The sequence below is a fragment of the Lepidochelys olivacea genome (genome assembly GCF_965140295.1).
Source record: "Lepidochelys olivacea isolate rLepOli2 genome assembly, chromosome: 1".
NCBI classification, from domain to species: domain Eukaryota; kingdom Metazoa; phylum Chordata; order Testudines; family Cheloniidae; genus Lepidochelys; species Lepidochelys olivacea.
The window spans coordinates 120,711,624-120,999,981 of NC_140411.1; the positions used below are offsets into that span (position 1 = coordinate 120,711,624).

General features: G+C 43.4%; 8 protein-coding genes across 15 annotated transcripts; 5 read left to right on the plus strand and 3 right to left on the minus strand.

Annotated features, from left to right (window-relative positions):
- The first annotated feature begins 3,093 nt into the window (after positions 1–3,093).
- On the plus strand, positions 3,094–98,683 carry REV1 (REV1 DNA directed polymerase). Of its 5 annotated transcripts, XM_084616760.1 has the most exons (25): positions 3,546–3,821; positions 20,790–20,859; positions 22,224–22,359; positions 26,094–26,262; positions 31,531–31,683; positions 33,855–34,576; positions 36,278–36,385; positions 36,531–36,662; positions 38,438–38,554; positions 41,544–41,696; positions 43,403–43,532; positions 46,239–46,367; positions 47,115–47,269; positions 50,103–50,222; positions 52,824–53,044; positions 62,996–63,168; positions 65,289–65,391; positions 66,730–66,895; positions 67,522–67,724; positions 70,226–70,459; positions 82,689–82,809; positions 85,386–85,606; positions 85,881–86,037; positions 87,845–87,947; positions 98,350–98,683. In XM_084616760.1, the coding sequence occupies exons 1-25, from the start codon at positions 3,661–3,663 to the stop codon at positions 98,459–98,461; spliced, it is 4,269 nt and encodes a 1,422-aa protein (XP_084472886.1). In that variant the 5' UTR covers positions 3,546–3,660; the 3' UTR covers positions 98,462–98,683. The 5 variants fall into 5 exon arrangements, with proteins under 5 accessions (XP_084472885.1, XP_084472884.1, XP_084472886.1 ...); XM_084616759.1 differs by lacking the exons at positions 3,546–3,821; positions 36,531–36,662; positions 41,544–41,696 and adding an exon at positions 3,094–3,258 and having other exon boundaries at positions 43,400–43,532; positions 98,350–98,682; XM_084616758.1 differs by lacking the exons at positions 3,546–3,821; positions 36,531–36,662; positions 41,544–41,696 and adding an exon at positions 3,094–3,258 and having other exon boundaries at positions 20,793–20,859; positions 43,400–43,532; positions 98,350–98,682.
- An 8,199-nt stretch (positions 98,684–106,882) lies between these two features.
- EIF5B (eukaryotic translation initiation factor 5B) lies at positions 106,883–174,219 on the minus strand. Its single transcript, XM_084646236.1, has 24 exons — positions 174,039–174,219; positions 157,561–157,686; positions 157,397–157,481; positions 156,330–156,981; positions 155,620–155,831; positions 155,239–155,389; positions 153,271–153,366; positions 151,615–151,698; positions 145,355–145,441; positions 139,005–139,303; positions 137,458–137,565; positions 133,596–133,706; positions 127,035–127,102; positions 125,461–125,602; positions 122,965–123,096; positions 122,157–122,339; positions 121,866–122,027; positions 119,101–119,232; positions 113,039–113,170; positions 112,864–112,940; positions 112,578–112,742; positions 109,354–109,492; positions 108,507–108,668; positions 106,883–107,668 (listed from the first exon to the last, which is right to left on the minus strand). Exons 1-24 carry the CDS (start codon positions 174,071–174,073, stop codon positions 107,561–107,563), a joined length of 3,648 nt encoding a protein of 1,215 aa, XP_084502362.1. The 5' UTR covers positions 174,074–174,219; the 3' UTR covers positions 106,883–107,560.
- Positions 174,220–181,303: 7,084 nt separating this feature from the next.
- Positions 181,304–191,346, plus strand: TXNDC9 (thioredoxin domain containing 9). Of its 2 annotated transcripts, none has more exons than XM_084639196.1 (5): positions 181,304–181,417; positions 183,286–183,504; positions 185,847–185,965; positions 186,904–187,158; positions 189,500–191,346. In XM_084639196.1, the coding sequence occupies exons 2-5, from the start codon at positions 183,304–183,306 to the stop codon at positions 189,615–189,617; spliced, it is 693 nt and encodes a 230-aa protein (XP_084495322.1). In that variant the 5' UTR covers positions 181,304–181,417; positions 183,286–183,303; the 3' UTR covers positions 189,618–191,346. The 2 variants fall into 2 exon arrangements, with proteins under 2 accessions (XP_084495322.1, XP_084495323.1); XM_084639197.1 differs by having other exon boundaries at positions 181,315–181,405.
- Positions 191,347–232,857: 41,511 nt separating this feature from the next.
- LOC311512474 (lysozyme g-like) lies at positions 232,858–240,503 on the plus strand. Its single transcript, XM_084613687.1, has 6 exons — positions 232,858–232,887; positions 233,410–233,502; positions 235,203–235,292; positions 237,247–237,443; positions 237,745–237,883; positions 239,857–240,503. The coding sequence occupies exons 2-6, from the start codon at positions 233,460–233,462 to the stop codon at positions 240,000–240,002; spliced, it is 615 nt and encodes a 204-aa protein (XP_084469813.1). The 5' UTR covers positions 232,858–232,887; positions 233,410–233,459; the 3' UTR covers positions 240,003–240,503.
- Positions 240,504–258,630: 18,127 nt separating this feature from the next.
- On the plus strand, positions 258,631–264,303 carry LOC311519623 (lysozyme g-like). Its single transcript, XM_084626302.1, has 6 exons — positions 258,631–258,889; positions 259,932–260,024; positions 260,554–260,655; positions 261,935–262,131; positions 263,106–263,244; positions 263,525–264,303. Exons 2-6 carry the CDS (start codon positions 259,982–259,984, stop codon positions 263,656–263,658), a joined length of 615 nt encoding a protein of 204 aa, XP_084482428.1. The 5' UTR covers positions 258,631–258,889; positions 259,932–259,981; the 3' UTR covers positions 263,659–264,303.
- A 6,345-nt stretch (positions 264,304–270,648) lies between these two features.
- On the minus strand, positions 270,649–273,745 carry MRPL30 (mitochondrial ribosomal protein L30). Its single transcript, XM_084635679.1, has 5 exons — positions 273,588–273,745; positions 272,824–272,907; positions 272,051–272,197; positions 271,551–271,624; positions 270,649–271,465 (listed from the first exon to the last, which is right to left on the minus strand). The coding sequence occupies exons 1-5, from the start codon at positions 273,639–273,641 to the stop codon at positions 271,333–271,335; spliced, it is 492 nt and encodes a 163-aa protein (XP_084491805.1). The 5' UTR covers positions 273,642–273,745; the 3' UTR covers positions 270,649–271,332.
- A 49-nt stretch (positions 273,746–273,794) lies between these two features.
- MITD1 (microtubule interacting and trafficking domain containing 1) lies at positions 273,795–279,388 on the plus strand. Of its 2 annotated transcripts, XM_084635665.1 has the most exons (7): positions 273,795–274,060; positions 276,289–276,390; positions 276,536–276,672; positions 276,755–276,841; positions 277,511–277,626; positions 277,977–278,037; positions 278,112–279,388. In XM_084635665.1, exons 1-7 carry the CDS (start codon positions 273,907–273,909, stop codon positions 278,205–278,207), a joined length of 753 nt encoding a protein of 250 aa, XP_084491791.1. In that variant the 5' UTR covers positions 273,795–273,906; the 3' UTR covers positions 278,208–279,388. The 2 variants fall into 2 exon arrangements, with proteins under 2 accessions (XP_084491791.1, XP_084491792.1); XM_084635666.1 differs by lacking the exon at positions 276,289–276,390.
- A 1,018-nt stretch (positions 279,389–280,406) lies between these two features.
- LIPT1 (lipoyltransferase 1) lies at positions 280,407–283,505 on the minus strand. 2 transcript variants are annotated; one of them, XM_084635649.1, is made up of 2 exons: positions 283,390–283,505; positions 280,407–282,050 (listed from the first exon to the last, which is right to left on the minus strand). In XM_084635649.1, exon 2 carries the CDS (start codon positions 281,764–281,766, stop codon positions 280,645–280,647), a length of 1,122 nt encoding a protein of 373 aa, XP_084491775.1. In that variant the 5' UTR covers positions 281,767–282,050; positions 283,390–283,505; the 3' UTR covers positions 280,407–280,644. The 2 variants fall into 2 exon arrangements, with proteins under 2 accessions (XP_084491775.1, XP_084491776.1); XM_084635650.1 differs by having other exon boundaries at positions 283,258–283,397.
- Positions 283,506–288,358: the final 4,853 nt, after the last annotated feature.

Below are 288,358 nucleotides of genomic sequence, written 5' to 3' on the forward strand. Positions count from 1 at the left end.
CATGGGAGGGCTGAGCATATTATTTCAAAAACACCAGTGGGCCACAATCAGTACGTAGGAGCAGATTCTCTCTACTGTTCCATCTCCTGGGTGCTGCCTGTGTGGAAAATACATGCAGGTCCAATGCTAGGGATTCCACCAGCATGCAGGTTTCATGAGGACAGGAACGGGGAGTAACTAAACCATGTTGTGTTCTGGCTATCCCCAGCTGGTTTATGGTCTGTAAGGAACTGCTGCCAGCTGCCGTAAGTTAAAACAGCCTCTGGACTGCTCTAACTTGGACTGGCGTGAAGAATCAGGGAGCTGTAACTGATTGTTGGTTCTCATCTTCTCCACTCTTGGGCTCCCCGGGTGACTGTAGGCAGTGCTCCCCTTGTCTTCAGTAGACCCAAATGATCTCCAATCTTGCTTGTCTTGGGGCTTCCACAGTCCAGCAGGAAAGCGGACAATGGAGCAGTCAGAGCGATGCTCCTTCCTCTGTGATGCAACAGGCAGCCAGCAGAGATGTCCTTGCAACCATAATTCCACTTTTTCTGCATATGTATTGAAAGTCTTTCATTACATGAAGAAAAGGAGTACTTGTGGCACCTTAGAGACTAGCCAATTTATTTGAGCATGAGCTTTCGTGAGCTACAGCTCACTTCATCGGAAGCTCATGCTCAAATAAATTGGTTAGTCTCTAAGGTGCCACAAGTACTCCTTTTCTTTTTGCGAATACAGACTAACACGGCTGTTACTCTGAAACCTTTCATTACATGAATAACCCTGGGAATCAGGGGAAGTCTATAGGTACTCATATGGGGACAGATCCTTGGCTGTGCCAAGGAAGGGGCTGGCTTTACATGTCACTCCAACATAAAGTAGAGTAGTCGGAGGACAGGAAGGGGGAATAGTTAGATATCTACATTTATGCTGGCTCACAACAGTCCATAGAGACACTCTGGCAGTCAGGAATCACTAGAGAGAGCATAGGGTGCTGGGCCAAGTCCCCTATATTGAGCCTGGTAAGAAGAGTAGCATGGGAGCCTCTATTGTAGTGCTATATTCTCTGAGGACTTCCCCATGCTAGAAAATCCTCAACCGGCTCTTTAAACCACGTTAAAGTATATGTTGCAAGGAATTATATGAGATTAGCACTTTATTGTAACAGAGAGCAGAATTTGTCCCAGCCCCGGAGCACCCACGGAGTTGGCACCTATGGGTAAATCAATTCATCTAGATATTTATCTAGTTTTACAATAGACTACATAAAAAGCACTAGCCAAGTCAGTACAAACTAAAATTTCACACAGACGATGACTTTATACTGCTCTATATACTATACACTGAAATGTGAGTACAATATGTATTTACATTCCAGTTGATTTATTTTATAATTATAGGGTAAAAAAGAGAAAGTAAGCAATTTATCAGTAACAGTATGCTGTGATACTTTTGTACTTTTATGTCTGATTTTGTAAATAAGTAGGTTTTAAGTAAGGTGAAACTTTGTGTGTGCAAGACAAACCAGACTCCTGAAAGGGGTGCAGTAGTCTGAAAAGGCAGAGAAAAGCCAAGGGTGAGCTGACCACTCAGACATCTTAACTTCCACTGGGGCTGGCTGACAGTGCCTGGAGGAGCTGTAATTTGCCTCTGATCTCTGACTTTCCCCTAGTACTGAGCTTAGTTCAGGAGGGCTTCAGAGTCTAGCCTAGTATTTGACCACCTACACGGTAACCCACGAAGGGCAAACGGGATCTCTCGCTGAGAGGAGCCCCTCCCCAAATCTTCATCCTGCAGAGCTGCTCATCAATAAACATGTAAAAGAAAAGTATCGGGGTAGCCGTGTTAGTCTGTATCCACAAAAACAACAAGGAGTCCGGTGGCACCTCAAAGACTAAGAGATTTATTTGGATATAAGCTTTCGTGGGTAAAAAACCTTCAGATGCATGGAATGAAAATTATCTGAAGACGTGGGGTAATTTTCACTCCATGCATCTGAAGAAGTGTTTTTTTACCCACGAAAGCTTATGCCCAAATAAATCTGTTAGTCTTTAAGATGCTACCGGACTCCTTGTTTATAAAAAGAAAAGGAGTACTTGTGGCACCTTAGAGACTAACCAATTTATTTGACCATGAGCTTTCGTGAGCTACAGCTCACTTCATTCCACGGTATGCATCCGACGAAGTGAGCTGTAGCTCAGGAAAGCTCATGCTCAAATAAATTGGTTAGTCTCTAAGGTGCCACAAGTCCTCCTTTTCTTTTTGCGGATACAGACTAACACGGCTGGTACTCTGAAACTTGTTTATGTAAAAGAAAAATTCATCAAGAGTATGAAAAAATGTTTACCTGCTTTAGTGATGCCAAAGTTTAACTCCCCCCCAGCTTCCCCACTCCCTGCTGTGCAATGGGGCAGAATCCACCCCCCCCATTAACCACACACCCGGGATGGTCGAGCTGGGGCGCGGGGGAGCCATGCACACCCGGGTCAGAGCCTTTTCTTAGAGCGGGTGAAGGCAGGTTCTTCACACGCCCGGGAATCACTCAAGGCGCTGAGGGCGGACCCGTGCCAGCAGGCCGGGGGAGCGCTGGGTGCACCCCGGCCCCGCTGCCGCTCGCTAGGGTGCACAGGGCGCTCCGTGCGGGGAGCAGACTCCACCTGCGGAGCCGCAGCGCACGTGGGCTCCGGCGCCCTGGCTGGCTAGGGTCACTCGGCGCAGCCATTACCTCCCCCCACCATTCCTGCCTGTCATTTGGCTGCGGCGCTCCTCGTGCTTGCAGAGCAGCCCTCTCCCCGCTAGAGGGCGCCGCTGGCTCCCCTTCCCCGCCCGCGCAGCCAACGAGCGTGGGAGAGAGCGGCAGATAAGCAGGACCGGGCGGCACGAGGTGGTTTTTTTTTTTTTTTTTTTTGGCCCGCTTTCCAGACGGTCACGTGCCTAGGAGTCCTCTCGGCGGTGGCGGCTGCGCTGCACGCGACTTCTCAGGGGCGCGCGCCGCTAGGGGGAGCCCTGCGTGGCCGGCGCGAGGCTTGTTGACCGTGCGGCGGTTGGTGGCGCGAGACTCTCTCGCGCCGTGTGTGACGCGTTCACAGGAAGAACGGGGTGGGCGGGAGGAGCTGGGGACACCGAGAGGCGCGGGCCGGGCTTGTCTGAGAGGAGAGAAGAGGAGCGAAGCGAAGCGAAGCGGGCGGGAGGGGGAGCGCGATGTGAAGCCCCTACACGGCCCGGCCGGGCAGGCGCCGCCGCCTGGGAATGCGCGTCTGGCAGACGCGGCGACAGGTGAGCCGCGGGGCGGCTGAGCGAGCGAGCGGGCCCCTTCCCCGCGCGGTGCATTCCGGCCCCATGAGCGCCCAGCGCGTGGAGAGGCGGCCGGGCCCGCGGCCTGCCCCCAACTGCCAGTGACTCCGGCGCGGCCCGCGCGCGCGCGCGCCCGCCCGCAGCAGCTGCAGGAGGCGGGTGCGGGGCCGCGTAACCGCCCCGCAGTTGCCCGCGCGGGGAGGGGTCGGCGGGGGAGGGGCGCGCGAGCTGCAACTTGGTCGGGCGTGCTGCTGCTGTTAAACCTGCCTGTCTGGGTCACGCAGACCCCCCACCTTGCACCCGTCCGTGTCACATGGGGCCTCTGCCTCAGACACAACACTGGCCAGGGCAGAGCCGGAGTGGTGCAGCCCGGCTAGCGCCCGGATGCCAGCACAGGGGCAGTGCGGGGAGGAGGAGGAGGAGAAGAGCCCGTGGCATGGGCTAGCCACCCCCGTTCCGCAGCACCCACGCGTCCGGGCCCCGAGCGGGAGCAGCGTGCCTCTGTCCGCGGCTTCCCCGCCTGCCCGTCCCGGCGATGAGCCTGTGTAAGTGTGGCATAGCTGGAAGGAAGGGGTCTGCCTGTGGGAATGCAGGCTCGCAGTGTGTCCGTACGCGCTCGGTGTGTTTCCTGACGCCACTCTCCCCCGCTCACCGTGCTGCCTTGTTTTGCTACCGCCTTAGCAGTGAATCGACCCAGGATAGTAAGCAACAGCTGATGAGAAAAAATGCGCATTGTTACTCTTAAATGGGGAGGGGGGGTTGTGGAAGCTAAGAGTGGTCAGTGCTGAGCGTCTAGGTTTGTTGACATAAATCGGACACTGCAAGATTTCATCGTTTTTAGTGTGTTGCTGCGCATGTCTAAAATACTACCAAATAATGAAAGATAAGATTCTTTGGGTGTGTTTGTAGATAAGATACAGATGTTTGTTCTTGAAGCACTTTTCCTTTCCTTTTTACTTTGTGTGTCGATTTAAGAGACAGGTCTAATGTGAAAATTCAATTGCATAGTACAAAAAAGCAGGAGACTATTGATAGTAGTTATGCTGTCCAAAATGTGTAGAAAAATAAGCTCATGTAGAGGTGGTTTAATTACCAGTAGCTGCCAGAGGTCATAGTTAACATAGAACTATTCCAGAGACTAGTCTATTAAGAGTCAAGATAATTAACATACAAATGCAAAATCTCTGCAGACCTCTTCCTTTGCTATCTTGTCTCAAGTGTGTTGTTAGTGGCCCCACATCACACTGGTCTTTTGTTCCATCCCTTTCTTTCACTGGCTTATTTGACTGAATCTCTTAACTTGTTAGTGAATAATTCCTCCCTGTCAAATTGGAGGTCATTGGTAGGGCAGCATTAGGAAACAAACTCCTTACAGTACCTGCCTTGTTCTTGGCTTGTGCAAAGTAGTTAAGAATCTTTAATTATTCACATGTATGTTTTTAAGCTGTAAGAATTCAGGTAACAAAAAATGGTTTATTTAGAGCCTTTGTAGTAAAATGTCTGTCTTCTTGCGGATAGAACTTTTGTCTTCAATGTTATTCAGTAGATCGCTATTCCCTGCATTATTGGTCAAATATAGTAGTGATCAGGGCTTTCTGGATGGTCTATTTAATTTTTTCTTCCCATTGACCAATGAAATATAGATATATTGTGGGGCATAACACTGTGTCTCTGGGCACTGGGCTTCAGGCTATCTTGCTGCTGACTCCCTTGACCTAGAAGGTACTGGTCTAGAGAAGTGTCATGTCAGATTTTTCATCTGGCTACTGTTTCAGCTACTCTAAGGAACAAATATTAAGAGTTAGGCCAATAAGTATAAAAATAGGATTTGCAGCAGGTAGAGAAACTTAGTTACCACAGTGAGCCCCCCCCCCCCCCCAAAAAAAACCTAAATTCACTTGTCCTCGGCAATTAGTGAAAGATAAATGTGCTTGATCCCACCATACGTTTTCCCAATTTAATCTTTGTTGAATAGTAGTAATTTTATGAAGGAGAATATTTTTCCCTCTTTGAATTAGATATTTGCCAAAAAAAAAAATTAATGACAGATATATTTTCCTTTTTGAGAGCTCCTGACTCCTATTAGCAGTAGTTTTGGGTAGTAGATGTGTAGGGAGGGAACTAAATCTCATAATACTGAAATTTTTCCATTAACGGAATACTATTGGGACCAGTCGGGTGGTAGTTCTGTGCTCTCCAGGCGGAGCAGCAGAATAAGAGGAAAGGGAGCAGAAAAAATGAGAACTGCCATGAATTGTTCAGGGCTGTGAGGGAGAGCAACTTGAATGGAGAAGGCAAGAGGGCAAAGAAATGGCCTGAGCACCATGCAAGGAAGATGACTTTTGTGGGACCCTATGTAAATACATTATATGAGTTGCTCTAGCGTTTTCACTGAAAAAAAATTACGTAGCACTTCCTGTACATCGTTGTGCCTGTCTTCTCCATTTTGGAAAGCAGACAATATTGCAATTGTAAATACTAATATTGTCAGGAATGGAGGATTCTTGTTATGTGCTGCCAGCTATGTTTAAGGATGGTGCATTGGCAATCATCGCGTAGAAACCCAAAATAATAGTGTATGGGCCTGGGGGAGAACTGGTCTTTCCACTTGCCAGCTTCTTCAGGAGCAGGGAATGTACAAGGTAGCTTTAAATTCCATGGGTTGTGGAGCACATCCACTATAGGCCTCTGTTCTCAAAACTGACTGAAGAGTGTCACTGCTTTGGAGTTGCACATTGTGGCTATTTGATCTTGGTATATAAATTGGATGAGCTTCACTCTTTCTGATCTAATTGACTTGCTGAGGCAATCCACGGTCATATTGTGGTCACTGCAAAATTTGACTCTGAGGAGGTTCAAAAATAGTGACTTGTGAAACTTAGGGCTTGTCTGCACTTACAGCTGCATTGCTACCTATCCTGATGGAAAAGCTTCTCCTGTTGGGTGTAGGTACGCCACCTCCTCATCAGGTGGTAACTTTGTCCAGAAGCGCTGAGCAATGTAGTTATATCGAAATAAGTTTGTACTGTAGACCAGTGCTTACTTGTTATTCTAAAGTTTTGAGTCTCCCACTTGGTAGTTTATGTATGCCACAGTCCTGAGACTGTAAACCAGACTGCTTCTCTATAAGAAAAGAGAGCTGACTGCACTACTTGGGTTTTTGTGTCTTTGTATGTTCACCATGTCCCCTAACCATTGATATCTGGTCAAATCACAACTCCAGGGGTACTTCCTTATCTGGCTTGTCTGAATTCAGCTACCTTCTTGATTTATGGAGGATAGGAGATTACAGTAATCCTGGCAATGTGGAAACTAATAGCAGATGAAAAAATACTGCATCAGGCACATATTCAAGCATGACCATTTTAGCAGAAACAGAGAGAGACTGCCTTGGATCCCAGAATTTGATGGATCCTGTAAGCACATGCACGCATCCCTCAAGCTTCTACCCAGCCTGGGATTGAGGGTATAAACAGCACCACTGCTCCATAATGGTCCCCAGTTCCTTTTCTTACATTTCAGCGAAAGCAAAAACTTTCCTTTTTAACTTTTTTTTTTTTTTTTTTTTGGTCTTACTGCAACTTGTATTATTAATGATTTTGTTGCAGGGCACAGGAAAGGGAATTAATTTAGAACTTTGGATTATATTCTAGTTGCTGTCAGTGTTGGATCCAGTTTAGAAGAAGATGAACTTTCTCTAAAAATGTTTTTCTTGCACGCACAGTTTTCCTTCCTCAAGTGGTCATGAACAGTGACTTCACTTGGCTATGAACTGTGAGTTGTGCGTGTCTTTTTCCCATTGAGCACAGAAAGATGATCTCTTTTAATGAAAGAGACTGTCAAATACAGTTTCAAGAAAGTCTCCTTTTAAAGGGGACTGTCCAACTACTAATGTGGCTCAGAAAATCATAATGCCAAAGCTGCAGTGGCTTTACAGACTGAAAGGGTTTGCACAAAAGAAAGGTCATTCCATATATCCTCTTCTAAAGAGCACCAGAGACTCTGGGATTTGGGAAGGGTGCAACTGACTTCTTCCTCATGGCTCTGTACCAGGAGGGAGAGCTCTGCTAGCATTTGGGCATGTGGGTTGGTCCATGAGGTCAGTTTCCCTAGAGCCTGGGAGTCCTGCCAAGAAAAGGGCTTCCTCAGATCTGGGCCACTTAGTACTATCTCTGCACATCGACTCTGTGGAATTCATTTGCCTGAACCCTTAAAAATTGAACTCTTAGGACCCTATTGGATGGGTTGGCAGAAGAGGTGGACTGTCCTTTGCACTGAACCCAGAGATACCAAAACTGTTATTCCATCTTAGAAGACTTTGGGAAGAATAAGATACACAGATGGCAGCATGCCTCATAGCGCCAGATGATTGCAAGGTCCTCCTTAAAGATGCCCTGCAAAGATGGATGGTCATTTTGTGCCATTTGGGTGTGATGCATGTTTGTTTGTTTCTGCTGTATTATGTAAAAAGTGTTCTGGAAGATTTGTTTTATCTGTTCGTGTTTTACATTATAAATTTGAGTCACAGTGGTTTTCTTGGACTGGACAGGACGGACAGATAAAACATTAGTAAACATTGAGAGCAGAAGTAAACATGAGTAAATATTGAGAGTAAACATTGAGAGCAGAAGCCATTTTTATTCAGACTATTTAAGGAGATGCTGTTGAGTTGCATTTCTGGAATTGTCCAATTTAAAAACTGTTTCTAATAAAGCAGACTTTAAATATTATAAGAATGGCAGTATTGGGCCAGACCAATGATCCATCTAGCTCAGTATCCTGTCTTCTGACAGTGGCCAGTGCCAGACGATTCAAAGAGAATGAACAGAACAAGGCAATTATTGTGTGATCCCTCCCTTATCATCTAGTCCCAGATTCTGGCAGTCAGAGGCTTAGGGACACCCAGAGCATGGGGTTGCATTCCTGACCATTAGGGGTGTAAATATCCATTTTAAAAGTTATCCATTTAAAAAATTAAAATGATATATTTTAAACAGTTAACCAATTAAAGAGAAGGGCGAGAGTCGGCTGGTCGGCCGGGGCTGGGAGCTAACGGTTAGGGTTGGGTAATGGGTAAGACTAATGCTTACCGGTTAACTGTTTAACCATTTAGTATTTTACATCCCTACTGACCATTTTGTCTAATACCCACTGATGGACCTATCCTTGAACTTATCTAATTCTTTTTTTGAACCCAGTTATGCTTTTGGCCTTCACACTATCCCCTAGCAACGAGTTCCTGTTGTGCGAAGAAATACAGTAAACACTTGTCATATTGGTGCCCTTTTTCTATGTTGCTCCTAAGCAGCTGTTGCTGTTATGGGGAGTGTCATCTGACCAAAGGCCTATGAAGAGTTAAGAGCATTTTGGAAGGGGTGGGTCAGCCATGTTGTGGGAGGGAATTGAGGAGTATGGGGTAGGGGAACCCCAGATTTGGCAGGGGAGCCCCCAGTTGGAAGAATGGCTGAGCAAGCCAGGCTGCCAACAGGCTGAGGATACTCTTGCTGGCAGCTTCATGCTCCACCCTGGTGAGGGAGGGAAGGGTGGCTGGGGAGGGCACCCTGTGCAGCCTGCAAGGTGGGGGTGGCTCCTAGCATGGACAGCAGAGTTGGGAGTGGGGAAGGAGACAGGTAAGTGCCCTGGGGAGCGAGGTCCCCTGACCACCCACTGCAAAACAGCACAGCCACACCCCGCCACTGGCAACCGAGATGGAGGGGACTGGTCAGTGTTGGGAGGGGGGTCCTGATACTCCCCACTGCAAAATAGCAAACACAACCCAGCCTATTGCTGCTTGCAAGCCAGATGCTGAGGAAGGGAGGAGGAAACCTTTGAGCTGCACCTCTGCTGCTCCCCTGACCCCAGCTTCTCCCCACCCTGAAAATCTCTTCCAGACCCTCTCCTCAAACTCCTTGCTACACATGCTCTCCACACAGGCTCTGTCAGGCAGAGCAAGTAGATGGGGCTGTGTGCATGGTGCTGAAGGTCCAGGTCAGGAGGGGAATGGAGATGGAGTATGCAATTTGGGGGTACCCTAAAAGCCCCCCCCAATCTGTACCCCTGGAGGTGATGTCACAATGTCACAAGTGTTGCTCTTATGTGGTGACTATGTTGCTGTTAGCAAGTGGACAATACACAGTAGGGAAAGTGTTCCCAGGTGAAAAGTTGCTCTTACAAGGTGTTGATGCAAACAAATGTCTACTGTACTTCTTTGTATTTGTTTTAAACCTGCTGTCTGTTAATTTCATTGGGTGACCACTGGTTCTTGTGTCATGTGAAAGGGTAAATAATTCCTTATTCACTTTCTCTACACCATTCATGATTTTATAGACCTGTATTATATCCCCCCATCCCTCTTAGTCATTTCTTTTTCTAAGTTGAACAGTCCCAGTCCTTTTAACCTCTTCTCACGTGGAAGCTGTTCCATACCCCATGTCATTTTTGTTGCCCTTCTCTGTACTTTTCCAATTTTAATAGATATTTTTTGAGATGAGGTGACTAGAACTGCACAAAGTATTCAAGGTGTGGGCACACCATGGAGTTATGTAATGATATTGTGATATTTTTTGTCATCATATCTACCCTTTCCTAATGTTTCCCAGCATTCTGTTGGCTTTTTCGACTGCTGTTGCACATTGAGTAGATGTTTTCCAAGAACTATCCACGATGACTCTGAAATCTTTCTTGAGTGGTGACAGCTAACTTACACCCATCATTTTGTATGTATAGTTGGGATTATTTTTCCAATGTACACTTTTTTGCACTTATCGATATTGAATTTCATCTGCCATTGTTGCCCAGTCACATAGTTTTGTAAGATCCCTTTGTAACTCTTACCCATCTCATGGTTTACCCCTTTTTCCAGATCATGTATGAATATGCTGAACAGCACAAGACCCAGTACAGATCCTTGGAGGACCCTATTATTTACCCCTCTCCACTGTAAAAACTGGCCATTTATTCCTACTCTTTATTTCTTGTCTTTTAACCAGGTACTGATCCATCAGAGGACTTTCCTTCTTATCCCATGGCTGTCTACTTTGCTTAAGAGCCTTTGGTGAGGGACCTTGTCAAAGGCTTTCTGAAAGTTCAAGTACACTGTATCCATTTGATCACCCTTGTCCACATATTTGTTGACCCTCCTCCACCCAAATAATTGTAATAGATTGGTGAGGCATGATTTCCCTTTTCAAAAGCTGTGTTGACTCTTCCCCAACATATTGTGTTCATCTGTGTGTCTGATAATTCTGTTCTTTACTATAGTTTTAAACCAGTTTGTCTGATACTGAACTTAGGCTTACTGGCCTGTAGTTGCCTGGATCGCCTTTTAAAAATAGGTGTTACATTAGGTGTCTTCCACTTATATGGTACAGAGGCTGATTTAAGCAATAGGTTGGATGCCACAATTAGTAGTTTTGCAATATTATCTTAGAGTTCCTTCAGATGTAAGAGTGAATACCATCTGGTTCTGGTGACTTATTACTGTTTGATTTATCAGTTTGTTTCAAAAACCTCCTCTACTGACACCATGAAACTTCTTTTAAAAAATTATTTTAAGTGATTTTAAATGTTTTTCTGATTTCTTGTAAAGGAGAAACTTAACTAGAGAGGAGAGCAGTGAAACTGGTCACACACAATTTTGTTAAATGCCTACATTAAATAAACTGGGGAAAAAGTCCTCAAGCAAAACCAGGACCATTTATTGTTATCTCTAATGTAAAAAGCAAGCAGAAACACCATAACCTCCCATGCTTTAAATACAACATGCACCATCTTTATATTTGGGCTTCCAGATCTGATGAGCTAAATTTAGGATCTTCAGCAATGTGTTCCCCATTTGAAAATAAGTTGTAGTGCACACTCCTTTTAATCTGTTGAATGACCAGCAGCTGTCAACTGTCATCATTTTAGAAAGGTTCTCTCATTTATATTTCTTTCTCATACAGAAAGGAGAAAGGATTCAGCCACACTGGCTTAAAACATTCCTCCCTTCTTCACACAAAAAATGGCAGGAGCGAATCTACTTGCTTGGACCTGTCTGCCATCAAGAGAAGGCAAATCAGAAACTGTTTAAAAGTATGAATGGCTTGAGAAGAGGGTGTTGAAGGAGTGGGAGAAGAGAAATAGTATACATAAAAGTTATACTTGAAGATGGCACCCAGGAAAGCTGTAAGTCATGTGTTTTATCCAGAGGAAGGCTACTTTTAACTTAAGGCCTTCCTGCATCCATCTCCACAAAGCAAAGATGTGGCTGTGCTCTGGATGCTGATTTAGGCATCTGCTTCAAGGTAGACACCTTCAGACCTCTCCAGGCCACGAATGATTGAGACTTGACTTGTCATTTGGAGGCCTTGAGATCTGAGGAGCTCTGCTTTCTCCAAAGAGAATAAGGTGGTGTCCCCAAGACAGAGACCACTGTATAACCTCGAGGAACTTGGTGCCTCTGAACATCACTTCAGTTGAATCTGGAAGAGAATATCAGACAGAAATAATTTCCATGTGCTGAGAGAAGGTCCTGAAACTAGTAAGTTAGGATGGGAACGCAACACTTCAAAGTAAGCATAGAGGCACACTGTACTGAGAAGGCAATAGTTCTGGCAAAGCTTTGAGGCCATCACATTGCTAAATCCCAAAAGAATATGAATACATGAGGGAAATTATGAAGCTAATCAACCACAGTATGTTGAATTCTGTGCCTATGAATTGTGGCAGTGGCAAGCCATGTCCTTACCTGAAGGAGCTGCTGACTCTTCAACTCAAAGACTAATCGAGCCAAGTAACTAAAAGTATTAAAAGGAATTGCTGGGAAGAGCCACTTGTGGGACTGGGAAACAAGGGGAATAGAGGAAAAAACAAAACTCTGTTGAAACTCAAGCTGATGTCCCAAGGAACAGAAGAAAGCTGCTGCTGGTTAAACAGCTACAGTTGTGATGAGCTCCGAAGCTGATTGACTAGCAATGATCAGAAACACTGTTCCTAGAGGGCAGTGAGACATTGCCAGTTGGTCTTAGAATGAGTCCGGCGTGCTTGTGTTTTGGAGGATGTAAGAGTTGGATGTAGTGCACAACAATAAAATTAGTATCTTGTCTAAACGTGGCCTGCACAACATATGAGCAGCCTGTATTCACTGCTGCGCCATCTATTTTCAGCCTGACTCATGTTGACTTGAGCTGTTATGTATTCATCCCCACAATTCCTAAAGTTGCTTTTATTCTTTGTGTATCACAATCAGTTGTCCCCGATTCCAAATGTGCTGTCATAATGTACAATGCTGATGCACACAGATACTTGTTCAACAACAGACCTGTGTATGGCTCCATCAGCAAACACAGTAATAAACCTAGCTTTCTGTATTCGTGTGAGACACTTGTGTAAGACTTTATAATTGCTTGCTGTGACAAATATGACAATTTCCTACAATATCTTTGGGAGATATTACCGTATTAAGTGTATGTATCATTGTGAGCCAGGGATTTTATGTATTTCCATGAGGGGTTGGAGCGTGGCCACAGCCCTCCTGTAGTCAACAACAGTGGGGGGTGATTAGGCAAAATCACTCAGGTTGCAACACCTTCTAGCTGGAGAGGCTCTTGTATACTAGTTCAGACTGGAGTCTCCAGAGACCATCTGGTAAAGAGAGGCCTTTTAGATAATATATTGAGTTTAAACTGACTCAGGGTCGTCTTTTTGATCCAGCAAATGGACAGAACGTTCTGTCTAAGGGGGTGACCCCAAGTGCTTATGGAAGGCTTGGAGGGATTGACACCTACCATTTGGAGTTGGGGTGACCTCTGATAAGCTTTTTAGCATGTGCATTGTTTCTTTTATTGGTTTTAATATGTTTGGTCTGTAATCCTTTCATTTTAAGAATAAATGTGTGGTAACTCATAACTGTTTGCAGTTATGTTGTTCATAACTTTTTGAAGAGTTACAAAGCACAGAGGCTGGGCTGACTAAGGTTGGTTTGCTAGGAATAACACAGTGTAGGCAGGAAACTGTGCAACCACAGTTCAGAAAGGAGAGAGAGATTGGCCTTCTCCCAAGAGAGGTGACAGCTGAGAAACATAGAGTGGGTGCCCATGCTGGACATCGGGGGGGAGGGGGAGAATACAGGTGCAGTTGTCATGAACTGTGACACTTGTATCTAAAAATCTTTCACTTCTTAGGTGTTAACTTAGTTTGATCCAAGATTAAGGCCATTTTGGCCTGCAGATTGCAAACTGAAGACAATTTCAAAATCTCAGAAATTGATATTATATTTAGCAACACTGTGTAGAACTTCTGTATCTCCTCAAGTTGCATTTTCTGGAGCAATGTAGTAATAGGAGTTTCTTGGGACAAAATGACATTTCCTGCTACCGTGTATTTCACATGAGCAGTCATGTACATATAGGGAATTAATTTTAAAGGGCTTTACTACTCATGATTTTTGCAAATTACACAACATTTCACTTTTCTGACACAAGACTATGGATCAGCTTTTCATAGATTCTGGAAAGTGAGTTTTACTATTGACTTCTCATACTCCTTAGCTTACTGTTTTGTGTCACATGCTTTATTCTTCATCGAGGGTCTTCAGTTTTATCTTTTGATTAAGGCTTGTTGGCCTTCTTACTCCAAACTCTCTCTCCCCTTCCACACCCTCCCCCAGAAAGTGGCAGTTCATGGTCCAGAAACTTTTCCAATGTTTTTTAGTCAGCCAGTTCTAGGCATGTAATTTTTATACAGATATGGTTAAAACACTAGTAGTCAGGGATTGATTGGATTAAAATTGCCTGACTGGCCCTGACATCAGCAACTGCTTGCAGTTGCAAATGACTCTAATGGTATTAGAGGTCATTCCCTCCTAAAATCAGCTCAAACTACTCTAACAGTATCAGGTCATCAAGTTTAGAGTTCATTTTGTTATAAAATGATATTGTCAATCCAAGAACTTCAAACATCCTGAAAAGTTTTTTTTTAATTGTCTGTGTCATCCCGTTCCTCCCTCCTCCCCGCATTATATGTTGGCGTGTAAGCTGATTTTAAACTCCAGTTGCCCCATCCCTCAATGTTTTAGGGTTACTAACACTCAAAAATGTATTGTAACACAATTTTGTCCCCTGCTGCAGGAGCTCTTGCTAGAAGACACAACCAAGAATGAGACTCCATTGTGCTTGGCATTGTACAAATGCATCGTAAGACAGTGTGCTTGCCAGTGATGGGTTTGTGAGGTGGGAGCTGGAACTGAGAGCCATGAAACGCATATAGGGCCACAAAACATCCATTAGATGAAAACAATTTTTAATCCTTGCTGAGCTGAATTCAAAGTGGTCAGCTACAGATGAAAGGTTCTGTAGCTCATTAGCAATGTCGCGAGGCATCCAGTCTCCCACAAGTGCTAATGTTACAGCCTCAGAAAGGAGGCATGCATTCTAGAATAATAAATTTACCAAATGTATTGTGACCTTTTTGGAGTTACTCAGGCACAGTCTTCCAGTGTGGACAAACGGACAATCTCCTACACGTTGCTCTCAGTCTTTAATGCATAATATAATAAAGTGCTGCACCCTGTTCTTAAAGGAACAGCTCTCATTAACCAAAACACAAATACTAAAAATGCCACAGTAAAACAAATATTGGCTAGGGCCATCAAGCAATTAAAAAAATTAATCGTGATTGATCGTGAGATTAAACAATAGAAATCCATTTATTTAAATATTTTTGGGTGTTTTCTACATTTTCAAATATAATGATTTCAGTTACAGCACAATACAAAGTATACAGCGCTCACCTTATATTTTTGCTTACAAATATTTGTGCATTAAAAAACAAAAGAAACCATATTTTTCAATTCACCTCATACAAGTACTGTAATGCAAATTGAAGTTACAAATGTAGAATTATGTACAAAAAACTGCATTCAGAAACAAAACAGTGTAAAACTTTAGAGCCTACAAGTGCACTCAGTCCTACTTATTCAGCCAGTCACTCAGCCAAACAAGTTTGTTTACATTTGCAGGAGATGATGCTGCCTGCTTCTCGTTTACAGTGTCACCTGAAAGTGAGAACAGACGTTCACAAGGCACTGTTGTAGCCGGCATTGCAAGATATTTACATGCCAGATGTGCTGAAGGTCATATATCCCTTCATCTTCAACCACCATTCCAGAGGACATGCGTCCATGCTTATGATGGGTTCTGCTTGATAACGATCCAAAGCAGCGCAGAGCAATGCATGTTCACTTTCATCATCTGAGTCAGATGCCACCAGCAGAAGATTGATTTTCTTTTTTGATGGTTCGGGTTCTATAGTTTCCATATCAGAGTTTTGCTCTTTTAAGACTTCTGAAAGCATGCTCCACATCTCATCGCTCTCAGATTTTGGAAGGCACTTCAGATTCTTAAACCTTGGGCTGAGTGCTGTAGCTATCTTTAGAAATCTCACATTGGTACCTTCTTTGCGTTTTGTCAGATCTGCAGTGAAAGTGTTCTTTAAATGAACAATATGTGCTGGGTTATCATTCAAGACAGCTATAATATGAAATACATGGCAGAATTCGGGTAAAACAGCAGGAGACATGCTATTCTACCCCAGGAAGTTCAGTCAAAATTTAATTAACTCATTTTTTTTTTTTAAATGAGAGTCATCAGCATGGAAGCGTGTTCTCTGGAATGGGAGCTGAAGCATGAAGGGGCATACAAATGTTTAGCATATCTGGCATGTAAATACTTAACAGTGCCTGCTACAAAAGTGCCATGCAAACACCTATTCTCACTTTCTGGTGACATTGTAAATAAGAAGCCAGCAGCATTATCTCCCGTAAATGTAAACAAACTTGTTTGTTTTAGGGATTGGCTGAATAAGAAGTAGGACTGAGTGGACTTGTAGGCTCTAAAGTTTTACATTGTTTGTTTCTGAGGGCAGTTATGTAACAAAAAAAGTCTACATTTGTAAGTTGCACCTTCACCATAAAGAGGTTGCATTATGGATGAGGTGAATTGAAAAATACCATTTTTTATTGTTTTTTACAGTGCAAATATTTGTAATAAAAATAATATAAAGTGAGCAGTGTATGCTTTCTATTCTGTGTTGTAATTTAAAACAATATATTTGAAAATGTAGAAAAACATCCAAAAATAAAAATAAATTTCAATTGGTATTCTATTGCTTAACAGTGCAATTAAAACTGTGATGAATTGTGATTCATATTTTTGAGTTAATCGCGTGAGTTAACTGTGATTAATCGACAGCCTTAATATTAACACAAAACCCAGTTCACTTCTGCATACGTTGTATTGGAGTATAAAATCATTCCAACAATTACTCCAGACTCCTTACTAGAGCTAGTTATGAATTTTCTAATGAATCCTTTTTAGTTGGAAAACGCCAATTCACTGAAACAGTTCCTGGGAACATACCAGTTTCAGTGAAACTTTTGTAGGTCCAGGATGGAATTTCTAGTCAAAACCAGAGAGAGAGCAAACATGCAACCAACCAAAGATAGCCAATAGCCTGATGGTTAGGGTACTCAGCCTGTGGGAGACTTTGCGCTGAAGTCCCAACTCTGCCTGATTCAGACCAGAGACTTGGACCGAGGTGTCCCACATCCCAGATGAGTGGGTCGGGGACCATAGTTCTTGAATGCTGGCCCAAAGGGCTTGTAGGAGCTAGTCAGTTTCACCCTGCCACCCAGTGAGCTGCTAACAGTTGGCAAAACTAGAAGCTGAACTCTGACAGAGCACTCTAGTCATGGGCAATGGGTGGAGCCCCCCTTTGGGGAGGCTAGCCCCCAGCTCTGCCCCTTCTGCCCACCCCCACATTCAGTGCAAGAACCCCGTACCAGCTACAGTCCTGATCACAGAGGAGCCCTGGGCCAGTCAAAGCCCAGTCCCCTGGCCCCCCTGCCCGAAAGAGCCTCGGGCCAGCCACAGACACACCTCTCCTCTCCTCTCCTCCCCTCCCCTCCCCTCCCCAGACCCACGTCGCCCCAGGGAAAAGCGTCTCTTCGGAGATACTTTTGATATGCCGCATGCTGATTCCGGGGTGGCTGAGGAGGCAGTATTTGCTACTCAACTTCCTGGGTTCCTCAGTAATCTCTCTGCAGTCCAGGGAGATTACTGATGAACCCAGGAAGCTGAATAGCACATACTGCCTCCTTAGCTGCCACAGAACCTGCATGGGGCATAATAAAGCAAAAACTTCACCACCAAACTCCGCAACTTGGGGTCCGACGACTGCAGTAGCACCAGGGGAGGCAGACCCTATTATACCTGCCGCCCACAACTGCAGTCCTGGGGTCTGATTGTCTCCCTACTTGTATTTAAACCAAGTGCAGGAACAGGAAATGATCTATGCAATTGGCTTTTCCCTGCTTATGGCTGCTTCTGCCTGTTTCTAATTGCTGGTCCTGCCTCCCGACAGCTGACTCCTGCTTTGCCCTCTGGCCTGTCTCAGTCTGATCTCTTGGTATCTCACCCAGCCTGGCTCCTGTTCCAACCAGTAGGTCAGACTACCCATGTCCCAGTTATGACAGTGTGTTCTAACTACCAGGGTATAGAGTCTCTGTCTCCAGCTGGAGCTCTTCCCCCTTGTATAACTAATTAATCATTTGGCCAGGGAGAGAGAGTGACTCTCTAGTCACCAAATCAGGCTGAGCATGGAACTAACTAACTCAGTCTCCCACATTTCAGGTAAGTGCCATAACCACCAGGCTGATGGCTGTTCTGGGGCTGAGGCAGCTCTGTCTTGCCTTTTGTGAAAAACTTATGGCCTCAGTTTCATCCTGATGCACAATGGGAAAACTTTTGAAATCTCAGAGTTCTATATGGTGGTAAAACTGTTTCCTGCTCAGTTGTAGTTCTCACACTAACTTATGCATAAATTCTCTCCCCTCAAATGGATAATCAGGAGGGTTTGAACCCACAACCTTCAGATCTACAGCACGTACCTTTTCCCTTTGAGTGGTAGGAGTTACTGGTTGGGGGAAAGTATAGTGTTATCCTCTCTGTGAGCCAGTTCATACAGGGACATACAACACATGCTTTACCAGTGGGTTACACAAGTATTTGAGAGAGACCAGAAGAGTGCTGAGCATCATAATTCTTAGTTTCTGTTTGTGGTTTGTGTAGCAGCATTTTCTAACGCTCATGGTAGTTGCGGTGGTGTCTTTTCACAAAAGGAAGATGTGGTACATTCTGTCCCGCCTTTGCATTTGGTCTGTGAAGGGTTAGAGAGCCATTCAGGGGTCAATAGAGCTTCTGGAAGAAGGGGTTATTATAAACCTCAGGAAATTAACCCCCTCTCTGAAATATGTCCACCCATGATCAGTCTTCAAGCCCTAGAGTCTTCTCCTCCCGCCCCACCCCTTCCAGGAGAAGCTTGATAAAGCATTTCTTGTAGCAGCTCAGATTAGGAAGTCAAATACACATCCATTCCAGCTGATCTTCTGTGTAATGAGCATCATGTCATCTTTCATAGCTCTGATCCTTTGAACCAGTAAACATGTACATCCCTTCCTTCACCTAGTTTTCTGGCTCAGTAGATTCTGTGTGCAGGGAAAGATTACCTTAGCTCTAGCAGTCCAGCGCTGCTGGAGGAAGCCCAGTGAATTTCTCCAGGGGGTGCATGCCTTTGCTGGATTCTTGGGCGAGCTGTCATTGCCAGAAGTGCAAGACTGGATGGGGATTCTTTCTCATCCCAGAGATCTTGGTTCCTCATCAAACTCCTTGAGCTGCAAATGGGAAGATTGTTAATCACTTGTAACCTGAAGACCACAGCACTGATGTCAAATGAACAAGCTGGGCACAACACATCTGATAATCATTGAAATACCACTTGCCTAGCCTGCGTTCAGACTTCAAGTGAAGTGGCTGAGTCCCATCTGCCAGGGAAGTTGGAAATGTATCTGAAGTTTTCTGATGACCGCTTATCTCAATGCTTGCAGATCTGCAGCAATCAGTAATGCCAATCCAGGAAAAGGAGGGCTTTTGTGTGACAGACATCATGTTCCCCATCTCTTGAGTTCACCTAATGTATACCTGTCTTTCTGATCACTTGTCCTGATGAAACTAAAAGTAGACAAAATAAGTCTGATTTTTATTGCCCCTGATTGTAGTAGTACTCTGACCTGCTGGCCTTTGGTAGAAGATTACCTTCCCATCTCTTGAGTCAAAAGTCTAGTGTGTCACAAGACTTCAGAAAAGTTGTTCTAAAGGGTCAGCTCATGAAATAGAATCCCTGGTTTATGAGACCATGTCAATAAGGTTAGTCTCCACCTTGCTGATATATAGGAACGTTATGTACAAAAAGAACCTACCTAAAATACCCACCACTAGTGTATCTGAGCACAAGATTGCTCGCAGCTTTTTACTACTTCATGGGAGTTGGAGTTTTTTCAGGAAGGTGTTGGTTACCATTAGGCCTTTTAGGGGTCTGGCATTCTCCCTGCAGGCCACTAATGGGCACGCAATCTAATAGAAAACCCTTTTATGTTCTCAAGAACCAGGTGATCAGCGTAACTTAAAATATTTCTGCAAGACTGCACCATATTCAAGTATGAAGTCAAAATTTGGTTCTATTTAACCTCTCCAGGGGTACGGGCATATTCCCTAAGAGGCAAAGTCACTTTATGGGTTGAGAGAATCTCAGATGTGATATTCTAGGTAGTGACCCGGCAATCACACCACACTAATCGTCAATATTTCAGAATCAATATCAGTGCTTTAGTGAATGTGGATTATTTGGATGCAGTGTTTTTAGGAGCCATAGTCCAATACATTCCCTCTCCTCACCACTATTTCTGTCTCCTCCTATACCTGGACGTATTGCTATGCATAGCTCAGATGCCAGTATTAAGCTGTTCACAGAAAGGGACATTTTGGTCTTAGTTTGTAAATTGATTTTTCTGAACAAACCTGGGGGTAAATCAACTGTCATTTTAACCAAGAGGCACTCCATTAAGCAAAAAGTGACTTTTGTTCTTTTTTGGTTTTTACATAAAAGCATCAACAGCCTTTGAGATTAGATGTAAATCCACTAGTGTAATTAACCAGTGCCTGATACCATGAAAATTGAACCTGCATCCCAAGATGCACTAGATATCAAATACGAAAAATAATTATCGCTGACTGGCAATATTGTTCATGGATAGTAGCAATCCTGTTTAAACCGCTTAGAAGTGGTGTGCTATATAAGGTGTATGTTGGACAATAAAAGTCTAGTAAATTATTGTAGATACTTAACACTGTAATGCTGTGTTGTAGTAGCAAGAGGAAAATACTATATTTAGTGCAGGACGTAGCAGGCACCCTGAGGACTAATTTTGGTAAGCATCTCACAGCTCCTAAATAAAGGGTTGTTTTACATTTCACTTTTCTTAGGATTGAATTTGCAACTGCTACATTTATTTTAGCTTCTGATTACATGCATGAGTATGTTATTGAAGAAGACAGTCTGTTTGCATGCCATCACCGAAGTGGAATTGGAGATGCTGCTAAAAAACCAACCAACCAACCCTTTGTTTTTTGTTTCCTAAGCAGAAGCTTCACTATGAGGCGGGGTGGATGGAGGAAACGAGCCAGTAATGACGATGGCTGGGGGATATGGGTATGTTTAAAACCAAAAGGCTTTTTATTGAAAGGGTAAATAAATGCAATATTCTTGATGCTTTTTTGATTTTTTTTAAAAAAAATTTAATGTGTAAAGGGCCTCAACACACACACACATGTATTTTCTCCACTTGAAAGAGACTGTCATTCCAAATCATTCCAAAAAACACGTCCTGACTTTCAGAGGTGTTCAGCAAAGGCATCCAATAAATTGCACTTATTTACTAGTCCATATTCATTGGGTCTTATTTTAACATTCCAAACTCTTGAGCAACTTTCAGCAGTCTCCAGTTTAAAAACAAAAGAACAACCTACTACTGAAAGAATTAATGTTTTCTCCACTCTTTTCTTTCCACCCCTCCCCTTGGAAAAAATAATAGATTGACTTTACACCAAAAATGGACCATTCGATATTTTTTAGCCCTGCAAAGTAGGAATAGAAGCTTTTTTGCCATTGGGGAGATTATATGATAGGTCCATTTTTGAGAGATTTGAAGTTACAGTTTTCCTCTTCATCTAAATCCTTTACAGTTGGACATGTGATAACAAAGGCACCCAAATTTAAATAAGTGTATACCACACCACCATGTGTCATGTACATTTAGGAAGAAAGAATTCATGAATTATTTCAGGAAAATTCTATGGCCTGTATTTACAGGAGGTCAGACTAGATGATCACAATGGCCCCTTCTGGCCTTGGAATCTCTGAAGGTTAATGCGTTTGAGTCTTTGCCCTATCCTTAGAGCACATAGATCATGAATTATCATCCAGACTCACGCTCTGTGGCTTTATTAATTTTCATTTGACTTTGACATATTTGACAATTTTCATTTGACATATTACTAACTCAAACAATAAGAAAACATAAACCCCAGCCTAAGCTTCCTACCTGAGTTTGACTTTCCCTAGGGTTTCTCCAGAATTTCTTCTGAATTAGATCATTCTTCCTTAGAGAGCCACTCCTATGTCCTTTACAGCCAGAGTAGAGGTAACAAGCCACACCTTCACAGCAGGTCTGCAGACCTAAAGTCATTCTGTGTGGGATTCTAACACCTGCCACCCGGGTGAGTAAATGAAGAGCCTTGCCACGTTGCTAGCATGGTGCAACTGTTTAATCAGCAGGAGTTTGGATTAAATGTATTACTCATGGTTTGGAAAAACCGCATATGAATTTTGCAGTTCATCCAAAATGTATTTCAGGAGGGAAAACCAAATTTATACCAACTATTTTCAGGAGGGAATATCTGATTGAGTTGTCAGTTTTGTTGAAACTGACTGACTGTTTTGTAGCTAGGCATCAGAAAGTGAAAATCGTCATTGCTTTGGTTCATGTTTAAACTTCTCTTTTATTTAAATTCTAGGGAGGATACATGTCTGCAAAGGTCCAGAAACTGGAGGATCAATTCCAGTCAGATGCGGCTATACAGCATCAGAAGGATGGAACTTCATCATCCAATATCTTTAGTGGAGTTGCCATCTATGTCAATGGCTTTACAGGTGAGGTTTTCATTTTTCTCCAAAACATTAAGTGATCCTCATTTATACTAATGCCTCTCTTAACTGCTGGTGAGGTGTAAAGGAGCCTTATTGTAAATGAGAATCAGGCCTTAAATAGGTATAGCTGAATAAGAATCTGCAGTAGTATAAATAAAATTTTAGTTATGATTGTAAAATGTTCCTTGGAACATTATGGTTAAGGCTCAGGTGGCTTTCTATACAAAATCATTTTCTTCAACTAGTCATAATGTGACAAAAAATATTGTTCCACTTGAAACTTTTTTACAAGCTTGGGTCTCAGACTGGAGTTTTTTCCTAAGTTCGGCAGAATTTGGTCTTACAGTTTGAGTTACCAGAACACTCCCAATGAAATCTTAAGTTGGATGGGTCTTTTCACTCAAGTCAGAAAGCTTAATTTAAAAAACTGAAACTTGATTAGTCGTTTTAGGGCTAATAATTTTCTCTACTTAAGAAAGAAAGATGCTTTAAATTGATATCCATCAGCCATCAAATCAGAATGGCTACTGAAACATTCCATATTGGCATCTGTTTTTATTTTTCAGTTCCAAATGTAAGCATTTTTTCACCATTTAATTATATGTATTGACATTGTTATTAAGCAAGATGAATTGGAGAGAGTCCAGAAGAGAGCAAGAAAAATGATAAAAGGTTTAAAAACAGGGCCTATGACAGGGATGGGCAAACTTTTTGGCCCGAGGGCCACATTTGGATATGGAAATTGTATGGCAGGCCATGAATGCTCACGAAACTGGGGGTTGGGATGTGGGAGGGGGTGAGGGCTCTAGCTGGGGGTGCATGTTCTGGGGTGGGGCCAGAAATGAGGAGTTCAGAGTGCGGGAGGGGGCTCTGGGCTGGGGCAGCCCATTGGGGTGTGTGGGGAGGGTGGGGGCTCTGGGGTGGGGCTAGGGATGAGGGGTTGGGGGTGCAGGAGGATGCTCTGGGCTGGAACCGAGGGGTTCAGAGGGTGGGAGGGGGATCAGGTCTGGGGATTGGGGTGCGGGACGGGGTCTGGGGTGCAGGCTCCGGGCGGTACTTACCTCAAGCAGCTCCTGGAAGCAGCAGCATGTCCCTTCTCTGGCTCCTACGGGAGGTGCGGCCAGGGGGCTCTGCATGCTGCCCCATCCACAGGTGCTGCCCCTGCAGCTCCCATTGGCCATGGTTCCCAGCCAATGGGAAGGACAGGGGCAACATGCGGAGCTCCCTGGCTGCCCCTATATGTAGTAGGCGAAGCAGGGATATGCCTTTGCTTCCGGGAGCCATGCGGAGCCACAGCACGCATAGAGTGGGGCAAACGCTGGACCCCGTTCCCTAGCAGGAGCTCGAGGACTGGATTAAAACATCTGAAGGGCTGGATGTGGCCCCTGGGCCATAGTTTGCCCACCCCTGGCCTACGAAGGGTTAAAAAAATAGGGCATATTTAGTCTTGAGAAAAGAAGACAGAGGGGGAATTCAATAAGTCTTCAAATATGTTAAAGGCTGCTATAAAGATAATTGTGATCCGTTGTTCTCCATGTCCACTGAAGGTAGGAAAAGATGTAATCAGCTCAATCTGCGGCAAGGTTAGATATTAGGAAACACTTTCTAACTGTAAGACTAGTTAAGGAGTGGAACAGGTTACAAGGGAGGTTGTAGAATTCCTGTCATTGGAGGTTTTTCAAAACAGATTAAACAAATACCTGTCAGGGATAGTCCAGGTTTACTTGGTCCTACCTCAGCGCAGTGGGAGTGGCTAGATGACCCTCGAGGTCATTTCCGGTCCTTCATTTCTATGATTCTGTGATAATTGGCAGTAAATGTTTTTCCATCTATCATGTGAATTATTATTGAAATTGAATTTAGGGATCTGGAAATCCAATATGTTTATATAGTGTTTAAAGAGCTTTTAATTCTGCACCCAGGATAATCCTAACTTTGCATTTCCAAACTGTATCCCAGTCACACTGTCAGGTAGCAGATACTTGGGGTATGATGATCAGATTTACATTTTGGTGGATGGGGTGGGCTCTTCAGTGCATCATGGCTGAGACAATGTGGCTTATGAATTGAATAAGGAGGAATAAGAGAGAGATGTTGCTTTTAAGGGGCTATTAAAATAAAATGGTCTGTGATTAGGTTAGTAAATGTGTTGTGGGGAATAGGGTTGTAAGATTCATATACAGGAATTAGGCACACATTTCTCCTGGGTTCCACAGAGAAATCCAGAAGCCTTTTTGAAATCTTCCAGAAGCCACTGTTTCAGGGAGCTGTACAGGGGATTATGGGATAGGTACCCATTCAACAGTACAACTGCAGTGGTGAGCAGCACTAGTGTCTACACAAGGCAAAACTGAAACAGAAATGAAAATCAAAGTAACATGGCTGGCATGGCCATGCTGCACCACTGGCACTTAGTACACTCTCACTGGTTCAATTTTTAGTGTAGATGGGGCCAATTAGTTGAAATATTTTGTGTGTGTTTTCTTTAAAACGGTGGTCTCAACCTTTCCAGGCAACTGTATCCCTTTCAGGAGTCTGATTTGTCTTGCATACTCCTAAGTTACACCTCTATTAAAACCTACTTGCTTACAAAATCAGACATAAAAATCCAAAAGTGTCATAGCACGCTATTACTGAAAAATTGCTTACTTTCTCATTTTTACCATACAATTACATAATAAATCAATTGGAATATAAATATTGTACTTTCATTTCAGTGTATAGTATATAGAGCAGTAGAAACAAGTCGTATGAAATTTTAGTTTGTACTGACTTTGGTAGTGCTTTTTATATAGCCTGTTGTAAAACTAGACAAATATCTAGATGAGTTGATGTACCCCCTGGCTTGAGAACCACTGCTTTAAAGATTGGAAAAATTACCTATAATTCTTCTTCTTTTAAGATATCTTCAGGTAGACTTCCTCTCCCTTCCCCTTACAACTCAGAAGTTTCAGTTTGGGTTTTTAAAATGTTTTTGAGGTAGTAGCCTTTTATTTTTGACTGTTCCTTAAGAATAATTATTGTTTTACACACATGAAAAATTTTACTTTTAATTTCTGAAATGTTATGTTTTTTATGATTGGTTTTTAATTTTTAGGGAATCCCTTTCTTTCTATACAATTCAGGAATTGACTGGGCAGGTTCTAACTGGAACTGACGTATTGGCAGTTGGTCAGTGCATGTAAGAAAAGAGTGGGCTTTTCCTCAACTACTACTATTTCAGAGAGCCAAAAGCTGAAGAGCTTGAGAGAGTTTTCCACCTGAGCTTGAAATCTCAAAATTAGGAATCCTGTGATAATATCAAAAAGAGTTATAAGCAAGTAATTTTCCTTACTTCCTAGGAATAAACTGCTTTCCATCAAGGCTGTATACAGCATTTCATTAAATGCATATGGGAAAATACCAATCAAAAGATGTGGACGAAATTCATCTGATTTTGTTGTGTGTTGATGCTTGTTTAAAATGGGCCTTGTTTAACATTTTAAAATTAACCTGATCATGAAATCTTTGTTTTTGAAGCAGTCTTTCCAGAAACGACAATTTACCTAAACTTCGGTGGCTTTGTTTACTTGTATTTTGAAGAAATGGCTTAAGTCTCTCAAGAAATTAGTGGATTTTCAGAAAAACGTTGCTTTGCATTGTAATCAACCATGGTTTTAGATTTCTGAGTTTCCATGGTTCCATAAGTGTTCTCATGCAGGAATACTTTTACAGTTGGATTTTTGTTAATTTTACAGATCCTTCAGCTGATGAATTAAGGAGGTTAATAATGTTGCATGGTGGCCAATACCATGTGTACTATTCCAGAGCTAAAACAACGCACATCATTGCCACAAATCTTCCAAATGCCAAAATAAAAGAACTGAAAGGGGAAAAGGTGGTTCGACCAGAATGGATCATAGAAAGGTAAAATTAGAAGGATAGTGATCTGACTGTTTCATTTTGCATTTGGTTCACTTCAGTGTGAGTGGCTTCTCCCTTTAAAAAAAGAAAATGTCTAGAAAAACTACGTTCTGAAAGGTATTAGGATTGATTTATGGTTTTATTTTTAATTGAGTATTGTATTTTTATTACAATCCAATTTGTTTTTTATTTGATCAGACCACACACTAGAAAAATTGCAATTTTTGAAAAAAAATCTTGAATATTTCCAGATTTGGGGTGGCCTGTGGCCCTGCTGCCACCACTCTAGTCCGGGGCCCAACCACTCCAGGTAGGGGGAGGCATGGGGCCTTGCTACCGCCGGTCCCGGACCACTGCTCAGAGGCAGCGCCTGGGACCAGTTGCCTGGGGCCGATGGAGCAGCAGCCGGTGCCGCTGGCCCTAGGGCCGCCCCAGCTGCTTGGGCGGCCCTGAGGTCAGCCACACCAGCCACTGCAGCTACCAAAGTCACGGAGGTCCTGGAAAGTCACGGAATCCGTGACTTCCATGAAAGAGTCGCAGCCTTACTCATAAGGACTGAAAGTTCCCTCTCCCTGATGTGCCACCCATGAGCCTTAGTAGGTTTTTTAATCAACTGCTGCCTGTACGATGGTGTGTCAGGCTCATCTGGGCTGACATGCCTTATAGGCTTGTTGAACACTGAAGTGCCCATTAAAGCTTGTCAGGGTTCAGAGATGGAGGAGGTAGTCCTGGGGAGTGAAGAACCCCAATGCGGTGTCCCATATATCTTCCTTGGACCCCATGCAACGTAGGGAAGGGGTTCCTCACTCCCTATTATCCGCTGGCTTGGGAGTCAGGGAGGAACAGGCAGTGCAGTGGATGAAAGTGGAAGGGACACCCAAACACTCTAATTTTGCTTTACTGCCCTACGCCTTCTTCCAGCTTCATTATTTCTGCCTACTTGCCCCCTCCCCCATCTTTGTTTCTGCCTTCCTTTAGCTATTAGGAGGCTAGCCCCAATCCCCTGGATATTATGCCAACTGGAAGGGAGCTCAGTCCTGTGTAGTTCCTGTTTTATGCAAGAAGTTCTCACTGTATGTTCTCACTTCTTGGGAGGACTATAGATTCAGGACTCCCCCTCAACAGGATGATGGGAGGCAACAGATTAACAGGAGATTTTCTGGCCAGCAGACCGACAAGCCTGTTCCTTCCCTTCCCTCTCTTCCCCTGTTTATGGTGTCCACATTTTTAAAAGTATGTTGAAAAATTGGAGAGGATGCAGAAAAGCACACAAAAATTATTCAAGGGCTGGAGAAGGAGCTCAGTCTGTTTATCTTGTCAAAAAGATTGAGAGATGACTTGATTAATGTATAGGCACCTTCATGGAGGAGAAAATACTGGGTGCAGGAGTGGTCTTTAATCTGAGAGCAGAGAAAGTCATAACAAGAGCTATTGGCTGCAAGGTGAAGAGAGACCAATTCAAATTAGAAATAAGTAGTTAATTTGGAACAGGTGAGGGTGATTTAACCAGTGGAATAAACTACCATTTCCACCTCTTGCTATTTTCAAGACAGAATGCCTTTCTGGAAAATATGCTTTAGTCAAATAAGTAATGAGGCTTAAATACAGGGGTAACTGGATGAACTTTAATGGCCTTTGATATACAGGTCAGGCTGGGTAATCTAATAGTCCCTTCTGGTCTTCAAATCTACATATCAGTGAGTGTTCTCTCACAGTTTGGATCAGAGCCTCCAAGATCTGATGTAAGCAGAGTTAATCCTAAACCTAATTCAACCTGATCATTCTAAAGGAAATAGTGAAGACCCCTAAGAAGAGAGATTCTAACCACATCTTTTTAAAGGTTGGAAATTTGCCAACATGATACATGTCTTTAAAAATGTTGTCAAGAGATTCCAGAAATTAGTCTGGTGAGATTCACCTAATTTCCAGGGGGAACCTCTGCTCCTATTTTGTAATTAAGCATAAAGTAAAATACTAGAATAAATATAAGCTGGTGTAGTCAAACCAGTTCAAGTTCTTTAAGAGATATTATGTCTCTCCAACATATTAGTTCTTTGGAAAATGTAATGAAATGGAAAATACTGACTAGAAGGACATAATATACTTGGCTTTTCTACCGCTTTTAATAAGACTTCTCATGAGAAACACTTAGAAAATAATGATGGGATAAAGGAAATATTATGGCGAGCTTAAAAATTGGTTAAGTTGTGTGTTTAAAAAAAAAAGTCAACATGAACAGTTCTTTATAGTAAAGACCAATTAATAGTACATTGAAATTAAGTGTTGAGACTGTTAATATATTACGGCTTGATCCTTTGAGGCACCTAGTGACTCCAGTGTGAATTGAGAATGCAGCACCTTGAAAGATCAGAATCTTAATTGGCAGAGAAAGTAAGTAGAAAACTGAAGTTTGATAACTTAATTGTTTAGATTAGTAAAATCTTCAGGGGGTTGTGACACATTCTAGGTAGATTTTAACACACACAGGAATTGAGGAGCATCATTGCAGATGAAATATATCAGGTATAAATTTAAAGCAATACACAAGCTGAAGTTATCAAAACATTGCAGCAGTTGAAGGAAATAGGATGTTTCAGCACATTGAAATAGATGTTGTATTGTAATACAAATTTTGTTTTACAAAATTAATGGTACATCGTCTGAAAAACTGGAGAACATCTCAAAAGAAAGATGTAGCAGAGGTTATAAAGATCCTGAATATGGTGATACAAAAATGATTAGTGGTTTTAAATATGAAAATAGATTGTAAAAGTTGAGATTTCATCTGGAAGTGAGAAGTTAGAGAGGAATTGCAGTATTCATATTTACTAGGGACACAGTGGAAATTGACAACGTGTCCTATGTTTTTTTTAAATCTCGTTCTATAATACAAGGAGGAGGAGAAACTGGAAATAAAAGGATTGAATAGCCTCACAAAATTCTGGTCCTCTCTTCCCCAGAGCTAGGTACGGTTTGTTCCCTTCCCCTCTCCCCCATGAGTTAATAAAAAGACACTTTATTCCCCAATAATAAAGGGTGGGATAATAGATGTTGTCCCTAGGCCAATACATTTTCATGGCAATTTTGTAAGTTTGATTTGGAAATAATAAAAGGAAATACTGTTTTATGAAGCATATAATCAGCCTATGGAATTCATTACTCCAGGAGGTCATTGGCATGTCTGTCTAGACTGCATTTTAAAACTTGTGGTAGAGAGTTTCAGGTCCTGGGTTTATAGACTTGGACTCGCTTTAGGGCTTTAAAAACATCTGTGTAGACCTTTGAGCTTCAGCCCAACCCCAAGCATCTATGCAGCTGTTTTTACCGCAATAGTATGAGACCAGGTCTATAGACAAGGGCTCTGAGACTTATGCCAGTCTAGACATACCCATTGGGGCCTTGTCTACACTGGGATTTTAGCGGTTAATGCAGTATAATAGTGTTAATGATAGGTGTGTGACTGATGCAGCTACACCAATGGCTAAAATCTCAGCATAGAAAATACCAGTATTAAGTACTGTGTTTGTATTCAAAGTTGACAGGATAATTTTGTGACTGTCACTTTGGGTTATTCAGGTTCATGTGATGATATGAAAAAATTTTCATACTTCAGGAGTATAAATGCTTGGTTGCTGCACCAACATTTTTTATACCTGAAAGGTTTGAAATGTCATTTAATTCACAGTATTCATAAAGGAATATCATTTAAGTGGTATAAATATATCAAAATGTATTTAATTCATGTGTTTCAGGGACTTTCTCTATTGTAGCTGCTTTGATTACATCTTTCCCTAGAAACCTTCCCAGTTCTCTCTAAAAATGCTAACTAGTTTGTTTCTCTAATTGGGTAACATGATCTCCCTTTACATTCTTCCCTAATTGTAACATGACAGCCAATAGAGACTTTTTCCCCTGCCAAGTTCCTTAATCGAGTACAAGTCTCAGCTAGTTAGGAAATATATCATGGAGAAAAAAGTATTGAGGTGTTAATAAATAGTTTTGATAAATCATCTCTCTCTGTGTGTCCTCTCTTTAAAAGCTCTGAATCTAGTCTGATTACTTGATTCTCATATGTATCTCACCCCTCCCTGGGGTAAAAAGGACTTCCACATCAGCAACACCTCTGTTCCAAAGTGCAGTATGGAGATCTCTTCCTATGGTCAGGGTGGGGGGTAGTGGTTAGGAAGGGAGCACATCATCTCCTTCACCACCACGAAAAGAGATCAGGAAGGAAAGATAAAAATCTCATTCTGGGTGGGTTTTTGTTGTCAGGATCCCACTTTAAAGGAGAAGGGCTCCTGAGGAAGCTACCAGCTTCTCCAAGGCCTAACAGTGCAATTGGGTTAGAGACAGGGCATACCAGAAGCATGGAACTGGAATGATCAATGTCAAATCTTCATGAGAAGAACCTCTGGAGGCTTTCTCCTCTTCCCTACCAGTATATTCCCTTACAGGATGGGACAGTTGAGCCTGTAGAATTGCAGAAGCTGAGGGAACCCTTTAAAGTTGAATCAGATCCTAGTGAAATGCTCATCTCTGATTTTATGTTTTTTGTTTTTTTGTTTTTTTTTTTCTGGAGTGCATCTGTCTGTTACAGTGTTCAGAGTTAAATGGATTTCCCAGCACAGCATTGATCTGAGACAATTAATTGATAACATTTCTATTATATTGTGAATATGCAGTACCTAAAGTCCAGAATTTGGAACTGAAGTACTGATGTCCATCAGACCAATAAACTAAAATTTATGTTCTGACCCCTTTTAAAGCTACTTGCTTTTTTTGATTAAATCTGATGAATCAATATTTGTTGCACCTTTTTGGCTATAGTTGTACAGCAGTTATTGTAAGTGTGCTTAATTTTGGTCTATTATACTTCAAATAAAAAAAAGTGACTTTCACATCTTATATGCTTACTTTCTAGATTTCTTGAACAATCATTAAAATTCTTTTTAGCAGTTCAGAGTGTGTAAAGTATTTATCAATTTTTTTGTAATCCTACTTATTCTATCCTCATTTCATAGCTTGCACTTCTTACTTTTTTTAAAATTTAAAACAATTTTTCCCATTTAGGTGCAATACATCAACTCTTTAAAGGTTCAGATAACACAACTGAAATATATGGACAGTTAAAGGACTGCAGACAAAACCACGTATAGCAAGACAGCAGATTGTAATGATCAAAGTATTAGCCTATTATAACTAAGATAATGTTAGTTTACATATTTTTCTGAAAGCCTTGAGTGATAAACTTTCGCTTCTTTTCTGTTTCAGCATAAAAGCTGGACATCTCCTCTCATATATTCCATATCAGCTTTACACGAAGCAGTCAAGTGTTCAGAAAGGTCTCAACTTCAGTACCATATGCAAACCTGAAGATCCTATGCCAGGTCCTAGCAATATAGCTAAAGAGCTCAACAACAGGGTGTAAGTGTTTTCAGTCTGTTAATACTGACAAAGCTGTTGATCGGTCGGCTGTAATCAGTTTAAAATGATAATACTTATATAGCATTATATCACTTATCAAAGCATTTTACAAAAGAGGTGGTGTCATCCACATTTTACAGATGGAAAATCAGAGGCATAGAGATATGAAATAAGTCGTCTAGGGTCCCATAGTTATCCTCTTTTTGAGTCCAGTGCCTTGACCCCTGAACCACACTTTTCCATAATGTTTCTACTGTAGGACGCAATGCGTATAGCACACAGCTCTATGGAAACAGTGTGTGTTGCACACATTAAGAGAATCTGACCAGTGATACTGAAATTAGGTCTTTGGTTTAAAAAGAATAATAAATTGAGATAATTATTCTTTTGGTAAAGGTTTTGGAGCAAGTATAAATGAATATAGCTGAAAAAAATAAGTTCAAAATGTTGCAGTGCATAACTAGCCTGTGGACATTTTTCCGTCTGAGAATTTAGCAAAACTCAAAGGGTGGACATTTATATGGATAAGGAAAATGAAATATATTACAAAGGATTTAAAAAATATAAAGAACAAAATTGGAAGGGGAATAAACCCTACCACTTGTAGATACAAGTCAGTCTCTAACTGATTTGGGAGTGAGTGGGGTTAGGAAAAAATTTCCCCCTATGGACAGGTTATTCCACAGTTGCCCATTTTTAATGTCTCTCGCAGAATTCTCTGACACATCTGGTATTGGCTATAGTCTGAGACAGGATATTGGATTAGATGGGCCCCAGATCAGATTCAGAATGGTAGTTTATGTTCCTCTATGTCACATAAAAAAGTCAGTTAATACTTGTTTTAGTAGATTGTAGATCTAATCCTGCATAGCGGTGCTGAAGGAGGATTAAGTGGTGACAGATGAAAGAGCTCCTACTGTATGTACATGCGAAACATTTCTTTTTTGCTTACATTCATCTGTAGGTGATATTATAGTAACCTAAACCCTAGTTTAATATTACGTTCGTAATAATTTTGGGATGAAAAGAATATCCAGGCTTTCATAAGTATCTAACATAACCATTCTGAATTTTAAAACTTACTGTATACTATGACTATATTAAGTCAGTGCCACTGGGAAACAGCTTCCCAAACACATAGCTATTCCAAAATATTGTTGATATGTTTAATGTAGTTTATAATTGCAGTAATCTTAGAAGAATTGTTATCACAGCTAATTAGCTTTCTGGTTTTACTTGCATGTCAAATAGCTAATTACCAGTCACCTTTTGAATGTTTGTTAAAATGGCTTTCTGTGGGAGTATTTAGGTTTTTCTATAGACCAAGAATCCACTTAACTCTTGAAAAGTCTAATTTTAATCACACTTATATTCACTGGTATTATTATAGTATTACTCTTTGAGGTAAAAGTTTTGTCTTCACGATATCAAGGAAGAAGTAAACAGCTAATATACTGGACAACACTTACTGTTTATTTTTATACATACATAACATGCAAACAGTTTTTCTTAAAGAAAACAAATCTCCAAAAGCTGTGACTATTTTGAGTTTATAGATCTGGAACAAGTTTTAGCTAGGAGAAAACCAGATGGATTTCAACAAACTATCCTAAATCTTCCTCCAAAAAGGAGAAATAAGTTTTTGATCTTTGCAATTAACATTTTCTATTATACAAAGAGTGTAAAAATTGCATCTTTGGGATAAAATGGAAGATATTCCCTTCCAGCAATCTTACATTATTAGTGCTGTCCAAGGTATGGTTATGATTCCAAAAAAAAAAAAAATCCAAATTACTGTGTTGCTCATGGTTTTTCGTCAAATATAGCTTACTGTAAATCCAGAGAAAGTTGCCTTACTAATGAGAGAGCATGATTAATGCAGGAGTGACCTTTAACTCTTATATTAATAATAATATAGCGAATCTACAAAAGCTTTTTGTACCGAAAATACTGACTTTTTATGGTAAAAGATCATAGTTCAAACTTAGTAATAAAGTCATATAATCATCTACCTCTAATAACCTAGCAGGAGTTTGCATGTGAGCATTCAGAATCCCTAAATTATCTATGTTATTTGTATATGTATATGTAAACACTTAAAATTATTTCTTGATGAACTGTATCTTTGTTTTTTGTAAGGTTATTAAATAACATTTTCTTGTCTGTTCTAGAAATTGCGTAATAAAAAAGTATGAGACTGAAAATGAGATCAAAGCCAATGGCATCAGTAGCTGGAGTGAGGAAGAGAAAGAAGAAAGTGAAGATTTAGGCTTTATGGAGCTGGAGCAGGTCTTTTCTGGGAGGAAACAAAATGGAATTCAGCATCACAGAGACAGCACTGCCATTTTTAATGGACATGCTCATAATTCTACCAGTGCCTTACAGACACAGGATTGCGTGATGCCCTATGGCAATAGAGTTGCAAGCAGGTTATCTCCAGGCTCTGTGCCAGAGAAGGGGAAGACTGAAAAAGGCATCATTGACTTTAGAGACTGCACTATGCAGCAGTTGCAGGAAAGCAACAAAAACACAGATCTTTTAAAGAACCCACATAGGACTACGAGTAATTCATTCTCATCTTCATCTTTGCACAGTAATACTAAAATAAATGGTGCTCACCACTCCACTGTTCAGGGGCCTTTAAGCACAAAAAGCACTTCTTCAGTACCTACTCATAGCAAGGCCACTCCCTCATCATTGTCCAAACCTTTAGACTGCAGTTTTATTTCTGACTTTTACTCTCGTTCAAGACTGCATCACATATCTACATGGAAGTGTGAATTGACAGAATTTGTCAATACCCTGCAGAGAAAAAACAATGGTGTCTTTCCGGGAAGGGAAAAGTTAAAAAAATTGAAAGTGGGCAGGCCTGCACTTATGATAGCTGACACAGGTAGATACTTGTTTGACGGTTTTACTTAAAAAGATTCTCTATTTCTTCAGTCTTATGATAGGCAGCTGATCAAGATTAAACATGTGAGCTTTCTATATTCAGAAGGTTATGAGGTTATATGAAATAGCTACTTATGTGATTTTGATAAATGAACGTCTGAAGGGCCTTCTTCATTTTTTAATTTTAAAAGCAAATTGTGACTTAATATGAAATTCAGTTGTAAATACAATTCTTTTCTGTAGAATTATTAATTAATTCTTCCAGAGATTGCCAAGCTATTTTGGGTTCTTGAGGATAAACACTTTTATCTATACAAACAAAGGAGGTATTTGGTCTTACATTTTTCTTTGAAAATCTAACTCGCTACTTCTTACAGTTCATACTGAAGATTTCTAAGTTGAGTAGCAGTTGGAAATGATCTATAATCGAAATGAGAATTTTTTAGCAAGACTGCTACGTGCTCTTGGATCTTTGTGACCCTTCTTCATCTGGTCTAGAACAAAAATTGGCTCTGTAAGTGTGCTGCAGTGCATGCAGATGCCATACTGAAGTTATTCATGTAAAGAACAAAATGACCAGAACTTAAATATTTAAAGTATAGTAGTAGCCTAAATATTATTTTTCATCTTATATCTTTAGCAATATCTCCTTGAACATGCAGAACTATTCTTCCTAATTAACTAAGGATGAAAGGCAGACCATTACTTCTAGTAGAGATTTTTATTTCTTTAAGGTATCAAACTGTCATTATGTATTCCTTTGTTTTCCCTAATTGTATAATATTGAGCAATACTTTTCTTTAAAAAAAATAAAAAGACAGGTGATAGATGAGATAAAATGATTAAATGTTTGAAAACAGGGCCTTAAAAACAGTTTATTTCCTCTCATTGTTTGCCATTTGACAAATGAAGCAATTCAGTTTTCTTGATCTGAAATACTTTTTCATGATGGAGTGTTAGGTATTGTCCACACTTGGAATTTGCTCCAATGTCAGTGGTTGGTGGCCAGTCACCAGTGTAACTGCACCAGTTCAAATTCTATAGTGTACATGGGGAAATTATTATAAGTGACAATTGATCTAATGGAGCTTACCCCAGATTCAAGCAGGAGTAAGCTGCATCAGTGTAAATTGCAGCTTATAGCTGTTTTGCTTTCCTATGCTAGGTTTTGCACCTGTGTAGGTACACTGATGACTGAAATTCCCATTATAGAAAAGGTTTTTAAATCATTCAACACTTTGAATGAACAGAGAAGATTGTGCAGAGATAATGACTGCTCTGATCTTTGATCAAAAACTGAAGAAGCATTCCATTGCAGATTGAATTTTAGCATGGTGAATATTAAGACTTAGTTATTAGTGTGTATATATAGTAAACTCCTGGAAACAGACTTGTTTTAACAAGGTGAAGAATTTTAATTTTGAGAACATAAAAAGGATATCATGGGGTATGATGCCTCACTTAGTAGACTTACGGCTACATTTCCACAATGTTGTTATATTGCATTCTATTATTTTAGTGCATTGAATAGTATACAATTTATTTTTTCCTTAAAGGCAGTTTAATAGTTGGGTGGGGAATATTATAAAAATAACTTCGGTGTGTTTGGAAACGTCTTATATCAGTCCTTGATGACTAACGTGAATACTGCAAAAATTGTAAATTAGGTTTCAAAATTTCTGTTTGTATTTGTTTATACCAGGTAATGTTTCTGTCTTAAGTTCATCCAAGCATCAGCGCTGTATAATGCACATGGATATGGATTGCTTCTTTGTATCAGTTGGTATTCGAAATAGGCCTGATCTCAAAGGTCAGTTTCATATATTTTTAAATGTCAAAAATCACTTATACAGTACTGAAAATGCACTTGCTGACAACAAGGAAAGTTGATTTGGTGAGTGCTTTTCTTCTAATAACTTTGCCCGATGGTATGAGAGCAATGCTCATATTGCCAGGTTATATTGCTCAGTGCCCCACACTCAGTGAATACATGTGGAAGAAACAGAGTGGAATTCTTGCTGCCTTCTTTCCAGCATTTAGTACCAAGGAAAAGAAGAAAATACTTTCCCCACTCTCAGCAGCCAAAGGTGTGAAAAGGTGAAAAACGGAGATACATAACCCCTCCAAAACTAGAAATGGGGGGAGAGCTGGGCTATATCTGAACCCTGTTGGGATGACTTATCTTTTATTATTATTAAGCATAGGCAACCTGAATTCAGGTATTTCCTAATTTAGGGGTGCCTGATTTTGCAACTCTTAATGGTCTTTGAACATTTTTTCCTATGTAATTTCCTAGGCTTTGGGGGGGGCTTAACTTGAAGAACAGAAATTATATGTGGAACTATTTTGAACCTCTCCTGCATGAGTCATCAGCAGGCTATGACTGCAGAAGATGTAAATCCACAGCACAGATCCCTACCTGATAAACTAAAGGAGTAACTGGTAGTAATACTATGCAGTTATCTTTTCCAGTGTCTTATGCAACTGTTTGCCAGAGAGCAGAGGAATGTTGAGGATCAGAAATCCTGGGTTAAGTCCTGGCTGTGGAAGGGGAAGTGGTCACATGGTTACAGACAGCATAGATAATCATATAGATTTAGCACAAGCATTTTGAAAGGCAGCGTGGATACCAAATGTGATTTTTTTGTTTGTTTTTTGTTTCTGTACCCCATTTGTAAATAGTCAGAATGATGCTTGCCTGTTTTCTAAGGTAAGCGATATGTGGCCTTTTGCTTAATAAGAGCAGTCAAGTGGAAAAGGAAAGAACATAACTCTTTGTCTCCTTGGTCCTAGCTCAGTACGCTTTCCCATAGGCCAAAAGATATTCTACTGCTATACCTGTCCAGACCTTTTGCTATGGGGTCTGGGAGAAAGTGCATACAGAGGGACATTGAGGCAAGGGAGCATACTCACTGAGGCTGGTGAGCATGCTCAATGCAGATGGAATGTTCAGAGATTTTACCGGTTAGCTCTACTGTGCAAATGGCAAATGTTGTAAGTTTATAAGTCTGCCAGATCTGGATGTATTTTCATAGGGATGCAGGTGCCTCTCTGACACCAGGGCTATCTCCCTGCCAAATATCAAATCTCTGTTATGGAAAGAGAGGCTAGAGCTTCTAATATTTTATTTATACATATAAAATTAAAAATAGATTTGCAAACATAAAAAAATACAATCTGTTCTTTAAACCTGTTCATGGAAGTGGTTGCACTGTTTGTGCTGAAGTGTTCCAAAAAAATTCAGCCTGAAAGAGACAAGCATGGAAAAGTTCAGAGGTGATTAAAATGGGGAAAGGTTAGGCCAGAATGGTCAGTGGTTAGACCTGGTCTAAACATAGAGTTATGACTGGCTTAACAAGTCTTTCACCATTTTAGTTAAACTGTTACACCTTTGTGTGTGGACTGTTTTATACCAGTTTAAACCTCGTTTACATTAGCTTACTTTAGTTAAATGGCAGGTGCAAAGTAAATTGATGTAAGATGGCAATGCATAGAGGTTGCAATGGTTCGACTAAATTGGTACAATATCAGATAGCTAGTTAGGCTGTGCATCTTCTGTTTAGGCAAGTCCTTATACGCAAACTAGCATAGCTGGATTTTTAGTGTTTGTTTCAAAGGATTTCTCTTTTCTCCTCCTTTTGACATGAGATTGTAACCAGTTAACTAAACTATTGTTTCTAATGCATGTCACTTCCTTAACTGCTGCTTCCTTAATGCTAGAAGATTAGATAACGCTGAAAGAATGGTGTTGAAAGAAGCGAACAAAATTAAAGTAAACATTGTCAGAAACTTTGCCTTGGTGTGCTATTGTTGTAAATATTTATTATATAAGAACTTTAATTAACTTAATTATTCTTCACAGGAAAACCAGTGGCTGTTACAAGCAACAGAGGTGCTGGAAGGGCACCACTTCGCCCTGGTGCAAACCCACAGATGGAATGGCAATATTACCAGAATAAGATATTGAATGGCAAAGCAGGTACAAAAATGAGTCTGATTTTAAAATCACAGTGCTGATGAAGAATCTCTCATTTAAAGTTATAAAAAATTAAGGATAAATATTTTTCACTGAGCTGACTTTAGAGAGAGAGATTAATGTTTGACAGGATAGTGGTCTCTGACAACAATATAAATTGCTTCTGTAATAGTTTGCCATCATTACATTCTGCTAATTAATTTTGTTGAGAATGGACATATATTTTAGGGTAACTTATTTTTTATTTCCTTTTTGGTTAGGGTTGGGAATAAAGTATAGTGCTTTGGTAAATGTGTATGTCCTGTTTGAAAAATAAGATAAACATAGACCATCTGTGATCATTTGCACCTGAGTAACAGTATATCACAGAGGATCCAGTACAAAATATCAAAAGTTAAGGTTGCTAAAAGGACTTATTAGAAAGCATAGGAGAACTGTACAAACACCAGCATGTTACCGATGAGAAATTGGCTGCTAAGATATAGGTATACGTCTTTGAGCTATATATGTCTTAACCTGTAGACTTAATGTAGCTTCGTTTTAGAATATTTCAGTTGCTGGAAAGCCCCTGAAGAATTCAATGAATTCTGTCCTCTCACTATCAGGATTGTTCCCTCTAAAGACAGGCATCTGTTGTTGATTATTAAAGATTTCTCATTCTCCCACAGTACTTTAGAAACTGTTTTTATTACATTTTGTGTTCTGAAGTAGCAATATACAAGTGTCAACAATAAATTACTGTAAGACAGCATTTAAGACTAGGTGTGTTCATACAATCTGAAGTATGTTTACTATGGAAAAAAGTGACACACTAAAAATAAATAGCTTTTCATATTTATTTTCCCAGTTATTTTATTAATTTTTCTCAGTTTAGAAGTTTAAAGAGGTTTCTAACCACTATCATTTAATTTCAGCTTGATTTCTGGAAATCAGATTATTTTTCACTTCTTACATTAGCAGCAGAATCAACGAATAGCGTTGGATTAGAATTTATACCACAGTTAGTAATTTTGTTGATGTGCAAGGTAGACTAGAATAGTTTGATTTTCCACAACTATGTTGTTTCTGTAGTATTAACGGTAAAAAGTTGGCTATGTCAATAAATTAAGCAGATCCTGGAAGAAAAATGGAAAGCAGATATCTTCCGTAATAGATGCCCTTTGTCATTTTGCAATAGCATAATCACAGTTTAAAACAGGAAGAAAATAAAAAATATAGAACCCATTGTCGCTCCACCTTTTCTTAGTGCCTTTCAGGATGTTCAAACTTAATCAAATTGATTCCTAGTGCCATGTGTAAGACTGAGTAGTTTATAATAAGGGCAGTTATTGCTTATAGGGATTTAGCCTTGTTGCACAGTTTGTCAATGAACAGTTGGTAGCATAGTTCTAAACATAGGCACTCTACAACATTTTCCAGGCCAGTGTATTTTGATAAGAAGGTCATTTGTTACAATTTAGAAATGTCTTGGAAAGCTAGCTAGTTAAATAAAATTGAGGAAGATTAGCTAAGAATAACATACTATGTATGATACACAAATTCCACAGTATCTCTTCTATGATATTCAGTGTGCAAGGTTTCACTGGAGCTCAGGTTCAGTATGTTACAAACTCATTGTTCTTTATTGCAGCAGCTTTTTCTGGAAGTGCGCACATTCAGACCTTTTACTTCAGCATCCTCCCTTGCTGGCAGGCAGCTCTTTCTTTCTTCCTGCGCAGCCTGTAGTTTGCCAAAAGGTGTGATGTTTTGTTTTGTTTTGTTTTTTTCCCTCCCTGGCACTCTTTTTAAAGTATGTATCTTATTAACTACAGGTTCATTACATTTTTAAAAAGTCTCTTTTTATTAATTTTATCTCAACTTAGCAAACTTATATCAAGAGAGACTATTATAGATTTTCATTAAAAGTATCAGATTGTCGTCTTGAGGAGAACAAAATGAATTTAGTGATTGAGTATTACTTTTTAGCATTAATTGAAAAGGTGGTACTGCTAACTAACTCTAACTTTGCTACATCCTAGATAGTGTACATGAAGCACTTCACAGCAGGAACAAACTATGCTGTGCACTGCATGTAAATATGGTCCAGTAGGCATATAGGCCCATGTGAAACAAACTTAAATCTATTTTCTAAAGATATCAAAAACCCAAAGGGCCAAATTGTGCTCTGTTAAACATGTACAACCTGTTGGGGATATACTTGTGTAAATGAGAAGAAAATTGGGCCCGAGTATTCTTTTTATTTAAATTCATTTTTACACCGATTCTCCTGTATAGAGCAAACTTCATTTGTTTGATGCCTCATGCTATCCAAACTGTTCTCTGATCTTGCCTTCTCCAGAACTTGCTTATTAGAAATAATGTTCCAAATTGAAAAAAATAGATACATAAATTCCTCTGACTCACTTAGTTTGGCCAGATACAGATTCCTTCAGCTTCAACTACTGCTTTTGCAAATTGCTTCTTCAGTGATACTGGTTCCTGCTTTTTGGTCTGGATTGCTGGACAGATATCTAGGATCAGTAGAATCTTGGATCCTTTATGAAATACTTCTTTTTTCTTTTTTGGATTCATCCAAAACTATATAACTTTGAAATTTAAAATTTGTTGTCTTTCTCACTCTGTGTGTCAATTTGGAGCAGTTTCCTGAGTGGTAGAAATTACACTCTGTTGATATCTTCTTTAACATTCATGTCCGAAAACTAAGGGATTAGTATACACACCCAATTCAGAGGTTGGGGTCTCTTTTCGTAGCCAGGATGTCCAAGACGTGGATATTTTTAGTCTTTCTTTCCCTCCACCCCTGTATCTCCAGTTTTCATTCTAAAGAGCAGCAGTTGTAACTATCATATTACTCACAGATTTATTCTCAGCGATTTCTTTTTCACAGACTTAGGGTCCTGGCCTCTGATTTCTCCATTTGTTGCTCCACATTCACCATGCATTTGTCTAGTTTCCCAGCTTTTGATGAGAGATTCTCTACCTTGCCTTCCAGTGAGGACAATGTGTTCTGCATTGCCCGGAATTTCACATGAAGTGACTCCATCAGCTCATGGGGGGATCTGCTCTGCTACGCTGTGGAAAAGGTCGACGAGCCCAATGAAGATAGACAAGATGACAACAACATCTCAGGCCAGGGCACAGGAAGGCACAGACTAAATACGTTGTTCTTGTCATTCTTATCTTTATTTGGGCCATAATTTTGCTCTTAATAAATTTGCAACTTCCGACATCTTAGGTAACTTAATGAGCCCATCAAACATTAAAACAAATTTTTAAGAAATAAAAAGACAAGTAAATTAGAAGTTCTATAGAAAGGCAGATGAGTCACATGAGTCAGATTCTGCCCCCCATTACAACACTTTCTTTGGTCTGATAACCACCTTTATGTGGAGATAGCAACATACTTCTTTTCAAACTAAAAATGTTAATCTGTAAGCTGTTGTCATACAGTATTATTGGGCACGTGCAGCTATAACTTGTATATTGTATTATATTACAAAGGTGTATTGTATTAAATAGACTGCAATAATGAAAACCAAATCTAAATTGTATATTATACTTTTCCTTTAAAGCAAGCAGTAGCTTTTTGTCCTTTGAGATTTCACCATTTAGAGTTCAGTTCTTGATTTCAGAGCTTTGGGTTTTTTGCAGCTACTTGATTTTTCTGGCTGACCTACAATTAAGAGTCAGTGTGCTTATCTAGAGATACTTAGCTACCATATTGATGTGCAGAGAATAAGAATCTGAATAGAATAGAGAATGCTTTACTTTTCCCCAATTTGCTGTATCTCTCTACCATACATTTCTGCATATGTATGTAGTACTCAGGTGGCTTGAATGATTCTTAAGTCTTTTTGTCTTAGCTCATTCAAAGTAGGTTTTATAGAATTAGCTAAAGATCTGTCTCATCCTTTTCTTTAATAGTCTGAGATTGGAGTATTTATTTAGCGTTGCATCATTTTGGTCCAGCGGACATTTGGAATGATATACTAAATCAGGTGCTTTTGAATCCCACTAAGAGAATTATCAGAGGCCAGTGACTGAAACGTTATCTGTGAATTTAACAATAAAGCTGAAAGTTGTGAAGGACATATAAGTATCCAGCAAGGCTTACATTTTTTTTGCTTATTTCCTGATCTGAAAATATTCTTGGTATTTTGTTTAACTTTTAAAATTCTGATTTGAGGTGTCTAAATTAAGTTACTTGATGTTTAGATTAAGTAATTACTAGAAAGTAGAGATGTCAGTACTAGGTTACAAGGAGGCTGAGCTGCAGAATTGCATTTTAAGTTGAAATTCTATATTCTTGTACTTTTTAACTTACTTTTTTTTTAAAAGGGGTGTAAATGACATTCTTTTGTTCAGACAAATGGTTGATAAGCTTTGAGTGTCTTGCATTTAGTTTATAGGTTGTAGCTTAAAGAAACCTCAGGAGTTTGGCAATTAAATCTGTTTTTACAACCATGTTAAGGGTATTAACGGTTCTCTCAACTCACAGTATTATTATAGTCTGAATTTTATTGGCCACTAGCCATCTACATGTTGGTCTCAGATAATGTGAAAAAAAGAAAGTATATTCATTCTTCAGTAGCATCATATTTTACTGTCCTCCAGAGATCAACCCCATAGATGGGTGTTAATATATTGGTAAGTTCTTTGTTGACCTAATCGGTTATTGGATGATTTAAACCAATATATTGTGAAGAAATTCCTCATCATAAAATATGAACACAGAAACTGCTGGAAAAAATTTCAGTTGTAAATCCATTGATTATTTGGAATGAAATAAGTCTTTTGAACCATTAAGACAATAATATAAGAACAAAATGTAAAATATTCTTTTCCAAGCAGAAAATAGAGTTCCTGATAAACTGGACTCATCAATCGGGGAGAATCCAGATTCTGCACAGATGAATGGAGCTGACTTGGATATCTCTGGTTTGTCAATGGCTGAAATTGCATCTTGTAGTTATGAAGCCAGGTAGATAGAAATTATTTGTCATCTTGATTGTAAAGTTCTGTCATACAGTGCTCACAGATGGCTAGTGAAATATCTATTTACATTGCTTAACTTCATCCAAACATGGAACACTTAGTCTTTGTTTCAGAAATTACATTTAAATAAATTATGCTAGGCACCAGCACAAGAAGGGAAAATGTGTTTCCTCTCCCTTTTTACTTTAGCTCATAACTCGAAACATGGTATTAATCAGTTCTCACAAGCTAAGATATTTCAGTTGGGCCAAGGCCACTAAAGAAAATCCGAGGTTCCATACAAAGTGATTGATTTAATAGGTGCCGTCCTTCTCTCTGAAACTGAACCACTGTTTTTTCATTGCATTAGGAATGTTGTACTATTGGAGGTCAGGCACAGATGAGGCATAAAATTAAAGTCCTGATCGCTTGTGATCACCAAATCTAACGGTAATTTTCCCACAAATTGTGTGCTGAATTCCCCAAATATCCTGGTCAAGAGGGGAACATCCAGCGCCTACAGTAACTTGTTTTAAATATAGTCTCAAAGATATATAATATATTGATATTTAGGGCTGTCAAGCAATTAAAAAAAATAATCCCAATTAATTGTGTGATTTAAAAAAAATTAATCCCGATTAATCACACTGTTAAATAGTAATAGAGTACTATTTATTTAAATATTTTTGGATATTTTCTACATTTTCAAGTATATTGATACAACACAGAATACAAAGTGTACAGTGCTAACTTTATATTATTTTTATTACAAATATTTGCACTGTAAAAAACAAAAGAAATAGTATTTTTCAATTAACCTAATACATGTACTGTAGAGCAATCTCTTTATCCTGAAAGCTGAACTCACAAATGTAGAATTATGTATTTAAAAAAGGCATTCAGAAATAACACAATGCAAAACTTTAGAGCCCATATGTCCACTCTGTCCTACTTCTTTTTCAGCCAATCGCTCAGAGAAACAAGTTTGTTTAAATTTTCAGGAGATAATGCTGCCTGCTTCTTGTTTACAATGTCACCTGAAAGCGAGAACAGGTGTTCTCATGGCACTGTTGTAGCTGACATCACAAGATAGTTACGTGCCATATGTGCTAAAGATTCATATTTCCCTTCATACTTCAACCACCATTCCAGAGGACATGCGTTCATGGCGAGGACTGGTTCTGCTCGATAACGATCCAACGATTGGAAGGCACTTCGGATTCTTAAACCTTGGATCGAGTGCTGTAGCTACCTTCAGAAATCTCACATTGGTACCTTCTTTGTGTTTTGTCAAATCTGCAGTGAAAGTGTTCTTAAAACGAACAACATGTGCAGGGTCATCATCCAAGACTGCTATAACATGAAATATATGGCAGAATGCAGATAAAACAGAGCAGGGGACATACAATTCTCCCCCAAGGAGTTCAGTCACAAATTTAATTAATGCTTTTTTTAAATGAGCATCATCAGCATGGAAGCATGTCTTCGGGAATGGTGGCCAAAGCATGAAGGGGCATACAAATGTTTAGCATATTTGGCATATAAATGCAGTGCTGGCTACAAAAGTGCCATGTGAATGCCTGTTCTCATTTCAGGTGACGTTGTAAATAAGAAATGGACAGCATTATCTCCCAGAGATGTAAACAAACTTATTTGTCTTAGTGGTTGGCTGAACAAGAAGTAGGACTGAGTGGACTTGTAGGCTCTTAAGTTTTACATTGTTTTGTTTTTGAGTACAGTTATGTAACAACAACAAAATCTGTATTTGTAAGTTGCACTTTCATGATAAAGAGATTGCACTATGGTGCTTGTATGAGGTGAATTTTTACAGTGCAAATATTTGTAATCAAAAATAATATAAAGTGAGCACTGTACACTTCGTATTCTGTGTTGTAATTGAAATCACTATATTTGAAAATGTAGAAAACATCCAAAAATATTTAATAAATTTCAATTGGTATTCTATTATTTAACAGTGTGATTAATCACGATTAATTTTTTTGAGTTAATTGCATGAGTTAACTGCGATTAATCAACAGCCTAATTGGTTCGTATGGCAAATAACACCCTTGCATTTATTATCACCATGGAACCATCGTTAGAGTATTATAGGGCAGATGAGCTGGTGGTTTGTTTGTTTTTTTTTTGGCTTGGTTTTGCAAAGATTTTATTATTTTATAGTTCAATATGTAACTTTACACAGTTGTGCTATTATAATAAAATAAACCACATTGATCCTCTTTCCTTCTCCATGCTCTAGCAGAGTTGTACTGTTTTACATAGTTCATGTTCTTTCATAGCTTGGAGCAGGAGATGGCAAGCTCTGTCTAAAATACATATTTAATTTTAAAATAAGTTACGATGTATATTCCCAATAGCCCCACTTCTGTTCATTGTTTGAGACACATAGCACAAAATCCTATAATTTTTGGATTTCATTACTATAGTGCAAGTCACTTTTTGCATCAATTAGACCATTTACATGAGTGGAGAAAACTCCTGTATATCTGTTCTTTGCCTGGAGTAGTGGTGCGGAAAAGTATGAATATTATTATTTATTTGTATTACTGTGGCATCTAGGAGTCCTAGGTATGGGCTGAAAATCCATTGTGCTAGGTGGTGCTGTACAAACTCTTTACCTTGTAAATATCTGAAATGTGATTTTTGAAAAAGGGAAGATTTATATAACTTACTTGATTTTATTTGATTTTAGACAAGTTGGGATAAAGAATGGAATGTTTTTTGGCCAAGCAAAACAGCTATGTCCAAGTCTTCAAGCAGTTCCATATGACTTCCATGCATACAAAGAAGTTACACAGACAGTGTATGAGACACTGGCCAGGTAAAGTGCATTATGTATTTGTATAATCTTTTGCAGCAATCAAGCATGTTTTCACTTGCTACATTCCCAAATGCCATTATGTGATCTAGGATTTTCATCTTCATGGGTCTGTTATCCCCATTTTTTTCCCCCTTTCAAACCATTCCCACCTCAGTTCTTCCTTTTGTAGTAACTTTTTATCTTGACTGGGTAATGGAGGGTAGTCAGTTTAGAGTGAGACTGCCTCCTGTGTTGCTCTGTATCTTTAGGTCAAATCCTGCAAAATGATCAACATCTGACTCCTGTAAAAGTCAGTGTCAAAACTTCCACTGACTTCAGTGGGAGAAGGCTGTGGCTTTCAATTGGCAAGTGTTGTATGTGCTGCTGCCCTTCCAAGACACCAACATTTCTTTAGACACACATTTTCAAGAACTGAATTTTTTTGGAATAAATTTAAAAAAAAGTTTACTTCTTTATTTCAGTTGACTGGGGGGAGGGGAAAAGGGTCAGTTATTTTTAGGTGAAGAATAAAATATTTAACTTTCCTTCTCCAACTAATCTTTTAAAAGCATGATGCATACTGAAATTAATCCTAGACCGTAGTTTGCTTTAGTAATACTTTTAAATGCTTAACTAAGTTGTGTGGGATAATGAGAATAAAAATTAGGGAAATACCACCACAAAAGGAAGACTTTACTTGCTACATATTTGTTTTAACAGATGGTGAGCTGTTGCTGCTGTTTCACCTCCTTTACTTTGTGTTGTTAGCTATACTCATAACATCGAAGCAGTCAGTTGTGATGAAGCACTAGTAGATATCACTGAAATCCTTGCAGAGACCAGACTGACTCCTGATGAATTTGCAAGTGCTATCCGCACCGAAATCAAAGACCAGACTAAATGTGCTGCCTCTGTTGGGATGGGTTAGTACTTTATTTCATATTTACTTACAAGTGTCACTTGCCGTCCTTGGGTATATCAAAATAATATAAGGGACTGCTAAAACAGTGAGTTTTCATGAAATACACAAAACATTGCCATTAAAATAAATTTACTAAAAAAAATTCCTTGATGGAAAATGTTAAGCAACCTAACTTTAGGGGTTGCTACCAGCTCCCTTTATAGTACTGACAGTGTGGTATAATTTCACTTCTGGGACACTTTGTGTTCATTTAAAAATAAATATTAAGATATCTTTTCCAGTAGATTTTACAAATGAAAGCAGGATAAAACCTATTCAGTCACCATCCAGTATAAAACGGGAAAGTAATAAAGGGCTATAGAGTGGCATGATTTGGTATAGGTCATGTTCACTAAAAGTAGAGGTAGTCAGTTTTGTAGGAGGTACAGTATGTGAATTCACATCTTTGAAAATTTTCCATGCTTGCTTTTTCTTTTTCCTTGTCCCTCTCTCTCTCTCCCCCTTTCTCTCTGTTCATAATCATATTATAGAAATGAGAATCTGGGAATAAATATTTTGAGACAATTAAAATTCACTTCTGATTTAAGTTGAAATCCATTATTGTAGCTCGTTGGAAGTAGACTTCTCCCATTATCTCTTATTCATTATTGTTATTAACTTTAAATATAATTCACCAGATTCCTGTTTGTGTCATGCCTTGCCTTGAGACATATTTGGAACCTTTTATAGCCTTACTTAATGTGCTTATTCTTTGTTTTAAAAAATACAGTTTCTGAGCATACCTTTTATATTCTGATTTCAATTTCATTTTATTGGTTGAAAGAACCAATTCCTTCAGTCAAATGTTTGTTCCAGTAATAAGTATATATCAAATACTTTTAAAAAGAGAGCAGTCTGCAATTACTGTGTATCCAGTGATTTTCTAAAACTTCATATGATGGGAATAGTACAAGGACATCACCTTAGGCCAGGATAAAATGATTTGGAACAAAGGACGTGTGGCCCAGTGGCTAAGACACAAGCCTGTGACTTGAAAGAGACCTGGATTCAGTTCTTTAGCCTGCCACATACTTTGTGAGACCTTGAGCAAGTAATTTATCTCCTTGGGAAGGTTGCAGCAATATAACCGAAGATGTGAATTTCACTGATTATATAGCTCAACCAGTGAAAACTTCTGTGTTGAGTGCTCTTATCTCTGAGATAACTGTCTTTTATTGTTATTATTTTTATTATTTATTATTTTGGCTTAGCTTAAGTCAGTTGGGAACAGATTTAAGTTAGATGGAAATAAGAGCATCCACACAGTCAGAGATTTCACTGGCTTAACTAAGTCATTTTATCTAAGCCAATTAAATTAAAACCTGTGAATGTGTGTAGACAAGGCCTTACTTTTTCTGTGCCTCAGTTCCCCATCTTGTAAAATGAGTATAGTAGTATTTCCCACTTCACATAATGCTGTGAGGATATATACAGTAAAAATTGTGAGTCACTTTGATACTACAGTAATGAGAGCCATATACCTAAGATAGGTAGACTGGTGGAAATCTGAAGTGACATATTACAGGCAGAGTATGGGACACCAAAGGAAAATTGGACACGGAATCCTCACGAAAGCTTATGCTCAAATAAATTTGTTAGCCTCTAAGGTGCCACAAGTACTCCTTTTTTTTATTGAGTGTGTCATAAATATAATTGCTAGCATGGTGCCCATGATGTCTGCATTACCATCATTATTTACCAAAAAGACATTAAATAATGTAACCCTTGCAGGACAGGAGAGACAGGGAACAACACATTGTAAATGGTGACATTTACCTAACCTTTTGTAGTTTTCCCTATATTACAGCAAGGTTTTTTTGGTAGCAATGATATCACAGAACGAGACATGCTAGCACACCATATTGGAGTGGTAGCTGGCTGGACATGAAGAAACCTGTAAGCAGAAAAAAAATTCTGAAAGTGTGCCAAATGTCCCCCTCACTCTGATTTTTATGTGGCATTCTAATAGTAAAACTAATGGAATTTTATTCTTTTTTAGCAGGTAAAGGGGCTGAGAAATACCCATTTCTATCATATAATTCACTATTAGTATGATTAGTGTAATTGACAGTTTATTATACTTACGTTGAACGCAACATCTTTTTTCAGAATGATCTTCAGCAGTGATACTCAGAGCTCAGGGGTTCAGGAGCCAAATTAGTGATCACCATTACCCAAAAGGGCCACAGTAGTGAGAATTCATTGTTTCATATACTATATAATTCTCACAGCAAAATGACCACATTTTTTTTATCAGCTACAATTGGTTAATTACATATTAAAAGTATCCTGATTGGATAGTAACTTAGATTGATAAATAATTAAATCACACTGTTTTAATAATGTGCTGCAAAGAGCTGCAGGAGACACATTAAAGAGTCACTGGTGGCTCATGAGCCTCAGTCTGAGTATCTCTGATCTACAGTATAAAGATGCTGAAATTTTACTTTTTAGCGATTTTGATAGCTGTTATGTCTATTTCTACATGTGTAGAACATTCACTGGAGACTAATACATTAAAGTATTTTGTAGTGGGTGTTTTTTATTTTAATTTAGCAAGTACAAGTTAGTGTTGCAAAAATACCCTTTTTCCCTCAAACCCTACCAATTGTGGAGTGGAAGCATGGACTGCAGAAACAAATACTAAATAAAAAATCCAAAGCAGTATTTGGAGAGGGATTAAAATGTGGCTATACCTCTCTACACCTTTCTCTTCATCCTCTGACTAGGAAAATGCTGTTTGTGATGGCAGAAATCAGCATAGGCATCTTTTAATTATTTGTTCACTTTTACAGGTTCCAATATTCTGCTGGCCAGAATGGCAACCCGCAAAGCAAAACCAGATGGACAATATCACTTAAAACCGGAGGAAGTGGATGATTTTATTAGAGGTCAGCTAGTTAGCAATCTTCCAGGTACATTTTTAAATTGAATTATTGATGTCCTTCTTTTACAGGGATTTTTCAGGCTGACATTAGAATTTGCTATATGTTGCAAATTGGTGTCCAGTATCAATCAAGGGTCAAATTATTTTTCCCAAATTTCACATAAAAGAGGTTCGCCATTATTTAAGGTTATGTAATCTGGAAAATGAAGATATTTCATGTTTAGGATTATCTGCTGAATACTGGAATGCTCCTTCTCATTTCTCTTGTTATTTTACATTATTTTCTTTGTATCTTCTTTAAAAATAAATTCCTTATTAAAGACCTTACAAAGCCATATAGTATGGTGAGTTGGCAAGGGATGGACTCAGTTTAGTATTTCAGGCAGCCTGAATACTTTTGCATTGCTAATTTCTGGGTGTTACATCTCCAGCAGAATTCATGCTGAGTCACTATACTTGGGTAGTTACTGTTAGGAATGTAATGAAAAAGTCTCTTAGTATAGGTTTCAGAGTAGCGGCCGTATTAGTCTGTATCCGCAAAAAGAAAAGGAGTACTTGTGGCACCTTAGAGACTAACCAGTTTATTTGAGCATAAGCTAGGTAGCTCACGAAAGCTTATGCTCAAATAAATTTTAGTCTCTAAGGTGCCACAAGTACTCCTTTTCTCTTAGTATAATGTGCTTGCCTGATTGGTTAGTTGGCTCTGTTATGAATGGTTGAAAATCATATTGTAGGTGGTGTCAGGATAAAGGGAATATTTTTTTAGAAAGGCGTGTGCACTGACAGAATTTTGAAGTTTGGGAAGGCACCAGAAAAAGGGAGTTACTAAGGATAAAGAGACATGACTGAAAAATGGGAGAGGAAAGGGGGTAAAAAGATGGATGGTTTTCTTAAAACTTGTTGATATTAGGTAATGCCCAGTGAGAGAAGGGTTGGAGAAAAATGAGGAAGGTGGAGAAGTAGAAGTCAGTGAGTGGAATGTAGAGGAGGAGATACGGGAAAACTGAGCATTCTTGGGTTGAAAGAAGGAAGTATTCCTTGAAATTAGCCAACGCAAGGATGGAATGGTGAGTGGAGAATACAATGGAAAAGGAAACTACAATAGGACTACAACACCTTAACACTTCTGTGTACATTATCTTGCCATAATGGACATAGAAGTAGGACTGACAACATTTGTTTTCATTGAATTACTGTATGTAAAGATCTCTAATTTATTGTACCATTAAACTTGAGGTACAGGAATCTGTGTGGATTGTGTCCTGGAAGAATAGTAGAAATTTGCTCAATTGTGGCAACTGTATTTATTCAATTGTAAGCCAAAGTGCTTTCTTGTATGTAACAGGATAGCATGTTGCCTTTATAGTGTATGCACCTGACACAGTTTGAGAGGGAAGACCCTGAAATTAATGAATAACTGAAATACAGAGCATAAATGGGTACTTAATCTTGCTCAAACTGTATGCACAGCTGTTTTAGGAATATGTGTTCCAAAAAGATTTCTTTCATATAAGGAAACAAAACAGAAGGATATTGTAGTAGACATATAAAATATTTGAAAATAGCATCATTATCCATATGTTCCTCAATGTATAATGCTAAATCTAGAATAATACTTAATTTGTCTATTTCACTTCTGACTGTAGCTCACTATAGATTGCCAAGGCAATTAGGTTTTAGAAGCTTGATTTTTTTCTTGATACATAACTTTTTTTGGTTTGGCCTCTTCATCTAACCTGTACTATCTGTCCATTTTTATCTAATTAAATTTAATTTTCTATAGTATAACGTAGTATGCTTTAACTTAAAAGTCCTTTAAAGTTTTCTGATGTCACTTGCATTTAATGTTTTCAGTGTTAGTACATCATTTAAATTGTAAAATGGAGATCCTAAAAGATGGAATCTGATTCAGAGTATTCTAACTTTAGCTATCTACAGTAGTGTAAATGCGTAAGTTATGATTAATTTGTAAATTATTACTTTTTTTATAAATCAGTATTTTCACTAAAAAGAGATAAAATTAACATACTTGGATACTTACAATTTTCAGGTGGTTCTTAACTCATAATTTGAGCTGTCTTTCCTCTCTGAAATAACATGTTTCCAACCAAGTAGCAATTGAAAATAGCTAGAATTTTTACAGGTTTCCTTTTAGGTGCAAACACTTTTGTGTACAGTTGCAAATATATCTCACTTATTTTGTTTCTGATTATGTAAGGCTTCAGAGCTTTTTTGGATTGATAAAATGTATTAATCAGACTACTGTCTTAATACTGACCTTGTGCTCAGTTGTTGTACAAAGCGTAGAAGACACTGTTGTTATCCATGGGGTTACAAGTTAAAAGCAATGTCTTGCAAGCACAAGTTAGCAAGTCTTGACATTGGAACAAGCATACAAACATCAGTAACTGTAAAATTTGGTACAAACTAAACAAATACTGTACACGATACAAAAGTTTCTGGTCAATCGTAATGCAGCCAATGTGCTTTTTCCCCCAATCCCACCTTAAAATTTGAACTGGATACCGGGCATTTTAGGATTGAAAGAGAATGGTCGTGCTTTAAAAATAATGAATTTTGTCTGGATTGTGTAGACTTAACAGAACAAAATTACTTATTCTCTTGTTAGGAGTTGGTAGGTCAATGGAATCCAAGTTGGCATCTTTGGGAATTAAAACTTGTGGAGACTTACAATATCTTACTATGTCAAAACTCCAGAAGGAATTTGGTCCAAAAACAGGACAGATGCTCTACAGATTCTGTCGTGGCTTGGATGATAGACCTGTTCGAACAGAAAAGGAAAGAAAATCTGTTTCAGCTGAGATCAACTATGGTATAAGGTTTACTCAGGTAAACTAAAACTGTCTTTCGTTTTGGAGGATTAAATATTATATTTGAAAGACTTCCTCCCACAGCAGAAGATCCTCCTTGTTTCCCATGGATATTCTGAATGCCCTCATTTAATCTTTTTTTTAAGACATCGCTCTGTTACAGCCACAATAACAACAGTCTTATTGATAATCCATCATTCTCAACATAACATTCTATTCCCGGGAACGATTCACCAGACTGAAATTCAAATGCAGGTTACTCATGTGGCAATGCATAGTACCATATCTAGACTAGTGCAAATTTTTAACCAATTTCTATCTTTTAAAATACTGCATTTTTAAAATCTTTTATTAATTATAACTATGTTAAAATTATTACTTTCATAAAGGAAGTTAGTGCAATGGTAAGAGTGAGAAATTAAATACTATATGAAAACTATAAAAATGAAGGCCAACATTTTCATACCTGGGTGCCTAAAGTTAGACTCTTTAACATATTGTTTAAGGTTCTTAAACAAAATGCCATATTGGAGAGGGAGGGAGCCTCTGCCTTTTTCATTGATTTTTAGAATCAAAACAACAATCTAGGGGTTTGTCTACACAAGCTCTTAATCTACTCCCATTTTAAAGGAGGGTATATTAAAGCAGTGGTTCTCAACCAGGGATACACGTACCCCTGGGTGTATGCAGAGGTCTTTTAGGGGTGCATCGAGATACTTGCCTAGTTTTACAACAGACTGCATAAAAAGCACTAGTGAAGTCAGTACAAACTAAAATTTCATACAGACAATGACTTGTTTATACTGCTCTATATACTGTACACTGAAATGTAAGGACAATATTTATATTCCAATTGATTTATTTATAATTATATGGTAAAAATGAGAAAGTAAGCAATTTTTCAGTATAGTGTGCTGTGACACTTTTTTTTATGTTTATGTCTGAATTTGTAAGCAAGTAGTTTTTAAGTGATGTGAAACTTGGGGGTACGCAAGACAAATCAGATTCCTGCAAGGTGTATAGTAGTCTGGAAAGGTTGAGAGCCACTGCATTAAAGCACACTGGGGAACTTCTAGTGCATGACAGAGTCTGCATGGGCACTTACTGCATGGCAGACTTGTGTGTGACAGACTTACACCTAAATGTTTGTTTAGGCAATCCCTAGGAACCTAACTTCAGAACCTAGAGTTTGAAACTTTGAACCCATGTTTCTACCAAAATTCTAATTTGATCACATTGCATACCATTCATAATTTATAGTACAGATTAAATTTAATATTAAGTAAACCTTAATGTATTACTTTTCACTTGGAAATCAGAAAATGAAATGGGTAGCGGCCTCATGGCCAAGGTCTAAGAGTGCAATAGAAAACTTTTCCTTTTGTAATTTCCTGATTTTTGAGTGCTTGATTTCTCAAACTTTCTTGCATCAAAGTTGGGAGTTTTTCATTTAATTTCATAATATTAAATGAAGAAAAAGGGATGAAATGCTGCTAAATGCAGTGTGGGGTTATTTGATCCAAACTGTGAAGCAGTGGTCACTGAGGAATCCTTAAGTAAAGCCACTGAATTTAGGTCCAGCTTGCCAAAAGGAGTATAGACAACTTTGGCGATGATCCTCAGCAAAAGTACTGCAGCTGCTTCAGAAGTTCACTTGGAAGTTTAGAGCCACAATCATAAGAGAGAGAAATGAACGCTCAAATTGCTTAGAAATTGACAGCTTAGGCTCCCATGTGTGTCAAGGAAAATCTTATCTTCTGAATTTCTTCAAGTATTGCCCCTATGGGTGCTCCGCTGCAGGTGTATCTGCTCCACTGTGCCTCTAATTGGAGATTTGAGGTAGCAGTGTCCATTCAGCCTGCCCATGCACTCTCCCTCCCTGGTGGTCTGCTTCGAGGCTGTCTAGCACTGCACAGGTGAAACCCCCTCAGTTCCTTCTTGACTGCCTTTGGCCTTGAAGGAGCCAGTAGTTGTCCCTTCCTTATCTGTGTCCTTAGTATAAGTAGTAGTTGTTTTTGTTTCTTTTGTTCTCCTTAGTAGTAAGTGTTTCCATTTTATCCCCTTGGGATTAAAAAAAGAAAAGAACTTTAGCTTATATTTCCTGCCCCAGGCACCTTTAGACAACTCTCTACATTCTTTCAGTTAAAAAAGAAGGGCAGGGGAAATAAAAGAAGAGAAGAAAGAAGAACTTTCTTCTGCATTCCTCACTGCTAGAAGGTGATACCTCCCTCCCCAGGGGAATGCCCAGCTTCTAGAGTTGCCTCTGAGTGCCTGGGAGAGTCCCATATCCCTTAGAAGTGCTCCCTCTGCCTCTAGCTAAAGCCAAGGTCTTGCAAGAACAGGGAGCTGAAGTTAAAACTTCTCCTTATGGAGAAGACATTTCAGCCATCCAGGGGACTCCGGTGCTGACCCTGGATCATCCCTGGAGCCTTCAACTTCAAAGGGGTTAGAGTCACGAAAAGACCAGTAGATTCCTCCTGAAAAGTTTCGAGAGAAAGGGCTCAGAGGCCCCAAACTGAGTCATTGGCCAGTCAGAGGGGTTCCCCAGTGTGGCCACTTTGGTACTGGCTACTCCGAACCACGGTACCTAGAAACATCAGGGTGCTTCTGCTATGAGCTCTGCCACACCACCTACATGCACCTGGAGCTCAAGCTGTCAGGTTGTGGTACTTCCCTCGAAGGACAAAGACCAACACTCTACCACCTCTAAAGGAGCAGCACTGAGAAAACCTTCAGTTGGGTGAGACAAAGCTCCCGTCTAGGGAACGCTTTGCACCTTCACAACTGTCAGTACGGACAACGTACCAGGGACACTCCTCCACGGTACCAAGTGAGCCAATTGTACCACAAGAGTTCCAGTATCCCAGAGATGTGACAGTTGGGGAAGAACCGCAATCCCCATTATTTGGTACCAGGACTCTGCTACCGAGCACATCCTGGCGCCCAGACTCGCCCTCAGCACCAGGCTGTGTACCACAAATGCCCCAGCCAGTGCCACCCTTACTTGATAACAAGTCTGACAGTGACCAGGAGGAGGTCATTTCCCTGGCCTCTCATCGTGGCCCACCATCACAGGTCTTCCTCAAGTCTATCAAACTAACCTTGATCTATGGGCCCCCTTGGGCACTCCCACCACTCATCCCCCTTCCCCAGGGCCGTATTGGGATCCTTAGGCAACATACAAATACCATAATTCACGGGCATTTAGTGTCTCTCAGAAAGAGTCTGCCTGATGGTCTCCTAGAGCATCACTGTCCAGAGCCCCTGAACCAGAGGAGGAGGAAAAGGAGGAAAGTCTTGAAGGGGAAGTTTCGCTCCAGCAAACTTCTCCCTATCTTCACCAGGTGAGGCTTTAATGCCCTTTCCCCATCACTAGCTGATGATTTCAAGAACTTGCAAGGCCTTACTAAGAGGGTGGTGGACCAGCTGCAGATTCCCCTACAGGAGGTAGTAGATGCACATCACAAACTGGTGGATATTCTGCACAACTCCTACTTGCCCAGAATTGCCCTCCCAATTAATGAGTCTATTTTAGTTCCTGCCAAAGTCCATCTGGAAGACACCAACTGGCAAGGGAGCCGACAAAAAATTCTGCATCCCTCCCAAACAGGCAAACTTTCTGTTTCAACATCCACAACCCAACTCCGTGGGTAGTTGATGTGGTTAATGCATGAGGCAAGCAGCATCACACCAAGTCGACCCATATGGTTGTGATTGGAAAAGCTACCTTTCTATGAGAGGAAGGCATATTTGTCAGCGACATTGCAGTTTAGAGTCTCAAACTACCAAGCTTCCATGGCCAAATATTATTTTATTAATTGTGGGAAACTCAATGCATTTCTGGAACATTTACTGGAGACACAAAAGGAACAGTTTCAGGCGATTGTCAGAGAAGGTCAGTTAGTAGCCAGAACGGTGTTACAGACTGCACTGGACGCAGCCGATACAATGGCCTGTTCTGTCTCTATGGCACTGGTAATGAGAGAGTCTTATTGGCTACACTTTTCTGGGTTGCCCAAAGAGCTGCAGACTACAGTGGAAGATCTCCCATTTGAAGGGCCCAAGCTCTTTGCGGAGAAGATACTCTTCTCTCTGCACCTTGAAGGATTCCTAGGCCACATTATGCTCCCTGGGAATCTACTCTGCGGGACAGAGAAGATATAGTTCTCAGACATAGCATAGGGCATGACCTCCTCAGTAACCACACTCAGCACTATTACAAGCCACAACGTAAGAGGTTCAGGGATCAGAAGCAGTCAGCACCACAATCTGTGACCTCTCAGACTGCCTCTTCTAAGCACTTTTGATGGGTTGGTCGAAGGCCCAAACAACTATACCGCAATGTCAGGTGCCATCTACACACCTGTCATGCCCCTTTGGAATTTGCCTGGCCCTCTTTCCCAGCAGTTGGGAGAGGATCCTCTGCAACAGATGGGTCTTGGAGATTATTTCAGAGGGTTATGCCATTCAGTTCACTTCCCTCCCCAATTCCCACCCTCCTTCCTTGTCCCTCTTCAGGGACCATTCTCATGAGAACCTGCTTTGCCAGGAAATCGATCATCTGTTACACTTAGGGGCCATAGTACCAGTCCCAGCACAACTCAAGGGCAAAGGGTTTTACTCCCTTTATTTCCTGATCTCCATGGTCAAGGGAGTTTGAAGGCCCATTCTAGATCTAAAAGCATTAAACTAATACATGAAGGCTCAGAAGTTCAAGATGGTCATGTTAGCAGACATTATTCCAGCTCTAGAGCAAGAAAATTGGTTTTTGGCCCTCGACCTACAAGATGCTTACTTCCACATCTTGATACAACCATCACACCGGAGATTCCTATGGTTTACTTCCAGCAGGACCATTATTAGTACAGGGTGCTCCAGTTCTGCCTCTCATCTGTACCCAGAGTATTCTCCAAGGTTCTCTCCGTTGTAGGGGGCCCACCTGTGAACGCTGGGCAATGTGATTTACCTGTACAGTAACTCCTTGCTTAATGTTGTAGTTATGTTCCTGAAAAATGCGACTTTAAGCGAAACAATGTTAAGCAAATTCAATTTCCCCATAAAAATTAATATAAATAAGGGGGATTAGGTTCCATATATATAAAACACACACACACACACACTCAAGTTTTAAACAAACAATTTAATACTGGTACACAGGGATGATGATTATGAATCTTGGTTGACCTGGTGAAGTGAGAGGGTGGGATATTTCCCAGGGAATGCCTTATTGCTAAATGATGAGCTAGCAATCAGCTGAGCCCTCAAGGGTTAACCCATTGTTTTTAATGTAGCCTCACACTCTACAAGACAGCACAAATGGGGGGTGGGGGGGGGAATAGCATGGCAGACAGAGACACACACCGTTTGTGTAAGAGAGAGAGATGCACATTGCCCCTTTAAGTACACTGATGCCACTCTAAGTACAATGCCTTTTTAAGTAGATCAGCAAGTTGAGACAGAAGCTGCTGCCAGGAAGCTCCCTCCGTCCTGAGCCCTGCCATGCTCTATGGAAATAGCCTAAGCGGGGAGCATGGGGGAGGGGGACACCCTGACATTAGCCCCTCTTTCCCCCCACCCCCTGCCCTTCACAGCAAGCAGGAGGCTCCGGGGAGCAGCTCCAAGGCAGAGGGCAAGAGCAGCACACAGCAGTGAGGGGAAGGACAGCTGAAATGCCGGCAATTGATAGCCTTCTGGGCAGCTGCTGCACAGAGAACTTAGGGGAACGGGGAGCTGATGGGGGGGGGCTGCCGATCCACCCTGGTTCCAAGCCCCCACCAGCTGGCTACAATGGACTGCTCTTCCTGCAAGCAGTGAACAAAGCACGTGGCTGCCAAACGATGATATAAGGGAGCATTGCACAACTTTAAACGAGCATGTTCTCTAATTGATCAGCAATGAAACAAATGTTAACCGGGACAACTTTAATTGAGGAGTTACTGTACCTAGACAACTGCCTCCTCAGGGCTCCCTTGTTTCAAGACGCTGTACTTGCCATCCAGACGACATGCGCACTTTCATGCTGCTGGGTCTACAGCTCAACTTAGAGAAATTGACACTGACCCTGGTACACCTGGAGTTTATCAGCGCCGACCTCAATGCAGTACAAGCGAGAGCCTTCCTTCTGCTACACAGACTCACCACTCGGACTAGTCTCATGCAACAGTCCAGGCCAGCCCTCAGACATCAGCCAGAAACTGCCTGCAGCTGCTGGGTCATATGGCAGCATGCACCTTTGTCACCCCAAATGCTGGATGTTGACATGTCTTGAGATGTGGCTCACTTCTGTATATTCCCCAAACAGGGACAGACTAACCAAACTGATATCACTGCCCTCCGCAGTAAAGCACTCCCTTGACTGGTGGAGAGATCCATCCAATGTCTGAGCAAGCATTCCCTTCGTGCAGCCGCCACCAACGCTGACTCTAACAACAGATGCCTCCCTAATAGGCTGGGGAGCTCACCTACACGACCATAAGGTTCAAGGCAAGTGGTCTTCCACAGAAGCAACCTTCTATATCAGCCTTTTAGAGCTAAGGGCCCTGTGCACACTTTCTGCTTTCATCAAGAACACCTACTCAAAGGTCATGATGGACAATATGACCTATATGTGTTACATAAATCGCCAGAGGGGAGTGCCAGATCTCCCTCCCTCTGCACGGAAGCACTCAAATTTTGGAATTGGTGCATCCACCACAACGTGTTCATCTCAGCTGTCAATCTACCAGGGATATAGAACGTGACAGGTCACAGTGTGTCGGAACTTTTCTCATAACCATACATGGGAACCGAATTCAGAGGTGCTTCAAGACATATTTGCCCTTTGGGGCACCCCAATTACAGATCTTTTTGCTACTTACCGGAACAAGAAATGTCCTTGTTACTGATCCAGGGCTGGCCTGGGGAAACATTCACTGGGAGATGCCCTCATCCTCCCATGGGACAAGAACCTCTTGTATGCCTTTCCCCCATTTCCTCTTCTGTCCAAGGTTCTGTTGAAAGAGTCAAAATGAGAGTTATTCTGAGTGCCCCTTCCTGGCCAAGACAATTCTGGTTCCCTTACCTGACACAGATGGCAATACTTCCTCGGGTTCCTCTTCAGCCCATTCCCCTCCTGCTCTCTCAAAGCAACGGGCTAATTCTTCATCCCAACCTGTGGGTCCTCCACCTCCTGTCTTGGCTCCTTCTTGGTTCCAAGACTTAGAGGTAGAATGCTCTGACTAGGTGAAAGACATGTTGCTTCACAGCCAAAAGTCAACCACTCGACATACTTACCTACGAAAATGGAAATGATTCCAAGTTTGGTGTCATTCTGAGTACACATACCCAACCTCAAAAAGAAAAGGAGTACTTGTGGCACCTTAGAGACTAACAACTTTATTTGAGCATAAGCTTTTGTGAGCTACAGCTTACTTCATTGGATGCATTCAGTGGAAAATACCGTGGGGAGATTTAATGTTCTCTGTGTATATTCCTTTTCTTTTTGTGGATACAGACTAACACGGCTGCTACTCTAATACCCAACCTTGTCTTCTCTCCCTCTCATTTTAGATCTCAAGAGGTCAGAACTCTGAGCTTCCTTAAGGTACAACTTGCAGCCATAACGGCTTTCTGCCATCTGGTAGATGGTTACACAGTGTTCACTCACCCGCTGACTCATAGATTTCTTAAAGGCATTGGGAATCTCTTTCCACATATGAGACCACCCTCTCCAACCTAGGATCTTAACCTCAGAGCTTTGACTAGACCTCCCTTTGATCCCATGGCAACTTGCTCTCTCTTACACCTGTCCATGAAGACAGCATTTCTAACTGCCATTACTTCAGCTAGGAGCGTAGGAGAAATAGTGATCTTCATGGCACACCCAGCATATGCTGTCGTTTTTTAAAGACAAAGGCTTTTTAAAGGCTGCATTCCAAGTTCTCCCTAAAATTGCCTCCACTTTCCATATGAATCAACAGATCCATCCTCCTGGTTTTTTCCCAAAATCACACTGTGGCAACAGGGAGGTGATTCTGCATATGCTAGATATTAGAAGAGCACTAGGATTCTACTTGCAGAGGACTAAGGACTTCAGGAAGTCACCTAAACTCTTCCTTTCATTCACGGAAAAATCTAAGGCTCCACCATATCAGCTCAAAGACTATCCAAAAATGGGATACGTACAAAATGGGAAATGACTGCCTAGGAAGGAGTACTGCGGAAAGGGATCTGGGGATCATGGTGGATCACAAGCTAAATATGAGTCAACAGTGTAACGCTGTTGCAAAAAAAGCAAACATCGTTCTGGAATGTATTAGCAGGAGTATTGTAAGCAAGACACGAGAAGTAATTATTTCGCTCTACTCTGCGCTGATTGGGCCTCAACTGGAGTATTGTGTCCAGTTCTGGGCGCCACATTTCAGGAAAGATGTGGACAAATTACAGAAAGTCCAGAGAAGAGCAACAAAAATGATTAAAGGTCTGTGAGGGAAGATTGAAAAAATTGGGTTTGTTTAGTCTGGAGAAGAGACGACAGAGGGGACATAACAGTTTTCAAGTACGTAAAAGGCTGTGACAGGAGGAGGGAGAAAAAAATGTTCTTCTTAACCTCTTTAGGTTGGACATTAGGAAAAATTTCTTGACTATCCGAGTGGTTAAGCACTGGAATAAATTGCCTAGGGAGGATGTGAAATTTCCATCACTGGGGATTTTTTAAGAGCAGGTTGGACAAACACCTGTCAGGGATGGTCTAGATAATACTTAGTCCTGCCTTGAGTGCAAGGGACTGGACTAGATGGCCTCTTGAGGTTCCTTCCAGTTCTATGATTCTATCCAAATGGGTCTCAAGTTGCATTAATCACTTTTATCAAGGGCTCAACCTGTTGCTTCTGTCTGGAATCGTACACACTTCACGAGGTCAATTTCTACATTGGTCACATTCCTTAAAGATGTCCCTATCTTGTAAATCTGCAGAGCAGCAACTTGGGCCTCTGTCCACACATTCATAGATCATTATGCGATGACTGGAGATTCAGCCTCCGCTGCCGTCTTTGGCTCCATAGTACTCTCTATAGTAACCACCTCCACTCCAAAGCCTCAGCCTTCCAAGGAGGATATTGCTGTGAAGTCACCTACAGTGGGACTACTCAAAGAAGAGGGAGTTACTCACCTTGTGCAATGGTTCTTTGAGATGTATGTCCCTGTGGGTGCTCCATAACCTGCCCTCCTCCCCTCTATTTCGGTGTTCCCTATAAGGGACTCTGTGTAGAGAAGGAACTGAGGGGGGGTTCACCCTGACAATGTAGATAGCCTTGAAGCAGCATGGGAGGGAGAGCACAGGTGCAGGCTGAACTGACACCACTACCTAAAATCTCTGATTAGAGGTGCAGATAAGCTTATAGTGGAGCACCCATAGGGAAACACATCTAGAAAAACTATCGTTATTGCACAAGGTGAGTAACTTCCTCTTTTCAGAGTTCGTACTAGTTGTCATCAAAATCTCTTGAATAAAACAACTTGAAGTTTGTGCATCAGGCTGTTCTTAAAATGACTCTACAAAGAAGTTGCACTTTTTTGTAGAAAAATAAAACTAATTTTTCAATGTTCCACATCTCAAAAGTGTGTGATTTACCTCAGATGTTGCCAGAACATGCTCCTCTGACTACAAATGACAAAATTATATGAAATTTGTATCCTCAGATTTGTCATACATTAGTATAGCAGTATGCATGCAATGAAAATTCTCCTTCTATTCAGAGGCAAAACAGAGCAAGTTAAAAAAGAGGCACTTTTACCTATGAGTTTTCTTGCTGCAGTCAGTTGGCTGTGCTCTTTTTTATTTTTAAAATCTTTATAGTGTACCCGTTAGTGCCAAAACTACATGAAATAAATTAACTAAAGTACTTTTTTTAATTTTTAAAGACATTTTAGCTCTCTACATCAGATACATGACAGAGAGTGATAAAGAGCTTTTTTTTTCTCTTCCTTTTAGCCTAAGGAAGCAGAAGCTTTCCTTCTGAGTCTTTCAGAAGAGATCCAACATAGACTTGAAGCTGCTGGGATGAAGGGTAAACGATTAACTCTTAAAATAATGGTCAGAAAGGCTGGGGCCCCTGTAGAACCTGCAAAATTTGGAGGCCATGGAATCTGTGACAACATTGCCAGGTAACCTTGCATAGAATTAAAAACTTATCATTATGTAGGTATGGACCCACTTCTGCAGCATGCTGAGCCCTGTGAACTCCCAGTAAAACATAAAGGGCATTAAAGATGCTTTTTGCCTTGCAAAATTGGACTTTATATAGTATCTATAACTATATAATAGTTGCAGTAGTGTTCTCAAACTTCCTATACATTTTGCTTAATATAGTCCCAGGTGTTCTTGTTTTCCTATAGAAACATGACTATAGGATTTTCATGGGAAAATGTCTTAAATACATGTCCCTCTTACAATCTTAGAGGAGTTTAGAGACTAATATCTGTCCTTCCAGTCTCCTTTAGAAGTAGAAAAGGAACTTCATTGTGATGGTCTTGAAATAAGCAGGGGTGGTTTGGTCTGCAAAGCCTTTTGGTCTGAAAAGGCTTTGTCAGTCAAAATCACTTTTGGAAGAGCAGCTGGCTGCAAATACTGACCTTGACACAATTCTAACAATTGTGCGTTAATTTTCTTCAGCACTGTGGTACAGTCAGCAGCACCAATCAGAAGAGCACCCCAGTCTAATCTTTATGTGATGTTCAGCTTCCAATAAATCTTTTCAGGGATTCCAGAAGGCTAATTACAAACCATAAAAAAAAAATAGCCTTGGTGAGGCTTTATGCTTTTTTCTTGTTTGAAACAAGAAAATAATAATTGGTAATACTTACTGACACACTACTCCAGTATGTAGCACTAATTGCCTGCCACATATCTATTAAAGTGTACGGTTCCTTGAATTTAGCAAATCCAAAAATGATTGGGTTTTTTTTTTTTTGTTTTTTTGGTTAAGTCTACGATAGTACACTCTCAAACTGATTTCGGAGAAGAATACACAGAATAAATACTAATTTTTTTATAAAAGGTGACCTTGAGAACATGCACCTTTTTGTATCATGCTGAAAATAAGATTAGATCTAAGAGAAGCTCTGGCACCCTGTTTATGTAGTAAAACTATCTGATGTAATACTGTTGATATAGATAGAATGCAATAGGGTTTTTGCAAAGCTAATAGTCTCTGTTAAGTCTGTTAAGTAAAGTAAAATAGCATGCTGTACAAATGCTTTACACAAATCAATTATTACTGCTTAGATTTGTCCCATAAGAAAAGTATTAGTACTGATCCCTTTCATAGGTGTATTGAGCAGTAGATCTAGAGCTAGAGGAGGAAGTAAAGTAGAAGTGAGAAGCAGCAGAATCAATCATCAGTCTGAAAACTGAACTCATCCAGGATAAAAATGGAGAATATGGGAGGAGAAAGGAAGGGGAGCCAAATGTGTCCAAATTAGAAAGAAAGGACAAGGAATATGAAAAACAATAAATGACAGCTGCACTTACAGAAAAGGAGAGGAAAGGTGAACAGAATATACTTCAGAGGTTAGAAAGTTGTGAGACATGTTGTTTATTATATGTTTTATTATAGCACTTACGAGCTTTAGTCTTGGACTAGCAACCAATTGTATTAAGTGCTGTACAAATAGAAAATAAAAATATAGTCACCGCACCAAAGAACTTACAATCTAAGTATAAGACAAGACAACAGCTAGATACAGACCAAGCAACAGAAACAATGAGACAATATTGGGAGAAGATAGTAGGTGTTAGATGAAGCAGGAGTGGGAAAGAATGAGCTTGATGCCACCAGTGCATCCTTCAGGGTTTGAAGGAAAGAAGACTGAAACTGAAATAGTGTAGTTACAGACTCCTCTACACCTCTGGCTGCTATATAGGTATTCGGATGGTTTCAGTAAAACCTTGGTTTCTCACCTATCAGATCATTAATATTAGTTAATTATTGAGGACAAAAATGTTTCTCCCTTCCTCCCTATAAACTTAATAATCCAGAATTTTTTAAAATTGTCTTAGACTGGTAATCATCTCTCATAAGTATTGATTTTAATCAATGTTTCTATAGTGTATTTGTCCTAGTTTTCCTAAAAATTGTTAATCCAATTTTGTAGACTTAGAAATTATTTTCCTCCATGGAATCAAGTAGTATATCTTTCTTTGAGATGATGTCTGGAATTAATAATGTAAAGTCTTTGCAATTTTGTAATGTATCTTTTCTTTAAATGTATTTTATTCTTTGCAGAACTGTAACTCTTGACCATGCAACAGATAGTGCAAAAGTAATCGGGAAAGAAACACTAAACATGTTTCACACAATGAAACTGAATATATCAGATATGCGAGGGGTGAGTTAATAAAACAAAGAGTTCAAGTTTCTGTTTTTTACGTTTCCTGCTCTACATGGATATATTTTATTAACTTTATTAGGCTGCACAGATTTGGATTGACATTAACAGGGTAATAGTTTCACTTATGATAAAGTATCAGACGGGTAGCCTTGTTAGTCTGGATCTGTAAAAGCAGCAAAGAGACCTGTGGCACCTTATAGACTAACAGACGTATTGGAGGATAAGCTTTCGTGTGTCGCCCACGAAAGCTTATGGTCCAGTACGTCCGTTAGTCTATAAGGTGCCACAGAACTCTTTGCCACTTTTACATATGATAAAGTACAACTTGCCTATTTGTAAACTGAGTACACTTAATTTAGTAATCTTTTTAGAATAGAAATGTGGAAGCCCAAACAGGCCATTTTTATAGAGAGAGGTTTCACAGTTTAATATCACAGTTTCAGCTAAACTAATTGGCAGTGAATAATTTCCTAGCTATATAAACATAGAAAAAGTCCTAGCAGCCATCCACCCACCGCTTATTTCATGCTTGGTGTGGCCTGTTGTACTCTATCTCAGGATTTCCCGTTCAAGATTTTAGGAAAGTTGGAGATAAGCCTGCAAATGGTACCCAGGTGCACCATTGAATTGGGCAAAATAATTTTTAAAAATACTTCTGCTGTTTTGTTTTGGATATGATTTTGGACTAAATTAAAGGTGAGGAAAGCTTTTCTGGGCAGGAAATGTATCTGGTAGAAAATGAAAGTATGTTTGTTTCTATTGCACTTTGGGGGAAACCCTGCCCTTGTGCACTTGGCATGGACCTTCACTGTTCGTCTGATATTCAGATACTGAAGTGGTAAGTGTAGTATAGATTAGATCAGTGAATTGGGAGAAAAAAATAGTATCCCTCACTCGATACATCTTTCAGCTGTCATGGGTACTTCTCTGAGTTAGTATAAATTTCTAATCCTGGTTGCAACATATATACTTGTTTGAGTTTGGGGAGTTTGTATAATTTAGTAAAACCAATATCAGTTATATAAATTGTTCATATGATCCTGTTGACACACACTTTTTCTTTACTTTACCCCAGAGAAATGAAGAAGGGTGGCACTTTCGTAATTTCTTAGCTGTTGACTTGGGGGGCTGATTTTATTTTTAGTGCCTGCAAAATATTTTTCCTCTAGTAGTAGGTGGATGGTTTTGGTCAGGCGGGTTGGGAGAGTTTATATATTTAAAAGAAAAAAGAGAAAAAAAACTCCATAAAATTTGTCAGTTTAAATTGCCCTTATTTGTTACTGTTCTTGACTTTGTGATTAGAAATAAGGATACAAAATGTGTTTTTGTTTTGAGGTTGGAATTCAGGTGCATCAGTTAGTTCCCATCAATAAAACCACTTCAGCTGTTTCCTCTCGCTCATCAGTACCATCTGGACATTTACCTGGGGGATCACATTCAGTTATCGATCTTCTACATGTTCAAAAAACTAAGAAATCTTCAGAAGAAGAACATAAAGAAGGTCAGTAACTACTTTTGCTAAACAATCTGTTTCAACTTGTATTTAACTGTGATGCTCTGAGTACATTTCCCAGACCTGAAGAAGAGCTCTGTATAAACTGGAAAGTTTGTCTCTCTCACCAACAGAAGTTGGTCGAAGAAAAGATATTACCTCACCCACCTTGTCTCTCTAATGTCCTGGATTGACACGGCGACAACAACACTGCATGCTTTAAACTGCCATGGTCAGTTGTATTTTGGGTTTGTGATCGTATTGGCTTCCTTTAAGACACAACTCATTTTAATTTGATTTTGCGTCTGAACATTTTTCAACAGAAATTCATTTCAAGTTATGTAAGCAATCAGACTTTGTGTGCATGTTTTGCTGCTCCATCCCACCTGAAAAAGAGGGATGTATGAATTAGTTTAGAATCGGAACTTCTACAAAATCTTGAAAAGATAGATGGATAATTAAGGTAGATATTTAAAGTAGAAAAAGGTTCTCACTAACAATTCCCATTATTGCACAAACTACCAAATGTTTTTCAGTAGAAGCATAGGGTAACTAAAGTTTCCTACCATGTGAAAAGTAAGTTGTTTTTGAACTGTTAAGAGAATTTTTCTGTATATTGTTTTCTACATTTATAGTATTTGTGGCTGCTATGGATCTCGAAATATCGTCTGCATCAAGAACATGCACTTTTCTGCCATCTCTCACTACCCATCTGACATCTGGTCTCAATCCCATTACCAGCAAGGCTGAGTCTGCAGTCAAATGGAATGGTTTACACACTCCTATCAGCGTAAAATCAAGACTTAATTTAAGTATTGAGGTTCCTTCACCTTCCCAGGTAAATTTGAGGGGTACAGAACTTCTGATACATATTTGTTTGTAATTACTGTACAGGAATGCAGTTCCTATTTTTGGTGGTAAATACCCAACAGGAAAAACTGTCATTCTTCCAGTATTTTTCTTCCTTTTTACAGTGTCAGAGAATGGAACTGGGACTAAAAAGGAGAAGATACTCTGAGATCAGAGTATTGAATAGATTACCCTTCACCCAGCAACTCTAAAGCTCTTTAAAGAAATACAAACCTTGGTTTTAAAAATCATGACGTTCTAAAAACTTAACTCAGAGTTACGACACTTTTTTTGTGTTAATGCTCTTATATAATAAAAATAGCAATACTCTGTTAGGAATTTAAATATGTATTTTTTTAATTCTATAGTATGTGCTGAGCTTTAATTATTGTTATTAATAGGGACTATTTTCCATATAGGCTAATTACTAATGAACTATTAAAGGGGACTTTTACAATGTACCATTTATGTTTTTCATGAAGGTAGCGCTCTTAAGCACTGTTACTATCCTTTTATTATAGTCCTGATATTCACACTTGCTCATCCTAATACCTGACTAGAGCTAAATAAGAATTCTGCTCCGCACAAGGATACACTTTACCTTACTAATTAATTAGTAACACAACTAATTCAAAAGGTTCAAATGATGTAATTCAGATTTTGCCATGTTGTTTTTGTTTACTATATTAAACAAAATAAAAAAGTAATAGAATTTGAAAAGCCCCCTTTTCTTGTACTATAATTCAGTATGTTTAGAAGTGGTTAGATTATTCAGAAATTCAGAATTGTCCCAATGAACCAAAGCATAGAAGCAGATGTTGCTCTCCTTTTATTCTTTCCAACCTCATTTATGGTGAAGAAAATAGACAGTGACCTAACAAAATAAGTTCCTATATTTAATGTTATATTTCCTTTTGTTGATAAAATCCTGCAATTATATACCCCTGTGCTGTGCCCTGGGTATGAGATTTTAAAATTTCTCTTAAGGATAATCAGTAGAAGAAAGCATCTGGAATACTCCCCTGAAACCTGTATTTGCAACACTTACCAGCAAATACAGTATTTCATTCTGTACAGATTGCTATTTGCCTTTCATTTTAGAGACTTTCTTTTTGTTCTGTATTTGTACAGAGCCTACAACAGTGGTGGGCAACCTGCGGGCCGCATAGGGCCCGTCAGGATAATCTGCTGGTGGGCCGTGAGACAGTGTTTCTTTGACGGTCCACAGCTCCCAGTGGCCCTATGGCCTGCACCACTTCCCCTAGCTCCCATTGGCTGGGAACGGTGAACTGTGGCCACTGGGAGCTGCAGGCGGCCATGCCTGCCGACGGTCAATGTAAACACTGTCTCCTGGCCCGCCAGCAGATTACCCTGATGGGCCACAGGTTGCCCACCACTGGCCTACAAATACAACAGTGTAGTCCTTGTCCATGTCTGGGTCTCCTAGGTGCTACAGTAATAATAATCTTGAGCAACATGGATTCAAATCTACATTTAAGATGTTCCTATTGTGATTATCAATCATACTCTCTGTCACTCAGGGAGCTGCAATTAAATATTTCAGCTTTTGGAATCTGATGCACCATTTCATTTGTTTGATGTTAGTAATTTTATGTTTTATGGAAATCTACCCCTGGGACCAACTGTTGAGAACTGACTTGATTATTGAATGGTGTTTATGGTTTTGGGGGAAGAGCATATCCTAAATTTACTGACTGTACTAACAAAACCTATGTTACAAATATGGCAGTGAGAAGTCTCATCTTGCGGTAAATACACCAGATTAGTAACACCAAAGTAAATTGGAGCATATATATAAATATCCTGGTACTAAACTGAATGATCATCAGTTGCTGTATTGCTGAATGATCAGTCAATTGCTTTAGACCAGATAGAAGACTTATGTTCAAATCAATATATATGTTGCCAATATTTTATTCATATTAGTTATTTAGGATTATAATGAAGGTTAGATGAATGTGAAGGAAAGTTTATATAGGATTTATATTTACTATGTTAAATATTATTTGTAAAAATACAAGACTAAGCATTTATGTGTACTAACTTAATTTTGCCTTTTACATAATACAGCTGCTACAACAGGGGTTCTCAAACTGGGGGTCAGGACCCGTGGGGGGGTCACGAGCTGTCAGCCTCCACCCGAAACCCTGCTTTTCATCCAGCATTTATAATGATATTAAATATATTAAAAAGTGTTTTTAATTTATAAGGGGGGGGTCGCACTCAGAGGCTTGCTATGTGAAAGGGGTCACCAGTATAAAGGTTTGAGAACCACTGTGCTACAACATTCAGTACTGTCAGATTCCCAAGTCAGCTTGTGTATACAAATTAGGATGTCCATTGTTGAGTTTTAATTTCTTCTAATTTCAGTTTGTAAAATAAGTACTGTGACTCTTTAACTGTTTTTATGTTCTTATGTTCTTGGTTCTCCAAACATCTAATGACCTTTTTATTTTATTTTATTTGCAGTTAGATCAATCTGTCTTGGAAGCACTGCCATCTGATCTCAGAGAACAAGTAGAGCAAATGTACGCAATTCAACAGGGAGAGACTTATGGTGATAGCAAAAAAGAGCCCATGAATGGGTGTAACAATGAGTTTCTGCCACAGCCAGTTGGAACAGTTCTCTTACAAATACCAGACCTCCAAGAACCAAACAGTGATGCAGGAATTAATGTAATAGCCCTGCCAGCATTCTCGCAGGTAGAGTTTACTCTAAAATAAGTGGGTTTTAACGTGGTATCAACAAATATGAGCTTTGAATCTGTAGAAATAAATAGTTAACAACTTCATTTGTCCAGGCAAAATTATTAGAATTTGTGAGTCAGTCAGATCCGACCCATGGGCCACTAAGTACTGGCCTCTGCACCTTTAGAATTTTTATCCTGGACTCAGCAAAAGTATAATACATGTTAAAGATTTATAGTTGCCAGTATTTCTACATCCGTGTCTTGAAAAGTTATTTTTTGTTGTTGATGATGAAAAGGCTCTACATTTATCCCTCGTTTTGTAATAAAATGAGATGTATGAACAGTTTTTTCCTTGCACTGCAGCTCTGTTACATTGCACCAGCAGTGCAAGGCAGTCCTAAAATCAGCTTAGCTAGCCACTGGAGAATCACCTCATTAGAGATGAATCTTTTTAAGGCATAAAGCTAGCGTGGTAGCTCCCATGCCACACATGTGCCTGCCAGTTTAGTGTGTGTTTGTCGGGGGAGGCATGACAGGAGCTCCCATGGGTCCCAGCAATTCCCAGATGCCATATTAGTTGCTTGAGGCTACTGAACTGGTGCACAGCAGGACCGGGATTCGGGGAATGCAAAAGTGGTTTATAGCAGGGGTGGGCAAACTTTTTGGCCCGAAGGCCACATCGGGGTTGCGAAACGGTATGGAGGGCAGGGTAGGGAAGGCTGTGCCTCCCCAAACAGCCTGGCCCCCTCCCCCATCCGACCCTTCCTACTTCCTGTCCCCGACTGCCCCCCTCAGAACCCCTGTCTCATCCAACCCCCCCTGCTCCTTGTCCCCTGACTGCCTCCTCCCAGGACCCCCCGCCCCTAACTGCCCCACAGGACCCCACCCCCTGTCCACACCCTGCCCCACAACAGGCCTCCCACTCGGGACCCCCAACCCTAACTGTCCCCCCAGGACCCCACCCCCTATCCAACCCCTCCTGCTCCCAGGACCCCCTGGACTCTACCCCCATCCAAGCCTCCCTGCTCCCTGTCTCCTGACCACCTCCGCCCCATCCCCGCCCCTGTCCTGTGACTGCCCCACAGGACCTCCTGCCCCTTATCCACCCCCGCCGCTCCCTTACCATGCCGCTCAGAGTGGCAGGACAGGCTTATTGGAAAGCATAGGAAGTGGGCGTGCGCTAGCCATGCTGCCTGTGCAGCAAGCTGAAGCTGCAGGGTAGGGGGGACAGCTGGGGAGGGGCCGGGGGCTAGCCTCCCTGGCTGGGAGCTCAGGAGCCAGGCAGGACGGTCCCACAGGCCGGATTTGGCCCGCAGCCCGTAGTTTTTCCACCTCTGGTTTATAGCATGATGGCTTGAAGTGGTGGATGGATGCTATTCATCCAAGGCTGTTCATCCTTTCTTCAGTCTCAGCGGATCAGATATGTTGGAGATGGATGCTGAAAGATCTTGTTATAGACTTCATTTAAAATTCATTCGCAGCAACAGGGAGCTAATTCTCCATTCAATGTTCTCAGGACACTATACTCGACTAAACATCCTATTAGGCAGAGAAGGAAATTGAACTGGGATCTCCCACACACTGGCTGAGTACCCTAACCACTGGGTTAAAGGTTGTAATAGAGGCCTATCCCCCCAGCTGTTTTGTGGGAAATTGCAAAAACAGCTTAGCCACCTAAGCTGTCTAACTCCAAGAAAGGGGAGATGGGTTTCCGGTTGTGGATTGCAAACAGAAGTAGGTGCCTCCCTATAGCCTGGATTTAGGTGCTGAAATCTGTGAGAGGAACAGGGCTTAGGACATACTTCTCTCATCACTATTTCCCATTGGCTAGCTTAGGTGGCCCCGCCTAGAGGCCTGGCTTTTGTGTATCCCATTCTTAGGTGCCTAACTCAGGCTTTGTGGATTCCAGTGATTTTTCTATGCATCTAAAAGTTAGGCATTGTGGCAAAGTCCCTTTGTAGATCCAAGTCTAAGTTCTCAAACTAAAAGTAACATGAGTTCAACAGATCTTAAAGCCGTTACTATTGAAGTGGTAGCTTAATTTAAAACAATATATGGTCTTTTCCTAAGAATGTCTTCATGTCATAAACTACATCATTATGGGAGAATATATCATAGACAAAATGTAGGGCTGGAAGGGACCCCAAGAAGCCATCAAGTCCAATCCCCTTTGCCACTGAAAGAATAAGTAAACCTAGACCATCCTTGACCGTGTTTGTCCAACTTGTTTTTAAAAGCTTCCAATAACAGGGACTCCACAATCTCCCTTGGAAGCCTCTTCCAGAGTTTAAATACCCTTACCATTAGAAAGTTTTTTCTAATATCTAACCAAAATCTCTCTTGCTGCAGATTAAGTGCATTACTTCTTGTCCTACCTTCAGTGGACTTGGAGAAAATTGATCATCGTCCTCTTTTAACAGCCCTTAACATATTGGAAGACAGTTATCAGGTCCCTCCTCAGTCTTCTTTTCTCAGGACTAAACATGCCCAATTTTTTTAACCTTTCCTCATAAATCAGATTTTCTAAAGCTTTTATCATTTTTATTGCTCTCCTCTGGACCCTTTCCAATTTGTCCATATGTGTGTTAAAAAAAAAAAAGCTATTTATATTTGAAACTACTAATGAATTAGTACAGTAGTACACTCCATAAATTGAAATATTACTGTCATTCTGCTGCAAGTGTGAAGGATTTTAGTTATAACAACTCAGCAGATGTAAATTATTACACAATTTACGCACTGCAGTTTCTTATTACTTAATTAGGTTAATTTTTTTCAACTCTACATCACTTTTGTCTGAATTGCTTTTATATGAGTTGGGTGCCTGGTTAATAAGGTGACTGATTTGTTCATTGGGAAATTTGTGGTAAGTTTCACTTGTTAATTCTAAGGTTCGTATTGTAAGAATCCAAATAGGTTTAATTCATTTCAATTAGCCTCTGTAGTAATCATTTGGAATAGAGAAAAAGCTATAAAAGTTAGCAAGATTTGAAGCTTAAAGCAGAGCATTTAAGTAGTAAAGAATACCAGGTATTTACAGATATTTCTTTTAGTAGTAGTGTATATAGTTAAACCTTCCACATTTAGCTTAGAAGGGCATCCTCCGCCCCCAGTCTTTGGACTTCAAATCCTGTGCCTCCTGTGGCAAGCCCATGCCGGTGGGCAACCAGCACTCCAGCTGTCTGAAGTGTCTCAGGGAGGATCACATTCGAGAGCATTGCCAGATCTACTGCCAGTTCAAGCCTCATATGAAAAAGGACAGGAATGTTAGGCTAAGTTCTATCCTGATGGAAGCCAGGCTCAGACCAGTATCAAAGCCAAGCTGGTCAGACATTGGTGTGGAGTGCTCCTCCAGTGGCACTGGTCTCTTGGCTCCATTCCCCTTCACCAGTGCTGAGGAAAAAACACAAGAAACAACGATCCAAGAGGGGACATTCCCCAGAATCGAGGAAGGACAAACATGGAGAGTGCAGCAGTGCGCAACCTGTGTCTGGCCACTCCTTTACCCCCACTCTGCTTGTGACACCATCGACTCCATCCTGCTTACAGGTGCCGCTGAGTCTGGTACAGGACCATCCACCGACACCAGGAGGTCATCATGGCACCAGCAGGATCTCAGTGCTGTCCACCCTGGAGACATTTGCAGTGGCCAGGGACCAAATGGCTCTCCTAGTACTGCCGACTCTGGCAGAGCAAGTTCTGGCACCGACGAGGTCATCGAGCAGAAGGGAGCATGTTGTCTTGAGCTCCTATCCAGCACTGAGTCCACTGGTACCAACCAGAGGGAAACTGACCCTGCTGATGTCAGCAAAGAATTTGTTGCTCCAGCACCGTTCCCTGGACCCTTGGCACTGGCTGACAGAGTTAAGGGGTTCCAGCCCCCTACAATCCCTCCAAACTGACTTGTCCTCAAGATCAGAGGTGAAGTCAGCACCCAATCAAGGGGCCAATACCAGTACCCAACCTATGTTTCATCAGATCCCGGTGCGTATCAGTCTACCCTTACCTCGACAACTGGCTGATCAAGAGCTGGTCGGAGGCCCATGTGAGAGCCAGCATCAGTCTGGTCCAAGCTACCTTCTGAGCCCTGGGCGTATTGATAAATGGGCAAGTCAACTCTCATCCCTGTCCAGAATCACGGGCCCTCCCTTTGAGCCACTGGCATCATGCCCTCTGTTGTGTCTCTCCTGGAATATTGCCTTCCTGATGGTGATTATCTCAGCCAGGAGGGGTATCAGAAATGAGGGCCCTTACGTCACAACCCCTGTATACAATGTTTTTTACGGACAAGGTTAAACTGTGCCCCCATCCAGCATTCCTCCCAAAGGTGGTCTCGCAGCTTCATAGTAATCAGGTTTTCTCCCCAAAACCACACACAAAATCGGAGGAGCAGCGTTTCCACACGCTGGATATTAGACATGCCCTGGCTTTCTACCTTGAGAGGACCAAGCTGTTTCGTAAATCCACACAGCTCTTTGTGGCAGTAGCAGCCAGAATGAAAGGCCTACTAGTTTCGGCCTGGAGAATTTCATCTTGGATCCCTTCCTGGTTTTGTATGTGCTATGAGCAGGTGGGTGTCCCGCTTCCTGCCATCTTGACTGTCCATTCAACGAGAGCTCAGGCTTCATCAGTGGTGTTTCTGGCCCAGGTCCCGATCCAAGACATCTGCAGAGCAGCGACATGGTCATCGATACATACCTTCTCCTCTCATTATGCCATCACCCAGCAAGCTAGAGATGATGCCAAGTTTGGTAGAGCAGTGTTACAATCTGTATGTCTCTGAACTCCGAGCCCACCTTGGGAGGCACCTAATGTGGAATGGACATGAGCAAGCACTCGAAGAAGAAAAAGCTATTACTAACCTTTCCATAACTGTTCTTCGAGATGTCTTGCTCATGTCCATTCCATGACCCACCCTCCTGCCCCTCTGCCAGAGTTAGCTGGGAGGAAAGAACTGAGAGGGTGTGGAGCCGTCTGGGCGCCTTACACTGGCACAGGAGCGCATGGCACCAGAGAGCACTAGAGCTAGCCCAGTGGATACCACTGAGAGAAAAATCTCAAGCAACTGTGCACGTGACGCATACACACCTAACGTGGAATGGACGTGAGCAACACATCTTGAAAAACAACAGTTACACAAAGAAAACGAGGAGTACTTGTGGCGCCTTAGAGACTAACAAATTTATTTGGGCATAAGCTTTCGTGGGCTAAAACCCACTTCATTGGATGCATGCAGTGGAAAATACAGTAGGAAGATAGATAGATATAATATATATGGAGAGAGAGATATACACACAGAGAACATGAAAAAATGTGTGTTGCCATACCAACTGTAACAAGACCAATTCCAGCGCATCATCAAGGATCTACAACCTATCCTGAAGGACAGTCCCTCACTCTTGCAGATCATGGGAGACAGACCAGTCCTCGCTTACAGACAGCCCCCCAACCTGAAGCAAATACTCACCAGCAACCACACAATAAAAACACTAGCCCAGGAACCTATCCTTGCAATAAAGCCCGTTGCCAACTCTGTCCACATATCTATTCAAGGGACACCATCGTAGGACCTAATCACATCAGCCACACCATAAGGGGCTCGTTCACCTGCACATCTACCAATGTGATATATGCCATCATGTACCAGCAATGCCCCCTGCCATGTACATTGGCCAAACCGGACAATCTCTACGCAAAAGAATAAATGGACGCAAATCAGACATCAAGAATTATAACGTTCAAAAACCAGTCGGAAAACACTTCAACCTCCCTGGTCACTCAATTTCAGACCTAAAAGTTGCAATTCTCCAACAACAAAAAACCTTCAAAAACAGACTCCAACGAGAAACTGCAGAATTGGAATTAATTTGCATACTGGACACCATTATATTAGGCTTGAATAAAGACTGGGAGTGGATGGGTTATTACACAAAGTAAAAGCTATTTCCCCATGCTAATTTTTTCCCCCTACTGTTACTCACGTCTTTTTGTCACTGTTTATTTGAAATGGGCCATCCTGATTATCACTACAAATGTTTTTTTCTCCTGCTGATGATAACCCACCTTTAATTAATTTGTCTTGTCATGAGTAGTATGGCAACACCCATTTTTTCATGTTCTCTGAGTATATATATCTTCCTATTGTATTTTCCACTGCATGCATCTGATGAAGTAGGTTTTAGCCCATGAAAGCTTATGCCCAAATTAATTTGTTAGTCTCTAAGGTGCCACAAGTACCCCTCGGTTTTTTTGCTGATACAGGCTACCACTCTGAAACCAGTTACACAAAGGTTAGTAACATTTTTTTTATCATTAGCAAATTTGCACCTCCTACTTTGTGATTTCAAATGGTAAATCACTTTGAGAATGTAAACAGCACATAAAAAAACTGATGTTTTGTATGATGAGTTAATAAGGAGAGGTCACTTATGAGTTCTTAATTTCACAATAGATTCGTTTTGCCTGAAAGCGCCGTATATTGTAATCACCTTATTAATAATTTATTACAGGCATAAATACCATCAGAAAGTTTGAGAACTATTTATGTAAAATATACAAGGTTCACTTTTTGTTCAGTTTTTTTTAAAGCTACATGTAAGACATTATGGTTGCACAGATAATTACTTAAGAGTCAGGAAATTAGTTAATTTTGTACATTCAACCTTTAGTTTGGATCACTGTCTCTTAGTGCAACTTACAAAGTGCACCTTTTAAGCAATTGAGGGTGGGTGTGCTCTCGCACAGGTAAAAATAAAATATTCTGTATATGATTTTATTTGAGAAATAGTTATGAGAGAATATAATTAGACTGTTGCAATGCATGTACACAAAGGGACCGAGTTCATACTGCATGTGCAAATTTCCTGATTCTTGGGTGCTTAAGCATTCAGCTTTAACTTTTTAAAAAAATATATTTTTAATAGAAATACCTGTGTTTTTAAAAATCATTCCAAGTTCTGGAAATATTCGGCTTGATTCCACTGTAATGTGCTATCAAATACAAGGTGTGCATTCAGTAGGGCCAGACTCCGTCCAAAACTTACCTTATTTACTGCATGTCTTATGTGTTGAAAACTTTGTGCTTGGCATGAAGAGTTTTCAAAACTGAAAAAATCTGTGCCAGGTGCATCAAGATTTACCTTTGTAAGCAGATGCACAATTTATATGAAGTGAGTATTCATTAGAGAGGTAAATTAGTATGTGTGAACTGTGCAGCCTGTCTTCCATACAAATATTTGTAGATCTCAATTGAAGAAAAAAATGCCATTGTTGTTAAAACTACTACCAGGCTTGGCAGAATTCTGTTTTTATTTTTTTATAATCTGATGGATAATGCTATCAGTGTTTATTTTTAAGCATTTTTCTATTTTTATTGATTTATAAATTTTCACAATTGTGGGAAATTATGGAGGGAAGTCAGACAATAATTAGTTAATGACAGGTTTCAGAGTAACAGCCGTGTTAGTCTGTATTCGCAAAAAGAAAAGGAGTACTTGTGGCACCTTAGAGACTAACCAATTTATTTGAGCATGAGCTTTCGTGAGCTACAGCTCACTTCATCGGATGCATGCTGTGGAAACTGCAGCAGACTTTATATACACAGAGAATATGAAAAAATACCTCCTCCCACCCCACTGTCCTGCTGGTAATAGCTTATCTAAAGTGATTATCAGGTGGGCCATTTCCAGCACAAATCCAGGTTTTCTCACCCTCCACCCCCCCACACAAATTCACTCTCCTGCTGGTGATAGCCCATCCAAAGTGACAACTCTTTACACAATGTGCATGATAATAAAGTTGGGCCATTTCCTGCACAAATCCAGGTTCTCTCATCCCCCTCCCAAAAACCACACACACAAACTCACTCTCCTGCTGATAATAGCTCATCCAAAGTGACCATTCTCCCTACAATGTGCATAATTAAGGTGGGCCATTTCCAGCACAAATCCAGGTTTTCTCACATCCTCCCCACCCCCATACACACACAAACTCACTCTCCTGCTGGTAATAGCTCATCCAAAGTGACCATTCTCCCTACAATGTGCATAATTAAGGTGGGCCATTTCCAGCACAAATCCAGGTTTTCTCACATCCTCCCCACCCCCATACACACACAAACTCACTCTCCTGCTGGTAATAGCTCATCCAAACTGACCACTCTCCAAGTTTAAATCCAAGTTAAACCAGAACATCGGGGGGGGGATAGGAAAAAACAAGAGGAAATAGGCTACCTTGCATAATGACTTAGCCGCTCCCAGTCTCTATTTAAGCCTAAATTAATAGTATCCAATTTGCAAATGAATTCCAATTCAGCAGTTTCTCGCTGGAGTCTGGATTTGAAGTTTTTTTGTTTTAAGATAGCGACCTTCATGTCTGTGATTGCGTGACCAGAGAGATTGAAGTGTTCTCCGACTGGTTTATGAATGTTATAATTCTTGACATCTGATTTGTGTCCATTTATTCTTTTACGTAGAGATTGTCCAGTTTGACCAATGTACATGGCAGAGGGGCATTGCTGGCACATGATGGCATATATCACATTGGTGGATGTGCAGGTGAACGAGCCTCTGATAGTGTGGCTGATGTTATTAGGCCCTGTGATGGTGTCCCCTGAATGGATATGTGGGCACAATTGGCAACGGGCTTTGTTGCAAGGATAAGTTCCTGGGTTAGTGGTTCTGTTGTGTGGTATGTGGTTGTTGGTGAGTATTTGCTTCAGGTTGCGGGGCTGTCTGTAGGCAAGGACTGGCCTGTCTCCCAAGATTTGTGAGAGTGTTGGGTCATCCTTTAGGATAGGTTGTAGATCCTTAATAATGCGTTGGAGGGGTTTTAGTTGGGGGCTGAAGGTGACGGCTAGTGGCGTTCTGTTATTTTCTTTGTTAGGCCTGTCCTGTAGTAGGTAACTTCTGGGAACTCTTCTGGCTCTATCAATCTGTTTCTTTACTTCTGCAGGTGGGTATTGTAGTTGTAAGAAAGCTTGACAGAGATCTTGTAGGTGTTTGTCTCTGTCTGAGGGGTTGGAGCAAATGCGGTTGTATCGCAGAGCTTGGCTGTAGACGATGGATCGTGTGGTGTGGTCAGGGTGAAAGCTGGAGGCATGCAGGTAGGAATAGCGGTCAGTAGGTTTCCGGTATAGGGTGGTGTTTATGTGACCATTGTTTATTAGCACTGTAGTGTCCAGGAAGTGGATCTCTTGTGTGGACTGGACCAGGCTGAGGTTGGTGGTGGGATGGAAATTGTTGAAATCATGGTGGAATTCCTCAAGGGCTTCTTTTCCATGGGTCCAGATGATGAAGATGTCATCAATATAGTGCAAGTAGAGTAGGGGCTTTAGGGGACGAGAGCTGAGGAAGCGTTGTTCTAAATCAGCCATAAAAATGTTGGCATACTGTGGGGCCATGCGGGTACCCATAGCAGTGCCACTGATCTGAAGGTATACATTGTCCCCAAATGTGAAATAGTTATGGGTAAGGACAAAGTCACAAAGTTCAGCCACCAGGTTAGCCGTGCCATTATCGGGGATAGTGTTCCTGACGGCTTGTAGTCCATCTTTGTGTGGAATGTTGGTGTAGAGGGCTTCTACATCCATAGTGGCCAGGATGGTGTTATCAAGAAGATCACCGATGGATTGAAGTTTCCTTAGGAAGTCAGTGGTGTCTCGAAGGTAGCTGGGAGTGCTGGTAGCGTAGGGCCTGAGGAGGGAGTCTACATAGCCAGACAATCCTGCTGTCAGGGTGCCAATGCCTGAGATGATGGGGTGCCCAGGATTTCCAGGTTTATGGATCTTGGGTAGTAGATAGAATATCCCAGGTCGGGGTTCCAGGGGTGTGTCTGTGCGGATTTGATCTTGAGCTTTTTCAGGAAGTTTCTTGAGCAAATGCTGTAGTTGCTTTTGGTAACTCTCAGTGGGATCATAGGGTAATGGCTTGTAGAAACTAGTGTTGGAGAGCTGCCGAGCAGCCTCTTGTTCATATTCCGACCTATTCATGATGACAACAGCACCTCCTTTGTCAGCCTTTTTGATTATGATGTCAGAGTTGTTTCTGAGGCTGTGGATCGCATTGTGTTCTGCACGGCTGAGGTTATGGGGCAAGTGATGCTGCTTTTCCACAATTTCAGCCCGTGCACGTCGGCGGAAGCACTCTATGGAGAAGTCCAGTCTGCTGTTTCGACCTTCAGGAGGAGTCCACCTAGAATCCCTCTTTCTGTAGTGTTGGTAGGGAGGTCTCTGTGGATTAGTATGTTGTTCAGAGTTTAAAGCTTGATAATTGTTAAAAAATAAATTGTCAACATCACATGTCAAAATATACACACTTAATATGCTTAAATCAAACTTCGATAAGTTCTCAAGCACCATTTTTCTTACTTTTCCTATCTGTACGTTTCTGTTATTATCTATGGAAGTATAATTTCGTCAGTTTGTGTGTGTGTACAGAGAAATCACTGGTTTACCAACATTTATCAATAAAAATCTAACCCTCTAAGCCTATAAATAACATGTAATCGTCATGTACGGGTTGGTTTTGAACGCCTCATAACTTTGCCAAAATCTAACCATTTTCATTGGAAAACTCAAAAACAATTCTTAGTAAAGTCTGTCTCCCTGCCAAATTTACTTTCTGCACTCACCCATTTTAGCTTTTAGAGCATGTCAGAAAGTTCACAAGATTTTTTTTATAATGGAGGAAAGTATACGTTTCACCCTTAGCGTAAATAGTTCACTCACTTTTTTGCACTGAAAACTTAAGAAGGCAAATATTTGAAACTTTTAAAACATTGAGCAACTCAAAACTAGAGAATAATATCACATACAGTATTTCTACTGGCTCATGAAACTTCATCTGAATGTTCCAGAAAAATCTAGAATACACTACAGTATAATCCTGATTTTCTGAAATCCTGTTATCTGAATCTCTGTGTTTTCTGAATCCCTTCCTTGTCTCCCATAGAGGACAGATGCAGAGGTTCAGATAATAGACAAGAGACCCCCAGCAATGGTGAGGCCACGCTGCTGCTGAATGGCTCCTGCGGCAACACACGGAGCCCGCTGCAGCTCCCCCACCATAGCCCTGCTCACTCACTCCTATGACCGCAGAGCTGCAGAGGGCTCCTTGTACTGATGCGGGACCGGTGACACCCTATCCCTGCTAGCCCAATGTGCAGGGAAGGCAGGGTCCTGGCAGAGTAAAGTAGTATCCTGGCCAAGCAGTATCCTTTCTGCCCCCCTAGGAGCACAACCCCACACACACACGCGCACGCGCAGGAGTGGCAGTGCAAGGAGCCTTCTGCAGTCCTGCTGTCATGGGAGTAAGTGACTGGGGACATGACATCAGAGTTGCAGAGGTCTTGCTGCGCTGCTGCTTCTGCCCTCTCTGTTATAAACTCCCAATTAGCCAAATAAAATCCAAGTCGTCCTTTCTATTCGGATAATCAGGTGTGTATACTGTATATCTGTACTCAAGCTCTGGCCCAGTCAAGATGATGATGAATGACAGAAGATTATTCATCCAAAAGTGAAAATCTGTACAATCAAAGGGTACTAGCATAGGGAAGAAGGAAGGCTCCTATCCACCCCACTCCCCTCCAAATCCAGCATAACTCATCTAACTAGATTTGTAGCCCCTGCACTCAAGGAGGTGCAAGGCTGCTTCCAAGATGCTCCATTCGGGAAGCACCAGCCTAAAAAAATTGCTGGGTGCAAGAACTAGAAGGAGCCAGATGTCAATCCTACTTGTCTTTGAGGATAAGGGTGGAGAGGAAATGCTTCTGGGTGCCTCTCCCTGGGAAGGAGTTGTTTTGCACATGCTCCCATTACAGGGGTATGTGTGTCTTAAAGGCACAGCTTCGCCCACAATATTCAGCAAGTGTGTATTAAATATATTATGAAAATAATCAAAACAATTGTTGATTTGGCACCTCTGAGCATGTTATTTAAATCGAGTTGATTTATTATAAATGTTGTTAAGCAAATTAGTTGTAAAATAAATTGTATTTAAAATGTAAATATTGAAAGGAAAATAATTTAAGCTTTTCACTTGTTGACAGATATGTGTGTGTGTATATGTGTGTATATAAATATATAAATGCAAACAGAAGATATCTTACAATATTTTAAATTTATCTAAATATGATTGACACATAACGCAAATCCCTTTCTCATGTGGGTAAACAATAAAAAGTAAACATCAAACACTGTTGTCACCAGTAGAAAAACCTCTAATGAACTATTTCTCATTGTTCAGGTGGACCCAGAGGTTTTTGCTGCTCTACCTCCTGAGCTGCAAGAGGAACTTAAAGATGCATATGATCAAAGGCAAAAGGAGTCAGAGAACATAATTTATCAGCAACCGATTAGCACCTTTGGTGAGTCATAAAAAATTTTTTTAAATGTACGTCAGTCTTGTATCTGGAGTATTCTAAGATTTGAAGGGACTTTCTGCAATCCTAAAGAAAACTGCAAAATACAACTAATGCATCTAAAAATACCACAGTCTAAGAACATTGTTACACATTTTGGCCCCAGTCCTGTTGTCCAATCCAGGTTTGTTGTTCTGGGGATAGGTTTAAGAATAAGTATGCTCTAAATTATGCCAGGGACTCTATTGTTTTTTGTATGGTCCCAGGATCAAGGCAGCATAAAAGTGACTTAAAGATCCTCTCTTCCCCTGTTCTTCCAAGGAGCATGGCTCTGTTATATTGGTTGATCTAGTCTTCTGACAATACAAAGGTAAAATAGTGGGTGGGTATAGGTATAGATTGAATGCATATGTGTGCCTAAAATCTGAGATAACCAAGAGCTGCTACAGGACTGTCACTTCTGTTCTACATTCCAACTATTTTGTTAGGGACTATTCTATCTGATCTCAAAGTGACTAGGTAGAACAAGCCAGCTTTCTCCAAAAAGTGTGCCCAAAGAAGCAAATTGGAGGACAAAGCAGAGTAGTCAAGACAGTCGTTTGTATCGTGAGAAGTGACTTTCACACTGTCACTGTTCCACTGTATCTTCAGTTGAATTACTGCCTTTGCTTTTCGCAGGCTGTCAGTTTTTGCCAAATTTAATATACCATTTTGCAAATACTTATGCATGTAATTTTGCTAGTCAGTTGACTTCATGGGACTAGTTACAAATGTGTTTGCAGAATGAGGCCCTAATTTAAGAGTCAACTTTGCATTTCCCATGACTTGAAGATAGAACTCACTGTTTAGTTTAAGCTGAATGTTCAGTTCAGTGCCTATTAGTGGATAGAGCACTGACTTGGACTCAGGAGACCTAGCTTCTGTCCCTGACTCTGCCTCTGGCCTGCTGGATGATTTTGGACAAGTCACTTCAGCTCTCTGTCCCACATTTCCCCCTTCTCTAAAACGAGGTTAATGGGTTTAAAAGGCATTTTGAGATCTGCTGATGAAAACTGCTACAAAATACTTAGTAGTATTTCCATTGCTTCTGTGGCATATGCCACCAAATGTTTTGGGTTTTATACAATTTCTTCCATGAGACATGCGTGTGTATACATTTCCAGTTAGAATTTGAGAGTAAAGACAAGGATCTAGAAGTTCAATTTTGAAAAATGCCTTTCCCAGCTTTTCATTTAGAGATTGGACACCTTCCCTTCTTTTGTCCGCTTCCCTTTTCTTGTGGTATGCTTTGCTCAAATCTCATGTAAAATCATCTGGACTGGGGTGAAATTCTGTCCCCATTAAAGTCAATAGCAGTTTTGCCATTGACTTTCAGTAGGGTCTGGATTACACCCCCCATCACCTTAAAATTGATCCAATATTCTGTGGGGATCAAGTAAAGTGACCAAAGCATCAGAGCGATGTTCTTCTGTCGCCCTGTTGGTGACCATTGGTTGGTCTGCTGCATTTTGCTCCAGTTGGAATTTTGTGTGTGTCTTTGGTTTCATTCCAAATTACACAGTACATTATAATAATCAGACTTGGAGTTCACAATTCATGGGTCATTGTAGATAGGTTTGAATCTAATGGGATGGGGTATAATTTGTTGGCTAGTCAAAGGTGGAAGAAGTTTTTTGCTGCTGTTTCTAGCTGGTGGGCATTATAAGTGTTCACGAGTTCTCTAGGTTGCATGCGGCTTTGAGAATAGTGAAGCAGTGTGCCTGACTAAAACTGCTATAGTGTTGACTGGATTTAGGTTCAACAGGTTATTCTCATTCAGGAACTAGAATGTTTGCTGTTAAAAAGAATATTAAGCTGGGTGTCATCCCCATGCACTAACTTAATTAAAATATCCTTTAAAAAGTTTTGTTGAAACATTGTCAGTGACTGGAATGACAGATACAAATAAGTTATCTTGTCTAAGAATAAAGCTCTTCATTTTTGTGTTTTATTTTGTTTATAATTTCCCGGAATTAATCTGTATTCATTATAAAAATTTTAAAATGGGTGAAAATCAGTGCAAAAAATTAAATTCACAGTTTTCTGGGTAAATATCGGGGTTAATATTGGGGAAATGGGAGGACAGAAAAAAGAAACAAATAGGGAAAAGTAAGGATAGTGAAGGTAAAAGCAATTTAATGCTGTGGTTCATTTAATGAACTGTGTTTAGCTGCTTAATACATAGGTTCAGTACTGCCTAGTGGCACTATCGGAGCCCCAAGATACTGTAACAAACAAAATTTAATGTGAATTAAATTGAACTCAAAACCACTACCACCTCTACTACATGTAATGTAGAGGATGTCTTAATATTACTATTTTCATGTACTTGAGTCGTTCAAAGTTAGGGTGAAAATCAGGAAAAAACAAATCATAACTTTCGTAAAACCTGGGGATTTTTTTGGTAAAAACCAAAAACAATGGGTCTTGTCTATGATAAATTGGATGATTGGTCTTAGATTTCACATAAGTGTTATGATTCTTGCTTTCAGTGAAAAAAATACTAGAAAGTTAATGGCCACTAATTATTCCTGCTTTTTCAGTATCAAAGAATCCTTTATTACAGTTGAAGCAAGCAACCGTGAAAACTAAGAAAAAAAACAGGAAAAAAAATCAAATCAGTCCAGTGAAAAAGATTCAAAGTCCTTTGAAAAACAAACTCTTGGATAGCCCTGCAAAAAACATGGTGGCTTCTTCCAGAAGCCCACAGAAGCTAATAGATGGTTTCTTAAATCAGGAAGGTACAGCCACTGGTAAATCTCAGGTAATTTTAACAAAACTAAAAGTTTTCAGTAAATTATCTTTTTATTTTAATGACTGTTCCTTAGAATCAGTCTTTAATCACAGTTGTTATTGTAGCTGCTTAATGTACTAAATAGGACTTGCGCTGCTTTTCTTGCCTCTTGTATTTGTTTTTCAAAGTATTAAGACTTGTTTTTCAGTATTTTTCTCAGAAAACATAGGTGTTACAAATTTGAAAATCAGTCTGACAAACATTGAAGCATATGAACAATATCAATTATTTTTTTTCTGAATAGGTGGAACCAGTTCCATCAACCTCAAATACTTCAGGCCCATCAGCTTTGCAGACAGCACAGTCTGGCTCAATTACATCACGGGTACCAAATCTAGCTGGAGCTGTTGAATTCAGTGATGTAAAGACCTTGCTCAAAGAATGGATTACGACTATTTCAGGTAAATTGTAATTCAGATCATTTGATTTTCAAATATTATACCCGTGGTGATTCTGCATACATCACAAGGAAAACCAAATGGGAAAAACTGAATTTTTTATACCATATCTTCTGTGTACTCCTGCTTCTCTTGCTGGTTTCTTTTCCAGTCGTCCTGATCTCTCTCTTCCTCACAACCTTGGGATAATTGGAGTACTTAGAAAATGGCATACAGAATATACTTATAAAGTTTGCGGTCAATACCAAGCTGGGAGGGGCTGCAAGTGCTTTGGAGGATAGGATTAAAATTCAAAATGATCTGGACAAACTGGAGAAATGGTCTGAAGTAAATAGGATGAATTCAGTAAGGACAAATGCAAAGTAGTCCATTTAGGAAGGAACAATTAGTTGCGCACACACAAAATAAGAAGTGACCGCCTAGGAAGGAGTAGTGCGGAAAGGGATCTGGGGGTCATAGTGGATCACAAGCCAAATACAGGTCAGCAGTGTAACACTATTGCAAAAAAAAGCGAACATCATTCTGGGATGTAGTAGCAGGAGTGTTGTAAGCAGGAGATGAGAAGTAATTCTTCCACTCTGTTCCGCGCTGATTAGGCCTCAACTGGAGTACAGTTCTGGGTGCCACATTTCAGGAAGGATGTGGACAAATGGCAGAAGGTCCAAAGAAGAGCAACAAAAATGATTAAAGGTCTGGAAAACATGGCCTATGAGGGAAAATTGGGTTTGTTTATCCTGGAAAAGAGAAGACTGAGATGGGACATGATAAGTTTTCAAGTATGTAAAAGATTGTTACAAGGAGGAGGAAGAAAAATGGTTTTTCTTAACCTCTGAGGGTAGGACAAGAAGCAATGGGCTTAAATTGCAGCAAGGGAAGTTTAGGTTGGACATTAGGAAAAACTTCTGGGCTGTCAGGGGGGTTAAGCACTGGAATAAATTTGCCTAGGGAGGTTGTGGAATCTCTATCATTGGAGATTTTTAAGAGCAAGTTAGACAAACACCTCTCAGGAATAGTCATAATACTTAGTCTTGCCACAAGTTCAGGGGACTGGACTAGATGACCTCTCGAGGTCCCTTTCAGTTATATGATTCTATGATACTTTCATTCTTTCTCACATCTATGCTTTTGCCAAACTTTATTGCATCTCTTTTTATAACATTTCTAAAAGCTACCCTTTTCTGTCCTATATCTTGTTCATGCCTTAGTACAAGCTAAATTACTGTAGCTAGTCTTCTTTCTGTCCAACATGTTGCAGCTACCAAAGTTAAAAGTAACAGAAGTGAAACCATCTTCTATAGAAAGCATTTTTATCAGAAAGGTGAACTGAAAGGTTTTTTAATAGATATATTAAAATTCTTTTATAAAATTACAGAAGAACAAAAGTATAAAACAATCGTTAAAACCTGAAGGCAGCATTGTACTTTAACATAATTTGAGACAATTATTGCCTCCTTGATGTCCTGAAAAATTAGAACTGCAGTTTTTTTGGTCTCTCTGATGTTGCAGGACATCACTGCCTTCATTACCAAAGTTTTGAAACAGCTATTCCATTATAAATGCATATGTCTGTTCCCTTTCTTTTAATAGCTTTGCTGTCACTTGTTCTTGCAGGAAAAAACCAAGTCTGCTGTCCAGATTTCTCAAGATCATGCAGTCCTTGCATATGCAAAACTTCAGATGACTTCAGTGGGAGATGTGGAAATGCAAGGGCTGCAAGATCAGACTCTGAAATATTAGTCACTGCAGAATTTCTTTGATTCCAAGTATACTTGAAGAAAAGTTCCCTACTGTATCTATATTTTCCTTACAGATCCCATGGAGGAAGACATTCTACAGGTTGTGAAGTATTGTACTGATCTGATAGAAGAAAAGGATTTGGAAAAGTTAGATCTGGTCATCAAGTACATGAAAAGGTAGCTTAATTTCATTCTCAACCTTAATAGTAGCTGTCAAGGTTCCTTCCCCACTCTGAACTCTAGGGTACAGATGTGGGGACCTGCATGAAAACCTCCTAAGCTTACTTTTACCAGCTTAGGTTAAAACTTCCCCAGGGTACAAATTAATTTTATCCTATGTCCTTGGAATATCCACTGCCACCACCAAACTCTAACTGGGTTTACTGGGAAACATAGTTTGGACACGTCTTTCCCCCCAAAATCCTCCCAACCCTTGCACCCCACTTCCTGGGAAAGGTTTGGTAAAAATCCTCACCAATTTGCATAGGGGACCACAGACCCAAACCCTTGGATCTGAGAACAATGAAAAAGCATTCAGTTTTCTTACAAGAAGACTTTTAATAGAAATAGAAGTAAAGGAATCACTTCTGTAAGATCAGGATGGTCGATACCTTACAGGGTAATTAGATTCAAAACACAGAGAATCCCTCTAGGCAAAACCTTAAGTTACAAAAAAGACACACAGACAGAAATAGTCATTCTATTCAGCACAGTTCCTTTCTCAGCCATTTAAAGAAATCATAATCTAACACATATCTAGCTAGATTACTTACTAAAAGTTCTAAGACTCCATTCCTGTTCTATCCCCAGCAAAAGCAGCATATAGACAGACACAGACCCTTTGTTTCTCTCCCTCCTCCCAGCTTTTTGAAAGTATCTTGTCTCCTCATTGGTCATTTTGGTCAGGTGCCAGCAAGGTTACCTTTAGCTTCTTAACCCTTTACAGGTGAGAGGATTTTTCCTCTGGCCAGGAGGGATTTTAAAGGGGTTTACCCTTCCCTTTATATTTATGACAGTAGCATTAGCTAAAAAGCGGAATGCTTTTCGAACAAAGGATGGACTTCTTTCTGAGTGATTGCACATGTCCGTTCCACTTCAGAGGTGTGCGTGCCCAGTGCACCAGAGTCCGAGACTTTTCCCTTAGTGGTATCTGTCGGGTGCCACATGTGCCCTCTGCTGCCTCATGCTGTTGCTTGTTAGTATAAAGGGCGGAGCCATCCCCAATCCTCCTCAGTTCCTTCTTATCACCCTTGTTTTGTAGTCATTGTATTAGCTTGTTTCTACAAGTATTGTCCTTTTCAATGTATATAGTTTGGTACTCTTATATATAGTTTGGTACTCATTCATAGTTAGGTTAGTGTATGTTACATTTCTTAGTTGTTTTGTACTTTGGTGAACTGTTGCTTCCTGATTCTTCTGGATGCTGATGTCTGGTACCAGGAAATGCCTCTGTCTCCGAGCTTTAAGCCTTGCACTGACTGCAGGAAATCCATGTTGGTGAGTGACCATCCTTCTCAGAGTTTAAAGTCCCTTGACAAGGGTCATGTCTGGGACAGGTGCAAGATCTTCAGGGACTTAAGCCCCAAAAAGTTTAGGGCAGTGAAGCTCTGTCGCCTTCTAGTAAAGGCTGCCCTGCATCTATCATTAGAGCCTTACCAAGCATATCTACTTCTGTCAGAAATGCCCTTCTGCACGTTGCAGAGTCTTGGCACAGCTATCCTTCCCTGGTACGGAGAAAAAAACATTGGCATAGTGCTGCAAAGGACTCATCCTCCAAGAGATCAAGGTCCCCGGCACAGTCAACCAGTAAACAAGCTGGGAAGTAGAGTAGAGTGCTGGAGAGGAGGTACTCACCTGTGCCAGTAGCATCTAAATTGGGATCATCAGCACTGGTGTCTGTGTCATTGCGATTGACTGATGCTGTAATACCAACCTCTTCAATGCAACAGCAGCAGCATAAGGAGAACCCCTCCATGTTGATGACATTGGAGGCATATACGGCAGCACGAGATCTCCTGTGTCTCTTGGTACTGGCCTCTCCAGTAGTATAGGAGACATCTTGTCCAGTACCAATAACCCCATAGACTGCATTGTACTTACTTGTAGATATAGGTCAGCTTTCAATACCGTTGACTGCTTTAGATCCTTCTGCACACTGTTGTCCAGTGCTATTTTGAGGTGAGCCCAGTATGCTTATCTCAATACTGTCATCTCTGGAATCTTGCCAGTGCTCTTCTGCACCTGGTTGGGTGACTCAGGCTCATTTTCAGAATTGGAAGTTGGCTAATGTGTGTCTATCTCGAGATAGGAGGCATTGCTCTCCGTCATCAAAATGTTTTCTAGCAGAGGTTCCATGTTCGTCAAGGGACATGGATCCTTGGTCCAGTGCCCTATCAGTGGCCGTATTGGAATCTGTGGAGATTTCCTTCCACACCCAGATCCTCCCTGCAAACCCTTCTTCCTCCAGATCTCCAAGTAGATTCCGGGGTAGTTCACATGAGGAGGCTCATGAAGTTACCCTGGGTGCCAAGTTGGGTGCCGAGCAAGAGTAAACTGCCTCAGCAAGACCTCCGTTGAAGGAGTTCCAGAAAGCTTCACTGCAGCTTGCTTTGTATTCCTCCTCCTCATCACCTGATGAGGTGGTGATATCTGGTGTATCCTCACTTCATCAGGTTGTATAAGGTCCTATCAAGACCTGTTGAAGAGGGTGTCTTCCTCCCTGGACACACAGTGGAGGTAGTTCAGGAGAGCTCTCACAGATTGCCAGCAAATTAAAGAAGTATGGGCTGGAAGAATGAACTATAAGGTGGATAGAAAGCTGGCTAGATCGTCGGGCTCAAGGGGTAGTGATCAATGGCTCCGTGTCTAGTTGGCAGCCCGTATCAAGCGGAGAGCCCAAGGGTTGGTCCTTGGGCCAGTTTTGTTCAATATCTTCATTAATGATCTAGAGGATGGTGTGGATTTCACCTTCAGCAAGTTTGCAGATGACACTAAACTGGGAGGAATGGTAGATACGCTGGAGGGTAGGGATAGGATACAGAGGGACCTAGACAAATTAAAGGGTTGGGCCAAAAGAAATGTGATGAGGTTCAACAGGGACAAGTGCAGAGTCCTGCACTTAGGACGGAAGAATCCCATGCACTGCTACAGACTAGGGACTGAGTGGCTAGGCAGCAGTTCTGCAGAAAAGGACCTAGGGGTTACAGTGGATGAGAAGCTGGATATGAGTCAACAGTGTGCCCTTGTTACCAAGAAGGCTAATGGCATTTTGGGCTGTATAAGTAGGGGCATTGCCAGCAGATCGAGTGACGTGATCATTCCCCTCTATTTGACATTGGTGAGGCCTCATCTGGAGTACTGTGTCCAGTTTTGGTCCCTACACTACAAGAAGGATGTGGAAAAATTGGAAAGGGTCCAGCGGAGGGCAACAATAATAATTAGCTGGCTGGAACACATGACTTATGAGGAGAGGCTGAGGGAACTGGGATTATTTAGTCTGCAGAAGAGAAGACTGGGGGATTTGATAGCTACTTTCAACTACCTGAAAGGGGGTTCCAAAGAGGATGGATCTAGACTGTTCTCAGTGGTACCAGATGACAGAACAAGGAGTAATAGTCTCAAGTTGCAGTGCGGGAGGTTTAGGTTGAATATTAGGAAAAACTTTTTCACTAGGAGAGTGGTGAAGCAATGGAATGTGTTACCTACAGAGGTGGTGGAATCTCCTTCCTTTAAGGTTTTTAAGGTCATGCTTGTCAAAGCCCTGGCTGGGATGATTTAGTTGGGGATTGGTCTTGCTTTGAGCAGGGGATTGGACTAGATGACCTCCTGAGGTCCCTTCCAACCCTGATATTCTATGATTGGAGGAATTTTGGTGTTCAGCCAGGCCCTCCTGAGTTGCTCTGCCTATAAATGAGGTCATTCTAGAGCTCAGAAGGGTTTGTTGGCAAAAACCATCTTCTCTGCCACCAACAGCCAAAAGGACTGAGCAGAGATGTTTGTGGCTTCAATCATCAGGTCTTCCACAGGAGGTCCAGCAGAATATGCAAAATCTCCCTTTTGAGATACCGACCCTCTTTTCCCAAGAATGTTGATAAGTTCCACAGTCTGAAGAACTCCAGAGCTACATTGAAGTCTTTTGAGGTTTTATACTCCACTCCACACGAAAAAAGCAATTCTGCCCTGAGTCATTTCACTGTTACCAGCCCTTTATATTTAGGCTATTTGACCAGTCCAGGAGGAAAGGGAAGAGTCATATAAGACCACCCCCTCATCACTTTTTGTCTACAGTGAGCTCATCTAGAGACAGCCTGGATATACCAAGCAGTCTGTTTGACTGCCCTGTTGAGGATAGCTTACCAGTTTGCCTTATGCCAGCTTCTCCTATCCCTGTTTTTTTCTGACAGGCTATTCCACTTCCTATGTGCTTGGACCCATATTACCATAGAGTAGTGGGTCCTAAGCACTGTGGAACTGGGATAAACTGAAGGTTGTGTTTCTACCCTTCCTCCCCTCCCTTCCCAGTCCGTCTTCAGGGACCACTCTCACAAAGTGGTCCTCCTTCTGGAGGTCCAGTCTCACGTTGGGAACTGTAGAAGAGATTCCTACTTTATACAGAGGGAAAGGGTTTTATTCATGCTACTCTCTAATTCCAAAGGCAAAATGAGGTCTTAGGCCCTTACTAGACCTGTGAGAGCTGAACAAATATGTAAAGAAAATAAAATTTCGCATGATCGCCGGAGCCTTTCTAATCTATTCCCTGGATCCTGGCAGGTGGTACACTGCCCTCAACTTGAAGGATTCGTGTTTCTATCCTCAAAGCCACAGAAAAATTCCTAAGATTTATGGTCAGTGACTCCCATTATCCGTTTATAGTCCTACTTTTCAGTCTGTCCATGACCCTGCAAGTATTTACAAAATGCATGTGGTTGTGGCTGCATTCCTAAGGAAAACAGGAGTACAAATATTTCCATACCTGGACAATTGGTTGGTGGGAGGTCAGTCCAAGAGCCAAGTAAAATTCAGTGTTGCAATGATCTAGTCCTTTAGAGTTCTGGGGCAGCCAATCAACAAGGACAAGTCAGCACTTCCCCCGATCAGAAGATATTAGTGGTCCTGGACTCTACAGCAGTCGGGGTTTTCTTCCCACAAAAACCAGATTTCAGACTGTTAGCCATTTTCTTAGACTTAAATGTCCATCCCACTATGACTGTAAGGATCTGTCTCAGGCCTCATGTACATGTGTGGTTTGGCATGCCAGACTTCATCTCAGGAAGTTTTAGATGTGGGTGAGCTTGATGTACCTTCTGATTTGTCACCCACTGGACATGCTAGTTCAAGAGCCCACAGGAGTCCTAGCCATTTTGGACTGGCGAATGAACCCAGCCAACATATGTGAGGGAGTTCCCTTTGTCCCCCCACAACCCACATTGACTCTGAGTACAGATGCTTCTCTAGGTTCACCTGGGAAATCCATGACTCAAGCTTTCTGGTCTGTCCAAGATTTAGCTCTCCACAAAAATGTGAGAGAGTTGAGATCCATGCATCTAGCTTGTCAGGCTTTCCTCACCAACATTGGGGAAAGAATTTACGAGTGCTTATGGACAGTGCTTTCTCCTGGGGGAATTCTGTGCCGCTGCACATGTACAGAATTCATGTCCCGTACAGAATTTTTTTTTTCTCTGCAGAAAATACATTCTGCTGGAGCAGTGCTGCAGTTACGCTTTTTGCCCTTCACCCACCAGGGGCTGCTGTGGCACCAGAACAGAGAGCATCTGCTTCCAGGTGGGAGCAGCCCCAGCTGCTGATAGGGAAGTGAAGAGACTGCGTTCCTCACAGTGCCCTGCCTGTTGGGCCAGGTCAGGATGCACAGGCTATGGGGGGATGGACAGCGTGGGGTACATGGGTTTCTGTGGGGATCACATACGTTTCAGAAGGGCTAGTGGAGGGGACAGACTGAGGCGGGGGCTGAATGGCAGTGGGGGTGCAGGAACACAGGAGCAGGAGGGTGCAGAGACGTATGGTGGGAGAGGGGTGGCTGAGTGGGGGTACAGGGCCACATGGGGACAGAGGAGGGTATAGGGATACATGGGGACAGGGGCAAATGTGCCTGACAGAGAGGCTAGTGATCAGCCAGGGTCTGCATGGGAGAGGCTCCCTAACAGTTCCCCCTCCCGCCCCACCTTCACCCCCAAAAACCCTGTTCCATACTTCTCCCACCCACACCCAACAGCCCTCCAAGTTCAGACCCAGGCTCCTCCCCAGCAATTTTCCCTATTCCTCAGCTCCTTCTTTACCTCTGACCCCCGCCCCCAAGCCTTTATGTATGGATATGTATGGGAAATACATATCCATACATAATCACAGGACCATGGACATCTCCTTCATCCTAGCCTGGATGCTCTTCATCTTACTGCCTGAATGCTCCATGGTTAACATCTGAGGAGGAGGTCTGTTCAAAGGATTTACAAAACATCCTCATGAATAGCAGAAAACCTTATGCTAGGTACCCATACCTGTTGAAGTGGAAATGGTTCTTCTTATGGTCTCAGCACAAAGGTGTTTCACTGATCCAGGCGTCTATGCAACAAGTTCTGGATTATTTATTCCACTTGAAACAGCAAGGACTTTCCATTAGTTCCATCAGGGTTCAGCTAGCGGCTGTTTCTGCTTTCTACCCTCTAGTTGCTCATCACTCAGTTTTCTCCAATCTGATGTCACTCAGGTTCTTGAAAGATCTGGACAGGTTATATCCCTAAGTAAAGGAACCTGTCCCCCTTGAAGATTAAATCTGATGTTAACAAGGTTTGTGAGTCCCCACTTTGAACTGCTGGTTACCTGTTCATTGCTTCATCTTTTGATGAAAGTAGCCTTTTTAGTGGTGATTATCTCTGTGAGGAGAGTGGGAGAATTGCGAGACCTGGTAACTGTCCCACCTTATACAGTCTTTTATAAGTACAAAGTATACTTACAATCACATCCAAAATTTCTGACTAAAGTGTCTCATTTTCCACATCAATCAGGCAATATACTTACAAACTTTCTTTCCCAAGCCTGATGCTCATAAGGATAAAGTGAGATGCCATACGTTGTATGTGCAGAGAGAATCTTCTATTTTTACTTGGACAGGACTAAACCATTCAAGTCATCCTCAAAACTGTTCATGACCGTTACGGACAGGATGAAGAATCTTCTAGTCTCGATTCAAAATCTCGCCATGCATTTCCTGATGCATATGTTTATGCCATGACATTGCCAATGTGTCTCCACTAAGCCGAGTGGTATCACAGTCGACGAGACTGCAGGTGGCTTCTGCAGCTTTTTCTAGCTCAAGTGCCTACACAGAGCTGCAAGTTTGGTCATCAGTACATGCCTTTGCACCTCATTATGCCATATCTCAACATTCTAGAGATAATGCCAGATTCAGATTTGATGTCCTTGAATCTTTTTTCAGGTGAACTCTAAACCACCTCTGGATTGAACTGCTTGTGAGTCACCTGAAGTGGATTTCCAACTGATTAACTCTGTGATTTGAGCAAGTCACTTAATTGTGCCTCAACTTTTCCACCTGTAAATTGAAATAGTACCTACTTCACAGGGTTGATATCATCAGATAGGCATAAAGAAATGCAAAATATTATTCAGTTATGCCTATGCATTATTGTATGTCATTGGGCCTTTGTAAACTAATAAGAAATAATTAGTCATACTGTGAAATTAACAGAGCAGATGGGTATTTTATGTAAGATTCTGAACTAAACTGGCATAAAATCCCATTAAGTTTTTAAGGAAAAACAGCTGGTGACATTATCACCCCCATTCTGGCCCCTGTACACCAGGTAAAGGAGACAACAACATAAAGAGCCCTGATTCTTAATCTGCAGAGGAGCTGAGGAAGACAGCGTCAGGATGTCCTAAAGGACTTCTTCGCAAATCCTGGCATAGGGAGTATACCAGAGCAAGACAGGGAGTGGGGAAAGTGTGGGATAGAGTAGCAGCTTGCCCACATACAACCTGTAATTTAGGCAGCCTTCCAGGGCTGTCCAAGTTTACACTGAAAGTCACTCTGACCCCTGTAGCAGCCCAGAATCAGAAAGTTTTAGTCACGTAGGGGCTGCTCCCTCCTCCAGGCTCTGAGTTGTTTGCAGCGCCTCTTACAGATGCAGCACAGAATCTCACTGTTTGATTTTTGGACAGTTTTCTGGGTCCTAACCTTTGTTTACACCTTTCTTCCTGGATTTTAAATACTAGAGAGGCAGCTGGTACAAGTCCATGGATCTCTAGGTTTGGACATGCCTCTTCTGCCCTTGCACTGATGTTTCAGCCTCCAGCCAAGCACCCAATGTAACATGCCAGAGCTCTGTGTAAATGTCTGAATTGCATTCTTGTAGGAAGACAGATGCAGCCCAAATGTCTTGGTGTGAGGGAAGTGTCAGAATCCAAAAATTTATCATTTAAATTCCTTCATTATTGGGGGTAAGGTTGTGAGAGAGTCACCAGTTAACCTGTTTATCTGTATGTTGTAATCCTAATGGTAAAAATACTGACATTTGTAAAAGTTGCTGGGAAGTTCTTTATATTTGGAGAAATATAGTCCTCTGAACTTCAGAACAGCCTGAGCATTACCTAAGATTGTACTGATTATAGACTGGACTAGTGGCACCTCTGTTTTCAGTTGCTTATAACTTCGACAGACTTACCATTCAGGCTGAAATTTTCCATTCTGCCCCTGGCTGAATTTTTTTGGAAAATTTCAGCCAAAACAGTTCATCTGTTTCCAAGAACAAGGCTAGGGGAAAATAAGTTTTTCTTCGGTGTTGAAAATATTCTGGCAACTTTTTTTTAAGCTCTAGTGAAAATCTGCCCAAATAAGGACAAGTTTATAAACCTTTGAAAAAGCAGAGTTCACAGGTGCTCAGTAGAGACTTGCTAGAGCTTAACTAAGTTCTCTGGGGCTTCCGTCCTCACTGAGCATGCTTGGGCCTCTTACAGCTCCTGTGTGTGATCAAAATGTGCATGAGTCGCCCCACAGAGCAACTGAGTAAGCCCTCTCCAGACTAGGGACTCTCCAAAACTGGACTTTCTCCATAATGGCTGCTTTGGGCCAGAGTGGGCACTGGAACTGAGAGCATTGAGACTGTCTCTTCTGGGCATTCAGTGACCCCCTGTTGGCAGAAGGGAGGAGGAAGCCATCTGATTCAGATGCAGAGGGGATAAGAGACTGACGTCTGGCATTGCAGGGGAGGGTTTGGAGGGTTTGAGACAGATGGGGAGTGGAGACTGGGACTGGAAGCAAGCATGGGGCGCTGCGGCTGGCTGGGCAGGGAAGTTCGGGCTGAGGAGGGGAATGGGTGAGAAGACTGGATGGCAGCAAAGAAGCTTGAATGAGGAAGCTGGAGCTGGAAACCGGTGGGGCAGGTTGAAGGAGGTGGACGGGAGGAAGACAAATCTGACGAGCTGGGGCACAGTGAGAGAACTGAGACTGACTGAGCAAATAACACTGGGCCAAGGAGCAGAGGGAGATGAGGATAGTGAGATTGAATGAGAAGGCTGGGGATGGAGACTAGGATGCATAATGGTGAGGGGGGCAGGAGTCTGGAGGCTCAGTGCGGGAGAGATCAGGAGGTGGGGGAGGGAACTGGAATTGGCTGAGCGGGGAAGTGGGAGGGACTGGGACTTACTGGGCAAGGAGACTGGGTCAGAAACTTGGGGAGTGGAGATTGGGACTAACTAGGTGAGGAGAATGGAATGGGACGAGGAGTCAGTGACGGGATAGAGGCAGGTTGGAAGGGATGGTGCATAAGGTGTCAAGTGTGGGGTAAATGGGCAGAAGAGTCTATGTCCATTAGAGTGTACACTCCCCCCTAGAGTTTGGAATGGAACACAAGATCCCTGAATCAGTGTCACCGTTCCTCTGTCTCAGCAAATATTTGTGAAACCCATTAGCAGGGTCTCTCATTCTCCTTGCTGGGCCTCATAAAGGATAGCAACCTGCCACTCTCATCAGGTATCCAGTTAGCTCAGTGGCAGAGGTCTATATGAATCTAAAAGTTTCACTGCTGTTGGTGAGCCCCAGGGGTATGTCAGTATGATGCCACATCATGGAATTTCGGGGGGGGTTGGCTTGGTTGGTTTTGCTTTTTTTAAAACACAGCAAATTACACACACAAAAACTACATTAGGAGAACATTATTAAGGTAGTAAACTCCAAAGTTAGGAAATGCCAGAATTAAGGTTGTTTGTGCAACTTTAATTCAGCAATCATATAATTAAAGAATATATTGTAATGCATATGCATAAAGGGGCCAAATTAAGGTTGTAGAGGCATAATTCTGGCATAATTATTAATTCTTAATAATCTTTATCATAATTTTTAGTGTGTTGTTTTACTAAAAACTAATCCAAACACTGTTTATATTGCGCTGCTGTGATTCATTTCTAGTGGGATTTTTTTCACTTTGGATATTGGAAACAAATTCTTCCCAAAGCATCCTGTACTGTAATACACATCGACCTGGGAAGGATGACTGTTCTATTGTTCTAAGCATGGCTTCCTTTTTTTCACCCCCTCCCCCCCCCCCAGGTTAATGCAGCAGTCTGTGGAATCCGTTTGGAATATGGCATTTGACTTCATTCTTGACAATGTTCAGGTGGTTTTACAACAAACTTATGGAAGCACATTAAAAGTTATCTGAACTTAACTTGTAATAAAGAGCTTGGTGGGAGCCTGGAGCTCTCTGCTAGCTGTGCCATAAGTGCTTGTGAGGTATTTGCAAAGTGCATGATAGTAAGGCTCTGAGTTTTTATAATTTTCAATTTCTTTTTAAACAAAAAAGTGTTTTGTACATTTCTTTTCAAAAAGTGCCAAATTTGTCAGTATTGCATGTAAATAACTGTGTTAAAATTCTTTTATTGTAGTATAGAATCTATTTGCAAAATGTTTGTTTATAAAGTTTTATGGATTTTTACAGTGAAGTGTTTACAGTTGTTTAATAAAGAACTGTATGTATATTTTTGTACTGATTCCGTTTTGTCAATGCTTCAGTTTGAATATAGCTAACCCTTTATTAAAGCTGTAGCTTTGAGTCATTTTACTAATCTCTGCAGTGGTAAGCGCTTATTTAGCTCTCTCAAAAAAATTTCTGTGAGAAAAATCCTTGAATCATTGTACCTGTTTGTACACAGTAGTCTAGAATACATTTGAGTGTGACAGCTTAAAACTACAGGCAGTGCTTTGGGTTGAATAATTTATCTTTCTTGCCTTTGGGATTATAAAGCCAGTACCCATTGAACTAATGCATAAACTGTGTTCTGTACATTTGTAGATCCACAAAGTATGAAAGCATAAGTCCCATACACTCTGTAGCACACTCTTAACTACATTGAACATAAAACTGTTGTGATTTCTGTGGCCCCATTCAGAAAATCTCTGTTACAGTAGTGATGGGTGGTCACAAAGTTTTACATTACTTGCATGTATGTTTTTCCTTTAACATTTCACATTGTTACCTATTTTGCAGAATCCAGGGTTTGCGTACTGGGGACCTTGCTGCACGCTTCTTTTCCCATGATGGGGAAGGATAAGAGTGAGGCATGCATGGGTGGCTCAGAAAAAAACTGGAAGAGCACAGAGAGCTCCTGTCAAGCTCCGCTCCCACCCTGATCACTTCTCGGGTTTTTCATTAGGTGGGACGTGCCCACTGTGGGGTTTCAGTAAATTTACAATATTATGGAGTATGTTACATTAAAACAGCTGTGGCATGTTTCCTTTGTTTGGGGAGTGAAAGGCATGCAGTGAGCACAAAATGGTAGTTGACTGCAGCAATTAAAACAACATGTTTTATATAAAAAGAACAGGAGGACTTGGGGCACCTTAGAGACGAACAAATTTATTTGAGCATAAGCTTTCCTGAGCTTCAGCTCACTTCATCGGATGCATCAGTTGCATCCGATGAAGTGAGCTGTAGCTCAGGAAAGCTTATGCTCAAATAAATTCGTTCGTCTCTAAGGTGCCCCAAGTCCTCCTTTTCTTTTTGTGGACACAGACTAACACAGCTGCTACTCTGAAACATGTTTTATATAGAAGCTGACCCAAATAACAATTTAAAGGGAAAGAATATCAGTATTAGTTTTCAGCCCTGAATTGCAATCATATGATGCATTGTGCTTTGTAAATGTTTACTACTGTTTTTGCTCAGTTGCTGCAGCATAGTTTCATAAATTATGAAGGGACCATTATGATCGTCTAGTCTGACCACCTGCAGAAACACAGGCCAAAGAACCTCACTCAGTAACCCTAAAGCCAGAAGGAACCATTGTGATAATGTACGCTGACCTCCTGTATTACAAAGGTCCTAGAACTTCCCCAAAATAGTTCCTAGAGCATATCTTTTAGGAGATCTTTGCATCCAGCCCATAACTTTTGTTGGAGATAGTGTATATATAACTTTCTAAAAGATACGCTAGCATAGGAGATTTTTCCCTCAGTGGTATCTGGCCAGGTGTTGCATGTGCCCACTGCTGCACAATAATGTCAAGGGCAGCACAGCCCTCCCCACTCCCTGTCATGGAGTGCTCTGAAACTACTCCGTATGAAGCCAGGCAGGACTCGGGGGGAGCATGCCTCCTGAGCAGACTGTCTCGAGGGCAAGAAGCTTATACAGTTTCGACCCTCCTGGGTCTGACCTCGGAGCATTCGGCCTTCCACACCGTGCGCCTTCCTCAGGGAGTCTGCCTGGGCGGAGCTCCTAGGGAAGCCAGAGGGTCCTGCACCCCAACTCCGCAGTCAGATGTGACTCAGGCAGCCAGTAAAAACAGAAGGTTTATTCGTCGATGGGAACACAGCGTAGGACAGAACTTGTTAGCACAGAAATCAGTGACTTTCTACCAAGTCCTTTTTGGGAGTCCTGGGCCAGATGCCCTGGACTTCCCCCTTCCAGTCCCCCCCCACGCAGCCTTCCAGCCATCTGACCCCCACCACACCCCTGTTGCTCCTCATCCATCTCTTTGTCTTGTTTCCATGGTCACATTCCTCCTCCTGGGTTTCAGGTTACATGGGTGCAAATGGGGCAGCCTCACCTGCCCTGAGGGCCCCTGCAAAAATCACACACCCAATTCCCACCACTGAAGTATTAGTGCAGTACACTGGGGAACTGACATACACATATTAGTATAGGACAGTAAGACTCACATGCAACATAAGATGAATAAAGCCCCACTTTGTCACAGCCCCTTTCCTCTCCCCCAAACTCCTTCTTAGCTGCTGTGATGGGTGTTGGCAACCATTTCCCTTTCTCTTAGTATTTTATTGTATAGAGTTGGCACTCGTTAATAGCTCTATGAGGCTTTGTGTATTTTTCTACTAGTAGGATTCCTTTTGTGTCTGTGCACACTTTGGTTCCTGCCAGTTTTGGGTATCAACACCTGGGGTCAGGGATGCCTCTGTTTCACTCCTGCCAATACATGCAAGAAACCGAAGCTGGTCAGTGACTTGCCTCAAAGGGCCTAGAAGCTCACATCAGAGAGGTGCCAAATCTGCAGGGACTTTAACCCCAGAACTAAAATCAGGAAGGTCAGACTGAAGCTCCTTTGTATGAAGGTGGCTCTGCACCCACCCTGGGAGCCTTCCTATTCGAGGCAGGCCCCATCCCCCGCTATTTTGGTGGGGCACGCTGCTGCTGTCATTCTGTGTTGATCTGCTCTGGTACTGAAGCGGCAGCACTGGATATAGAGTCGCATTGCCTAAGAGATCAAGGTCCCTGCCCCTGAAATCCACCAGTCAAGCTGGGAAGGAGGGTGGGGTGCTAGGGCTCTCCCCTGTGCCGATACTGCCTGGGGGAGGGGAGGAGGGCATCAACCCCCATTGCTGTTGAAACTGACCTCTACGATGCTCTCATCTTTGGCTCAGCAAGAGCAGCTCTTGATGTACATCTCTTGCTGCAGTCAATACCTGGCATGTGAGTTGAGTGCCGGCTTTGCCAGCAGCCCAAGCAATATCTCGCCCAGTATGGACAGATACGCTCTAGCACAGATTTGCCAGCTGCTAGCATTCAGCACATGGTACCTCAGATGGTCTTCACCTGTTAGTCTGCTAGGAGGGAAGCTGAGAGGGGGAAGAAATTGGGCTCCAGTGCCATATCTATAGCTGTATTGGAACCTGTGGGGGTTTCTCCCTGTCTCCAGATTGCCTCTGCACCCACCCCACTACATCCTCTAGTAGACATCACCAACTGCAGGGCAAGAGTTGCAGGAAGCCCAGTACTGCACATGGGTTATCTACCTCAGTGAATCCCCTATTGAGCAAACTGGGGGAAACGCCAGCTCAGCCATCCTTAGTTCCACCGCCTCAGTGCCGGACAAGGGTGGGCAAACTTTATGGCCTGTAGGCCACAAAAATTGTGTGGTGGGCCATGAATACTCACAGAATTGGGGGTAGGGGTGTGGGAGGGCATGAGGGCCAGAAATAAGGCGTTCAGGGTGTGGGAGGGGGCTCCAGGTTAGGCTGGAGATGAGGGGGTTGGGGTGCAGGAGATGGCTCCGGGCTGGGACCAATGGGTTCAGAGGATAGGAGGGGGATCAGGCAGGCTGTTTTGGGGGAGGGGGGCTTTGGGGATGAGGGGCCTGGAGTACAAGAGGGGTCTCTGGGGTGGGTGGCAGGGGGAGCAGGGCATGGGGGGTGGGGCTCAGGGCTGCATGCTCTGGGCAGTGCTTACCGCAAGCAGCTCCCGGAAGCATGTCCCCCACTCTGGCTCCAAAGTGTGACCAGGTGGCTCCATGTGCTGTCCCAGCTGGCAGGAGCTGAGGGCCAGATGTGGCCCACGCGCCATAGTTGGCCCACCCCTGCAGTAGGGGGTTGGTGTTTCCTCATCTCCCCCAGATGACTACAGGGTCCATGAAGACATCTTAAAGAGGGCAGCTTATTAGCTAGGTGGAACTAATTCAGTCAAGTTTATACAGATTGGTTGAGAGCTTCCGCTCTGTGGGGGCCATCTCCAGTGACACTCCTCATAATTGAGGCTAGACTCAAGCTAAAAGAAGTATTGTGGCAAATGCCAGCTTCCCTGCCTCCTACAACTGAATGGATGGAGTGGAGGTATATCTCCCTGTACGGGTTTTTTTTTTTTTTTTTTTTTTTTTTTTACCATCTTGGGGTTCTTGTAGGTGCCAGGGTCAGCAGGTATCAACACCTAAATCAAAAGATGCAAAGCACAATCGTATTGGCAGGAAAGTTTATTCAACAGCTGAACTACAACTCTGGATTTCTCATCAGCAGGCATTGGGGAGACATTAGTTCATCCTCTGTGACCATGTTTTAAAATTTGCAGACAAGCTGCAAGAGGCCATCCTGTAGTCTATGAGGGAAAGTTGGTAGCCAGGACCTTACCTCAGGTTGTACTGGACATGGCAGATTCTGCTGCATGAGCCACAGCATCAGCCATTGCACTGCATAGGTGATTATGGCTCCAGTTACCAGGTCTTCCTCAAGAGGTCCAACAGACCATTCACGAGCTTCCTTTTGAAGGATCGACTTTTTGCAGAAGTCTGATAAGCTTCACAGTCTTAGGAAGTCTAGGGCTACACTCAAGTCTTTGGGTATTTACAGTCCTCTTCCAAAGAAGCAGCAGATCTGAACACAGTAGTACCCCCATTAGCCACCTTTTACACCTCAACACCATGACTAATCAAGAAGGAAAGGGAAAAACTACAGGAAGGCATCACATCTGATTCACTCTTCAGCCACTGTGAGCTTATACAGATGCCCTGGGAACACCAAGCAGCCAGTTTGATGCTCTCCTCGAGGCCATAGTACCAGTTTGTCACCATCTCTTGGCCATTTTTTCCTACTTCCCAAGTGCTTGGACCCACAGCACTACTGCCAAGCATGGTGGAATTGGGATACATGCTTAAGTTTATTTCTAACTCCCCTTCCTTTCCCCTCCATTTTTAGGGACTATACTCACAAGTTCTTGCTCCTTCAGAAGGAGCAATATCACCTTCTATAGGGGAGTCATAGAGAAATTTCCTCCTTGACAGAAGAAAGGGGTTTTATTCTCGCTAAAAGCAAAAGGCAGTCACGTACATAAAGAAAATAAAGTGGCACTGGCTACCATTAGCCCTAGAGCCTGCCACCTGGTATGCTGCCCTTGACTTAAAGGACAAGTATTTGCCTGTGGTAATACACCAAAGCCACAGGCAAGTCCTCATATTTATGGTTGATTCCCTCCTACTATCAGTTTGGAGTCCTGCCCTTTGGCTGACCTGTGCTCCTATGTTCTGACAAAGCTCATGGTGGTGGGGCTGCACTGCTGAGGAAATGAGGCATTCAAGCGTCTACATACCTCAACAGCTGGTTGGTGAGAGGCCAATCCAAGAGCCAGGTGCTGTCCAGTGTGGCCAAGAGCCAATCAGCCTTTGGTGCACTGGGATTGCTGATCAGTGAAGCCAAGTCACACCTCTCAGACTAGAGTTTATAGGAGCGGTCTCGGACTTTATGCCAGCCAGGGCTATCCTTCATCAAAACAGGTCCAGGTATTGCTGGCTGTTTCGTTAGCCATGCAGGCTCATCCTAGCACAACAGCACAGCTTGGCTCAGGGGCACATGGCGCATGTACTTAACACGGCTAGTCATGTTCGGCTGCATCTCAACAATGGCTGAGCTCAGCGTACAGCCCGATTCATCATGCCCTGGATACGCTGGTGCGAGGGCCCCCAGGAGTCTTAGGCCTCGTCGACGCTGGCAAGCTTCCGGGCCATAAAGCAGCTTTCTGTGCCGTCACTCCTGAGGCGTCCACACTGCCAAGCCACTTAGTGCGCAGAAACTGCACAGTTGCAGTGCTTTAAAAAACAAACACACCCCACCGAGAGGCGTACGGGCTTTCTGCTACGTTAGGAGAGTGTTAGCATTTTATTTGGATAGGACTAAACCCTTTACATTATCCTCACAACTGTTTTTGATGGATGAAGTTGACTTTCATGAATTTCATTGTGGATTTCCTCTTGTATAGGTGTGCGCGCTACTACTCCCTAGCCAATTTAACTCTGCTGACCAAGGTGCTAGCTCATTTAAAAAGATCACAGCTTCTGCAGCCTTTCTGGCTCAAGCACCTTATACCAGACCCCTGTAGAGCTACAACTTGATCTTCAGGACCTACTTTTGCTTCTCATTATGCCATCTCCCAACAATCTAGAAGGGATGCCAGCTCTGCATGTGTGTTCTTTCCATCTTTATTCAGATAGAGGCCAATCCCACCCAAGGCGACTCACATGTCAGTCCAGAAGTGGAATGGACGTAGAATAGAATATCAGAGTTGGAAGGGACCTCAGGAGGTCATCTAGTCCAACCCCCTGCTCAAAGCAGGACCAATCCCCCATTTTGCCCCAGAACCTCCTAAATGGCCCCCTCAAGGATTGAACTCTCAACCTTGGGTTTAGCAGGCCAGTGCTCAAACCACTGAGCTACCCTCCCCCCATATGCAACCACTCAAAATAAAAATGGTTACTAACCTGTAACTGTGTTTTGGGCTGTTGCACGTGTCCATTCAATGACGCACCCTCCTTCCTACGCATATCTAAGGCTGTCTGGTAAGAAGAAACAGAGGGATCCACTCCTTCACAGCATTGCAGAGCAGTACCAGGTGCATTCACTGCCCTTACAGGTACCACTGAGGGAAAAATCTCCTATGCTAGGGTACTAGGCATGCGCACACCCCAAGAGTGGAATGGACAGGCAGCAACACATCTCAAAGAACCAGGCTTACAGAACAGATTAGTAACAGGCTCCTCTTCCTCCCCCATGTACAGGTCAGTCTATTCTCATCTTTATGAAAAGACACCCGACGTCATCAATTGAGAACGCCTGGATTGAGGGGTGGATAGATCTTTAATTTTACCAAGCTCAGACCATAATGAAACATAGCCCTTTCCAGAAGTGAGCTTGAAAGTCCTGAAAGTCTTTTTTGTTGGTGTTGTTGCACTTTTAATTATTAAAAGGTGCTTGCTTCTGGGTCCACTCATCAAGAATGCATTTTTGTTCAAGCCGCCATAGTCCAAAATAATCCGTCAGGGAACAGTAGTTAAACCAAGATGCCCTGTAATGGGAGTTCCTCCAACCCCTAAAAAAAAAAAAAAAAAAAAAAAAGGCAGGGGGCGGGGGCGGGAAGAGGGCAATCCAGCCAGAGCTCGCTATCTTCATAAGACAGCTACACTAGCAAAAATAATACAAGAGTGGCTTATAATACTTTGATCCAAAATTGCAGTTAAAAAGCAAAAGATGGCTTTGAACTATGTTACTGCCACCAGAATTCGTTTATCCAGGTTAACAGTTGATTACATAGCACCTTTTCTCTGAACCGTGAATTTCAAACAGGAATGTGGGATTCCATATTTCAAGTTAGTTTTAGGGATGTGCAAGTCACATTCTCATGTTTGCTTTATTTCCATTTATAAGCTTTTAACTGATCGGAGTGTTTCTGACACCACACAAAGGCTATATACTCAGCAACAGCTGAAAAAGAAATTCTAGCTGATCTAGGCTGGATCTAACAATCTGAGCTGAGTGTCCTTTTTAAGGGGGAAAAAATCAAGGCTACCCACAATACAGACTTATTTCCATCTACCACACAGTCAAAATTAGCTGGCCCGTTTTGCACTGGGTGAATCTGCCATCAAGTGCCCAGCTGTTGAACCAGTCAATAACTTTGCTGCAATACCTAAAAGTTTGGCTCAGCCGCTGGAGATAAAGCACGTTTGCTTTGTCTGCCTATCAGAACATGTTATGCCTACTTAGCACCATTCTGAATAATGGCAAGACAACAGAATTTCTATTCAAACTTATTTCTACCAGAGCTCCTCTGGCATTACAGCACACTGTGTGGTGCTTTTAATATCGGAGTCCCAAACCTAAACCATGAATGTGTTATTGGACCACAATTTTTTCTTCTTGGCTGGTAGGGGTTGGCAGCACAGCAGGAGAGAGGGGTTTGGTGGTTTCCCTCTTTAAAACGATGGACCTGTAAAATTCTGTTACCTTATCTGCTGGTACTACAGATGTAAACTTCACTTTTACAGAACAGCCTATCAGATGCTTTATTTATTGAAACGAGTTATAACAAAAGGGCTAATGTGTCCATTTCCTTTATTTGTGGCTCTGCTTTGTAATGATTACAGATTAAGTTGACTTTCATGAACTGTACAAGCAATTAAAGGTGGCCAACTATGTTTTACATCATTGTTTCACACAAAGCAAATACAGAAATATCTGATTACCTAATCTTCTATTTTAAAAAATTCCTATAGGCACAAAGCAGAAGAATGGAGGTGGAGGGGAAGAAATCAAGGGGGGAGAGAGGTATGCATAAATAAAGAAGTATTTCTTACATCAAACATGTCCGAGAACCAAAGTCTGCAAAAGCTTGGTTAATCAAATACTGCAGTACTGATATCAATATAAAAGTGAAAGCTTTAGATCTGTAATAAAAATTCAATTTTTATTTATTTGTTGATTAGGAGGGTGGGGAAGGGCAAACTTTAAAACAGCAGCCACGAAAAGGGAAGGGCCGTGGGAGAGGTGAACAGGCACAGTGGAACCGTGGGGACATGTAAATTGACCACTGTCAAACCAGTGTAAGTTTCTTGGTTTCTCATGGAAAACATTTTATCCACATATTTTCCTCCCAAACATAAGTCCAACAGTCTCTTCAATACTCTGACTTTGTTGGCGATTTTTAGAACAGGAATAGTGAGTAATATTCCAGCCTGCCCATTGCTTTTTAAAAAAAAAACAAAAAACCAAAAACCTAAATTATTTCAAACACTTTCTTCAGTTCTACAATAAGCTGCCAGTCAGACTTCTGCATTTCATCTCTGAACCAGTTCTTCAGGGCATCAATGGACTGACGACTAATCTGCAAATACACAACATATGAATATTAGAAACAAGTGTTTTAATGAAATTATTCCCCAAATATATTGAAGGTAGTGTGGTTTAGTGTGAGGAAATCAGGGTTTTAATACCAACTTTGCCCCGACCTGCTATCTACCTGGACAATCCACTTTGCCTATCTTATCTAGATTGTAAACTCTTTGGAGCAAAGACTGTCTCACTACATTTGCATAGTGCCTAAACCAATGGGGCTTTGTACTTACTGTAATACAAATAAAGTAGTTTTAAAAATCTGAGATTAGAGTAAATGAATCATCCGTGTTTATATCTTGCCCCCCGTAACAGACAAACTGCAGCGGCTAGATTTTAACGTCCTGTAAAGTCTTGAGGCATGGCAGTTCTGTCCAGAGTGCTAACTGGGCAAAGTTGTACACAGAAAGGGACGCACTACAGAACGCTGTATATATTCATTCACCACACTGAACAGACTCCCCTACAGTCCTTTGCCCTTGGCTAACTTACTTCCTCAGTCTCAGAAGGAAGGGTGATGCAAGATGTACTTAGTTCCAGTGTTTCATCCCTTTGGTGATGAAAGTTTGCCTTCTTAATAGCACGACTGCAAGGGTCAATGTCAGCGCCACTAACATCGGTCAGGAAATGCAGATTTCCGCAAGAAGGGGAGCTGTACTACCCGTGCCATGCAATGTGTGCACTCCACTAGCCCGGGGGTACAGTGCTGAGAATGTTAGAATTCCTCAGGCTTTCCCGGCCAACCTCCACTTCAAGTCACGTTACCAACATGCCACCAGCCTTTTTTAAAAAAAAAAGGGGGGGGCAAATCTCTGCTAGGAAAATTTTACCTTACTGACTAGGATATCTGTCGCTTCAAAGTGTCGTCCATACATTTTAGGCGATTCACCAGGAATAGGTTCTATCTTCACACAGACTTCTTGGCCTTTTTTTGCAACATCCACTTGTTTGTGGTTCACTTCGATACTTGTAACTATTCCAATTTCAACAAACTGTAACACAACGTAGAAGCTGTTACACATCCCAAAGGAACTTCTGTCCACACGGCTTTCCCCAAATCCCACCTCCATTCTGGGGCTTCTCACAGATGCACTGAATACAGAAAAGGTACTTTCAAGACTGCTACTGTAATACGTCCCTCCAGCAGCTCTTTCAGAGTTTTACTACCGTGAGATAGCAACACATATTTACATTCATCTTCTGAACACCTGAAGTATCAAAGACCGGATTTTAAAACGGATTTGGAAGACGTAACTTAGTTGCTTAAGAAAAAAAAGAGTAAGGGGGAGTTTACTTCCTCCCCCTGCTAGCTGCCAAGAACTCAACTGTGGTGACTACAATGTAATGCTGCACCACAGGAACGGTGCTGGGGGAGCACTCCAGTCATGCAGCCTCTCAACCTGCTGCTTAGCCTCATGCTGTTTGTTTTCTCCGCTACAACCCAAGGGTACATCATCCAGCACAGGCACATATGTTCACTCCAGGCCATGCTCCAACACTGGCCTATCATGAGAAAAAAGGATGATTTTAGGGGAGAGAGCAGCTCCTACAGAGATCCTGTCCTTTTGGGATGCATATATAGCAGCTTTAGCAGGAACTGAATGTTGTCCTGCCAACTTCATCGGGCCAAAAAACTCTTATTATGCTCATAGTAGAAAGATGAGAACGCTTACTTACATTTTTGCTAGGTACACACATGAGAGTCCCCTGCTTTACTTGGCCTGCTTCCACCACTACACCCATCACTATTGGGTCACGGGAGTTGAAAATAAACTGAGGGAGTATTTTCATCTTGCAAGGAAATACTGCTATATGCCTAAGAAATGACAGGGAAGAGGCATTTTGAAATAATGCATATAATGCAGTTAGTTTTGGACATTCTCTCACACACACACACTTTAGACACATTTATAATTATTTTAGAGGAGAATATTCACTGAATGTGAACAAATTCTGAACAATTCTAGTTGAAGCAGATCATATAGGAAAGTAGCTCGGGCGAGCTTTATTTTGACTAGCTTTAACAACCATTTAAGAACAAATGAAAGTAATTACAAGAATACCAATTTAAAAAAAAAAAGTAGAAGTAACATTGCAAGGGTCTCACATTTGTCACGACCCCCAGATCAAATTTACTCATTAGACAAATTAAAAACAACCCATCTTTTTAACTGTGAGCCCTGGAAACTTGATCTAAGAGGCAAGCTGGGTTCCTGCTTGTTTGCACAACACCAGCAATATGGATTCTGCAGGTCAAATGCTGCCCTCAGGTCACCTCTACAAGCTTTGGATGGGGCCATATTTGTTTAACCAAGGTCAGAAATAGTCCTAAAAACTGGAACTTGGTTAACAAGTGCATAAAATGTGCAAGAATAAAACAAAATCCAGTTCACTCAGCCATTGCTTCCCTGAATCTGCAAGACTAACCAGAAAGAATAGTTAAATTGTTTTTCTCACTTAAGCAAGCAGAAAGGATTTCAAAACCCCATACTCCTGATAGATCACCCTGCAGCCCCCTCCCCTCATTCTGGGACGGACTCAGCGGTGAGGCTATACCCTGACACAGTACAAGGGCTGGGCCTGCCCCAGAGTCCGTGCCTTTGTGCCCATGTTGCAGTGTGATCTCCCAACTCTGTACAGCCATTGGCCTGTACTCTCCACTACCATGTTGGAGCCTCCACATTTGACAAATAAAATTGGCAGAATCTTGCAGAATTTTAAAATATCGTGCACAGAATTCTTAATTTTCTGGGCAGAATTCCCTCAGGAGTAGCAGCTGAAGCAACTCACCAGGGTTAGCAGCCCTGCGACAGGCACACCAGGTGTGGAGAAGGCAGGCTAAGCCCAACAGGATCCAAGTGTGGAGGGGCTTAGCGTGGGGGACCCAGGTGTGGGTTGAGAGGGTTCTGTGGGGGGCACTCTGGGTGCGGGGGGCTCAGTGAGCTGCTCCCCATACAATGACCCCCTCCCCCTGTGTCTGAGGGATGATGGGGACAGGAAGTGAGGGGGTAGGTTGCAGAGCCAGGGGAGGTTTCTGGAGGTGGTTCTGACCCAGACCTGGGCCCTGATCCCAGCCACTCCATGCAGGGGAAGTGCACTCCTTTCCCAGCCCAGCCGGGACTAGCAGCTGAGTCCAGTGAAGATTATGAGCCACGATGAGCGGTGGGGCTGGGGATGGCTGGGAGGTTCCGGATGCAGGGACGGAGCTCGGCAGGGCAGGGGGCGAGGCTCAGCAGTATGGTCTGGGGTGGTCCAGACGCATGGGGGTTGTACAGATGGGGGCTGGATCTGGATGGGTCTGACCTGGCACCCGCGGGGGCATCCTCAGCCCCCCTTCCTGCAGTGATTTAACCCTCCGTCAGCTGCTCTGGGCACCTGAAATGACATGCCCACACTGCTGGGGAGGACAGCATGACCACTCTTGTGGCTTCCCCACCAAAGTCATTTTTCTTCAGGGAAGCAGAGAAATCTGTGTGGGACAAGATTCTGCACATGCAGTGGTGCAAAATTCTCCCAGGAGTAAACCCATCGCAGATCTGAGTAAGATGATGACGTTACTCTCTTTGTGCAGTAACGACAGTTCTTCGAGATGTGTCCCTATGGGTGCTTCACTGCAGGCGTGCTTGCCTCCCTGCGCTGCTGACTGGAGTACTTTGGAAGCAGTGTCTGTTGGGGCCGCCCATGCACTGTCTCTTCTCGTGCTGCACCACAAGGCTAGTCAGCGTTGGATGGGTACTGTCACTCTGAGTGCTTCACTGTTGGTGATTCATGAGCTGTACCCCTTCTGGAGGGCCGGGACTTCGCAGTTGGGGCAGTTACAGATGACAGAATTGTGGAGTCAAGATGGCATCGGAGGTGTTGTCCTCAGTGACTGCATAGTATTCTGCCAAAGTGTGGACTGACGCCCATGTCACCGCTCTACAGGGCTCTGAGATAGGGACACCCTTGAAGAAGGCAACACATGAGGAGATCAACTTTGTGGTGTGTACACGAACAGGGCCTGGAAGGATCATGTTGCGAGGTCTCTGGAATGACGGGATTCTGCTGGTACCAATCATTCTGGCATCGGTGGTGGTGCCAGGATGGGGGGCAGAGACCTTGTCTGCACCTGTCTTTCAAGTGCCATGTGAGCTGTCGCTGGCTGGACTCATGTACTGAGAGAGTCTTTTTTAGAACATTTACTCTTGTCCTTCAGTATCGTGTCCATCCAGTCCATGGGCCTGGCAGCGGTACCAGCAGCCACCAGTTTTCGTGAGGCATGACTGCTGCACTGAGATGGTCTCAGTGCCAATGGTGCTGAAGATGCTGGACGAGATGGTGATCACTTATGGCTATCTCGGGGCTCACTAAGGGGACTTCCAACTCTCTTCTTGGATTACTTGCAAGTGGGGTCCACAGCCTGTTTCTTCAACTCACATTACTTAGATGTGTGAGGTTGTGGGGAACACTCATGTCTACTAGGTGACTGCTATCACAGAGCTGCCTCCATGAAGATGATCTTCTGGAGGAGCTCTGTCTTTGCGGGATCCTGGATGGAGTTGTTGGCAAAGTTCGCCTATCAGCAGCTCAGAGATGCAAGCACCTCTACAGTGGATCACCCATGGGGACACTACTCAAAGAGGAAGCTCCATTTTAGTCACTTCAGGCTAGATTTTATGATGGTGGTTTTGTAACTGGAAGAGTCCTAGTAAATCTGCTCCTGAGTGAAAAAAGTTTCGCTGCTCTGTGCTGGGACTGTAGAATTCTTGAGGTTTCAATAAAAAAATAAATTGAAAACCCCACTAGAACGTCATGAGAAGAACTCCATGATTAACAGAAATATGCATTCAATCGTATACTTTGCATTTCATTAGGGATTACACAAGTTTGAAAGCCTCCAAATAAGGACAACTCTCACTTACTTGAACTCTTCCTGTTTCTGTTTTTTGTAGTCTTGCCTGTATTTCGTAAAGGCGTCAAATAGGTGATAAATTATTTCTGCACTAAAAATTCGGACTCCTAAACTATCAGCCATTTCCTGGGCATCTCGTTCAATCCTCACATCAAATGCCAGAATTACTGCATATCTGCAAGTTTAAAAAAAAAAAAAAAGAGAGTCAGCTGTGAAGTAGCCTACAGAACAAGTAAAAGTTGGAAACTTTACCATACATCATAATGAGCACAGCAGCATAAGAAAAAGTTACTTACTGAGGATCATGTTCCAGCATAACTGATGCCTTCATAACATCCTTTTTATGGACAGGACCTATGTTAATTCCAGCATACTGTTGGGAAAAAGCAATCAATGGCTACCCGTTCTTCAGTTAGATGAACACAGTTATGGTATGAAACACACTAATTTTTTGTTTTATCAAGTACTTACTGGCACTTCTGATGTCTTAAGAAATTCAAGTAGTGCCTCCAAAGAGCCTAATGTAGAGGCCTGGACATAAACACCTTTCTCTTCTAACTTGATAGCATTCAGCGTTTGCTTCAATTCATGTATTAACTCATCCTTTAAAAAGAAAAGCCAGTTTTAGCAATCTTACCAAACTACAATAGCCTGCTAAGCTTCTAAACTCCTCTATCCATCCATGGTCTTCTAAAGAACCAATCAATATGGTATCTGGACACCATGTGCCAACTTATATAATTGGCCTTCTGTTCCACCACTCCATGGCTAAAGTAACCGTCAGTATAGGGAGAAGTTTCTTCTCTCCCTCCAATATAGCTAGAAGAATTTCTGGACCATGAAGTCCTACCAAATCACTTGAAGATTTTGCAAAAAGATAGGTTTTGCATTATTATTGACAGAGCTTATCCTCTTCCAGTGGTTGCAGACATGTGTTCCACTCAGATGTGTGCATGCCCAGCGCACCAAAGCTGGAGAATTTTGCCTAGCAGTACCTTTAGGGGCAGTGCTTGCTTCCCTCCCCTCGTAAGCCCTCCACTGACTATACGATGGCAACACCACCCCAACCCCCCTCAGTTCTTTTTCACCACTCACAGCTAGCATCTGAACACTTAGTGTTCTTTCCTTCACACTTGTCTTCACAGCGTTTTGCATCTTCTTTGTATATAGTTATTGTTAGTACCCTTAATCAGTCAATAATAGGAAGCAGTTAGGTATTCTCCCCCAGTGGGATACCCTCATCAGGGTTTAAATATTGCCCTCTGCATGGGGCAGCTATCTCCAATACTGATCCCCACACCAGAAGTGTATTGTGTCTTGGGGAAGGGCACTTTAAAGAAAGGTACTCTATATGTAAGTCCTTTAAAAAGAGGACACAGGTAGCTATAGACTTAGGATTAAAACAGCACCTTCTCAAGCAGGCAACGAGGCCTGCCTCAATGCGGGTCTGCTGTGGAGAATCAGACCCCTCAATGAGTGCTGCAGCCAGTATGGACCGGTGCTTCTTGACCAAGCTTGGAGTACTCGCCCAGAAAAAATAAAGGGACTGCTCCCCTTCATCGGGACCCCTGAGAAAAAGAACCCACAAAACAGATTGTGGTTGTTTCAGAGGTCAGTGAGAGCATCTGCTCCACCTAAAAGAAGTACTGAGTAGGACCCAATCTCTGGTTCTGAGGTGGGATCAGGATGAATCTGTACCGTTGACTCCAGTTCCACCTCGGGGGCGCCCTCTGAGTCTGGTACCCTTGACAGAGATGACAGCACAGTCAGTTTCCACTTTGACAGCCTATCAGATTTGCTGTGCCTGTCTGTCCCTGTTCCACTGCTTATTCAGGATCATCCAGCTACAGTGACATCATCTGCCGAGTCCTCAGCTCTTCTGGGTTTGGTGGCAGTTTCCTGCTGAAACTGAGCGTATCATTGACATGGATAGAATCCTTGGTACCGATACAGACTATGACGCGGCCTGCATCTGCTAGCCTGGGAACAGCTTCATTTTTGACACCTATGCCCCTTTTGGGGACCAGTATGACTTCAGAGCTGATCCCAGTATTCAAAAATCCATCAACTGTTCCTTTCATACAAATGCCACTGTGGGGTTGGGCCATGGATGGTGCGGGACGCTTGGTAGCTCAGTCAGGAGTGGCCCCACTGCCACTATCAAGCTATTTAGAGGGAGCCTCACAAGTGAGCACAGAGGCGCCTTCCCCATCTGGTTCTCGAAGGTTGTTCAAACACTGCAGGAGTCCTAGTCAGGATTGGTACTGTTGCCACAGAAGAGACAAGGGACCCTGGCCTATTTCTAACTTTCCCCCAATGCTGAATATCCTTATCCACAGTGGCTTCCCTAGAAAGTCCCTCGCTCGGTGAAGTCCCAGTCTGCTCACCCTAGAACAGGGCTGGGCAAACTTTTTGGCCCAAGGGCCACATCTGGGTATGGAAATTGTATGGTGGGCCATGAACGCTCATGAAATTGGGGGTAGGGTGGAGGGCTCCGGGTGGGGGTGCAGAAAGGTACTCCAGGCTGGGACTGAGGAGTTCAGAGGGCAGGAAGGGGATCAAGGCTGGGGCAGGGAGTTGGGGAATGGGAGAAGGTCAGGGGTGCAGGCTCCGGGTGGTGCTTACCTCAAGCAGCAGCATGTCCCCCCTCTGGCTCCTAAATGGAGGCGCGGCCAGGCAGCTCTGCGCGCTGCCCTGTCTGCAGGTGCCACCCCTGTAGCTTCTGGAAGCAGCAGCATATCCCGCCTCCTGTGTGAAGGCACAGCCCCGTCCGCAGGTGCCACCCTTGCAGCTCCCATTGGCTGCAGTTCCAGCCCAATGGAAGCTGCAGGGGTGGCGCTTGGGGCAGGGGCAGTGTGTGGAGCCCCCTGGCTGCCCCTATGCATAGGAGCCAGAAGGGGGACATGCCTCTGCTTCCGGGAGCCACATGGAGTCACAGCACATGCAGAGTGGGTCAAGCCCCTGACCCTGCTCCCTGGCTAGAGCGCCGGAGCAGGGCAAGCTCCAGACCGTGCTCCCCAGCGGAAGCTCAAGGGCCAGATTTAAACATCTGATGGGCCGGACGCGGCCCGTAGTTTGCCCACTCCTGCTCTAGAATGACAACACCTGTACCTCCAGTAGGCTCCCCACTGAAACTACCTGTCCTGCAGCCAACAGCAGAGGGAGCACCCTCTGCATGAGGGCACCCTGAACCTTTGGGATAGTCAGAAGTCATTCCACAAAGGATTCCATTTGCTCCAGCTACCTCGTCCTCTTCAGCACCAATGACACAGTGGTACCTTAGTCCCCATCTCCAGTACCAGAGGATTGCAGATCGCATCAGCATCTGCTTAGATGCATGGCGACGGCCTGAGGTATTCAGTTCAAGTTTATGCAGGAAAATACCCATACGTTGGTAGATATCCTCCAGTCACTGGTTTCTGGAAGAGTTGCCCTCCCGACAATGAAGCAATGTTAGAGCCTGCTAAATCTTACAGAATACCCTGGCTTTGTTAATGCCCACAGCAAAGTGCACTGACGAGAGACTATGTCCCAATGCAGGACTTCAAATCCTATTTCACCCATCCAGGTCACAATTCCCTGGTTGTGGCAGCAGCAAATGAGTGAGACTGAAGAAATACATCTATGCCTCAAGAGTCCAAAAGGCTAGATTTGATGGGGAGAGAGCTATTTGACTTCCCCCTTGCACATGCGTATTGCAAACCAGCAGACAATTACCATGTCCAAATTTGTAGAAGAGTTACCAGAATTCTCCAGGGAGAAGTTCAAGGCCTTTCTTGGGGAATGTCATTTAGTGGCCAAAACTTCTTTGCAATCAGTCCTAGATATAGCAGATGATACAGCCAAGGCCATAACCCTGGATGAAACTATGAGAAGAATCTCATGGTTACAAAACTCTGGCATAGTACCTTAGATCTGGCAAAGCATATAGTGGACTTACCATTTGATGGTAACCTCCTACCCTCAGAGAAAACGGAGGAGACATTACCTTCTTCCAAAGACTCTTGGGGAACCCTATGCTCTTTGGGAATTTATACCCAGGTCACACAGGTGGCATTTTGGGAACCAAAAGCAATATCATTCTGAGCAATATTTCCATCAGCCTTCCTACCCTGCAAGTCAGCAAGCTTTCTCCTAAAAGGGGCATAAGTCACTGAGGAGGAAACCTTTTTGGTCTAATTTTAGTCAAATGGCCTGTCCTTTTCCTTCTTCAGCCAGATAGTCCGTTTGACCACTGTTTTGAGAGCAGCACCTCAGTTCTCAATGTCATACCTATGCCCCAGATATCGGAGGACAGGCTGTCTCACTTCTACAGTGCTTGGGAGATTACAACTATGGACAGATGAGTTCTAAGCACTGTGAAACTGGGTTATGCCATTTAGTTGCTAACCAGCCATTCTCCCCTCCCCTCCCTCTACCCCATCCTCCAGGGACCTCTCTCACAAATCACTGCTGTTACAGCAGGTACAAATCCTGTGTACTCTAGGGAAGCTGTTCTCAAACACATTTCTCTCCCCCACCCAAAGCTTCTCAAACCTCACCCCTCTTCTCAGCCCTCACATGACTGGTTTGCTGCTCTTGATCTTCAGGACACTTATTTGCAAATGACAATCTTCCCAGGCCACAGGAAGTTCCTCAGATTCCTGGTCACTGGCCATCACTACCAGGGCATGGTTCTCCCCTTTGGACTGTTCCAAGTGAATAACTGTTTGCATTACCACAGCTTATGAAGTTGCTCAGATGATGCCTCCACAGTCATTGCGGGCTCATTCAACAAGAGCTCAGGTGACAGGGCTGCATTTCTTCTTAGCAATGTCTCAGTAGTAGATACCAGCAGGGCTACGATGTGGTCTTCTGTACATACTTTTGCTAGACATGCTGTTATCACCATGGCATCAAGATCTGATGCCAACTTTGGGAATGCAGTTCTGCACTCACTATTTAAACAGACTCCAAGCCCATCTCCTGCTGGAACTGCTTGTGAATCACCTGAGTGGAATACATGCCTGCAACCATTCAAAGAAGAGGAGACAGTTACTTACCTGTATTGTAACTTCTACTCTTCGAGATGTGGATGCAGACATGTATTCCACAACCCATGCTCCACCCCTCTGCATCGGAGTCTCCAGCTGGGGATTTTGGTTCAAAGTAACTTAGAGGAGGTGGGGTGGTGCCTTTATATAGCCATGAGAGGGGGGAGAGCGAGCACTGCCCATACAGGTACTGCTAAGCAAAATTGTCCAGTTTTGGTGCACTGGCATGTGCATCCCTGAGTGGAATACATGTCTGCCCTCACATCTCAAGGGACAACAGTTACGATACGGACAAGTAAACTTTTCTTCAATCCATTGCTCTCTCCTTCCTAATACAGTAATAGTCTCTACTGTTGAGATTGATGAAGCTCTGGTCAGTCAATATAGGCAGAACGTGACTGTCAGATATGTGCAGTGTCTTCACTAGCGTAAGAGAACAAAGCTGCTCCTTTCTGATCAGCCACAAAAGCAGAGACCCCTAAAATCTTGTACAGTAGATATTTTTTAAATGCCCTTTGTGGTACAGTGTACTGAGCAAACAAATAACAAATTACATAAAACAGTCTGGAAGAGACTAGCATACAGACCTCATTACATTCACAGCAAAATACTCACTCCTGCCAAGGCTTCCCACAATATTAAAGATGCAGTCCAGTTCCTTGACAAACACAAACTTTCTATTCCCTTAATTTTGGTAAGTGCTCAGATGGTCACCGTATGAAAGTTCTTCTATATCCATACATGCCAGTCAGAATTTTATGACTTTATGGAATATGAATTTAACATTTGTTTTTAAACTAATATTAAGTGGACAGTTCTGGCAATTGCGTGATTAAATCACTGAGGCAGTCCATTTATACCATTTGATGGGATGAAGTTTTTAAAAAGTGAATTTTTGATTCAGACAATTAAAAGCTCATCCAGAACTGTAGTACATCTATATTAGTACAAGGATATGGAACAATTAAACATGCATAGGAAAAAGTCCTCACTAAGTTACTCTTGTGTAGTACTTCTTAACAAATGCTGAAGCCAGTTCTGTAAATCAAGTATTCTGATCTCACTAATTTAAACAAATTTATATTTTGGGCTAATCACTAATTTTAATAAAATAGGTCCAGATTACTACAGGTCCCAAAACAATAATTATACATACAAACTGGAATACTGGGTAGTTTGGTTTTTAATAACTATCTCACAAGCTCCAGTAAGCTAATTTTCTACCTGGTAATAAATGAGTCACGGAAACACTAACAAATTCCACTATACTAGAGTTCAGGTTACCGTGTTAACAGAAAACTATCATACATTACGAAATTGTTTTAGATACAACAAAAATGGCTATGTTTCCTGCATGCTGAAGTTTCAACATTTTAACAGATTAAAAATTCCAGTTTAAAAGTAAAAATGAAAATCTTTTTATCATTCAGTGGATTTCATGTTACTTGGCATTCCATTATAGAGCCTACTGGAATTGTATATGTTCAGCAAATGCCTCACCTTAAGAACTGGGATCTCATCCTCTTTATGAGCCACAAGCAGGGGCAAACCAGCCAATGTTTTCTCCAAGTCTTTCCCAAGAATCTTTACACCCTGGGCTGCCATAACTTCTTTGTGTTTTTCATACTGGTTCTGAAGAAGAAAGAAAAATGTTCATTTAAGAGTTCACATGGATGTTCCTTAGCAGCACACAGCAGAGGTTAGCTACTCAGCAGATCACCTGGTCATATGTCCCTCTTTCCCTATGCTACCAATAAAGAGACAGTCAAAGATGCCTAATTTTATGGCTGCACAAGCAAACAAGGAGGCACAGACTCTGACAATCAAGCCCTGTAGCACAAAGGCGGCTCAGGTCTGTTCCCACTTCTTCCAGTTTTTTTAACCTTCAATTCCCTGAAGCAGGGAGCGTGTGCCTCAGTCTGCATGCCCAGCTGCTCTCTCCTTAATTCTTCCTCTTGCGTCTCTCTTACACCCAGAACTAAAGAAGAGGCTCAAGAGAGAAAGAAAAGGAAACCCAGAAAAAAGCAGACAGAAAACAGAGCAGCAGAGAGTCTGTCAGCAAGTCCCCTGCTTCTGGCATACATTTAGCTTTTTTTTGTTTTTGGGGGTGGGGGAGAGAGGAGGGAGGTACAGCAGACAGCACTCTACAAAGAGTCTACAAGGGCTCTGAGGCCGGACTGCCTCTGCCCCCCACCCCCACACATTCAGCATGACTGGAGAGTAGGTGGTCTTGGAGGAGGAGAGTAGGCAGCCCTTCCTAATGGCCTCTTTCCTGATGGCAATACACCGGTATCTCCCCCTCTCTAATCTCACTGAAGCTCCAGCACTGTTCCTCCACAGCCTAGGGGAATCTTGCAGATTCCTCTCCTACCCAGACTCTCCCTACAGAAAGACATTTCACAGTTTCAGCTTGAAGATACTGTCAAGTCAGTGTCTGGATCCATTTCCTCTGGACAGTCTCTACCTTCCCTGGAGATTCCAGTATAGCTCCCTAACCCCTCAAACACCCCACCCTTTCAAGCTCTCTGGAGGCACCCAAATTCATCTCCTGTCTCAAGGGTGATGAAGTTTCTTTAAGTGACCCTAACCTGCTAAATGAGCCCATTTCCCATTGGACCCCTCAGGAAGTGACAAGAACTAAGGAGCCCAGACTCTCAGTAAGATTCAAGCTCTTAAGCGCACTCTGAAAATGGGACAGAGGCAAAATTTTACCCTTGACTTTAAACATAAGGGAGCATGTGCACAGATGTGCCTTCAGTTCACACTCCCATTGTAAGCGGGTACCCAGCAACTGCAGATGAATCAAACAGGACCTTGCCCTGAGAATGACAAAGAGAAGCCTTAGTATCCAGTCTCTAGCCCTTACAGGCCAACAGCAGTACCACTGGACACCAAGGACAGGAAAGCTAACCTAGTACTTCATAGGGCCCCCAAGAGTTGTCATCGTCGCCATCTGCATTGCCACTCAATCCGCATGGGTGTCCAGGTGAACCTTGACAAGGTGCCCGATCTCCTTACTAGAACTAGACCCAAAAGGCCCTATTAGTGTTGTCAGATTCCACTAAGCCCTCTTCCTTCCTCTGCAGCACCATTTTCAATTCAGCCAGGATTGTGTGGTCACCACAGTAGGGCATCATCATGCAAGACCGAAAATGGAATGCCAAGGTGATTGCTAAAATCAATTTACCATCTTGCCCCATTATAGTGTCCAATTCTGTGAAGCCCCAAGGATCATAGAGCCCTGCAAGGACATACTTCCCCAACAAATGAAAAGATGGTCTTATTGTTAAGCTTTTGGGCTGGGACTTGAGATCTGAATTTTAATCTGAGAAATGTTTATGATCTCTGTTATGCAAAAGGGCAGACTAGTGAGTCATAATGGTTCCTCTGGCCTTAGGACTAGGAAATGCTCCAGACCTTACTCTACTTCAAATGAAGGCAGTAACAGAGAAAAGCTCTTCTGCTCCTCATCAGGTTCTAGCTTCTCCTCTCATAAATTAACTTTTCACTTCTGTGGCTCTCCTCCTCCTTTCAGGATGATCCAGAAGTCAATATTCTAACCTCCCTGTCTACTTCCTAGCTACACAACCCTAGTGAGATCAGGCTGGCCCAGTCTTCTATCCCTCCTCAAGCAGGCTGCAGCACTGTGCAAGGGTTTCATTCCCCTTGTCTCAGGACACCTGGCACCAAACATCATAAAATACTGATTCATTGGTTCAGTAATTTCACTTTATATTTGAATCTTGTTTTTTTTTAAAGAAGTGTTTCTATGGGTTTTGTAAAAAGAAAAGGAGCTGTAGCTCACGAAAGCTTATGCTCAAATAAATTGGTTAGTCTCTAAGGTGCCACAAGTACTCCTTTTCTTTTTGCGAATACAGACTAACACGGCTGTTACTCTGAAACCTATGGGTTTTGTATTCATTTTACAAGATCTCTCCCTTCCATGTCTATGCATTATACATAAACCTGGATAACCAGAATAAATATACCTTGATGCTTGTTAATATACATTGGTGTGGTTATTCTTTGATCCTTGTCCTGAACCACTTCCACAATTAGACACATCTGTGGGAGTATGGATGTGTTGTAACCTGCAACTTCTTCCATTTATTCCCCCTCCTCACTTTAATTTGATCATCTTTGGATACTTGCTTCTATGATGTAAAGTGTATTGAATACTTCTCTGGGTTTCCCCCTTATTCTAATCTTTTGTTCTAATTCTTAAGACTTCCCTAAAATGCCACCTCCACATGCTGTTCCCATACCTTAACTCGTAGTTCCTTCATAGGGGGAGGTAGCAGAAGACCTCGAATCTGAGTTACTATAGGACCTTCTACTCCAGGGACAATAATGGTATCACCCTCCTTCAGACGTCCATTAATCAAAATTACATCTATGGTAGTTCCCATGCCTGGAAGTGCTTTGACCTAAGAGATATGAGAAAGAGAAAGAAAAAAAAAGTTAAACACTTGCATTTCAACTCAGTTTATCAGCCACAAAAAGGAAAAAAAAAGTTTGCTAGACAAATATTCTAAAAAGCATGGACACTGACTTACCTCCATAACCTGAGCTCTCAGTTCCTCACATTGGGCCAGTCTCTTATTCAGCATGGTTTGCGTCAAATCAACAAGAAGAGCTATCAGACTCCCCATGCCATCCCCAGTGTGAGCAGAGGTAGGTACCAGAGAAACAAAAGTGCGGGGATCCTTATTCTCAAAAAACAAAGCAGCATTCAAGCCCTAGAACCAGGAACAGTACAGTTGCATGGAAAATTACCACATCAACACTAACAGCATGTAACATCACATTTTTCAAATCCTGAATTCAAGTCCTAGCTCCATTTCAGTAACATCTTAATAATGCAACCTCAAATTTCACACTTTAAAGCACAAAAAAGAGGGCAACAGACAACAGCTCAAAATATGAGTAAACCCTATAAATCTAGTTACTATATTTTAGCTTATAGGCAGTTTCTGTGCGACCAGAGAGAGGCTGTGAAAACTAAGTATTGCTGGAACACAATCACACTAGTTTGAAGAAAAAAGGGATGAGATAGTTTCTCTCAGGTGATTCAAATGAGGGGAGAATGTGTAAAAAACCCAGTCTGTTTTTGCTGGCGCTACTGATGCTGCATTCTCAACAAAGTGACCCAGGACTGGAATGGGGGTAGAGAAAGCTGTCTCTCACCAAAATAAAGCAGATTTTCTACTTTAGTTTCAATTTATGTAAAATGATTAACACACTGATAAAGGGTCAGAAAATACAGTGTGATATTCATACCATAAGAAATCTCTCTTTGGCTTTCAAAAGTTGTCCACCTATTTTCACTTCTGTTAACAGAAAAAAGTTAATAATCCAACCTACCTGTTGTGCAAATTCCACAATGATAGCTTTTGCACGTTCCTCAAATTCATCTTTTGTGTTTTTCTTCTGTTTCTTTAACGTGGTAGCTACATCTGTATCAGGGCTTTTTTTCCAGTCATATAACCTATCAATCTTGAAAATACAATTTTAATACCGTTATGTCATGCTTTGCTCTGTTCAGAAGTGCATTCCTGGGATATGCCTACAGAAGTCAACTGTCATTTATGACCTGCCTCACATATGAATAACTTATAAGAAATATTTAAGTTATAAGTATTAATCACCATAGTATCTAGATGCCAATTTATCCTAGTGACCATGTGTATGGTTCAAATATAAAAAGATTTCCTACATACATATATCCTGTATTGTAATGGAAAAAACAAACAGTACTGGAGAATATTTCCTGAGTGCAATAATTATTTTTTTAAAACCTCAGACTGTTGAATTGTGTCTTTTGATACATGTGCAAAGTGTTTTTTATACTGAAGAGGTAGTTTAATTACATGTATTGCATCAAGTTTAAGACAAAACAAGTGGGAAAAGATTTTAGTCTTCCTAGTTCCCGAGAACATGACTCTCTCAAGTCATGAGTTTTTTTTTTTAAATAAAATAATGTTCTTGGTGTTTATATACAGTAAAGAAAGGATACACAAAGCCCTTGCTGAAAGGATATTTAACTGTTTATAAAGCTTATGGGTGAGGTTGGAATTCCTTTCCTGCAACAGCACAACAGAAATTAAGTCAATATCAACAGCAATTTGTTTTTTTAAAGAAGGTGTGTTTAGAATGGGTGTCAAAAACAATAAAAAGACATTACAGAATGTATGGTAATTCCCAAAGTACGTTTTAAAGTAGGTCACGTTTAGTGCAAGGCATTATGGTCATTTCATTCAAATCCCTACTTAAAACTTGCTTCTTTCACAATGCTCATAAAAGGTACATAAATTAAGACCTTTTTAACTGGGCCATAAAGTAGTACACATACCTACACTGTGTAACATGATTTTATTGCTGTGACTGTCATCTTCATCACTCCTTACCTTTCTTAACCCTCGCACATTGCATCACATCTAAAAGTTAGACTATGGAGCTCACTGAGACAAGGTCTATGTCCGGAGGCACTTTACAGAACAGACACAACATGGAGGTGTTTAAAAAGTAAAACAATAAGATTTGAGGGCCTCTGTAATTAAGGTTTAAGACACTTTCAAGGTCAAACTGCCCCTCCCTCCCCCCACCAGTAAACAAGAGTCCTTTAAGTAATTGCACAAAGGTTTCTCAACTCCCTGCCACCCTTAATTCTGAATATTTACTAAATACTTTGAAAGTGTAATGCAGTTCTTTTGCAATATGCATTAACACCCATTAAAAAGAAAAATAAGACTGCTGGTGTGTCACATAACATATGGCAAAGCTATCTGAACACAACTTAGTTTTCTTAGCACCATTTATATAACCCACTTTAAAATGTACATGATCGCTGTAACATCAGGATTTCTGTAGTGTCTTAGTTTTTCCTTTCATACAAATATTTCATTGAAACTTACAAAATAAAGATTAAAAATATTTTACTATGTAAGAAATCAAAATGCCTATCAGCATACCTGAAAATGCTGGCCAACTACTCAATTTTAAAAAAGACAAACTAATTACACATATTTTTCCTCTACACTTTGTCACCTAATGTTGTAGTACTTGAAACCAGTCCTTACAATGTATTTAAATTTGCTCAGTGCTCTGCTAGGACACTGAAACCTGTCTCAAACAACTAACATCTGTTGTTAGTTTAGAACAGTGGTCTCCAAACCTTTTGGCTCGCACACCCCAGGGTGAAGACCGGAAGACCTGCAGCACCGCCAACGGAACAGGCCCAAAAGACCCGTCGCAGGGGGTCCACCTGAGGGGAACACCAGCAGTGGACATGCAGAGCTGCCGCCGAAGAAAAAAAGGCAGAGTGTTCCTGCTGCCGCGCACCCCCTGGGATCATCTCGCACAAGGGGTGCGTGCACCTCAGTTTGGAGACCAGTGGTTTAGAAGACCCACCTCAGAAGATGCCATTGGTTGGCTAAACTACTATGCACACACTAAATAAATAGTTAAAAGGGGAGCAGAATCGTACTACACCTTTGAATTTTACAAGGTAAAAAAGAAAAAGGTATCACCCAACAAATTCATTTAAGTATATTACAGAATGATTGAAGAACAACTTCCAGTAATGTGAACCACACAGAAGAGCTATGAGATTAACTGAATAATAAACATTTCTTTAAGGAGACTCCTTAAACTGCTCTGCAAAGTCTATCATATACTTAATCTCAGTTTCATTTACAGAAAAAGATGCAAGTCAACAGAAAGACAACTAAGAACCATGGCTTCAGCTCTTACAATGGGTTGATGGCACTGTTCATAAACACAATTCAATTAACAGACAAAATAGTACAGTACATATTTGATACTGAATTTTCTAAATACATCTTTGAAAGGCCATCTTACCTTGTTGAGTGCTACAATAAAGGGACATTTCTTGGATTTCAGCAGGTTTATCGATTCAATTGTCTGGGGCTCCAAACCATGCATAATATCAACTACTAGAATAGCAATATCACAAAGTGAGCTTCCTCGATTTCTTAGGTTGCTGTGGCATTGGGAAAGAAAGAATGTCATTCATACAGTAATCTGAATATTCCATAATGTTTTTTTATTAGAAATGGGTTTTTTTGTTTTTTTTACATCAGGGTCAACTGATGTTTGCCCAGCAAAAAGTGAAAATCTTGTGATTTGCATTAAGATACTGCCACATTACTCACTCTTCCCAAGAGACAGGAAAACTGATTAAATGACATGCCAGCTATATACTATTAATAGAAGATCACTTCCAAAAATGTATGAGAGTGTTTCTATAAGTCCAAGTCCATTAACAAAAGAACACATTTGTGAAAGACTTTGTAGGCAAACCTCTTAGGAGGTGTAATACTCAACCAGCAAACATTAGGTATCACACTGTTTCTAACTTGCCCTTTCTGAGAAAGATTATTAAGAAGGTGATGAAAATTGCTCTAAAGGTCCTAAATCAGATCACTGTAATTCAGTTTTGAATCTAAGTATGGACAGAGACTGCACTGATCGTACTCCTTAATGCCCTAGCAATAAACAAAGTTCGGGTAATCCATGCAGATTTATTATATCTTCAGTCTCTAACCATGTTAACCAAGAGGTCAACGCCTCCTACTTCCCTAAGAAAGTTAACACACTGCACAATTAACTTAGCCACATGTCGACACTGTTTACTCATGTTCCTGAGTTTATAACTGAGGTTATGTTATACACTGTGTTATCTGGCAGAAGGAAGTTTGTTATGAAGATGCCGAATTTGTCATCATCTACAGGAATGGGCTGCGTCAGTATTAGAGTACAGCTAAAAGGTGTCTTATAACCTGGCATTTCATTGCCTGTAAGGGTGTTGTTGGAGAATGTCACATTTAACCAACCGTAATTCCTTTTATGTTAAGTTTTCATTAGGATCCTGAATTAATAAGTAAAATGTATAGGAGACTTAAGAAAGTTAGCTTTCATAATCTCCAATGTCCAGACTCATTTAGGCTCTATAACAAGCCAAAATTTAGGTCATTGACTACTTATCTAGAGACTAAGATGGGAAAAGACTTTTCCCTAAGCACTTAAGTTACATTTCACAGATAAGCACGGTTTTCTCCCAGTTAAGTTTTTATATTCACTATCCAAAGTGAAAGATTGCCTTTACATGCTCTTCTAGATATAACAGTTTGACCACGGATGGGAAAATTATATACACCTTTCATCCACAAGTGATTAGCTAGATACAAAATGCAAATGTAAATCAAGCATACCCACAATACAAATGTAAATCAAGCATATCCCTTGTCAGATACAAAAATGATTTTTTTTTAGAAGTTTAAAGATATACAGTAAATAGCAGATTCATCCTAAATTCTATAACTCAGTTAAGTACCTATGCCTATATTAACAGGCAAGTCTTACGATCAGTTATTAACAAGACCCTTCACATCACAACAATAAAAAAAAGTTACCTGAAAGACTCATGTCCTGGAGTATCAATTATCAGCATTCCTGGAATTTTTATGTTCTCTCTGTCAAACTAACATTTTCAAATATTAGCCATCTTGAGAAAATTATGTAAGAAAATAAACTTAAATTTAGAGCCTCAGCAGTAGTCATAAATTTCAAATATCCAACTAAGTATTTTAGGAAGGACCAACACCCTTACCCTAACAACAGCTCTTAAGAATGCCATCACGCCACAATAAAAGCACAGCCAGTTAGGTAAGGGATGCTCAAAATGACGACACGACATGAGGAGGGGTTACTTGCCTTGTACAGTAACTAGAGGTCTTTGAGAGGTGTCCTATTCTGTGTGCCTACTTCAGGGTGCGTGTGCACAATGCACTCTTACCAGAGATTGTGTCAGCAGGTCCGTGCCTGTGCCCTAGATAGCCTCATGCTCTGGTACAAGGGTACATGGTGGGCAGAGGGGGGCAGATCTGCTGCCACTAAAGTTCCTTCTGAACCACAAAAGCCCAGCAAGAAGACTATGGCAGAAGGGAAGGAGGGTAGCTAATGGAGTGCCCATAGGGACACACATCTCAAAGAACTCCAGTCACTCTACAAGGGAAGTAACCTTCCCTTCTTCAAGTAGCGTCCCTATGGATGCTCCACTTCAGGAGATTCCCGAACAGTACCTCAGTTACAGAGGAAGGTACCAAGGAGGCATATCCAGTACAGACGATAAAACAGCACCACCAAAAGGTGTACTAGCACTGGAAGCAAGCATAAAAGCGCAGTGCTGGGAAAATTTGTGCAGCAAAGACCAGGTGGCTGCTCTGCCGATGTCTGAGACAGGTATATTTTCAGTAAGGTCACAGAGGTAGACTGAGCCCTGGTGGAATGGGCAATCAACGTAGAAGAGGGACAAGTCCTTGCAGTTTTATAACAGGTTAAGATGCATCTTGAAACCCATTTGGACAGTCTTTGGGTAGAGATTGGGGGCCCTTTCATTCATTCCACAACAGATATAAAAAGCCTAGGAGAAGTCCTAAAGGACTTAGTTCTGTCAAGGTAAAAGGTGACAGCCCTTCTTACATCCAGTCTATGGAGGCTCGTTTCATCTCTTGAAGAGTGACGCTTGGGCTAAAACACTGGTAGAATCTCCTGATTAAATGTGGAATTCTCAAAGAACATTAGACAAGAAGTGACGATGTTAACATAGTGTCACTTTATCATGACAGATCATCATGTACAGTGGGTCAGCCATCAGGGTTCCTACCCTTCTGGCTCAAATGAATATGAGGAACAAGGTCTCGAGGGACAAATGGAGGAGGGAACAGTGCCCCATATGTTCAAATGGAGGCTAAGTTGAGGTCCTACGGTGAAGCTGGCTCCTTGACAGGAGGGAAAAGATTGAACAGGCCTATAATAAATCTGGTGGTGGAAGGGTGAGTGAAGACTGATAACCCCTCGATGAGGGACAATGAAAATCAGCGATGGCAGCTTGGTGAACCTCAATTAAACTCGGCAACAATTCCTGTGGTTTTAAAATTTAACAGGCAATCAAGAATGCGTGCCAGGCAGGACACGAAAGTAGGTATACAAAGTGGCTGTACCAAGCTAGGAAGTGTTTCCACTTCTGCAAGTTTTCCTTGTTGAGGGTTTTAAGCTATTAAGCAGTACTGTTTATCACTGAGGAGCGGTCTTGTTCTATACCAGAGAGCCATTTAGCAGGCTGTTCTTGAGGTGAAGTGCCAAGAGGTTGGAGAGGGTGATGGATCTTGACTCCTCAGTGAGAAGATCTGCTGCTACCAGGAGGGGGAGAAGCAGCTGTCAAGACATGCACACATGCTCTGGTAACCACACCTCTCTCTGCCACAGCAGTGCTATGAGGATGGCTACTAATTTCTCCTGTTTCAATTTGTTTAGGACCTTGAGCAGTAATGGCCTTGAGGGATAAGTGTATAGCAACATTCGAGGCCAAGGGATGACTAGAGCATCTCCTGTTGATTTGCGGCTGTGCCCTCCTCTTGAACAGAATCATCTACACTTTGTATTGGATGGTGTCGCAGAGATAGCCATCTCCAGATCAATCAAGGTAAAACATATCCTTCAGAATATGTTGCTGTTCAGCTCCCACTCAGGACGGAGATGAAATGCCAGCAGAGGGAGTCCGCCACTGCATTCTGCAGTCCTGGTAGATAAACTGCTGATATCTATTTGTGGTTGATATACAGCAATTATATTCTGATGGGGCAGCCCCTGATGTGGGTCAGGAAGTGCTGGCAAGCATAACAGACCACTCTGAGCTTGATAAGATGAAGGATCACTTCCTTCAGAGTTCATTTGTCCTGAGCTGTGAAGTTCTGAAAGTGCACATCATTGGGAGGCATCTGTAGTGATGATCCTCATGGGATGAGGATGCAAGAACAAAGTGCCATACACACCTTTTGTGGATCCTTCCACCAATTCAGAGAATCGAGGACCCTTCGAGGTACGGACACCCATTTGGACAGACTGTGCATGGTGTAGACCAGGGACAGGCAAACTTTTTGGCCTGAGGGCCACATCAGGTTTCCAAAATTGTATGGAGGGCCGGTTAGGGGAGGCTGTGTCCCCCCAACAGCCAGGCGTGACCCAGCCCCCGCCTCCTATCTGACCCTCCCGCTTCTTGCCCCCTGATGGATCCCCTGGGACTCCTGCCCCATCCAATCCCCCTCACCATTCCTGACTGTCCTCCCCAGGACCCCTGCCCCATCCAACCCCCCTGTTCCCCATCCTCTGACCTCCCCGACCCCACCTTTGAACTCCCCTGTCTTCTATCCAACCCCCCCCCCCGCTCCCTTACGGCGCTGCCTGGAGCGCTGACGGCTGGCAGCACTACAACCATGCTGCCCAGAGCCACAGGTCAGGCTGCAGCTCTGCAACTGCGCTGCCCGGCTGCCCAGAGCATTGCACCGGCAGCACGGCACGCTGAGGCTGCGGGGAAGGGGGGAGGGAGGGGCCAGGAGCTACAGCCTCCTGGGCCAGGAGCTCAGGGGCCGGGCAGGAGGGTCCCGCAGACTGGATGTGGCCCGCGGGCCGTAGTTTGCCCACCTCTGGTGTAGCCCATTCTCAATCAGGTTCAAAGACACCAGGAGTGTAGTCCTGCTAAGAGTGCCACAAAACGTACAGACTGCCATATGGCTCAGGAGTTGGAGGAAAGCCCTTGCTGCGGTTTGTGGGCTCTGTTGTATTTAATCCAGCCTTGTGTTTAAACTGAATTGTTTGGCAACGCCAATTAAAGGAGTAAACTGTTGTATATACACTGACCCCTTACAGGGGCAATTGACCTCTAGTATCTCAACTGTCCAGTGGAGTGCTGGACAGTGCAGAACACACATTTTGGCGGGGTGGGGGTGGGGGAGGAGAGTGGGACTGGGAGTGTGTTGCGGTCACCCTGCAAGTGGCAAGCAAAGCTAGTGGAAGCCAGAGTGTTGACTAGAGCATGCTGGCAGCTAAACACAGACATTCACCTTGTTACTAGCATGCTGTTTGGCTGTTGGTGAGGAGCCCAAGTTGGGAGTTACAGCAGCAAAGCATTATGAGGCACACAAGGTTACAGAGCAGGTGGTGACAACCCCAGAATCTGACAGAAGCATAATAGTCTTGTCCAGGAGGGAGAAAGGTGATGCTGCTTCTTCTCCTGATGGCTCCTGTTCATCTGATTCCTCCTACAGAACAGGATCCTAGGACAGCAGTTGTTGCTTTTGACGTGTCCTCTTACATGATGGGACCCTGTAGAGCTGGTCGCTATAAAGGACCAATAAGAACATTGAAGAGGGACATAAGGGAAGGGGACAGGATCCCAGGCTTGTTCTTGCCAGGTTTGCTGGGTATATGTCCAGCAGGGAGTATCTTCATCAGGCTGCACTGCAATGAGGAAGGCTGAAATGGGAAAACAGAAGGGCTTGTATAGACACCTCATAATCAGATGAGTTGTCATGTACCAAGTCCATTGGAGGGGCAAGTGGTGCTGGTACTGGCAGTCGAGTGGGTCTAATGGGAGACCAGAGGGGATCTAACAACTACACAGGAACTGGAGGTTGAATCTGCTTGGTAGTGAGATGGTACCAGAGAATGTGTCAATCAGAAATGCCTCTCAGTAACCACAACGGGTTTGTGTGGAATCAGACTGCATTGATCCCTGATGGTAGGTCAAATCAGTACAAGAGAAGGTCTCTTGATACCCTTGAACAACGGTGACTCAGGTTCTTCCAGGATCCAAAGATCCTTGTGGAAAAAGGAGTCTGGACAGTACTGGGTATTCCAGAGAAGGACCCCAAGCATTAGTACATTGGGTGATACTGGAGATGGTACTGAAGTACAATCTGTGTGCTCTTCTCTGCTGGCTAGGGAAGGTGGTACCAATGACATTTTTGGCTTAACCTTAGAGTCACTGTGCTTCAGAAGCACTGGGTGCAGTGCTGACTTCAGTGCCACTGCAGTTTAACAGACAGCTTCTCGGTACATGGCATGGTTCTCTCGTTGATGATGAATCAGGGGTCAGTGGTACCCTTGTCAGGACACAAGGTCTCCCAAGATCCAGACCGAAAGGGTAACTTTCCCCTTCTCTTATCCTATTCCTCAGAACAGTCTGCATGCTTCTTATGGATCCCTCGGGTCTTTGCTTACCACAGCAGCAGTGATTCAGCTGCAGGGGCTCTATGAGCAACTGAATCCAATTTACAGAGAGGTGACTTCAACCCCCTACGTCTCAGGGAACACTCCATTAACAGGAGTTTTACCTTGTCCCTCAGTTTTTCAGATGTAATTTTAAGTGGATTTTATATGGGGGGGCGGGGTGTGTGTGAAGGGAGAGCTCAAGTGTCCATCACTGTTGGGGAAAAAGACCTGTGACAGGTCTGACAGGGTTGGAAGCCAAGGATTTTGGGCATAATCCCTTACTTGAAGCTTTGGTTTAAGGTCTGAGTTTTAAAGGCCCAGAGCAGAACAAAACAAAAAAACAAAAAAGAGAAAGGGTAACCCCCACTCCCCAAAAAGCACAAAATGTGCTAAGTAACAGAAAAAGAAATACAAGATCTAAAATAATAAGAAAAAATAAGCAAAAGAGGTGGCAAACCACGCAGCTAGCTAAGGGACGCTGATGTTCCATCTAGAGCAGTGGTTCTTAACCTGGGGTGCACACATGTCTATGAGACATGCCAGATTTTTTTAGAAGGTAAATCATTGAAAACACAAATTAAGCACAGGCACGTAAGTACAACTACTTTGTTTCATCAAACCTATGTATTTAACATTATACATTTTTTAACGATTACTGTAATATACAAACAAAAATATATCTAGGTTTAAAGAACTGACCTACTTCAACCGTTTTTGAGAAGGGGTGCGAGAACATACTTTGAGAACCAAAGGGGCGCAGGCTGTAGTAAAGGTTAAGAACCACTGATCTAGAGCCATAGGTGGCTGAGAAGGAACTGAAATTGTGGTAGGTCTGCCCTTCCCCCCACATATGCTCATATCAGAAAATGAGGATGTCTCGGGCACAGACAAAGACTCTGCTGATGAAAACTCCAATCTTGAAGTGGAACACCCATAAGGACACAATTTGAAGGAAAACTAAACTTTCAGAAACTATATTTGATGTAGCAAATCTTCCAGCTTTTTAGAAACCAGTATATTGCTTTGACAAGATATATGAAGTCAGGATTTCTACTGAATTAAACCCAGCTAAAGGGAACAAACTGACAGCTTTTGCCATCTCAACCATCTTGTACTTCCTACGTCAGAGAAACAAAGTTCCAGTAGATTGTTTAAATGCTTTCAAGAATAGTTTTGTATAAAACAACTTTTCTAAAAGTGATTTAATTTGCTGTTGGAGATTTCAAGAACAGTTCTCTTGCAACTTATGCTTGTTCTTCATACTGGACAAAATGTACTAGGAGTGCATTTTTTAATATTAAAAAACAGGCAGTTGAGTGGTTTTCTAGATAAAAATCAAACTGCAATATTTCATTTACGGGGAAAACTAATGTCCCTTGGAAAGTGACCTTCAATGGCAACACCAGTTTTCTAATATTGTGGATTTAAAAGTAAAGCTTGTTGCCCATTGTTAAACTTACCTTGTGAGTACATGCACTGAAATTAAACAGAAACCATTTTAAAGCTCATTGAAGAAATGTAATAAAAATATGGGTATATTTTAACTTCCAAGAGTATTCCCAATTTCTACCCAAATATCAGATTTTTGTCAACATAGTCAACATATAATGCATAAATGCACTTTCTAGAATGGAGAAGAGACAGTAGGAGGAGGTTTTTTGTTTTTTGGTTTTTTTTAAAAGATGGTAATTATAAATTGTCTGGCAATGCTGTTACTCTAATTTCTGAATTAAAGTATCTCTTTCAAAAATAGTGAGAAGAATAAATTCAACCCAAATAACCAATATGTCAACTAGGTTTTTACATACACAAAAGCAGAAACAATTCTTAGAAAATATCCCACCACAACATCTAGTAAGTAAGCAGATCGCTTTATGAACTTTTGGACCTCAATCTAAGGTCTTTAAAGTGCTGTTACTTACATTTTTCACCATCTTAGCTTGTTCATTAATGGCTTCTAGAGGAACGTTAGTTGCTCCAATCTGCTGAGTGATACCACCTGCTTCACCATCTTGTACATGAGTATGACGGAGCTATAAAACCAAAGCAATAAAGGGAGTACTGAATACACAGGGAAAACAATGGAAATGGGAACCTGCTTACAGAAGGGAATTTAAAATCATATCCTGGAAGTGTCATTAATTATTTCCTTTGGGGGGGGAGAGAGAATGTGTTTAAACTATGTCTATTTAAGAGTAACAGCTATGTTAGTCTGTATTCGCAGAAAGAAAAGGAGTACTTGTAGCACCTTAGAGACTAACCAATTTATTTGAGCATAATAAATATGCTCAAAGAAAGCTTATGCTCAAATAAATTGGTTAGTCTCTAAGGTGCCACAAGTACTCCTTTTCTTTTTATGTCTATTTAGGAAGTTGTAACACGTGTAAGAACATAAGGATGGCCACACTGAGTCAGATAAATGGTCCATCTAGTCCAGTATCTTGACTTCCGACAGTGGCCAGTGCCAGAGGAAGTGCTTCAGAGGAAATTAACAAAATAGGAAATCATCAAGTGATCCATCCCGTCATCCACTCCGAGCTTCTGGCAGTCAGAGGTTTAGGAAGACCCAGACCATGGGGTTGCATCTCTGACCATCTTGGCTAATAGCCATTGATGGACCTATCCTCCATGAACTTCTCATTCTTTTTTGAACCCAGTTATACTTTTGGCCTTCACAAACAAGTTCCACGTACTGACTGTGAAGTACTTCCGTATGTTTGTTTTAAACCTGATGCCTATTAATTTAATCTGATGACCCCTGGCTCTTATGTGATATGAAGAGGCAAATAATTACTTATTCACTTTTTCCACACCATTCGTGTTTTTATAGACTCTCTCTTTTCTAAACTGAGCAGTCCCAGTCTTTTTAATCTCTCCTCATGTGGAAGCTGTTCCATACCCTTAATTCTTTTTGTTGCCCTTCTCTGTACCTTTTCCAATTCTAATATATCTTTTTTGAAATGGGGCTACCACAACTGCACACAGTACTGAAGGTGTGGTGGTACCATGGATTTATATAGGGGCATGATTATATTCTGTTTTATTACCTATCCCTTTCCTAATAGTTCCTAACATTGCTTGCTTTTTTTAATGCCACTGCACATTGAGCAGATGTTTTCAGACAACTATTCATGATTACCCCAAAAATCTCTTTCTTGAGTGGTAACAGCTAATTTAGAAAACATTTAGCATGAATAGCTGGGATTATTTTTTCCAATGTGCGTTACACTTATCAGCATTGAATTTCATTCGCCATTTTCCTTTCCAATCACCCAGTTTTGTGAGATCCCTTTGTAACTCTTCAAAATCTGCTTTGGAGTTAACTATCTTGAGTAATTTTGCATCTCATCTGCAAATTTTGCCACCTCACTATTTACCCCCTTTTCCAGATCATTTATGAACACACTGAACAGCACAGGTCGCAGTACAGATCCTTGGAGGACCTGCAATTTACATCTCTCCGTTGTGAAAAATGATCACTTATTTCTACTCGTTTCCTGTCTTTTAACAAGTTACTGATCCATGACAGGATCTTCCCTCTTAGCCCAGGACTGCTTATTTTGCTTAAGAGCCTTTGGTGAGGGACCTTTTCAAAGGCTCTCTGGAAGTCCAAGTACGCTATATCCACTGGATCACCCTTGTCCACATGCTTGTTGACCCCCTTACAGATTTCTAATAAGATTGGTGAGGCATGATTCCCCTTTACAAAAGCTGTGTTGACTCTTCCCCAACATATTGTGTTCATCTGTGTGTCTGATAATTCTGTTTTTCACTATAGTTTCAACCAATTTGCCTGGTACTGAAGTTAGGCTTACTGGCCTGCAATTGCCAGGATCACTTCTGGAACCTTTAAAAAAAAACAAAACAAAACAACCAACATTACATTAGCTACGATCCAAGAAATCTGGTACAGAGGCCGATTAAAGCAATAGGTTATATATCACAGTTCTGCAGTTTCCTATGTGAGATCCTTCAGAACTTTGGGGTGAATACCATCTGGATTCTGGTGACTTAATACTGTTTATCAATTTGTTATTCTAAAACCTATTGGACACCTCAATCTGGGACAATGCCTCAGATTTGTGACAAAAAGAATGGCTCACATGTGGGAATCTCCCTCACATCCTCTACAGTGAAGCCCAATGCAAAGAATTCATTTAACTTCTCTGCAACAGCTTTGTCTTCTCTGAATGCACCTTTAGCACCTTGATCATCTAGTGGCCCTACTGGTGTTCGGCAGGGTTCCTACTTCTGATCTACTTCATAAATTGCTGCTAGTCTTTGTGTCTTTTGCTAGTTGCTCTTCAAATTTTCTTGCCCTGCCTAATTATATTTTCACACTTTACTTGCCAAAGTTTATGCTCCTTTATTTTCTACACTAGGATTCGACTTTAAATTTTTAAAGGATGCCTTTTTGCTGCTGTTATTTAGCCATAGTGGCATTTTTTGGGTTCTCACACTCTTTTTATTATTTTATTTGGGGTATATATTTAGTTTGAGCCTTGACTGTGGTGTTTTTAAAAACTGACAGGTTTCAGAGTAACAGCCGTGTTAGTCTGTCTTTGCAAAAAGAAAAGGAGTACTTGTGGCACTTTAGAGACTAAATAAATTGGTTAGTCTCTAAGGTGCCACAAGTACTCCTTTTCTTTTTTTAAAAATTGTTTTCTGTACAGCTTGCATGCATTTCACTCTTGTGACTGTTCATTTCCATTTAACTAGCTTCCTTGTTTTTGTGAAGTGCCCCTTTTTGAAGTTAAATGCTACTGTGGTGGGTTTCTTTGACATTTCCCCCCTGCAAGGATGTCAAAGTAATTACATTATGATCACTATTACTGAGTGGTTCAGATATATACACTCTTGGATCAGAGCCTAACCATGTAATGATTATTGTATAGTCTCTGAAATTTACAACAGTAACCTTTTGTTTAGAGGAACATTATACAGTAACATAATCCTGGGCCCTCTAATAGGGCGTTGCCATATTATAGAATGAGTATATTTACAATAATCATGACAAGTCATTTCTTGTGATTTTATTGAACGGAGTGGAATCTCTGATTACACATTTAACAAACCAGGCATGTCCATCAAATGCGAATATTAAAAAAAAATTGACAAGTGTGGTGGATTTTTTTTTGCAGGTGAAAGTTTTACTGGGTACATTAATTTTTCCATAACCACCAACCTCCCTCCCGAGTTGGACTACTTTTATTTTTCCAGCAGAAGGCTATCAGAAGTCTAGCTGCTAACTAGCAGACAGATTAATTCTTCATTTCGTTTTGTGTGATCATTTCTGCTAGGAAGCCCCAGCAGAATTCCAAAAGGATCATCTGACAATAAATATCAAATAATTTGTAATATTTGGTTAGGAATTGCAGCATCCCAGTGCTCTAATGACTGACCATAAAAGCATAAAATCTCCTCTTCACCACAATTTTTCCAACATTTATCTCTATTCATTCTCTCTATTTTTTAACCTGACTGGTATAAAATACCACTGAAACATCATCTTAACTAAGTTTTCCCTTTATTGCACTCTATATCGAGGTTGCTGGTACTCTTCCAGAGCAAACCCCATTCCTCTGGGGTAATCTGTCTATCCAGGTCCCTTTCTCAGCGTGTCATATATGAACTTTTTTGGTTAGGAAAGTTATCTTGAATTGTATTTTTATAAGCATTATAGGATTACAATAAGTTATTTCAAGCAGTAGTAGTTACATTACACTATGACAAATCAGCTATCACAGAAACTTGATAATGAAGATCCATCCCACTGCATCTTACCTTATCTAGAATTTTGGTCTTTCCTGTGTCTACGTGCCCAAGTACACAGATTACCGGTGCTCTTAGCTTTTCAGTGTTTACATTTTTGTTATTTTCAATACGCCGTTTCTAATAGGAGAATAAGACATGTTCAAAAGTAGAGATTAACATTTAAAGTATTACAAAAAGCAAGTGGAGATTTACCTAATGTTGCCAGCAGCACCTTAAGGGAAAAGCTGGCTGGGGTTTTGCACTCCCTCTCCAAGGTTTACTAAATACAACACTTCCATGACCATTCAATTTCCAGGGAGGGTTGGGGGGTATGCAGATTATATGGACAGAAATTTTTCTAGTCCAAGTACAAATTTCATGGTATGCATCTGGATTCAATACATGTTGGGCTCGGTTGTTTATCTCCAAGCAGAACATTTGAGGTCCTGAGATTTGCAATAAGGTTAGCTCGTCCTTTTGCCCAGCTTTTTGGTGCAGTTTAAAGATCAGAATTAAAGGTTAGCATCTTGGGAATCCAGGTCTAATTAAATTGACTGAGCTGTCTCAGTTAGATGGCTTTCATCAGATTGGTAACACTCTCAGTTCGCAATTTAAAAAGCAACAGTTTCAAGTAAGAATAACTAGTATGATAACTTATTTCATCTGCTAAAGTATGGGTTTGTTGGAGATGTATAGCAAAAGGTGTGCTTTGGGACAGGTAATAAGGCTTGTAGGTTGTTTTACTATGCATACATTTCAAAATTTCCTTACCTGTTGAAACCAATTCCTAGGCATGCATTAATGAAAGTTAGAGTTTCTAAATGTGCAATATGCCGAAGAAGGGGAAAAAGAGCCAATGCGAAATGTCAGTAATTGGAGAAAAAAAAAAAAAAAAAAAAAACACAAACTAATAGCGTTGAAATGCTTCATTAAAATTCTAATAGCATTTACAAAGGATGGAGCAGACAGTGATGATGCCACATACTTCCACCCTTTAAGGATGCTTTCCTCTGAAAAAAGGGTACTTTTTAGCCTTATAGAATGCAAGGAGTATAGCTTCTGTCTGCTCATACAACCCCTGTACTGTGGTTTTAAGTCAAGATAGATCTAAGTCTGCTAAATGCATTCATAAAAAAGAAGCTGTATTAAGTACGGTTACTTTTTGCATAAAAATTATTTGTAAGTCTGTAGAGCACTGACAATAAGTTCATTGCAGACCACTATGGACACTTGCACGAATATATTGTTTGCAGTGTTGTTATAGCCATGTCTGTCTCAGGATATGAGAGACAAGGTGAGTGAGGTAATATCCTTTATAGGACCAACTTCTGTTGGCGAAAGAGACAAGCTTTCGAGTTTACACAGACCTGAAAAAGAGCTCTGTAAGCTCAAAAGCTTGTCTCTTTCACCAATAGAAGTGGTCCTATAAAAGATATTACTTTACCCACTCAGATTAAAAATAATACTGTGTCATAACTGCTAAGCTAATTTAGTCAAGTATGGTTGAACGTCCACTAAAATCCAAGAGTTTTCATGCCACACAGATAAGCTTCTCAAGACAAAGTGTGTCTAGATACCTCAATTCTCCGCTTAGCTTTATCGTAAACAAGCTCTTCTTTTGTACGATCATCATCAGAATCGTATTCCGAATCGGAGCTTATTTCTTTGCTTGGCTTTTTCTCTACCAATTGTTTTCCAACAGCTTGAGACTCCGTTTCTCTCTCATCTGAAGTCTTTTCATCTTCATCTTCACTTCCCTCACTTTCTCCCTCTTCAGACTCTTCACTCTCTTCCTCCTCCTCCTCCTCCTCCTCTTCCTCATCTTCCTCTTCCACTTCATTGTGTTCCTTGACTTCAATGTGGACAGGTTTTCCCTCTGGCAAGAGGAGAGATAAAACTGAAGTAAAATACTCTGTCAAGATCACATCCCCAAAAACCACCATAAAGAGAAGTAGTAACTGAGATCAGGTTTCATTGTATAAACAGAACATGGACTAATTTTGGTTTAATCCATGTGAAGGAATAAGTCAGCTGCACTAAGTATGGGAATAAACTTCTAAATTTAGAGCCAGTCAAAGCAGCATATGTGAAAAATCAAAACAAAGCACTGCAATACAGTCAGTGCACCCACCAAGAATGATCCCTACTGACCTAAGGAGCCCTTTCCCAAATATCTGGAGGAATAAGATAGCTCAATTCAATTACATACCACGCACTTCACTTATAAATACACATACAGTCAATGCAGACAAGAACTACTCCTGGGGCAATTCCGCACCACTGTGCATGCGTAGAATTTATGTCCCCCCCCACAGATTTCTTTGCTTCCCCGCAGAAAAATGACTGACCGAGAAGCAAAGGGAAGCCACAAGAGTGGTCACACGACCCTCCCCAGCAGTATGTTTTGGGTGCCCGGGGCAGCTGGCAGAGAGGTAAGTCAGTCACTGAGGGGTGGGGGTGAGACTGGGGAAAACCAGTGGCTCCTACCCTGCGTCGGGCTCAGCTGCTAGTTCTGGCGGGGCAGAATGTGACTTCCTCTTTTCCTGCACAGCGTCTGAGTCTGAGTCAGACCCACCCCCGGACTTCTCCCCCAGCTGCAGGAAGCTCCGCAAACTTCCCCCTCCCCTGTTTTCTGCACCCATTGTTCCTCAACTGCAGGAGGAGGGATCCCTGTACAGAGAGCTACTCCCCCATTCACCCAACCCCCGTGCATCTAGACCCCCCTCATACCCAGACCCTCCTGCCGAGCCTCACCCCCTGGCATTTAGAACCTCCCCCTGGATCAGCCCCATTCCCCCTACACCTAGACACCCCATCAATCCTCCCATACCCTAATCCCCACCCCACCGAGCCCCAAACAGCTGCACTTGGATCCACACCCTATTGAGCCCCTCTTCCCGAGCATCTGGACCTCCCTACTGAGCCCCCCCCCCACACCCCCTACTGAGCCCCAACCACCTTCATTTGGATCCCCTATAGAGTGCCATTACTGTTACACCCAGAATCCCCCAACAAGCCCCCAAGCACCCAGATCCCTCCTGTACCCTGATCCCCCACTGAGCTGCCCGCACCCAGATTGCCCCACACAGAACCCTCTCAATTCACACCTGGATCCCCCCCACACAAAGCCCCTCCACACTTGGATCCTGCCTTGCTGAGCCTTCCTGTCCACACCTGGCTTGGAGAGGCAGGGCCCTGGGGTGTTTCTGGAGCAGGCCTGGTTCTTGCGCTGTGTCAAGGTTGGAACTGCACAGTGATCTCCCACCTTTGTGCAGCCTGTGCTCCCCAATGCCATGCTGGAGTCTCCACATTTGACAAATTTCCCACAATTTTAAAATACTGTGTGCAGAATTTTTAATTTTTTGGCGCAGAATGTCCTCAGGAGTAAAGAACTAACACTCCAAATCTAACAAGTTCCATTTGGAGTCAATCAATTTTTCATTAGAAAGATGCTTTTGAAAGTTTCTATAACTCAAGGAATTTGTAATTAGTGTAGAAGGGACTACATCTTTATAAACATTGTCAAGACTAAAACATTTTAAAGATAGTTTAAAGAAAACATATATTTTCCAGTAGAATGCCCCAGTAAAGGGAGGTTTCTTATCAGTTACAATTTCTTTGAAAGACACTTATGTGTATTCATACTTGTGGAATATGGAACTCCCCCTTGGAGATGAACTACAGAGCTCTCTTCAAAAGCTGTGTCTGCTGAAGGGGTGTGTAAGTGTACTCGTGACACTGACATTTGAAGTCTGAGGCCGTATAAGGGAGTGCACCCCCAACCCTCTTAGTTCCTTCGCTTAAACCAGAGTCCTAAGTACATAAAGAAATCTCAGACAGAGGAGGTGGTAGGCAGGAAGTGTGGATACACAGAGGAGACTTAGAGCAACTGTTACTAGCAAGCAACCTCTTTCTTCAGGGTCCTCTGAGCTTTCCTACTCATGAGAGAAAAGCAAATAGTACTGACCAGAAGGAATCTGGGTGAGGAGTTTATCCCAAGCTATGCACTGTTGAACCATTCTCCCAAACAGACCACTGGATCATGAAGTATAAAGAGCAGTGCCTGGAGGTGGGACGCACCAAATTTTACATTGCTCTACGTAACTCCACTAGGGAATTGTGCTTAACATATTCCACACAAGCTGCAGTGTCTCTAGTCAAATAAGTCCTCAACCCTGTAAGATACTGGTCCTTTGAGTTCCATATAACCCAGATAATCTGTGTAGAAACAGGCTCTCCCTGACAGTTTTACCCACATGCCTGTCTAATGGGTTTTGTTTACCTGAGGGAAAAGACAAAGGGCTCTTTTTTCATATAAAGTAGGACAATTTATTTCCCCTCAGCGGGCACAGGGTCGGTTCATGAGCCACAAATAGCTCTTTAATGTGGCTCTTGGTAGCACATGATATTAAACCACTGTGATTTAACTATTAACCAGTCTATGTTATTACCCAATCAGGATGCTTTTACTATGTTATTAACCAACTGTAATTGATAAAATAGCCAACTCGGTCAGTCATTTTGCAAACGTAAATATTTTCCCTGTCATACTGTTTAAATATGACTATATAGTACTATAGTCAATGAAACAATGAATTCACACTACTGTGGCTCTTTTGGGTAATGCTGATTGCTAATTTGGCTCCTGAACCTCTGAGGTCTGAGTATCATTGGTCTAAGAACACAAGAGGAAAACATACTGGCTAAGGTGGAAGCCAGATATCACTTAAGATAGGAAGCTATCATGGAGGTCTAAGCACTACTTTCTTTGGGCACTACTGCACAGGGAGGAGTAATCACTAGAGTTCAACTCTTCTCACTGATGTGGTTGCTCTAAGGAATGCTGTTTTCTAAAGGAACATCCCTGAGAGATTCAAAGGGAGACGCCTCCCCCCTGCCCAACTTGGTGAGCAATAAATTGAAATCTAAGGAATGTGAATGTTTCTCTTGCTGGGGAAGTTATTAGTAAATCCTTTAAAAATCTGGCTACTGTAGGGTGGGAATATACTATTGTATCTCCACTGGCTGGCAACTGGCTAAGAAAACAGTAAAGTGGACTTTCAGAGAGACTAACAAGACCTTGGGACTGGAGGTACAACAAACAGTCCAGTACCACAAGGATGCCTGCCTTTGATGGAGTACGACTCTTACTGCTAAGACCACATCTTTAGGGGCTAACCGAAGGATTTAGGTATCACAGCTGAGAGGCAGGGGCTCCCCTTCTGCTCTCTCCAGTGAAAGAACTGGGATAGTTGGGGCTATGCTCCCTTTGTGCCCTCAGATGGTAAATATCATCATCAGGCACTTAAACACCCCAGCCTACCTCACCCGCAACAGATGCGGCTTTGAAGAGGGTCCCACAACTTGTTGCCAAGGGGTGCCACAGCCCCCAAAAGAAAACAAGAATTAATAGCTGTGGTTTGACTGGGACTGCTTTGGATGCTGGGAATTGTTTCCCAGTATAAAGCCTCTGCCAATGTCCCCAGGACTGGGCAGCTGAAGGCAACTCAGTAATTGCTGCATATATCACTTCTCCAGCTGCTCAGGTAACATGTGAACAGCTCGTTGCTATCCTGCTGACTGCCCACAAATATGCCAGTTCAATGCACCAAGCCAGCCACTTCATAGCGATTCTCAGTGGGAGCTCAAGATAGCTACTTCCACTGAAGCACAGAGCCCCAATGTAGGTTCCCAGGAAGATGTACTCTACACTGGTGAAAAGGTAGCCAGGTTGGGAGAATTCTGTATTTGGCAGAATCCTTCCTTCTAGATGGGAAACAAGAGAGCAATGCTACAGGGCAGAGCAAGACAGACATGATTCTTTCATTATTTATCCACAGTGGAACAGCTTCAATAGGAGAGTGAGGGAGATTCACATCAGAATCCCATAGCTCAGGGGTAAGGGCACTCACTCACCTGAGAGGTGTCAGATACCAGTTCAAATCCCTTCTCCTGCTCAGGCAGAAGGGGAACTTGAACTGGGGGTGTCTCATGCCCCAGGTGAGCACACTAACCACTAGGCTAAAAATTCTGAAGGTCATCCTCCTCCTCTCCCATTCCTGGCCTTCTTGCAAAAACAGTGTAAGCGCCTAACACCAAGAGAGGGTCTGCAACTGAGAATCTCAAGCAAAGGGAGGCATCTCCCTGAAGCCTGGACTTAGGACCCTATCTCCGAGAGGGGGCAGGGTTTAGTACACATCCCTAAGCTTGGCACCTCCCACTGGGTACCTCAGACAAGGAGCCACCAAGCTTTTGTGAATCCCATTGTGAGGTACCTGTCCATCCCCATTCATTGTATAGGGACCCTAGGCACCAAACTCACTCAGGGTTTGTGAATCACAGTTATTTTCCAGGCACAAAGACAATCAGTGTCCCCACATTTAAGTTGCTTTGTGAATCTAGACCTAAATCCCCTCACCACCACCACACACACCAATGTCTATGAAGACATTAACTGGACAGGATTTTGAATAATTTCTAAAAGTTGTCAATCATGATAAAAATCTTAAACTCACACCCTATCCACAGTTGCTTTATCTTTCATCTCCTTTTCTCCTGGCGTGGGGGAGGGAAGGACAGGAGGAAGAGAGACTAAGGTTGCACCCCATTATGCTTTATGGAAATATGCTTATGATTGTAAATAGGACATAACTGGAATATGTTTTATGCTAGATATGTCATGTAACATATCTCTGCAAAGGTTATGATCTACTGGATATATTCATCCTATTTGGATGCATTCATGCATCATTTTTGTATTCAAAGTTCTGAATATTGGCTATGTACTTGTTTGATTTTAAGTAGCCTCAGTGAAGCAGCAGTTGGTCAGCTTCTTAAGACTATTCTCAGTAAGTGCCCAATCAAGAAACACTTAAGCTAACAATGAACTCTGGGAGACACCAATCCACATCTGAGCTTTCTTGGGAATGTGTCATCCTGTAAGGAACTGAGTCGTGCATGGACATGTGACTTGCCCAGGTGACTCCAAAAACTCCATCTTGGAGCTGGATTCTGCATAGAAAAGGGGAAGGGGTTTCCACCCACAAGAGAGAGACTATATAAGTCCCTGGGGAAACCCCTCCATTTTGTCTTCAGCTGGCACAAAAAGATAGCCTCTCCACCCCAAGGAGATGCCTGAAAGAAACTGGAACAAAGGACAGTAACTACAGGGTTGTGAGTGATTGCTGGACCCAGACTAGGAGGAAGCCTAGTCTGTAAAAGAGCCTTATTTGAACATCTGAAGGTGAGATTTACCTGCATTTAGTTTTTTCTTATTATGCTTAGACTTATGTGTTTTATTTTATTTTGTTTGGTAATTTACCTTGTTCTGTCGGTTATTACTTGGAACCACTTAAATACTACTTTTTGTATTTAATAAAATCACTTTTTACTTATTAACCAACCCAGAGTATGTACTAATACCTGGGGGGTGGGGGGGGCAAACAACTGTGCATCTCTCTATCAATGTTACAGAGGGCAATCAGTTTATGAGTTTATATAAAGGTAAAGCTTATACAAGGTAAAACAGATTTAATTGCGGTTTGGACCCCATTGGGCGCTGGGTATCTGAGTGCTGGAGCCAGGAGCACTTCTTAAGCTGTTTTCAGTTAAGCCTGCAGCTTGTTGGAGATGTGGTTCAGACCTGGATCTGTCTGTGCAGCAGGCAAGCATGTCTGGCTCAAACAAGGCAAGGTACTGAAGTCCCAAGCTGGCAGGGAAAACAGGCTCAGAGGTAGTCTAGGCACATCAGGTGGCAGTTCCAAAGGGGTTTTTGTGATCCAATCCATCACAGAGACAATTCTCCGACTAGAGATCGGTAGATGGATCTGATGGTCATAATAACCAGCACATACTGTTAACTAACCATGTTAAACTTGTCCTGGATATAAAAATATTACCAAACCTCTATTTACTCTCACACACCCACCTTTTTCTCTCTCTTCATCACTGACCATTGCTTCCCAGTCATCCAAACCTGCATCTGCCATTTCTTCTTCCTCCTTTTCTTCTGAAACTGAAAGAATTCCATATATGAATAAATCTTCACTAGGTTTACAATATCCATGTTATATAGAAGTGCAAGAAATATCAGATGACCAAAGTGAAATATTTGAGAGACTTCTTTTTCTTATGGCAAAATGGCAACTGAATCTTTTAAGCTCACAAAGATAGCATTACATAACTAGCATTGCAGTGTAGCTCTAGAATAGTCTAGTGTCACTGAGCTCCCCAGAGAATTCATTATGGGTTAAAGGGGAAAAAATAGACAATAAGACATGCTGGTCTATGTAGAAGTCCTCAGTAACATATTATGCCCCCAAGAAATAAATCCACTCTCCTTTTGTGAGATCATACAATCCAACATTTTGGGTAATAGATCCATCCTACTAATGCGTTTGTGATAGTCCTTATCTATTCAACAAAGCTTACTTACATCTCAGAGGACTCATCTCTAAAGGCCTCTGCTCTTTGGACAAGATTTGTTAGTTTAGTATTTGGCTGCTGTATCACATGCACCTGTGTCAAGAACTGCATGTCCTTAATAGAATAGTCCCCAATCCATAATTATCCACATGCAAGACATTCCTGGGGGAATTCTATGCCACTGCGCGTGTGCAGAATTCATGTCCCCTGCAGATTTCTTTGCTTCCCTGCAGAAAAATGGCTGTCTGTCAGGGAAGCAAAGGAAAACTGCAAAAGCAGTCATGCATCACTCCCTAGCAGCACAGGTACATCATTTCAGGCACCCAGAGCAGCTAGCAGAGAGGTAAATCACCACAGGGCTAGGGACACCACAGCCAGTATCTCCTACCCTGAGCTGGGATCAGCTGCTAGTCCCAGCTGGAGGCAGGAGAGGATGGAACTTCCTCTTCCCCTGCAAGAAGTTGCTGGGGCTGTCTCAGACCCATGCCCAGAAACCTCCTCCAGCTGCAGGAAGCTCAGCATCCTCTCCGCATCGCTCCTCAGCTGTGGAGGGAGGAATCACTGTACAGGGAGCTGCTCCCCCATCCACCCAATCTCCCATATCCAGACACCCTTGCCAAGCCTCACCTGGTACATCCAGAACCCCCATAGCCCTCCATACCTGAACCCCACCCCACTGAACCTCAACCCCTACCTCCAGACCCCCACCCCTGCACCCAGATGACCTCCCACTGAGCTCCCTGCACTCAAACCCCCACCCTGATACCCCAACCCTGCACCACCCTGAGCCCCCACATCCAGACCCCCATGTCACTAACCCCCACCAAGCTGCACCCAGACCCCCACCCCACCAAGCCTCACTTCCCCAGCAACCAGACCCCCGCTGAGCCCCAACCACCTTCACCTGGAAGCCCCTGCAGAGTCCCATTGCCCCTGCACCTGGGAAACCCCCTCCCCCCCACGAGCATCTGTGCATCCAGATCTCCCCACACCTAGACTCCCACTGAGCTGGCTGCACACAGAGTCCTCTCAACCCACACTGGATCTCCCCCACACTGAGCCCCTCCACACTTAGATCCTGTCTGCCCTACACCTGGTGTGCCTGGTACAGAGGGGCAGGGCCCCAGGGTGTTTCTGGGGCAAACCCAGGCCTTGTGCTGAATCAGGGTTGGGTGCAGCCACACCACTGAGTCAGTGTCCCGGAGGTAGGAGCTACAGGGTGATCTCCCACCTTTCTGCAGCAAGTGGCCTGTCTCCCCAATACCATGCTGGAGCCTCAGCATTTATTTATTAACAAATAAAACTTGCAGAATTTTAAAATATTGTGCACAGAATTTTTATTTTTTTGGTGCAGAATGCCCTCAGGAGTAAAGAGAGGTACCAAAGAAAAGAAAAAGAAGGTTTTGGTCCCATGGTGAGTTTTGGGTTTGATTTTTCTTCTTGGGGGGGGGGGGGAAATGCCTATTTAGATTTAAAATGGTAAAAGAAGAGATGCTTATTCAAAGTTCTGTACATCTTAAGACATTAGTTATACAACATAACAAAACCCCAGTAATATTAAAATAATCATTCCAACAGGAAATCAGCCAGACAGACACCTATAGCGATTCCTTCCCACCTTTTATTGTTATGGTAAGCTTACTTTAAGCCCTTTCCAAAAACCCTATTAAATAGACTTTTTTTTTGTAGAGTGTTGTAAGGTCACCAAATTTGGGCTATTAGAAAGACATCATGGGGCTTGGGGTTTTTTGTTTTTTTTGATGTGGTGTAGCTGTGTCAGTCCCAGGATGTTATTTCCTGGAACTAATACAGCTGTAACACCACTGAACACATCGAATTTGGACTATTTCAGAGCAAGAGGAGAAGCACATTTCAGAGTCTTGGAGCCCTAAAAGCCACCCCTTTTCTTTTGTGGTGAATGGGATACAGCTCAGTCTACAATTGGAGAGGGGGCAGTGAAGAAAAAAAAAAAATCTCTGAAACTTACTCTATTCCAGATGTATAATGCACACAACATTTAAGTCAAGCTCTCACAAAGCTGAAAGTTTCTATCAGTGCCAGCCCTGTTTCAAACAAATGTATTGTTTGAACCCGAACCTCCTTTTCAAGAACCAAGGGCTTAATAAGAAACAAATATTTTTCCCAGAAGAGTACAGCTGCTCAGGTTTCTGTACAATCATAAGCAATGAAATAGTAGCAGCACACTTAGGTGGATCTACTGGGGAGAATACTGACATTTTGGAAAAATTTCAAGAGCACATGTATCTATTGTGGAGTGGTTATAGAGCTCCTGGTCCTCCACAGTTAGCAGAGAGGACCAGGATGTATTGCAGTGGGGAGCTTAATAAATGTAAGAGAACTTCCTCAGTGGGAAGTTCCATCTACTGCAAGCACGGGCCTCTGTGTTTGTTTCTTCACAACACATGGTGTCAGAACGAGGTGACTCTCTCTCCAGGAGGAGTAAAAAAAAGAAAAGACCCCCAGACTGTCAGAATGATGAGTGAATGGAGAAAGTGGAAAATCAGGGAAGAGACCTATGAAAGCTACAGCAGGAAGGAAGCAAAGCCCTGTCTCAGCGCAACAATGGAGTCCATAGCAGAAATGGCTCTGTTAAAGAAGTTTGATTTTGGCAACTCAGGCACTAGCCTTGTTAGATCAGGAAACTGGAACAATTCCAGATGGCTTTTGGCTTAACAGAGAAAGCATAAGAATACCAAGTAAACACCCTGATATTTGCCTTGGGTTGTGCTGCTGATGGTATCCTATATGTTCTACCCCCCACTGATGAGGAAAAGAAATACTTCAAAGTGTCTTCATGGGCAGACAACAGAATATATGAAAGGGCCAAATTTAATAGGAGGTGCCAGGAAGAAGGGGGAAAACAGCTGAGATTTATTACTGCAGTTCATAGTCTTGCTCTGGTGGAAAAGGAAGCTCTAGCAGCCATTGGGCCTGTGAACAGCTCAGTCCATATCTGTTTGGCTTGAATTTTAACGTAGAAACAGCCCACATTATTGGGTTCAAAATCAACAGGATGACCTTCCCGCTTTGATTCAAAGATTTCTACTACAGCTGATGTGATTTGTCTCCCCAACACTGACTGCATACCAGGGAAAGCACTGCAGCATATACTCTGTCTAGAGCCCAAACTGAGCAGTGTAACCTTTTGTAACCTTTAACAGCTTAATATTGGGAACATTTTAGCATAAAGATAATGGTGCAATAAAACTCAATTTAGTTTTGAGGTTCAAGGTTCTAGGTCAGTTACAGAAAATTTATTCAGTAAAGGACTACTAGGTGTCACTTTGAATGATACAATCAGACTTTATTAAAAGAAAAAATGGTTAAGCAAATAGGCATGCAGTTATTACTTACATAATACTACAATTATACTTACGATTAAAGATGAAGTGTATCAATGGGGTGATCAACCTATTGATAACAGAGTGAAGTATAGCCTTATAACCCTGGAAACTAATGGGCCTTTTTAAAAAAATATAAATTGGACCTTTCCTGCAATTTAGCAACACTGCTCCTTTATATTCCATTATACTACTAATTAACATTAAACTGCCTTTTACCATAATTGTATTTCTACCACCTTCTTACTGGCTCTTTACACATTAAGCCAGCTATAACCAAAACAGAACATTAACATAACCCTGGGTCATGTCCTTGCTAACTCTTATTTTCCAACAACACACAGTCTCCAACTTATCTTTAACTTCTCACACTAACAACTTCAATTTCTGATACTCCTCTAACAATTATGTTTGGGGCCTAAAATCACCTAACTTCTTATTTCTTAATTTGAACCACCTTCTAGGCTACAGCAGCCACCAAGAAGAAGAAGAAACAACAGCTTCAGAGAAAGATGTCAAAGTCTACATTGACCTTGTTCTGGCAGCAATTCCAGCACCTGCCAGCCAACTTTAGCAAACAGAGATGAACCACTGAAGGATGAGACTTGCCAAAAAAAAAAAAAAAAAAAAAAAAAAGGGGGGGGGGGGGTTGTTTGAAGGAGTCAACTTCCAACAGACCTAACACCATATTGGCAGGATGTAAAGGAACTTCACACATGGCTAATGGCCTGCTTCTGAAAGGACAGAGTATTCTTAGCACTATGGTACTTCAGAAAGGGATGCTCCAAAATCCATGGGGGAGAGCAAGGTATAAACAAGTGCAGGACACAAGCAAAACCATCTGTATAGAGACCTGGTCTGAACAGGGAAATTCAGACCTTTGTAGATGGCTGCGAGATGCGTAAAAAGGGGAAAAATGAAACAAAAAACACCATGCCAGAACCATTACTCTCTACTAAGACCTATGACAGACCTTGGCAGCAGATAACCACAGATTTGTTTTTCAGGAAAAAGACATACATATATGTTTGATTTGGCTATACTTATCCAGACCTCATCAGCACAGATCATCCAAAAACTAAAATCAGCTTCTGTACGACAGGGAATACCTGAAGTCCTCATGTCTGATAATGGGCCTCAATTTACCTCTGAAGCCTTCCTAGCATGAGGACTTGGATTTTGATCATCATACAGGTAGTCCACATTAGCCCCCAGAGTAACAGGGGATGGAGAAAGCAGTTAAATCAACTTCTGCAAAAATCAGTGGACCCATATAAAGCACTCCTGGCGAGTCAACAAAACTTGTATCTGAACTTTCTCCTACAGAACTTCTGATGGGAAAAGGACTAAGGACACCTTTACCTGTGGCACCAATGCAGCTTAAACTTAAGTGACCCAACCTGAAGGAATTTGAAAATAGGAAGCTGAAATTGAAGTTTTGTTACTGCTGAATTTTTATGTTTGGCACAAAAACAAAAAAGAACTACCTGAACTGAGACCAGGGAACAAAGTTTGGCTCAAAAACTCCCTGATATTTGGAATTGTTCAGAACTTGTCAGAAACTCTAAGATCCCAAAGGGTGGAGACTCCAAAAAGACTTCTCCAGAGATATCGGATTCATGTTCAATATTGCCCAACACGACAAAGGATCTGGGACCTGCAATTACTCTGTCAGGATGCGTGTCTCCTCCATAGGGGGACTCCATGCACAAACTCAAAAGATCAGAGAACATGGTCTGGAAGACTGATCGGACTCTTTCAAACACTTGATCTTTAGAATACTCCAAGAGTACTGAAATGCAATTCATAGGTGGACACAGTAATATAAATAGTTTTAAGGAATTTGAAATTTATTGTGAATTGTGTGTATTTACATTGGTTTATAATTCAGTTTTAAATTTTATTATAAAAAAGGGAGATGTAGAGTGGTTATAGAATTCCTGGTCCTCCATAGCAAGGACTATGGACCAGGATGTACTGCAGCAGTAAGTTTAAAAAAATGTAGCAAGCTGCTTGAAGCATAGCTCTTTGTTTATTGTCCTCACTCTTATTACTCATCACAAACGTTAAGGTGGATCACTTAATAAAGGATACTTAATACTTAATACTTCCCATTACAAAGGCCACATCTTAAAAGCTTTGTTTTCTGCACATCAGTGGAGTACATTCCTGCCCTACAGCTGTTTAGTTTCCCAAGCCAATCCATACAAACTGCTCAGCATTTGTGAAAACAAACCCTTTGGAATCTAGTCCTCCTTACAATGAGAGGATCAAAAAAACCTCTGACTCCAACTCTCCCAGTAGTGCAGGTGAGAGGTTTCTGAAGTTTCTAATTGAGAATATTTTAAAATGACTATGCCGGCAACATATGCTTTATTAATTGTTTAATATTACTACCAACCTGGTTCTGAAAGAGGAATTTCTTCTTGTACTGGTGTAACTGGTTCGACAACTTCTTCAGTTTGGGAAGACACCTCCATGGTTTCTGAGATTGCAAGGAAATCAACAAAATCACTGCTATATTGTCTGAGAATAATGCCTAGGGGGATACTATCTACTTGGTTAGATACATTTTACCACTGGATTCCATTTTAAAGTCAAACTAATACCAAGAAAACAAATCACTACTATATTTTAGAAAGATCAAACCAAAATGCATGAACCTGTTGATCTAAAAGGTTAAACAAACAGCTCCCAAAGCTATGCTTTCTCAAACAACATAAACAGGCTTGAAAGTGGACAGATGTTGGGTCAATTATTGGCTAAACAGGATTACCACCCATTCAAAAAAATAAAGATTCATCTCAGAGCTACCTGCATTGGCAGAAAGATGTGATAATACAAATAAGTTTTCAGATCTCTCTCCATTCCTCAACCAAAAAAGGGGAAAATAAATCATTACTAAACAGTAATTTAAATTGGTGGTTACTTTCACAATTATCAAAGTACGATCCTTCTCACAAAGGAAAAGGAGATACTTACAGTTCAGCAGGATTAAAAGAAAAGACCAAAAAAACCAAAAGAATGTTATAGATGTTAAAGGTGTATCCATATTTCACTTAAAACTCTTTTTGGCATATAATTGATATTATGCTGAAAAAGCTGTAACAATCGTAACCACAGGAGAACTGTAAAGCAGGAATGTCAAACACTTAGCTACATGCAATCCATTAGATATCTATATCCAACTGCTCTGACAGACTCCAATGTTTCAGAATGTGATCACCCACCCTCATTATGTTTATTTTATGGCAATTAGTTGGAAAGACTCTGTGTGTGTGTGTGTCTGTCCGTCCGGGGGGGGAGGGGGGAAGGGAATCAAATGTACAATCGATACAGCACTGTCTTTGAAAAAGCTCACAGAGGGCATCAACCCCCTTTCACCTTCAATAAGGGGTGGAGTGGGGGTGGGGGCTTTAACCGAAGTAATTCTAAAAGTAAATGCGTGTTGTGTCGTTTGAGTGAGGTGCATTACTGAGAGTGCTCATATTATATTAAAACCCCTCTCCACATTACAGGTTTTAAAAAGTGAATACATTGACTTTTAATAGCATACTATATTACTCTTTTTCATTTTTGACTATACTTTTGTATTGTTGTATGAAAAGGTTTCAGTGATGCGGCCCTCAGGCCAATGTACTAGTCCTCATGTGGCTCGTGGTGATTTGAGTTTGAGATCCCTGCTTTACAGGTTCATTGATAAAAGGGCACAAAAATCAAATAGTCTTATTTTTTTAGGATAAAGCTTTACTGCTTTTTCACTTCAGAAATATCAGTAAGTTTAGAACACTATAATCCCTGATGTTTAAAAAGTTAAAAAACCTCAAGCCATAACACCATGCCACCATCTACTGAGCCTTCATGATGTATATGGAGGACATGAGCCTTTTGTTGCTTTGCAATACACCTTTTTGTTACCTATATTGTTAGTGAACAAGAAAATGAAGCTGTATTAAGGTGAATGATCAAGAGTAATAGCAAAAAAGAAACTATGAAAAGTCAAAATCAGTTTATTCTATTATATGAAGAATTTTTTGCTGAAGTAAAATACACTCACCTTCTTTGTTTTCCTGTTGCTGTTGCTTCTTTTTCTTCTTGTCTTCATAAATTGGCCTCTTCTTTGGCACAGAATCTTTTGATGGCACTTCAACACCTGCAAAATGAGAATTAGAACCATTCAAGGAAGACAATGAACAGAACTAACCTGTAGATTAGTGACCAAGTTGGCAAACTAAAAGAAAGATAAGATGTGGTTTAAATTAAAGACCAAAGTTTTCCATAACTGCACAAACTTAGGCTAAGTGCATATTCAGACACTTAAGTGGCCTGATTTGCAAGAAAATGCCAACAACATGCATCTTCATGAGGCATTTGTGGGGGCTCAACCTCTGGAAAAAAGGGGTCAGGCCACTTATGCTTAGGCATTGAACATTAGGTACCCGGGTTTGAAACTTTTGACTGAGGTTTACATATACATTTAAAATTTAGCAGCGATAAGGTATCATCAGTAAAGGATCCTCTATTCTGGAATTCACTTCCAAGTGGCCTGACAGCAAACCTTGTTTTAGGGTCTTTAGGCTTCTTACCTGCCATCTCTCTTTTCTTAAGCTTTTAAAGAAGGCTAAATAGGTAGTATTTTGCCTGCTGGTAAAAGTATTGTGCTTCTGAAGTTACATAATTGTGTGCCAAGTAAAAAATGAAGATCAGTGCCTTCATTTTCTACCTCATCAGAAAGATGGGACCTCCAGTGGCACTCCTCCCTCATTTGCTTTAAAATAACTTTCTAGCATGAGAGTAGAAAGTTGACCTAGTGCAAGAGGGAAGGATTGCCACTGAAATACCAAAAGTATTTGCTCCAACACCCTAGGTTCCTCTTAAATACCTTCCACTCAATTACCACCAAGACCTGCAAAGTTTGAGATCTGACAAGATTACACAGAGGTGTATAATTTTGCAATGAATCAGCAGGATTCCAGAGAAAGCTAGTTATAAACTACAGCAGTAAATGTACAGAAACCATGGGCCTTAATGAGGTTTTTTTATTTAAAAAAATTCCAACAACTTTTGTCAGAGTGCCTAAACAGTTTGGATCCTGACTATTTGAGAGCACCTCTCTTTCACCAAGATAGCACATAGTTATGCTCAGTGGAGGCACTCAAGCTAGTTTCTTCCAGATTTAAAAGGCAAGAGACCCAAGACCTCGCCTCTGGAATTCACTTCCTACTTTACTCTGCCAGGAACCAAAATTACTTACTTTCAATACATACTGCAAGACTCATCTAATTTTTCTGGCCTTATGAGATTGGGATGTCCAAGTAGTAATTCTTCATAGGCATTTATTTTTGGTGGAAACTGATACATAGATTAAGGTGGCAAATATAATATATTAGCCAATTTTCCCTTCAGGTTTTATGGTTATATTTAATAACTCTATAAGCACAGAGCTACTCTGATAACTACTGTTAAGGATATGATTCTCTCACAGAGATCACAGATTCCATGACTTTCCGCGACCTCCATGACTTCTTCCAGGAACACTGCCTGCTGCAGCCAGCGGAGATGGGAGGCCACCCAAACAACTGGCCCACAGCCAGCCCCGGGCCAGCTGGAGCAGCAGCCAGGGTTGGGTCAACCCCCACCCCAGGGCTGAAGCAGCAGTAGTCGGTCTCTGCTGCAGGAGCAATGGAGGAGCTGGAGAAGCTGCAAGCCTCGGCAGTGCTCTGTTTGTGGTACCCCCACCCCAGGGCATTTTTGGTAAATCAGGGAAAGATTGTGGGCTTCCATGAATTCCACAACCGGTCGCTGAGTTTTACTAAAAATACCCATGACAGAATCTTAATTTTAACTATTAATAAATCTGAAATAAAAATATTGCTTTCCTTGGCCACAGAAACACACTAATTTTCACATGACATTTTTGGGTATATTCTGCTTGAAGCAACTAGATAACAGAAGAAAGAATCTGCAAAGTTTTCCTTGAGCAGTAAGTGCACAAAAAGAGCTTAGATTTTACAAAACTACTTACCTTGAGCTTGGAGTAGTTTAAGAGTAGCCTCTGCTCTGGCTCTAGCTTCTCGCTGGGATTTAGTTAAAAGCTTTCCCTCCTTTTTCAAACGCTCTTTTCTCTCTTTCTCTTTTTGCTTCTTCCTTTCTTTTCTTTCTTGTTCCAATCGTTCCTATGAAAGTAAACAATGATACAGAAAAATATCACTATGCATTTTTGTGATTTATGGAATTAGTTATCAAACTACAAGGATTTATTACAATTTATAGCTGACAAGAAGGGGGACCTTCCACTACTTTCAGTGAGTTTTCACTGTATATATAGTAAGGGCCTAATCCTGCAACAGACTGAGTGGGGGTGCACCACTTCCCTAACCCTCACCCATCTGAACACATGCAGTACCTCCTCTTTACGCTTAGCTTCTAGCTCCTCAAGTCGTTTTAAGCGCTCTTCCTCCTCTCTCTTTGCCCTTTCTTCCTCCTCTTTCATCCTAGCCAAGGCTTCTTGCATAGCTTTAACTGTAGCTTTACTGGGACCTTTTTTCTTCTCTTTCTCTTCTTTCTCAACCTTCTTTTTCTTCTTGTCTTTTTTCTTTTTGTCCCCCTCATCATCAGCTATATAAGAAAAAGACAGATATTCAGGGGTGTCAGAAATTCAATTTAAAAAGACTCCAGATAGTTTAGTATTTAAAATACTATGTTTTGCTTAATTCCAGATCTGAGAAACATTGCTGATTCTGATTTCATACTGAAAAAGAAAAAAATTGACTCTTAAATCATAGCGATAAGACTCTGAAGTCTTCATGTAATAGATGTCTAAGAATCAAGCAGTGAAAAATTATGTTTGCACTACAGAGCTATAAATATATAGCGCAGTGAGAATTCACCATGTGGCACTTGCTTTCCATATACCTGGACAACGTACAGACCAGGAAAAATGCCCATGGGTGAACCACATACAATAAAATAAAATATATATATAGCTATTAAATATCTTTAATATTATTGACTTTGGAAAACGCTGCAATCACAATCACTGGTTTATCTCACTAATTATTAAAGAGAAAAAAAGAGTCTGATTGCATCAAATATTACTCTCCTAAAATTACCAACCTTCTGCCGCGGTGGGAGCCTCTCCCTTTTCCCCTGCTGCAGCAGCTGGAATAGCTTCAGGAGAAGCTGCCTCTTCAGCTCTCTTTGGAATCTCCTTCTGCTTTACCTGTTCTTTACCAGCTTCCAACTCTTCTTTTTCCTTCTGTTTTTTCAGTTTGGCTTTTTCCTCCTCACGTTTTTTTCTCTCACGCTCTTTTTTTTCTGCCTTCTTCTGAGCCACTGTTTTTATTTTGAATGAAGGCTCCTCTTCCTCATCCCCACTTTCAGCATTAGGAGCAGGCTTTCCCTTTTGATTTTTCTTTTGACCCTTTTTAGATTGGGAGAAATCGTCTGATTCATCAGCACTCTCAGCAGAGGACACTGCTCGTGTACTCTCTTTACTTTTCTTAATGTTAGCTTCATCCTCTTCTGAAAGGTCCAGCTTTTTATTTGATTTTTCAGTTCTTCCTTTGCCTTTTTTAAGCAATATCTCACAATCATCGTTATCGCTGCCAGAGTGAGTTTCAGTTTTTGGTTTCTGAGTCTTTTTAGATTTTGTATCCTTACCCTCCATTTCTTCACTGTCATCATCGTCAAAACTGATTTTTTTACTCTTCCCTCTCTTTTTTTTGTCTTGTTTTGAGAAGCCGATTTCTTGGTCGTCATTCTCTGGCTGGTAATCAAACAAACATGTTTAATTTTTTCATGGAAAATTAAATGTTTTCAACTGCAAAATTCGGCAATTATATACGACTCCTCTTATTGAGGATAGAGTTTGAGTAGTAGTGAAGGGATACCTGAAGTAACTAAAGACAGCCCACAATAAAGAATGCTCTACTTATTCCATCACATTTTTCTAATGCTTATCTGGGTGCAAAAGTGGTTTAAGCTAAAAGTTATCATTGTTTGCCTCTAACGCAGAAGAGTAGTTAAAAGCAATCATTACTTTTAAATATTAGTCAATTTTCATTTAGGTCTTCCTACTATACAGCAGCACCAAAACTTATGTAATCTGCGAGTAAAGGATTTGAGTACCCAAAAACTGCCCTTTTCAAAACGCTATTTGTCAATAACCCCTCAACTTTCACCTTTGCTGAAGCAGGTTCTCTGTCAACCTTCCCTCCTTGTACCTCTACAGACAGTTCTTCCAGCTCCTTTAGGATATCATCTTCACTAAAGAAAAAGTTAAAATCACGTAAGTATGTGTTTATTTGTAATTGAATACAATAATGAAAGGGACAAAATGATTTACTCAAATTCTTGTTTCTTCTTTTCTTTTTTCTTTTTGCCTTTAGATTTTTGTGGTTCCTGCTCCTTGGCAGCACCTGCTCCCTCTATTTCAGCAGCAAGAGCATCAAGGTCAATATCATCTTTGGCACTAAACAGAAAGATAAAATAGCTTTACTAGAAGCTCAAATTAAAAAGGAAGTTACCTAAAGGAGTTTAAGTTACCAACATGAGTACATTTAACAATTTCCACAGACACTTCAGAATGAAGCTTAAATTTTATGTATTTTTCATCTCACAGTAAATTTAAAAGAAGACATTTAGGCTCCCATCCATCTTAAAATTAAACGATATGGGAACGGTTTTGTAATGCAGTTCCACAAGTCAACTAAAATTTCCCTAAATGTACATATCAGGCCTGTGCTACAATGCAAAGTCACTGCATCCCAACCAGTATCATTGTGCACTGTCAAAATGTGAAGATTGAGTTTAGCAATCCCAAACCATAGTAACTTCAATTCTCTTCTCCCCTCCTGAGGATATATGTATACACACACACAAAATATCACAGAAGAGTGGGGGGGATCTGTATCATGCATGTTCATATGACCGTAGTTTTTTAAAGAAACAAACTCTGTAAAAATTATGTATAATAACCAAATTCCAAAACTAATTTCTAACAAATTCAAAAGAAAGCCTACCCAAAGCTATAGACACTAGTTACCATGAAGGAAAAAAAATTTGTAGGACGCAGATACAAGTGATAAAGTTTCTCCTTTAGCATTTACATCACCAAAGCATAACATAAGTCAGCGGTTCTCAAACTTATTTGATCATGCCCCCCTTCTGTGTCCCCCAGCTCTGAAGGCAGTGCTACTATCAGTGAAGTAGTAAGGGCGACAACACTATACCATGCCACCCTTACTTCTCCACTTCTGCCAGCAGCAGCACTGCCTTCAGACACAGACCTGGGCATCCAGCCAGCAGCCGCCGCTGCAGTTCTTCAGCCCCCCAGCAAGTTCTTTAAAATCTTTTTTTAAAACCTCCTAAAGCTTCTCATGCCCTCCAGAATACATTCCATGAACCCTTGGATGCCCCCCAGTTTGAGAATTTCTGACATAGCATGCTTTCCTTCAAGATATGTCCACAGGTTCATCCTTACTCAAATCAGAAGTCACAGGAAGAAAAGGCCCTTTAAATCATATAGCCCATCTTTCTGCCAGTGCCACGCAGTTCCCTATACCATATTCTACAGTGTTTTGCTCAGCCTAATTTTGGGAGTCCCAATCAAAGAGGTTTCCAACACTTCGAGAATTATTCCCACTCTAACGATTCATACAGTCATGAATTTTTTTCTTGATATGGGTCTTAAACTTGCCTCCTAATTCAATCCCATTACCTCTTGTGCCACTCTAAATAATTCCTCTAAATTCTGGGTACCTTTCTGTAACCATACAAATTTAGTTCTTCTGGTCTTTAAACTCCACCCCTCCAGCCACAATAATTATTTTTGTTCATTTCTTCTATTGACAAGTTTGAGGGAGACCTTTCTAAAAAGTATCACGTCCAGAAATGAATGTTCTATGTGCAGTTACTCCAGAGCCTCAGAGAGAGGAAATACTATTACCTTAATTTCCTGCTCCATGACCTGAAGCATTTGGGTATTCAACTCAAGACTCCCTTAGCTTACCATTTTCTCTTTTTGGCAGTGTATTACTTTGCAAGTTCATGTCTAATCTGCTACTCATGCCTCTTCTAGCCGTCAGAATCTTTACCTGAAGAGGCAGAATTTGCCATCAGTACCACATACATCTCCCTCACATATCAGTTCCAAATGCAACTATCTCACAATTACATTCTGAAATGTCTCCCTGCTATTTGATGGATTCATGAATACTGCTGAAATCTGATCCACAAAGTGTCTGACTCTGTATCTAAAGAAATATCACAAAAGAATATGCACTTCTTTGAAATTCAGATTTTCCAAGACAGCAGCAAATGTCTGAATTAATAATTGCCAAGTATTACTATTGCTAAGCTCAATCATTTAAAAAAAAAAACACACTAAAACCCATCAAATTATGAGATTTTAAAAATACAGTATGAGTCCTTTTTGTTTGCCACCGGGTGTTTCAGCCAAGTTTTCAGGCTTTTCTAAGAAATCATGAGGACATTAAGACAATGAACAAAACTATATAAAGATAGATTTTAAGTGATTATAAGTAGCAGGCGTAGAGATCAATGTTGGTTACTTAAGAAAATAAAATGTGCAGCCCAAGTTCTACAAACGAAACAGGATTTGAATCAAGCAGTGTCTCACCCTGACAGACAGTATAGTTCCTCAATACACAGGGTAGGACCCTTTTTCCAGCCTGGGACCACCTTCCCCTGTTCAAAGTCTTTGTCTTCCAGATGTTTCTCCAGGTGTTGAGTTGGGGCGGAGGGGGAGGGGGAGAAGAGAGACCAAGTGATGATGTCACTTCCAGTCTTATATTTTCTTCCAGCTTGCTGGAAAGATCTTTTGCTGTGACATGGGGATGAGGCAAGTAGCGTTGGAACAGGGGAGCCAAGGCCCTCCCACTTTTTGCTGGCCATTAGGACAAGTAATGACGGGCAGGAACCCAGAGAGAAGGGGTGGTGTGAGGGCGGAGCTACAGTTCAGGCACCTGTTGGACCCCCCCCACACACACACACACACTTTTAGGGAGCTTCTAACGCTCCTGGATCAGGCAGTCCCCATTGCTCAAGTCTCCATTGTATACGTACTCTCACTGTGAAGTTTCTGGGATGGCCGTCGAGAGAGTGGATTCCCTATAATGGGCCATCAGCACATCTGGCTGGTCCTTTGCTGGACAGAAAGGTTGACTGTGGGCGTCTCCCAACCTCACTACATATTTTAACAACACACACTGCAAAAACTTCATACCTTGACATACAGCGATAGCACATAATATCCAACTGGATATTAACGTTGAACCGATCAAGACTTTCAAAATGATACCTCACAGTGCATACTTTGTACAAAACTATCATAATTATATGACAGTGGTGAACATGGGGATCCCAGGGTGCTACCTGAGGTACAGAGTGGCACAGTGGTATTAAATTTATACAGAGAAACAGAAGTAGTGCTGGCTGATTGAAATAGGTCTGACAGAGAACGTTTCTGACAGAGAGTAAAAGGCGGGAGCACAGAAAATACAGAAAGGGCTCCCAATCTTTCCTTTCATATGAGCCCACACTCAACCAGTTGACGCATCCCAGAATTCTTTGAGACAGTTGTCTAAAGAGGCATAATAAGAAATGACTATTGTTTCTCACTTGGTATTTTTGACAGGGGAAGTGAGCCTGGCCCTCCAGACATTTGCTCGCAACCCTCTTGGGAACTGCAATCTGTAAATTTAGAACTTCTGTGCTGGTCCATGAATTTCTCTTTACTATGCCTTCACAGTTTGGCTACACCAGGGGTGGCCAACCTGTGGCTCCGGAGCCACGTGCGGCTCTTCAGAAGTTAACATGCGGCTCCTTGTTTAGGTACTGACTCTGGCGCTGGAGCTACAGGCGCCAACTTTCCAATGTGCCGGGAGGTGCTCACTGCTCAATCCCTGGCTCTGCCACAGGCCCTGCCCCCGCCCCACCCCTTCCTACTCCCTCCCCTGAGCCTGCTGTGCCCTCGCTCTTCCTGTCTCCTCTCTCCCCCAGAGCCTCCAGCATGCAACAAAACAACTGATCGGGAGATGTGGGGAGGGAAAGGGAGGTGCTGATCAACAGTGCTTCCAGTGGGTGGGAGGCGCTGGTAGCGGGGGGGTGGGGGCTGCTGACATATTACTGTGGCTCTTTGGCAATGTACATTGGTCAATTCTGGCTCTCTCTCAGGCTCAGGTTGATCTGGGCTACACATAGGGAAATTAAAGACCTCAACCTTAAGAAACAAATTCAGTTTTGGAAAAAATTAACCTCTTAACTATTCAAGATTCCCTTCTTTGCCAAAATTGTTGTGAGCTTCTAGGAAATTCAGTAGCTTTCAGACTAAAAAGGAATTGAGAAAGTATGCTGAACATAGTCCTACAGACTCCTGCGATAATACGTTTGCTCCCTTAGCATAGACGCTATTATGCGTATTTTAAATCAGCATTGCTCTTAAATTCAAACAAATTACAGTATGTTAAAATTAAAACATCACAACCTTTATTCTCTCTCACACACACGCTTTCTTTAGGCAAACTGTTCAGTGAAGGAGGTAATTCCTCACTCTTCATTAAAGGGCCTAATCCTGAAAGGAACAGAGAATGCTCAGTTCCCCACACAGGATCCTCAGGTCTTTACATGATTAGGCCATATACTTCTCTGTGCTAACTTGTGATCATCATCAGATGCAAAGCTATGATGTCTAGAGTGGAGACATCAATTCAGTTATAAACCAGTGCTCTATGATGTACTCTTTGATACACTAAGTATCACAAATGCTCAAAATTTAAGCCATCCACGACTGGAATCTTCTCGAACTCCTTAGTCTCTGAGCCAAAAAAACCAATACATAAAAACCCAAGGGAAGTGAGAAACTATAAAGCCCAGCATTACTGCAGATGGGATACTTTATGTACTTCCATATTTTAAAGTGTTTGAATTACTTACAATTTTAATTAAATCTGAACTTCTGGGCTTTTGAACAGTTGTCTGTTTGGAGTTTATTGATTACAAAAACATAGCAGTTAAAATTTCGACCCTTAAACATACACAACTTTGAAGTGTTTGGTAATTTCTTTAGGATTTAGTAAAAATTTAACACTGGATCAGGGAAAGAAGAAGATTGAGGGGGTACAGTCTCCTTTCTCCTGGCAGCTTCCGACGATCCCATACATCTCCTAAGGTTCACTGGAGGAGAATCTATCTACTGCTGACCTCAGGAGGTGCACAAGAGGTGTACATGGGCAAGCACATCAGTTCCTACTGAACTTTATTAGACAGCCCCCAGACTGCACCCCCTGCCAGTCTCATGGGTCTCCAACCCCCCTGTGGGCCTCCATTTATAAGCCCTAGGAGCATCAAAGCCCATCAATTCCAGCCACCACAACAAGCCTTGGGAGACATTTTGGGAGCCTCTTGGACCCTCCCCTCAAACCCTATAGCCTCTGAATACATATTATGGCCCCTCCTTCCTCTCCATCACCCAAATTCCTACACAGCTTAGAGGACTCTGCAGTCTCATATACAACAGTAAGCTTGTTTGTTTCTAAAACCTCCTAAGGCTCATAGAAAGAAAAGGAGTACTTGTGACACCTTAGAGACAAATTGGTTAGTCTCTAAGGTGCCACAAGTACTCCTTTTCTTTTTGCGAATACAGATTAACATGGCTGTTACTCTGAAACCTAAGGCTCATAGGATTAGCCTCCAGCGATCCTCTTAAAACTCATAGTAGGTGGTGGGCCCCCATTCAAACTACAGTTTACATGATGGGCTGCCCAGAAGACAGTAAGCTTTAAGAGGCTCACAGAGGACTTACTGTTCCTCCAGATCTCAGGAAGTTCAAAGAAAATAAAGGAGAGTAAAGCCTCAGAGCTATCACACACAAACATTCCCCAACTTCCTTAGGTCCTCTGAACTAGGCCTCACTTCGTACCTGATTTGGGGAGTGCACGGGTGCAGAAGCACAGATGTGGGGACAGAAAGAGGAGTTTTGCTGGTACACAAAAGAACAGGGAACATTTACTTCTCCCCCACCCAGGCTCTGCACAGGAAACTTAGCAATGGAACCTCTTTCCCCGCTGGCTTCTTCTAATTCCCAGCTCTGGTTTTGGTGCTGAGAATGAACCAGAGTTCTCTCATTCCCCAATCCTGATATTATTTAAAGTGTTAACTTATAGTCTGGACACCTAACCTTTACTTCTATACACTACAGACATAACCTACCACTTTTTAAAGTATTTACTGGATTCAGGCAAATGGATTTTTTTTTGCCAGGGCAAAACTCAGATACAAAGGAAAAAATAAAAAACTCAGTTACACAAACTAAACTATGAAGCAGCTACTATTACCTCACAATCAGCTTGCAAAGATTTAATGTTATATCTTAGTTAGAAAATCATTTTTGTTTATAGTTAGTACACTCTGAAATAAAAATAGCAAATTGTTAGTCCAGTTAGCTTCAAAAAGCTAAGTGATATAATTCTCAAAGGCTTCCTGCTCCAAACTCCCACTTAGTATAATGTATTAAAATAGAAACTGCAACACAAAATGTTCCAAAATTATGTAAGTGTAATGTGTTTATTAATTTCCCCAAAACCTTGCATACAGGAATCAAAGCATTACTCACCAGTCTGGAAAGTATTTCAAGTTGAAAAGTAAGTAAAGATACAGCACCTATCTCTGCTCAACCAGCTACAGAAGAGCTATCCAATAGTTCTTCTACTTATAAGACTCCAAGCAGTTGCAAGCTATTGAGTCAGAAAAGAGGAAAATCCCTAGTGATAAGCATGTGACCTGAGGAAACCTATCCCAGCGGCTTGTCTTGTTAGGGAGGGCAGGAGATAAATTGGTTTAAAAATTAAGTATTGGTATGGACTTAGTTCCACAAAACAAAAAAAACACATACTTTATGAGAATTCCTTTTCTGATGCAACATCTTGCAACAACTGGAATCTTGAAGTTCCATGTTAAAGTCATTAAGAAACCATAGTTCATCACAATTCAGATTCATGAAATCCATAAATGATGTTCAAGCATATTTATCTCAATCTTTTTTCAATAAGATTCTATGTAATATTTTGGCTGCAGACACACAATGACAGCACTGCAGCAGTGTTACACTTTGTTGATGTTTGGAAGGGCGTATCTTTGTAAAAGCTAGAAAGTTAGGGGGAAGGAGGTTGTTTTGTTTTTTAAATAGAAGTCTAGGATTCTGCAGAGGTTGGTAGGTATAGAATTCCACTAGGAAAAGCAAAGTTTAAGCCATTTTTAAAACAAGATGTACACTTATAAATCAAAAGTGACAAGGTAAAAAGCAAAACATGTTTTCCTAGCCCAAAATGTTGTGAAATAATTTCACACTCATATCTCTCTTTTTAAACCAACTGAAATTAAATATTTTTGGATGTTATTCTACATTTTCAAATATATTTATTTCAATTGCAACACAGAATACAAAGTGTACAGTGTTCATTTTATATTATTACAAACATTTGCACTGTAAAAATGACAAAAAACTATTTTTCAATTCACCTCATACAATACCGAAATGCAATCTCTTTATCATGAAAGTGCAACTAACAAATATAGGGGTTTTTAATGTAACTGCACTCAAAAACAAAACAAAGTAAAACTTCAGAGCCTACAAGTCCACTCAGTCCCACTTCTTGTTCAGCCAATCGCTAGAACACACACTTGTTTACTTTTTCCAGGAGATAACGCTGCCTGCTTCTTGTTTACAATGTCACCTGATAGTGAGAACAGGTGTTCTCATGGCACTGTTGTAGCCAGCGTCGCCAGATATTTATGTGCCAGATGCGTTAAAGATTCATATGTCCCTTCATGCTCCAACCACCATTCCAGAGGACATGCTTCCATGCTGATGACTTCTCATTAAAAAAAATAATACATTACATTTGTGACTGAACTTCTTGGGAGAGAATTGTATGTACCCTTCTCTGTTTTGTAGGCTCTAAAGTTTTACATTGCATTCAAAAACAAAACAATTTTTTTGTACATAATTCTATATTTGTAAGTTCAACTTTCATGATAAGGAGATTGTATTACAGTACTTGTATGAGGTGAATTGTAAAATATTCTCTTAAAGAAAAGGAGGACTTGTGGCACCTTGGAGACTAACAAATTTATTTGAGCATAAGCTTTCGTGAGCTACAGCTCACTTCATCTTGTTTTTTATAGCACATTTGTAATAAAAATATAAAGTGAGCACAGTACACTGTGTTCTGTGTTGCAATTAAAATCAATATATTTGAAAATGTAGAAAACATCTAAAAATATTTAAATAAATGGTATTTTATTATTGTTTAACAGTGCAATTAATTATGATTCCTAAACCTGAAGACTGAAACTCAGATTATGTAACAAACATCTTGGACAGATTTGTTCCCTGAGTCAGCAAGTATTAAATTAAACAGAAAAAAGAAAAAGCTATTCAGCCATGCATGAACTGAGCAACTTAATTAATGGAAATACACCAGAGTAATGTACTTTTTCAAATCCAGCATCCCAAGACAGGGATACAATTCCAATTTCTACATCGATAAGCAGAGTCAACAGGAAACATGATCTATCATCCACTGAAACTGAAGCAAAGGCTTACAAGGTAACAAAGACGCATAGGTTCAAGATGACAAGTGTTTTCTGCATCAACCAGCCATTCACCAAGAGTCTGGAAAATACAAACATGACCACTGAGGTGTGCCTTCTGCTTTAAAGGTGCTACAGGTAACAAGCTATACATTTGACTGCAGCCAAAATGAACAGTTCTTGCTCAAAGGACTTTCCAGTTAAAAAAAAAAAAATGGCTCACCGTGTAAAATGACAGCAACTTTACAAAGCCTCCCAGTTTTTAAAACTAGAGGAGTACAATAAACCAACAGAACAAGAAAGTTGCATCACTACAACATAATACACTCACTGCTCATGTTTCTAAAAGGAAGTGTTTATGAGATTAATTTTGCTGAAGCAACTCTCATGATATGTCAATTTCAGTTACACCTGCACTGCTCCAAGTGAATTAAAGGGACACCAGCAACTTAGGTCACTTCTATTTTTTTGGACCTGCCATTTTACTGTTAATATCCCAATGACTACAAATGAAAGTTTTCCAGGAATACTCAGAAAGAGGAAAAACAATGTACTTCATGCATTTGACTTCACCATTTTCCTGAATAGTAAGTGTCCCTGGTTTGTTTGTGGGGGTCTTTACACCCAAAACAGGAAAGAGAAAAGCATTTAAAAACTGTAAATTGATTGAAAGACTACTGAAATTGACAGGAGTGCATGTATTACCAGAGACTACTTTTAGCTCTTTAAAACTGACGAGATTTCAAGTTGATGGTATCTCCTCAAGGAGGTAACCATAGAATAACTAATTTTCTGATGCACAGCATATGAAAGCTTTTGCCCATAAGAAGTTTGAAATTAATCAAACTTTTTAGAGTGTGCAGATTGCACATCAATTTCTTGTTTCATACCATCTTTAAGTGGGGCTTTAAGGGGAAAATGCCTGTGTTATGTGACTAAATGGGACTTACTAGCTAGCTCTGGAATGCCATTCAAGACATTCAGATGTTGTCCTTGGTCCAAGTCTCTTTCTACTCAGATAGACAAGGGTTAGAAACACTAAGGAAGCAATACTTTGTTTCCAGAGTAAGAAAGCTATTTTCAACACTAATGCAACCCCTTCCTGCAACATTAAATGTAATCTGAAAAAATTTGGCTGTTATATACCCACACACAGAATGTAAACATCGCCTAGGTGGTCTTTTCCTTCTTATTTCTCATATTAGAAATCCAGGTCTTTTTCATTCAGTTTATCCTGGAAAACCATGGTTGACAGAAGTAGTAAAACCTGTCAACCAACTAACTAGGAAGTAAAACCTGATTGAGAAAGGATGAACATTTTGTTCAAGCTCTTTAAAAAGATATTTCATTTGTGCCCAGACTCATTTGACAAACAGCTGGAAGAATAGGTCTAGCTACCACACCAACACTTCTATCCCTTCAGTTTAAGGCTCAGAGAGCGCCTAATTGTCTGTGGATCATATAAGCAAAACCTGATGAAAAAAATGAGTTAAGAACTTGTATTCGAGCATTGTGGGTTTTCTTGTTTTTTTTAAAAGCAGGAACTCTTTCTGTGAGACATCCTACGACAAAGATGCACAAGCCTTCCCCTCTCCCCAACCCTCTTTCACATATCACATTTAAAAGTATGATGGTGCAAAAGTTCTAGCCAGACAAAGTTAAAAATGAAAGAACTGACAGAAAAACTAGATACCAAGCTACAACAATGCAAACTCTCCTTTTAACAGTTACAGTGGACAGAGCTGCGAAAGCATCTGACTGCATGTTAGGAATGTTAACAATAAGGCTTCATTTGTTGCAAGCAGGGTGAACATAAACCAATGTGTTTTTTTTTAAATGGAGTTTATTTAAAATGATAATATCTTAAAATATTTAAATAAATATGCTGAATCCATGAGTCCCTATCAAAAACTGTGAGTTAAAGGCAGCTTTTCTATATAAAGAATAGGGGGGAAACATCTAACTTTTCAGGTTAAGATTTAGAAACGTAGCATAATAGGTCACATGACATATTAAGGGCTTGTTTTGTTTAATAAAAATGCATTTTAAATGGTGGTTGGTATGTTTAATTAAATTCCAGTTACCATCTCAATGCAGCTGGGCACAAATCATGACCAAAAATGTTAAATTATTAGTAAATAAGCAACAGTCGCCATTTTCTAAGACACTTAAAGTGTAGAATTATTTAATAAGAATCTGAAAATATTAAGTGATATAATTGCTTAAAATGTATATAGTTATAGCATACCTTTCAACAGGTAGTTGAAAGCAGCTATCAAATCCCCCCTCATTCTTCTCTTCTGCAGACTAAACAATCCCAGTTCCCTCAGCCTCTCCTCATAAGTCATGCGTTCCAGACCCCTAATCATTTTTGTTGCCCTTCACTGGACTCTTTCCAATTTTTCCACATCCTTATGTTAGTGTGGGGCCCAATTGGACACAGTACTCCAGATGAGGCCTCACCAGTGTTGAATGGAGGGGAACGATCACGTCCCTCGATCTGCTTGCTATGCCCCTACTTATACATCCCAAAATGCCATTAGCCTTCTTGGCAACAAGGGCACACTGTTGACTCATATCCAGATTCTCGTCCACTGTAACCCCTAGGTCCTTTTCTGCAGAACTGCTGCCGAGCCATTCGGTCCCTAGTCTGTAGCGGTGCATGGGGTTCTTCCGTCCTAAGTGCAGGACTCTGTACTTGTCCTTGTTGAACCTCATCAGATTTCTTCTGGCCCAATCCTCCAATTTATCTACCTCTCCTTCCAGTTTAGTGTCATCTGCAAACTTGCTCAGGGTGTAATCCATACCATCCTCCAGAACGTTAATGAAGATATTGAACAAAATCGGCCCGAGGACCGACCCTTGGGGCACTCCACTTGATACCGGCTGCCAACTAGACATGGAGCCATTGATCACTACCCGTTGAGCCCAACAATCTAGCCAGCTTTCTATCCACCTTCTAGTCCATTCATCCAGCCCATACTTCTTTTAACTTGCTGGCAAGAATACTGTGGGAGACCGTGTCAAAAGCTTTACTAAAGTCAAGGAACAACACGTCCACCGCTTTCCCCTCATCCACAGAGCCAGTTATCTTGTCATAGAAGGCAATTAGATTAGTCAGGCATGACTTGACCTTGGTGAATCCATGCTGACTGTTCCTAATCACTTTCCTCTCCTCTAAGTGCTTCAGAATTGATTCCTTGAGGACCTGCTCCATGATTTTTCCAGGGACTGAGGTGAGGCTGACTGGCCTGTAGTTCCCAGGATCTTCCTCCTTCCCTTTTTTAAAGATGGGCACTACATTAGCCTTTTTCCAGTCATCTGAGACTTCCCCGGATCGCCATGAGTTTTCAAAGATAATGGCCAATGGCTCTGCAATCGCATCCGCCAACTCCTTTAGCACTCTCAGATGCAGCGCATCCGGCCCCATGGACTTGTGTTCGTCCAACTTTTCTAAATAGTCCCTAACCACCTCTTTCTCCACAGAGGGCTGGTCACTTCCTCCCCATGCTGTGCTGCCCAGTGCAGTAGTCTGGGAGCTGACCGTGTTTGTGAAGACAGAAGCAAAAAAAAGCATTGAGTACATTAGCTTTTTCCACATCCTCTGTCACTAGGTTGCCTCCCTCATTCAGTAAGGTGCCCACACTTTCCTTGACTTGCTTCTTGTTGCTAACATACCTGAAGAAACCGAAACCCTTCTTGTTACTCTTAACATCTCTTGCTAGCTGCAACTCCAGGTGTGATTTGGCCTTCCTGATTTCACTCCTGCATGTCCGAGCAATATTTTTTTTACTCTTCCCTGGTCATTTGTCTAATCTTCCACTTCTTGGAAGCTTCTTTTTTATGTTCAAGATCAGCAAGGATTTCACTGTTAAGCCAAGCTGGTCGCCTGCCATATTTACTATTCTTTCTACACATCGGTACACCCCAGGTAACACACAGAAACAGATAAGATTTAAACTGAAAGAGAAACGCCACTACTTAAGTTATTCTATAAATAAAAGCAATCCAGCTATTAGTATAAATATCTGAAGACCAATCATAGTAGCCAGGCACAGACACTAGTCTTTCCAATCCACAGATGGCACTGTTATTTCTTTAAAGGGACCCACCAAACCACCCACAAAAGGTAATTTTTATGACACTAGGAAAGAAAAATGATTCATTTACAGCAAAGGTAGCCCTGTTCACCTCAGACTGTGTCAATAACCCTTATGAACAAAGCCTATTAATAGCACAATTAATCTCTACTTTAGAGTTCTGTACTGGCAGGAACCACCAATATCAAAACGCCTCCCACATTAGATTTCCAAAAGCAAAGTGTTCAGCAGACTTTAGGGAGCCTTCAGCTCTACTCCCTGCTGCAGTTATAAGAAGCTCTGCTTGGGGTATTATTTTGCAGGGAAAAGGTGGATGGGGCAGTTGTTGGAAATATATTGGTAACATAGAAAGCTTACTAACTAAAAGGAAAGGTGATAGTATGCTTCAAATTATTATAAACTTCTCACTGGTTTTTTCTGCTGCATCAGAAAGACTGACACCAAAAAAAGAAGCACAAGAGGAAAAACTAGTTAGTACATGACACTAGCAATTTAACTTGCAGAAAACCAAGCAATACACAGAACTATGTTAGTTGTACTATAACTCTTAATTTATCTAGTGTTCATTCTTGGCTGCAGAATCATCCGTTTGGCACTTATGACTTCTAAAGCAATATGCATGAATGATCACAGGAGTATGCCTATGCAACAGACTGCAAGGCCAAAGGGTACCAAAATAAGAGTGAGAATAAATACAGCCAAAGATTAAATACTTGGAAGTAAAAAGAACTGGTAAGGAAGGAAGGAACATAAGAAAAAGAGACTTACAAGGAGAAAGATAGAAAATATGGAAGGCCCAGGACACCTGAGGGAGAGAATGAGAACCAAGATGGGAAACGGTTTTGTAACATAATACCACATGCCTATATGGAAGTCTGCAGCAACAGCGTGTGGTATGAATTCAAAGCAAAATGGCAAGAGCCCTATATTTTCCCACAACCACCCCTCTCCCCACTCAAACTTTCCATGCAAGAAAATCCTGCACAATAGGTTCACACCTGTGCTGCTAGAGTTCTATCCCATAGCCAAGGCCCTCTGTATCCTACAACCAGGGAACTAAATTCTGCATCGAGGCATTTCTGTTGCACTCTCATGCAGGAGACTGAAAATTTTTTACATTTACATTTTTAAAGAAATTGAGTTCTCTTATTGAAAGAGTATCAGTACAACACAACCACTAAAACTTCAGGAAGTCACTAGTTAAGGCAGCCTCCACATGCCTTAACACCCAAATATCATATCTGAACGCACTCACTCTTCACCCGAAAAACTCCACTGATCACAATGCATACAAAGTTCTTTTACATCAATCTTAACTCCAAGCAAACTGGATAAATATATTCTCTATAGACATATTCACAGAAAAAATACCTATAATCAGCTATTTGTATCTGGAAGTATGGTGCTCAGAATTAAGATTTATGCATAAGTGTGATGCAGAGAAATTTGATGTATTCACTGGTTATATGGTGAAAGTAAATCTATATAGAAAATCAGTGTTGAAAAGAATGTTTACGAGAGATGTGGGCAAATTGGAGAGAATCCAGAGAAGAGCAATACAAGATGGAAAGGTTAAAAAAACTGGACATGTTTAGTCTTGAGAAAAGAGGACTGATGGGGGACCTGATGACCTCTTCAAACATGTTAAGAGCCGTTCTAAAGAGGATGATGATCAATTGTTCTCTAAAGGTAGGACAAGTAGTAATGGGCTTAATCTACAGCAAAGGAGATTTAGGTTAGATATTAGGAAAAACTTGCAACGATAAAGGATAAACACTGGAATAGCCTTCCAAGGAAGACTGTGGAATGCCCATGACTGAAGGTTCTCAAGAGCTGCCTCGACAAAACACCTGACAGGGATGGTCTAGATTTACTTGGTACTGCCTCAGTGCAGTGGACTGGTCTTGAATACATCTCAAGATCCCTTCCAGCCCTACATTTCTATGATTCTATTATTGTTATCCACATGAATAACTTAATTTTGATATTACTATCCTTTCTAGGTCTTCTTGCAGAGTTTCAATGCTCCCATTCTTCACATAGCTGTCCTCTTCTGCAACAACCCCGCACAGAGCCTTCCTCAAGCTTCCCTCCCTACTGGCTTAGCCTTGTTCCTCCCACTGAATTCGGCTCCTGAGATGCACTAACCAGCATGCTCCCCTAACACACACGTATTGCTATCTGCTGCACTAAGAAGTCACAGCAGTAGCACCAAGCCCCACTTCTTTCCCTGCCTCCACAGTCCCAACCAACCTCTATTCCATCTCAAAGCCCCATCTTACTCCCATTCCCGCAATACCCCTACCCAGCCTGCCTCCCCAGTATGTTTTTGCTGAGCACAGCTGGTGAGTCAGGCTGCTGACAAGAGATACTACAAAGCAGCATATATGGTGCTTCCCACTCTTCCATGGTGAGCAACAGCTAAACTATAAATATTTTCATTAAAAGCCAACTCCCTACCCAGAAGGAGAAGGCAGATTATAAACTGTTTTAGAGACAAGGATAGAAAGCCTTAAATCACTAACATTCTTCATAGCATTTAGGATACAGCATACGTTTTTACTAATAAATGCTTAAAAGTAGAGGAAGAAATCCAGTAAAATTCAGAGTTTTTTTTAAAATGACTAGCAATTTACAGCTGATTTCATTCAAAAACAGATCATACATCAAAGGCATCTGAACCTAGGAATATGATACATAACACGGCTGTATCTCAATGTCTATTTTGGGGTCAAGTAAAGAAGAGAATGTTGAAGAATCAGCTACAGCAAAATGAAAAAAACACATGCGTGCTCATGTATTTTTATTTCCTTTTGGTTTGTACTATGGAAAAAAATACTTGTTTATCTCCTGTCAGCACTAATTACGCAGGGCCTATGATCAATTAAAGTAGAATGAGGTCTTGGTTTTGCTAAGGAGTATAAGAAATATACCTATTCTTGATGAAAGGTATAAAGCGTGCTGCACACAACAGTGATCTTTCTGGTAAATTTAACAGCTTTCATGGAAGTCTATTCCTTCACCAAAAAGATGTTGACTGGCATGCGGCATTCAAGAAGGCATGAACAAGGCAGACAGTCAGAGGATCCTCAGGACCCTAATATTTTGTGACCATGGAATCATCTGTCACATGTATGAAATGTGGAAGTGTTCTGTATGGAACCAGCAATATAATTTAGAACATCTTTAAGGTTTAAAATTGAAGCAAAAAGTGACTTTCAACACAGTTGAAGTCTGTGCTTGCACAATGTCATCCAGCCATTCATTCTAGCTAACAGCGTAAAATACAGATGTTTAGAAATAGGACTACAGTTGAGAAAAGATCATTAAAAAATTAACATGATTATCTCTTCACCAACCACTTAAGCACTTTGAAGTGACAAAAATCCTCCTTTCCCACCTTTATAACTTCTACTTTACTGGAGTATATTCAACACCTCAATAGTTTTGATAAACCCAAAGAGCCTTTCACCTATAGACATTTCTTCCCACTCCGTGCTACAAACTCCAAGGCAGGTAACATTTCAGCTAAACATCCCAAGCGTTTGTGGGATCTGATACAGCATATATTGAAAAATATTTATCCCAATATATCCAGATGACTAGTGAAGCTTTGGGGATGCAGCATACGAGTGTTGATCTCTCCACCGATTTTCATTTCCAATTTGGCTTCAGTGCTCTGCTCCGCTTACAGACAAGGCTCATGGATTTGGGAGGCAGACGTCCCTCCCAGAATAAAACCAGGGGGGAAAAGACAACACCCACACGCGTTTGGGCTGACACGCCAGCACTAGTTACTCACAACGCCCAGCTGCCCCGGGAAGGAACTAGCAGGGGGCGGCAGCGCCAGCTACACAGTGCTGGGACGGTCGCCCCCGCTACTCCCCCCAGCTACGGAGGCCAAGACACCGCGTCCGCGGTGGGAGAGGGCTGGTGTCCGAGGAGCGCGGAGCTGCCGCGACTCGCCCGCGGCAGCCGGGGTCCCCCGAACAGCGGGCCGGGAAAGGGGGGGGGGTATCCCCGGCCCCGCAGCCGGACCCTGAGGGTGGGAGGGCCCCGCGCTGTCACTCCCCGGCCCCGAGCCCGCTCCGGGGAGGACCTGGCCCGCTACCTGTCCTCGCTCTTGTTCTTCTGCTTCTTGCCCATGGCGGCGCTGGCGGGGCCGCCTGGTCACCGCTCGCCTCCGTCCGCGTCCGCCTCAGCAGGGTCCGGCCGGCCACATCCACACGCACCGGGGTGCATATGGTGAGAGGCCGCAGTGCGCACGCGCTTTCACCCCGGGACCCGGCGCGACGGCGGCCTACGGAGAGGGCGCGAGACAAGGGCGCAGGAGGGACCCGCCGGCGCTGAGCCAGGCGCTCACTGCTGCGCCGGCGCCCCCTCTGGCTGGAGGGCGAACAGCGGCAACAGGCGACACCCTCCCCTCTCACTGCCAGGCCAGCCCCAGACTCGCCCCCTTTACTGCCCCCTGCTGCCCAGCCCTAGGCTCGCGCCCTTACTGCACCCAGCTGTCAAGTGCCAGAGGAGGAAATTTCCCACCCACTCTCTCCTCGGGCATGGGGATGGGCGCTGTACAGAACAGAAAACAAGGGATGCTCTAATTCACTGGTTTCAGAGTGGTAGTCATATTAGTTTGTATCAGCAAAAAGAACCAGGAGTATTTGTGGCACCTTAGAGACTAACAAATTTATCTGAGCATAAGCTTTTGTGGGCTAAAACCCACTTCATCGGATGCATGCAGTGGAAAATACAGTAGGAAGATAGATAGATATATATATATATCTATATATAGATATATATATACACACACACAGAGAACATGAAAAAATGGATGTTGCCATACACACTATAATGAGAGTAATCAAATAAGCATGGAGAAATAGTTTTACTTTGTGTAATGACCCATCCACTCCCAGTCTTTATTCAAGCCTAATTTAATGGTGTCCAGTTTGCAAATTAATTCCAATTCAGCAGTCTCTCGTTGGAGTCTGATATATGCCATCATGTGCCAGCAATGCCCTTCTGCCATGTACATTAGCCAAACCGGACAGTCTCTACGTAAAAGAATAAATGGACACAAATCAGACGTCAAGAATTATAAACATTCCAAAACCAATCGGAGAACACTTCAATCTCCCTGGTCACTCGATTACAGACCTAAAAGTCACAATATTACAACAACAAAACTTCAAAACCAGACTCCAACGAGAGACTGCTGAATTGGAATTAATTTGCAAACTGGACACCATTAAATTAGGCTTGAATAAAGATTGGGAGTGGATGGGTCATTACACAAAGTAAAACTATTTCCCCATGCTTATTTCCACCCCCTCCCCACTGTTACTCTTACCTTCTTGTCAACTGTTGGAAATGGGCCATCCTGATTATCACTACAAAAGTTTTTTTTCTCCTACTGATAATAGCTCACCTTAATTGATCACTCTCATTATAGTGTGTATGGCAACATCCATTTTTTCATGTTTTCTGTGTGTATATATATATATCTTCCTACTGTATTTTCCACTGCATGCATCCGATGAAGTGGGTTTTAGCCCACGAAAGCTTATGCTCAAATAAATGTGTTAGTCTCTAAGGTGCCACAAGTAGTCCTCGTTCTAATTCACTGGTGTGGCCCAGTGAACAGAACAAGGTCAGACTATGGGATTCACAGACCTGCCACCTGACTTGGGTAAATTGTTTTCCCTCACTGCACCTCACCTCCCCCTCTGTAAAACGAGCACAACAGCAGCATCCTACATCCCAGGGATATTGAAAGAATTCATATTTGTAAAGCACTTTGAGATTACTGGACAGCCAACAGCAAGTGCCAAATCTTCTTCTTAGGTACCTACAGTGTGTGCAGGGCCAATATAAACAATGAAGAAGACACAGACCATAAAGCTTCTTCTCTAAATCCAACACAGAACACACAGAGCAGACATTTATCATACATTTGAGAGAGGTTTTGGGGGTGTTTTTGAATCATCACTGAAAAGTTTTTGGAGAGAAGCACGTTTTAAAAGGATAGTCAACCAGATGATCAGACAATGAAAAAATAAGTATTACAAATAGTTTCAGGTGCTATGCCTGTCCCCAAGGTTTCCTGTCAATTTTTGTGGTATTACAATCATGTTTTCTAAAATTACAAAAAAAAAAAATCTCCCTTTCTGCTCTGTGAACAACTCAAACACCAGCAGAAACTGAATAACTAAAGCCCCTATTTTGCAATGTACTCTATGCAAGCAACCCCATGTCCACACAGGGCTCTAATGATTCCAGTAGGGCTTTGCAGCAGTGCAAGGGTCAACCCCACAGAGCTCATTGCAGGATCATAGTATAACAGACAGTTCTGTACATGCAGAGTAAAGACTGAAACTCGCTCTATGCAAGGTGGCGATAAATGCACAGAGTAAACTGAAAAATTTCCCCCCAACAATCTTTTATTTATAGTAATCTTAGATTTAAAAAAAAAATACTATTTTTAAGTTGCCGGTGATCCTTTAAAGCAGAATATAAAGAAATATCACATAGTGTAAAACAAAAGAGAAGATGTTTCAAGAATAAAAGAAAGCACATTGTTATCAAAAGGAAAGACAGTGGAGGGGCATTTTAATACCTGGGACTGAGGAACCATGTACAGAGGCTTTATCCTGGATTGTGCAGGGTGGTTATGGAAGCTTGGGAAATGTGGGGAGTTTAGGTTGGAAGCACTTGTCAATGGGAGGGTTTGGCACATGAAAGTGCTTTCAGGGGAGACACCCTTAGGAAGGTACAGGAGAAGGTGGGTGCTATCTGAACAATCTGATTTGAGGCATTTGTTACTGGACACATTTGCTGGATCTTCACCTCATCCTCCATACCCTCAATTCTTCTTTCCCCTTGTACTGCATCTCTGTCCTTTCCTTTGCAATGGAATCTCTGAATATACAAGGTTACCTTGCAGTTAAGTTGTATATAACAGAGCCCAAATTCCAATATTGTGTAATTTGGCCCCAGACTACATTGCATGTCAGATAAGGCATAATTCAGAGGGAAGAAACTGTGCTAGGGATCAACACAAAGGCAGCTGACCCACAGCTCACCTTTGAAGAGATAAACAGAAACGGCTGCACCAACCGATGGGGAAAAAAGGTAGGTTTGCCTGCCAGCTGGCCTATGATACTAAAACTGCTTACAATACCATAGTAAATCAGGAAGTTTGATCAGTGTAGGCAGTACAAGCGCACTGTGGAACTGCTGGAATATTGCTCAACTTTTGGAAAACGTTTGTAGGTTCCACTCTATGTTAGCTTCATTCAAGGAATTAGGGAGGGTTTAAAGAAGGAAAAGACAAAGGTTATCAAGAAAATTTCTTGGCAAAAGTATAGGAAAAAGGCCTGTGGTTCTGGCAGCATTTACTTGCATACCCAGTGTAAGCAGTGTCAGGATGAGCTCCACCCTGACATCTGGTGGTGAGGTGTGGCAAGTTGTGGAAAAGAACTTCAGGGGCCGATCTCATTTGCATAGGCACACCCACCACGCCTAGAATGAGACCATAGCTGCCCAAATGGTCACTTTGGCTGCTGTGGGATCCCCAGTGTCTCTGTTATTGGGGCAGGAAGAATAAATTGTTATTACCCTGATTATGGGAACTGTGCTTGGAACTGTACGTGGCCTTTTGTTACGATGGAGGGATTCACCATCATCTTAGTAGCACTCGCTAGGCAAGGGTCATGGGTTCCAAAACTGTGTCAATGGAGAGAGGCTGGGGACAAGTATTAATACTTGGTGGTATGGGCCCCTTGGTGAGGGCCTTACATGCTAATTGCACTTCCTCCTCTCTCCACTGTGGAATATCAGAGCTAATTTTGATTTCATTAGAAGTCTAGTTATAGGCTGCTGAGCTCACTTTGGGCTGACAGTACACCAGCACTGGGGCTCCCCTATTATAAGCTGAATTCACCTAAGCGCTGAAATCACTGAGTGTTGTGTTAAGTAGTGGGGGAGCCTGAAGATATATTGTGGAGCAGTTTGCGGGACGGCTGGCGAAGCAGTTCGACACGGAGCAGTGTGTGGATGGCAGGAGCTGCTTGTGGGCCGTGGAGCTGAGCGAAGGAGTTCGTGGGGCGGCTGGCGGAGCGGAGCGCAGCTGAGCGAAGGAGTTCGTGGGGCGGCTGGCGGAGCGGAGCGCAGCTGAGCGAAGGAGTTCGTGGGGCGGCTAGTGGAGCGGAGTGCAGCTGCGCGAAGGAGTTTTGTGGGGCGGCTGGCGGAGCGGAGCGCCGCTATGGAGCTATGGGGCGGTCAGCTTCAGATCACGTAAGGTGCCTCTTACCCCCGTCCCATTTCCACCCAGGTTGGGAGGTAAAGCTCCGCCGATAAACTTTCGAACTCTGGGGCTGCCCTGACCAGGGACAGAGACTTTTGGGGCATTGGACTTTTGGGGTTGCTGGACTCAAGAACCAAAGGGAAAAGGGCATGCCCCAATTTGCCTGGGGTGGGGTTGTTTTTGCTCATGGGTTGTGTTATGAATCCGGTTGGTGGTGTTTCCCCAACATAATGCCACATTGTTTCTCTCTGTTATTAAAAGACTTTTGCTACACTCAGACTATGTGCTTGCGAGAGGGGAAGTATTGCCTCTTGGAGGCGCCCAGCGGGGGTGGTATATATTTGTCCCAGGTCACTGGGTGGGGGCTCGAGCCGGTTTGCATTGTGTTATTGGAATGGAACCCCTAGATATTGCACCCGGCCCTTGTTGCTGCCAACTCTGACGGGCAGAAGGGTTACACCAGTAACACCAATCAAATGACAAACACGCTAGTAGGATTGATCAAGCCTTTTCTTCATTACACAGAAATGTAAAAGAATGTAAATCCTAGATGATACCAGAATTTAAATCAAACTCTGATGCTCTTATTAGTAGCACCCACTTTTAAACAGTAACTAGTAGCTGAAAGCCTCTGCTGGCACACAGGTGTAATTTGTCAAGTGTGTAAATAAGGTAAAATGGCTGAGAATTTAAAAGTTGGATGGTAAGACACCACAAATCCCAATGATGATTGAACCTGCTGATATGCTGAACAAAAAAAGTTCTCAACCATACTTGTAGTTCTTTCCATTGCTTCACTCTTCACACACAACAGATATTCTAGGCTTCAGAGTGATGTCTGGGGTTATGATGTGTTCTGGTTGTGTTCACTTATGTCTGTGGGGTTTGTGTTGGGGGATTCTGCATTGAATTGTGAAGGTGGTAAATGAGGGGTGTGCTGCTGTGAAGGCCTGTGTGTGTTTGGGGTTATTATATACAGTGGCTGTGTTGTGTGAGTGGCTGTGCTGATTTGTGTCTGTGTGGTTATGCTAGGAGAGTAGCATAGATTTGTGCAGGTGGTGAATGAGGGGTGCGTGCTGCAGTGTGGCAGTTGGGCACCTGGGTGTGACAGTTGGGCCAAGTAATCCATCATTGTACCTTATCCCTTACATAACCTATAAAATTGTTGCCTGCAAATTAGCTATAGAATAAGGGTGGTCATTGGTTGAGTTACCTCTGACATTGGAACAGCCTAGGACTCTTGGCATGACATATACATGACTAATTGACTGTAGCTGTACACCACACAGGTATAATTCATTAAGTCAAAATGGCTGAGAACTTAAAAACTGGATAGTAACAAACTGTGAAACCCAGTGATGATTCATTCTGGTGGTATTCTGAACAAAGACAGAGCTCAACATGCTTGTAGCTGCTTCTGTCACTTAACACTGACTGTACAGACATAATAAGCTTCAGAGTGACTCCCACAGTGTGACATTCCTGGAATCTTATTATATAGTGTCAGTATTTAAGGATTACAGACACCACTCCTTCTGGTTGCCCTAGCCATTACTATCATTACCCTGTGTCAAAAATATTACCACTGTGGTTAAAGAAAAGAATGAAAGGATTGTTTCAGAATGTAGCATTTGGAGTCACAAAAATACAACAGACAGACACTAACGAATGGGTAGGTTATAGTGATAAGGTTCACAATTCCCAATCAGCCTACTCCTGGCCACCATAATGGGACAATGTCTGTCTATAGATAAGTGCGATATAGCAGTAAAATGATGGTCTATTGGAAGGATCACACAACAGGAAGTTGTAAAAAATGCCTGAATGCTACACGTTTAACATTTCCAAAACAGGATAAAAAAAATCTAGATGACAAAATAGAGAAATTACTATATATGCCTTTTATATAACTTGTTCCTTCACATTTAGAAAAACATCCCATCTTGATTTTAGAATAGTCAGTGACGTACTGAAGTCATGTGGTAGAAGCGATGATCTGTTGTGACTACTCTGCTCACCTGAAAGCATCACTTACCATGCTGCCCCAATTCCCCCCAGGATTTTAGAAACAGCCTAGTGTGACCCTTATTGTCTCAAAGGTTTTTGCCTAGGCGTCATACATGATGCCTGAGGAAAGACTTGGCCCCATGTCTGATGTCAAGAGACGCCCTCATTACAACACAGGCCTAATGAACAGCCTGGAGAGCCAGGAACGGCTCCTCCTGACACCAGAAGCCCAAGGCCACAGAGCCGCACTCCCACCCTCCCACAGAAAGAGGCCATGGGCAGATGCATCACCCAGCTACGGGGAACCCGCTCTAACTGCAGTCCTTGCACACCCAGTGCTGCACACTCATCCCCCAGACCAGATGAGAGCTCCTGCCCTGTTCCTCAGGGAGGCTCCCCAGCCCCAGCCCCACCCTGAAGGAATAGAGCAGAACCCCACAGCGCCCACAGACAGCAGGCCGGCAGTCTGCAACAGGCATCGCATGGCGCACTGTTCTGCTCTGCACCTGCGTATGTCTCGTGAGGGTGAAGACGAGAAATTCTCCTTGGCTGCCCAGTAATCTCAAAGTGCTTTATAAACATGAATTCTCTCAATACCCCGGGGACGTAGGATGCCGCTGTTGTACCTGTTTTACAGAGGGGGGAGGTGAGGGGCAGTGAGGGGAAACGATTTGCCCACGGCAGGTAGCAGTTCAGTGGCAGGACTGTGAATCCCATAGTCTGACTCCCTGTTCTGTGCTCTAACCACTGGGTGACACCAGTGAATCAGAGCATGCCTTGTTTTCTGCTGTGTACAGCGCCCACCCCTGTGCCCGAGGAGGGAGTGGGTGGGAAATTTCCACCTCTGGCCCTGGCAGCAGGGTGCAGTGAGGGCGCGAGCCTAGGGCTGGGCAGTAAGGCGGGGGCAATAAAGGGAGGAGTCTGGGGCTGGCCTGGCAATGAGAGCGGAGGGTGTCGCCTGTTGCCGCTGTTCGCCCTCCAGCCAGAGGGGGCGCCGGGGGCAGCAGTGAGCGCCTGGCTCAGCGCCGGCGGGTCCCTCCTGCGCCCTTGTCTCGCGCCCTCTCCGTAGGCGGCTGTCGCCGTGAAGGCGCGTGCGCACTGCGGCCTCTCCCCTCACCACCATCCTCCCTAGTGTGAGGCGGCTCGAGGACCATCGGAGCCGCCAGGCACGAGCTGGGGTAGCGAGACGCGCGGACGAGGGGAGCGGGCGCCGCCGCCGCCAGTCTTGCGGCGCGGGGACTGCGAGCGGCCCGTCCTGTCCGGCAGCGTTTCCCTTGCCGACCCAGGGACCCGGCTGCGGGCTCCTTTCGGGGGGGGGCGGGGGGGCCTGGGATTGACACCGGCCGTTTGCCTGGGGCGGGGAGGGTTGGAGCCGGTGAATGTAGCTGTTGCAGCTGGCGCGAGCCGCGCATGCGTAATACGTCGAGTTTAGCTGCTGCATCCCTTGACCCCGGGTGTGGCACCTGGCCGGGGCAGACTCAGCCGTGCCTCTGCCTGGCTCGGGGCCCTGTCGCCCTACAGCCAGCCAGGCTGTGCTGGTGCCCCCTCTCCCCCAGCCCCGCGCCGCAATAGGCCGGAGTTGTGAGGGGTAGCAGCTGGAGGGGGCATGCCTGTCACACGTTTAAAGAACAGGAGGACTTGTGGCACCTTAGAGGCTAACAAAAATTTATTCGATACGATGTGTGTAATGACCCAGCTACTCCCAGGCTCCATTCAAACCCCATTCAGTTAATGGTATCTAGTTTGCATATTAATTCAAGCTCAGCAGTTTCTCATTGGAGTCTGTTTCTAAAGCTTTTCTGTTGCAAAATTGCCACCCGTCAGGCACCCACCTTGTCACCTCCTCTGGTGGGAAGTGGAGCTGCTGATGCTCGTTTTGGAACCTGCTCTCGGCCCACATGGGCAGAGTGTTTCGGAAAAGCAGTTTCACTTCATTTTGCTAGGTGGAATCAAGCTGTATGGGACGTAAGGCAGCCAGCTTATTTTGTAGCACGAATAGGTGGCTACTGGCTTGCAGGCTGTTCAGGTCCTGAGCTGAATGGTCTTGTTCTCGCCCTGCTGTGTAAGCCTGTTACAAAACCACCACACAGCACTACATAACTAGAAGTAAAGTAAATATGGAGCATTATGTGGGAAACTTAGTGAGTTCCTGCAGCTCTTTTTCCTCCTTATTCCTGATATGATGTGTGTCTGAAATTCAACACAAGGAGGATCTCCTCAGAGAAAGATTGAGCCTATGCTTCTGCCCAGAGCAGTCAGTTTCTCACTCACATGACAGGTGGCAGATGCCTGTTCAGATCTCTTCTCATAGGGCAGAGGGGAGACTTGAACAAGGGCTCTCTCACATCCTGGGTGAGTATCCTATCCACTCTGCTAAAGATCATGAGGGAGATCCACCTCCCACTCTTCCCCGGGCTGTTTTGTGGCATTAGGCAGCCTCTGCACATGCTTACCAGTTCAGGACCTATGGGTGAGATAGGTTCTCCTCTGCCTATCTCCCCTGGTTTGTGGATCCAGCTAGGCCTTAGGCATGAGATAGGTAGGTAGCCAGACACCTACAGGGAGACAGCAGTGCACATGGCGACAGGCAGAAACATATGTAGGGAATTTCCACCCTGAAAACTTAGTCACTGAGTGAGTTTAGGTACCTGCAGAGTTAGGCGGAAATGAGGTGTTGTGGATCACAGTGATGCCTAAAACTGACACTGACGTGCCCTTTGTGAACCTGGGCTTCCCTCTCCAAGCTGAATGTGCTATTTTAGCAGCTGGCCTAGGGAGTCAGAGAACAGGATATGACTGGAATCTTTGTTCTTGTGTGTGTACGGTGTAAGTATTGTCTACAGAGTTGTAAATCCCCATGAAGAAAACAGCTGTCTGCATATTAGTTCCTAATGGGATAGGCACTGTCTCTCTTTTCTCCACCCCCAGTTTTGCTACACAGCACGCTATGGATAAGAGACTGGCCTGATCAGGATATGAACTAAAGGCTTAAAATAAGTATTGTTTTATGATATTCATCTCTACTTTCATGTATTGTATTTTGCAGCTATAAGGAGTGTACTGAATGTCCAGAAGAATGGCTGCTGATACTTCTGTTGAAATGTTTTCAAAAGTTCTGGAAAATCAAATGCTTCAGACTACTAAAGTAGTAGAAGAACAGCTGGATGCTGAGATTCAGAAATTGGACCAGATGGATGAAGATGAATTGGAACGCCTTAAAGAAAGGAGGCTTGAAGCACTAAAGAAATCCCAGCAGCAGAAACAAGTAATTTTCTGGCAGCATTTTAGATTCTGAACGTCAAAGAATGCTTTATGCACTATAGCAAAGACCGCCATAGTTGATTCTGTTGGTGTTTGATAGAAAATCTGAGGGGTGGGTGGGTGTTGAATAACAGTACACTTGCTGTGTGGGCTGAAATTTGGCATAGAATCATAGAATACAACAGGTCTAACACACTTGAATTTTTAGGCCTTGATTTAGAACAGTTTGGTTATATCAAAATTATACATACGTGTATTTTTAAAAAAAATTCTGGATTAAGAGAAGGGTAAGCGAATAAACTGATATTTGGATTTGATTGTTAATATTCAGGTGATTGAGACCTCAGATATTACTGACTGAAAACACCAGTAATGCACACATGCCAACAGGCCTTAGGGATCCCCTTCCTCCAAACTTCTAAACATCTGAAGTCTTCTTGTGGTAGTATGCAAGTCCCTCCCTCCCTGTTTTTTGAGGCATTTTACAAAAGGAATGGTGCATGTCCTCTCCCAGCTCTTTAGAGGGCTGGTCACCTATCCTGCTTCTGCAAAGGGGCTTCTCACAATCCAGTAAGACTTTGGGATGTATATGAAGAAAACTTATTTGCTCATGACTTTTTGCATGGGCAGAAAATGATCCTACCTTGCTGTTGCAACCATCTCATTAAGCTACTGATCTTGATGTTTCCCAAAAATCTTTTACAACATAGTTTGGGTTTTCTTAACAACTGGTGTGGAACTTGAGCTGCAAATAGGGAAGTCCTTTGGGTTTCCCTACCTAGTACAGTCAAGCCTCAAAAATTATGAAACTGGGCAGTGATCTGAGGTGGAAAGAGGGCATTCCGGTTGTGAAGGGAACGGTAGTGGCCAATATCAGGTTTTGAGATGTAGATGCAGCTGGATATCTGTCATTGTTAGGCTGGAATGCTGAGGGATATGGAATCTTAATAGTTCTGACTCAAGGTAGACCTGAACATATTTTTTGATAACGTAACATCTCTCTCTCTGTTGCTGATTTTCCTTGAACAGTTTAGTTTGTTGTTGACTCTGTCTTCTTCTTTGTATTGATTAAATAAAATCAAAATAATTAGTCTATACTAGGCACCATGAGCATGGACGACATTCAGGATATTCATGACATCTTTTTAATTCAGTTCACTCCTTCCTAGGGTAACATGCTTTTTTTGCACTGGTATCTTGTTAAAATTGCTTTGTTTTAACTTTAAAAAATAGGCAACTTGAGATTTAGCTTTGGAAAAGCAAGTACTGCTTGTAAATATCTAGCTTACTCCATCCTTCTCCATTCAGTGCAAAGTAATTTTTATTATAAAGGACTACACTTTCAAAATTGCAGGCACACATCTGCACACCTAATCATGCAATTACTGCAACTGCACGTCCAATTATAACTTTTCCCTTGTGAAATTGTAACTCTGTATTCAGTAAGTGTAAACAAGCATGCATTTTTGTGTGTATAATTGCGTGCATGTTGTTCTGGAAAACTGGCTTATGTTGGGGTATTTGGACTGAAACTAGATGTTGAGGAACTTTTCGTTTGTATACAATTGGCATTTTAAAGATTATCTAAATACTTAATGTATCTGTTGTAAAGCCACCTCTGGTGACCTTTATAATGTTGAGATGCTAATGCATATTTCACAAGTTTTACAAATGTATTGATCTGCATTTTCTATATAGGGACAACTGAAAGTAAATCAGTTTTAAAGTGTACTGTGTCATGCTTTCAGTGATATTTTTTGTTTAATGATTATAGGTGCCATGCTTTGATTGTTTTTTTTCAGTATACAATTACTTTAAGAAGAGGGCAGTCAGTATTGCAATTTTGAGGCTCCCAAAATTATTGAAAGAATTTCGGGGTTTATATCCTCTCTTGAATACTGGTGCTTTAATCTCTTTGTAGGAGGTTATACTATGGAAGTGTATCGTATTCTGTACAAGGACTACAGCTCTCACCAAAGCAGTGATAACTTCTCCTCTTCTACCCCACAAAAAAATATTTGGGCAGGTTAACCCAGCAGCCATGTCCAGACCAGTGGTTTTTCATCCATTGTGCAGGGGGAGAAGAGGGAAAAGTAGTTTCTTTTCCTGTCTAGCTGCTATAGTTTGACTTCCAACTGTTTCCCAGTAAAACCCTTCTGGCCCTTCCCCTCTTTTTTTAAGGATTCTCATCTTTTATTTAAGCTTTCAGATGGCAGTCTTTTTTATTTAATATAAACATTTTTATAACATGTCATGTTAGGGATTTCTCTAAAACTAATATTGTTCTCAGAATAGATTAAATACAATTAAGAAACACTGTACTAACTTTTTACTTTCTGATCATAGGAATGGCTCTCAAAAGGACATGGAGAATATAGAGAAATCCCAAGTGAGAGAGACTTTTTCCGAGAAGTCAAAGAGAGTAAAAATGTGGTTTGCCATTTCTATAAAGATACAACCTTCAGGTACAGTAAATACCTTATTTTAAAGAGACTCTTGTGATGCTAAGAATGTGTAAAAGTAAATAAACTATTCCAAAAGCAGCAAGTGGAACTGAATGTAGAGGTTTTAAAATCAACAGGTCTGTCAAATCTCACTGAGCTGGGGGGCCTGCAATCAGTCATGTTTCTACTAAGACTAAATAAGCATCCTAAACTCTTAACATGGGACTTGTTTTAGAACACCATCTGATTATGTTGACCAGCTTGGTAAACTGATACCTGAAAATATTCACTACAGTCTGTGGACAGGATTTCTAGGAGAGCATTTTGCTTCACATCATCGTAGTTGCTTAGCTTTGAGGCAGGAGGTTCATTAATATTGAGCTGAGCAGCTATGCTGGGAAACAGACTAGAGTAAGGGGACGTTTCTGTTTTATTTCTATAAAATTCATTTTGAAATAATGGGTTTATTCCTAGAAAAGGGTCATTGGAAAACTTGGTAGCAGAGGAAAAAATTTGGTGTTGATAGTTAATCACTGAACAAATCTCACTAAATTGCTTCTTAAAAACGTGGGCCTGATCTTGTTCCTGCTGAAGTTCAATAGCAAAATTCCCAAATACTTCAGTGTGAGCAAGAACACACCCTAATGAAAGATGAGAGCGTTCCCTATGAACTGCTAGTAGCCAGAGGCTTCAAGGAAGGAATGTGTTATCCAAAGTTCCACCACCACAATGTCAAAGTAACTCAAATCAATTATTTTGATAATCTTGAAATCCAGATAATGTAAGTTGAAGTTCTTGAATATTTTTCCCTTAATGTAAAACCAAAAGTAACAAGTTATGTCTGTAATGATTCTTCAACTATGACCTTAATAATCAAGAATTCAGCACTGAAGTAGACTTAAATGATTTATGGCCTTTGTGATACCTAACTCATGAGTATTTGAATTTTTTTTTCACAGATGCATGATATTAGACAAGCATTTGGCAGCACTTTCAAAAAAACACATTGAAACAAAATTCCTAAAATTAAATGCTGAAAAATCTCCATTCCTGTGTGAGAGATTAGGCATCAAAGTAATTCCCACTCTAGCACTAGTAAAAGATGGAAAAACGCAAGATTTTATTGTTGGCTTTACTGATCTTGGTAATACGGATGACTTCACCACAGAAACCTTAGAATGGAGATTAGGCTGTTCAGACATAATTAATTACAGGTAATTAATATATTTGGTTTTTAAAGTTAATGTGTGAGGGTTATATTTACAGATTCATTTTTTTGCATAAAGGTTCTGTTGATCTTGTTGTTTAGTGTGCCCAAGACCAAAGTGAGCTAATAATCCAGCTGTTACAGCAATAAACTTTTGGCAAGGAAAACCAAGGGAAGTGCCTCTTGAGAAAGTATTGGGAAAACTTTTTTTTTTACTCAAGAGTAGTGAAAACAAAGCTCTGGTCTTTGGGCTTTAAGATAACCAGTTCCCACCCACTCTCTTTACAGCTGCTTCTTCATGGGTCAGCTGAAGGCCCAGTCTTTCCTCCCAAACTAATTCAGTCTTTACAGGATATCTTCACATTTGCACTGTTCATCTGGGTATGGGGCATGTGCCTGTCCAAGGTGATAGCAAAATGTAGTTTAAATACAATTTGACTTTAAAAAGTCTCTTACTGAAAAAAGTGCAAATGATTTCTATTATGTTGCATTTGCAAAGAACTGTCACACAGCCTTGTGTCTTGTGATCATTAATGGAAAAACATGGATAGTAAAAACCAGGGATAGAGTTTGGATATTGTGGGATCTGCAATCTGAATTTACTGATTTATGTGGTTAAAAGGTAAACCTTGATAACGTACCTTCTTTTGCTTTTAATATTCTTTACTTTTTTAAAGCCAAGTTATTAAAAATAGGGAAGGTTTTCCATTAAACTCATCTGCTTTTATTTGAATGTTAAATCTCCAAATTGTAGAATGTATTTTCATTCCAAACGGGGTGCTTCTTTCTTAAAGTAGAATGAGAACAGTATATTGTAGTCTCATGGGAGCTAAGCGATAGTTAACACACTCCTAGTCTAAGTATTGCATTTTTTCAGTGCCTTTATAGAACTCTGTTTTCATCTGGGCACTTCGTTAATCTGTAAGAGTGTCTGGGGGAACGTCCGCTTCCTCTTTCCTTTTCCCTTTCTTCCACACCAGTAGCAAGCAAGCAGAGAGGGGTTGGCCAAAGAGAATATACTAGTAGGATCCAACAAATGAGGAACAAGTGGACTTGCTGGATTGTAACTTATATGGGAAAACCTATTCTGTGAATGGTATAGGGTCTTGAATCTAGTAAATATTGATGGGCTGGCCCATTCCTCATGTGGTAAAACTTGGAGGAGGGGATGAGGTGGGAGGAAACCTGTATTAGGTTCTCCTTACAGAGTTTCTCCCATCTAGGTCTATTAGCCCTCCCTCTGTAAAATGAGCCGCAAACCCTGCAGATAACTAGGGGTACACTGTAGGCTACAGCCATCTGCATGGAGCAGAGGTGGGCAAACTACGGCCCATGAGCCACATCCGGCCCCGGGGACCGTCCTGCCCAGCCCTTGAGCTCCCAGCCAGGGAGGCTAGCCCCTGGCTGCTCCCCCACTGTCCCTCCTCCCCCACAGCTACGCTGCCACGCGGGCAGCACTCTGGGCAGCGGGGCTGTGCGCTCCTGCAGGGCAGTGTGTCTGGCTCCAGCCAAGCGGCACGGCTGCCAGACATGCTGCTCTGAGCAGCATGGTAAGGGGGGCGGGGGTTGGTTAAGGGGCAGGGGGTCCCGGAGGGCAGTCAGAGAAGAGGGGACGGAGGTTCTGGGGGGGTGGGGGTGGTCAGGGGATGGGGAGCAGAGGGGGTTGGATAGGCGTGGAAGTCCCGGGGGGGGCTGTGAGGGGGTGGGGGTGTAGATAGGTTTCAGGGCAGTTGGGGGGTGGAGGTTGGATAGGGGGTGGGGTTCTGGGGGAGCAGTTGGGGCGGGGGGGTCTCGGGAGGGGGCGTTCGGGGGACAAGGAGCAGGGTGGGTTGGATGGGTCGGGGGTTCTGAGGCGGGCAGTCGGGGGCGGGAAGTGGGAGGGGTCGGATAGGTGGCAGGGCCAGGCTGTTCGGGGCAGTACAGCCTTTTCTACCCGGCCCTCCATACAGTTTTGCAACCCTGATGTGGCCCTCGGGCCAAAAAGTTTGCCCATCCCTAGTGTGGAGGCTCTGTACGTCTACACTACTCTGGAATCCTAGTCTCCTATGTCCTGCTCTCTGGGCTCCCGACTAGTTCTCTTCAAGAACCTTGCTTTAGAGGAGGCAGCTGCATAAGCAAGATAGTACAACCTTGCTGTCTTAGTCTTACGTTCTCTGTCAATCTCTGGATTTAGTGTGGAAGGGGAGATTAAGGGTATAGAAAGAACATGCTCCTCCTACCCACTATTGATCCCAACCCCTTTTTCTTTAAACAGATTTGTCGAACTAACAGCTTCTCCTGGTCTGTGCTGGTGTCAATATTTTTTTTTACCTTTTCACTTTAAACAGCAAAATTTTATTTCTTTCTAGTGGAAACTTGATGGACCCACCTTTTCAGAGCCAAAAGAAATTTGGAACCAGTGTCACAAAGCTGGACAAGAGAACCATCAGAGGAAAAAAATATGATTCAGATTCTGATGATGACTAAAAGCTCAGCTATAAATCTTTGTATATCATTTTTTGTTTAAGCTTGGTACATTTCTAGGAACGTTTTTATAAAGTCTGTTGATTTCAGTATGTTTGCACATAGTACTCCATTTTTCTGTACGATTTTATAAACTGATTCACATTCGAAGAAATTCCAACTATTTGTTTGTCTTTGGAAGTAGGTTGAAAATCTGAGCCCCTTTGAACCAGATATCATCTGGGAACTGACCATAAATTTAATCTGTTATTTCAAAACATTTCCATAATCTACATCTCCGTATTTTATACCATTTATCATATTTTCAATAAAGGAAACTTAAAGAGGCAAGAATTGCAAATAACTGTTACTGGAATAGTGCATCTTAAAGCATTGCTTTATCTTATAGTGCCCTAGTGTAGCATTGACTAACTTAACTACATTGGACTATAAATTGTAAAACAGTCTTAGCGTTTGTAAATTTTCAAGTCGACTGTCAAAAGAAATTCCCATTTACCAAGTACGTACACCGCATGTTGCAGCTGAGCCAGCATGTAATAGCACACAACAAGTGTACTGAAAACACCCTTGCTTGCAGGGTTATGTAATATAAATTCTGTGGTTGTGAATTTTAGAGCAGATGCTTGTACAAGAGATTAGGCAGGATAAGAACATCAGAAGGGACAATGTTTGTTTTTAGATTTGAGGCAGTACATTATATTTTATTGCACTGTTGCTCTTCAGTAATAGGTAAGGCCTTATCTGAATCGCGAGATGATCTTCAAATAATTGCGGTCGAGTTACAGACAAGACATGGAAAATTGCAGAAAAGTAGTAATGGACCTTTTTTAATAGCGGTAATTTGGAAAAGCCAGAGTAGACCTATTTGCTGGAACAATATAAACACTCAATTATTATATATGCCTGCAAATTTTGCACCTATATTACATTCATTTAAAAAAAAAAAAAGTAACCAGTACAATATAAAATTCAGAAGACTAAAAGTCTTAACACAACTGCAGAAATCAAGTCATCACTTTAGCCATTTACATATGACAGGCATTGAATGTGAGTGCAGAACGCCCTGCTACAGTGGTCTCCTTCGTGCCCTGTCTGCTTTGTGAAGACTTGTCCATACCGAGATACTGTACACTCAGCATCCACAGAATTAGGCAAGATCAATAGTGATTGCTTTGCTGTCTCTGCTAACTCTGGAAAACACTGTAGAACTGAAGATCATTTAATGTATTAATGGGGGGAAAAGCATGTGTTGCAAACCTCAAATGTTTGCAAAATTGTGGACTGTGCAAAGTAAGCTAATTTTAAAACAAAATTGCAGTGGAAGCCTAATACTCGAAAGCTGCAATTTCCACAATAGCTCAAGTGAAGTAGGATTTTAGTAATAGATGTATTTTTTCAGAAGAGGTCGCTCTCTCATTGAAGCTCTGAGGCTAGCATGGAGTTCAGTTTATCTAGCTGAAGAGTGGATGGGTTTCTTCTTCAGTTTTTATAAACACTAGTTCTTAATTGCAGAGCAATGCAGTCCTCTTGGGGAATAAGCGTATGGCACTTTCAGCTCCTTTTTGGCCTAACAAGCAAGGTGAAGACTGGAAATCTAATCAGTCTCACAGCTTAGTAGTGAAGAAGACTTGCCAATGGGCCAGCCCAGCAATATATTTCTCTCAAGTCTGTAAATCTCAATTATATTTTGTTTCAATTCATGTACATTGAAATAAAGTTATTTGAATTCGGATGCTGATGGTGGTGGTTCCTTCTAAAAGTAGTTTAGCATGACTGTAATGCTTTTTACCCATAGAGCTGTCAGCAAATCACACATTTTAAGTTTCTTGACTTCTTAAGAACAGATGCTAGTTAAAATTTCAGCTTAACAGCAGGGGAACAGTTATCTTGTTGCAATAACAATAAACCCACTTCAGACCAATGCAAGTGCTAGATATTCATGTCTCTGTTGGGGGGAGAGAAGTGCCAAAACAGGCACTTTTTCCATGCATTAAAATCTCATATCAGTACACAGTGTTTTGTGGTGTGATCTCAAAGTATAGTTGCAGTAATCATCCTGTTCTTACATCCAGTTTTGCTGAAATAGATGAATGAATGTAATGGTTCACTAGTCGTTTCATATGCCACAACAATAATCAAACATCTGTATGCTGAGTTCTGCTTGCTTTGAGCAGACTGGGAAAACATGTAACTATTAGCCATCACCCCAAACACTATATCCTCTGTACAGGCCTTAGGAAAAGTAAAACTATTGCCATTGTTGAAATCTTGGCATTTATGGTTATTTATTCAGTTTGTCTCACTTTCAGACTATCATAGCCTCGTTACAATATGCACATTAGTTTGAATCTGATATGCAGTTATGTATTTTAGGTGTACACCTTCAGGACTGTGCTTCCTGTATGTTCCTTCTTAAAATACAGACTAAAATTGGTAAACAAAACCAAAAGTAGGCTAGCCCATTTTGTAAGATGCATGTGATTTCATCCCCTTAAAGAAGTACTCTGAGTAAACATGGAATTTAAGGTCTGTTTCAAACAATGGTGCTAGAGGGCTTATTCCTTTGATTCTGTCTTTTATACCTCTATAACTAAGAAAGCAGAAGGAGACTCCGCTGGTTGGAAGGCATGAGATGCACTGTCCTGAGATTGGGGGTTCCACGACCACCACTTCTAAGAGAAGGAGGCGGGTGGTGGTGGTCGGGGACTCTCTCCTCTGGGGGACTGAGTCATCTATCTGCCGCCCTGACCGGGAAAACCGAGAAGTCTGCTGCTTGCCAGGGGCTAAGATTCGTGATGTGACAGAGAGACTGCCAAGACTCATCAAGCCCTCGGATCGCTACCCCTTCCTGCTTCTCCACGTGGGCACCAATGATACTGCCAAGAATGACCTTGAGCGGATCACTGAGGACTACGTGGCTCTGGGAAGAAGGATAAAGGAGTTTGAGGCGCAAGTGGTGTTCTCGTCCATCCTCCCCGTGGAAGGAAAAGGCCTGGGTAGGGACCGTCGAATCGTGGAAGTCAACGAATGGCTACGCAGGTGGTGTCGGAGAGAAGGCTTTGGATTCTTTGACCATAGGATGGTGTTCCATGAAGGAGGAGTGCTGGGCAGAGATGGGCTCCACCTTACGAAGAGAGGGAAGAGCATCTCTGCGAGCAGGCGACTAACCTAGTGAGGAGGGCTTTAAACTAGGTTCACCAGGGGAAGGAGACCAAAGCCCTGAGGTAAGTGGGAAAGAGGGATACTGGGAGGAAGCACAGGCAGGAACATCAGTGAGGGGAGGGATCCTGCCTCATACTGAGAATGAGGGGCGATCAGCAGGTTATCTCAAGTGTTTATATACGAATGCACAAAGCCTTGGAAACAAGCAGGGAGAACTGGAGGTCCTGGTGATGTCAAGGAATTATGATGTGATTGGAATAACAGAGACTTGGTGGGATAACTCACATGACTGGAGTACTGTCATGGATGGTTATAAACTGTTCAGGAAGGACAGGCAGGGCAGAAAAGGTGGGGGAGTAGCACTGTATGTAAGGGAGCAGTATGACTGCTCAGAGCTCCGGTACGAAACTGCAGAAAAACCTGAGTGTCTCTGGATTAAGTTTAGAAGTGTGAGCAACAAGAGTGATGTAGTGGTGGGAGTCTGCTACAGACCACCGGACCGGGGGGATGAGGTGGATGAGGCTTTCTTCCGGCAACTCGCAGAAGCTACTAGATCGCACGCCCTGGTTCTCATGGGTGACTTTAATTTTCCTGATATCTGCTGGGAGAGCAATACAGCGGTGCATAGACAATCCAGGAAGTTTTTGGAAAGCATAGGGGACAATTTCCTGGTGCAAGTGCTAGAGGAGCCAACTGGGGGGGAGCTTTTCTTGACCTGCTCCTCACAAACCGGGAAGAATTAGTGGGGGAAGCAAAAGTGGATGGGAATCTGGGAGGCAGTGACCATGAGTTGGTTGAGTTCAGGATCCTGACACAGGGAAGAAAGGTAAGCAGCAGGATATGGACCCTGGACTTCAGGAAAGCAGACTTCGACTCCCTCAGGGAACGGATGGGTAGGATCCTCTGGGGGACTAACATGAAGGGGAAAGGAGTCCAGGAGAGCTGGCTGTATTTCAAGGAATCCCTGTTGAGGTTACAGGGACAAACCATCCCGATGAGTCGAAAGAATAGTAAATATGGCAGGCGACCAGCTTGGCTTAACGGTGAAATCCTAGCAGATCTTAAACATAAAAAAGAAGCTTACAAGAAGTGGAAGGTTGGACATATGACCAGGGAAGAGTATAAAAATATTGCTCGGGCATGTAGGAATGAAATCAGGAGGGTCAAATCGCACCTGGAGCTGCAGCTAGCAAGAGATGTCAAGAGTAACAAGAAGGGTTTCTTCAGGTATGTTGTCAACAAGAAGAAAGCCAAGGAAAGTGTGGGCCCCTTACTAAATGAGGGAGGCAACCTAGTGACAGAGGATGTGGAAAGAGCTAATGTACGCAATGCTTTTTTTGCCTCTGTCTTCACTAACAAGGTCAGCTCCCAGACTGCTGCGCTGGGCATCACAGCATGGGGAGTAGACGGCCAGCCCTCTGTGGAGAAAGAGGTGGTTAGGGACTATTTAGAAAAGCTGGACGTGCACAAGTCCATGGGGCCGGACGAGTTGCATCCGAGAGTGCTAAAGGAATTGGCGGCTGTGATTGCAGAGCCATTGGCCATTATCTTTGAAAACTCGTGGCAAACGGGGGAAGTCCCAGATGACTGGAAAAAGGCTAATGTAGTGCCAATCTTTAAAAAAGGGAAGAAGGAGGATCCTGGGAACTACAGGCCAGTCAGCCTCACCTCAGTCCCCGAAAAATCATGGAGCAGGTCCTCAAAGAATCAATCCTGAAGCACTTACATGAGAGGAAAGTGATCAGGAACAGTCAGCATGGATTCACCAAGGGAAGGTCATGCCTGACTAATCTAATCACCTTCTATGATGAGATTACTGGTTCTGTGGATGAAGGGAAAGCAGTGGATGTATTGTTTCTTGACTTTAGCAAAGCTTTTGACACGGTCTCCCACAGTATTCTTGTCAGCAAGTTAAAGAAGTATGGGCTGGATGAATGCACTATAAGGTGGGTAGAAAGTTGGCTAGATTGTCGGGCTCAACAGGTAGTGATCAATGGCTCCATGTCTAGTTGGCAGCCGGTGTCAAGTGGAGTGCCCCAGGGGTCGGTCCTGGGGCCGGTTTTATTCAATATCTTCATAAATGATCTGGAGGATGGTGTGGATTGCACTCTCAGCAAATTTGCGGATGATACTAAACTAGGAGGAGTGGTAGATATGCTGGAGGGCAGGGATAGGCTACAGAGGGACCTAGACAAATTGGAGGATTGGGCCAAAAGAAATCTGATGAGGTTCAATAAGGATAAGTGCAGGGTCCTGCACTTAGGACGGAAGAACCCAATGAACCGCTACAGACTAGGGACCGAATGGCTAGGCAGCAGTTCTGCGGAAAAGGACCGAGGGGTGACAGTGGACGAGAAGCTGGATATGAGTCAGCAGTGTGCCCTTGTTGCCAAGAAGGCCAATGGCATTTTGGGATGTATAAGTAGGGGCATAGCGAGCAGATCGAGGGACGTGATCGTTCCCCTCTATTCGACATTGGTGAGGCCTCATCTGGAGTACTGTGTCCAGTTTTGGGCCCCACACTACAAGAAGGATGTGGATAAATTGGAGAGAGTCCAGCGAAGGGCAACAAAAATGATTAGGGGTCTGGAACGCATGACTTATGAGGAGAGGCTGAGGGAACTGGGATTGTTTAGTCTGCAGAAGAGAAGAATGAGGGGGGATTTGATAGCTGCTTTCAACTACCTGAGAGGTGGTTCCAGAGAGGATGGATCTAGACTATTCTCAGCGGTAGAAGAGGACAGGACAAGGAGTAATGGTCTCAAGTTGCAGTGGGGGAGGTTTAGGTTGGATATTAGGAAAAACTTTTTCACTAGGAGGGTGGTGAAACACTGGAATGCGTTACCTAGGGAGGTGGTAGAATCTCCTTCCTTCGAAGTTTTTAAGGTCAGGCTTGACAAAGCCCTGGCTGGGATGATTTAATTGGGGATTGGTCCTGCTTTGAGCAGGGAGTTGGACTAGATGACCTTCTGAGGTCCCTTCCAACTCTGATATTCTATGATTCTATGAATTAGCTAAATGATAAACATATACCTAAATCTTAAAGTATAGGCCTTTACAGACAGACCTGAATGTCTATATCCTAACATTCCTCCCCCTTTTTTCTTTTGGGATCCTCCTGCCCAGGTATCCCTGGAAAAGCATAGGATATATGGCGACACACTTCCTGATAGGGCCAGGCATCAAGGTGGAAGGTGTCGATATTCCATCTGTCCCACTGCCCCTTGTGTAGTACTGTGCCCTGCACCTTCTCTTGAAAGGGCATACCACACCTATTCCAATTAGTGTTACAGACTTCCCATTACAGAGGGTCCGAGAAGGTTGGGTCTGGATTGTCTAGTACACTGGTGGAGAGGGCTTACTACATTACTTAAAGGCTATAATTAGTGGCTGTTCTCTAGGAGGTTGTGCCTCCCTTGATCATTTCCATATGCAACATAACACAAATACAGTTAACAAAACATCAGCTGCTATGATAATCCACAACACCACCACTAGTCCTGACGACTGCAGTATGGTCCAACAGCTTGGCCACCACCAAAAACACTGCTTCGCCTCCTTTGATAGGGTTAAAATTTTGTCAGCACCATCCCGTAGTGTGTATTGTAAGTGTGTCCAACTGTTGGCACTTGCAGCAAGTTGCTCTTGTAATCTTTGTGTACTCTTGTCCATACTGTGGGTCCATTGAATATCCGCAGTGAAATCTGGTATTGTCCAAACCAATTCAACTACTTGGTATGGCATGGGGTAGTAGGTGCTGGTTCAACTGTTTAAGTCCACTGATCCTTTGGTGCACCATAGTCCAGGTGGCAGTGTATAGAAGTTCATAATTTGGTCATATACTGGAAGGATTTTGCCACCTGGTGTTATATTGCAGGACTGCATACATTCCCAACAGAATACACCGTACTTCATATTCATTATCCTTAAATGCCCCCCTCTTGCAATAGGCCATTGATCCTGCTCCTCCATAGTCATAGGAGAGGGGCACATCCATATACCTCCTCTAGATATACAACTGCTTAATGTGATGACAGTCCAATTTACCCCATTCCACCCCCCCCCATTTCCTAGTGGCTCCCAACTTGCTCCCCCTTCCCTAGTGGCTCCCAACTTGCTCCCTCTTCCCTAGTTACTCCCATAGGGTTCAAGGGGACCACCTTATTTGCATTTTCTTCCCATGATATCATAGTAACAATTACACAAGAACTGTCCCCACAAGTCAGGGATGTTATTTTCCAGGTAGATGGGTATGTTTTTGCAATTGTGGATAAATATGGGCTAGCCTCCCAATTTAATACTGAGGCCATTGTTCTGACCAAGCATCTCTTATAATATCCATTATTAACTGAGCATTATGAATACCTACACACACTTCTCCCCATGTTAATCTCCTGAAGCCATCCCCCACCCATGTCACCAGGTCCCCTGCCCAATGAGTTAACTGCAAGTTTACCTTTACTGCTGTCTTCCACCCTGTGGCAATTGCTGATAGTTGCTGTGACATTAATTCATTAATTTGTTGTTGAAATCTCGCATTTTGGCTTACTAATTGTTTGGTTACCCACTCGTCCCCCAGATTCCATGTACCCAGCATCGTGTTCCCCGCTGCCCACAATCCCCTTTCTAGCAACGATTCCAGGTGTGTCCCCTCACCCACCAATTGAATTGTTGTTTCAATCCTTTTAGGTACATACTACAATTAGGATGGATTTGGTCCACCCACCAAGCCTTGGGGCATCCAACCCCTAGAATAGAGTGAAAGGACACGCTAAAAAGTGCTGGCTGCACCTGCTCCCACAATGGCTCCCATATATTTGCTCATCGGGGAATATTCTCAGCTCTAGGCTGTGGCTACTTTAAATTTGGATTCTTCTAACTTGGCATCCATATCACCAGTAGACTTACATTCTGTAAAATGGTTAACTCATCATACCGCCAGCTTCCCAAAGGGGATTTTACACCCAATGTAATATGTACATAACAATCACACCTTCGGGGATTATTTTCCATGGAAGTACCATTGTGGTTACATATGGTAACATCACACCCTAAATGTGGGGCCCTGTTTTCCCAAGAGGGTTCATTTGCTCCAGGAGACCAGAGGGTTATATTCTTTGGACTCTCTGTAACAAACCACATAGCTGGGTAACTGTGTTTTCCACTCTCATTAACCATGGCAGCACCCAGGGAGTACCATGCAATATTTCTTGATAAATTTGATATTCTCCACTGTGTTGGGATTCCCCCATCTAATCCATAAACCATATACTAACGCTGCCAAATTCCTGTTGGAGTATTAGTGGAACATCTTTCTGTGGGGAGATTATCTTAGCCCTGGTCTACACTGGGGTGGGGGAGGGAATCAATCTAAGTTATGCAACTTCAGCTACGTGAATAACTTCACCGCGGTGAGTGGACTGCTGACGCTCCCCCGTCGACCCTGCCTGTGCCTCTCTTGGCGGTGGAATACAGGAGTTGATGGGAGAGTGCGCGGGGATCGATCGTTGCATGCTGATCCGGTGGGTAGTGTAGACATACCCATAGTCTTCATTAGCTTTATTACCACAGGTTGCATGTGTAGCCATCATGTGTTTCCTCCTTTTGACACTTCACATTGTGGGAGCTGAACAGAATTTGTAAATGTGACAATTGTGATTAGCACTAGTAATTGTTCCATCCAGTGCCGGGGAATTTTCATTCTTTTCTCCTTTTTGAATTAACCTGTAATACACACATAACAAAATTTACACATCCTTTCCCAATACCCTGTTTGTACCTTTTTATTTGCATGCAGTGAACCAACTCCTGTCCTCCATTCTCTGTACCCAATAATAGCAGACTGGGCCCTTTTCAAGGACAAAATAGAGGCCCTTCCATTTAGGAGCTGGGAATGGATGGTGTTGACCTGGAATCTTGAACATCACTAGATCTCCCACCGTGGGTAGATCATGCTCCCCGGGCAGGTCATACCAGGCTTGCTGCTCCTTGCTCGTCTTGCCAGGTCATAACTTGTTTTACATGGTCAATTAGAGTTCAAATCCATTCTTATGTTAAGCTGTGTGTAGTGACTTCCCCAGGTACTGGGATAAGTAGATTTTCCCACAGTTCCCTGGGCCTTCCTGTGAGAGCCTCATATGGAGAAAATCCTGTGCCCTTTGATTCTCGGGCCCTTATTCTCATTAAGACAAAGGGCAGTAACTGTGACAGTCCAAACAATGTTCCAGACGTGATTTTAAATCAGCTGCCATTCCTGGCCACCAGCACAACCTTTTTAAAGTTCCCAGTGCCTCCTCAAACCCGGGGTGTCCCCCTGCCAAGCTCCCATGCACCCAGCTTAAGAAAGCCGTCCGACTTCCCTGAGGGCACAACATTACCGGTCCCTCAGTTGTTAAGACACACCAAATCCCTTCCATTAGTTCCATCTTTGGCACATGCCTGTCCCCAAGTTTCACGATGCCTTCCAGTCCTGGGTCAGATTCCTGCAACTCTCGAATTCGCCCTCCCCGATCTGTATCCACCCCGCTTCTTGTTAACACTGTGACAGGCACACTCTCTTCTGGCTCCCAGGGCCATGGGGGTGCCTCTGTTGCAGCCCGCTTGGCCTCTACATCGGCCAGATTATTTCCTTTGCTTAGGGGTCCTGTTTTCTTGTGTGCCTTCACCTTTACCACACTGTTCCGTGTAAAACAGTGACTGAGCTCCTCCACTCGCTTCCACCAGGTAGCATGCTTGATTGTGGAGCCATCTGTTGCCCTGAAATGATTATTCGCCCACCATCACAGCATTAATGTGACCCTACGAAATACATAATCTGAATCTACTACCACCCAACATTCTGGCTCAAATTTGGGATCCACTTCATTTAACACAGTTAACAAGACAGCCAGTTCTGCCTCCTGAGCTGACTTTGCTTCTAGTAAGAAGCCAGTGGTGCTGACTGTCTCATTTCCTCCGATTCCCACAACAGCTGATCCTGCACTTTTCCATCCCCCTGATACCTACAACTTCTATCCAAAAACCATATCCGTGTCCCCACCTTTACCTGATGTCCACCTTTACCGAAACACCTGATGTTGGGTTTTACGTGGGCTGGCTTCACACTGGTGTGGGGTGCCAGCCAGATGTAATCCAGCAACCCAGACTATGGGTTCCTTTAACACTTCTGCTTTAATGTTTTCTGCTTGTAGAGCCAGCAACCATTTGGCAATACACTGCCCACTCACTTGTCCCTGTAAGATTGTATGCATGTTTAACAGCCGCAGGGGTTCATGAGATCGGACTATTACTTTCTGCATTCCCATGAGGTATTTTAATTTCCTTATCCCCCAGGTATTTGAATTTCCCTATCTCTTCCCCCCCCCCCACAATAGCACCTTTTCACACCATCCACACTTCAGTTCCACAGCACTCAAAAGTCGAGAGGCAAAAGCCACAGGTCAGTCCTTTGCTCCATACTCCTGTGTTAACGTACAACCAATGGTAGTGTCAGATACCAAAGGGTACAGATAAAAGAGTTTCTCCCCATCCAGGGAGGCCAGCACTGGAGCACTGGCAAGGTTTTCCTTTAGCACTCTCATGGCCTCAGTACACTCTTCTGACCACTCCCAAGTTGAGGCTCGGGTTAGGTCAAATAGAGGCTGGGCTATTTCTGCATAATTGGCCACAAAATCCCTGCAAAATCCAGTTAGACCCAGAAAACTTTGCAAGCTTTTAACATCTGTAGGCAGTGGCAGGGACTGGATCAATTGAACCCGTCCCTTATCGATTTCCCTTCCCATCTGGGACACTTTCACTCCTAAGTAGGTCACTCTTGTCTGTCCCGTCTGAGCCTTTTTCCCATTGACCTTCAGCCCTGCTCTTGCCAAAGCTTGCAGGACCTGCTCGGTTAGTTTCCTGTCTTCCTCCTCTGTCTCTGACATTAGCAACAGGTCCTCTACATATTGTATGCACCTTGCTAAATCCACCCCCCTCCAGAGCCTGTCTCATGTATCTGTGAAAAATTGCAGGGGAGTCCCGATATCCCTGGGGTAGGACTGTCCAGCAGAATTGTCTGCCCTCCCATGTGAATGCAGTTTTATACTGACATGAGATAGCTAGGTTTCAGAGTAGCAGCCGTGTTAGTCTGTATTCGCAAAAAGAAAAGGAATACTTGTGGCACCTTAGAGACTAACCAATTTCACTTCATCGGATGCATGCTGTAGCTCACGAAAGCTTATGCTCAAATAAATTGGTTAGTCTCTAAGGTGCCACAAGTCCTCCTTTTCTTTTTGAGATAGCTAGTGGCAGAGACCAAAACCCATTAGCTATGTCCAAAACAGTGAAAATTCGGAATTGGGGTCCAGTATGGGCTAGCATTTCAGGGTACACTGCCACTACTGAGGCTGGGGAATTGGCCAGAGCATTTAGTGCCCTGTAATCCACAGTGAGGCGCCAGGCACCATTTGGCTTTCTCACGGGCCACCCAGCAGCATTACAAGGGGACTCAACCGCTCTCATCAATCCCCTCTGTTCCAATTCCCCAATAGTTGCCCCCACCTCTGCCAATGCCTCCCGAGGAATAAGATACTGTTTCTGTGGGGGAAGGTCCCCTCCCTCCAGCAGTACCTCCATGCTGCCCCTGCCAAAATCCAGGTTATCCTTAGACTGCACAGGACTGTGTTCCCACCCAGCCGGGGGTGGTGGGAGGGCATGTGCCGCTTTAATGGTCATAGTGGCTATCCCCACAGGAATGGTATAGCCCTGACCGTCCTGCGTCTGCCCCAGTAAACACACCCAACTGGCTAAATCCAGTACAAATCCCAGTTTGTGTAAATCTCCTGCCCCCAACAGATTAAGCACCTCATTACAACCCCACATAATCTCCCCTTCCCCCCAGATTCCTTTGATCTGTCCCCACCTCAGGGTTGCCCCTACAATTGTCACAGTTCCTTCTGAGGGCCTCCTCTACCCCCATGTGGTTCAACTGATGGCTGCTCCAGTGTCTCTAAAAAAATTCCTCATGGAACTCCCTTCAATTGCCCCCTGGAGCATGGGACAACCAGATGCGTCCTGTCCTAAACTGAGAACATGGACAGGATGCCTCCCAGGGCACTCCTATGTCGCAGCACCCACCTCTGTACCTTCCAATGGTCAGGGCCAAATTAACTTTTTGTGGGCCCAGCTCCAAACATATTTGTGGGCCCCCCGGGGAATGATTATAAAAGGGGCTGGGGGCAAAAGCACAGTGGGGCGCGAGTTAGGGATGGTCCCTGGAGCATGGGAGAGTCCAGGGGTACCCTCCCCACATAGAGCAGGTACCTACCTTCTCCCTGGTTCTAGCCCATTCTCTTCATCTCTCTCTGCACTGAGCTGCCCCTCCTCTAGTGTGACAAAGTGGGACTGTTCTTAATGTTTTCTCTGAATACTCTGTGGGTGCCTCAGTTTCCCCTATGAATTTCTTAAGTATCTAGGTGGTGGGATAAAGGTGTGTGATTGTTGCAGAGCCCTAGGAAGGTGTGATGCTTTCTGCACAGTGTATGGCTGCCACCCAGTCTCCTGGCAACTGATGGTCTGGGCCTCTCCCCTGCAAGGTGCCAACTGAAGGTGTTGGAAAACAGCGATCAGGTGGCCTCCTGCCCTGGGAAAGAGACAAAGGACAGAGGAGGGGCTGGAGGGGGTTGCAGTTTGGAGCTGGCTGGGGAAACGGACGGAGGTCCAGCATTGGTGTCTGGGCTCCCTACCCCACAAGAAGTACCCGACTGAGGGGTCCTGTTTTCCATACCGATAAGCTCTGCTTTGACTGTGTTCCTGTCGTCTAATAAACCTTCTGTTTCACTGGCTGGCTGAGAGTCACGGTGAATCGCAGGAAGTGGGGGGTGCAGGACCCTGACTCCCCCACACTCAGTGACATCCAGCAGCAGCAGGACAGGTTCTCTTCCAGCCCTCTGGGGTGGGTGTTGGGAGTGGGAGGAGCGGAGGCTAATGTGGTTACTCCTATAATCGGACTTTTAGTTTCCAGTCAGCCTGCTAACCGGACACCCAGGTCCCATTTCTACTGGAGTTTCCAGTCTAAAACTGGATACCTGGAAACAGGGGTGCCAGAAAAGCCTGAGTGGGGGAGGAGGAGCAAGCAATCATTTTTAAAAGTGAGAGGGCTAAGACTTAAGCAGTGGGAAGCAAGGAGTGGGTGGGCTAGGGAGTGGAGAGGAGCTAATGGGCAGGGCCATGTCTGCTCTACTGCCACCCAGGTAGGTTGGAGACTGTGGGGATCAGCTGACACAGTATCCCCAGCCCAGGTGATGTGACAGCCAGTGGTGGATTGAGAGTTAGTGGGGCCCCCTGGCCCTGTGCTCAGCTTCATTTTTGGGCCCCCCCCTTGGGACCCAGCCAAGAAAACGAACATTCTCTCTTATCTCCCCCGACCCCATTTTTCATTCTTTTTTCTTCTTCATCCTCTTCCTATAAGTAATAGCAAGTAAATGAAAATAAAGTGAGGTACCTTGATTGTTGTAGTCCAACTTATTTTTCCACAGACCACTTGAAAACCGTGGAGGGCCTCGACAGACCACTTAATGATCTTTCCAAATATTGTAAAAAAAAGTTGGGGTGCAGGGTCTGGCTAGGAGTTAGGGTGAGGGAGGGGACTCAGGGTTGTGGCAGGAGGTTGGGGTGTGGAGCGCTTACCTGGGGCAGCTCCTGTTTGGTGCAAGGGGTTCAGGTGGGAATGTGGTGGGGGTGCAGGAGCTCCCATTTGGTACTCAGGATGGGGGTGGGGATGTGGGGGGCTTCAGGAGTCAGGGCATAGGGTGGAGGGGTCTGGGTATGTGGGGGATGCAGGAATCAGGGCAGAGGGCTGGGGAGGTGTATGGGGGTGCAGGGGTCAGGGCAGGGGGCTGGGGAAGTGTGAGGGGGTGCAGGGCGCTGGGGAGGTGTATGGGGGGTGCAGGGTGAGGGCAGAGGGCTGTGGAGGTATATGGGGGTGCAGGAGTCAGGGCATGGGGCTGAGGAGGTGTATGGGGGGTGCAGGGGTCAGGGCAGGGGGCTGGGGAAGTGTAGGGGTGGGCAGGGGTCCGGGTGGGCAGGGGGCTGGGGATGTGTGAAGGGTTGCAGGGGTCCGGGTGGGTAGGGGGCTGAGGGGGTTGTAGGAGTCAGGGCAGAGGACTGGGGTCCTGGGGGTGCTCACAGCAGGGGTTGGAAGTGGTATGCCCCGATTTCAGCCCCTTCCCCAAGGCCCCGCCTCTGTCTCTTCTCCTCCTCCTCCTCCCCGGATGGAGGAGCGCTCTGAGGCTCCACTCTTCCCCATCCTTCCTGCACGGCAAACAGCTGATCCGGGGCCAAGAGCTGGAGAGGGAGGGGAGGGGAGGGAATCTAGCATGCTGGGGAAAGAGGCCGGCGAGGAGCTTGGCTGCTGGCAGAGTCTGCCCTGCTGCAGGAGGAGTTGGCCACATGAAGCTTCTGCCCCCACGGGGGTGGCAGGGCAGAGAAGCGCAGGCCGGGCCCCTTTGGACTGTGGGCCCCATGCCATGGTAAATCAGGTATTGCCACTGGTTCACAGGGGATCCAGGCACTGAACACATGCCTCTCCCCAAGCAAAATTGTGTGCCTGGCATTTCAGGCAATCTCAGTCCCCTGGTCTCTGGGGCCACTTTCCCCCTGATCTGGTAAGGTCCTGGGAAGTCAGTTTAGCCTGCAGTCTCTGAATCTGTTGTTCTATAGCTGCCCCCTCGTCCCTGACTACCTGCCCAAAGCCAGAACCTCTCCCTCAACAAAAACAACAAGGAGGCCGGTGGCACCTTAAAGACTAACAGATTTATTTGAGCATAAGCTTTCGTGGGTAAAAACCCCACTTCTTCAGATGCAACTGAAGAAATGCGGTTTTTACCCACAAATAAATTTGTTAGTCTTTAAGGTGCCACCGGACTCCTTGTTGTATTTGTGGATACAGACTAACATGGCTACCCCCTGATACTTGTCTCCCTCTACAATCTCCCCTCTGGGCTGACCCACCCCTTTCCACCATATACTGATCTTCCGCAGTAATAGCATGGACTGACTCTCGCCACGATGCATCTGCCTCCACACATTTGCCTGTTCAAGAAACTGGGATAGCTGATTGGGAGCAAGTTCAGGGTGCTGCAACCTTAAATGCCCCACGAACTGCGCATCACTCAGCTCCAACCATTTCTCCAGCAATTCTACATCCCTACCCCGCTCTACATCCCCACCAGGTCCTGATGCCCCTGTCTGGGGTATCACCCATGGACCATCCAAGGGATGCACCCAGCACCGGGCCCATGGCTGTGTTGCTGGCACCCAGTGCCGAGAGGCTGAACAACAGCTTGAGTGGTTCGTTACCCGGTGTGCTACACCCAATAATCACAACGGGGTGGAGAAGCAGAAAAGTTTATTTGAAGCTTTAAATAGGTACAGGGAGATTAGAATTTCAAATTCTGTACACAGAGCAGGAAGTTACACAGGCTTTTATATATATATATATATTTTTAGCATATTTATTTAATAGCAAGCTGCCCCAAATATTTATATAGCCAGCCAATTTAGTTTTCAGCTAGTTTCCTGATTTTTTGTATTATTTGTTAAACTATACATAAAGCTGCTTTATTTAGCTTTTTTTTTTTGTTTGGCCTTGCTTAGTTTCAGGCAGTCTGACTCTGCAACATACTGTTGCAGATTCTCGGCATAACTGCTGTGTGTGCCTCCAGGTCGGGGGGGGGCAAGCACACTTGGGCCTAGCACGTGTAAGCAGTGTCAGGATGAGCTCCACCCTGACATCTGGTGGTGAGGTGTGGCAAGTTGTGGAAAAGAACTTCAGGGGCCGATCTCATTTGCATAGGCACACCCACCACGCCTAGAATGAGACCATAGCTGCCCAAATGGTCACTTTGGCTGCTGTGGGATCCCCAGTGTCTCTGTTATTGGGGCAGGAAGAATAAACTGTTATTACCCTGATTATGGGAACTGTGCTTGGAACTGTACGTGGCCTTTTGTTACGATGGAGGGATTCACCATCATCTAAGTAGCACTCGCTAGGCAAGGGTCATGGGTTCCAAAACTGTGTGAAGGGAGAGAGACTGGGGACAAGTATTAATACTTGGTGGCATGGGCCCCTTGGTGAGGGCCTTACATGCTGATTGCACTTCCTCCTCTCTCCACTGTGAAATATCAGAGCTAATTTTGATTTCATTAGAAGTCTAGTTATAGGCTGCTGAGCTCACTTTGGGCTGACAGTGCACCAGCACTGGGGCTCCCCTACTATAAGCTGAATTCACCTAAGAGCTGAAATCACTGAGTGTTGTGTTAAGTAGTGGGGGAGCCTGAAGATATATTGTGGAGCAGTTTGCGGGACGGCTGGTGAAGCAGTTCGATGCGGCGCCGTGTGTGGATGGCAGGAGCTGCTTGTGGGCCGTGGAGCTGAGTGAAGGAGTTCGTGGGGCGGCTGGCGGAGCGGAGAGCAGCTGAGCGAAGGAGTTCGTGGGGCGGCTGGCGGAGCGGAGCGCAGCTGAGCGAAGGAGTTCGTGGGGCGGCTGGTGGAGCGGAGCGCAGCTGAGCGAAGGAGTTCGTGGGGCGGCTGGTGGAGCGGAGTGCAGCTGCGCGAAGGAGTTTTGTGGGGCGGCTGGCAGAGCGGAGCGCCACTATGGAGCTATGGGGCGGTCAGCTTCAGATCACGTAAGGTGCCTCTTACCCCTGTTCCATTTCCACCCAGGTTGGGAGGTAAAGCTCCGCCGATAAACTTTCGAACTCTGGGGCTGCCCTGACCAGGGACAGAGACTTTTGGGGCATTGGACTTTTGGGGTTGCTGGACTCAAGAACCAAAGGGAAAAGGGCATGCCCCAATTTGCCTGGGGTGGGGTTGTTTTTGCTCATGGGTTGTGTTATGAATCCGGTTGGTGGTGTTTCCCCAACATAATGCCACATTGTTTCTCTCTGTTATTAAAAGACTTTTGCTACACTCAAACTATGTGCTTGCGAGAGGGGAAGTATTGCCTCTTGGAGGCGCCCAGCGGGGGTGGTATATATTTGTCCCAGGTCACTGGGTGGGGGCTCGAGCCGGTTTGCATTGTGTTATTGGAATGGAACCCCTAGATATTGAACCCGGCCCTTGTTGCTGCCAACTCTGACGGGCAGAAGGGTTACACACGCAGAGCTGCTGCGAGTGCCTCCAGGCAGGAGGGGGGGCCAAGGACACCGGGGCCTAGTGCGAGGGGGCTTCATTGACACTTGTGGTCTTTTATTCCCTTGAGTTACCTAGTGGCCATGCCCCAGTGTCCCCAACAACTCCCCGCTTTGAGAACACTTAACAGCCTTGGCTTTGAGTTTTTTTACTTGGGCTACTTATTTTTTTATAATATGACTTTGCATAAGCACTTTGTGATAGCCCTGAAGAGAATAACTTATTAACTTTTGCAAAAGGGCCCTGACACATGATATCGCACAGCATAATACCAGTAATACAAGCAATACAGGAAAGAGAAGTTTTAATAGCAGGCTAAATAAACCACCAAGCCAAGACGACAAACCCCAGCCTGAAAACAAGGTTTGCAACCAATCGTTTTTTGGGGCAGTATAGGCAACCTGTGCTTCGGCTTGGGCATGGGCCTCAGCCTGTATTACCTTTTTATAGATTTTATAACTGCTATTATTTACATATACACAACATCGGGGCCCGATGAGGGCACAAACCCCTCCTTGGGATGCCAAGAGATAGTCCAAAGCCAGCCTGTTTTGGAGGGAAAACGTCCTGAGCTGCTGTACCTTTTTATTTAATGTTTTTACTGCTGACTTTAAATTATTAACCGAGTCCTTTAACTTTAAGGCCACTTTTTTAAGTACCATCTGCAGCCTTACAGTATAGCGGCCTATGCATGCCAGGGCTGGCCCAGTAAACAGTGGCGCTATTCCCAGTACAGAGCACCCTACCAGCTTCTTGGTTGCGAGGGGATTCTTCATATTTCCCTCTAATGCTTTAGTCAGTCGCCGCAGGGTCTTTTTTTGTGACTTAATAGAGGTGTCTTGGGCATTTCTAATTTTTTCTTTGGGCAGTGTGGCAGTTATGGAAAGATGAGGAACTTCATGAGCTATATAACAGCTACCTGTCCAGTTGGCTGGCAGCACCTTGTAAGCCTTTTGGCCACATACAAAATAGTGACCCTGTAGGGCCCAGTAAGGACTGTTTCTTAAGGGGATTCCTGGGATATTTAAGGCTGCTTTTTCAAACAGTTTATATGCCCCTAGGGGGGCATTCTATTTTTCTGATTAGGTACAAGTGGGGGCATTTCTAATTGTGCCGTTTAAATTACACTCGCCATAGGGACCACTACAAACCCACCATTGGCTTGCTACATTGGAGATATTAACTGGACAGCAAGTTACATTTCCAAACCCCTTTTTTGTGGTAAGATTATTTGTAAGAGTTTTCCTAAAAGGGGAGGAACCATTACACCCACACTGTTGGCCTCCCCTGTTGGTTTTTATTTAATACCCATTAGCCCACTGTGTAATAACACAGGAGCTTTTTCCCACAGGATGCCCATAGGGATCAGATTGGTTTCGGGTAAAACATAACACTTTCTCAGTGAGTACTGCAACTGAATACTCCTGGTCCTGATAGGTGGCTTGCTGCAAAGAGGTCTTGTTCCAGAATGGTGAGTCCGTTCTTTCCTGCTCTTTGGTGGTGGCTAATTCTGCTAGGGTCAAGGGCAACATGTCAAGGGGCATTTTCATTTTGGGGGACAGTGGAGTTGGAGCACATCCCCAGCAATCAGTCTAGTTTGTTAAATTAGCAACATGGTGCGCAAGCAAAACAAAGGAGTTATGCTCCCAATATGCACAGTTTGGAAATACCAATACAGAGAATAACAATGTTATCCAATTAATTATTACCAGAGTTTTTCCAACCCAGGGTCTCCAGTACCTGGGTGGGCCCATTTTAGCATTAAGGTGCCCGCTATTTGTGTTTTTTAAACAGTAGCTTTAGCCCGAGATCGTTACTAGATGAGGAGTCAGCAGGTTGGACGGTCCACTGTTCTGCTGATGAGGGGGCAGGTACTGCCTTCAGACGAGAGTGATGGATCCAGTTCTTGTGTCCCTCGATCTTTGCCGCTGCATGGGAGATCAGCAGGACGGTATAGGGTCCTTTTCACTTTTTCTGGAGAGGCTCATCTTTCCAGGTGCGAACAAGCACAGCGTCACCGGGCTGTAAGGAGTGGACGGGAGAGTCCAAGGGGAGAGGCTGGGAATTCTTGGTATACCTGTGAAGAGACAAGAGAACAGCAGACAGGGAACACATATACTGTGACAAAAAACCATTACCAAACTCCCATTCCCCTGACAGAACCGGGGTGCCATTCATAGGCCATACCCTTCCAAACATAATTTCAAAGGGACTGAGCCCCAATCTACCCTTTGGGAGAATGCGGATACGGAGTAGGACGAGGGGCAAAGCATCAGGCCATCGCAGTGAGGCTTCTTGGCACACTTTTGAGAGATGCCGTTTAAGGGTCTGATTGGTACGCTCCACTACACCACTGGCTTGCAGTCTCCAGGGCGTATGGAGTTTCCAGGGGATTTGTAAGGCATGTGAGATGCTTTGAATGATTTTTGACGTGAAGTGTGTCCCGTTGTCAGATTCCATCCACAGGGGGAGTCCAAAGCGAGGAATGATCTCCTTAACAAACTTGAGGGCCACTGTCCTGGCAGTGCAGTTACGGCATGGGAAGGCTTCTGGCCATCCGCTGAACCGATCCACTATAACAAGGAGATATTTGAACCCTTGGGTCCGGGGAAACTCAGTAAAGTTTATTTGCCACACTTGTCCAGGGCCCGGAGTGGGTTCTAGGGCAGCTGGTGGCACAGGATGTCCCGGTCAGGGGTTATTTTTTTGGCAGACTAAGCAGTTTGCTTGTACCTGGGCAGCCAGGGGTCGGAGTCCGGAAGTGATAAAGTATTTTTTTATTTGCTGGATAAGTGCTTCCCTGCCAGCATGAGTGGTTTGATGTAGTTTCTGCAGCACTGGCCGGATTAGGCCCTTTGGTAAGAGGACCTTCCCTTCTGGGGAATGGAGCCATCCCTCCTTTTCCTGGAGACCGAGTTTGTCAGTTAGCTGTCTTTCCTCCCCAGAGTACTGAGGGGTTGGAAGCTCCCCTACTGATGGGATAAGGGCATGCATATGGGCATTCTCAGCCTGAGGGGATGACAGGGTGGCAGCATGCTTAGCCACTCTATCTGCCCGGGCGTTACCTCTGGCCACATCTTGATTCTTCCTTTGATGGGCTTTACAGTGTACCACCGCCACTTCCGAGGGGAGTTGTACGGCTTCTAGGAGCCGGAGGATTTGGGCCCGTACTTGACTGGGGAGCCTTGGGCTGTCAGCATTCCCCTTTGCTTCCATAGGCCAGCATGAGCATGCAGCACACCAAAAGCATACTTTGAATTAGTAAAAATGTTGACCCGCTTTCCTTTTGACAGTTCAAGTGCACAGGTCAGGGCTATTAGTTTGGCAAGCTGGGCAGAGGTCCCAGCAGGAAACCTTCAGCTTCCACAGTGTCATGGAGGGTCACAACAGCATAACCCGCCCTCCTTTGCCCATCTATTACAGTACTGCTACCATCAGTGTACCACTCATAATTTGCATTTGGGAGAGGTACATCTTTTAAATCCGGACGGCTGGAGTACTGGACATCTATGATTTCTAAACAGTCATGTTTTTGTTCCTCTGTTTCTGGCAAGAGGGTGGCTGGGTTAAGGGAGGGGCAAGGCTGTAAGGTGACTTCAGATTTCTCTAACAGCTTAGCCTGGTACCGAGCAATCCGAGCCTGGGTGAGCCAAAGCCCTCCCTTTGCATCCAATAAGGCTCGGACCATATGGGGAGTATAGATTTGCATAACCCCTTCCAATGTTAGCTTCTCGGCTTCCTCAAGCAATAGGGCAGTAGCTGCGACCGCCCGTAAACATGCCGGCCAACCCTTTGCAACCTGATTCAATTGCTTAGAAATATAAGCCACAGGACGCTTCCATGCTTCTAACAGCTGTGTAAGCACTCCTAGGGCCACCAACCTTCGTTTATGTACATACAACTGAAACGGCTTAGAGAGATCTGGCAGGCCCAGAGCCGGGGCTTCCATCAGTTTTTTTTTTAGGATTTTAAATGCCCTATTAGCCTCTGGGGTCCAATAGAAGGGGTCATGATCCGCTCCTTTTACACAGTTGTACAGGGGTTTAGCCCACAGTCCAAACTTTGGGATTCATATTCTGCAAAAGCCTGCCATACCCAGAAATGCCCTGAGCTGCTTATGGTTACTTAGGGTAGGAACTTGACAGATAGCTTCCTTTCTTTCGCTTGAAAGCTGATGCTCCCCTCGCTGTATGTGAAACCCGAGGTACCGTACCTCTGGGAGGGCAATTTGAGCCTTACTCCGTGCTACACGATATTCCCGGAGTCCAATAAAATTCAGGAGGCTCACGGTGGCTTTAAGGCAGGGTTTTTGGCCCACAGTGGCAATTAACAAATTATTTACATACTGCAGAAGGAGAGCCTCCTTATTATTTCACTCCTGTAGGTCCCTGGCCAGAGCCTGGCCAAAAAGGGTGGGAGAGTTTTTAAATCCCTGGGCCAACACTGTCCAGCAAAGTTGCTTTTTAACCCTTTTTTGGTCCTCCCACTCGAAGGAGAAGATCTCCTGTGATGGGGTGGCAACTGGGATGGTAAAGAAAGCATCTTGCAGATCAAGGACTGAAAAATGAGTATACTGTCCCCCTATAGAAGCCAATAAGGTGTACGGGTTAGGGACGAGAGGGTGCAGAGTCTTAACCCGTTCATTGCCTGCCCTTAGGTCCTGTACCAGCCGATACGTGCCATCAGGCTTCTGTACGGGTAGAATGGGAGTGTTCCAGGCTGACTGACATTCCCGGAGAATACCATACATTAGGAATCGATCTATAGTTTTCTGTAAACCTTTTTTGGCTTCCCTTTTGATTGGATACTGTTTTACTTGCACTGGGCCTTTCCCTGGTATGAGCTGAATAGTAATAGGGGTCTGGTGAGTGGCCTTTTCTGGAATCCCTGATGCCCACACGAGGGGGTACACCTGGTCTTCCCACGGGCTCCATTCTGGGGCTTGCATGGCTGAGGGCTCAACTGCAAGGGTCATGATCCAGGCATTCTCAGGGGGTAAGGTAAAGGTTATTTCGTCCTCAGTAAAATGCAGGGTGGCACCGAGGCGACAAAGTAGATTCCGTCCCAGCAGAGCTGTTGGACACTCAGGGAGGTATACCAGCTTGTGGGATATAGTCCTGTCTCCCAAAGCACATTCCGCTGGGGCATACACTGGGCACTTGGTGTCCCTGCCTGTGGCTCCCACCACAGTAAGGGAATCTGCTACTGGCAACTGAAGAGGCTGATTTACGGCAGTTCAGGCCGCTCCAGAGTCCACTAAAAAATCTATTTCTGAGCTTCCCACCCGCATCTTTACTCGGGGTTCCGGGGGTAGGGTGGTCCGTCTCCCCTGACACCCCTATTCCTGCTTCACCATCGCCATCATAGGGGCACCTCCCTTTTCTTTCCTCTTTGGGCACTTATTTTTCCAGTGTCCCTCCTGTTGACACAGGGCACACTGGTTGCGACCCAGTCGTCTCTCCTGCAGGCCCGGATGGTCGCGTCCACTGCCCCTTCCTCCCCGGCCACTTCTCTTAGTGCCGGCTTGTACCGCTGTTACCATTAATTTTACTTGCTTTTTTTTTTTTTCTGTCTCTCTCAGACTATAAGCTCGGTTTGCAGTCTCTAAAATTTGTGCCATGGTCATACCCATTAAATCCTCCTTTTTTTGTAACTTTCTCTTAATATCAGGGGCTGCTCTGCTTGTAAAAATTCCCTTAATAATTGACTCAGTTGCCTGATCATTGGGGTCTGCATTAGTGTTCTGTCGAATGGTGTCCCGAATACGCTGTAGAAAGGCCCCTGGGCTTTCTTTTAAATTCTGCATTACTTTATATGGCTTTGCCCAATTATTATGTCGGACAGCCGAGTGACGGAGTCCATGTAAAAGCAACTCCTTATAGGAGGTAAGGCGGGTCATATCCCCATGATCATTTGGATCCCACCTGGGGTCTGCTCGGGGGACTTGTGCATCCGGGTCAGGGACATTGATACGATCCTGGTCGTACCGTCTCTGCGCCTCCTCCCTTGCCTTGGACACAACCTGTTGTCTTTCAACCTCAGACAATAGGGTTCGCAGGAGGACGTTACAATCATCCCAGTCCGGCTTGTGACTACTGAGGCACCCCTCAAAGACTGATATAAACCTGCTTGGGTTGGTGGAAAACTTTCCTGCCTGTGCTCTGAAAGCAGCCAAATCCACAGGATTAAAGGGCACATGAGTATAAACCTGCATAGTTGTGGCAGGACGCCTGTCTGATCCAGACCGGGCGACTTTAGTTTCGGTGATTAAGGGGTATAGGCCAACCATTGGGGACTTACAAGGTGTGGGTGTAGGGGCCGAAGGGGACACCGGCTCTGCCATTACAGTGGGGGTGGGGGTCTGGGGACTAACATTAGCTGCTACCGAACCAGTCGGAGTCAGATTACAGTGCTGTAAAATATCTGGTCGAGTACATAAAGTCAGAAACAAATGCGCATACATATGTTCATTCCATTTCCTTGTTCTTTGACAGAACAGGAGTGTTGGATCGTGTTGTAATTAATTGACCCTCCTGGTGGCCACCACTCCTGGTCCTCTAGTTGATATTGAGGCCAGTCAACTGTACAGAATCGTTTTAATTGGCTCTTAGTCATTGGATCCGCACCAAATACCTTCCAGTTTGCTAGAATGCACTCTAGGGGCGTACACCGTGCCCTAACCTCTGAGCTCTGTCCCTGTCCCATACCTACAGGGTAACTCTGGGCGTCCCCAGGTTCCAACAGAGCATATAATCCGGATTTTAAAAGGTTCCTACCTTATCCAAGGGACCGGTTCTTCACCGTGGCCTGCAGCTGCTCCTCCCCCACTGGTCTAAGGGACCGGTTCTTCACCGCCGTCCAGAACTGCTTCTCCACTATATGAGTGAGTTGCACCGTTGTGCCCTCCGGGGTCGATCAAATCGTGTCTCCTCCGAGGCCCCCGATGAACTCACCGGTGCGCGCTGGGCGTCGGTTCTCGCCGCAATCCTCGACCTCCAGGAAGGGTCTGGGCAAGGCTAAATTGCAGCCTCGTTGCCCACCCAGGGACGCCAAAAGCTGTTGCTGGCACCCAGTGCCGAGAGGCTGAACAACAGCTTGAGTGGTTCGTTACCCGGTGTGCTACACCCAATAATCACAACGGCGTGGAGAAGCAGAAAAGTTTATTTGAAGCTTCAAAATAGGTACAGGGAGATTTGAATTTCAAATCCTGTACACAGAGCAGGAAGTTACACAGGCTTTTATACATTCTTTTTTTTAGCATACTTATTCAATAGCAAGCTGCCCCAAATATCCATATAGCCAGCCAATCCAGTTCCCAGCTAGTTCCCTGATTCTCTGTATCATTTGTTAAACTATACATAAAGCTGCTTTATTCAGCATTGTTTTTTTATATCTCCCCTGTTTGGCCTTGCTTAGTTTCAGGCAGTCTGACTCTGCAACATACTGTTGCAGATTCTCAGCATAACTGCTGTGTGTGCCTCCAGGTGGGGGGGGCCAAGGACACTTGGGCCTAGCACGCAGAGCTGCTGCGAGTGCCTCCAGGCAGGAGGGGGGGCCAAGGACACCGGGGCCTAGTGCGAAGGGGCTTCATTGACACTTGTGGTCTTCCATCCCCTCGAGTTACCTAGTGGCCATGCCCCAGTGTCCCCAACACCTGTATGCGATTAAGTGTATCCAGCCCTGTTTCCCCAGGGATTCCCTTCCTCTTATTCATCCCCGCAGTATGAGAGTACACCCCAAACAAATGTTTTGCCACCTGTCCGGGGATTAGAAATGGGTGTGCCAGTCCTGCTGTTGGGAACACTGGGGCATGGCCACTAGGTAACTCGAGGGGATGGAAGACCACAAGTGTCGATGAAGCCCCCTCGCACTAGGCCCCTGCGTCCTTGCCCCACCCCCTCCTGCCTGGAGGCACTCGCAGCAGCTCTGCGTGCTAGGCCCAAGTGTCCTTGGCCCCCCCGCCTGGAGGCACACACAGCAGTTATGCTGAGAATCTGCAACAGTATGTTGCAGAGTCAGACTGCCTGAAACTAAGCAAGGCCAAACAGGGGAGATATGGAAGAACAATGCTGAATAAAGCAGCTTTATGTATAGTTTAACAAATGATACAGAGAATCAGGGAACTAGCTGGGAACTGGATTGGCTGGCTATATGGATACTTGGAGCAGCTTGCTATTGGATAAGTATGCTGGGAAAAAGGATGTATAAAAGCCTGTGTAACTTCCTGCTCTGTTGTGCAGGATTTGAGATTTTATTCTCCCTGTACCTTTTTGAAGCTTCAAATAAACTTTTCTGCTTCTCCACCCCGTTGTGATTATTGGGTGTAGCACACCGGGTAAGGAACCAACTCAAGCTGTTGTTCAGCCTCTCGGCACTGGGTGCCGGCAACAGCTTTTGGCGTCCCTGGGTGGGCTCGAGGCTGCAATTTAGCCTTGCCTGGACCCCTCCTGGAGGTCGAGGATTGCGGCGAGAACCGACGCCCAGCACGCACCGGTGAGTTCATCGGGGGCCTCGGAGGAGACGCGATTTGATCGACCCCAGAGGGCACAACGGTGCAACGCACTCATATAGTGGAGAAGCTGTTGTGGACTACGGTGAAGAACCGGTCCCTTGGACGTGGGGGAGGAGCAGCTGCAGGCCACGGTGAAGAACCGGTTCCTTGGATAAGGTAGGATCCTTTAAAATCCGGATTATATGCTCTGTTGGAACCTGGGGACACCCAGAGTTACCCTGTAGGTATGGGACAGGGACAGAGCTCAGAGGTTAGGGCACGGTGTACGCCCCTAGAGTGCATTCTAGCAAACTGGAAGGTATTTGGTGTGGATCCGATGACTAAGAGCCAATTAAAACGATTCTGTACAGTTGACTGGCCTCAATATCAACTCGAGGACCAGGAGTGGTGGCCACCAGGAGGGTCAATTAATTACAACACGATCCTTCAGTTACTCCTGTTCTGTCAGAGAACAAGGAAATGGAATGAACATATGTATGCGCATTTGTTTCTGACTTTATGTACTCGACCAGATATTTTACAGCGCTGTAATCTGACTCCAACTGGTTTGGTAGCAGCTAATGTTAGTCCCCAGACCCCCACCCCCACTGTAATGGCAGAGCCGGTGTCCCCTTCGGCCCCTACACCCACACCTTGTAAGTCCCCAATGGTTGGCCTATACCCCTTAATCACTGAAACTAAAGTCGCCCGGTCTGGATCAGACAGGCGTCCTGCCACAACTATGCAGGTTTATACTCATGTGCCCTTTAATCCTGTGGATTTGGCTGCTTTCAGAGCACAGGCAGGAAAGTTTTCCACCAACCCAAGCAGGTTTATATCAGTCTTTGAGGGGTGCCTCAGTAGTCACAAGCCGGACTGGGATGATTGTAACGTCCTCCTGCGAACCCTATTGTCTGAGGTTGAAAGACAACAGGTTGTGTCCAAGGCAAGGGAGGAGGCACAGAGACGGTACGACCGGGATCGTATCAATGTCCCTGACCCGGATGCACAAGTCCCCCGAGCAGACCCCAGGTGGGATCCAAATGATCATGGGGATATGACCCGCCTTACCTCCTATAAGGAGTTGCTTTTGCATGGACTCCGTCACTCGGCTGTCCGACATAATAATTGGGCAAAGCCATATGAAGTAATGCAGGATTTAAAAGAAAGCCCAGGGGCCTTTCTACAGTGTATTCGGGACACCATTCGACAGAACACTAATGCAGACCCCGATGATCAGGCAACTGAGTCAATTATTAAGGGAATTTTTACGAGCAGAGCAGCCCCTGATATTAAGAGAAAGTTACAGAAAAAGGAGGATTTAATGGGTATGACCATGGCACAAATTTTAGAGACTGCAAACCGAGCTTATAGTCTGAGAGAGACAGAGAAGGAGAGAAAGCAAGTGAGATTGATGGTAACAGCGGTACAGGCCGGCACTAAGAGAAGTGGCCGGGGAGGAAGGGGCTGTGGACGCGACCGTCCGGGCCTGCAGGAGAGACGACTGGGTCGCAACCAGTGTGCCCTGTGTCGACAGGAGGGACACTGGAAAAATGAGTGCCCAAAAAGGAAAGAAAAGGGGGGTGCCCCTATGATGGCGATGGTGGAGCAGGAATAGGGGTGTCAGGGGAGACGGACCACCCTACCCCCGGAACCCCGAGTAAAGATGCGGGTGGGAAGCTCAGAAATAGATATTTTAGTGGACTCTGGAGCGGCCCGAACTGCCGTAAATCAGCCTCTTCAGTTGCCAGTAGCAGATTCCCCTACTGTGGTGGGAGCCACAGGCAGGGACACCAAGTGCCCAGTGTATGCCCCAGCGGAATGTGCTTTGGGAGACAGGACTATATCCCACAAGCTGGTATACCTCCCTGAGTGTCCAACACCTCTGCTGGGACGGGATCTACTTTGTCGCCTCGGTGCCACCCTGCATTTTACTGAGGACGAAATAACCCTTACCTTACCCCCTGAAAATGCCTGGATTATGACCCTTGCAGTTGAGCCCTCAGCCATGCAAGCCCCAGAATGGAGCCCGTGGGAAGACCAGGTGTACCCCCTCGTGTGGGCATCAGGGATTCCAGGAAAGGCCACCCACCAGACCCCTATTACTATTCAGCTCATACCAGGGAAAGGCCCAGTGCAAGTAAAACAGTATCCAATCAAAAGGGAAGCCAGAGAAGGTTTACAGGAAACTATAGATCGATTCCTAATGTATGGTATTCTCCGGGAATGTCAGTCAGCCTGGAACACTCCCATTTTACCCGTACAGAAGCCTGATGGCACGTATCGGCTGGTACAGGACCTAAGGGCAGTCAATGAACGGGTTAAGACTCTGCACCCTCTTGTCCCTAACCCGTACACCTTATTGGCTTCTATAGGGGGACAGTATACCCATTTTTCAGTCCTTGATCTGAAAGATGCTTTCTTTACCATCCCAGTTGCCACCCCATCACAGGAGATCTTCTCCTTCGAGTTGGAGGACCGAAAAAGGGTTAAAAAGCAACTTTGCTGGACAGTGTTGGCCCAGGGATTTAAAAACTCTCCCACCCTTTTTGGCCAGGCTCTGGCCAGGGACTTACATGAGTGGGATAATGAGGAGGCTCTCCTTCTGCAGTATGTAGATGATTTGTTAATTGCCACTGTGGGCCAAAAACCCTGTCTTAAAGCCACCGTGAGCCTCCTGAATTTTATTGGACTCCGGGGATATCGTGTAGCACGGAGTAAGGCTCAAATTGCCCTCCCAGAGGTACGGTACCTCGGGTTTCACATACGGCAAGGGGAGCGTCAGCTTTCAAGCGAAAGAAAGGAAGCTATCTGTCAAGTTCCTACCCCAAGTAACCATAAGCGGCTCAGGGCATTTCTGGGTATGGCAGGCTTTTGCAGGATATGGATTCCAGAGTTTGGACTGTGGGCTAAACCCCTGTACGACTGTGTAAAAGGAGCAGATCATGACCCCTTCCATTGGACCCCAGAGGCTGACAGGGCATTTAAAATCCTGAAAAGAAAATTGATGGAAGCCCCAGCTCTGGGCCTGCCAGATCTCTCTAAGCCGTTTCAGTTGTATGTACATGAACGAAGGGGGATGGCGCTAGGAGTGCTTACACAGCTGTTAGGAGCATGGAAGCGTCCTGTGGCTTATTTTTCTAAGCAATTGGATCAGGTTGCAAAGGGTTGGCCGGCATGTTTACGGGCGGTCGCAGCTACTGCCCTATTGCTTGAGGAAGCCGAGAAGCTAACATTGGGAGGGGTTATGCAAATCTATACTCCCCATATGGTCCGAGCCTTATTGGATGCAAAGGGAGGGCTTTGGCTCACCCAGGCTCGGATTGCTCGGTACCAGGCTAAGCTATTAGAGAACTCTGAAGTCACCCTACAGCCTTGCCCCTCCCTTAACCCAGCCACTCTCTTGCCAGAAACAGAGGAACAGAAACATGACTGTTTAGAGATCATAGATGTCCAGTACTCCAGCCGTCCAGATTTAAAGGATGTACCTCTCCCAAATGCAGATTATGAGTGGTACACTGATGGTAGCAGTACTGTAATAGATGGGCAAAGGAGGGCGGGTTATGCTGTTGTGACCCTCCATGACACTGTGGAAGCTGAAGGTTTGCCTGCTGGGACCTCTGCCCAGCTTGCCAAACTAATAGCCCTGACCCGTGCACTTGAACTGTCAAAAGGAAAGCGGGTCAACATTTTTACTGATTCAAAGTATGCTTTTGGTGTGCTGCATGCTCATGCTGGCCTATGGAAGCAAAGGGGAATGCTGACAGCCCAAGGCTCCCCAGTCAAGTACGGGCCCCAAATCCTCCGGCTCCTAGAAGCCGTACAACTCCCCTCGGAAGTGGCGGTGGTACACTGTAAAGCCCATCAAAGGGAGGATCAAGATGTGGCCAGAGGTAACGCCCGGGCAGATAGAGAGGCTAAGCATGCTGCCACCCTGCCATTCCCTCAGGCTGAGAACGCCCATATGCATGCCCTTATCCCATCAGTAGGGGAGCTTCCAACCCCTCAGTACTCTGGGGAGGAGAGACAGCTAACTGACAAACTCAGTCTCCGGGAAAAGGAGGGATGGCTCCATTCCCCAGAAGGGAAGGTCCTCTTACCAAAGGGCCTAATCCGTCCAGTGCTGCAGAAACTACATGAAACCACTCATGCTGGCAGGGAAGCACTTATCCAGCTAATGGGAAAATACTTTATCACTTCCGGACTCCGACCCCTGGCTGCCCAGGTACAAGCGGACTGCTTAGTCTGCCAAAAGAATAACCCCCGACCGGGACATCCTGTGCCACCAGCTGCCCTAGAACCCACTCCGGGCCCCGGACAAGTGTGGCAAATAGACTTTACTGAGTTTCCCCGGACCCAAGGGTTCAAATATCTCCTTGTTATAGTGGATCGGTTCAGCGGATGGCCAGAAGCCTTCCCATGCCGTAACTGCACTGCCAGGACAGTGGCCCTCAAGTTTGTTAAGGAGATCATTCCTCGCTTTGGACTCCCCCTGTGGATGGAATCTGACAACGGGACACACTTCACGTCAAAAATCATTCAAAGCATCTCACATGCCTTACAAATCCCCTGGAAACTCCATACGCCCTGGAGACTGCAAGCCAGTGGTGTAGTGGAGCGTACCAATCAGACCCTTAAACGGCATCTCTCAAAAGTGTGCCAAGAAGCCTCACTGCGATGGCCTGATGCTTTGCCCCTCGTCCTACTCCGTATCCGCGTTCTCCCAAAGGGTAGATTAGGGCTCAGTCCCTTTGAAATTATGTTTGGAAGGGCATGGCCCATGAATGGCACCCCGGTTCTGTCAGGGGAATGGGAGTTGGGTAATGTTTTTTTGTCACAGTATATGTGTTCCCTGTCTGCTGTTCTTTTGTCTCTTCACAGGTATACCAAGGATTCCCAGCCTCTCCCCTTGGACTCTCCCGTCCACTCCTTACAGCCCGGTGACTCTGTGCTTGTTCGCACCTGGAAAGACGAGCCTCTCCAGGAAAAGTGGAAAGGACCCTATACCGTCCTGCTGATCTCCCATACAGCGGCAAAGATCGAGGGACACAAGAACTGGATCCATCACTCTCGTCTGAAGGCAGTACCTGCCCCCTCGTCAGCAGAACAGTGGACCGTCCAACCTGCTGACTCCTCATCTAGTGACGATCTCGGGCTAAAGCTACTGTTTAAAAAACACAAATAGCGGGCACCTTAATGCTAAAATGGGCCCACCCAAGTACTGGAGACCCTGGGTTGGGAAGACTCTGGTAATAATTAATTGGGTAACATTGTTATTCTTTGTATTGGTATTTCCAAATTGTGCATATCGGGAGCATAACTCCTTTGTTTTGCTTGCGCACCATGTTGCTACTTTAACAAACCAGACTGATTGCTGGGGATGTGCTCCAACTCCACTATCCCCCAAAACGGGAATGCCCCTTGACATGCTGCCCTTGACCCTAGCAGAATTAGCCACCACCAAAGAGCAGGAAAGAACGGACTCACCGTTCTGGAACAAGACCTCTTTACAGCAAGCCACCTATCAGGACCAGGAGTATTCAGTTGCAGTACTCACTGAGAGAGTGTTATGTTTTACCCGAAACCAATCTGACCCCTATGGGCATCCTGTGGGAAAGAGCTCCTGTGTTATTACACAGTGGGCTGATGGGTATTGGATAAAGACCAACAGGGGAGGCCAACGGTGTGGGTGTAATGGTTCCTCCCCTTTTAGGGAAACACTTACAAATAATCTTACCACAAAAAAGGGGTTTGGAAATGTAACTTGCCGTCCAGTTAATATCTCCAATGTAGCAAGCCAATGGTGGGTTTGTAGTGGTCCCTATGGCGAGTGTAATTTGAACGGCACAATTAGAAATGCCCCCACTTGTACCCAATCAGGAGGATGGGATGCCCCCCTAGGGGCATATGAACTGTTTGGAAAAGCAGCCTTAAATATCCCAGGAATCCCCTTAAGAAACAGTCCTTATTGGGCCCTACAGGGTCACTATTTTGTATGTGGCCGAAAGGCTTACAAGGTGCTGCCAGCCAACTGGACAGGTAGCTGTTATATAGCTCATGGAGTTCCTCATCTTTCCATAACTGCCACACTGCCCAAAGGAAAGATTAGAAATGCCCGAGACACCTCTGTTGAGTCACGAGAAAAGACCCTGCGGCGACTGACTAAGGCATTGGCGGGCAATATGAAGAATCCCCTCGCAACCGAGAAGCTGGTAGGGTGCTCTGTACTGGGAATAGCGCCACTGTTTACCGGGCCAGCCCTGGCATGCATAGGCCGCTATACTGTAAGGCTGCAGATGGTACTTGAGAAAGTGGCCTTAGAGTTAGAGGACTCGGTTAGTGATTTAGGGTCAGCAGTAAAAACATTAAATGAAGAGGTACAGCAGCTCAGGACGTTTTCCCTCCAAAACAGGCTGGCTTTGGACTATCTCTTGGCATCCCAAGGAGGGGTTTGTGCCCTTATCGGGCCCCGATGTTGTGTATATGTAAATGATAGCAGTTATGAGATCTATGAAAAGGTGGTACAGGTTGAAGCCCATGCCCGAGCCGGAGCACAGGTTGCCTATACTGCCCCAAAAAACGATTGGTTGCAAACCTTGTTTTCAGGCTGGGGTTTGTCGTCTTGGCTTGGTGGTTTATTTAGCCTGCTATTGAAACTTCTCTTTCCTGTACTGCTTGTATTACTGGTATTATGCTGTGCAGTATCATGTGTCAGGGCCCTTTTGCAAAAGTTAATAAGTCATTCTCTTCAGGGCTATCACAAAGTGCTTATGCAAAGTCCTGTTGTAAAGAAATAAGTAGCCCAAGTGAGAAAACTCAGAGCCAAGGCTGTTGAGTGTTCTCAAAGGGGGGAGTTGTTGGGAACACTGGGGCATGGCCACTAGGTAACTCGAGGGGATGGAAGACCACAAGTGTCGATGAAGCCCCCTCGCACTAGGCCCCTGCGTCCTTGCCCCACCCCCTCCTGCCTGGAGGCACTCGCAGCAGCTCTGCGTGCTAGGCCCAAGTGTCCTTGGCCCCCCCGCCTGGAGGCACACACAGCAGTTATGCTGAGAATCTGCAACAGTATGTTGCAGAGTCAGACTGCCTGAAACTAAGCAAGGCCAAACAGGGGAGATATGGAAGAACAATGCTGAATAAAGCAGCTTTATGTATAGTTTAACAAATGATACAGAGAATCAGGGAACTAGCTGGGAACTGGATTGGCTGGCTATATGGATACTTGGAGCAGCTTGCTATTGGATAAGTGTGCTGGGAAAAAGGATGTATAAAAGCCTGTGTAACTTCCTGCTCTGTTGTGCAGGATTTGAGATTTTATTCTCCCTGTACCTTTTTGAAGCTTCAAATAAACTTTTCTGCTTCTCCACCCCGTTGTGATTATTGGGTGTAGCACACCGGGTAAGGAACCAACTCAAGCTGTTGTTCAGCCTCTCGGCACTGGGTGCCGGCAACACTGCCACATCGATTTCCAAGGTGCTCAGTCCCAAAAGACTATGTCATATGATCACCTGGTCCTCACGAGTTAGACCCTCCATCTCCCTGCCCACCTCCACTAGTCACAGCACAAACTGGTCCCAATCATCCCAGGGTACCTTTCCCAAACGGCCCAGTACTGTCTCCCGGTCCTTCAGGGACAAGGGGCGGATTTCTGCCTGTTCTACTACTTGTGGGGCATGGTCTCCCCACCCCACAACTGGGGCCACTATTCCTGCCTTCTGCAGTTGCTCCCGGATAGCTTCTCTGGCAGGGGCTGTAACTGTGGGTTGCCGGCTCACAATGTCCACTGGCAGTGGTGGGTACAGTGTTTTTTCAGGGTAGGGTGGTGGAGGTGTCTCCTTCAGTTCCATAAGTGAGGCAGATGGTTTGGGGTCCCCAAGTTCATTGTCCCCATGTTTACATTGATACAATTCCCCCTCTAAATCTCCTACTCTCCCGAGCAGTTCATCCCTCTCTCACGGGATTGCCTCACAAGACTCCTCTGTCTGTGCAGCATCCCATGCCTTCAAATCCGCTACCTCTACTGCTAACACAGATTTTTCTGTTAAAATCCGTTGCTGATCCACAATCCCCTCCAAATCCTTAATGTGTTGGAGAAGATCGCCTTCCCTTTTTACCCAGTAGGCCATCCCAGTGCACAAACCTTGTAATACCATTCCCTTTTTCCTACACTCCTTTCCCTTGGGCTCTCCCAAAACCTCCCCCATCTCCTTCTCAATCTCATCCCAGGTGGACCCTGGCACTTGGTATGGGCCCTGATTATTCCTTATCCATTTGATCAAAAAATCCATTACTCCAGCTTGCCAGAACCCGCAACTACCATCACGAGAGTTCGCCATACCCCCTCCAAGCGGCTGCGCAGACTGTTGGGGAGGGGCACTTACAGGCTGCCACTCACTTATCCGATGCGATGTATCTGAGTCAGCAGTGGAAGTGCCTACATCATAGAAAGCTCAAATGAAAATATACTCTTACAGGGGATGATTTATAAATTTAAAAACCCCAAATGAATTGGACAAATACATTTTAAAAAGATTTAAACAATTTTGTATCTTTAAAATAACTTGAGAGAATACAAAATTAGCAAGGAACCAAAAATAACCCACTTTGTCTCAAATGGTATTGGAAATACACAAGGAAACTTTCTCTATCCCTCCCTTGGAAAAGTTCCTTCTCACAATTTTCCCTACAGGTAGGAATGAAGCTTGGGGTTGGAGGATGGAGGAGAAAAAGTAATTACTGACACTTTCAATTTTCCTCTACACCGGTAAGTAAGGTAGTCTGACACATGAAAGTTGATGGAGAAAAACAGTCTTCAGAGCAATATAGCCTGCACTAAGCCCTGGCTCCTCCAAGGAACTGGGAGGAACTACAGTTCTGTATTATTGCATATTCACATAGCCCTGGTCTACACTAGGGCTTTAGGTCGAATTTAGCAGCGTTAAATTGATGTAAACCTGCACCCGTCCACACAATGAAGCCCTTTATTTCGACTTAAAGGGCTCTTAAAATCGATTTCTTTACTCCACCCCTGACAAGTGGATTAGCGCTTAAATCGACGTTGCCGGCTCGAATTTGGGGTACTGTGGACTCAATTCGATGGTATTGGCCTCCAGGAGCTATCCCAGAGTGCTCCATTGTGACCGCTCTGGACAGCACTCTCAACTCAGATGCACTGGCCAGGTAGATAGGAAAAGAACCGCGAACTTTTGAATCTCATTTCCTGTTTGGCCAGCGTGGCAAGCTGCAGGTGACCATGCAGAGCTCATCAGCACAGGTGACCATGATGGAGTCCCAGAATCGCAAAAGAGCTCCAGCATGGACCGAACGGGAGGTACGGGATCTGATCGCTGTTTGGGGAGAGGAATCCGTGCTATCAGAACTCCGTTCCAGTTTTCAAAATGCCAAAACCTTTGTCAAAATCTCCCAGGGCATGAAGGACAGAGGCCATAACAGGGACCCGAAGCAGTGCCGCGTGAAACTGAAGGAGCTGAGGCAAGCCTACCAGAAAACCAGAGAGGCGAACGGCCGCTCCGGGTCAGAGCCCCAAACATGCCGCTTCCATGATGAGCTGCATGCCGTTTTAGGGGGTTCAGCCACCACTACCCCAGCCGTGTTGTTTGACTCCTTCAATGGAGATGGAGGCAATACGGAAGCAGGTTTTGGGGACGAAGAAGATGAGGAGGAGGAGGAGGTTGTAGATAGCTCACAGCAAGCAAGCGGAGAAACCGGTTTTCCTGACAGCCAGGAACTGTTTCTCACCCTGGACATGGAGCCAGTACCCCCCGAACCCACCCAAGGCTGCCTCCTGGACCCAGCAGGCGAAGAAGGGACCTCTGGTGAGTGTACCTTTTAAAATACTATACATGGTTTAAAAGCAAGCATGTGAAAGGATTACTTTGCCCTGGCATTCGCGGTTCTCCTAGATGTAGTCCTAAAGCCTTTGCAAAAGGTTTCTGGGGAGGGCAGCCTTATTGCGTCCTTCATGGTAGGACACTTTACCACTCCAGGCCAGTAACACGTACTCGGGAATCATTGTAGAACAAAGCATTGCAGTGTATGTTTGCTGGCATTCAAACAACATCCGTTCTATATCTCTCTGTGTTATCCTCAGGAGAGTGAGATATAATTCATGGTCACCTGGTTGAAATAGAGTGCTTTTCTTCAGGGGACACTCAGAGGAGCCCATTCCTGCTGGGCTGTTTGCCTGTGGCTAAACAGAACTGTTCCCCGCTGTTAGCCACAGGGAGGGGGGAAGGTTGAGGGGGTAGTCACGCGATGGGGGGAGGCAAAATGCGACCTTGTAACGAAAGCACATGTGCTATGTATGTAATGTTAACAGCAAGGTTTACCCTGAAAGAGTGTAGCGACTGTTTTATAAAATGTGTCTTTTTAAATACCGCTGTCCCTTTTTTTTTCTCCACCAGCTGCATGTGTTTCAATGATCACAGGATCTTCTCCTTCCCAGAGGCTAGTGAAGCTTAGAAAGAAAAAAAAAACGCACTTGCGATGAAATGTTCTCTGAGCTCATGCTGTCCTCCCACACTGACAGAGCACAGATGAATGCGTGGAGGCAAATAATGTCAGAGTGCAGGAAAGCACAAAATGACTGGGAGGAGAGGTGGCGGGCTGAAGACAGGGCTGAAGCTCAAATGTGGCGGCAGCGTGATGAGAGGAGGCAGGATTCAATGCTGAGGCTGCTGCAGGACCAAACCAGTATGCTCCAGTGTATGGTTGAGCTGCAGCAAAGGCACCTGGAGCACAGACTGCCACTGCAGCCCCTCTGTAACCAACCGCCCTCCTCCCCAGGTTCCATAGCCTCCACACCCAGACGCCCAAGAATGCGGTGGGGGGGCCTCCGGCCAACCAGCCACTCCACCACAGAGGATTGCCCCAAAAAAAGAAGGCTGTCATTCAATAAATTATAAAATTGTAAACTTTTAAAGTGCTGTGCTTAAAGTGCTGTGTGGCATTTTCCTTCCCTCCTCCACCACCCCTCCTGGGCTACCTTGGCAGTTATCCCCCTATTTGTGTGATGAATGAATAAAGAATGCATGAATGTGAAGCAACAATGACTTTATTGCCTCTGCAAGCGGTGATTGAAGGGAGGAGGGGGGGGTGGTTAGCTTACAGGGAAGTAGAGTGAACCAAGGGGCGGGGGGTTTCATCAAGGAGAAACAAACAGAACTTTCACACCGTAGCCTGGCCAGTCATGAAACTGGTTTTCAAAGCTTCTCTGATGTGTACCGCGCCCTCCTGTGCTCTTCTAACCGCCCTGGTGTCTGGCTGCGCGTAACCAGCAGCCAGGCGATTTGCCTCAACCTCCCACCCCGCCATAAACGTCTCCCCCTTACTCTCACAGATATTGTGGAGCACACAGCAAGCAGTAATAACAGTGGGAATATTGGTTTCGCTGAGGTCTAAGCGAGTCAGTAAACTGCGCCAGCGCGCCTTTAAACGTCCAAATGCACATTCTACCACCATTCTGCACTTGCTCAGCCTGTAGTTGAACAGCTCCTGACTACTGTCCAGGCTGCCTGTGTACAGCTTCATGAGCCATGGCATTAAGGGGTAGGCTGGGTCCCCAAGGATACATATAGGCATTTCAACATCCCCAACAGTTATTTTCTGGTCTGGGAATAAAGTCCCTTTCTGCAGCTTTTGAAACAGACCAGAGTTCCTGAAGATGCGAGCGTCATGCACCTTTCCCAGCCATCCTACGTTGATGTTGGTGAAACGTCCCTTGTGATCCACCAGAGCTTGCAGCACTATTGAAAAGTACCCCTTGCGGTTTATGTACTTGGCAGCTTGGTGCTCCGGTGCCAAGATAGGGATATGGGTTCCGTCTATGGCCCCACCACAGTTAGGGAATCCCATTGCAGCAAAGCCATCCACTATGACCTGCACATTTCCCAGGGTCACTACCCTTGATATCAGCAGATCTTTGATTGCGTGGGCTACTTGCATCACAGCAGCCCCCACAGTAGATTTGCCCACTCCAAATTGATTCCCAACTGACCGGTAGCTGTCTGGCGTTGCAAGCTTCCACAGGGCTATCGCCACTCGCTTCTCAACTGTGAAGGCTGCTCTCATCTTGGTATTCTTGTGCCTCAGGGCAGGGGAAAGCAAGTCACAAAGTTCCATGAAAGTGCCCTTACGCATGCAAAAGTTTTGCAGCCACTGGGAATCGTCCCAGACCTGCAACACTATGCGGTCCCACCAGTCTGTGCTTGTTTCCCGAGCCCAGAATCGGCGTTCCACAGCATGAACCTGCCCCATTAGCACCATGATGCATGCATTGGCAGGGCCCAGGCTTTCAGAGAAATCTGTGTCCATGTCCTGATCACTCACGTGACCGCGCTGACGTTGCCTCCTCGCCCGGTATCGCTTTGCCAGGTTCCGGTGCTGCATATACTGCTGGATAATGCGTGTGGTGTTTAATGTGCTCCTAATTGCCAAAGTGAGCTGAGCGGCCTCCATGCTTGCCTTGGTATGGCGTCCGCACAGAAAAAAGGCGCGGAACGATTGTCTGCCATTGCTCTGACGGAGGGAGGGGCGACTGACGACACGGCTTACAGGGTTGGCTTCAGGGAGCTAAAATCAACAAAGGGGGTGTCTTTACATCAAGGAGTATTTCAGGCAGGACTGCACGGAGGGTTCCAATAAGAAATGGTGCACCTAAGTTATCGTTGTTATTGGAACAAGGAGGTTAGCCTGGCCTCTGATTGATACATGGCTAGATTTACCTCGCTGCACCTTCTCTGTGAGTGACTGCAGTGTGACCTAGAGGAATGAGTCCCCTAGACAGGGGAGGAGGCAAATGAGTACAAAACAAATCTGGTCTCTTTCTTGTTTTGATCCACTCCATCTATCTTTTACATCTTTGGCTGGCAGCAGACGGTGCAGAAGGACTGCATGCCATCCACATCTCATGGCTGCTCGGCAGAAGATGGTACAGTACAACTGCTAGCCATCCTCATCTCTTGCCTGCCTGGCAGAAGATGGTACAGTACGACTGCTAGCAATCCGTATCGCCTGCCCGCTCACCATAAGACGGTTCAATAGGACTGACTGCAGGACTAAAGAGAATGACCTGGTCAAGTCACTCCAAATTTAGTCCCTGCGCCCATGTCTGTCCAGGCGCTCCCAGCCGACGTGGCCAGGAGCACCTCGGACACGACGATGACGGCTACCAGTCGTACTGCACCGTCTGCTGCCACAAGGCAAGGGGTTGCTGCTACTGTGTAGCAATGCCGTACCGCGTCTGCCAGCACCCAGGAGTCATAGGGTGACGGTTACCTGAGCGGGCTCCATGCTTGCCGTGGTATGGCGTCTGCACAGGTAACTCAGGAAAAAAGGCGCGAAATGATTGTCTGCCCTTGCTTTCACGGAGGGAGAGAGGGAACGGGGGCCTGACGATATGTACCCAGAACCACCCGCGACAATGTTTTAGCCCCATCAGGCATTGGAATCTCAACCCAGAATTCCAATGGGCAGCGGAGACTGCGGGAACTGTGGGATAGCTATCCACAGTGCAACGCTCCGGAAGTCAACTCTAGCCTCGGTACTGTGGAAGCGCTCTGCCGAGTTAATGCACTTAATGCACTTAGAGCATTTTCTGTGGGGACACACACACTCGAATATATAAAACTGATTTCTAAAAAACCGACTTCTATAAATTCGACCTTATTCCGTAGTGTAGACATACCCATAGTGTCTAAAAGTGACTACATAGGTGTGAGAATTTTTTTTAAGGTGAACCTTGGTCTGAACTCAAATATGTCTGCTTATTCTGCTCTTTCATCAGACAAATCTGGCAGGCCTGTCTCCTTTCCAGGATCTGTTGTGCTTGCTTTGAGGTAAGATGGTGCTGCACTATCAGGGCTATGAGCCCTGTAGTTTAAAGAAAGCGTCTCTAGGGATTAGAGCTTATTTTTAGGATGCTTTAGCTCTTTTCCCACTTCTGAAGGTTTCTCCACCTGCCCCAGTGGAAATGGTATCCAGGGCACTCACTCTTAAAAGATAAACTAACTAAAAAAGATGAGGAGGCTGGCATAGCTCAGTCAAATGTGGCTGCTGCTGCTTCTTTACATGCATGTCCCAACTAACTGCTTTTTGCATCTATGACCCTCTTCACCTGCCCAGCAGAAAAAATGAGATTAGGGAAATGAGGATTTCATATGCCTTAGCCTGAAGGAATATCTGAACATCCAAATTTCTCTCCAGAGCAGCATTCTGATACCATACCAGGTCCTACCTTGTTCTTTAAGAGGCTTTTTTATTTTTTTGTTGGATGTGGGTGGCCTAATCAAATGTCCATTTAGCTGAGAGCCTATCCCAGTATACTGTTATGGTCTAATGAACTCCAATTTCTGCAGCAGTCTTTGGAATTATCTGCAGATACACTTTCATTAACTTATCTCAGCTCTGGAGCTGATAACAAAAGGTTGAAGTAACAAATATAACCTAAATAGAGCTGGCCAGAATAGACCTTTAAAGAAGCACTCTGCTTAGATTGGGTGGATTTTATTGCAAGCATGTCTACATTTACAGATGTGCAAGACTAAGCTGGTGAAGGTGAGACAGCCAGTAAAGCTATTGCTTTGAAAGAGCCCACACAGAGCATCCTCTAGGTCAGTGGTTCCCCAACTTGTTCCGCCGCTTGTGCGGGGAAAGCCCCTGGCGGGCCGGATTTGTTTACCTGCTGCGTCCGCAGGTTCGGCCAATCGCGGCTCCCAGTGGCCGCGGTTCGCTGCTCCTGGCCAATGGGAGCCGCTGGAAGTGGTGCGGGCCAAGGAATGTACTGGCTGCCACTTCCAGCAGCTCCCATTGGCCTGGAGCAGCAAACCGCAAACTACCACCCGTCTAGGTGATAGTATGGTTGCATGACTCTACTCCTGAGACTTTCTACCCTGAATTATGATTGCTAACTGACTTTTCTCAGGTGTTTTTTGAGAATGTTTTAACTCACCTATTTAATGAGCCCCATGGCTTGCAATAAATAGGTGCTTTCCCGAGAACAACATGTGTATGAAAATCAGATTCTTGTAAAACACGCAAGCAAAATAAACTCCCTCCCAGTCTTCCCTCCTTATTAATTACATGTTAATTATATAGTGTGCTGCCCTAGAAAAAAATTGAGATTATTTCCTTTATGTGGTTTCTAAAGCGTGGACAATCTTTTAAATGCAACTTTTATAATAATGGTTTGTATCCTTCATCTAAGCATGACAAAGTTCTTAAACATACCATTAATTAATACTGTAACCTTGCAGTGACATATGCTGCAGTTCTGTCATTTAAAACACAATATAAGGTCATTTGGTAATTACATGTTTGCCAATGGCAAACTATTACTTGCTACAGCTGCAGCACATGCTCTATAATATAATTCAGGGCATATTACTTAGTAAACTGATGATTTGTAAATGGGTGTTTCCTCTTTGGCCACATAACTGCAGAAATCATAAACTCAGGAACACAATCTGAGCAATGTGCCACAAAAAAAATAATATTTTCTTGACTGTTTTTAAATATAGAAACTAGTAAGTGAAGCAAAGCATTTTCTGGCCTATTTTATTGCTTATATTGATTTTTTTCACATGAATACATAACATTATAATACATAATTCAGTGTTTTCTTTCATTAGAAACAGAACACTTGGCATATGTGAAAACAAAGATATTGTGTGCCCAGTGGCCTTCAAATCTATGAATCTGAGTGAGCAGCATGGGTTGCTTAACCAGGTCGGTAGACACTCAGATTCTCACTTGTCTCTTGGAGCTGTGAAAGAGCAAGGCCCTGGTTGACACTTGATCTTAAAAACCTCTCTAGTGACTGTTCCACTCCAGATTGTAGACAGCATGATATTCCTTCCATCACATGAGCTGATAGAATGTTTATGCTCACCTGGTGGCATGACCAGTCTACTCTCACTAGACTAGGAGGACTTGCGGCACCTTAGAGACTAACCAATTTATTTGAGCATAAGCTTTCGTGAGCTACAGCTCACTTCATCAGATGCATCCGATGAAGTGAGCTGTAGCTCATGAAAGCTTATGCTCAAATAAATTGGTTAGTCTCTAAGGTGCCACAAGTACTCCTGTTCTTTTTGCGAATACAGACTAACACAGCTGCTACTCTGAAACCTCTCACTAGACTGTTTACCAAAATTAGATGCCCCCAGGCTTAAAACAACCACAAATGGCAGTTCCTTGAAAGGAAGAGCACACCTGGGGGCTCCCCTTACATTGTGCTCTCTTTAAAGAGGCCTAGTTGCTTTCAACCCCATCCCCTCAGTGTTTTTGAGGATGTCCCCATCTCTAGATGCCAAACTGCTCTCCGCACACCTATTCCAAGGGAAGGCATGGTCACAAGCAGCCAGCACTGCAAGAAAAGCTCCTGCTTCCTTTATTGCTATCACTGGGTTGTGCCTTACTTTAGTCTAGGACCTGACATACACTAATAAATATTAGATTTGCAAATATTTTAGCAGTGATTCTATATTTACTTTCAGATCATGGATGAGATATCGAATCGTACTGGGCCCAGAACTGATCTCTGAGGAACCCCATAGACACACCTCTATTTGATGATGATTCCCCATTGACAGCTACATTTTTAGATCTATTAGTTAGCCAGTTTTTAATCAATGTAAGATACACTTTGTTGATATTGAATAGTGCTAGCTTTTTAATCACAATGTCATGCAGTACTAAGTCAAATGTCTTCCAAAAGTCTACGTTTATTACATCTATGCAGTTACCTTTATCAACCAAACTTGCAATCTCCTTACATAATGAAATCAAGTTTGTTTGACAAGAGCTATTTTGCATAATTATTGGTATTAATTATATTTCTATTCTTTAATTCCTTGTTGATTGGATCCTGTATCAGCTTTTCCATTATTTTTTCCTGGGATTGACGTCAGGCTAACTGATATGTAGTTAGCCAGGTAATCGCACTTGCCCTTTTTGAATTTTGACACAACATTAGCACTCTTCCAGTCTTCTGGAATTTCCCCCGTGTTCTAAGATTTATTGAAAAGTAACATCAGTGGACCAGAGACCTCCTCAGCTGTGTGGTCTAGGGATGTACAGCAGGAAAAGAATAGCATTCTGATTCAATTGTGGCCTTTCCTACTGACTCACTGCTATACTTTGTGCAAGTCACTTATTGTGCATCAGCTGTGTAAAAAGGATATAATACTTATTTACTTCTCTGGGTTATTCTGAGGCTTAATAAAATAATGAAGGGCGGCACTTTGAGAGCCTTGGATGAAAGGCATTATATGAGTTCAAAGTATTACTACTGTTATAGTATTTAAACTTCACAGGAAATGACATCACACTAAGTAGAACTCAACATTCCCAAAGCCAGAGGGTGGGGAACCTTAGTATATATAAAGCTCTTTAAGTGATCAGTCTTGCAGGACAAGGCAGACTGAAGACAGGTGAGTCTGAACTCATTGATATTGTACTCACTCGGAACGGGAGGAATCCTCAATTTTACTCATAGAAACATTCTATTTATAGTAATCTAGTGACTGCCAATGTGTGTTTGTTTATGGATAATGAAGCAAATCGATGGACTTTTTAAATGGTTTATATAAAATAAATCTTTGAGGAAAAAAATAAGTTATGTTAAAATGTGACTATATGACCAGTTCCTGTACATGGAAAAAACAATATGTACCAAAAAGGCTGCTCATTATTGGCCTGATCTATGAAAATGTTTGCTACTGATTTAATGGGTACAGGGACAGACTATAAAGGTCTGATCCTTCAAATACAGGGCTTATTATGCTGAAGTCCATGTGACAGTAAGCCCCGACCTAAGTAGTAAGTGTGTGCTAGACTGGGTAAAAAGTCAATGAGCCTGTTTTTGGATGTGGTTTGAGTAAAATTTGCCATTTGTGTGGGTGAACTTTTTCTTAGTAACATTGGAAACTTTCTTGAATTCTTCATGTTTGCAGAGTTTGATTAATTTTCAGACGGTCTTGGATGCCTAAGAAGAACCATCCCCATGCTGCTAACACTGATGTTTCTGGGCCTTGCTGCCCTTGTTGGTGAGTTTTGGGGTTATTTCTATTTCACGAGTCAAAAGCAACACTGGCAAGAGATTATTGTAGGGCTGAGGGAATGCAATCAGATCTGAGTTCTCCTATTATATAGAGTTGTAAAATCTACCATATGGGTAACTCTTCTTTTGGGTATGAGGCCTCTTGCCCTCCACGTAAGCCTATTAAACTATAAATGATAAAGTATAGGTCAGTTAGCAGAATAGGATCACAAAAACAACTTATGTTTATTCTTAACTAAGGTCATAAATGCCCTTGGTTGGCTGATGGGTTCAGTTAATTTCTCACTTTCTAGAAAGTGGAACAATTTGGCAAGGCCAGGGCTAGCGGTGCGAGCCGAGGGACATACTGGCCGCTGCTTCCAGTAGCTCACATTGGCCTGGAGAACTGCAGCCACCGGCAGCCCTGATCGGCCGAACCTGCAGACCCGGCAGGTAAACAAACCGGCCCGGCCCACCAGGGGCTTTCCCTGCACAAGCGGCGGAACAAATTTGGGAACCACTGATTTAGATAATGGCATAGAGAGTACACTTATAAAGTTTGTGGACGATACCAACCTGGGAGGGGTTGCAAGTGCTTTGGAGGATAGGATAAAATTCAAAATGATCTGGACAAACTGGAGAAATGGTCTGAAGTAAATAGGATGAAATTCAATAAGGACAAATGCAAAGCAGTCCACTTAGGAAGGAACAATCAGTTGCACATGTACAAAATGGCAAGTGACTGCCTAGGAAGGAGTACTGCGGAAAGGGATCTGGGGGTCATAATGGACCACAAGCTAAATATGAGTCAACAGTGTAACACTGTTGCAAAAAAAGTGAACATCATTCTGGGATGTATTAGCAGGAGTGTTGTAAGCAAGACATGAGAAGTAATTCTTCTGCTCTACTCCGTGCTGATTAGGCCTCAACTGAAGTATTGTGTCCAGTTCTGGGCGCCACATTTCAGGAAAGATGTAGACAAATTGGAGAAAGTGCAGAGAAGAGCAACAAAAATGATTAAAGGTCTAGAAAACATGACCTATGAGGGAAGATTGAAAAAACTGGGTTTGTTTAGTGTGGAAAAGAGAAGACTGAGGTGGGACACGATGACAGTTTTCAAGTATGTAAAAGGTTGTTATAAGGAGGAAGGAGAAGAATTATTCTTCTTAACCTCTGAGGATAGTACAAGAAGCAATGGGCTTAAATTGCAGCAAGGGAAGTTTAGGTTGGACATTAGGAAAAACTTCCTGACTGTATGGGTAGTTAAGCACTGGAATAAATTGCCTAGGGAAGTTGTGGAATCTCCATCATTGGAGATTTTTAAGAGCAGGTTAGACAAACATCTCTCAGGAATGGTCTAGATAGTACTTAGTCCTGCCATGAGTGCAGGGGACTGGAGTAGATGACCTCTCGAGGTCCCTTCCAGTCCTATGATTCTATGATCCTCAGCTGGTAAAAATTGTCCTGGCTCCACTGACTTCAATATGTAATATTAGAAAAAGGCAATTAATGGATATTAGATTTTGTTGATGGTGCCATTGATGCCGATGCTGCTAATAGTGCTATTAATATAAATGAGTATAATACAACAGAAATGTCAGCGTGGAGGTGTCCTTTCTGCATAAGTTTAATTCATGCTTGCAACAGTCTGAGCAATACAGTCTTACGATCTTATTTTATTTTAAATATCTCCCTTTAACTTTTTAGCTCCTTCTGTAAGTTATGGATGTTATGGTGATTTACGTACTATGGAAACCCCTGTGATTTCCTGTGGAGCTGTACAAACCCCAACTTGTGGTAGGTATCATTCACTGCTTGATTGGCAGTATTTCAATGCACACACTTCTGTTTGTGCTCAGAAGTACAGGGCTAACTGGAGGGTAGACAGTGATACTGAGTCTATAAAACTAGATGAGGAGAAGTGCCAAGTGTTAAGGCCTACTGTTTTCAAATGACAGCCTTTCTTAGCTATGTCTTCTGTATCTGTCTCTGAGGAACCCCCCTTTTAAGGTCTCACATTTACAGCAATCAGCCTCTGAACAAAGAGAAGCAGACATGATCCCTTTCCAGTCAACATTGCTCCTTAATCAGCTAGGCTTTCAGTGGCATTATCTCCACACAGGTACTGAGCACGCACTTTCCTCAGCACTCCCAGACCCCTCCTGGACTGGGAAACAAGACACCTGGAATCAGACTTGAGTCTTGACATGCTGAACAAACTGGCCAGTTGTGACATGCCAAATCAATATTTTGTGGGACAAATCAAAGGAGGATGACCCTGGAGCTGTGGTGATCCTACCCCTCCTTTGAGTGCCCCATTTTAGGAATTCCCTCCCAATTTCCTGTACATTTTTTTTGAGGAGATTAAGTTTTGTGGGTGAGAAACCTTTTCACACTTGCACGCCTGTTTGGAAAAAAAGATGTCTTAGAGAAGGAAAAGGAAATACCAGCATTTTATTGCAACATGTAGAAAACATCTGCTATTTTGCTATGAGTGAAATCCTAGCCCCACTGAGAGTCAATGGCAAAAGTCCCATTGACTTCAACGGAGCCAGTATTTCTCCTTATGTAATATCTTGAAGATCTGAAGATAAACTTGGAAGATTAAGACTGAAGTGCATTGGGTGATGGGCCCTGTTTAAAGCTAGTCAGGTTTCAATGGGGAGGTTCCCACTCTTTGCTTTCATTCCATTTCCCATTCATGATCTAACTCTACTACCATCAGGCTGGGTAGGTACTTGGAAAGGAGGCCTACAAGGAACATTATGGCAGGAAAATGATTCAGTAGGTAGCACTCTTCCCTCAGAGTCAGTAATGATCCAGTTGATCCAGAGTTTATTAAGAGGCTGGAGGTAACTTTTTGGGGATGAGATGTAAAACAGAGTTCCCTTCCACCTTTAGTCATGAAAGATCCCAGAGAACTTTTGTAAGAAGAGGGCTGCTAAACCCATTGTCTTGATCAAACTCCAAATTGGATAATTCCATTTTGTATTGCTAAATTCTCCTTTGCCATTTTGGCTGGATACAGTATTCTCCACTTTCTGACTTGTGTTGTTGCCTTATGCTCTTAAACAATCACTTCACTTCTGAGTAGAGGAGGCTGTATTTTACTGATGTGTGAAGTGATTCCTATGTGTAGTGTAAAAAAAAAAAACTTTTGGGGCTGAAAACTGCTACATAGTGTAAGTTATGTTAAATACATATGTAATCAACTGTTTTAAAACTTACTTGCTGGGGGATTTAACAGTTAATGTAGCTTGCTGGGTTGCTTTTTTAAAATACAAAACATTTAACATATTTATCTTCATGGTGTTTCTCTTTCTTATAAATTTATGGATAGTTTTTCAAAAGTACTCTAGTACCTGTGACCTGTAGGTGCTTAGCATCTCTGAAAATCAGGGTTGTCAAATTTTTACTGAAAGGGAAGCATGAAAAAGACTGGATCAGGAAAATGTTAAGGAGGAAAGAGATGTCAAAGGCTTCCTAAGAATTGCAGGGGCTGCCCCCAACCCTTTTGTTACTGATTCAGAGATATATAAAGATATATAGTTATTGCCTTCTGGATTTCAAAAACTATCAACCATATTCAGAAATCAATAGGATTGCATTGGCTTTTCAAATATGTTGAGCCACATTAAATGGCTGCATTTTTCTAAACAGCAAATGATGGCTTTGGAATGACAACTTATATGTAAAGTGATGTTTTTTAAATTACATGCAGAAACCACATTCACCTTTGTATTTGCTACAGGGGTCCATGCTGCAGAAAAGATGGCTGAAATAGACATAGTACGTCTAAGGAGATACGAAGTCCCTATTAAGAGAGTTGCCAGAAATCTGTGCATAGATCCAGCACTCATTGCTGCAATCATCTCTGTGGAGAGTCGTGCTGGAGCTATTCTAGTCGATGGCTGGAACCGTGAAAGAAACCGATATGGCTTGATGCAGGTATGGAAGGAAGACCAGGAAAAATAAAAATCCCAAGTACTGAAATAGAAATATTATGCACTAAGGCTTTACTTTAGCAAATTACTTTATACTTTATTTAGTAAGTACTTTTTACATTCGGGACAGCACTTATGTACATACTTAAGTCTATTCCTGTTCAGGAAAACACCACCGCATGCGCTTGAATGTCATCCTGAAGAAGGATACATCCTTAAATTGGGGGCTAAAAATGTAAAGAACAGAAAACAAAAGTGGTGGTTTTGTTTCTAAGGAGACTGAATTTTTTGTCTGAATCTTCTAGGTTCATACACACTACAATTCAATTCCTGGAGCCTGGGATAGTGAAGAACATATAACTCAAGGTGCAACTATTCTAATTACTGAAATTAAGGCATTGCAGACAAAGTACCCTACCTGGTCCTGGCAACAATATCTCAGAGGTACAGTATGTGCTGTAAAGTTAAAGGGACACTATCAAGATAAAACATTATATATTAAAAAGTTGCTTTAACTACTTTATTAAGATTTGAACAGCTGAGATTTTTAAAGATGAAGTTAATGTAAGTCTGATTTACTTTTCACCATGCTTTTTGTTGACAGTTTTGTTTATGGCTATATTTTCTGGTTCTCATGCACGGTACAATGCTATTGTGCTGGGGCTCCCAAGACTGTAGTAGATTGTTTACATGGAAACAAACATTTCCTTTTTACTGCCATTTAAATCTCAAGAACATTTCTATTCATATTTAATCATAACACCCTCTCCTTAAAAATATGATTTATTATATGTATTACAGTCCCACATGGAGGCCTCAGTCAAGAAAGAGGCCCCACTGTTCCGGGCACAGCACAAAAACAGCCCCAACGAGCCTACAATCTAAAACGACAAGCCAGAAGAAGGGAAGGAGGGAAAAGAGAGGCACAGAACAGTGAAATAACTTGCCCAGTGTCTCAGAGCAGGCCAGTGACAAAGCCAGCAATAGCACTTGACTCTCATTGCAGTGTCCTCGCCCGTGGAGCACAGAGCCTCCACCGAAATCCATAACCTACATTTGGATCCTCAAATACTTGACAGCTTTCCTGTAGCACAGCTGAGTGGGAAACTAGAACACTTTGGGGGCTGAATAGCTGATCCTGGGATTCTGGCATTCTGCCGTGGCATGGCACGTTGGCTTGGGGAGGAGGACAGAGAATGTTATGCAGGACTAACCCATTTCAGGGCTGGATGAAGAGTACCAGCTAGGGGCTTCATCCAGCTTCCACTGAACTCAATGACAATAATTCACTGACTTCTATGGGATCAGGCCTTAGCTGACTAGGGTATGGCTGCACTTCAAAGAAAAAGTCACATCACTGAGTCTCAGAGCCCAGGTCAATTGACTTGGGCTTGCAAAGCTCGGGGTGTGGGTCTAAAACCAGCACATGTTCCCACCCTCCCCACCTCACTGGATTTCAGAGACCAGGCTCCAGCCTGAGCCCAAGTGTCTACACTGCTATTTTTTGCTCTGTAGCATGATCCCCATGAGCTCAAGTCAGTTGACCCAGGCTCTGAGGCTTGCTGCTGCGGGTCTTTTTTTGCTGTGTAGACATACCCACTGGATCTGATACAAGACAGTGGAAAAACCTCACCATTGAGTTCAGAGGAACTGAATCAGGATTTAAGTCTCTCCTCATCTGTCTGTCTTGGAAGTGAACTTTTTGGTTGTTAAATGGATGGGAGGGGTCATGTGTTGGGGATTAAGGGCCCTGGAACTGAAACAGGGGCTCAGATCCTTTTTCTGCTTGTCTTTTTAGATTGTAGGCTCGTTGGGGCTGTTTTTGTGCTGTGCCTGGCACAGTGGGGCCCCTTTCTTGATCGAGACCTCCAGGAGGGAGTGTAATACAAATAATAAATCATTTTAAGGCAAGGGTTTTACATGATTAAATATGAACAGAAATGTTCTTGTGATATCTAAATGTCAATAAAAAGGAAAGGAGGTAGGTAGGTAGGAGATGTAGTTAAATTGTGAACACAAGATTGGGAGTGGGGGAGCTTGTAATGAACAGGTACGTCATCACTCTGGTTACTCCAGGTGTATGTTGTATCTTTTTACTTCATCCTTCACCTGTCCTTGCCTTTTTAGATTATACATGTTTTTAAGGCAAAGACCGTGTACCCATCTGCATTCAGAGAGCATCTAGCACGTTTTGGATGCTATTGCAATATAAATAATAAATAAACAAATAATAAGTTGTTTGCAAATTCCCTATTAAGAATCAAGTACTCAGTAAATGCAGCTACGCAACAGCACAATTTATCATTTCCCAAAAGACTTTATAGGTTCAATTAGATGGATTTTCGCTGAAGCCACAGCTTCTGGCTGAGATTTATTCGTTTTTAATTCTGTATTAACTACTTTGTGTCTCATTGCAGGTGGGATTTGTGCCTATCATGACAGGGTTAGGAACATCCAGGTCTATGACGGAATGGACAGCTGCAATTCGAGCAATGATTATGTTAATAATGTTATTATTCGAGCCAAATATCTGCAGAATAATGGATTCCGAGTTTTAGTGTAATACTGGCTTCAGCCTCTTTTCAGCTAAATCATAAGACTCCTTCCAGTGACAGGTTTAGTTATCTATGTAAGGTCAAAATGAGCTTTACGTGGCCATATCCAAAGGGGAATCTCTCTGGGTAGCCCAGGAGTCATGCAGAGCCTCTCTGGGTCACACCAGCTCAAAAGCAAGGGCCTCCCATTTAGTGAGTTTCCTGTGAACTACATGACAGTGACACTGATTAGTAGTACAAAGCTAACATCTTTGGACTTAACATTGGTGCAGTTCGATTGGTGCCTTCCAGCTTTGAAACGTGGATGATTCAATATCTGCCTCACTATCATGAAAACAAAACCAAAGAAAAACTCTAGTAGCCCTTATTTTTAATTGGCAAGTTAATAGCTGATGATTATTCTGTTTGAAAGTCTATTTTTCATTGTGGCTAGATTTGGATATGTAAATTTACTGACCAAATGAATAAAGGGAAATGACATATTAAACTGTTTTTGGCAAATGAAACAAGACTCCCAAGAGGTCATCTTTTCAGTTTCATGAGCAAAGGAGGACAGCAAAAAATGATTTTTTTTTGTTTAACTAGGACCAGCAGGGTTATAGTCCTGGGTTTGGCAGGTGACAAAGCGACCGATTAAGAAATTAATTTGTTGACCTTGCCATGGGGGGTGGACTCTTTAAAGCACAGACCATAGCACTGACAAATAAGGACTTGCCAGACAGCTCGCTATGATCTAGGCATGAAAGCGCTACATAGGAGCTAAGGATTATGGGTATTATTTTGATTGCTTAGTAACAAGTTATAATCTCCAGTACAATGTAGCATTGGAAGACTGGAGAACCGGTTGTGTGTTTCACTGTGATAGTTCAGGTTTTTGATGTGTCCATTGTGGGGAGGTAGTAATGTTGGACTGAAAATCAGTGCGAGGGACTTGGAAGTGTTAGTGGGGTTGAGTATTGGGATTGTAATGGGCTAATGCTTGGAAATTGGAACTTGGTTGGGTGCAAAATGTCACTTTAACATGATTTCCTTGTTTTTAGCGTTTGTGTGCAGAGTTGGATTGGCCCATGGGAGTAATGGGAAATCTCTCAGGAGGCCTCTGCCCCCCAGCAAAAGTCTGAGGGAATAATACAAAGCTTTCTTCTGTGTATTCAGTGAGAGGCCTATCTGTCAGCCCTCTCCTTTCCCCAGGGATCCGCTACACCTGCTTCTTTGCCTGAGAGCAGTAGCTACCACCTCCTTCTGATTTTGCCAACACCGTAGCATTCCACAATGCACTGTAGGCGCTAGTACCAAGACAGAGTTATCTGTACTTAAGTTACTCCTCTCACATTGGCTGAACTAAAGTGAGAGCAGCCACAATGCAAAATACTCAAATTACTGTATCCATCCTGGTACTGCACTCACGCAAGTAAGGCAGTAACAAGGTATACAGGCCCTTTAAGCATAGAAGGGGCCAGAAGACCTTGCTCCAGGAACATTGGTACACAAACAAAGGCTCAGGAAATGGCTGAAGCCCAAATAGAGGAAGAGGTTCCAGGGAATTAATAGTAGGATGGGAAATACTCAGGACACCATCCCTTTAAGTGCCCGGGACCAGGAGTCTAGTAGCGTAGCGTAGGGCAAGGCATCTCTCTCCCTGCGCCAACTGGGAGGAGCTCTCTGTAGGAGGGCAATATCTATAATGCCTTCACCCTCAGAACAGGGAGAGGCCGACAGGAGAAGGAAGCCAGACCCAAAATGCGGAGCTCCCACTAGGAAGAGCAGGGAGTGGCAGCTGGTAAAGTTTTGAGGTTCAACCCAGACCAGTAAGGGGCTGTGTCACCACCTGCCCTACAACTCTGGGTACTTTAAATGTTACGCTGCTCTAGCTCACCGCCCCGACACCAACAGCCCGCCTCCCGTCATGCGGGCCACGCCCTGGCTTCCACTACCCAGTGACTGTTTGCAGAGTAACCCCAACACCCCCATCCAGTCCCACATTTGCCCAAAACCATTTCCTGCAGTGTCCAGCCCTCTCCTGGCACACTCACAGAAGTTGTATGGTCACTGCCCCTTTAAAGAGACAGAAACAGCAGCTTGTTATCTTGACTGGAGTTAACAGTCGCTTCAGTTCACCCAAAGCACTGGGTTGGTTTAGATCAAAAGTAAAACAAGTTTATTTAGTCAAAAAGAGAGCAATTTTAGGCGAGTTCAAGCATCAGGGATAAAGACAGAAAGGGTTATAAAGAAACAAAAATAAAAATATGCTTTCTAATGGCTAGGACCTAACTTAACCAGCTACAGTCTTTGTTCAAGCAGATGGAACTGCATTCCTGGTCTGAAGAAAAAGCCTAACTCCCCCTAGCGTGCCTGTTTCAAACACATTTTCGTCATAATTCCAGCACCTCTGTATAATCCTTTGTGGGCTACCTGTACATATATCACACCAGAATATTGTTGATCAGTGAGGTATTAGTTCTCCAATGACACATCACATGACACCTTTTAGATGCAGATTACAGCAGAACCTCAAAGATACGAGCACCAGAGTTACGGACTAGAAACCGTGTGGAACTGGAATTAAGCAACTGGGCAGCAGTGGAGAAAAAGAAGAAGTAAATACTGTGTTGTGCCTCACCATGCAGGGGGCAGCCACTTACAGGTAAGAGGCAAAGACGCTGAGGTTCACGGCCCAGCTGTGAGCCCCGGCTGCCAGCCCAAGTCAGCAGGTTCAGTGCTGGGGTCTGAGCCGCTTTCCTGTAAGCCCCGGGTGCTGTTTTCAATACCCTCCCCCCGTCCTTCTTCAGCCAGGATGGGGACACGCTTACAAGCTCAGTCTGAGCCCGGAAAAGAAGCTGCCATAGCCTGAGCTGCTGATGTTGCAAGGAAGCTGCTGCTGCTGGAGAGAGACAGGAGCTTGGCTTGGAGTGTGAACTGCTGGAGCTGGAGCTGCTGCCGGCATGCTGCGCTCTGGAGGAGCATCTCAGTTTTAAAGGGCCACAGCCTGCACCATGCACCCACTAATGTGGGCCAAGCTTTGCCCCTGGATGCGCTCCTGGGTCCTGCCAGCACCTCTGGGAGTGTGAGAGGTGGGGGAGGGAAGGGCGCTGGCCGGGGGCTGGTGGCCGCTCCCTGACATGTGCTGCTTCTGCAGTATGTCAGGCAGTGCACAGAGCAGGACAAGCCCTGGGGAGAGGCAGCAGAGGGCTTGGGCCTGTAGCACCAAGGATGAGGGGCAGGACCGCCTGCTCAGCTCAGAGGCAAGAAACAGGAATAGGACAGAGAGCTGCTTGCAAACCAGACAGTGCCTCCAGGTTCCTTAGTGCCAGGTGCTGCCTTTGCAAAGATCTCTCCCAGCCTCAGCTGGAAGACACTGACTGTAGAGCAAAGGGGTAGTATTGGGAGAACATCTGACTCCTTTGACATTTTTACCCTTAGTTCTTGTCCTGTATTTAGATGTAAGGAAGGAAGCTTCTTGGGAAGTTTAATGTGACATGTTATTGGCCTTGCAGTAAAAGCATATTTGAGAGCTCTTTCACTGGCCTCTGAAATGATTTCCAGTACTGTACTGTATGACTGAGCAAAATGACAAGCAGCGGGAAGCGTAAATGTGTCACACTTTCAATTGACACAAAGCTAGAAATATTTAAAAACCTTGATGATAGTAAAAAACAACAAGGAGTCCTTGCGGCACCTTAGAGAATAACAAATTTATCTGGGCATAAGCTTTCATGGGCTAAAACCCACTTCATAAGATGCATGGAGTGGAACATACAGTAGGGAGGTATAAATACACAGCATAGGCAACTCCCATCTTTTCGTATTGTGTTTTTTTTCTTTAACTTTTCTTCCTCAAAGACAGAACACATTAAGTTCCATGGATCTTAATATTCCAAGAAGATTTGATTACTGTTTTTTTGCTAACCCTCCCTCCTGGGTTTTAATATAATCGAGTACAAAGGCCTCAAGGGGTGTCCATGGGGCTATTGGGGCAAATGCCTGAATTGGCACCTGACTCTGTTCCATAACCCCTTTAGTAGTTCCCGCTTCGGAAGGCGTCCCATCCTTGCTCCCTATGCCACAAAATATCATATGGGGATTTTCCCTACTGAGAAGTGCTTGTGGTGCTTACTTCCCCTTCAGCTGTTAGCAGCCAGAGCACACTGAGAGGAGGGGCGGTGACCTAGGTTACCCCACACACTTTTCCTTAATCCTCCATCGGTAGTGCAGTCCAGAGGAGTCCAAAGTTTGGGGAGCTTATTAATGACTGTTAACCGTCTGACTCACTCTGCCACACCTGATAGGGTCTCTATCCATACGGTTCCCTCACACACAAGTGCTATTATCTATTTGGAACTACTTTAATAATTTCCCCTTTCAATTTTTCCTGAACTCAGTTCTTACAACATTACATAAATGGACAAGCAAAACCACACAATAATGCAATAACAAGCATAAGCGAAAAAAGAAAGCTCCCTCTTCTAGTTACTGTGAGCATAACGCACTCTTTTGCCTACATGAAATGATTTTTCATCAATTAATTACACCCATAATGTTTAAAGCAGTCTTTATCTCCATTGTCTTTTCTGTGTTCTCTAGAGCGTCAAACACCATTCTGTAGCCTTTTATTTTATTTAGAATAGATTTAAGGATGCTATCTTACACCACCATGGATTCAGCTTAATTCTCTACATTTTCAAGCTCAACAGAGTGAAAGTCACCTCTGTTACTTGTTTCAGATTTAGAGCCTCTAGGAACCCATGAAGACCAAGGATAGAGGCACATTCATTCACAAATACAAATTCTAGTCTGTCTTACAAGTTTATTACAATTACAAACAAGGTTATGATTATCCAAGCATATATCAATCCCACAAGCTCGCCTACACAAGTTACAAATATAGTCATACTCACAGCCTCAAAAATATTCTTAGGCCATGTCTATACTTATGTCTAGATCGGCAGAGCACTCTGCTGTTGACTTCTGTACTCCACCTCCCCAGAATATGTAAGGTAAGTCAGCAGGAGAGCATCTCATGTTGACACAGCACGGTGTAGACATCGCTGTAAGTGAACCTAAGTTAGGTCGACTTCAGTAGCGTAACTTACGTCGACTTACAGCTGTAGTGTAGACCAGCCCTTATGGTCTGATGGATTCTTCAACAATTGATCATCAGCAGAGGAATGGTTCCTGCTGGGGTTTTCCTGTAGGTCCCAATTTTATCCCATCTGGAAGCCCCCTTTTATATTGTAATTTTGACTACACCTAACACTCTACACATGTGCATGAAAGCGTCAACCCTCTTTTCCCTTACCTGTATTTCTGCACTCCAAGAATATTGGGAGGCCCTGTTTTTCATAGGTTATTTGTAGTACATTGCGGTCAATTTCTGCAACATTACCTGATGGCACATCTTTCCAGTAGTCTTGTGATCTTGTGACATAAGTAGGTGACCCAAAAATGACCCTATGTCAAGTATTTGTTAAGCCATGGCCTAGTATGGCTAAAGCCAAAATCTTATAGGCCTGAGCCTGTAAGTCTTGGGTATCATCCCTGCTTTACTTAGATACCTAATGCATATTTATCACTCCTAAAGGCTTATCAATCTTATACTTCTATGATCATACAACTTAAATCTATTCAGCATACAACGCTTATGTATGACTTGACATATCAGTTAATCAGAACATCACCCAAGAATACATGAAAATAAAATGAACTAATTGGCTACACCATTTGGGGTGCAGTGTGTAGAATACCCTTCATGTTATATTGTGCAGTGCACAGCATACCCCAATATGTGAGGAGAAGGAAAAGTACTTTGCCCAAGAGTGGGTTGTAGATTGCGCTGGGATACATGCCCTGTACTGGCAGCCTGGTCTACCAAGGAACCTGTCTAGAGCCCTTAACCCATCCATCATGAAATTGGGCTCTGTGTTTGGAGAAGTGCTGATCACTCTTATGGAGTTACCAGACTTGGAATTATTGTCCTTGGCCTTCCACTACTGACTCTTAATATTCTTGACCTTCTCCTGCCACAAAGATCCCATCTGATGGTGCCCTTGCTCTGCATGCTTCTTGGAGATGTCGTCACAGAACGATGAATTCCAGGTCTCGCTCTCAAAATCATCTTCTTGCTGGCCTCACACCAGAGGGCCCCCAGAACCTGGGTGTCAGCCTCTGGTTAGCTGGCAGCATGCTAGCAAGAGGTCTTCTTGGATGCCATTTCAATCAGAGAGAGTTATGTACCAGAGTTGGAGACATGCTGTTGTTTATACTGAAAGCTACATGTGAATGTGGGTTTCAAACACGGAACCTGCCTAGATGAACAGCGCAGTGTGGGGAAGAGGATTATGGGAAGGCATTGTAAGACTTGTGGCACTCGTTATGGCAGCCTGCATCAACCCTACAGACTTGCTCAGACAGGTTGGGCTTACTCGAGCTTTAGCCTACGCCACTCTTAGGTAAGCCAGCTTGAGTTAAAAGAATCACCAAACCTGAGAGAGTGGTTTTTGTGTGTCGGCAGGTCGAGACATTTGAAGCAACACTTGAGTTAACTGGAAGTGAAAACAAAGCCCAATGGCGGCAGATACTGACTTTAGTAGGAAAGAGGCAACTTGCGGGAGGCACTGTAATAAAACGAGAGCTAAGAGGCCTATTTCTGCAAGTTTTAAAGAGACAGACTTTGGAAATCTGACCCTGGTCTTTCCAAAGCCTCTCATCTCCTTTTCTGGGAAGCCTGCCAGTTTGTATTCTTGTGAGGAAAGTACATTTGCACAATCATCATTTTGTTAATGAAGTGTATTGTGCAGGAGTAACCTGGAGTCCAAGTTTTATGCAAAGCCACTAACCTCTTGGCAGGGAGGTTGTGAAATTAAAGACGAAGCCTAATGCTCGCAGAATAATGAATAATTATTTATTCTTGCAAGTACAAATCAGAAATTCCCTGGCCTGATGATTCCTGGCAACGCTCCACAAACAGAAATATTTCATCCTTGAGTGTGTGAATGCATCCCACACAGTGTGATCAAGAGTCTGGGTGTATGATTATTGTTTGAACAATAGACAAACCAAATTTCAGAAGAACCCAGAAGTGTAGAACATCACTTCATATGCAGATGTGTCAGTCATCCAATAGTTACTAGCATGGTAAATTAGTATGTATAATGAAAGTGTTGTCAGTGACGGGGGACACTCAATCCTGCATATCCTCATGAAAGGTGGAAAAAAATACCCATTAACTGTTATATCCAAGCCAGGGATCAGTGAACAGATAGGGCCACAAGAGAGGTCAATACCACCATAAATGAAGGTCACAGGCCCCTCGTACACAAGGCAAACACCGCATAGCGTGTAACATGGCATACCAGCCTTTTAGGCCTGGTAAGGGAAGCCTCTGGGGCCAGCGCTATCCTGTGCCAGATTTGTACCTAGTGCACAAACCTTGGATCATCAAACACAGCTAGCTAGAGAGGAAATGGTTTCAGGAAGACAGTGGGGTGTTTAACCCACACTCTCATTCACCAGCCGATTCCCACCTCACTGCTCTAAACCCTGTGACTCCTGTCATATTGGTGGCAGCAAGAATCACTGCAGCTTCCAGGGGCTGAAACAAGAGTCCCCCGTCCACAGCAGGTGATACTGTACCCTGCAGTACAGCCATGCTACACAGTGTTTGCAGTATGGCTCACAGCTGTGGGCTATTTGATGGGGCTTTCACCACGTAAAGGTGATTAAAGCAAATGCACTATGCCCTACGTTCATCTTGATGGCATGTCTCTGGATGTAATGAGATAACTTTTGAGCACCACATCTGATCACCTCCAAAATTCCAGGGAATGTTCTAGGCATCAATAGGCAGAGCTAGGGATGTAACATTTCCAGAAATTTTGAAGGCAGGGGAAAAAATACCCTTTTCCCCTATGAAAATGGAAATTCTGGAAAAAATTGAAATATCTGTAGTAGGTACTTGCTTATCAAAGCTAAACTTTATTTACTCCTTTAATAATCAGAAATGTATTCTGTATAATTTAGCTAGCACATAAAGAAAGTACTGTTTGGAATACTGATGAGATAGATATGTACAGATTCTTTAGTGTTAATCCGAATACTAAGGGCGAATATAGCTAGTATTAGGTCTGGAGCTGCAGTTTCACATTAAGGTATTTAAGTGCTTCTTTGTAACCTCTTGGCACATAGGAAACAAATATAAAATGTTGAAAGTAGAAAGCACCACTATTGTTATAAACTAAAAGGAAGGTTATATCCTTTGGGCTCAGAATTAGTATGTGAATAGACCTGACCTGACATTGTCATGCTGATATAGACAAAACTCATGTTTTATTCATTTTGCATAATTATTAGTTATTATTACAAAGCATTTTGAAGGGCGGATGGGCAGCAGTTTATTTTAAACATCCCTCTAAAACTTTTTCACTGTTCGTTCTGAGAGAAAATATTTCATAGAACCGTTTCTTTTCAATTTTCCCTCAAATTTCCGATTTCTCCATACTGGGCCTCAGGAAAAAAAAAAGTTTTTCCCACAAGTTCCAAGCCATTTGCCCTTAACGTTGCTCCTTACTCTCAATGCTGAGACTTACCTAACAGTTCTGGGGTGGACGCTGAGCCAGCCGAGGGAGTCAGAGGTAGAGGAGAGAAAAGGAGACGTCTTCATTCCTTCCAAGCATGTTGCCTCACCAAACCTGCTTTATGGTTAGGGGGAGAAAGAGAAGTAGAGAAGATACCAGCCATACACCTGTCCCTTTCCATCCAGGGGCATTAATGGAATTAAGTCTCCTTCACTGAAGGCTGAGGGTAGTGAAAATGAGGGACACAGAGCCATGGCATGAAGGGAAGAGGAGAATGTGGGGGGCAAATACAGCCCCTGGCATGAAGGGGGAGTTTGCAAGGAGTCCCTAAAATAGAGAGAGATGGGAGGGTGCATATGCAGTGATGTAGTGAGTGTGTACTACAGGACCACCTCTGTGCCCAATAAGTAGAGGATATGTGTTGTAACAGTCACCAGGTCCAGTGTTGTTCTTTAGTTCAAGCTTTGGTAGCTTATGCTTTTAGCTCTTGAAGTTCCCAGTTCAGCCCCTGGGATGTCAGCCAAGAAGGCAGCCATCTCACACCCAGCTTGTGGGGCAAACAGAGGAATGCAAGGAGCCTCTGGTATGTGCAATGAGCTTGGACAACAGCAGCAATGAAGTGCGCCATCCTCTAGTGATTAGATTCCCCTGCCTGGAAGGGGAAATGCTTTTTGTTTGTTTGTTGCCACAGTCCCGCCTGAGGGGGTCTGTGACACCACAACAAAACTGGGCAATACATTCCTGGAGAGAGGATGAATGCCTCATCTTTGCTTTGGATTTTGTCACAGACTGGAGGGAGAGAAAACTAATGAAAAGTAGAACACATGGGAAGGGGAATTTGTTTCTTTTGAAATCTGAATCTTGCCACAAAGCGGAACTGAGGTTATACCTTTCCAAAGACAAACTCTCATAATGACAGATGCTGGTTTGTTTTAATTATAATCTTGAAATGTGTATCTCATCTGATATGGTTGTTTTGAATAAAGAGTGAAGGAACCTCCTAGTGTATATAAAGCTCTTCAAAACAACCACCTTCTAGGAGAAGAGAAACTGAAGACAGGTGAGTGAAATACCAAGATCATTCAGAGTGGGACCTAGTCTCAATTCTGCTCATGAGTAAAATCCTATGGGTGGTAATGGAAGGGCAATTCCTTACTCATTGAATTCAATGAAAGCTCTGCTTGAGAAAAGACTCCAGAATTTGTCCTTTAGTGATTGTGTCTCTGCTGTACAGTGACGTCAAGATAAGAGGCATCTGCTTATTATTCAGATTACTTTTTAGAAAACTAGAGCCATAGAGCAGCTACAAGGGGGTTTGGGTACGCCCTGTGCCCTGCTCAAAGAAATAATGAATTTAGTAAACATCTGCACAGAGTGTGTAGGGTACCTTGGCATAGAATAAAAGTACATATACAGCAGCAGTAGGTCATACTAAACACTATTAATAATATGAAGTCCAGATCAAATATTACCAGGATTTGTATTTGGAAATAAGCTGTTAATATGTTCCATGAAAGACAATATATGAATGTCAACAAAACTGCATTATTGCAGCTTGATTCAGAATGTATTCTCTTGGCTGTCTTCTACTGTGTATCTCAGTGTTTGCAAATTCAGTAAAGAACAATGCCCCAACATTTAAAAAAAATCACTAAAATCCATGACATCATGAAAATGCCTAAAGTGCCTGCATTGTACACTCAAAGATACGGGCCTGCAATTTTCTCCCCATTGCTCCCGAGAGATGTGCTGAAATAAACCTTTCTGCATTATTCCAGAATGGAATGTAGTCTTATTGCACGGCAGAAATTACTATTTCCCATCTTCAGGGTTTAAAAAACAACAACAACGAAAACCTAACAGTGGCCAAAAGTGAATGAGGGTATGTCTACACTACGAAATTAGGTCGAATTTATAGAAGTCGGTTTTTTAGAAATCGGTTTTATATATTCGAGTGTGTGTGTCCCCACAGAAAATGCTCTAAGTGCATTAAGTGCATTAACTCGGCGGAGCGCTTCCACAGTACCGAGGCAAGCGTCGACTTCCGGAGCGTTGCACTGTGGGTAGCTATCCCACAGTTCCCGCAGTCTCCGCTGCCCATTGGAATTCTGGGTTGAGATCCCAATGCCTGATGGGGCTAAAACATTGTCGCGGGTGGTTCTGGGTACATATCGTCAGGCCCCCGTTCCCTCCCTCCCCCCGTGAAAGCAAGGGCAGACAATCATTTCGCGCCTTTTTTCCTGAGTTACCTGTGCAGACGCCATACCACGGCAAGCATGGAGCCCGCTCAGGTAACCGTCACCCTATGTCTCCTGGGTGCTGGCAGACGCGGTACGGCATTGCTACACAGTAGCAGCAACCCCTTGCCTTGTGGCAGCAGACGGTACAGTACGACTGGTAGCCGTCATCGTCATGTCTGAGGTGCTCCTGGTCGCCTCTGTGAGGTCGATCAGGAGCGCCTGGGCAGACATGGGCGCAGGGACTAAATTTGGAGTGACTTGAGCAGGTCATTCTCTTTAGTCCTGCAGTCAGTCCTATTGAACCGTCTTATGGTGAGCGGGCAGGCGATACGGACTGCTAGCAGTCGTACTGTACCATCTTCTGCCGAGCAGCCATGAGATGTGGATGGCATGCAGTCCTTCTGCACCGTCTGCTGCCAGCCAAAGATGTAAAAGATAGATGGAGTGGATCAAAACAAGAAATAGACCAGATTTGTTTTGTACTCATTTGCTTCCCCCCCTCCCCTGTCTAGGGGACTCATTCTTCTAGATCACACTGCAGTCACTTACAGAGAAGGTGCAGCGAGGTAAATCTAGCCATGTATCAATCAGAGGCCAGGCTAACCTTCTTGTTCCAATAACGACAATAACTTAGGTGCACCATTTCTTATTGGAACCCTTCGTGAAGTCCTGCCTGAAATACTCCTTGATGTAAAGCCACCCCCTTTGTTGATTTTAGCTCCCTGAAGCCAACCCTGTAAGCGCCCCTCCCAGCGTCAGAGCAATGGCAAACAATCGGGCATCTGAGAGTGCTGTCCAGAGCACTCACAATGGAGCACTCTGATGGGGCTAAAACATTGTCGCGGGTGGTTCTGGGTACGTGTCGTCAGGCCCCCGTTCCCTCCCTCCCTCCGTGAAAGCAAGGGCAGACAATCGTTTCGCACCTTTTTTCATGAGTTACCTGTGCAGACACCATACCACGGCAAGCATGGAGCCAGCTCAGGTAACCGTCACCCTATGTCTCCTGGGTGCTGGCAGACGCGGTATGGCTTTGCTGCACAGTAGCAGCAACCCATTGCCTTCTGGCAGCAGACGGTGCAATACGATTGGTAGTCGTCCTCGTCGTGTCCGAGGTGCTCCTGGCCACGTCGGCTGGGAGCGCCTGGGCAGACATGGGCGCAGGGACTAAATTTGGAGTGACTTGACCAGGTCATTCTCTTTAGTCCTGCAGTCCTATTGAACCGTCTTATGGTGAGCGGGCAGGCGATATGGACTGCTAGCAGTCGTATTGTACCATCTTATGCCAGGCAGGCAAGAGATGAAGATGGCTAGCAGTCGTACTGTACCATCTTCTGCCAAGCAGCCATGAGATGTGGATGGCATGCAGTCCTTCTGCACCGTCTGCTGCCAGCCAAAGATGTAAAAGATAGATGGAGTGGATCAAAACAAGAAAGAGACCAGATTTGTTTTGTACTCATTTTCCTCCTCCCCTGTCTAGATCACACTGCAGTCACTCACAGAGAAGGTGCAGCGAGGTAAATCTAGCCATGTATCAATCAGAGGCCAGGCTAACCTCCTTGTTCCAATAACAACGATAACTTAGGTGCACCATTTCTTATTGGAACCCTCCGTGCAGTCCTGCCTGAAATACTCCTTGATGTACAGGCACACCCTTTGTTGATTTTAGCTCCCTGAAGCCAACCCTGTAAGCCGTGTCGTCAGTCGCCCCTCCCTCCGTCAGAGCAACGGCAGACAATCGTTCCGCGCCTTTTTTCTGTGCGGACGCCATACCAAGGCAAGCATGGAGGCCGCTGAGCTCATTTTGGCAATTAGGAGCACATTAACCACCACACGCATTATCCAGCAGTATATGCAGCACCAGAACATGGCAACGCGATACCGGGCGAGGAGGCGACGTCAGCGCGGTCCCATGAGTGATCAGGACATGGACACAGATTTCTCTGAAAGCATGGGCCCTGACAATGCATGCATCATGGTGCTAATGGGGCAGGTTCATGCTGTGGAACGCCGATTCTGGGCTCGGGAAACAAGCACAGACTGGTGGGACCGCATAGTGTTGCAGGTCTGGGACGATTCCCAGTGGCTCCGAAACTTTCGCATGCGTAAGGGCACTTTCATGGAACTTTGTGACTTGCTTTCCCCTGCCCTGAAGCGCATGAATACCAGGATGAGAGCAGCCCTCACAGTTGAGAAGCGAGTGGCGATAGCCCTGTGGAAGCTTGCAACGCCAGACAGCTACCGGTCAGTTGGGAATCAATTTGGAGTGGGCAAATCTACTGTGGGGGCTGCTGTTATGCAAGTAGCTCACGCAATCAAAGATCTGCTGATATCAAGGGTAGTGACCCTGGGAAATGTGCAGGTCATAGTGGATGGCTTTGCTGCAATGGGATTCCCTAACTGTGGTGGGGCTATAGACGGAACCCATATCCCTATCTTGGCACCGGAGCACCAAGCCGCCGAGTACATAAACCGCAAGGGGTACTTTTCGATAGTGCTGCAAGCTCTGGTAGATCACAAGGGACGTTTCACCAACATCAACGTGGGATGGCCGGGAAAGGTGCATGATGCTCGCATCTTCAGGAACTCTGGTCTGTTTCAAAAGCTGCAGGAAGGGACTTTATTCCCAGATCAGAAAATAACTGTTGGGGATGTTGAAATGCCTATATGTATCCTTGGGGACCCAGCCTACCCCTTAATGCCATGGCTCATGAAGCCGTACACAGGCAGCCTGGACAGTAGTCAGGAGCTGTTCAACTACAGGCTGAGCAAGTGCAGAATGGTGGTAGAATGTGCATTTGGACGTTTAAAGGCACGCTGGCGCAGTTTACTGACTCGCTTAGACCTCAGCGAAACCAATATTCCCACTGTTATTACTGCTTGCTGTGTGCTCCACAATATCTGTGAGAGTAAGGGGGAGACGTTTATGGTGGGGTGGGAGGCTGAGGCAAATCGCCTAGCTGCTGGTTACGCGCAGCCAGACACCAGGGTGGTTAGAAGAGCACAGGAGGGCGCGGTACGCATCAGAGAAGCTTTGAAAACCAGTTTCATGACTGGCCAGGCTACAGTGTGAAAGTTCTGTTTGTTTCTCCTTGATGAAACCCCCCGCCCCTTGGTTCACTCTACTTCCCTGTAAGCTAACCACCCTCCCCTCCTCCCTTTAATCACCGCTTGCAGAGGCAATAAAGTCATTGCTGCTTCACAGTCATGCATTCGTTATTCATTCATCACACAAACAGGGAGATGACTACCAAGGTATCCCAGGAGGGGTGGTGGAGGAGGGAAGGAAAATGCCACACAGCACTTTAAGCACAGCACTTTAAAAGTTTACAACTTTAAAATTTATTGAATGACAGCCTTCTTTTTTTTGGGCAATCCTCTGTGGTGGAGTGGCTGGTTGGCCGGAGGCCCCCCCACTGCGTTCTTGGGCGTCTGGGTGTGGAGGCTATGGAACTTGGGGAGGAGGGCGGTTGGTTACAGAGGGGCAGCAGTGGCAGTCTGTGCTCCAGCTGCCTTTGCTGCAGCTCAACCATACACTGGAGCATACTGGTTTGGTCCTGCAGCAGCCTCAGCATTGAATCCTGCCTCCTCTCATCACGCTGCCGCCACATTTGAGCTTCAGCCCTTTCTTCAGCCCGCCACTTACTCTCTTCAGCCCGCCACCTCTCCTCCCGGTCATTTTGTGCTTTCCTGCACTCTGACATTATTTGCCTCCACGCATTCGTCTGTGCTCTGTCAGTGTGGGAGGACAGCATGAGCTTGGAGAACATTTCATCGCGAGTGCGTTTTTTTTTCTTTCTAAGCTTCGCTAGCCTCTGGGAAGGAGAAGATCCTGTGATCATTGAAACACATGCAGCTGGTGGAGAAAAAAAAAGGGACAGCGGTATTTAAAAAGACACATTTTATAAAACAGTCGCTACACTCTTTCAGGGTAAACCTTGCTGTTAACATTACATACATAGCACATGTGCTTTCGTTACAAGGTCGCATTTTGCCTCCTCCCACCGCATGACTACCCCCTCAACCTTCCCCCCTCCCTGTGGCTAACAGCGGGGAACATTTCTGTTTAGCCACAGGCAAACAGCCCAGCAGGAACGGGCACCTCTGAGTGTCCCTGAAGAAAAGCACTCTATTTCAACCAGGTGACCATGAATTATATCTCACTATCCTGAGGATAACACAGAGAGATAAAGAACGGATTTTGGTTGAATGCCAGCAAACATACACTGCAATGCTTTGTTCTACAGTGATTCCCGAGTACGTGTTACTGGCCTGGAGTGGTAAAGTGTCCTACCATGAAGGACGCAATAAGGCTGCCCTCCCCAGAAACCTTTTGCAAAGGCTTTAGGACTACATCTAGGAGAACCGCAAATGCCAGGGCAAAGTAATCCTTTCACATGCTTGCTTTTAAACCATGTATAGCATTTTAAAAGGTACACTCACCAAAGGTCCCTTCTCCGCCTGCTGGGTCCAGGAGGCAGCCTTGGGTGGGTTCGGGGGCTACTGGCTCCAGGTCTAGGGTGAGAAACAGTTCCTGGCTGTCGGGAAAACCAGTTTCTCCGCTTGCTTGCTGTGAGCTATCTTCTTCGTCCCCAAAACCTGCTTCTGTATTGCCTCCATCTCCATTGAAGGAGTCAAACAACACGGCTGGGGTAGTGGTGGCTGAACCCCCTAAAATGGCATGCAGCTCATCATAGAAGCGGCATGTTTGGGGCTCTGACCCAGAGCGGCTGTTCACCTCTCTGGTAGGCTTGCCTCAGCTCCTTCAGTTTCATGCGGCACTGCTTCGGGTCCCTGTTATGGCCTCTGTCCTTCATGCCCTGGGAGATTTTCACAAAGGTTTTGGCATTTCGAAAACTGGAACGGAGTTCTGATAGCACGGATTCCTCTCCCCAAACAGCGATCAGATCCCGTACCTCCCGTTCGGTCCATGCTGGAGCTCTTTTGCGATTCTGGGACTCCATCATGGTCACCTGTGCTGATGAGCTCTGCATGGTCACCTGCAGCTTGCCACGCTGGCCAAACAGGAAATGAGATTCAAAAGTTTGCGGTTCTTTTCCTGTCTACCTGGCCAGTGCATCTGAGTTGAGAGTGCTGTCCAGAGCGGTCAGAATGGAGCACTCTGGGATAGCTCCCGGAGGCCAATACCATCGAATTGTGTCCACAGTACCCCAAATTCGAGCCGGGAACGTCGATTTAAGCGCTAATCCACTTGTCAGGGGTGGAGTAAAGAAATCGATTTTAAGAGCCCTTTAAGTCGAAATAAAGGGCTTCACTGTGTGGACGGGTGCAGGTTTAAATCGATTTAACGCTGCTAAATTTGACCTAAAGTCCTAGTGTAGACCAGGGCTGAGTATTGCAAAGCCAATGTCAACAGAACAGATTGCATCAGCTGGAGTCAACTGGGGTTTTCACTCCCTCACACGAGTTAGGTAATAAAAGAGTAGGACAAAAATAACTCCTCAGTCCACTATTTCAGCTGAACTTTAAATATTTGTGTAACCCTTCTGCTCGTCAGAGTTGGCAGCAAAGAGGGCCGGGTTCAATATCTAGGGGATCCATTCCAATAACACAATGCAAACTGGCTGGAGCCCCCACCCAGTGACCTGGGACAAATATATACCACCCCCGCTGGGCGCCTCCAAGAGGCAATACTTCCCCTCTCACAAGCACATAGTCTGAGTGTAGCAAAAAGCCTTTTAATAACAGAAAGAAACAATGTGGCATTATGTTGGGGAAACACCACCAACAGGATTCATAACACAACCCATGAGCAAAAAAACCCACCCCAAGCAAATTGGGGCATGCCCTTTTCCCTTTGGTTCTTGAGTCCAGCAACCCCAAATCACCCAAAGTCCCAAAAGTCCAGTGGCCCAAAAGTCTCTGTCCCTGGTCAGGGCAGCCCCAGAGTTCAAAAGTTTATCTGTAGAGCTTTACCTCCCAACCTGGGTGGAGACGGGGAGGGGGGAGAGAGAGAGAGAGGTAAGGGGCACCTTACATGATCTGAAGCTGACCGCCCCACAGCTCCATAGGCCTTCGCTCCACTCCGCCTGCCGCCCCACGAACTGCTTCGCTCAGCTCGGCTCTGCAGCCCACAAGCAGTTCCCACTGTCCCACAAACTGCTCCACCAGCTGGTCCACGAACTGCTCCGCTCCACGTCCCACAAGCAGCTCCCGCTGTCCTATGAACTGCTCCACCAGCCTGTCCACAAGGCACTCCAGCCTTCCCGCAAACTGCTCCACAATATATCTTCAGGCTCCCCCACTGCTTAACACAACGCTCAGTGATCTCAGCTCTTAGGTGAATTCAGCTTGTAGTAGGGGAGCCTCAATGCTGGTACACCATTAACCCAAAGTGAGCTCAGCAGCCTGTAACTAGACTCCTAATGGAATCAAAATCAGCTCTAATATTCTACAGTGGAGAGAGAAAAAAGTGCAATTAGCATATAAGGCCCTCACCAAGAGACTCACGCCACCAAATATTAATACTTGTCTCCAGCCTTTCTCAATTCACAGAATTTTGGAACCCATGTCCCTTGCCTAGTGAGTGCTGCTTAGTTGATGGCGAGTCCCTCCATCATAACAAAAGGCCCAGTACAGTTCCAAGCACAGTTCCCATAGTCAGGGTAATAACAATTTATTCTTCCTGCCCCAATAACAGAGACAATGGGGATCCCACAGCAGCCAAAGTGACAGTTTGGGCAGCTATGGGCTCATGCTAGGCCGGGTGGGTGTGCCTATGCAAATGAGATCAGCCCCTGAAGTTCTTTGCCAGACCTCACCACCAGATGTCAGGATGGAGCTCATCCTGACTCTGCTTACATTTGTTTTGTTGCCTTAAGCAAGATATTCATCAATAATTGACCCTGCACTCAACTCAATGTTATTGCTCTGTCAGGATATAACATGATAACTTTTGAACATCACATCTGATCACCTCCAGTATTTCAGGGAACATGCTAGTCATCAATGGACAGAGCCCTACTGATTTTTGGGAAAAGCAGAAAAGCCATTTGCACTTAAAAAGTGGCTCCTTGCTCTCTCTTCTGAGAATTGCCTACCGCCTGTGGGGTGGATGTTCAGCCAATGGGAGAAGCCAGAGGCAGCAGAGAGAGGAGGAAGCTTCTTCCCTTCCTCATGCCTGGCATACTGCCTCCCCAAAGCCTGCTCCATAGTGGGGGAGAGTGCAAGTGTGCCCAATCAGAGGAGCATTGAAGGAAGGAAGCTTCCTACACTGGAGGCTGGGGGGAAATGAGGGACTCAGAACTCCTGGTGTGGAAGGGAAGGGGAGAACAGGGGACTATACGCAGTCCCTGATTGTTAGGGGGGGAGGGGTTGCACTGTGTCTCTGCAATAGAGGGGGGTGTGAGGGTGCAAATGTAACCCTCTGATGAGCATGTTCCAGGTCCCCTTCTGTGCCCAGTAAACAGAGGAGATGAGTTGCAACAGTCACCAAATACAAAGCTTTAGCTCAATCTGTAGCAGCTGATGCTTTTAGCTCTAGAGGTCCCCAGTTCAACCTCCAGTGTGTTAGCCAAGAAAGTGGACATCCCACTGGATAACTTGTAAGGGTTCGGGTGGAATGGAGGAATGGAAGGAGCCATTGATGTGTGCAGTGAGGTCCCACCCTCTAGGAACTAGTTGTTCCTGCTAGGGAGGAAAAATGTTTTTAGTTTGTTCCCACAGAATCTCCTGAAAAGGGTTTGTGATACCGGAACCGGACTGGGGAAAAACATTCCCAGGGAGGGTGAATGCCTTGACTTTGCTTTGGACTTTGCCACAGACCATTTAGGGAGGAGGTTGTGAAATCAGAGAAAAATGAAGGGGAGGAGGGGAGAACTGCTGGGAAGAGGAGTTTTTTGTTTGTTTTGAAATTTGAATCATGCCAAATAGTGGAAGATTACATCTGCCCTCATGCCAGCTCCCACAAGAGCACCTACTGGAGTTTGTTCTCATTATGAAACTTGACAGTAAATTTGATCACATCTGATACTAGAAGAACATGCTGAGTAAACAGGGAAGTACTGTCTAGCATATATAAAGCTCTTCAAAACATCCATGTTCTAGGAGAAGAGAAGCTGAAGACAGGTGAGTAAAATATTAAGCTAATTCAGAATGGGAGCTATTCTGAATTCTGTTCATTAGAAAATCCTCTGGGTAGTAATGAAAGATTAAATAAGTTCTACCTGAGTAAAGACTCCAGGATTTGTCCTTTAGGCAAAGTCTACACTATGAGCTAGGAGTGTGATTCTCAGCTCACATAGATATAATCACTCACTCTTTTAGCTCTAGGGTGCTAAAATTAGTTGTGGGAACATGGGCAGTGGCAAGCAGCCACACAGGCTAGCTGTGCCGAGTAAGAACCTGCCTGAACTCCATGGGTATGTACTCAGCACGGCTAACCGATGCTGCCACTCGCCGCTGACTGTGCTCCTGTAGCTTCATCTCTATTTTTAGAGCATTTACTTGATGAGAGCTAGCAAGAGAATGTCTATGCAAGCTGGGAATCACACCCCTAGCTCATAGTGCAGACATACCCTTAGTGGTTATTACTGTGTCCCTGCTGTACAGTGAATAGAAGCGATGAGGCATCCGTTGATTATTCAAATTACTTTAGAGAAAACCAGAGTCCTGGCACTGCTAAAAAGGGTAGAGGTGATAATCTCCTGTGCTCTGCTCATAGAAATGACAACAACAATTAACAATCAACTGCACAGTGGGTGTAGGGGACCCTGGCATAGAATAAAGGTGCATTTGTAGCAGCAGCAGCAGGTCACCTTGAACACTATGAATGTTACTAATTCCAGATCAAATATTACTGGGGTTTGTATTTTGAAGTAAGCTATTAAGATGCTACAAAGGCACATTATGAATATGATCAAAATTAAATAATTACAACTTGCTGTGTTTATTCTCTCAGATCTTTTCTACATTGAAATGACCTTATTTGTGTGCTGTGTCAAAGGGAGGCAGAGTTATTATTGCGCCCTCAGTCCCAGTATTTATACACTAATACACAAAATTCCCTTGTATCTCAGTATTTGCACATTCAGTGAAGAAAGCACCCAATCATTTCTTTGTACTTCTTCACAGTGGTACTGTACATTTTGATATTTTGGTTTCTCTGCAGACTTGGATTTATTTTCCGACTCTCTTGGGTGCTTGAGAAGAACTGTCCCCATGCTACTAACGCTGATGATTCTGGGCCTTGCTGCCCTTTTTGGTGAGTTTGAGGTCCATATCTACTTCACTAAGCTCAGTGCCAAAGCAACAGTGTAAAGAGATGATTGTAGGGATGGGGAGATAAGAGATTAAGGCATTTTTCTGACCACTCCTACAAAACCTAATTACGGACATGGAAGAATGAGTTTGGTGCAACAGCAAATGGAATAGACAAACAATATTTGACAATGCAGCTTTCAGTATCAAGGATGACTCTAGCAAGGAGTGAGAATCAGGTGTTCCCAGTGAGGAGCACTGGGGTATAGAGGTCAGGACACTTTCATGTCTGGCCTTTTTTAGAGACCAGTGAAAGAAACATCTCTTTGCATAGGCCTTCCCCCCTCAACTGAGGCAGTGTCTTCTGTCTAAGAAGTCCTCCTCTCCATAAGATCTTTTTCCAAAACAACCCACAATGGAATGTACCCCATCTCAGAGTGGACCAGAGTCTAGTTTATGACTTTGAATTCTCTTAGCTTTACTTATGTTCACAATAGATGCTTAATGTAAAATAACTGCATTTAATTTTTCAGGTACTTCTGAGAGTCAGACTGGATGCTTTGGTAACATAAACAACGTTGATACCACTGGGGCTTCCTGTAAAACTGCAAGACAAGAAGGTTTAAATTACTGTGGTGAGTATAATTCTGCTGTTTTGTTGCTGTACTTCAGCACACAGAGTCGTCACAATGATCCATAGTACGTTACACCTTCAAAGGGCTTTTACAAGCATCAATTGATTAAACCTCACAAAAACATTCTGATTGGCTAGTATTATTCTCCTCATTTCACAGATGAGGAAACTAAGACAGAGAGGAAAACTTAATAAAACCTTGGGATGATTATGGTCCAGAAATTAAAAAGTCAGTGTTTACACCGGTGGCTTCTGATTCTTTAGGTATCCAACTTCAGACATTTACGGCCTAATTATCAGAAGTGCTCACACAAGCATCTCTAATTAAACTTACCAGGAGCTGTGAATGTTCAGAATCTCTGAAAATCAGGCCCAAGGTATCTCTGATTAAAGCATCCAAAATTAACAGTCACTTTTTAAAATTTGACACAAATGATTTTCCTAAGGCTGTTCAGCAAATCAGTGGCAAAGCTGGGATTGGTACTGAGGAATTCGTGATCCCATTTGCTTGGGTAGTCCTCATTATGTTACACCCGCTACTTGCACATCAGATCAATAGTTTATCCGGTATTGCTGGGAAAATCAAAGGAGCTCCCTATTCTTTTGCTCTACAAATAAAATTGGACTTAATGCCAAACCCTCCTTTTGTGGGTAGGATTGAGATTCCCTTCTAATGTATCATGAAATGGTCCTGAGACTCCAAAAGAAACTGAGGCAAAAGTGCAACTATTGGGAACTACTGTCTCAAATTGCAGTTGTCCCCCTCTACATAAGTCTTCTACATCTGTCCCTAAGAATCCCACCATTCTGAATCTCCCTCTCAGCTTTGAAACACCGTAGTACAGTCCTGTCCTTCTGGCCATAGAGGGATAGATATGACTCCTCTCAACATCACTCCTGCATCATCCAGACACCGACAGGTTGCTGTCAGTTTCTCTTCAGAGGCTGAACACGCTCTCTCTCCAACTCTTCCCAAGCCCATTCCATCTTGGGACCTAAAGATATAGAAATTAAACCAGCTTTTACACGTTAATTACACAGGGCACAATTCGTTTTTGCCTTGCTTTCACAACACACATAACTCTCGCAAAAAGGAGTACTTGTGGCACCTAAGGTGCCACAAGTCCTCCTGTTCTTTTTGCGGATACAGACTAACATGGCTGCTACTCTGAAACTCTCACAAAGGCTCTCATATAGCAGACCAGAGCTCTTGGCTTTTGAAATGTCACATTGACTTAATAATCTTAAAGAAAACACCTTTACTTTTACATTTACTACAGGAGTTCCTGCATCAGAAAAGATTGCTGAGAGGGACTTAAATAATATGAACAAATATAAAACCATCATTAAGAGCGCTGGCAAAAAAAGATGTGTGGATCCAGCTGTGATCGCTGGTATCGTCTCTCGGGAGTCGCATGCTGGAACTCTCCTAAAGGGTGGCTGGGGCGATAACGGCAATGCATTTGGTTTAATGCAGGTCAGTAATGATCAATAAACTAGGAATAAAATACTAGTGTATATCCAAGTGTTTCAACAAAGAGAGCCTGCTTCGTTTCTTACTAGTGCAGCTCTGTCTGAGCTTGATACTTGGCACACTGCTAGAAAATGAACTATTGCTGGGGCAGCGGCGCATCGCACTGGCATAGGTCAGACCTGGGGTGATAGAGTGGGATTCTTGTGCTTCAGTTTGAACAGCAGTTCATTCTGTGGGTTAATGGAAGTCCCTGAAGAGGCTGCACATTTTACCCTTCTACACAAGAAAAGTGAAGTACTTAGTGGCAGCAGCAAGTTAGGGGGAAAGCATCAGACAAAAAGATGAGATGAAAACTGGCAGGCTCAGAATGACAGGGCAGGCTTTAGCCACAATCTCATGCCACTGAGTCCTTCATGATAACAACAGAGTTTAATATACGCACCTGGCTAACACCATAAAATAAGACTGTCAGTGATAATCCAACAACAAAAGAACAGAGTGTAATCTTATGGTTCACTTTGAACTTTTGCATTTCTTTGAATTTAGCCAGGCCCTTGTCATCTGTGGCATTATATGTTTGTAATGAAGTCGGTGAGACTACTCAGAAGGAAAATCTTTAAGGATGAGAAGTAAAGATTTTCTGGATAAAGCCCTTACTTTCCTCTGTGGGTCAGGAAGTGTGGCCCACATACTGCAGCACCAGACACTGTAGCAGTGGTAGCCAAATACATAACTACAACTTGAAATGGAAAAGAAGCAGCATTTTAAGATAAGTCTTTTTTCATTAGCACAGTCCAATATACTATCCCTCGGTGTCTGTGCTCAAGGCACAACAGGAAGTGCACTGAAGATCCATGGACATTAATGACCAAAAACTGATTTATCAAACAAAATTTGACAATTAAAATCACGTAGAGTATATTGAGAGGAAAATAAACTGCATAAACACATCCTCTTTTCCCCCCTGGCTCTTCTAGGTTGATAAAAACTACCATAGTATTGTTGGACAGTGGAATGGTGAAGATCATCTCCTTGATGCTACACAAATCCTTATTGGTATGATTAAGGGAATCCAGAAAAAATTCCCCAGATGGACAAAGGAACAACAGATGAAAGGTACAGTGTAGATTTGTATAGGAATTAAGGGAAAATCTCTGGCAAAAATCATGTTTGAAAGTTTGTGTTACTGACACTCTAGAATAATAAGCATTTAAAAGAATCTCACATAATTTTTCACCACTGATGCTGTTTGTCTACTTCTTGAGTTTGAGTGGTGTCCCATTCTTTAGCACAGTGTTGTGTGAAAGGTTTCTAACACTGCATGGGGAATATTTATACCCCCCCCCCAAATCTAGTTTATATTGACTGTGTTAGCTACTTTGGTGTTTCATTTCAGGTGGGATTTCTGCCTACAACGGAGGACTAGGAAATGTCCGAAGTTATGTAAATATGGATATTGGCACGCCTGGCGATGATTATGCCAATGATGTCGTTGCACGAGCCAAGTTTTATAAGAGAAATGGATACTGAATCTGGGAGTTCTCTTCTTTCAGATACATTGTGGTGCATCTGATTATCAGTCTGACGTTCATTAGGTATGTTTGGAAGAAGATTAAAAGCTGTATCCTGAAAATCCATATTGATGCATATAGGCCCTCTGACTGCAGTGGGAAGAATTACTTCAGTAGAGGGGGTGGGGTCTCAGGCACCAGATTTTTAAATTCTGCAATCAGTAAAACATTGGTTATATGGTAACTTCAAAACAGTTGGCCTCTATCTAACCAAAGGAAACATTAACCAGAGTATTGATAATATCTCATCCTATTCTGATTATTTCTCTGAGTTATTAAAGCTGCTCTATCTCCTGTTAGTCTTCTACCTTCCCCTTTTTAATCATATGTATATTTCAATATCTGCTGTTGTCTTAAGAAATAAAAAGGGAAAAGTAATCTCTTTGGGGAAGGAAACATGGATTTTCAACCTTTTTGTGATTTAGTCTGCCAATTTATTTTTCATTGCAGCTGGACAGAGATCTGTAAACTTATTGTATGTGGGGATTTTATTGACACATCTTTTACTTTGGCATGGAAATGCCTAGAGCCTGGGATGAATGCTTTTAATTGAACAGAAATAAGCAAATGAAAATTGAATAAAAATTGTTATTTAGCAAATGAAGCAAGACTCCAGTGCTCATCTTTTCAGTTGTATTAACCAATGTTTGATAAGGACAACAATACATTTAAAGCAGATAAACAAACTTAAAAGGGAATTGAATGAAAGAAATTGCTACCCGAGATTATGCTACCTGAGATTATGGGGTTTTTTGCTGCTTCCAAAGGCCTTACCACCTCATTAAATGAAAAGGAGTGATAACCTACTTGAGAAAACATTAGTCTTATCCAGTACAGCAGGTCTTACACTCTTTTGACTTTGAGATCAGCAGTTGAGCACTTTTTCTGGAGTGCGTTCAGAATCCATTTGTTCCCAATGGAGCTACAGGATAAAGGAGCATTTTTGAAAAGCTGGTCAATTCATTTAGGACCTTTAAGAGCCTGAACCAATGTCCATTGAGTCAATGGAAAGACTGTTGTACTATAAACAGAAGGGTGCTCCTGTCTGGCAAAAGGAACTGGAGAGATAGACAGAGTTTGTTTTCTGCATTTTGCATAGCTGGGTTTGCAGGGAGAGAGAGGACCTAAGAACTTTAACCCTGAGATAAGGGTGAAGCTGAAAGGGCCAGGTAGGAAGAAGTCCAGGAAGAAGCAGCAACTAACCAAATTGAGAAATATGTGGCTGCTGTTTATAGTGGGCAGCCCTGGGTGCTCCTCTTGGCCACAGGTAAAGTGGCATAAATCCCAAGAAGAGAATTGAACTTCTTTAGCAGCCTGAACAAAGGGCTGAATTTAAAGGGCTCAGGGCTTGGGCTGAAGACCCTAGTGAAGGCAGATAGACCATTTATTTATTGGCCTCTTTAATACCCTGGCGGGGGTCCAGTTGGACTTTATGACTGGACTGGAGGGCCAGAGAGCCACCAAAGACCCAGCAAGGTCAGCCAGCAGCCTGCAGGGGGCACCTAGGGTGAGAAAAGGACTGATAAGGCACCCCACTGCTCAGAGGCTCTCCAGAGGTGAGGGCCCCATTACAAGTTGGTACTCAAAGTGGATTTTTGAGGGTTGGCCACTGAAACAAGGGCAGGGGAAAACTTTAAAAATTGAAGAATTGATGAGACTTCTATCCCAGCAGCAGGACAGCTCTGCTGAAAATCAGCGGCTATGAGCTGAAAGTCAACAAGAGGCCCAGCAGGCTGCCCAGCAATATCCAGCTGTGCTCCTGGAGGTGCTTCAGCTGCTCTAGCAGCAGAAACAGGAACAGCAGTTCCAGGAGTCACAGTTATAGTGGCTAACTAGCTTAGCCTCTCCAAAATTTGTTGAACCCCAGTCCAGGGATACCCCTGGCCAAGATGGGGCTCCATAACAAACCGGAGGCCTTCCTGGTCACATTTGAGCATGTAGCCACAACCACAGTCTGGAGTAGAGAAACCTGGGCCACCCGCTTGGGCCCTTTTCTTTCCAAGGAAGTCCAGGTGGCCTGCCATGCTCTAGATGAGGAAACAGCTAGAGATTATGATGCAGTGAAAGCCATCATGCTTGATCAGTCAGGGGTATCCCCAGAAACATAGTGGTTTAGATTCCACCACCAGCCCTGGAACCCTGAGTGCCTTTAAGCTGTGCAGCATTGGCTCAGAGCCCTGGCCCCGAGCCCTGGCCCCAGCAGCATGCTGACAGCACAAAGGTCTCATTCTGACCTTCCTTCACCCCAGTTACATGTTGTGAGGTCACCACAACAAACCTTCCAATGTCAAGTCTCTCCTGCAAGTGTCCAGTCCCTCTTCCTGGACACTCACAGAGGTAACCCCACATTTGCTGTCTTCAGAGAGCTGTTGGGGACACTGGGGCATGGCCACTAGGTAACTCAAGGGGATGGAAGACCACGAGTGTCGATGAAGCCCCCTCGCACTAGGCCCAAGTATCCTTGGCCCCCCTTCCCGCCTGGAGGCACTCGCAGCAGTTCTGCATACTAGGCCCAAGTGTCCTTGCCCCCCCCGCCCCCGCCTGGAGGCACTCACAGCAGTTAAGCTGAGGATCTTCAACAACATGTTGCAGAGTCAGACTGCCTGAAACTAAGCAAGGCCAAAGAGGGCAGATATAGAAGAACAATGCTGAATAAAGCAGCTTTATGTATGGTTTAACAAATGATACAGAGAACAAGGGCACTAGCTGGGAACTGGATTGGCTGGCTATATGGATACTTAGGGCAGCTTGCTATTGGATAAGTATGCTGGGAAAAAGGATGTATAAAAGCCCGTGTAACTTCCTGCTCTGTGTGCAGGATTTGAGATTCTATTCTCCCTGTACCTTTTTGCAGCTGCAAATAAACTTTTCTGCTTCTCCACCCCGTTGTGATTATTGGGTAATGGGTAATAGCACACCGGGTAATGAACCAACTCCAGCTGTTGTTTAGCCTCTTGGCACTGGGTGCCGGCAACAGAGCCAGTGCACATAACAGCTTGTTAGCTCAGCTGGGGTTATACCCCTCCCACCTTCATACACAGAACTGAGAGGGTTTGTAGTAAAACTAAGAATAAGGTTAACAAAGAAAATAGATTTAAGTGATTTCAAGCGAGAGAGATACAGAAGGGTTAAAAACAAAACTAACCTGCATTCTAATGTCTAAAACTTAATTCTAGCAAGATACAGCTTGCCTAGCATGGTTTCTTACTTACACCAAGTTGTCAACATTCTCCAACTAGTTTTGCAGGAAGACCCGTCTTTCGTCACTATAAAGCGACAGCTTCTTTGTTTTCCCAGATGATGGGTGAATCAAATGTCTCTTTACCCCCTTTGTATTTCCCCAATGTTTTTTGTCTGTTTCAAGAGCCAGGAAGGCTTCCTGGGGGCGCGGACTCCATTCCCCATCAAGATCATTCACCCCCACTTGCTAGCTTTGTTTACCTTTATGTAAATATACTTTTCATTGTTCTTGGTGATCAAGCTGGTCAGACATGTAAATACACATTATTTTGTCTAGGGGAGGCTGGGCTTTATGCACTGCCTGCTAAACACATTTTAAGAACATATTTCCAGCACACATTTATAACTCTTTGTACACACTCAGTAGTACACCACGCAATGAGTTTCAGGACCAGCATCTTACCAGTTTGCATATGATACTTCACATCACAGGGGCTGACTTTCATTTTTCTGGGTGGGTGCTCCACCTCCACTCTTCCCCGAGGCCCCACCCCACTTCGGCCCCTTCCCCCAAGGCCCCGCCCTCACTCCACCTCTTCCTGTCCCCGCCCTTCCCCTAAGGCACTGCCCACACTCTGTCTCTTCTCACTCCCGCTCTACCCCCTTCTCCCACCCTCTGCCAAACAGCTGATCAGCAGGACTGGCCAAACAGCTGTGGCTGGTGGGTGCTGAGCACCCACTATTTTTTTCCATGGGTGTTCTAGCCAACCCATGGAGTCGGTGCCTACGCTTCACATGATACCTTTTTAGATAGACTGACAAAAATAAACCTGTTTTGCCTCCTTTGTCTGTTTACAGACTCCAAAAGATAGTATCAGAGATTATCCATACTGTCATTCAGCTTTGTTACATACATTTCACAGCTATATTAATGACCAGCATGTTATTAGTTTACAAGCGATATATTACAAGACACCTTTTAAATGAATATCATGACAACAGTGTGAAATGTGCTGAGCTTGTCAGGCCAGTTAATATTTACTGTTGCATAGCTGGGAGCCCTTTGCCATCTCACTTGGAGTGCGTTAGGGTCACACTTTGCCAAAGGTGTTTATAGAACAAAAGGGAACTGCACACTGAAGGAACAAGCTTCTGAGGTGCATTTGTGTTTAGTTTTATTTCTTAAAAAAGAAACAAGTTTCTCTTAAGTATATCTATTTTTTTTCCTTTCAGGTGCAATTTCTGCATATAATGCAGGACCTAAAAATGTCCAGAGCTATGACAGAATGGATATTGGCACAGCAAATAATGACTACCGAAATGATGTTACTGCAAGAGTCCAGTTTTTGGAGAGAAATGGATTTGGAAACTAGCACTCGTATAGAGAACAGTTTCTAAAAGTAGTGTAGTCAGAGTGATTTAAAAAAATACTACTTTTCCGATATAAATCTTGGAAATAGAAAAATAAGTTAGGAGCTCCAAGAGGCGTTTAGGTTAGAAATAATTTCTAAAAATGAAAAATTACATATATTAATTATACTAGATTAGGTTAGATTACATTAGGTTATTAAAATTGGAAGTCTTAACTCTAATAACCAAATGCAAAACTGGTGCAGTGTTTACTGACATATACACATATACACACACACACTCATAGAATGATCAATACATCATTTTTAGTAAGAACATATAGATAGTATAGTATTTTTTTAAATGACATCGAATTTATAAACATTGAATATAAGTGTCCCCTTGGTTTTAAGCAGGCACAATAAACTTTAAAAAAACCCAAACAATTACCAGATTATGTATGCTTTTTGGGATTTTTTGGCTGAAACAGCCCAAGAGACTTTGGGTTATGTAGTGGAGTCAGTGTGGAGAAAAGTTGGTGACTTGAGGGTGTAGTCAAAGGCAATAGCGTATGGTTTGTGGTTGAAAATAGTGTATGGTTTCAGGTTGAAAAATGTTCAGAATACCTCTCTGAGAGCTTTGCACTAAAGCACCTCTTGTATAGTCAAGATTATTATTCTTTACCTGTTCTGTGTTCAGTTAAAGAATCCACATAGTTTAATAGAACTTTATCAAAGGCTGCGAACACCATGGGATCTAACTTCCAGACAATCTGGGAGTAGTAATTGTACCCAAAAAGGAGCACAGAAATGGAACTTTCAGGACTTTCATTTCTTCTTAAAGGTAAATAAAAGTTTGTGTTCCCATATATAGTCAGTCATTTTTCAGGTACCTTGATAAACCCAATTTTTGTTTAAACAGGCTTTATCTAAATTGGCTTATTGCTCTTTAACTCAGCTTTTATGCTAGGGTGTGGCTACCTGCTGCACCCCAAAAAATCCACAATGGACACACATGGTGAAATGACTTCAGCCCAGTAATTCATCTTGAGAAAGGATGGTGGCTCAGCTCCAAAGGAATTTAGGTGCCTAAATCCCAAATGTGGGTACCACTGCAATCCACAAAACCCCCACTGAGCTGCCAACTAACCCTATAGGTGCCTAAACTCACTCATGGAATAAATTTTCACTTGAAAAGTTCCTTAGGAACCTCATTTTTGCCCCTGGGCCTGCATACTGATGCCTAACTCACACCTAAGCCCCAGTGCAATCCTCAAATCAGATGATAGATGGGGGAACACCATCACGGCCTGATCAGGTAGGCATTTTCTAAGCATGACTTACTCCACACAAAACAGAGGAGGACAACTCCCTTATAACCTTGATCCCGTGGTTAGGGTGCTCAGGTGGGCTGAGGGAAGCCCATTTGATTTCCCCTTTTCTTCAATAGGCAGAGGGGATTTGAACAGGAGTTTCCCACCTTTCAAGTGAGCACCCTAACCCCCAGGGCATATTCAGATGTGGGTCTCTTGTTGTAGTCATTCTATGTTGTATTAAATATTAATGGGCCCAGAGAGAGAACGAGACTATCGTCCAATGGTTAGAACACTCACCTCAGGTTGGAATCCTGTTCAAATCCCTTCTGCTTGTCAGGCGGAGTGGGGAACTGAACCAGTTTCCCACATTCTGGGTGAGCACTCTGACACTGGGACAAAGGACGGCACCTGCCATCTCCTCCTTTAACACCCTCCACACACACACACACACACACACACACACACACACATTGTTGTGGGAGTCAGGCAGGTGCCTAACTTCTGTTCTTTCAAGCAACAGCTTAGGCATCGAAGGTGCCTGACTCCAGGAAAGGCATTCCCAGCTGTAGATTGCAAGCACAGATAGATGCCTCCCTGTATCCCACACTCAGGCCATGTCTACACAAGTTATGGTAGCATTCAGCTGCTGAAGTTTGTACATCACTCATGTGCTTGCATATTTGGCTGCTTGTGTCTGCACTGCACGTATTTTCCAGGAGTTCTTGTTTTGATACAAAGTGCTATACATGGTGGGTAGGCATCCCAGTGTGCCATTTGCTGCCTTCTGGCAAAATGCCTTTTGGGCAATGTTCACAATGTGTTGGAGGAAGCAGTTGTTTCAGGGTCTTAACTCAAAACTTTTATAGTGAGACAGTAAACTGTGCTACTCATGGACAGGCTGGGTTCCATTTTAATCATTTAATACAGTAACTCCTCGCTTAACATTGTAGTTATGTTCCTGAAAAATGTGACTTTAAGCAAAACGATGTTAAGAGAATCCAATTTCCCCATAAGAATTAATGTGGGGGGGAGGGGGTTGGGTTCCAGGGAAAATTTTTTCACCAGACAAAAAAACCTATATATTATACATACACACACACAGTATAAACTTTAAACAATTTAATACTGTACACAGTGATGATGATTGTGAAGCTTGGTTGAAGTAGTGAAGCTAGAGGGTGGAAGAGGGTGGGATATTTCCCAGGGAATGGCTTACTGCTAAATGATGAACTAGCTTTTGGCTGAGCCCTCAAGGGTTAACCCATTGTTGTTAATGTAGCCTCACACTCTACAAGGCAGCATGAATGGAAGAAGGGGAGACAGCACGGCAGACAGAGACACATGGGAGGGGAACACCCTGACGTTAGCCCCCCTCTCTTCTCCTCTCCCTCCCCGCCCCCGTCCCTGCACACAGCAAGCAGGAGGCTCCTGGGAGCAGCTCCAAGGCAGAAGCAGCACATGACAACTGAGCTACCAGCAACTGATGGCCTGCTGGGCGGCTGCCGCACAGGGAACTTAGGGGTGCGGCGAGCTGATGAGGGGCTGTCGGTCCACCCTGGTTCCAAGCCCCCACCAGCTAGCTCCAACTGGCTGCTCTTCCTGCAAGCAGTGGACAAAGCAGGCGGCTGCCAAACAACGTTACAAGGGAGCATTGCACAACTTTAAATGAGCATGTTCTCTAATTGATCAGCAATGTAACAACGAAACTTTAAGTGAGGAGTTACTGTAGACACAACTCCCAATTTATTGGTTAAATAATTTTACAAAAGTGAGAATAGTCAGTGCATACTACGATTTAATTGCTTTTTGTTCCACGCATTTCAGATGCCGCCGAATTACTAATTCTCCTGTGCTCTTAAGTAAGGTATCTGACATTTCCTCTTCTGTGGGAATTCCATGAGGCAGTTTCAGGGGCTGAATTCTACAGACAAGAGAATTTGTTTAAAACATGGACTATGGTAACAAGTTATTTTAATTGTTGCTGGTTAAAGGAAAAGTTAACAAACCTTATTAGATGCTTTATGACTTTCAGTTTTCCATTCACAGATGGGATATTTTTGTGCACTCTGGGCTGATTTGCCTATAAACAATGCAGAATGTTACAAACTCACTTTGAAAAAGCAATTTATGTCTCTAGGAACTGATGTATTCAACTGAAGAATTCACATATCAATAAAAGAAGAACATAGTACACAAAATTAAACTACTTTGGGAAATTCACACTTCTTGAAAATAAGTGTGCTAAAATTCATTAAACTTTTGGGATTCACCAACATCTTCATTAATACAAATGCTTATTTCCTATTAATATCCATGGGAGATCCATACATCTAGGCTCCAATCATGCAAATGCCTACCTATTTGCTCAACTTTATTATTGTGAGTAATCCTTTTGATTTCAATAGGATTTGAAGATCTGAGAAAAGAATTTTGCCCTAAATTTCTAGGCTAATTACTTTACAGATGTGCATGATAAACATGAAATAAAGTAAATTAGAAAGTATACTTTATCCAGTCCAAGATCATGTATTATCTTCTTTTCCCAATATGGACGACCTATTCCACTTTTGATTCTAGTGACAAGATGCAGTTTGTGAGGCTGCTGAGGATCACCTCCGTATTTTTCATGATCTGAAGGCCGTGGCTGAAATACCTACAAATAAGTAGTTCACAAAAGGCATGGTTTTGTTTTTTTATTTTTAAACATTTTCAAACAGTTACTGAATCCAACAATATCTTGCTGTAAAAATATTCCCCTAAAATATATTTTAGTCTTTCACTAGAAAGAAAATGTGGCAACCCCCGCTAAATTTCTAATAAGCGTCCCTTCCAGAAAGGCAAAGCAGCAACATATGACCATAGTATTAAAAAAGCTAATCTCCAAATAACCTAAAATTATTTCAACTGTTTCCTCATGACAGTTTGTGTAAAGATACAATAAGTTTGGGGTCATGATCCTCCACTCATATATAGCCTAGTCTTTGGGGGCATGATTCTTCAACCATATATATATGAACACATAAGAGCAGAGGTCTTGTTGTAGGACTGGGACCCAACTTTGTAAGATGATTGTGACAGGCTTATGACTCAAGAATGCCCTGTTTCAGAAATAAAATCAACTACGATCAGACACTGGTTTTTCATACAAGAATCTGAGTGCATATCTCTCTGGTTTAACAATGGTATTGCTCAGTACTGTTACAAATTAGTCTTACTAAAAAAATTAAAGGTATAAACAAACCCAAAACATGCTTTCAAATCTTTAAATATTGTGCTTACTGAAGCTGGAATTCTTGACTTAGTAAATTTATGGCGAATCCATCCTGTCCAAGTCAGTGATTCCATGCTGCTTTTTGCCAGAGTCTAAAAAAGTTATGGCATGATTTGTTAAATTTATTCAAGGAGAAAATTATTAACATTTGTATTGTACATAAAACCGTGAAATGACTAAATTGGGATCAGGGTCCCATTGTGCAACCAGGATAACCGATACAATACTGTGCCCTTATTATATCAGTGGGTGTTCTGACACCGAGACATTTAGCATAGTCTTGCTTAATGAAACCAAATACTTTTGAAACCTTTTCAAGCCTGTGTTTCTGCTCCTGGTGTCTAGTGAAATGAGGACACAACCCCTGGTTTCACTAGAACGGAGGCTGCAGAACGGCAGGCGTGCTTCTGGCCCTGCAAACGAGGAAAACCTCGGTGAGTCGGGACACGCACTCTGAGCGCGATCAGGCAGCGCAACTCACTGGGGCTGACCCGCTCTGGAGGGACGGTCCCAGGGGAATCAGGCTGCAGCCCGCCCTAGCGTGGCCCAGGATAGCTCGGAGGGGCAAGAGCCCCAGTCCTGAGACCCTTTCACCAGGGGCTCAAGGGGCCAGGGAAGCGGAGCACGGAGCGCAGCAGCCGGGGCAATGGGAGGCCAGGGGCTGCAGGACCGGGTCCCACTCTCACGCCGCCCTTCCTCCCCTTGAGGGAACTGCCCCCCACTCCCACGGCGACCAGCACAGGGAAACCCTCCAGCTCTGCGCCCCACTCACTCTCCAGGCGGCCGGGGGTCTCTTAGCAACGCAGCCCAGCGCTGCTGCCGCCATCTTGGCCCCGAATGTTATTTCCGGATTCCGGCAGCCACTAAGATCGGCGCCCAGAAGCCGCTGCACTTTGGTTCCGACTACTTCCGGCGCGAGGGAGGGGAAGGAATAAAGCGCGACACCGGGGCCGCTTCGGGTTTTTCTGGGTCCTGAAAATCACGTGACCGCCTCCCCCAGCTCCGCCTGGCTCCCGGAAGTGGTGGCTGGTGGCGCGCGCAGGCTTGGTTCAGGTTGGGGGTTCGATGCCCGCCGGGTGCCGCTTGCCCCCATGTCCCAGGCCGGTCCGGGCGCGGTGGCCGCGCTGGAGCCCCCGGCGGTGGCGACGCTGAAGCGGGCGGTGGAGCTGGACTCGGCGTCCCGCTTCCAGGAGTCGCTGGTGTGTTACCAGGAGGGGATTGACCTGCTGCTGCAGGTGCTGAAAGGTACCGACGGGCTGGATCCCCACACCCGGGCTCTGCGGCGTGGCCCCTACCTCCCCTCCAGCGCTGTAGCTCACCCCACCCAGAGCCGGGGCTGGCTTCCTGCCCGCCCCGCTTCGCCGGCAAAGGTCGGGAGCCGCAGCGCCAATGCAACCCCCCCGGCAGAGTTAACGCTGCTCCTTCCTGAGCTTGCAAACGTTTGGGGCTGGGGGCTGTCATTTTCTCCGGGGTTGCAGAGAGCGCGTGGCGGGAGGGAGCCCAGCTCTGGCTGACCTGCAGGTGCTGCCTCTTTAAGGCCTGGTCTATACTAGAAAATGACGTTGTCTTAACTATGTTGGTCAGAGGTGTGAAAAATCCACACCCCTACCTGGTGTAGTTAAACCGACCCAAATCCCTGTGTAGATGGTGCCCGAAGAATTCTTCTCACAACCTAGCTACTGCCTCTTGGGGAGGTGGAGAACCCCTCCCCTTGGCTTAGGAAGTGTCTAGGCTGAAGCCACACAGCTGTGCTACTGAAGTGTTTTAAGTGTAGATGAGCCCTAATAACATTAATGTATGTGCTACATGCTTAGAGAGGCGGTGATGTGCATGTTACGGTTATATGTGCCTGTGTTGGGTCTCTCTTCATAAATGACTAAGGCCTGGTCTACACTAGGAAATTAGATCGGTAACTAAATCTCTCAGGGGGTGTAAAAAATCCACATCCCTGGACAATGCAGCTAAACCGACCTAACCCTGACTGTAGATAGAACAAGGTCCGTGAGAGATTACCTACACTGGGGAGAACCCGTCCTGTCAGTGTAGATAGCATCCTCACTGAAGTGCTACAGCAGCACCACTGTAGCATTTTAAATGTAGACAAGTGCTAAGAACATTACTGGCTACACCTGCCGATGTAGAGCGCTTTGAGTTAAACCCGCCTTCACAGAGCGCAGTAGGGAAAGCGCTGCAGTCTGTCCACACTGATAGCTTCAAGCGCACTGGCATGGCCACGTTTGCAGCACTTACAATGGCATTGGGAGCGGTGCATTATGGGCAGCTATCCCAGCATGCAAAGTGGCTGCAACTGTGCTTTTCAAATGGGGGGGTGGGTGGAGTGTGACAGAGTGTGTTGTGTGTATGTGGTGGGGAGAGAGTGGGTTTTTGAGGGGCTGAGAGCATGTCAGCATGCTGTCTTGTAAGTTCAGACAGCAACAGACCCTCCCCTACCCCTCTCTCTCTCACACAGCATTCCACAGTAATGGTTGCTTTGTCTGGAAGGAGATAAGCAGCCAGCAGCCGCTGTCAGAAACGGAGCTTTTAAGGGGCATTTCTGCATTCCTACAGCCAATTCCAAACAATGATAAGAGCGGCCACTTGACTTAAGGGGATTATGGGACATATCCGGAGGCTGATCAGAGCGCACTAAAACAACAACTCGTTCACACTGGCACCACAGCAAATGTTATTCCACTCGCAGAGGTGGAGTACCAGCAGTGCTGAAGCCGTGGAGTGAGAGCACTCTGTGTCTTGCCAGTGTGGATGGGTAGTGAGCTGGTGCACCCATGGTCCTTTATTGCGCTGTAACACGCAAGTGTAGCCAAGCCCTTCCCCCCCCCCCACAGGTTCAAGAAGCTTATCCTGGGGTATATGCAGGCTTGGAAGGTTTAGATTTGTATTGATAAATGTTGGTAAGGGTTGATTTCACCAGAAACACACAAAATATTTGTGTACTAACAAAGTATTTCCATGAATAATAATCAAAATTTACAGAAATAATGGAAAGAAGAACTGCTTGAGAACATATTAGAGTTTCATTTAAGGATATTTAATTTGTATATTTTGACATGTGATGTTGATAATTTGTGTTTTAACCATTAAAAAGCTTTAATTTGTTGAATCTCAACTCCTACTTTCATTAAATAATTGTTGTCTCACCACCCACCCATAATTTTCTGGAACTGTGAAAATTTTTAAAGTGATTAAAATAAACATTGATATTACCAGTCAAAATTATTTTTAAAAAATATCAAATTCTGCCAAGCCTAGGTACACATAATGAAAAATATTGAGAATCAAATAGTAAAGGGTCTGGCTCTTGAGCATGGATGTAGGTCCAGTAGAGGATCTCTCTCCTCTCCTTTAGACTGTTGAATGAAAAAAAAAATTAGAGGACTTTATATCCTGGGGAATAATTACCAGACGTAGTTGTCCTCCTTTTTTGAGATAATCTGAATATTTTTGATTCACAGCTACAAAAGATGAAACAAAAAAAGCTCATTACAGACAAAAAATACCTGAATACATGAAGAGAGCTGAAGCTATTAAAAAACATATTGAAAAAGAAAGAGAAGGTATGAAGTTGTACTGTAAATTCTTTTAAATGTTCATGAAATGATGCACTTGTACATCTGAAGTTACAATACAGTTACCTAGGATTTATAGAATACAAGTGTATGATTGCACTGTCTTGTTTAGTGAAGGATACTTCTTTTTTAGATGGTAAATACCACCAGCAAATTAAAATTGAAGAAAATTCAACTGGTTTCAGCTATGAGAAGGTTTTCCAAGACTACCTTAATGAGACCGTTACAGAAGTTTGGGTAGAGGACCCATACATCAGACATGTTCACCAGGCAAGTGGATCTTGAATGTAGTTTATCTATAAAACTATAACAATTTTTTTCAGTTATTAAATAATCAAACTAACTCTTACAGTTCTACAACTTCTTAAGATTCTGTGAGATGCTTGTTAAGGGGCCCTGCAGAGTGAAAACTATCCACCTCCTAACTTCCTATGATGAAGTAAGTATCTAGACTTCATGTATAATATCTATTATTCATATTTACCAATATTTGATAGACTGAGGCCCTCTCTCCTTCAACAGGAGATGCAATCAGGTCAAGAGGATTTAACAAACACTGAATAGTGTAATTCCAAATATTTTGCTAACTAATAAATTCTACTTATGTGGCATCCTAAGTGGAAGTGACCCTGGAAGAAAGATGTTTATATTGTCCTAGTTGACTGTCTATTGTAAGAAACACCATTAAATAAATTCTGCTGGGAGACTCTTTATAATAAGGAAGGCCTGGATACATTTTGATATTTTGGGATTATGACAAGTATAAACCCTCTCATTGTCATTATACTCATTCTAGCCCAAATCTTAATCTGAACAGATAATCCAGTGTACTGGAGAGGCAGCATATCTAATGGTTAGCACATGGGACCCTGAGGGAGAACTGAGTCTTTGTGCATAATCAGTCATTGGCTTGCTTATGTGATTTTGGCCACGGTAGTCACGGTACCTCAGTCATCCCATCTGCAAAAATGAGTATAATTTATCTGCCTTCATAAAGCATTTTGAGACTTAGATAAGAGTAAGAACAAAGTGGTGTTAGTGAATTGAAGAAGATAAATGGACACAATTGGAACATGCAAGATGAAAAAACAACTTTTACTCTTAACAGGGTAGTGGAAAGAGTCAACAGACAAGTAGCCTAGAAGAAATAAAGCAATCACTAAAGAACTATGGAGTAACACTGAATGTCTCATTTTCATCTTCAATTCATGATCGAGAAATAAGGTTGGTGATGCAGAAAACCAATAAATTCCAAATTATTTAATCTTGACAAATATTATAACCATGGTTACAAATGTCATTCAAGGCAGAAGGCAGTTACTTTATCCAGTAAAGTAGGTTCTTCATAGTTTTATACTGTGTTCAACTTTGGGACCGCTGGGTCTAGTTTTTAAAACAAGACATTGCTGTATTATACAGTTGACATCTACTCTAGCTAGAAATTTTGATTGAAATGGTGGGAGGAATTTGCATAACTTGTAGATATGATTACGGTTTTTTCCCTAATTATGTTAAATGTACCTACAGTTTGTAAACTTGTGAAGATGGAATAATATTGGGAATTTTTTAAATAGATTCAACAATGGATGGATGATTAAGATTGGAAGAGGGCTTGATTATTTTAAGAAACCACAGGTAGGTGTGTATTTTCTTTTGAATGAATTTGAACTACAACATGGCTTATTCTAAAATTGTGTTCCTTTTTGCAGGGTCGTTTTTGCCTTGGATACTGTGACTTTGATTTGAGACCATGTCATGAAACAACAGTGGATGTCTTTCATACTAAACATACAAAGAAAACATGACCAAATATTTCTGTTATTTAATTACTGCTCTTACAACCTTTAAATGCCTGCTTTTAAATTTCTCTCAATTACATGTAGTGTACACTTTTTATGGAATAAACTATATTTTTTTATATTTTTGATTACTTGCAGTGTGAATTAAATAGAATTTCTAAACTAAATGGGGTAACACTTTAAAGCAAGGTACAGTAGAACCTCAGAGTGATGAACACCAGAGTTCCAAACTGACTAGTCAACCACACACCTCATTTGGAACCAGAAGTACACAATTGGGCAGCAGCAGCGACAAAACAAAAAAGCAAATACAGTACAGTACTGTGTTAAATGTAAACTACTAAAAAAACTAAAAGGGAAAGTTAAAAAAATTGCAAGGTAAGGAAACTGTTTCTGTGCTAGTTTCATTTAAATTAAGATAGTTAAAAGCAGCATTTTTCTTCTGCATAGTAAAGTTTCAAAGCTATATTAAGCCAAGGTACAGTTCTAAACTTTTGAAAGAAAAACCATATGTTGTCCAGAATTACGAACATTTCGGAGTTACAAACAACCTCCATTCCCAAGGTGTTCGTAAACTCTGAGGTTCTACTGTATCAAATATGATGAATTAGCAGTGCTAAAAGTTCACAAGTGCTTAGGAAACTAGTTACGTTTCTGTAAATTATACACGCTTCACAAACTTAGATGTTTTTGATCCAACACAGAAAATCCAAATATATAGAAGTTAGGCAACTGTCTTTAGTATTATACTTTAAAGAAAAAAAAATAGGATTGAAGGAAAACACCATGTACATTGGTCAAACTGGACAGTCTCTACGTAAAAGAATAAATGGACACAAATCAGATGTCAAGAATTATAACATTCATAAACCAGTCTGAGAACACTTCAATCTCTCTGGTCATGTGATTACAGACCTGAAAGTTGCGATATTACAACAGAAAAACTTCAAAACCAGACTCCAGCGAGAGACTGTTGAATTGGAATTCATTTGCAAATTGGATACAATTAACTTAGACTTGAATAGAGACTGGGAGTGGCGAAGTCATTATGCAAGGTAACCTATTTCCCCTTGTTCCACCCCCCTCCCCCGGTTCCTCAGATGTTCTTGTTAAACCCTGGATTTGCGCTGGAAATGGCCCACCTTGATTATCATACACATTGTAAGGAGAGTGATCACTTTAGATAAGCTATTACCAGCAGGAGAGTGGGGTGGGGGGAGAGAAAACCTTTTGTAGTGGTAAACACCCATTTTTTCATGGTTTGTATGTATAAGAACATCTTCTGTATTTTCCACAGTATGCATCCGATGAAGTGAGCTGTAGCTCACAAAAGCTTATGCTCAAATAAATTGGTTAGTCTCTAAAGTGCCACAAGTACTCCTTTTCTTTTTGTGAATACAGACTAACACGGCTGTTACTCTGAAACCATGTTAAACTGTAGCTCAGTTAACTAGATAATTAAGGCCAATCGTTTCCTTCTAAAACAAGGTGGAGAGCTGTAAAATCAGTGAATATTTGTGCAGAGTCCTCTGTGAAATACCATTTGGCAATCACACCACAATTTAACACCCTTCAAAAGTCTCCATTTCAGTGATTAACTTATTTGAATACTAATGGCAGTGCATGTACTGAGGGGCCCACATACGGATAAATGGAAGATAACTGAACAGAATATGTCATACTTGATCAGACTGTCTAAATGTGTGGTCCTGCTTTGTGGCCATTATCCTTCCAGTTGAGGACTAGAACCATCAAAGAGAGCAAGACACAGGAATCAAAATGCAGTTCTCCTGCATGATGTCTGAGCTGGTGACAGGTGCATGGCCCATTATTTACTGATACTGATTTTTTTCATGATGTTAACATGCAAACTTTACCATGTAGACCATAAGATGGAAGTCTAGAATAAAATTTAATTTAGAGCCTAAAATGTAGATCATGCGGATACTCCATGTATACATTTAACTTTAAACTCTTAGAAGTTAACAAACGTATCAAAATACCACCTCATATTAGTCTAGTGGCTTCAGTCTTTTTAAAACAAACTATCATTCTGTCCAAATCCAATATAGCTTTCCAGCAAGTCACTGCCTCTGAGATGTGAACTCTTAGCATATAGATCTAGTCTGAAGTATCTTCATGTATTTGGGTGACTAAGTACATGTTCATTTCAGTGATTGAGAAATAGTTTCATGTTGACAGTGGTGATATGAAATTTAGTTTTATAATCAGTCTAATTAGTAGTTACACAATCAGTCATGAACTAAAGCACTAGACTCCAAGAACGTTAGTGGATAAATCAAGAGAAAGTTATTTCAGTGGTAACTTACTCCTATAAAATCAACTTGCACAACATACTGAAAATAAACATTTTATTCTACGTTTTTAGTAAATCATGCACTAGTCCATATCAGAGATGTGACTTACACTTTCATTATGAAAATCACATTAGTGTCATCACATTCTCACATAAGAGACTCCACTTCCTGTGCAACTCATAGTTTTGTGGACATATTCTCAGCAGAGCACTTGCTAATATTGTGGTTTCACTGGGGCAAAACTTACTGCCAATTAGGTTTTTCTCTAGTTCATTGCACATTGCTGGTGGCAGCCACTGCTCTGGCAAATCTATGTTACAAACTTCAATTCTCCCATGCTTTACATGAATATCCACTTTAACTTCAAGGAGAATATGTTCATACACTATGTTAAAGCAACTGCTAATACTAAATTTTGGTGTCTTGCCATATATCCATTCCCAGGTTTGTAGTTCTTTGGTTTTATTATTAATTCCAGGAAACACTGTCTCATCGGCTGGGTTTATTAGGGTAATATGATGGTCAATTTGATGGCATCTTGCATATTCTGCAGCAACAGCATCCATGACCATCTCACATGTTAATGTAGGATCCTCTTCAAAGAGATTTTTCACTAAAGCAGGCATGCTAGGAGTGGCATTGCTTTTTATCCCCTTGTAAGGACTCTTCAGTACAGCAGATAAAAGAAACCTATCTGCATTGCATAGCAAAGTGCAGTGATGATAAGCAACCGTCTTTCCTAGCTTTGCAGCAGTACCTGAGATTTTAAAATTCCCATCTAGCAAGAGATCAAATCTGTCAGTGGCATACACATCTAACTGGGGTTGCAATCCTTTTAGAGCCCTAACAACCAATTTTAAGTTTTCCATTCGCTCATATTTTTTCTTGGATGTGAAGAAAGTAAAATTGATATTGCCCAGATCATGGTAAACCGTCCCTCCCCCACTTCTCCTTCGAGCTAGTTTTATGTTCTTCTTCCTCATTATCTTGAGGTTACATTCCTGCCAGGGATTCTGGTGTCTCCCAATCACCACAGTGGGAGAATTTCTCCAAAGGAAAAGAACCTGTCTGTTCTCTAAATTCATGTTGTCATGAATCCAATCTTCCACAGCCAAATTCTGGTAAACATCACTAGAAACAGACTGTAGAATAAGTCCTCTGTTTGCTGTACACTTGAAGCCAGCTGCTGAAATCTTGAGGACATAAAATAACTGAAAATAGTTCTTCAGGGATGATGGGATTACCATGGTTTTAATAAAATTATCAGATAACTTGTGAAAGGAGAGGCAGGTCTGTCAAAGTTTAGTATAAGATGTTCATAATCCGCACTCCTCCAGTACAAACACATCACTAAAGGCAATCATGCTGTACTCACTTTCTTCCCAGGATACCAAATAGTGATGCTACCACAATGAATGTGTTTTCAAGGTAGATTTCCTTCTCCCAGATATGATGATGGTATTCCACCACAGGTGCATGGTCAATATCTAAGATGGGGCTATAGAAGGCTGTTTCCTCTTGCTGCATATTACTAGAAGTGAGGAAGGGGAGGAAAGTATAGTATCTGATTGTATTTGTTTTCCCCCCTACAATGTAATTTTACAATACTGTCATTAACATTGATCCTGGGGGAATTCTGTGCCACTGCGCATGCGCAGAATTCATGGTCCCCTCCTCTCCAGATTTCTTTGCTTCTCTGCAGAAAAGTGACTTACTGCTGGGGAAGCAAAGGGAAGCCACAAGAGTGGTCACATGCCCCACCACACTGAGCCCAAACCAGCTATACCCAGACCCCCACCCCACCAAGCCCCACTCCCCAGCACCTGGACTTCCCGCTGAGCCACAACCACCTTCCCCTGGACGCTACTGCAGACTGCCATTGCTCCTGCACCCGGAACCTTCCAACCAGCCCCTGTTCATCAAGATCCCCTCCCACACACACAGCTGTATCCAAGCTGCTAGCAGCCAGACTGCCCCACACAGAACCCTCTCACCCAGCACTTGGATCTGCTCTCACACTAGGAGTCTGCCTGTCCACATCTGGTGCGCCTGGCATAGAGGGGCAGGGCCAACCACTGGCACCATCAGGTGCAGCCTCAGCTCTGTATCTGAGGGGGAGCTGTAGGGTGATCTCCCACTTCTGTGTAGCCAATGGCCTGTGCTCCCCACTCCCATGCCGCAGCCTCCACATTTATGTATTCACAAATAAAATTTGCAGAATGGTGCAACATTTCAAAACGTGTGCAAAATTTTTATTTTGTTGGCACGGAATTCCCTCAAGAGCAGCAGGAGTATTTAACAATCTAGTCTGCCACAAATATGCAGGTTAACTTTTTAAGGAGTCAGTAAAGTGGTCCAGCTAATACGTGCAGGATTTAAATGGCCCTGGACACTAAAACGCGTCGTCTTGTCAAGGTCACTCTTCCCCCCCCGCCCCGCTTCAGGGACCGCGCTAGAGAGGAGCGGGCATAGGTCAGTTCCGTGCCCAGTCGCTCCTTGGCGCCGGAGTTACCAACCCTGCCGGGCGCAGGAGCCGCGGGCGGGGCGCGAGCGCGACGGAGGGGGCAGGGCGCGAGCGCGACGGAGGGGGCCCGCCCGAGGCTATTTTAGCTCCGCGGTGACGGAACGCGCTGGGTGTGACGTTCCGCCGGCTCGAGGAGGGCGGGGCAGGGAAGCTCGGCAGCGCCGGGGGGGCAAGTGGGGGAGGGAAGGGTTGCACGTGCCCTCCTGTTACGCACCCTCCGACGGCAGACCGCTGGGACGCAGACCAGGGGCGGGTGGCAGGGTGGGGCCGGGCCGGGCCCGGCTGTGCCAGGAGAGCAAGAAACCCCGAGCGCCGGTGCCTGTAGCGGGGTCAGGTCACTACTCACGGCGGAAGACTCCAGCCGCCTCCCGTTCCCACGCTGCCCGTTATATCGACCGTCTGTCCTCGGTGCGCTTCCCAAACCCTTCCGGCCCCGCGCCGCAGCTGGGACCTGACGTTCCCCCAGCGAATCGCTCGGTGACGCGGGGGAAGGGAGAAGAGGAGACACCGCGTCCCTCCCACGCACGGGGGGCGGGGCTTGCCAGGCGAGCTGGTAGGTCACGTGAGCGAGCGGGGGCTTGGGCGGGAGAAGGCAAGGCTCAGCTGCGCGGCGCTTGGGTCCCCTGGCGAAGCGTGAGGGAAGCTCTGCCGCGCTGGGGCCGGGGGCTGAGCCGGACCAGGCTGCGCACGGCAGGGGCAGGAAGGGATTTTGCTCTGTGTGTGTCCTTCTGTGAGCGAGGCAGGGTTGGGCTGATAGCGTCTGTTCTGCGGGACCGACTTCTGCTGGGGTCAGAGACAAGCCTTTGTGGTTTGTCTGAAAAAAAGGCAGAAACACCGTATCCACCATGGGTGAATGCTTCTCACAAAGCGATTGTGTCATACCTGACATCAGGAACGCATCCCAAGGCAGTGACGAGCCTTTCCTTCCCCTTGTTTAGGGTAGGGGGACATGCAGCCCTGAAAGGGGCTCTGGCCATCTGCTCTCCATCTGTGCCCTCTAGCTGCCTGGACCTAAGCAACAGTGCCAGGGACTGGAGTAATTAGACTCAGAAAGGGACCCAGGAGTGAGTTCAACTGCCTCAGGGGACAGTGAGCTTGCCCAGGACTGAGGGCTCCAAGGACAAGAGATGTAAAGAGGTGACAGCTGAGCCCGGGCTGAGAGCCAGCTGACTCTGGGGTGGGGAAGGGATAGCTCAGTGGTTTGAGCATTGGCCTGCTAAACCCAGGGTTGTGAGTTCAATCCTTGAGGGGGCCATTTAGGGATCTGGGGCAAAAATTGGGGATTGGTCCTGCTTTGAGCAGGGGTTGGACTAGATGACCTCCTGAGGTCCCTTCCAACCTTGATATTCTATGATTCTATTCTATGATTCTATGACTACGGGTGGTGAAGGATCCAGGCATGATGCTCTGTGCCTGATACAGTACACTGCCTTGAGAGAGAGACAGGTTTTGTGCTAGTCCTTGGAGAGGGGGCATCGGTTGAGATGGATCCTGAGCACTAGATGGAGGAATGGCAACAGCAGCAGGCCATCCAATGCCAGCAGCAGATATTGCAGCCTTGGATGGCCCAGCAGCAGGCCCAGTCAGCACAGCAGCAGTTGCTGAAAGAGATTGTGACCTACCAGCAAGAACTCTAGAGAGACTTTTTGCCACAGTTAAAAACCCCAGCCCCTGCACAGGGAGGCCTGGTAGGGCCCAATACACCAGGAGGAACTCTCACTTGTGCCAGAAGTTAACTAAGATTGGCCCCAACAGTGTTCTGGATGCATTCTTCATCACCTTTGAGAGGGCAGCATTGGCATCTCAGTGACCTCTGGAGCATCAGGTGTTAGTTTTAGCTCCCTACCTAATGAGACAGGCACAGTTGGCCTGCTGTAACCTTGGCTCAGAACAGGCTAGAGACTACAATTGGGTGAAGATTGCTATTTTGGAATATCTGGATATTACCAAAGAGACACATTGACAGAACTTTAGGACAGAGACCTACCACAAGGGCGCATGCTTGGAGGTGCAAGGTTTAAAAGAGCGTTGCTGGCAATGGCTTCACCTCCAGGAGCGTTCCAGGACTCAAGTTGCAGAGTTGGTCCTCATAGAGCATCTCATGCTCATACTTTCAGAGAGGGGCTGGGAGTGGGTTCTCTGGCATTGCCCTGAGTTGTTGTCAGACACAAAGCAACTGATAGATAATTTTCTCGTAGTCAAAAGGTCCCTGGAGATGGGAAACACGTAGCCTCCGTCCACTTGCCAACTAGGTCTACCAACAGCAGATTCCCCCAGCAGACATGGCACCCCAGAAGACCTACCCACATGAGGAGAGAGAGAGAGACCATGGCAAGACACATGGGTGAGCTCAGATGAAGTATTACCCAGATAACTGCCCAGTGACACAAACAACTGGGCTGGAGTCCTTGAGCTCAGACAAAGGTCTCCCTCATAGTCTAAATAAGTCCCCTGTCAAAAGGGAGCCTGCAGACATAAGCTTGGTAATCTGCTATTCCTGTGGGCAGGGGCATGCACAAGGGGGGGGGGGCAAGCAGGGGCACATGTCCCCCCAATAATTGGCAGGAGCACAGAGTTCCTCTGGCCCTGGGCAATAGCTGATAGCTCCTCTGGGTCTGGGACCATGGCAGGGGCACAGAACGTGTCTCTCCAAAAGCAGTCACGTTTTTATTCCTGCGCACACCCCTGCCTGTGGGCAACAGAGGCACATGAGGAAAGAGTGCTCATTGATGGAGTGCAACTACACAGAGGGTTGTATGGCAAAGAGAGGGTCCATAGGCGTACTCCCCTCAAGCTCTACCTCCTCACCTGCCAAGTGTAAGAAGTGACTTATTTAGTGTATCAGGAAGAAGGAAGTCTTGTAAAATCAATGATAGAGAAAGTCCATGTGTTTAACTCCTGACCTCCATCCCGGACCAGAAGACACATATGCTACCTCCTGAGGTTGGTGGGATATTATCATTGGCTCGCCCCCAGCTTTGCATCTATCACAGCACCCTGGACTGATTTGCTACAGGGCAAAGACACCAAAAAGCCTGTTGAGACAATGTGATGAATACGGACATATCTGACACTGGCCTGACAGCAGTGCTCTCCCAGAACTTTTTCTGCTCTTTGTCTTCAGTTGTTCCCCAGGGAGAAAGCATATTCTGTTATTGAGAAAGAAGCTCTGGCAATAAAGTGGACTGTGGACACCCTCATGTATTACCTGCTTGGTAGTCCTTACTCCCTAGTTACAGACAGTGCCCTTACAGTGGCTACACTCTTTAAAGGACTCTAGCCCCAGGATTATGTGCTGGTATCTAGCACTCCAGCCTTATAGCTAGCTTCCAGATGCAGCACTGAGACAGGAAGGAGCATGCAAATGCCGATTTTCTTTTTTCCCCCTGAAACATTGGGACTGGGTTGATGCTTGAACAAGAAACTTTTCTGGTCTTGAGAGGGACTGGAGGTGGAGGGGCAGAGGGAGGGTAGAATGCGATGGGACATGCCCCCATCCCACTGACAGTTAGCCTTATGAGCATCCCTGCACTCAGTGCAAATTAGGCACACGTGCAGAGCATGCCCTGCTTGGAGAAGGGGAGCTTAAAAAGTTGAAGGTGGCCCAAGAGGAGAGGCTGCTAGTGAACCCAGTAGCCAGGGGAGTCCAGCCTAAGCCAGAGACTAGACTTCCCTCCGCCACTTCTTCAAGGCAGACAGACGTGCAGTGCTCGTCCCCCGGCACGAACCCAGCCCCGGCCCGGACCTGCCAGGGGAGGGGCACCTATCCTGCGGTCCCAGTCCTGGAGCTGCCACAGTGGGGAGAGGCGCCTCTCCCCCCCCAGCCCAGGTGCTGCTGTGGGAAGACAGAAGTGGAGGGTAGTCCTCTCTCCCCGCCATAGCCCTGGAGCAGCCTCGTACAACCCAAACCCTTCATCCCCGGCCCCACCCCAGAGCCCTTACCCCCAGCCGGAGCCCTCAAACCTCTGCACCCCAACCCTCTGCCCCTGCCCTGAGCTCCCTCCCAGACTCCGAACCCTTTGGCCCCACCCCCACCACATGAATATTGTTATGTGCACCAATATGAAGGTGATGTATCACACATCACCTCCATATTGATGCACATAACAAAATTCATTCCACACATGGGTGGGAAAAATTAAAGGGAACACTGCCTGCAGGGCAGCCGAGTTCAAAACAGTGAGCAGAGCGGTCACGGCAGGCATTATGGGATACTGGGGGGCCAGTTATCTTGACATAACGAACACTGATGCTTTGTCACTTTAACTTTTCCGCAAAAAGCTTTTTGCGTCTCGTCAAGGTGATTTTACTTTGTCAGCGAAACAGCAACGTTTTGCTGCCAAATGTAGCTTTGTAGGATGTAAACTTGCAGTGTTTTGTCAGCAAAAGCCGCCTTTTGCTGACAAAACTATGTTGTATAGACAAGGCCTTAGTCTTCACAGGGAGGCTTCTTTGGTACACTTGTCCAGGAGCCTCATCTTCCTCCCTAGCCTCCCTCTTCTGAACTGAGTTGCTCCCTTTTAAGTTTCCTCTTCAGTTGGAGCATGCTCTGGAGGCTGGAAGGGCAGAGCTATTTGGGCCCAGTATTGTCGTTGAACACCTTCAGGCCTAATGTGGGGATTGTGCATCCCGTCATACTCCCCAAAATAGGAACATGCTTTAAGACATTTGATTTGTCGTGGATGGGAAGAGAGAACTTTTAACAATGATAAAAATTACTCCAAAGATTGCCAAATAATAGATCTTGAAATCGAAAGTGTATTCGATTATGGTTATTTGACTCAGCTATTGAACATTATTTTGTTTTTATTTGTTATTTGGTAGACTAATTAGAATATTTTTATGTCATATTCATTTGTTCAGGCTGGATCAAGTCCTGAATTATATCATCAAATCTCATTCCACATCTGTCATTTCTAAACCATCAGTTTCTTTAACATAAGTCACACAGTGTAATGCATTATCAGAATAGGAATCCGTGTGAGTTTCTGCACTATTTCTAATACTATTTTCTGTTTCTTCAAACTTAATTTTTTCTGTATTTTGAAATAAGTGAGTCCTGTCTCCTAACTGGATTTCTTCAGTGTTTTTTCGCAAATAATCTTCTGCAACATTCCCCACTTTTGGTTCTTTCTGTAAGACGAATACTGGAGTATTGGATTTACTGAAGCAGAAGCCCATTGTGCAATTACAATGCAAATCATACAAAGATGCAAGAAAGTCTCTTGAAGCTCAAAGAATTGGGTCAGTTAGGATGCTTTTCTTCAGCTTAATTGTTGTAACATTTTCTATGCAAAATAGTAGAAAAAATATTA

Bases quoted from the DNA above. Each gene is read 5' to 3' on its own strand.
- REV1 (XM_084616760.1), top strand. From the start codon at position 3,661: ATGCCAGCACAGGGGCAGTGCGGGGAGGAGGAGGAGGAGAAGAGCCCG. The intron at 26,263-31,530 runs GTAAAATTAGAA...TTTCTGTTTCAG, and splicing joins CCAGAATGGATCATAGAAAG to CATAAAAGCTGGACATCTCC. The intron at 63,169-65,288 runs GTAACCTTGCAT...TATTCTTTGCAG, and splicing joins ATCTGTGACAACATTGCCAG to AACTGTAACTCTTGACCATG.
- LIPT1 (XM_084635649.1), bottom strand. From the start codon at position 281,766: ATGGTAATCCCATCATCCCTGAAGAACTATTTTCAGTTATTTTATGTC.
- MRPL30 (XM_084635679.1), bottom strand. From the start codon at position 273,641: ATGGCGGCAGCAGCGCTGGGCTGCGTTGCTAAGAGACCCCCGGCCGCC. The intron at 271,625-272,050 runs GTATACTTTCTA...CATTGTTTATAG, and splicing joins ATGATCTTGGACTGGATAAA to GCAAATCAGCCCAGAGTGCA. The intron at 271,466-271,550 runs GTTTGTTAACTT...TCTTGTCTGTAG, and splicing joins GTCATAAAGCATCTAATAAG to AATTCAGCCCCTGAAACTGC.
- LOC311512474 (XM_084613687.1), top strand. From the start codon at position 233,460: ATGCTGCTAACACTGATGTTTCTGGGCCTTGCTGCCCTTGTTG. The intron at 233,503-235,202 runs GTGAGTTTTGGG...TTAACTTTTTAG, and splicing joins GGGCCTTGCTGCCCTTGTTG to CTCCTTCTGTAAGTTATGGA. The intron at 235,293-237,246 runs GTAGGTATCATT...TATTTGCTACAG, and splicing joins TGTACAAACCCCAACTTGTG to GGGTCCATGCTGCAGAAAAG.
- EIF5B (XM_084646236.1), bottom strand. From the start codon at position 174,073: ATGGGCAAGAAGCAGAAGAACAAGAGCGAGGACAG. The intron at 139,304-145,354 runs GTGGGTGTGTGA...TCCTCTTGCCAG, and splicing joins TGATGAAGAGAGAGAAAAAG to AGGGAAAACCTGTCCACATT. The intron at 122,340-122,964 runs GTAGGTTGGATT...TCCTGGTTCTAG, and splicing joins TTGTGGAATTTGCACAACAG to GGCTTGAATGCTGCTTTGTT.
- MITD1 (XM_084635665.1), top strand. From the start codon at position 273,907: ATGTCCCAGGCCGGTCCGGGCGCGGTGGCCGCGCTGGAGCCCCCGGCG. The intron at 276,842-277,510 runs GTAAGTATCTAG...TACTCTTAACAG, and splicing joins TCCTAACTTCCTATGATGAA to GGTAGTGGAAAGAGTCAACA. The intron at 278,038-278,111 runs GTAGGTGTGTAT...TCCTTTTTGCAG, and splicing joins ATTATTTTAAGAAACCACAG to GGTCGTTTTTGCCTTGGATA.
- LOC311519623 (XM_084626302.1), top strand. From the start codon at position 259,982: ATGCTACTAACGCTGATGATTCTGGGCCTTGCTGCCCTTTTTG. The intron at 262,132-263,105 runs GTCAGTAATGAT...TGGCTCTTCTAG, and splicing joins ATGCATTTGGTTTAATGCAG to GTTGATAAAAACTACCATAG. The intron at 263,245-263,524 runs GTACAGTGTAGA...GTTTCATTTCAG, and splicing joins AAAGGAACAACAGATGAAAG to GTGGGATTTCTGCCTACAAC.
- TXNDC9 (XM_084639196.1), top strand. From the start codon at position 183,304: ATGTCCAGAAGAATGGCTGCTGATACTTCTGTTGAAATGTTTTCAAAA. The intron at 183,505-185,846 runs GTAATTTTCTGG...TTCTGATCATAG, and splicing joins AATCCCAGCAGCAGAAACAA to GAATGGCTCTCAAAAGGACA. The intron at 187,159-189,499 runs GTAATTAATATA...ATTTCTTTCTAG, and splicing joins TCAGACATAATTAATTACAG to TGGAAACTTGATGGACCCAC.